The sequence below is a fragment of the Dermacentor andersoni genome, chromosome 4 (assembly GCF_023375885.2).
Source record: "Dermacentor andersoni chromosome 4, qqDerAnde1_hic_scaffold, whole genome shotgun sequence".
NCBI classification, from domain to species: Eukaryota; Metazoa; Arthropoda; class Arachnida; order Ixodida; family Ixodidae; genus Dermacentor; species Dermacentor andersoni.
This window is the reverse complement of record NC_092817.1, coordinates 23,757,723-24,041,994: the sequence shown is the minus strand read 5'-3', so window position 1 is coordinate 24,041,994 and position 284,272 is coordinate 23,757,723. Positions and strand designations below refer to the sequence as shown.

At 46.2% G+C, this 284,272-nt stretch overlaps 7 protein-coding genes and 1 non-coding gene across 13 annotated transcripts; 4 read left to right on the top strand and 4 right to left on the bottom strand.

The window, feature by feature from the left end:
• Positions 1-10,927: 10,927 nt before the first annotated feature.
• LOC126535866 (uncharacterized) lies at positions 10,928-13,001 on the bottom strand. Its single transcript, XM_050182713.2, has 2 exons — positions 12,796-13,001; positions 10,928-11,335 (listed from the first exon to the last, which is right to left on the bottom strand). The coding sequence occupies exons 1-2, from the start codon at positions 12,976-12,978 to the stop codon at positions 11,099-11,101; spliced, it is 420 nt and encodes a 139-aa protein (XP_050038670.2). The 5' UTR covers positions 12,979-13,001; the 3' UTR covers positions 10,928-11,098.
• Positions 13,002-30,486: 17,485 nt separating this feature from the next.
• Positions 30,487-49,587, bottom strand: LOC126535864 (dehydrodolichyl diphosphate synthase complex subunit nus1-like). Its single transcript, XM_050182710.3, has 6 exons — positions 49,395-49,587; positions 42,149-42,502; positions 35,760-35,867; positions 34,687-34,878; positions 32,457-32,559; positions 30,487-30,874 (listed from the first exon to the last, which is right to left on the bottom strand). The coding sequence occupies exons 2-6, from the start codon at positions 42,495-42,497 to the stop codon at positions 30,784-30,786; spliced, it is 843 nt and encodes a 280-aa protein (XP_050038667.1). The 5' UTR covers positions 42,498-42,502; positions 49,395-49,587; the 3' UTR covers positions 30,487-30,783.
• Positions 49,588-63,410: 13,823 nt separating this feature from the next.
• Positions 63,411-104,961, bottom strand: LOC126535870 (uncharacterized). Of its 3 annotated transcripts, none has more exons than XM_050182716.2 (7): positions 103,897-104,961; positions 87,180-87,326; positions 72,288-72,390; positions 71,244-71,329; positions 70,709-70,816; positions 65,580-65,633; positions 63,411-63,643 (listed from the first exon to the last, which is right to left on the bottom strand). In XM_050182716.2, exons 2-7 carry the CDS (start codon positions 87,324-87,326, stop codon positions 63,566-63,568), a joined length of 576 nt encoding a protein of 191 aa, XP_050038673.2. In that variant the 5' UTR covers positions 103,897-104,961; the 3' UTR covers positions 63,411-63,565. The 3 variants fall into 3 exon arrangements, with proteins under 3 accessions (XP_050038673.2, XP_054929486.1, XP_054929485.1); XM_055073511.2 differs by lacking the exon at positions 103,897-104,961 and adding an exon at positions 73,263-73,362 and having other exon boundaries at positions 87,180-87,311; XM_055073510.1 differs by lacking the exons at positions 87,180-87,326; positions 103,897-104,961 and adding exons at positions 73,263-73,362; positions 75,270-75,369.
• Positions 76,032-90,579, top strand: LOC126535871 (uncharacterized). 2 transcript variants are annotated; one of them, XM_055073512.2, is made up of 4 exons: positions 76,032-76,154; positions 78,960-79,062; positions 80,708-80,793; positions 90,173-90,579. In XM_055073512.2, the coding sequence occupies exons 1-4, from the start codon at positions 76,083-76,085 to the stop codon at positions 90,299-90,301; spliced, it is 390 nt and encodes a 129-aa protein (XP_054929487.1). In that variant the 5' UTR covers positions 76,032-76,082; the 3' UTR covers positions 90,302-90,579. The 2 variants fall into 2 exon arrangements, with proteins under 2 accessions (XP_054929487.1, XP_054929488.1); XM_055073513.1 differs by lacking the exon at positions 90,173-90,579 and having other exon boundaries at positions 80,708-80,911.
• TRNAW-CCA (transfer RNA tryptophan (anticodon CCA)) lies at positions 104,289-104,360 on the top strand. The gene has a single exon. It is a non-coding gene; the product is annotated as a tRNA-Trp (tRNA).
• An 83-nt stretch (positions 104,962-105,044) lies between the features above and the next one.
• On the top strand, positions 105,045-106,669 carry LOC126535867 (kxDL motif-containing protein CG10681). Its single transcript, XM_050182714.3, has 4 exons — positions 105,045-105,202; positions 105,468-105,620; positions 105,742-105,788; positions 106,238-106,669. Exons 1-4 carry the CDS (start codon positions 105,084-105,086, stop codon positions 106,429-106,431), a joined length of 513 nt encoding a protein of 170 aa, XP_050038671.1. The 5' UTR covers positions 105,045-105,083; the 3' UTR covers positions 106,432-106,669.
• Positions 106,670-120,597: 13,928 nt separating this feature from the next.
• Positions 120,598-282,820, top strand: LOC126535861 (alpha-1,3-mannosyl-glycoprotein 4-beta-N-acetylglucosaminyltransferase B-like). Of its 2 annotated transcripts, none has more exons than XM_050182705.2 (12): positions 120,598-121,013; positions 245,841-246,098; positions 253,098-253,231; positions 255,467-255,513; positions 258,248-258,361; positions 260,594-260,669; positions 262,280-262,400; positions 263,206-263,336; positions 264,785-264,892; positions 268,547-268,740; positions 272,738-272,987; positions 279,997-282,820. In XM_050182705.2, exons 1-12 carry the CDS (start codon positions 120,923-120,925, stop codon positions 280,060-280,062), a joined length of 1,590 nt encoding a protein of 529 aa, XP_050038662.1. In that variant the 5' UTR covers positions 120,598-120,922; the 3' UTR covers positions 280,063-282,820. The 2 variants fall into 2 exon arrangements, with proteins under 2 accessions (XP_050038662.1, XP_054929482.1); XM_055073507.2 differs by lacking the exon at positions 120,598-121,013 and adding an exon at positions 168,216-168,870.
• Positions 221,118-232,139, bottom strand: LOC126535863 (uncharacterized). 2 transcript variants are annotated; one of them, XM_050182709.3, is made up of 5 exons: positions 231,752-232,130; positions 225,311-225,749; positions 224,125-224,580; positions 223,639-223,715; positions 221,118-222,993 (listed from the first exon to the last, which is right to left on the bottom strand). In XM_050182709.3, exons 2-5 carry the CDS (start codon positions 225,722-225,724, stop codon positions 222,834-222,836), a joined length of 1,107 nt encoding a protein of 368 aa, XP_050038666.1. In that variant the 5' UTR covers positions 225,725-225,749; positions 231,752-232,130; the 3' UTR covers positions 221,118-222,833. The 2 variants fall into 2 exon arrangements, with proteins under 2 accessions (XP_050038666.1, XP_054929483.1); XM_055073508.2 differs by lacking the exon at positions 223,639-223,715 and having other exon boundaries at positions 222,843-222,993; positions 231,752-232,139.
• Positions 282,821-284,272: the final 1,452 nt, after the last annotated feature.

Below are 284,272 nucleotides of genomic sequence, written 5' to 3'. Positions count from 1 at the left end.
TACGTAATGACACTATGATTACATACTTGCCAAAACTTGTCTGGGAAGTTTTTTTGTTTCCTGTCCAACTCTAATCGAAGTGTTCAGCAGCTAAGAATAAGCAGCGTAAATTCTAATCTGAATGATATTGTCAATGAATTAAATGACATTTTATAAAGCATTCACTCGACCTTCAGTTCTCGGCGCCCATGATAAATCGTATACGCCATCTGCATCTCGATCAATTCCTGACGTTTCAATTAGTCGCAAAAGAAGTCTTTCTATGTTCCTTAATATTGACATAAAAATATCGCCTGGAGCCGATAGCTTGCCTAACAACTTTCTTCGATGCTACTCTGAACTAAGTTCTGAATTCCTATACATTATTTTTAATGCATCCCTTAAACAGAGGTCAGCACCAAAAGACTGGCTCACGGCCAAGGTAACACTCGTGTTTAAATCGGGTGATAAACTTATTCCTAACAATTACAGACCTATTTCCCTCATAAGCACTTGTAAGCTCTTGGAGCATATTATTGCTAATCGCATATCTAACCACTTGGAAGCGAATAATTTTTTTTCTGCATGGCTTTCGTAGGAAGTTGTCAACCTCAACTCAGTTATCTATTGTACATGACTTTGACAGTGCCATAGATGACCACCTGCAGATTGACTCAATATTTCTAGACTTGTCAAAGGCATTTGACCGTGTGCCACATGCAAATCTAATTGAAATTCTCAATTCACTTGGACTACCAGAAAATATAGTGCATTGGATTCAAGCTTATTTAGCGAATCGTGTTCAGTTTGTGGAAATCGATGGTGTGAAATCTAATAGCCTGCCTGTCTTATCCGGGGTACCAAAGGGTCAGTGTTGGGTCCCTGCTGTTTCTTATCTATGTAAATGATATTGCTAAAAATTTGGATCCTAAATGTCAAGGTGAAATTGTTTGCTGATGATGGTCATTTATTCTGCTGTCGGGAGTTCTTCATGCCAGGATACACTTAACAATAGTTTTTGTAAACTCGCGGACTGGTGCGACAACAGAGGAATGCAAATGAACTTTTCCAAAACAGTGTCAATGACAATAACACGGAAACAAAAACCACTACTTTATACTTGCCACATTGGCAATCAGAACCTTGAATCTATTACCTCTGTGAAATACTTAGGTGTGACAATTAACAGTAACCTCAAATGGGACACCCATATTAACAACATATGCAACAAAGCCTTGAAAAAACTTTGCTTTCTACGCAGAAAGCTAAAGAAGTCTCCTTCATCTGTCAAGCTGCAAGCTTGTTGTTCGCTCGTACGCTCAGTCCTAGAGTATGCTTCCATAGTGTGGGACCTATTCATTAATAAGGTAATTGACAAGCTTGAATGAATTCAGTGCCTGGCTGCATGGTTTATTTGCTCCGATTACAAAATATAATCAGTTTCTGGCATGTTAGGCCAACTTAAACTGGATCCGCTCCACATGCACCGTAAAATCGCCAGGCTGAAACTTTTTTACTCGTTTCATAATCAAACGGGTTTAGCAAATGCCACATATATTACCCGTGCTCCACAAAGGTGGTCGCATATTTTTTATCCTAAGTAGTCGTCATACTTTGCTCGCATTAAAATCTTTCAAAAATAATTTCTTTCACTTAGGAGCGAAGAATGTAATCATTTACCGGAATGTGTTTTTGAATGCACATGTTATGTTTCATTTGAAAATATGTTGAAAAGCATCTTTTGTAAACCCACTCCGGCTTGGACAGCATTGCTGCCTACAGTATTGTGTAAATAAAGTGAAATTGAGTAGCCCACTTAAAGAACATTGACCCGATATAAAAAAGATACCTTACTAATACCAGTGCTGCACACTCGAAAAGATAAATAGCTTGCACCTTATTTAGATGCTGCCTTCCCAGCAAATGACTCGGCCCTGCACAGTATTGCATGGGTAACATATTTCATCAGCCACATTTCATTTGGGTTTTGCAGCTTGTTCTTTTGCATATTGCATTGTACTGCTATGTAAACGTGTGCTACGGAAACATTTGCAAGTATACTGCAAGGTGGCACTTTCATTATTGTCTAGCAATTGTACTGGACACTCGAGGCACATTAATGCCATCGGTCCCACTGCTGTTGTGCAGTGGGACCGATGTGAACCTCCATTCTCATGCTTGACAGCACGTACTTGACAGCACGAGAATGGAGGTTTAGAGCTAGGGTTTCCAGAGAAACGGAGCGAGTCTGGCTGCGGAAACGACGACGTGAAGTGAAAGCAACGTCGACGCTACACTTGATTGCCTCAACAGTGCTGAAGTAGCATTCTGCTTTCTCCTGCTGGTGTGAGCCTTGTGCAGATGCACACTAGTGTTCCTGCAGAGCTGCTCTGGGTATGAGCAGATCTGTGAGAAATGGGCAGTAAACATCAATCTAATATTCAACTAAGTGCTGAATAACACTGACAGCTTCCTGTCTCGTCTCGTGCACAGTCGAAGTATGACACCTACAACGGCACTGGTGGTGCTCCTCATAACGTCGGTGTTATGAAGTGCCTGGTATACCTGCCAGAGCGTTGTTCCTTCTGCCAAATATGTTGCACTCAAGTACGGTTAGAACACCGTCCGAGAAGTTTGAGTGCAACCCCAAGTGCTGCTAATGCGCTGCCCTTAAAGAGCAGAATTGCCAACCTTTTTTTTACACTCGCCCACGCATACACGCCCACGCAAGATCTGTCCAGCTGATGTCAGCCTGCGTTGTGGCAGTTCTTAACCCTTTGATGTTTCAGTTGCTGTACAGCTACGGCGATGACCAAGTCCCACGTTGTCACAGCTGTACATGTACAGCGCCGACGGAACGTTTAGAAAAGTGCGCTTTTTAGAACGAAACGCTGCTTAGCGTAGCTCTGGAGGTGCTGCGACCTTCCGGCTTATTGTGCCGCTGCCCCTCGGCTCCCGCAAAAATCAATTTTTTTATCGCTCTTCTTTAGAGTGCAGGCTTTGTAGCTCCTAGGCGCCCGATCCTGGGGCGATCGTCGGCGTTGTCCCTCGTAAACGAGCGACGGAGCCCAGCGAAGGATGAATGCAAACATGGAGCACAGCGGGAGATGAAAGACTGTGATAGTGAAAAGAGCATGTGGAGAAGGGTGCAATGGAACCACGAGGCGGCAAGCGGGAGAGGAGGGTATGGCGACAGCATTAGAAGAAAAACTTAGTGCCGCACAAGACTGATTTTGCGGCGGCGGTGGCTATAGAAGATGGCGCCAGAGTAGCGCATGTCATCTGTATGGCAACAAACCAATACGTGAGCGGAGGTCTGTCTGCGGCAGCTGCTGTGTATCGCTCCCACGCGTTGCCCAGATGCTGCCTATCGATCTCCCGACCAGCGAGGCAGTCGCGCCAAACTTCGCTCCGTTTGCAACGTGCCACACGAGAGAGATTGTTCGCGCCAGCCAATTTCACATTATGGAGTATCGGAATCGTCGGTGCATTTCTGGGACCGCTATACCCATATTCGAAACCCATATGCCCATATGCAGGCGAGGGGGAAGTCAGGGTAAATTATTATAATCAGCCTCACTCAACGATTGTGGTTCCTTACGGCATGAAATCGTTGAATTGTCAAATGCTGAAACTACTGATCTCTTTCCAGAGATAGCCTACATGGCGTTCTAGCCTCAGTATTTTATCATCATCAAAAATCTAATCAAACATCTTACACAGGTAGAACTGATGAATTTCATGGTAATCGTGAGTTATCGTAGATATGCTTGTAAAAATGACCTTGGTCGAACATGCAGCGCCATTTCAATACCAATAGAACATAGACTTGAATTTTTGTGAAGGCAAGTGTCACTTCTCACATTGATGGTTCCATTTTCAGGCTGTTTCTAAATGGGAGCTACACTATTACTTGTTTTCTGACAGGAGCAAAAACAGATATTTCGTATTTAGAAAAAAATGAAGGCCACTTTTCGGTGACGCGTGCCGAAAACTTGCACTGTGTAGGTTGCTTACGTGCTCTGACATCAGTTACAAAATAGTCGCTTTCTCCCAACTTTTATGCATTATACAGTTGCTTTTCCCCGGTATCCTTGTGGGCATGGTGTTTATATCTATTCGAAGTACAAAGCAGTGTTCTGAGTGACGAGCGCTGTATGTTTATTCTGTAGGTTCATTACAGCAGTGGTAGAAAGTTACTCATTGAAGTGTTCCAGGGTGTCGCATTGCCGCTATACATGCTTCCCAGACTCCTAACAACAACAGCACGAGATACGGACGTGAAATTGTGTGAAAATAGGAACAGTTTAGTGTAGTGCGTTGCGAAACTTTCACTTTCCTGCTTTAAATGCAAGTGTTGCAGATAATTACTAAACGCTCGTTTTTTCATGTATCTTCATGCATATTACAATATTCGTAGTCCGTTTCTCCGCTGTCCTCGGTGAACTAAACAAAGCATCATGTTTGTATTTGGGAGAATTAGGGGCATGGTATGGCCAATGTGTGGTCCAAATGGGTGGGTTAATGTACGTTTTCCAGTAGAATACATTTGCATGGGCTCCATAGCATTACTAGTCTACTTTACAAGTGGCGTAAAACGGTTGCGCTAGCATAATTACGACTGAGGTCAAACTTTGCGAACATAAGTGGAACAACATGCCAACTTTATATGCGATCGTAAAGGTGCGTTGATCCAATACGGCGTAAAAAAATTTGTAAGCAAGTGTTCGAAAGTATTCTTACTGCTATATTAGCTAGGTCTCCCAATGTCCCAAGAGAACTCTGCGTTTCAGATATTTTATGTTTTAAAGGAGTAAACAGCGTTTTAAGTGCGATGCGTCTCATAGTTTTAACGTTTCTGACTTAGGAGGGTCGTTTGATAAGTGGGGTAAAAAGCAACTAAAGGATACCATATTTGCAGAAAACATTTTTTCAACATAGTTCCCTTCCAGCTCCACACACTTCTTCCAGTGGTGCTCCAATTTTTTTATCTCCCCAGAAAAAAAAAAAGGATGGCTCGAGGCCCTTGAATAGGTTATCTCAGTGGTAAACGACTGCTTCATATGAAGGAAATTTCTTTCCACTCAGCCAATTCTTCAGGTTTGGAAAGAGGAAAAAGTCGCTTGGAGCCAAATCCAGAGAATAGAGTGGATGAGGCACAACCTCGAAGCCTAACTCGTGCAATTTGGCCATTGCAACAAGCGATCTGTGAGACGGAGCATTGTCTCGGTGAAAAAGGACTTTTTTCCGTGCTAACCCAGGTCGTTTAGTGCGCGATTCCTTTTTCAGTTGAACTCTGAGTGTTGCATAATACAGTCCTGTTGTCATTTTGCTATTTTCTAAGTAGTCTACAAAGATTATTCCTCGTGGATCCCAAAAAGAGTCTACATCACCTTTCCGTAACTCCTCGCCGCCAATACCGAAAAATAGGTTATCTCTACGGGATCTATCTTCAAGGTCTCTTCAAGGTATTGAGTGTCGGTGGGGGGTTCAGACAAATGCTCCAGACCGTTGCATGCAGGCAAGTTTCCAAACAATACAGTCATACATACATACACATATATATATATATATATATATATATATATATATATATATATATATATATATATATACACACACACGGGTAACTTTTTAAAGTATGCAATATAATTGAAAAAAAAAAAGCTTTTATTGCAGCTGTTTGAAAGAAACAGCCTCTATGAAAATCGTGTTCGCACACGTCTGCTGTTTCTTTCTCTTGTGATTATTACAATAAACTCATGTTAATTGGACTTCGTTGCGTGTAACCTCGGCAATACTATTACTTAAACTAGCGATACATTTACGCTGTAGAGTTAAACACCAAGTACAATTCTTAAAAATTCAATTATGGGGTTTTACCTGCCAAAATTACGATCGGATTATGGAGCACGCCGTAGTGGTGGACTGGAAATTGGGACCACCAGAGGTTTTTGAACGTGTACCCAAATCTAAGTACACGGGTGTTATCTCATTTCGCTCCAATCGAAATGCGGCCGCCGTGGCCGGTATTCAATCACGCAACCTCGTGTTTAAGTACAATTATTTGCTCAATTATTAAAATTGGTCATAGAAAATTTAAGTTTTGTATGTAGGCTGTACTGCACCCTGCTACTGGGCAGCATCCGGGACATCTGCGAGGCACTCATTGCCTTTTGTCTCTGCATCATTTGGGAGTTCATATAATTCAAATAACGTTTCACGCCCCCATGGTTCACCATGTGTGATTGATAAATAGGTGTATTTATTTATTTATTTGTAAAATACCTTACAAGGCCCCTACATGGGGATTGAGTAAGGGGGGCGTACAATCAGTAACATACAATCTATTAACAGCAATAACATGAAATCAGCAGCCAAGTGCACAGCCTAAAAGTCAGAGAAACATATTAGCTACATAAAGCTGCATATGATTACAATAAAAAGGAACAATATGAGTTTGTAACAAATGTATTACAGTGCAAGAAAAAGGTAGAAAAAAAATAACACAGAACAGTGAGTGTGATATTAATGGTTAACATGGGTTAAGCGAGTTCAGTGAGTGCTTGAATTTTTCACGGTCAGTTCCCGCAACTATGTTGTCGGGGAGGTTGTTCCAGAGCCGAATGGCACGTGGAATTGCAGACGAGTTAAATGCTTCTGTTTTACCATAGATGCGCGTGAAGCTATGATGGTTGTATAATCTGTGCGACGTGTGCGATGACGTTTCTAGGTGTAAGGAACGTTTGTTAGTGTGGTGGGCGTATTTATGAAATAATGACAAAAGGGCTATGTCGCGACGATTACTTAGCAGCTGAAGTGAAAGGTGAATCTTTATTTGAGTTACGCTAGAACGGTAGTCATAATTTCGGAAAATGAAACGTGCGGCTCTATTTTGGATTGATTCCAGCATGGTAATTAGGTAATTTTGGTGGGGAGACCAGACTGAAGCGGCGAACTCAAGTCGAGGGCGAACAAATGTTTGAAAGGCCAGTTTGCGGACAAGTGGAGGTGAGTTCCGAAGGTTACGTCGCAGGTAACCCAGTGATCGTGAAGCACTGGCACAGATGGTAGTTATGTGAGAAGTCCAGGAGAGGTTTGTTGAAAGATTTATGCCTAGATATTTAAATGATGAGGTCCGAGATAATGGGACATATTTAATACAGTAAGAATAGTCAAAGTTAGTGCGTTTGCAGGTGAAGGACATCACTTTACATTTTGATGAATTTAGTCATTAGCCAGGTGTCACACCAATTAATTTTTTATTTATTTTATTTTCAATACCCTAAAGGCCCCGAGAGGCATTACATAGGGGGGGATACAATTCACACATGATATTGTAATAAAAATGACTGAAGGCAACAAGCACAGATTTCTGTAGAAGAAACACTTTGTAAAAGAAAGATGAAAAAAAAAGAGGGGAAAAAAAACGAAAAGTAATTTGGGCGAGAGTACATGGTACAATTCATATTTGCTGTACATGGCACTTTTCAACAAGGCACAAGTGGCAGGTGGGTGCGGGTAAATGGAAATTTAGAAATTATACATATATGTAACACAGGCCAGTCAAGAAGTGGCAGCTGAACATTTTATACATTTAAAAATGTGCGCAGGGCTGATTGGAAGGCAGACGGGTCAGTGATTGTTACAATATCTTCAGGTAGGGCGTTCCATTCGTTCACTGATAACACGAAAGGGGAATTTTGGAATTTTTTGGTCCTAGCAAATATGGGAGCCACTTTGCATACATGGTCATTGCGGGTGGACAGATAATGGGCGGGTAAGATGGGAGCAGATGAAAAAGATGAACCACTATAGTAAAGGGAGTGAAAAAAAGACAGACGGAAATATTTCCGTCGTGTGTCAAGATCCGGAAGATTAAGGGTCTGCTTTAATGCTGACACACTTTGATATGGAGAGTAGGAGCGCAAAATAAAGCGGGCGGCCTTATTTTGAATTGATTCGATGCAATCAGAAAGGTTAGCTGTGTGAGGGTTCCAAATAATCGAGGCGTAATCGAGGGTTGTTCTGACAAGGGAGATGTATGCACGAAGTCTTGTGTCACTGTTTGCAAGGTACAGACGGCGTTTTAAAAAGCCAAGTTTTTTTATTGCCTTGTTAGTAATATGCTCAACATGCATGGCCCAGCTTAAGTCAGATGTAAGAATAACGCCCAGATATTTAAAGGAAGAGGTTCGTTCGAGTATGCAATTGCGTAGAGTGTATACGTTAGATGGAAAGGTTAGCTTGGAAGAAAATGTCATGACCTTAGTTTTCTCTGCATTAATTTCCATCTTCCATACGCGACACCATTCAGCTAATGTGGTTAAATCTTTTTGTAATATGGCAACGTCATCAGGGGTGGTTATGTCTATAAATTACACAATCATCGGCAAACAGCCGTATTGTTGAAGTTATATTCGTAGCTATGTCATTAATATACATTAGGAATTTGGTTAAGATCATTTGGAGGATCAGGTGGTCATCGGAGGAGTTAATAGAACGATAGATAATGCAGTCGTCAGTGAAAATGCGCATGCATGATGATAAGTTATTGGGTATGTCATTAATGTATATCAGAAAGAGTAAGGGACCAAGAACGCTTCCTTGTGGTACACCGGATGAAACATCTGAAAGGGGCGAGGAGAAGCTGTTAGCGAAAGTAAACTGCTGCCTGTTAGAAAGAAACTTTCGAAGCCAGGATAGAGTTTTAATAACTTCAAAAACAGGCGACAATGAGCTACGCGGTCAAAAGCTTTAGAAAAATCCAGAAAGATGCTGTCAGTTTGAAGGTTTAAGTCCATGTTAAAATGTAAATCTGTCGTAAAAGAGCGCGGGCTAGAACCATCCTTCGACGAATCGATCCTTACGGGGCAGATGCATTCTTCGTCGACGCCGCGAAATATGGCAGCGAAGACAGGTTTGCAATCACGGTCGTTGACGCGCGCAGAACACTTATCAGCGCCGCATCAATTTACGCTAAACACTCGAACGAGGCGGAGGAAACCGCGATAGCCTTGGCTCTTCAAGCCGCAAAAGGCCCGGCGACCATTTTCTCCGACTCGCGCTCGGCGGTCAGGGCTTTCTCGTCCGCTCTAGTTTGTAAACACGCAACCGACATCGTCAACAGATCCTTTCGTATTACTACGCGAGAAGACACTGGAGGTCATACCATAGCGTGGTTCCCGGCGCACATGAACGATGTAACTAAGCAAGCGGGCTGCAACCCTAACGAGCGGGCCAACTGCCTGGCGCGTGAAATCACGAACCGCGCCCGAGCTAACGGTCCGGCTCTCTCGCAGGATTGTCCCTTCAAAGATAATCTTACGACCTTTCATGAAATTACGTCACATTACAGACATAGCAGGAGGAAATTCCCTCCCCCCAGCCCGAAACTGAACAGGGCTCAGGCTGTTACTTTCAGGCTTTTACAGACGAGATCCTACCTCACCCCGAGAGCGCTTAGTTGGATAGACCCGAACTTCCCGCAATCGTGCTCCAAATGCGGTCACGCTTGCTGCTCCTTCGACCACATGCTCTGGCTGTGCCCGTACTACGCGGGCTCTGACTTTCATAACAAGTCCAAGTGGGACGTCTTGCTGAAGAGCTCGGATTTCACAAACCAGGTACAGGCCGTCCAGAAGGCCCGCGACGTCACAGAGAGTCACCACCTCCCTGTGCCGTCGTGGGCGGAGCCACCAACTTGATCGGGGAGCCTTCGGTTCCCCCCAATCGGATTCCTCAGGACACTCTAATAAAGTTCTTGTCACTGTCACTGTCGTAAATTCAAGCAGTTGCGTTTCGCACGACAAACCTCTCCTGAAACCATGTTGATTATGAAATTATGTCTGTTAAATGTTAATATAACTGACAGAAGCATTTCCAGGCTCTTTCTTTTTTATTTGCAATAGTAATTTGCAGTGTATATAATGAGAGAGAGACAGAGAGAAGTCAGATTGTTTGCAATTTGCTCCACCCCCCTTGTCCCCCCCCCCCCTCACACACACCCCACCCCACCTAACACACTCAAGCAATAGTTGGCACGCCACTGCTTCTAGGAGATTATTTGGTGGATGCACTGGCTGTGCCCTGTATCGACAGCATGACAATGGTCAAGATAGGGGTTGCGACCTTGTCAATGTCTTCCGCTCGATCCTCTGTTACTCTTATCGATCGTTCAAGCCCGGCTGATCTCGTTGATAACACGGGCGGATATGCTCTAGCGATATTTCGCGTGGTTAGCACCAGATGTATCAACAGGCAACAGGGCTTCCGGCATCGTGATATGTGCCTGGTGGTGTAACGAGAATACCATGGCTTGTGGATGCCGATGCTTCTTGCGGTAGTCGCAAGAAATTGTAGATATCTCTGAAAGTGACGATCCGAGGATACGACAAAGCTTTCTTGGTCACTTGCAGAATAAAGTCACTTACTTTCTGGAAAATCGGTATCTTCGGATTCCCGGTTAGAAGGACTTGTTGGCGGTCACTGTCGTGTCCGAATTATCGTTTGGTAACTGTAAAACCTATTTGTAATATTAGTGAATTTATTTACATCTGTAAAAATAATGTTAGTTTTTCTATGTACTCCGCAATAAACCATGTATAAATCTTCACACATATTAGACAAAAATCTGTCGCCTTCATATTCTTGGATTGTAGCATGAAGTGACACACACAGACTGTCTTCTTGTCTATGTGTGTCACTTCGCGCTACAATCCAAGAATATGTTACCGTACCAACTCGCCCAACTTTTTATCCTTTTGCATCTGTCACCTTGTTGTCACCTAAAAAAATATTTGCTTCTTTTCTCTCGAGATAAGTCGCTCTGAAGAATATAAACCTGCAACAAAATGTGACCCTAGGGGACGCTTTCTACGAAAAAGAAAGCCCCTCAAAGTCAATCACTACACTATAGTCTAAAAATGTGCTAAACATCAGTGGTTTCCTTGGATTTATTGTTTCAAGACTCTTTTATTATGAAAAATGACATTAATGCAACATTATTATAGAAATACTGTCGATAAAGTAATTGCGCATGTATGATTATCTGAAATTCGACAGCAGCTGCATCTACGGCCCTAGTCAGCTGGACAAAATTGATTAATGAACGTCTCCTTCATGGAATCTCTGAATAAACGTTGGCACTGGGCTGTTCAGTGCCTTCCATAGCAATGACCCTGAGATGGGGTGAAAAGCCTTGCATGCATCTTCCTAAGTAGTCGTCGAGCTCAAGGTCGTAGACTGCCACACACTGGCCACCAATTCCACCGGCAAATCCCAGGTCAAACCGCTGCTGGAGATTCTGAACAGTTTCATATGTTGCAATCAGTGCTTTTCCTTCCACAGGCTCCCTCTGGAACACAAGGGGAATGCAAGGTTCATTCTCTCATTTAGTGTGAAGTGCCACATAGAACAGCAAATTGCAGTAAAACGTATGAGAGGCTGAATAAGGTAAACAACAAAGAAACATAACTGTTGATTGAAGCCGAGTAAAGCTCCAAGAATGTGTTTCTGCAAGGGCAACTGTAGCAATATCTTGTTGATATGATAGGAGTGGTTTTAGATTTGTGCCTTCTGCCATTCATAAGATTGTTTAGTTTGCATGGGAACGCAGGAATGTTAAGCATAAAACTCTGCATGGGCACAGAAAAAAAAGGCAACCCGAAGAGCTACTGCTCGTGACGTCAGTGGTGTCCTATAGTACGCATGCACCGGAACAAGAGCACTGGCGGAGACACCGTGAGACAATGTTTTAAGTTACAGCAATCCCTAAACATTACTGCACTGCATGGTTCTTGGCGGGAAAGATAAGTCTGATTACTTTCTGAAAGCCGCATTGCTTTCAAATGTTTACACCAGCAGGTAAATTCGACAAATTGCCCGTGGTAATAAGACTCCAGTCATGATTCCGGCAGGCTGTCCAAATTCGACAGTTGCGCAAATGACTTCCTGCATGCAGCGGCTAGGAGAAGTAGACCGTTTGAGGGCGCGGATCTGAATTCTGCACACCAGCGTTTGAAATTGCAGAAAAATTACAAATACCTCAGTCACCCATGATAGAGCGTGTAAGCGCGACTGAACGAGGACGTTGGAAGAAACGGAGAGCGCTACTTTCAACTATAGATTTTATTTTATTTTCCCACGCATCGATAAATATAAACCGTACGAGCGGAAACAAACGTGACAGCGCGGCAGAAAAAGAACATTCTGTGGTGCATGTCGATGAACCGTGCACGTGTTCAAGGCATGGTGAAAACATATACCGCAGTGGTTACAACTATAAACCGAGGAATCGTACCTCCTTTTCAGATAGCGACACTGATGGCTTGCTCACGCGCCTTTCCTCTAATTTTGCAATTCTATAGGCCTCCACAATCTCCATTGTCATCCTGCTATGAGCCCTATACAAGATAGAAGTACTTTCAAACATGGGTTTGCAGGAACAATCTAGGCAATGAATACCCAAATGACCCGAGATTACCCTAGTGACGTTATATCGATATTCCTTTAGTCTCATTGATGCATCTGCTGGTTTGACCAACGTACGTTCTTCCGCACGAAAGCGGAATGGCATATAGACAACGTCATGAGTGCAGGTTACAAATTGTTTGCGATGTTGAGTAGAACTCTGTGAAGCTGTTTCTTTCTACGTCCTCGTTCAGTCCCGCTTACACACTCTATCATGGATTCAAACCAACTAGCCCGGCAACATGTTTTAATCTCAGTCACGTTGTTTCTGTGCTGTGCCGACTGTATAGCGCCTGGGTGCCAAAGTAAAAGTGCTGAAATGTGCTCGGCGTACCGCCAGCTTACCCTGGCGACCAGCGTGCATTCGGGTGTGCTACCAGCCCTGTCCACTGTCCACGAGGCATCGCAGAGTTCGAACCGGGCTGCCTTGCCTGCAGCATTGCTTGCGCGCAGTTCAGGACCTCGGCCGCGGGCGCGGGCTCCCAGTTCCGGTGCATGCACAACGAAGGTGGTGGCGGAGAGCCTCATTGCGTAGCAGAACTGCAAGTCATGTCAGGCATAGGCGCAGAGTTGTCATTTTCCCGGGGGGGGGGGGGGGGGGGGGCGGACCAGCTTAATGTAATTAAGTAATACTTCGTGATGAAAAAATACTGGCCGTAAGTACATACAACTACGGCTACTATGCAGTCGGTGCGATTTCTCGAGAGCTTTTGGGTATTTTAAAATCTTGGTCCAAGTTAACTGGGACACCCTGTTCTTCTTCTGTGAGTCCTAGTATAAGCGCTGCTGCGGATGACTGCTGTTGATTCCGATTTCGAGTGAATCCGGCTTAACCTCATTTGGTTTACTGAGTGAATTATACAGTGTTCCCCAACTATCATGCACCAAGTCTTAAAAAAAGAGCAGTTGCGTGACTCGAAGAAAACCTAGTGTGTATTCTTTCCAGTACAATGGAGTAGCCGCCAATAATTATTTCGTTATTGAGATTTAATTCGGTAATTGCAATTAATTATCCAACTCGATAAATAATTGTCCTAACTTTCAAAGCGTTAATGAGACATTTGTAGGCGCCCCAAAGTGACATTTAACTGCGGTGCTTTCCGCGATTTACTAATTGCGTACAATGTTTTTTACTGCTGTGTTTTCAGCGATTTACTAATTGCGTACAATTTTTTCCGACTGGCAAAGAAACCTCACGAAACCTCACGCTCGGAGAAGTTCCATACCCCCAACAAAGGAACCCCCCAGGGATCGGTCATTTCACCAACGCTATTTAACATAGCAATGATCGGCCTTGCGAAACAACTCAAAGAGATCGAGGGCATACACCATGCCATGTACGCCGACGACATAACCATTTGGACCAACACGGGATCACTTAAAGAAAAAGAAGAAAGACTGCAAGAGGCTGCGACCTGCGTGGAGAACTACGTGAGGGCAAGAGGGCTAGCCTGCTCCACCGAGAAATCTGAGCTGCTCAGAGTCTGGAGAGGGAAACAGAATCGCACGGTCCCGACTAGCGACGAGCTCAAGCTTGGCGTCTACCTCGAGGGAAAACTAATACCGGAGAAAACGCTCATAAGAATTTTGGGCATGTGGATACAGTCGAATCAACGCTGCTCACACATTCTCGCTCTACTCAAGACATCAACTCTTCAAGTCACTCGCATGATAATGCGCGTCTCCCACAGACGCTCAGGCATGCGAGAGGAAGACACGCTAAAGCTGGTTAGGAGTCTGGTGATCAGCCGGGTTACCTACAGTCTCCCGTACTACAACCCAATCAAGAGCGAGGTTCAGCAGATAGACGCGATCATACGCAAATCATACAAAACCGCGCTCCACCTACCGCAATGCACATCCACGGAGAAGCTCTTGGCACTAGGAATTCATAACACATTCGAAGAACTCAGAGAGGCACAACATGTTGCTCAGCTGCGCAGACTTCAACAGACTCCGTCTGGCAGGGAACTTCTGCAGAAGTTGGGATGCAGCGAACAGATACAAGAAACCCAAAGAACCGCGACTATCCCGGACAATATACGAAAAACAATCAAGGTGGCTCCCATTCCCAAGAACATGGACCCCAACCTACACGAAGAACGCAGGAAGGCGAGAGCCGAATACATCCAAAAGTCCCTAGCTTCCCAGGCAACAACGGTATACGTGGACGCAGCCACATACACCAGAAGGGCGAGACAGACCAACCCCAACGCAGTAGCGGTGGTGATAAACTCGGATATGCGAGAAATCGTCAGCGCATCTCTACGGGACTGCACGGTAGTCGAGGCTGAAGAAGCGGCCGTCGCTCTAGCGGCAGCGGAGGGCTATCGGACTAGGCGGTCCTTAACAATACTAACCGACTCCCAAACAGCATGCCGAAACTACATGTTCGGCAGAATAGGTCACAGAGCGCTCCGCATACTCCGCTCAGAAGATCCCCACACAAAAAACCCAGAAAAAGAACAACCAATTAGACACACGATAATGTGGACGCCGGGTCACACGGACGTGGAAGGCAACCGTGAGGTCGACAGGGTAGCCCGAGGATACACTGCATACCGAGCACCCTCCGCCAATGACCTCGAGGAAACCGAGCCAGTCCCCAGAGAATACTCGGCTATCCTGAATCACTATAAGGGCAGCAGGAAGCGGTACCCCTCGCCGCATAGGTCTCTCACTAGAGAGGACTCCGTAGCTTGGAGGCTGCTACAGACGGGTGCATATCCGAACTTAAACACCCTCAGCAAAATACAACCCACACAATACAGTGACAAATGCCCATGGTGCCAGGACACACCCACGCTCTACCATATAACGTGGGCCTGCCAGAAAACAAATGCGGCACCAATAATACCAAACCCGAGTGCGGAGCAATGGGAAGGAATGCTCTCCAGCGACCGTCAGGACGTCCAACTAGGGCTGATCCGACGGGCCCAGCTGGCAGCGGCATCCAGCGGAGCCCTGGACTAGGGGCAGACGGCCATTGCCAAGAAGATGGAAGACACCATCTGACTCCGCGAAATTCGTAGAATTTTCTAGAGCTAAACAAACGTATTTCCTCCTCCTCCTCCTCACGAAGTATGAAAAATACCACGTGAGTGCGCTTCCACCCGCGTCATAAAACAGCGCCCTCAAATCAGCTGATTGAACGGAACTGCATTGCGTCTCGCAAACTCGAAGAAAGAGCGCATCACCTTGATAATGGTACGGAAGGAGCACCAACAGCAGGTTTCGCACCTACTCCTTCGTCTCATTTCTACGTCACACTTATCCGTCCCTCGGGGCCGACTGATCACATTCATAACAAAATCCCCTTGATAACGCGGCCTAAGCGCCGCTCTGACCACGCACGAAATTCGAAAAAGAATGTAATAGGCATAGAATGTTTTAATATCCCGGCTTTTCTCGCACCGAATCGACAGAGTGTGCGCGCAGCTATATATCGTGCCAGAAACTTGCTTCGGACCAAAGGCAAATTGAAGTGACGGTTTTAGTTTTCATGAGAGTGTATACGTGCTGCAAAAACATGTTTATGGCATAAAATAAAAGCAAAATAAATTTGGAAGCGACCCACGTGTTGAGAAAATGGAAAACCGATGCGTTAAGGAAGATAAATAACCACTTCTAAAGTAGCCGAATTCGCAATCAAAACGCCTGCACAAAAAAAAAAAGAAAGTCAGATTTTAGTGTACCCTGATTACCTATGAATTCGTAAGCTCCGTTGAACACCAGCTGCTGCCTAGAGGACGTGTTCGAATAGGTCTCCTTTTTTACAGCTACGCAGTACTGTGTCTGTTTTACCGCATCTTCAGTGGCTTTCTTGATGACCGATGCTGGAATTTTACGGCAGACACCCGTTATCCTTGCCTTGAACTAATCTGACGTCCGTCTCGATCATGTAAGCACAATTTTTCACATAACCCCAAAGAAAGAAATCGAATGGAGAGAGGTCAGGTGACCTAGCCGGCCAATTTACAGGCCCGTGTTTCCCAATCTATTGCGCATGAAAAGTCGCATCCAGCCAGTTTCGTGCTCGGCTGCTGCTGCCCATCTTGCTGATACCACAGAAGCGGAAAACGTGACAGCGGGACTTCGCTGAGAAGCTCATCCACCATGCATTCCTTAAAGGATTCAGTGTGTGATCGAAGAAGATGGGACCGATTATAGCACCGGCGTAAATTCCGAATCACACATTGGGCGACCACGGGTACTGCTGCCAATTGCGCTTTACCCAGTGTAGATTGGAGTCCCTCCAATAGCGTGCATTATGCAAATTTACCTAGGCGTTTCTGCGAAAATTGGCTTCATCTGTGCACATGATGTTGCTCTAGAAGTGCGGTGACTCATCGGCTTTTGTGAGGACTTAATTCGAGAAATCTAGACAATCCCACTGTATCTTCTAACCATTGGTGCCGACTAAGGTGGTACGGGTGAAAAGCCGTCATTTAGAATCCTCCAAACTGATGCCTTGGAAATTGGTACCTGGGCGGCCACGTTCTTCACGCTAGCATGAGGGGGTTTGAGGCCATAAATGCTGGAACATCCATGCGTAGGCTAAGACTCAAAGATGGAGTCGACCCGCCGCCGTTTCTTGAAGCTGCCGGTTTGTCTCTGGTTTCCATAATTTCTGATGATAATCGATGCGTTTGGTCTATCGCCACACTTCCATGACTGATATGTATATTTGCGGCCTTCCTCATGTTGCCATTTCCAGATCCCAAGGCAAGGATCATGTTTACCTTAGGCTCATTAGAGAAAGACCTGACGACTGGGACGAAACAAAACGCACCTTTAAACCTTTGCACTGGTGTTGTCAATTCGCTTTTGTCATGATAGGTTTTGTTGTAAAAAAAAAAAAAAAGAAAAAGCATCCGTGCACTTTTTCTAGACGCCAGATATCGCAGCTTGTTTCCAACTAACACCAAACGCGACTTGTTATTTCGGCCGGAGCGCGGCAGATAAAGCACTAGCTCGATCACGATGCTTTTCTTTATTTCCTTTATTTCGTTCTGGACAACTCAGAGGGAGCCTGTTCGAGGGCGCTGCTTTATGATCCGGGTGGGAGCGCAGTCACGTGGTATTCTCCATATTTCGCAGAGTTTACTTATCAGTCGGAAAAAAATTAGTACACAAGTAGTAAGTCGCTGAAAATACTGCAGTTAGATGTCCGTTGGCTGTGCGTAGTACATCTCGGGTTAGATAATTAATTACAATTACCTAATTAAATCTCAGTAACGAGAAAATTAATGGCAGCTACTCCACTGTACTGAAAACAATATGCGCTAGGTTTTTTTTCGAGTAACGCATTGCTCGTTCTTTTTTTTATAATCTTGGTGCATGATAGTGAATTGGGACATCCTGTATATATTTATGGCCTTTGCATGCAACTGACGATGCTTCCATCCGCAATGTTAAATGTTATAAATTATTAGAAATGTTTTTATTTATTAGTTACCATTGCTTATTGGAAAGAGAAGCAATACTAAGACACACAACATTCACGTGCATTTCACACGTCATTGATAAAAGACTGCCGAAGGGGTCACTGAAGTCTATAGGTTTTTTTTCGTGGTCAAGAAAGCGCCCAAAGTAATTTGAAGCGTGGTGAACATACAGCAACATATTCATTCTCTAGCCATAGGCTATCCATACCTTTAGATATAATATTTAATTGGCTATCTCCATCTCTTTCAAAAATATATAAACTTTGTCCTGTGTGTGTACTTAAATATATTGTATATGTGCGTGGCGTTTACAGCGGAATTTTAAAACAATGTTGAAATGAGAAAATACGGATGAGGCAGCCGCCGCTAGCGGGGGGGTTTCTAGTGCACGTGTTCTCCTATTGGCAGGCATCGCCCAGGGAGCTCGGGCACATTAGGTGTGTGTGTGGGGGGGAAGGGGGGGCTCGGGCCCCGGATACCCCCCCCCGTAGTCGGCGCCTATGATGTCAGTAGTATGATGTCAGTAGTTGTGTACAATTTGTTGTTCTCCCTTGTTTGGCTGGCTTACATTCAGCGTCGTCTGCACGACCTTCTCTTTTGCCGTGTGTTTTAAAGCGAAGCTTTCTTTCGCTATCTCACGCACTTTACATCACGAAGTGATCTCACCCAGAACACGGTAATAAGGGCGCGCGCCAGACCGCAGCTGCCTGTATACACTAGATACGCGTTGATACACGCCTCGAATTTACCTGCATAAAGCTCACTGGGAACACCACCTTAGCGAATTCCCAAACTCAAGGGCGCTAGGAAAGAAAACGACGTCGCACTGAAGCAGCGCGTTTTCAGTGTGCTGCCAAAAAGTGTGAAGCACGTTAATCGTGACAATAGTTGAGTCCCTCAATCAAGGAGCAACCGCCAAGACAGCAGAATGAAAGAAAAAGGGGCTACGCCGTGGACGTGAAGCTTGTCGTCAGTGCCTTCGACCGCTCTGCCGATATGTAAATCGCTAAGCATTTCACTGAGGACCTATTCGGAGTTGCATGCAGCGTGTGCGGTCGCTTGTGTTTCGCATCAGACATATCCAAAGTGCCTGAAAAAGCGAGGTCCTTCACGTGCTGCTGGTGTCATTGGTTGCGGTGGAGTCGGCGGTGTGGTTGAGTTGGACATTACACATGAATATACTTGGCGAATAACAGTTGCACTTGAAGAAACTTCGTGTGACCTCGAAGAATATTTGTTCACTGAAATGACGGCCTTATATGAGTGCTTACAAGACCTTGTAGTAGGAGACAGGTCAATTTCACAGTCGGAGAGCTCTCGTACCACCAGAACTTGGCGTCTCTCGGAGGTGTAATCTTCCTTCGTGTAATTGTCTCATCCTACGCTGTCACTTATACTGCTTTGTCTTTTCGGCGAAACTGCAGCCCCCCCCCCCTCCTCTCTCTCTCTCTCTCTGTTTTTTAAAGCTGTGAATCCGAGTATAAGCGCTGACGCGCGTGACTGCTTTTGATTCTAATTTTGAGTGAATCTGGTTTGGCCTTATTGCGGTTACTGAGTGAATAATATATATATTTATGACCTCTGCATGCAAGTGGCGATGTTTCCACCCCCCAATAAATGTAAATTATTCCGAGTTTTCTTTTTTATGAATCGTTAGCATTGCTTACTGGAAAGAGAAGCAATACTGAGACACTTATCATTCACGTGCATTTCACACGCCGTTGAGAAAAGACTGCCGAATAAGTCACTGAAGTTTGCAGGTTTTTTTCAGGGTCAAAAAAGCTTGCAATGTAATTTGAAACGAGGTGAACATCCAGCAACATATTCATTCTCTAGACATAGACTATCCACACCATCAGGAATAATGGTTAGTTGACTGCCTTCTTCTCTTTAAAAATAATATGTTTTGTCATATATATATATATATATATATATATATATATATATATTGTGTAGTATACGAGTGAGGTAGCCGCCGCTGTTGCTTCTAGTGCGCTTGTCCTATTGTCAGGATTTGCAGAAATAAAGTGAAAGTATGAATTACAAGCCGTGCACGTCCGTGCCAACAATGACGCAGTAAGTTTTTATTTAGCCACAGTAAAGTTTTAAGTGAAAAGGTAGAGGCAACTCAAAAGAAACCTCGAATGATGTGAGTCACAGAACTCTGGTAATGACATCTTAGGGGGGGGGGGAGGGCTGGGAAGTCACGGCATTGCAGAGGGGGCTCTGCCCCCCTCCCCCCGGAAATCTTCGGAGGGGGCTCGGGCCCATAGTCGGCGCCTATGAATATAGCCTTAGATTTTCAGTTGATATGCCCATACGTTTCACATGGATCACAGGATTGCACGGATATTGGTAGGAATGTCACGCAAGAAAGCTATCGCCAACAATAATCTATCCCGTCTTCCTCTACAATCTTGTTTTCTTTTCTTTATCTGAAGGCAGCGATGACTACGTGTTGGAGCTTGTTACGTGATACTGTAACTGGCCTGAGCCGACGTCCGGCAAACGCCATAAACCTGAATTCCTGTTATCATTCGCTAACAACATAATATCTCGCTGTTCGCTGTCACAACTGTCATTTAGTGCTGTGTGGTCAAAGAGTTCAAGGCATCGTAAAACGTGGAAGCAATGAGAGTGTTAGCGGACGTCACCTTGCGAGTGAGGCCCGTTGTTCTAGCAAATCTGTACATCGCAGCGGTCACTGCTGTACGATTGAAATGGCACTCGATGGTGCTGTACGTGTCCGGAGCGTGCACCACGATGTAGTCGACGACGTCATGCATGCCCTGCAGGTCGTAGTTTTTAGACGCCGACTGGGTGCTAACTGCCACTGTGAGCGTGTAGGCCGGCAACGGGAGGAGGGACCGGAACTTCTGAAGGAGGTCCAGAAGGCCACTTTTGTCTGAAGCATCGCCGCACCGGCCGCCTGCAGTATGCCGGAACCAAGTCGATTTATACTCACGCTCGACTCGAACTGGCAGTGACCGTAGCACGATTCAGGTAGTACGACACTAGCTTAACAGACGGTCACTCGCGTACACCATGCGTATAATACGCTCGTGTGAGACGTTGCATACATGCGCATAAGTTGCCGTATATGTGAAGCTGCTTTTTTTTTACTTTTTAACTCAACGTGCTTAGCTTTGAACTTCCGTAACGAAGGCGGGGTAAACAGCAGCAAAACGGGAGCGTGATCGTGGTTGTCTGGTTTGTATCGCCAAACAGGCACTCCGCTGGCACTGCGTGATACCTTGGAGCATCCGGTTATAACGGTGATATGGCGCTGATGGGATGACCAGAACAGATGTGTTATCAATTTGGAAAATGGCGTTTGTTCTCCCGTGGTTCACGCCTCATCATAACCACCACTAATGTAACGCAATACAAGAGGGAGAGTAATGAATACGTGTAACGACTCGGAGGTGAACAAATTAAGAACGTGAACCATATGCCGAAGTTTTATCGTTGCCACCGAACCGGCACTGCGCGGGTGTGATCACGGAGAACACGTTTTTACGATGAGGACCGTGAATGCTTCTCCCCTTGTTGGCACCTTGTGTTGCAAATCAGCATTCGTGGCACGGCCTACCGCCCAGTCAATTAAGAGCCGATAATCACAGCCGAACAAGGCGAGCAAAGGAAAATTACCAAGATTTAATGTTTTCTCATTCTTCCCTACTGAAAAAAACTCCGTATTCCCCACAACTCATATATCCAATAACATCATATGATAGGGAAAACAGGTTCTTGTATAGGGTCCTATATGTTTCATATCGGATTATTGGATATGGGAATTATGGGGCATATGGAAATTTCAATAGGGTCAGAAGGATGTGAATATTTTAAACCTTGATATTTCGATATATATAAGCACGGTAGAAGGCTATCTTATGCGCATACGCATAGATACCCGAGGAGAAAGTGTACCATTAGCCGACGGCTGCAGCGGTTGGTTAATGGTATGCAGCGCGGCACGCAAGTAGTCTTTTCGTCCACCTTTATTTGCCCCTTTCTTATTAGAGCGAAGCTGTTTAGGGCTAGTTCCTCCAGGATCCCCGTGTCCGTGCGTAGACACAATATCCCGAAGATAGTGAATGCCGGGCCGACCCGCGGTGGAGGTGCAGTTCGCCATTAAGGGGCCCACATACACAGCTCCGTTGGTCATCCTTCGTCACAGAGTGGAAAGGCGCCGAGTTTTTATTTCTACATTTCAACTAAAAAGAAAAAAAAACAGCGTATCCTCGTGTGCTTCCTCTAGCTTCAGTTTTGGTTCGTATGGCTGTAGAAGACTGCGAGTCCCCTCGGAGAAATCGCGCGTAGGCGAATCACACTCGTCTTTGTTCGTAAGCCGTCGCGCGCCCGTGTCCACAAGGAACGGACCTGGATAGAGCCAGTTGACGTGCACGCCGCTGAGGCGGTCCATGTCGACGTGCACCATGGCGGCCCTGACGAACACCTCCACCGTGTCCGCGACCACCATGTGATGGAAGCGGCTGCTGTCCGACTCGTCGACGCCCAGGCCCAGAAGGATGGGCACGCCACCCGACTGACCACGCAGCGTCTTGGTGCTGCGGCGCAAAGCCACGCGTGATCATTCGTGGCCAAGCGGGGATGTACTTGACCTAAAACGGCGCAGTAGACGCAGAACAAAGGGGACAAACCGATACGCACTCCGAAGTTCCAAATTGAATTAAGTTCTGGGGTTTTACGCGCCAAAACCACGATATGATTATGAGGCACACCGTCTCTGTCTTTAAAGCAGTGAAACACAACACTGAGGCGACGTGCGTGGGATGAGAGTATGTCAGGACAGTTGAGGTTGACTTACGAGCTGTTCAGAGAGAATCTCAACTGTGAGAAAGTTCGGGCCTCATACCACTGAGCTTGCTATGAGTTGATAGAAAGAGCTCATATTCGAAAATATTTCCTTCTGTATGCATCTCCTTTTTATTCGTATTAGGGAATGTCCGACTCGATATGCTTACTAGAGAGTGACAGCATCTGGCGATATGCCTTCAGCCCATCTTGACATAAAACATAGTTCTGCATCACTCAGGGAATCTTGCAAAGACCCTCAGGGAAAACCTGGAAAACTCAGGGAATTTGGAAATGTCAGTTTGGTAGACACCCTGCATGTAGGTACACGGGCCTTTTTGCATTGCGCCCACATCGAACTTGCGGTCGCCGCGGCCGGGATTTTAACCCGCGCCCTCGGGTGTAGCAGTGCGACGCCAAAGCCACTACACCACCACGGCGGGTTCTCGAGTTCCAACTACATTTATTAATCCAGAATAGAAAGTTGGTGGGGAGGAAGGCCTAGATGGTACGGAACCGTGGATATACTTGTAAGACAGCTTTATTCGCAAAAAATTGCTTGGGCCCAGAGGGACCAAAGCGATTTCCAGTCCAAAATATAATTCCAATATTTCAGCGCGTCGCTCAGCAGAAGAGTGCTATATACGATAACCGAGCTATGCGGGCATTCGATTGAATCAGTAAAAGCGCCCGCTGTTCGCGCCTGCGAGCAGCTCCTTTTTCTTTTAAACTGTTGCTATATATGCCTATTCTTGGCCACTAAGATTCCACGCGATCCATTTTGAATTCCAGCAAATATCTTGCGACCAATCGCTCAAGCACAAAGTGGAGCGCTTTTGCTGCACCCGCCACTGCACAAAGATGGCGTCAGCTAGTAGTAAATTATCTACACAAGATGAACACCAGCCAAGACAACGTGGACGCAAGCAACAAGACGATGCTGGTGCTGTGTGATCCTGTGTTCACCTTGTTTCGTGCGTTTCTTTAGGTTGTTTTCATCCTGCAGTTGACTATGTACTGATTCGCCCAGCACCTAGCCTTGCGTCATCAGCAGGGGGTGGAAGGTAGGGGGGTCGGGTAGTCGGTGGCGCATCGCTACCGGTGGGTCGAATACGAGATCTTGTTTCAATTTGTAAGTTCCCGCTTCTTTTTCCTTTCTTTTTTTTTTTTCTTGAGCGAAGTCTAGCCGTAGCCATGCATCGTTGAGGCATCGCAAGTTTCGCGTGTCTCGGCAGTCCCATTGTTGAGGCAGTGCAATAAAATGTCCGTATACGATACCTCTATGGGGCAGGTGGCCGCGCCATCGTCGCGCACTTCCGACGGCTCGGCTGCGCACAGTTTAGAACGTTGTTTTGGGCGATGATATTGAATATAGGCCATATATAGTTTACTACAAAAATTTCTACCGTGAAATCTGGTACCGTGATCGTTCAGCCACCATTGTTAGGATTTGTCGATATTTGTACTCGTGGCTTCAACGTTCTCGCGGAAGTATTAATGCGAAAATATTACGTGCCCCACTACGCGAAAATCCGTCGGAGTGACCGAAAGATGGTACCAAAAATGACCGACGACGCAGAGTAAAAACACGTCAAAAATGCTCGGACTGACGTCTCATATATCTCAGGGAGGTTCCTGTAAGCAAAGTAAATTAATGGTTTTGAAAAGAAAACTGCGCGTTGAGACGCTTGGCGCGTTTTCATTTGGCCTTACCGAGGAGGCATTAAAACGCAGGCTAGCGATTGCGCGGGCTAAAAACGCGCGGAAATTTTCCATTTTCGCACTCCTATAGGTGGAGATGCAAGCCTTACGCGAGGGCAGACCTTACACGAGTAAATAGAGTACCTGCTGAAAGCTACGAATTTGTAAAGTTGTTTCAAGCCTTAAGGATGAAGTTCAGACAGATCCACTTACCGTCATTCCTATTCTGACGTAACTGCCATACTCGCGCAGTTACCAGCTCTAGTACCTATATCCATAGGCACTAATAATTTTCATAGAAAGCTTTATGGAATACATGAAATCCGCTGTAACCATGCGTGGGACATTATCTTCAAAGGTTTCATGTGTAGACGTTAGCTTAGTATATCTATTTGACTCATCCTTGCTCAATTGTAGCATTTGGCTCAGGCGATCACTAGGCTGCTCTTGCGCGCAACCTTTCACTCATTGGCAAAGTCTGTATGCCCTTAGAATGAACAAACAGAGGCGCCGACTCCCACCACCGTTTCCTCACAGCCCTCGGTAGAGTTACCCAGCTGTATATCACGTCGTACCGCCCAATGCGACGCTATAGCCTCACCTCAGCAAACTCGCGATCAAAATGTAGCTGTTTCCGTCTTTCCGTGCGATCCTGGCGCTCGAACACGCATGGCCGCCGCATGACAGTGCGTGCGTGTGGCATGCGCGCGTGATCAGTCGGACGGCACGCCCATTCCTCCGGGCCTGGGCGTCGACGAGTCGGACAGCAGCCGTTTTCATCACATGGTGGTCGCCGACACGGTGGGGTTGTTGACAGTGCAAGAGCGTGCCGTAACATTCCCAGCTGTCGTTATGGCCAGCAAGCGTCGTTGAGTGAGAGCTATAACAGCGCGTCCGCGAAACCCTGACGAAGGTCAAGGCTTCGCTCTGCGCCTCGTCAACGCAGCTACATGCGTACCGTTTGCGTGATTCGCTGACGATGCTGCGCAGAAAGTCGGCGTCGTGCGACGTGCGGTACGAGGGGTTGGTCTTCGTCACGTGGAAGAACTGGAGGACGACGTAGGTGCAGTACTCGAACGGGGTGAACGCGGCCTGGTAGAAGTATTGCTGCCTGAAGTGCTTGTTCTGCAGGACACAGATCACGGGCCTCTGCAGCAGCAACTTGTCGTCGTAAATCGGCGTTGTTGTGGCGTTGGTTCTGAAAAGCGCGTGAAAAAAACTTCGGCATAACGCGAACTTTACGCCTACACAGTAATGCTGCGACGAAGTGACAAGGTGACAAAAGGCTTGAGTGTAATATTCTAGTACCGTCCATACACAAGGCATAACGCGCGTCGCCTTGTTTGCGTCACCTTGTTGCGAACATGACCTTTCTTATGGCTACGAAGCAACGCGTCTAGCCATGAAATGCTTCTCTTTGGTGTGGTTAGCCGTCTTGTTAGTTGTGCAGTTCGCATCAAAAGGTGAAGCATTTTCGCTTGCGGGCAGGGTCATAAGAAGGGCATCTCATTTTATGTCGCCATTTTTCCATCCCCTCTTCCAGTTTTGTTTTTCTTCTGCTTAATGACCATGATAATAATAATATCTTGATATCGACTATCAACTGACTTTTTTTTTTCTGCTATTCGTGGCGCTTTCTCCTTGTTCCCGTGACCACAGGTCACATGGACCACATGCTCGCCAAAAATACAGAATTAGTTTGTTATTCAGACGCATAAACTGAAATTCACAAGTACACTAGAAAGTTCGCAATGCCAAGTTCGGACTGCAGTCCCCAACCTCAAGTTACTTGCACTGGCGGAGAAGAAGATCGGCCATATCGCGGAATGCCCGGTTCGTATAATTTTGATCAAGGGAGTACATTTCCCGGACCTTGAGCGCCATTTCTGTCACAATTATGCGAACTGTATGCATACAACTATAGGCGGCTTACGTCGGCGCTGAGAAGGGGAATCGCGGAACTGGCTGTTCGCAGAACTGCTCGCGGTCGACGTCGCGGCGAGCCTCGGCCTCCTCGTCTCGGTCGCCTCGCGCTGCTCGGGCATAGGGTGCCAGGAACAGCACAGCGGGTATGACGAGCAGCACCAGCGACAGCAGCAGACCTCCCAGGTTGCAGGCGGCAAGCAGCCGCCTTTTCACTGTGCGCAAGGCAATCGCCGCCGGCTCGTCCGAGCTGTCGGCGGCCACGTTCTCGTAACTCGGAAGCCATGCCGTCGCCGAGCTGTCTTCTTCCATCGAGGAACGACATCAAGGCGAAGCCGCTTACAGATTCAACTGTCGCGGCGCAGTATAACGCGTATCACAATTATTTACGGTCAAATATACAAAATCGTCTTAAAACACTGGATCACAGTTGCAGTTTTTGGCGTGGAGCAACGGTATCGTCCCTCCATGCTGAACGCTATTGTTGTGTCGTGCTGCGCTCTGGTGTCATTAGTAGCACTCGCTACCATTGTTATCTGCATGCATGTCCGCGTGATGGAGCCGGGACATGTCTGTGCGATTGTATGAATTCGTTAGGCCGATCAGGTGTGATCACGCCACCTGTGTAACAGCCAATGTCATGATGCAACCTGACCTTAAAATGCTATGTAGGTCGAATAAACGCGGCGTTGGCCAGACCCTCTCACCCGGAAAAAGCTTCTCTGCCAAACTAGCTGTGTCGTCTTCCCAGATGCCTCCGTCGGCCGGCTTCGGGTGCGACGCTACAGCTATAGCTGATTTATACTATATATGCTACGAGGCTATAAAGATTGTCGACCAGATGTTTCTGTAAATCATCTTGATGAGGACTAGCTGGTTCGTATTCAATGTAAGCTGATACAACGCAACTAAAACGATGACTGTCTTGTGGTGCGCGTCCTTTTGTGTTTTTGCCGTGGCATATGCACATATCTACCTCGTTTAATGCGATTAATGACACTCACTGTAAGAACAATACTATGTCATCAATGCCACTCACTGTGGGGATATCTCTTCTGTTACTGATAGTTCGTTCATGAAGCCATTTCAACAATGAGGCATCGAGGTCGACGCTTGTTCTGCTTTATCAAACCTTTATCAAACGGCGGCTCCTTATAACTCTCCTTATTGAGCGGACGATTGCTGAGTAAGGAAAGGCGAAAAAACGAAAATAAGACGAGGCTTCACCTTTCACGGAGGAGAAGTCTCATTTGCGCGTCTGCCTCACCTTTACATTTTGCATTTTAAGCATCTTATAGACAGCAGTACAAGTGAGCTTTGCAGCACTGAAAATAATTCATTTCGCACAGCACTTCGTCACTCACCTCGGGCAGTAATTTCAGTTTCTATGCCTGTCCTTGAGAAACAACAGATTTCTCAGCCAGTGTGGAATGTGCCCTAGTTCCACATCGGCAACAGCGCGCATATGTATGATGACGATGATAGTGAAGAAGAGAACGGCAGTAATGAGTGCGTGAAAGGAGGAGGAGATTTAAATTATGAGCCTTGCTACTTCTCACTGGGATAAAGGGAATTTGGAGGCGGGAAGAGAGATACGTAGACGACAGGTGACTATACTTATACAACGAGCGTCTATGTGAAGGAAGGAATTTCCGGGCAACAACACCGGACGCCCTATTCATTCTTTATGAGCGGTTTGGGCACAGATAACGTGGTTGTGACATACGCGGACACGATCTCAACAGCTTGGAGGAAGAGACCTGGCGCGACGCAAAGTGTTAGAACTGCGACTCCGTTTGCCCCTGAGGAAGAAAGACACAAAGGAAAGGGCAAGGACAGGTGACTACCGGTATGAAAAAGGCGCACCAAGTGTCTGGTATGAAATCGGTAATAGTGGCTCAGCCGGATTGGCCAAGGTGAAATGTCACGGACACACTTTATTGTCACTCAGAATTTTGAGTCCTTGATTCACAAGCTGAACCCTGAGGCCTACTTTGTTTTGGATTCGGCCAAAAATTTCAAACTTTGTGGTTTATTTCACTTTCGCCCCTATATAGAAAAACTACGCTGCAAATCTTCATTGCGCTGCTGTATTTCTCAGAATTTTCATGTCGCTAATTCACAACACTGGGCATTTGGTCCTTCAGCCAGTGCTGAAAACTTACGCAGCTCAATAATAATAATAATAATAATAATAATAATAATAATAATAATAATAATAATAATAATAATAATAATAATAATAATAATAATAATAATAATTACGCAGTACTCACTTAATAAACAGTGGCTCTTGTCTTCTTAAAACTGTTTATTTTATGAAAACTTTTGAATTCATTCTTGCTGGCTCAAGAGCTCATGCAACTTGAAGGAGTTTTTGTGTTTGTTGAGCAAGAGATAGACATTGCACTTGGAGCGCGTGGAAACTGTCGGTTATTTTACATTTAATTTCCTTGCACCTCTGCCGCGTGTATTTTACAAGCTTCCAGTGCCCCGTGCTGTCATTCTGACGGGCGCAATTGTACATGTAGATGTAGAGAGAGAGAGAAATAAACTTTATTGTGAGACCAGGCTTCTTGAGCCCAAAGGTGGGTGGCCTCCTCAGTCCAGGTAGCCATGGCTCGCTGCCGCCGCCCGAGCCCTGTTCACCATGTAGATGTAGATTCTAGATTTTATAGTGGCACATACCCACTCTGGGGGGCCGGTCAAGTGCCCGCAGTTAGAACTGCCTTCACAAGACCCCGCTTCTTCGCCGCTAGGATGCGTTTCATGGACGATTACTGCTCTACTATAGAGTGGCATCATTTTCCTGTTATCGAGTATGCGGCTTCATAAAATATAAAATCTATCAAATACTCATTCGGAGTCTTTACCCTCTCACTGTCAGGTCACAGCGGCCTCTCGCATTTCTCAATGCATAATATCTTCGTCCACTTCATCTTTTTTATCGCCGAGAGGCACGCGTTCGGAGCGACTGCAGTTTTTGTCTTCCTAGCGCTCGTCGTGTCTTGTATGCACACTCCTCACCATCTTCGTTGCTGAGACACCTGTCGTCACTATCACCTTATGGTGAAATATGTCTCTTCAGCTGACTTGGTCCATCGAAAGAACGTGCCTCCATCACATGGAACAAACTCGATACCACGAAATTAGATAAAGCCATTCTCCAAGCCATGAACCCGCTTTCAAAAGTAAACAAGCACACCAGCATGACACAGCCACACACTCAGTGTTGCGTTGCCTAACCCATAAAACTGGCATTCAAAGCAATGCCAGCGTCAAGAGTCACGACCACCTATGTAAGTCTGCGTGCTCACCTCATTGCACAAGTACTGCTAAATCACAGACTCATGTCTTCTCTCTCTCTTTTACTTCTCCCTCCCCCTCCCCACGTGTAGGGCGACAAACTGGACTCAGTCATATTAACCTCAGTGCCTTTCCTTCCTCCCTTCACTCTCCCTATCTCTGCTGCTAAATCACTTCCTTGTTACATTTGTTTAGTTCTCGCGCGGTTCATTCCATATAACCACGTGGAGTGCAAAACAAGGTGTAAATTTCCGGTCTTGCGAATTCGCGACATGGGGCAAATTCAGAAGCTCCGCTGCTCAAGCCGCATTCTGAAGGGTTTGTGGTGGTAAGAATAAAGGTTTAGGTGCGCGAGAACAAAAACAAATTTTAATTTAAGATAAGTTTCACCTCCTGATCAGCACACAACAAGGGAAAAACGTGAAATTGAGCGTGCTCGACTACAGCATAGTTGTCTCGATGCTCGCTTGCTTTTCGTTGAGAGTATTGCCCGGAAATGGCGACCCAAAATTTTCACCGAAGGCGCCACGTCTACGGAGAGCGCACATATTCTGAAACCAGCCCGTAATTTCTGCCCGTTATTGTGGGACCAACCATTATTCCGTACGTTGCGAATTCGTGATAATGGACGTTAAGGGGCGCAAGTCACATTCAACGTCGGATTACACTTATACGCTCACAACCAACGTGCTTTAGATAGTTGGCAGTTTATGTAGTTTATGAAGTGATAAAGGTGCGAAAGAATAATGAACGTGAAAAAAATAATGAAGGTCACCACGGAAGGCACCTTGCGTCGGTAACTTCTGCTAAGTTATAAAGGAACAAACGCAGGCGACAACACTTGTCCTTCACCTTGTTTATTTATTGTCTTTTTTCAAACACATTAGCTTCCAGCTGCAGTAATGATAGACGCTGTGGTCAGATGAGATGCAATGGCATGATGCAGTGTTGGCAGGTGGATCTATCGACTTCTCGGTGTTGACACTTCGAGTGTCGGTGCATCAAGGGCCGTTTCCTGGACACGTATCGTAACGTCACCGCCGGGTAATTTCGTCGCGCTGCCTCTTGGAGCCATTAGAAACAACATGACGGAATACGCTGGCTGTTGCCTAAGTGACCAGGAGACGACAACTCTTGTTCACTTGCCAAAACGCTTCTCTATTTTGTTGTACGTTTCCAAGGTTTCAATGAACTCGGACAGTAGTACGTTCCTGTGGCTACCCAGGTCCCTGTGTCGAGAATAGGAAAAGGCGAAAAAAAGAAAAGCGAGCAGCCATGAGATTTGTGTCAGGGTAGTCACGTCGAGACAAATGAAATCTTGTATAAAGCCTTTCTACCTATCCGGGAAATTTAAAATTCGTATAAATCCCCACAGCTCTGGAGGGGACAAGAGGGATAGCATGATTTTCAAGAAGTTTGCTTTGAGCACACATTTGTTGTGGCGTGGATACGCACTTTGTTAACAATAATTTTACTTTAGACACAGCACACATAATTGGAACAGCAGAAACTCGCATGCTGTACATTGTTTTCAGACTCGCACTGTGACCTTTTCAGCTACATTGTTTTCGCGGATTTTACCTGCTTCGGGAACTACGCCGAATAAAACTATCGAAACAAGTACACTTCTGGCATGTATGGCGTCTTGTGCTGCTATACAAGACGGCACACGTTTCATCACGATTAGTCTTTCGCATGCGCCTTTTTTAAAAATCTTTTAACCCATCTTTTAACACCTCAAACGTTTTCGCTAACAAAATTTATTTTTCATAAAATATGACCCATCATTCGTAAAATCACAGAACGACCTCAAATTCACAAACATTACGAAAAATTTAGGAGAGTTGGCATGTATGCTGAAAAAAGTAGACGAACAGCTATGCACAATAACTATTTCTTAACGCTTATTCGAAACTTCACCGCATTGGTATTCTGTGCCCGTACTACAAGTGGCGACCCCATGATATTCTGACGTTGTGGTAACAATGTGAAGAGCCAGAAGCACTAACCGTGTCTACATGAATGCGACAGTAGCGTATCGAATTTGTTAGCGCATTATGGTAACACTATACGACGGCTTTTGCTTGTGGCGCATCCACCTCGGTCCGAAGCAACTTGTTTCCGGCAAGTGCGTTTCGCCAGTCTGTGGAGGAGAGCTCGCGCTGGCAGCCGTCTCTCTTTTCCTCTCTCCCTCGATGCGAGACGCCAGCGTTTACACGCACCACGTCAATCGACTCTTGATCTATATATACCCTCTGGTGGCGCATTAATGCCATTCGCCTTCATAGCGCATTGCCGCCGTATTCACGGACGCGATGCATCACTTGTCGCATTGATTCATGTGAATGCGGCTACTACCAAAATAGTGAATTAAGAGTCGAACTCTCCAGTACTCTAACTTGTGCCCAGAAAGGAAAGCAACAGTCAAATCCTAACGATAGCGGCCAGCCCGGTCGTCGAATCTGATCTCATGGTTCAAATCAATCTGGTATTTATTCGCGCGAGCACTCGCTGCGTAGTGCCCGTCACGTCGATTCGAGAATGCGCAACACTGTTCTTGTCACATATGCGCTCTTATTAGGTACGCCTTCTCCTCATCGAAATCGACACAGCGTTGGCGAGGTTTCAGGCACAGAAAGCGTCTCATGCGCCTGAGCGATAACCCGACGACAGCGACAGTTTTAAAGTAAAACCGCGACACGCTGCAATGTTAAAGCTGAGTGCGCATAGCCGGTACAGGAACCTTCGTTCGTCGTGTCTTCGCTGTAGCACCGAGTGCCAGCATCGAACTTTGGTACCGGGTGCACTCACAGTATTTCGCTGTAGTTGATGTGCCACGCCGGGTAGCCCAGAACGGAACCCCACCCTCCGAAACGCATGGCGAGCTGCGGCTCCGGCATTCCCCTGTACTCGGCTGCAGGAGGAAAAGAGATCGAAAAAGAAAGACGGTGAAAGAATAAGTTGGAAAAAAAAATCAACAAATTGAAGAAAAATATTACCGTCGCAGCATTACACAAACTCCAAGCTGGGCTTTTTACATGGGGCCGGTAAAACTCCACGTGATGAAAAAAAATGTCGAATGACTAGCTTAACAGGAAAAGTGAAAAAAGAAAACAAGAAAAACGCGCAACCAAGTAGTCTATTTGCGTGAGGTATACGCAAGACAACCGTTATTTTATAATTATTGATATATGTTTCAAAGCAAAACTCTGTCTATTCTTTGATTAGCATTTGAAAGCATCGCACGGAAATGGCCACACAACGTCGCTGTAGATAGCCGCATGGAGAAAATTTGTCAAAGCGAAATTTCCACACGCTATAGCGCGCGCGCGCGTGTGTGTGTGTGTGTGTTTGTGTGTGTGTGTGCGTGTGTGCGTGTGTGCGTGTGTGTGTGTGTGTGTGTGTGTGTGTGTGTGTGTGTGTGTGTGTGTGCGTGCGTGCGTGCGTGTGTGCGTGTGTGCGTGTGTGTGTGTGTGTGTGTGTGTGTGTGTGTGTGTGTGTGTGTGTGTGTGTGTGTGGTATTTTTTAGCTGCACCAAAATTCTTTATTGCCTATGGCAGATAGCACAATTCTAACCCTTAATCTAAACTGCTGGACAAGGCGACCTTTACTTCTTCGAGAAATTAATATGTTCAGTTGAATAATTAACACAATTACACTAATTAACTTCTTAATTAATTACTTTAGGATACAGATTTCAGTCTACGAATTATAGCCGCTGAGATCACACGGCGTATCCACTTAGAACGAATTCTCTGGACTGCACTGGTTTCAAGATATTGATTTTCAAAGTTTTCGACGAAATGCACTGGCGTTCCAGTTACTTCTTTAAGAAACCGCTGTTTTATGCATTGAAGCGCAAAAGTAACTGGATCGAGCCCCTCGGTTTCCCTTCTTCTCTCTCGTTTTATATAATGTGCCTCGAGCGGCCAGTCGTGCGTCAATCTTGCGTGTATTTGCGGGCTTCTTTCAGACTCGGAAAAATTAATTAATTAATTAATTTAATTATTTGTTTATTTGCTTATTTCGTTATTTCTAAAATACCTTTATGTAGCACGTATCGAGGAACAGAAAGCTGTATCGGGATTTTTTCATGTTGCTCTACAATGTTCTCATTGGCACTTCTCATCTAATTAAAATATTTGAGGAATTGATTAATTTATTAAGACTAATTCTGTAAGAAGGTGGAATTAAAAAGTAATTTGAATAAGTACAATTGACGGCAAGCAACATTACTTTGGTTCTGTACAGCTACGTAGCATTTGCATATATTTAATGTTAGGCTCAAGTTACGTGGGACATCCTGTATATGACGCACTCCCAGTGCGGTATTGTCGTGATAGACGCCGTCGCTAGTCCGTCTGGCTCCGCAGCGCTCGCTCTGGAAACCGACGACGCATTTATTTCGGTCCCGTGATTGCCGACTACGCTGTTGACGAATGCGGTGCTTCTTGCCGTGCTGGCCGCGTTTATACGTACCAAGACGGTGGAGTGGTTCTCGTACTTCCTCGTGTCACCGTCCGATGTTGAAGCTCGGGTGTACGTTCCTGGGAATCGGTGAGACGTGCACGAATTTCTTGTATTCGTGCGGGGATTTTTCTCAGTGCGCTGGTCTTCCGTACGGAATATCCAAGACGTTTCGAGACGCAGCGTCCCGCTATCATGTGTTGCAGCCTTTCCCTATGGCTTACCAAGCGGTCTCTGATTTCCCGTGCCTTGTTGTACACCTCTGCCTCCTCGAGGCGAAGAGTGGCCGTTCCCGGTGGAAGTCCGAGCGCTTGCTTATACGCCTTGCGTATCAGCCGGTGGAGAGCCTCCGCTTCCGCATTACCGAAATTTAGATGCGGTGCCGATTTCGTAATGTGGCTCACAGTCAGAGCCTGCACTAGTTAGATCAGGTCCTGTTGGCAATTCGTTGCAACGTGCTCAAGATGTGCGCGCTCCTGTGTATGGGCGCTGTCGTGCGGTGGTGCTGCAGGTGACTGCTGTGCTGTAGGAAGACAGAAATTTTATGAAGAAGGAGGAAGAAGGGCAGCCTTACCCTTGATGTATTTGTCTAGCGTCTCCGGCGTGACGTCTTTGTCGTCGATGGTGCCGAGCTTATAGTGGTCGCAGATTTTCCTGAATGCCGCGACGAGGCCGCCCTTGCCGTCGACCGGCGTCACCACGTACACGGGCAGGCCCGTGAACTCTTCCTCGCCGCCTGCGCTGCGCTCGTGGTCGTCCGCCTCGCCTGCAGCAATCGTAGCGCCCTCCACTTTCAACGATTACTCGTACTTCAACGGCTTGAATAACACTCCAGTCAAGTACGTTGATGAAACAGGGGACTGTCAAGGACTTATGCGCTTATATGTTTCCCGTTCTCCTGATAGATGCGCGCTCGCAGATTAGACAACGTTACCGAATAAAATAATACAGCTATGACATCATGATTTGCTAAAATTAAACTACGAAGTGTCACTTAGACGTATAATGAGAGATAACTTATACTCCGTCTTATAAGCGCCGCTAATGTATGCGAGAATCGAAAAAATGCTATAGTTTCCAAAACGCATATAGACTGGCGGTAGACACATAGCCATGCCTAGCAACCGGTACAGTGAGTGCCAAGAACGCTCGGAACCGATCGGAAAATTCTTCTGCGAGGCTTCGTGCCGGTGTCAGCGGTACTCGCGAGAGACTATTTCGAGCTGCCCTCATTGCTGGCGTTCTTCCAGTGGACAGCCTGAACATCCCTAAACAATACGTACGAATATCATGTCTGTGCTTCGCACGCACCGTTGCCGCGATCGCTTCCAGTGTTCGTATTCCACCAATGAAAACGCATATTCACACTTCGCGGGAAAGCTCTTAGTCTGTACGCGTTCTCTCTTTGACTGGATTTCACGGCCCGTTACTTAATTAGCACTGGGTATAGCCCTGGTAAAATGAGACTTGCGTACAAGCCTTCCGTGAACCGGCACGAATTAACAGATGACTGTTCCAATCGCCTCGCGCCAGTCTGACGCAGGCATTGTCAAATTCAACCTCAAGACCACCCTTACTGCTTGGTAATAATGTAGACGCAATACTCAGAGGGGGGAAGGACCAAAGACGCAACGATGACGTTCAGACCTTCAGGTCTTGCCACGACGAACTCGACGGCGCTTTTCTTGTAGCGGGCATCTACGAGCGTGTTCTTCATGATTTCCTTGAGCCTGTCCAACTTGTGCAGCAAGGTTCCTGGAACATGAACGTGTGGCATATGTTTTTGGCGAGAACGATGACGGCATCATATTAGATGTCTGACATTTAAAGTTTCACAGATAAAAGTTGGAAGTATAATTACAACGTAGATTTTGCGAGCACTTCGGCTGTCTTACGAATACATAACAAAAAGCTATAGCCACTACTCACTCCCTCCGTCCTCTATATATCTGTTAGGTGCTTCCTGCGCGCGACTTTATGTTTACCAAAGCCACAAACTTTTTTTTTTACATGCATGCAGTTTGCTAAAAGAGCCTTCACTGAGTTCACGGAGCGGTTCACTCGCGCGAACCTCTGATTCGTGCACTCTATTTTTCTTTTCATTTCATTGCTTACTTTGCCATGCAAAGGATGTAAGCAAGCTGTGCAACACTACTGTTTATTTATTTCCTCATGCTTTTGTCCGTTTCGGCTGTTACAAGGTTGTCACAATGTACACTACAGAGAAAACACTCTCACAGTAAAGCTAGTAGTATGAAATGAAATAATAAGCAACGAAAGCTACTTAATTAACACACATGCATTCACATACATTGATCAACGAAGTTTGAGAGGAGCGGTGCAGAACATCTGTAACAGGTACTTTCGTGTATGCAATGCGTGCGGAGTAAAAGTGAACACAGGTGCTCATGGTAGCTGCGCTGTAGGATGCAATTAGTTTCTGTAAACCACTAAAGAATGCACTGGATTTGTGCGAAACTTGGAAGAAACCGCATACGCGATCTGTATTTTACATTCTTAATGTAACCTTCCGAACATTTACACAGTCCTGGGGCGATATAACGTAAAACTATTCCAATCTGCTTCTATTACATTTCTGCCGATAGGACTCCACGAATTATCGAAAAATTTTCGGGCCACACCCACTTCGCCTGTCACGCGACGTCGCGAAACTCGTGAAAAATCCTCATCTGATATGTCGCGTATAAACACTAATTATGCATGGTTAAGCCGAATAAAAGAAAAATAATTATTTTTCATTATACGCCTTTTTCGCCATCATATATGAACTGCTGCGTTCCGAAAGGAATAAAAGGTGGCTGCTCGCCGATCGCTCTGGCACTGGCTACTCGGAGCTGCCGGGGAGAACCAATTCATCTGCGTATAATAAAAAGTTTCGCGTGGCACTATAAATTTTTCGAGCCCCTTCGGCACGTATGCGACATCGCTCTGCCGACTCTTCTTCACCAAGAATTTCTCGTAGCGGCATATTTATCCTACCGTTGCACCCTGGCGCTGTTTTCGGCCTGCCACCGCAAGCTAAGCAAGGGGAGGCGTACCAATCGCAGACGCCGGCAGCGCTCTTCTCCTCCTCCGGTTACCCTACTTTCACTGCGCTATGTCAGACCCGCTGAAACCCTCTCCACTTCTGTGCGCTTCTCGCCCCTTGTCAGCCGATCTGATAAGAAAAAAACGTGGCAAGGTGGGCAATGCTATTTACATTCAGAGGAAAGTAACCACCGCGGAGAGCGTTTGATTGGGCTGTTCAAACAACGCTGCTCAGTCACCGGCCGATGTTTGCGTCGGCAGTTACGTAAGTCTGAGGAGATTGAAATAAAAACATATTGAAATAGGTTCACGTTTTACGGCTCCTGCTCTCAATTATAGCCAAAGGCAAAACGTCCACTCTCTTTATCTTCGCGGAAGAGAATTGGGACGTGCATTAGTTAGAGCGCCTGGAATTTCAAACGTATGATCATTACTTAGTCTGAGGCTTCTGCATTGCGAAATAACTAGATAAAATGTGATTTCAATATATACATGATGCCTTGATAGCAAGAAATGGTACAGAAAAGAACCTTGACTGCAAGAAAAATTTCAGTTAGTTTTATACACATTGTTGTCGCAACTAACTCTGTTAAAGTTCTCGGGAAAGAATCAAAATATGCGTTGGTAATGGAAGTAGTAATACGCAAATAGTTAAGTATATTGCTCAGAATAAATAAAGAATTAATAATTCTTTATTAACAAATGTATGAAACCATTGCATTGTTCCGACGTATCATTGCTGTGGGTGCTCAATTTTCTTTTAGTTCGCCGTACTTATCGCTATGAACATCGACCCGTTCCGACTAAAATCGAATTTGCAAAAACAAGTCGGACGATTTACCGTACCTTTAATTTCCAAACGAACACTCTGTGCCCTAGTAATGTGGCACATGGAAACGTATATCGGGTGTCCCAGCTATAGCGTTAGCCAAGCTGTTTAAGGAAAAGAAAAATGATTTAAAAAAAAAACATGGTGCAAGATACGATTTTAGGATCTACGGTGTTTAGTCGTCAGAAGTATGACGACCAAACACCGTATGTGTTATCATCTTATGTTTACTTTTTAATCTTCTTTTTTAATTGCACAGTTTCGCCAACGTTAGCTGGGACAAACAGTGTATAGCAGTGAACAAAAGGTTACGATACTCTGTATTTTGTTTCCTACGAGCTAAACTGCTCAAAAGGAGGCCGCTTCGTTACGCCAGAAAGCTGTAGCCTAGGTCAATAGCCTTTGGAAAACTCACTGCCACGTTGTGTTATTCGCACTGTAAAGTAAAAACCCATGGTGCACACAACTTGCGCACGCCAAAAATGTATCGCAATGACAGTGGCGTAGTAACGGGGGGGAGCAAATAAAATAGGAGCAAACAGGAGCAAATAAAAAAAAAAAAAGGCTTTATGGATCAAAATGAAGAGAACTCGAAATTGTCATAGCATTGGGGCCCGCGCAGCAGTCAAGCAGGTGGCGTTTTATAATAGGGTGGGGAAATCAGCGTCACTAACGCGTTATATAATTTTCGTTTGGATTCACGGCTGCCCACAGCCAAAATACCGCTCGCCGTAGTATACCTCCGACGATTTTTGTGAAGTTGTTGGTCAACATATGAGTGTCGCGCTTAAATTTCACAAATGCAATATTGCATCTAAATTTGCTAATTAAAACTTTATTAAAATATTTTTGTTAATTGTGAGCCTTATTTTCCACGGTGCTGCATCTGTATTCGCTACCAAGCCTTACAGTCTGACAGCAGATGCGCAAATGCGCTTATCCCAAGTTATCACTACAGCGCCCTGTGTTGTTTGGTGCAGAAAATGAAACAGCGTGTATACCTGCTACATTCGCGATCTCTGAGAACGAAAGTGAGAGGGGAGGCTCCGGAGGACATGCGCGGTATCCAAGGCGGCTGTGGTGGGGCTGAAATATCATTCATTCATTCATTCATTCATTCATTCATTCATTCATTCATTCATTCATTCATTCATTCATTCATTCATTCAGTTCTTTATCTCAGACAACAAGGTCTCGGATACAAGGGCAAAAGGCAAATCTCCCCGAAAATTTTCGATATCCTCGCCTTCCTGACTACATCCGGGTAGGGAGGGGGGAGCGGGCGGGCGACAGAAGACTTATGGGCCCCGTTAGCCAGACGACCTGTAGCTACGCCATTGCGCAAGGAAACCGTACGCATAAACTGGTACGAAAAAATACCTGCGCGCTGATAAGGTCAGTTTTAATGATGCTTGGAGAAGTTAGCCGACCGAAAGGCTTGACATGCTACTGCAGGTTAAATAGATCACAAGATGTAAACAAAGGAGAGAAAAGAACAGGAAAGAAGGAGAAGTGCGCGCACATTCACTCGCACACGAACTCGGAAGTGTGGGGGGGCTACAGTGAGCGTCATGAAATTAACAAAATGAACACACACATACACACACACACACATTATTTATATATATATATAGTTTTCTTGTTTGGTGAATAATCCCTCAAAATTTGGCCATGCGAGAAATTTGTGCAAAGATGATGCCACAGTTGCTGAATTCTAATCAAAAGGGACTTCGCATACACAAGTCTCTGGATATCATCGCACGCCTTCATACTGACCCAGATTTGCTTTGTTGAGTCATTGCCTGTGATGAGACGTGGGTTTTTGAGTACAAACCCAGAATACAAGCTTTAGAGCAGTCATTGGAAGTCTCCGTTGCCACCGAGGACGATGAAAGCAAGGCAGTCCAAGTCAAAGGTGTAAGTCATGCTGTTCGCGTTTTTCGAAATTAATGGCAACGTCCACAGTGAGTTCTTGCCATAGGGACAGATGATAACTCAGCAAGCTTACAAATATATTTTGCAGTGTTTGCTTCGCTCTGTATGCGAGAAGAGACTGGAGTTCTGGCGAGACAAATCGTGACTGCTGCTTCAATGCAAAGCACCAAGATGCAACGTCGTCAGCATCCGGTATTTTTTTGGGAAAGAGAAACATCGTCGTCCTAGAACGACCTCCCTATTCCCCTGGACTTGCACGCCCCCTGTGACTTTTTTTATTCCTCAAGCTCAAGGGAATTATCAAGGAAATCCATTTTGAAGGCATGAAAGTCATCAAGAGGGTCGTAACGACGGAGCTACGGAACATTCCAGAATAATCCTTCCAGTAGTGCAAACAGGCGTGGCAGAGAAGCATGAAAGAGGAGGAAGAGGAAATAAAGAGAGAAGGCCGGGATGTTATCCACAAATGCATCTAGTTGGCTACCCTACTTTGGGGGACGGGAAAGAGGGAACAGAAAGAGAAGGGTGGAAAAGTGTGTTACACTGAAGGGGACACAACTTAGTTTGCTGTTTCGCACAGAAATAAATTGTTGGTGACATCAGCCACGTTACTTTTCAAACATACCTCGCATATAACAAAAAAAAAAAAAGAATAACACAGTAGTAGCTCAGAAACGCAGCTAAATAATTTATCATAGGAAACCAGAGTATCGTATTTTTTTCGTTCGCTCCTGTCAAGACAAAGTATTAGCAGAGTGAAAAAAAGCGAAAACAGGACAATTCAATCAAGAATACACAAAATGGAGAAGTTTCGTTGATATATCTCATATGTAAGAGTGTCTGCAGCTTGCAGTTCGTTTTCGTTTCAAAGTACGGTGCATAGCACGTCGAATAACGTTCTAATCAGTATGGACGTGGGACGGTGTTGCCCCCGACCGTACACATGCAGTCTAGGAAAGACTGAATCATCTTACGTTTTTGCGCACTTGCACAGTGGTAGGAATTCAACAGCTGCAGCAATGACAAGTGGCACGAAGCATTTCTTTGCCCACATTTGTTCAGAATAGAGCGCCGAATAACGGGCGCAGTGCTGCTTTCTGGTGTATACTATGCGAATCCCACTACACATCATCTTTCTGGCAGGTATTCCGCAAATTCGCGAGAAGGCTTTGCACTCGAAAGGCCTTGTACAAAATCCCGGTCTTGGCTTATATATTGCTCAAGCCAGCAGCCTCAGTTTATTAATATGTGTGCGCACAGGCTCCGGAGCTGAGTATCGATAAGCTGCAGAATTTCGTCACAAGCGAGGCTACAGCTTCTTGTCTGACTGATAAAGTGAGCGCAGAGGTAGTGCTTGGAGAAGTAATCGAGGAATATGTGTGCAAGTGCAAAAAAAAAAAAAATGTCCCTAAGGATGCGATCTTTGGAGCACCTTTTGAAGAATCTGCTGCAAAGGAGCATGCAGGACAATGGGCTCCCACAATCTCCCCGTTAATGCTCCTTCGTTTCATCTGTAGCGCCTCGCACCGCTATTTTGAACAGCAGGGTGCACACCATACCTGATTCGTGGAGCTCAAACACTGGTCAATGTTACTCCAAAAGGTGCTTCCTTTTTTATTCTTGTAGAAATTTTACCATCAAAAGGCGAAGAGCAGTCGTGGTGCAATGTTTGGTCGTTCTTAGTTGGCGAAGCGATTTGTCTGATTAATGCTGACAGCGAACGAGACTCTAGCCTATAAAATAGGTTCAGGGTTCCGAGTATCTTAAAACCTTCTTATAGGGACAAATTGATGAAATGTATATAACGTAACAATTTAACGGATGTAGCGTCCATTCATCTAGTTTCACTACTCAATTACACAATACTGTTTTATTAGAACTTACACCTTTTTTATGTTCTTTGTTGGAAGTTATTGAGTGAGCGCGCAACTACCCGATTCTTGGTCTATCCACCATTATGGGTACGTGCCATGTTCTAAAGGCGCATCACTATCATCATCATTAGATAAGCACTAGCCCGTGAACGAGCTCTCCTGGAACTAGCTTAAGCTGTCATAATGGTAACTATCATCACACACTGTTTACACCTAGTAAACAGTGTAGCAATTGTAGCAATTGCTACGAACTATTGTTACGAACTATTGCTATTGTAACTTTGTAGCAATTGCTACGAACGGGTGGATGTCCGATTTTCCCTTTATTAGTTGGGAACAGTGTATCGCACCGTTCATATCGTAGGCGGACGCCGACTCGACTCCCAGCGCCAGGCACCAGAGGATGACCTTGGCCACAGCCTCAAGGTCGATCTGCTCTTCGAGAAAGAGCAGGGCCACGTGCCGGGGCTTGTCGGCGAGCTTGTGTGTCCGCTCCTTGATGACCACCACGGCAGCGTAGCCCGTGGCCGAATTGACTGCCGCGTGCTCAATCCGGTGGCGCCACTTGCGCAGCCAGCTCTTGGCCGTAATGTGCGCCAGCACGCAGTACTGGATCAGCAGCAGCAGCGCGTAGCCGAACACACCGGCCACGGCCATTGCTAAGTTACGAAGGGGCCGGCCGGGTACGTAGTCTCCCATGTTTCCTGCGTGCGTCCGACGAGAGAGAGAGAGAGAGAGAGGGAGAGAGGTGCATGCATTGCATACAATCAGGCACAGCGGTTACGAATGCTCGCTCATCGAAATCGCTATTCCTATTGAATAGTCCACCCCTATTGAAATACATGCGAAACGCGTAATGTTTTTTAAAGCAACCGCTGTACTGACGTAAATAAAGATAAATAGATGCTAACCTGCATTGCCGTAACTTCGAAGCTAAAGAAATAAAAACTTTGATAGGAAGCAAGGACTGAGCAAAGGAAACAGGCTTGCCAAACGATAACTCAGACAGAAAGACGGGACGCCAACGATCACAAAGCCAACGTTATTTTGCCTGTACGAGGAAGATGAAAGTACTTTGAGAAAAACGCTGGTTGATGATATTTTAGTTTGTGATACTGTACAATCGATATTACGGTCAGCGTCCTCTCCGTGTCACAATGTGGGTGCCAAGTGAAGGGAAAGGCAGTCGAGGGCAGCAACGACTTAGATGGAGTGGTGATATTAGGGTCGGGATAATGTAACGATTATATTCCGATGCTATCCCTTTTCACACTTATTCTGTGGTTAGAGTGACGCTCCGCCCACGTCATCACCGGGATCGGGTGGTCGTGAACGGCTGATGATAAGAGAGGAGTGGAGCGAGAGGAGTCCTTACATTGTACCAGACCAGGAAACTATTACGCATTGGGTGAGTTCGGTTAAAGCTCGATACGGGTAGTTGAAAGTCTCGAGAAGGGGCCCCTTGAAGCCTCGCGAAGTCTCGAGTCTCGGAAGCCTGGAGAAGCGGGCTGGTGATGACGATGGATTGTATGCAATGAGCCCAATATAGCGACACTGCGTTTATAGTCAGTATGTGAGAATGATCACAGCTGTAAGCATGCAGCAAGAAGGGAGGATATTGAACACTGAAACGGGACTATCACTCGCCTCAGCAAAATCGCGCGAAGGTAGGAAGCATTTCTGGCGTGCTCCTCGAAGAGGCAGCACGTGTGTCGAGTAAGCTCCTGGACAACACTTTGCAGTCTGGTGAACGCGGTTTAAATCATGGATCCGGAACCTCAAAGAGGGGCGACGTAATGCTAACGAATTTCTCTCTCATTTATCGCTAAACCGCCAATGATTTTTTTTCCCAGAAATTCCGGTGCATGGTGCTACACACTGAATGGCCTGCGCGCACCTTGGTCTACACTGGGCTGGCACATATGCGATGACATGCAGTGGTGTGGTCAGGGGCGAGCACCACGACTAACTTGCGCATTCCGGGTGAATGTAAATCTTTACTGGCGTCTTTAACCTGTCGGGATCGTTTCCTCGCTCCAAAACCAGCTTTAGTCAAAAGTATAAGTGGTACATGTAGCTAAACGAGAATCATGGTTAGAAAAGGACTACATGATCAGGAATCCTGCATGCAGACTTGATACGCCCGAAAAGTTATTTTCGTAAATTCATTAAAGGGTCTCTTTTTATTGCGTTAGCAACTAAATGGACACTCCAGGCGCATTTTTGCCGTCCACGTCGCCGTGATGTTCCGTATAAAGTAGATAACACCATCACATAGCTCCGTATGATGTATGTGCGAATGAAAGTACACGAGCGGAGCCTGCGATTGCGGCTCAATCTGGGAGAAAAGCCCAGATTGAGCATGGGAGAAAAGCCCAGAGGAAGCGCGTCGTCTTTCGTCGCGCGAAAGGCCGTGGGTGGATGGGAGGGAGGGAGGGGGGTGCGGCGTTGTTCTCTTGCAGCAACTGCGTATTTCGCGACTGCGCGCAAGGTAGGAAAGCTGGAAGGCATTTCAGAAGGGAGGGTGGGCGGCATTCTACTCCGGCAGCAACTGCGTACTTTGCGCGGTCGCGCACGGTCATACGCGGTCAGGAGCTCCTTATCTTGAAAGCGATCTGCATGCAGACGGCTAATACCTTTGGGCGTGCTGTATTCTTGCCGCTCAATTTGCGTTGAAGCGAAAGTAAGCACGATGGTCACTTTGCTCGCTGCCGCTGCCGCGCTTCCTCACGTGAGCCAGCGTTTTGTCACCGAGTGTCCGTGGTTATCGAGTATGATGTTCATGTTTGCCTGTGCGCGCTGACACCATGCTTGTTAATTTACTCAGTAAGCGGATGTTTCCAAGTTTATATGGCGGATAGAACTACTATCCTTACTTAGTGTATAGTTGTTTATTAATTTGCTATCGCAATTGATGCTTCACCTTTCGGGTGATACTGCGACTTTGTTCTTATTTATTTATTTTCAGTTACTGCGCCTGGCACTGCCTTCTCTGACGCCTTTAGATGAGTCGCACGAAAGATCTTGTTTCTTTCTGTGGCGTTGTATTATCACAAACGTTTCCAATGTTTGCTGTGGCGTGTCCAAGCACGGTTTTGCAGTGGGTGTCCCGTGTCGCGTAAAACAATAGGACTGACTAGCAGACACTACTGTGTTCCGCTAAGCAGCAGAATGCTCAAGCAGGAAATTAGGGGCACTGTACTGCTTTTATTTCCTCAAACCCTTCAACGAAGGCTAGAACAAGAAATGCACGCGGGGGTCTCACTATAGACAGCTGCGGCAACGCTGCTACGTGCACGAGAAGGTAAGATCAGATGCAGGTGTGTTCTGCACGCTGCTATAAGTTGCAATTAGAGTTGCCCCCTTGCCGATACGTTATAGGTTGCGTTACTGGTGGAGGCGATAACCGACAAACTCCGCCCTTGGGGATACTTGGGACAAGCCAATGTGCTACTGTTATATTCAGGAATTATAATGTGCACATTATAAGCGCATAGTTTCAGTACGCTGTCAATTTTCCGTAGGCGGCGATGACGCCTCGGAGATGCCGTGGCATCGACTGGTAACGCGACACCATGAGGAGACGCCGGAACGCGCTGCCATTCGTCGCTTAGTGCGCACCAAAGTCTGTCTGATGTGGCGCTGAAGAGGCTACATGCTAACGGGCGGCTCTCCATGATACCCACACATTTTCGATTCGCTTGAGTTCGGAGCCGATGGGCTCTTTGCTCCTATTAGTAGTTCACTATTCTTCTTCCAGCGCGTGGCCACAGAGTTGGCAGATGACAGAGACAATGCGTGCACTTTCACGTTTCCTAGGTGACACGGGCCTGGACTCACGCCTGTGATACCAGTTGTGTAATGTGTCATTCACCTCTTTCCTCCCATTATCATCCCCCATTGTGACCCTTTTTCTTCCCCTCTTCCCCTTCCCTTACGTAGAGTAGCAGGCCAGATGCTCCATTATCCGGCCGACCTCTCTACATTTCCAATCATTAAAATACTTCTTCTTCTTCCAGCATATCACGGACAAATGTCACAGTCACCCCTTCTCTACAGGATATAAAGAAGCAAAAAAAAGCCCCTTCGTAGAGCAAGCGTGCTGATTTTACTGATCACCGAGCTCACACACATTCAGAACACAAACTTTGCACCACGGAAAATTAAACACGTTGCATAGACAGATCGGATATGACATGAACATGGTCAAACGCGGTACGGAACTGAGGTATGGCTTGGATTGAACTTAAATACTCGGCATTTTGTGAAGGCTATATTGCAATGCTAAACAAGGCTCGTATGAATGAGCTGAATCAATACAAACATTGCTTGAGAGCTGTCGCATAAGAAAGGTTTATAAGCCGCGGTCTGGTGAATAATTCCAGACGCACTGCCCTTACTTATTGCGTACATAGGTTATGCGGACGCTATGGCTAACGTTGTCTACAGTGAACTCTCTTTAAACAAAATTCACCAGGCGCATTTCTGACGTCGCCGTGATGTTTCGTACAAAGCCCAAGGTCGATAACATCGTCGTCGCGCGCCGTATGCTGTATGTGCGAGTGAATGAGTGCTAGGGTGCGCGCGCAAGGGAGGAAAGCGGGGAGGAAGCGCACCATCTTCCGCCACGCGCAAGGTACCGGGGAAAGGGGAGGGAGGAGGGGGAGGCGTTCTAGCTGCGGCTGGTTTTGAAAGAGATTTGTGATGGGGGCACAGCGCGCCGATTCCTGATAGCTTCGTGTGCGCTATTTTCCCCGCTTTGCTCACGTTGAAGTGAGAGGAAACACGAAGATCAATTCGCTGGCTGCTGCTTCCGCGCGTCCTCACTCTAGAGTTTTTACAGCAAATTTCTGCGGTCATCGAGTGAGATGTGTTCATGTTTGCTTGTTCGCGCGGGACTGCATGCTCGTTAATTTAGTTGATAAGCGAATGTTTACGACTTTTTACGGCTGATAAAAGTGCTATTCTTACTTCGTATAACTGTCTACTAATTTGCTATCGCAATCGAGGCTTGACTTTTCGGTCGAAACTACGACTTTTTTTACCTGACTTAAGTTATTGTGTGAAGCATAAAGGGCACCTTGCGACAGAAATGACGGAATTGTCTTTGTAGTCTCTACGTGCAGCCAGTATAACGTAATCAACTGCAATTATCCGTATACCATGCATGCAAGTACACAACATCACACTGGCTTCTGCAGGACATGGCCATGCTCTATAGTAGTGTGACGTCCTGATCGTACTCCTGCGCGCTCTGAGAGCGCTGGGCAACAGGAACTCTGATATGCACGTTCACTGCGAATCATGTCAGCATTTGAGTTTGTGACATTGTCATCGTTCGTTAATAATGGTGCGTACAGTGGCATAAATGGGATAACAAGTACAAGGGGACACACCATACGTTGCTCGTATAGACGCCGTTTAGACCAGTGTATAGTGCTACCTCAATAGTCACTTGTAGCTTGTTTTTTTCAAACAGTACCAAAGTATGCGCGCAGTTGTGCGACGCGCATGCATTTGATTGCGTAGTTCCGTATGCGTGCATGTCACAAAATGAAATAGTAAATGAGGCTGCTGCTGCGTCAAACCATCCTGGTTAAACCCGAGACTTACACCTTTCCAAAATTGGGGTTTACTGGTGTGCACATGTTAAAAAAGGAATTCGCAAATAAGGCTGTTGCTGCTACGTCAAAGCATCCTGGTTTTGCCCGACACTTCCAAATTATGTTGAATTCCTATGGTAGATTCAGATCAAGTTTTTTCTGCTCTGTATGGAGCGATCCTATCCTATAGCAGAATGGACGAGTGAGTTGTCTGTTCCACTGGCAGATTGGGCACAGCCGCCGATTCCGAATCGCTCTGTGGAGCAATAATATTTGCGCCGCTGATATCTGCAGATTTGACCGGAAGTCCACGTGACTTATTTCCTTCATCCGCCTCTGCTTCCTGTCTACGTCGCCTGTTGGCTGCTGGCTGCTATGAACGACAGGGAAAACATGGACGCTGCGTCGCGCCTAGCGCTTTTGTTCCTGCTCCTAGATAGTGACATCTCACATTTGTTCCTGCTCCTAGTAACGCATGGAATGCTGGGATGATCCGGATAGCTGGATGAATGCTGTAAGCCTACCCTTTGAAACGGGGTGGTGGTTTGCGCCACCAAACTCTTGTTCTCCTCTCTATTCCACCTGTAGCCTAGCGCCCTCTCACCCGAATTCCCTGTACTAAGTGCCCCCGTGTGAGCGCACGCATTCCGTTCACAGATTTGGTGAAAGCGATCTCAGTCGGAGCGACGCGCTCCGTTCGTGATCTGGCCGAGCGCTCGCGATCTGCCATTGGAATTCAACATTTTATATCGTTCCCAAATGGGGTTATACTGCGCAAGCGCTCTAAGGCTCAAATTGCTTACAACTCCATGTTCTAACTGTCGGTACACAAAAATGGGTATTGGACACGCACGGGCTCCTCATCACAATGGCAGGCCGCAGAAGCCCCCTACCGCAGTATACGCGCAAACTAGTAATCAATTTCATGAAATGAATAAATTACGAGTTTGCTCCTTAATGTTTAAAAACTGACTCCAAAGAAGCATTATACGGAAAGATGCGCCATTAAGTTTACATCTAGCTGACCAGGCAGCCCCCCGCGCCAAGGGTGTGGCAGCGGCGTCAGCACTCCGCCACCAGCCCTGACCACTGCTACAACGGTGAACACGACAGTGCTCGCGAGCCTTGGAGCCCAGCAGAAGCTGTGAACTTAAAGCAAAGTAAATTTCACTCGTAAAGAATAAATGGCTTTCTGGTAATACCCGAGGTAACTTTACATATTGTTTTCCCTTCAACTCTTAGTGACCTTTCGGGTTCAAGGGTTTGGGAGATCTAATAAAAAGTATAGAAACAATAACAGCAACAACGACGAAGATGGCAAAACCAGCATTGATGACGGTGACTATATACGACAGAGCATGTTGGTATCTTCAGACGCGAAAACGGCTAGAGCTTTTTTGCGCTACACCAAGTTCTTGAGCTGCGCGAAGTATATTTCCATGCAATCGCTTCCTTCTGGTTATGCTTTTTGCAAATAAATAAAATCATGAGTACAATTAGCTTCTTGCTTGTTAGACAGTTGCGATTGCTGAACAACATATATAACTATAGCGTGAAATAATAACTTTCACCTACAATCAGCCATCACTATATATGTCATCTAAGCACAAGACGCGGATTTGCAAATCCTCTCTTGCGTAGTCTACTTTGCGGGCGTATACGGCGGTGGCCAGTGGCAATGACCAATACGACAATTGGACAATCAGTAAAGACCCTGGTGATTCGAGTTCAGTGCACTTATGCAAGTATGACGAATCTGGTTTCAATGACTTCCGCAAAACTAACTGCGCGGTTCATGGTCTTGGCAACCCTTCCGCTATGTTCTTGATATCCTTTATGCGACAGCCGTTGATAGGGGGCTCCCGGAAAACTGCAAGCCATGAAGCACGTTAAGTAATGCAAGCTTTATCAGTCCGACTCCAGGCATAATGAGTAGACACGAAGCGGCGCCGATTCAGTCATCGGCTCTCGGTTCAACCCTGCTCACACTCACCTGCTGTGGACCGCAGATCTCGCCGCTCTCTGCCTACAGGAAGCCGGTTACAGCGCCGTAAAGTCGCAGGTATAATAGCGGCGCACAAACCGGCGAACTACACCACTGATAATCCTCTGCGCGACGCCGTCGACCGCCAGCTCTTGCAGCTGCAGCTGGTTCGCTCCCGCTCAACCGCTCTCCCACGGGCTGCTTTCCCGCAGAGAGGCCGGCAGGCGGAAAACGAAAGGGCGACAGCAAGAGCGCCGTCGCTTTCGAAAGGGCAAATCCGTCGTCCTAAACCAGAAGTACCGACGCGCCTGCTGTTTTGCCGCTACGTCAAGCAGAGTTCGAGTACCCCGCGCTGAGGCCAGCGGCACGTGCCTGATAAAACTGGGCACTGCGCTCGAGGCGCTTGTGGGCGTGCAGATTTTATAAAGTTGCAGGGGTCGCAAAACGGCCGCGACTGGAAGCAAAAGCGTAAATTGTTGAGCTCCAAGTGTGCGTGGACACGCCAAAGGATGGGTAGCTAATTTTGAAACAGGTGGAAGAAAGGCAAGCGAACTAACGAGCCACCATTGATGGAATCGTGGTGACCAAACGCGCTGCGGCGTAGGCCACAGACGGGAATTTCTTTACCGCTAAGTTGCATTACATAAATTCGCGAACTTCACGTTCAGTGGCTGGTGTGTTCATCGCCACTCACATTGTTATACTGCTGCTGGTACTACCCAGATCAAGTTGCTTGAATGCATCGGGAAGTTGTGATGGTCACTTAATTCGTATACGTTCCTTTATCACATTTAGCCTATGAAACTGTGGCATTCCAACGACATTTTCACTGCTTTTTTCCACAAGTTGCAGAGGAATCGGCAGAGAATGAATCGCTGAAGCACTGACAGCTGCCGAACGAGAGCTACCTTTCTCTGTAACACTGTTATGCTGCGATAGCAAGTATGAGCTGGAAATGTACCGATCGCACTCGTTCTTCCGTCTGCTCGTCTGTCACGCAAGCGTGACCACGTAAATAAAACACATACCGTAATGAAGCAATCAATGACACGACAACGAAGATTGTGGAGCGCGGACTACGATGCAACCGCCGCGATACGACGACGAAGGTACGACGACGACACTTTACTGACTGACATCAAAGAGAGCGATCACGTAGAATCACAAAGATCACGTAGTCACAACCATTTGAAGCTAACATATCGTGCGGCCGAGAAAAGCATAGGGAAAATTATTTGCAGTTCTTTCAATTAAATTATGGGGTTTAACGTGCCAAAACCACTTTCTGATTATGAGGCGCGCCGTAGTGGAGGACTCCGGAAATTTCGACCACTTGGGGTTCTTAAACGTGCACCTAAATCTAAGTACACGGGTGTATTCGCATTTCGCCCCCATCGATATGCGGCCGCCGAGGCCGGGATTCGATCCCGCGACCTCGTGCTCAGCAGCCCAGCCCAGTTTTTTTTTTATTTGAGGTGTAAAAATGATAACCTAATAGGTAATGGTGTGCATTTACCAATTGCGCACTTACCAGTTGTACTACGGCGGCGGCTGTTCCCACTTCAACATTATTGGGTCAGCTGCCTGCTCCCGAAAGTTCACGCCACTCCATCGGTTAAAATAATGTTGCTCATCCGCTGCGCCACGGTCATGAGTGGCGTTGGCTAACACTCCCCACGATGGATCATGTACACATAAATACGTAAATACTCAAAAATCTGGACGTGGGAACAGCCGGCGCCGTATAGCACAACTGGTAGTGCAAATATGCATGCGTATTGCGAAGGTCATGGGTACGGCTCCCACCGGTGGTAAGTTGTTTCTTCGTCCACTTTCATCTCTTAGCTTCAAAAACAGCAAATAATTTCCCCTATGCTTTCCTTGGCCTCGTTATCTGTTGGATTCATGTGTTTGTGACTAACGAAAATAGGGCCGCTCGGGTCGCCTTCTGGTCGGTCAAGATCACGCGGGACTGTTTAAACGCGTCGAGAAGTCGAGGGCTCATACTGCTTTCGTAGTCATCCAGTCAAAAATATAAAAGTGCTGCTGGAACTTTGGCAGCTCTTTGTCTCTAACGGTATTTTCCTAGGCACCAAGCCTCGATCCTTATATACTCGCCGAGTGGCACAGTGCCTCAGGCACTTCCCACACGGCAGCATGACAGTCGAATGTGAAGACGCCACGAACGAGCCCTATACGGTGAGGCACAGCTGGGCTAAGAAGCGTATTTTTGCTCTTCCTTGGCACTTTCCGTGTATGTCTTGGAAATCTCCGCGCGCTCGGCTCTGAGGAACGTCGGCCCGGGACGCACCGCAAAGCTTGCTTGACAAACACGCTCGCTCGAGGAAGTCTGTATAGCAGCCGCGAACAGTGCGAGGGAGAAACAGAAAGATCGCTTCCGGCAAAGCTTTCTACACCGTGGAGCCAGCACGACACGCCTCGTGCCCCGTCTGGAGGCATCTCAGCGTCCTGAAGGAAAGATAGGAGAGCGACCACAAATCGGTTCAATCTCTCCGCGCGAATTTTAATGGCAGGAAATGTCGGTCATATGCGGGCGGCGTCGGAAGGGAAGGGCGTGATAAGCGCTGCTGATAGAGTATTGCAACGGGTGATAAAATTGAAACGGTGGGCCGCACGCGTGTTCACGGAATCGCTGTACATGCCACGCCGCGTGCTCCGGTGCTTGCGCAAACTCGCGAACTTCGCGGCAGCACATGCGAGACGAGGCAGCTGGTGGTGGTCGTGTTGTTGTCCTTCTCCATCGTTTAAAATTCCGCAAGAGAGAGAGAGAGAGAGAGAGAGAGACTCTTTAATAGAAAGACAGATAATTTTGCCGGCGCGTATATAACCGCTGGCATGCGTCTCTGTATAGGGATGGGGAATGAGATTAAAAGATTCCATAGGAGAGTGGCAGAAAAAGAGAATAAAAATAAATATGAAATGTGCAAGTGGACCTGATACTTTTACAGGTGACATGGCGGGTAAATTTAGGCTTTTGTATATGAAATGCTCAATCTTTAAAGCTTTCCTATTAGACCAATTTCTGACAGGTATCTGAACAATAAATCCAAAACCCGCCGCTGTTTTGAAGGGCCGGGCATTGAACCTATAGATAAGATGCTTGGTAATGTTAACGGTTCAAGGCAAATCATGTCCATTTGTTGCTCAAAAAATTGTCTCTCTTCGCGGTACGCGGGGCATTCTAGTAATATGTGCTCCATTGTCTCTAAGTTGCCACAGTTATCACAGTAGGGGTTAGTGGTAAGCCCTATGCGGTATACCGCAATTTCAAAAGAACATTTTTTACAAAAGTCGACGCTTCAAACATGGCAAAGAATATGACTATCAAAAAAAAAGACCGCATCTGGAATCTGCCGCAAGATAACTACCTGCGTTCCCTTACAAAATTTTTATAGAAAGTCCATAGACAGTCTATAGACATTTGTCTATGAAGTCTATAGACTGTCTATATACATTTCTTTAGACTAGTCTATAGACAGTCTATAGACTTATGGCCATACTTTTTATAGACTAGTCTATAAAAAGTCTGAGTCTATAGACTGTCTACAGACTGTCTATATATCAATGAAAATTCACGTTTGTAGACAAATGCCCACAGAATGTTTATAGACAAAAGTGCATAGGGTTATACAGTTCTATTTTGGTAGACTGAAGTCTATAGAATATCTATAGACAAACGTCTAAAGACTATCTATAGGCATTTGTCTATAGACATTTTAAACACTTCAGTCTACAATAGTAGAACTATATATACTGTTCTACTTTTATAGACTGAAGTCTATGGAATGTCTATAGACAAATATCTATAGATAGTCTATAGACATTCTATAGACTTCAGTCTACAAAAACAGAACTTTATTGTCTTATACACTTTTTTCTATGACATTCTGCACACATTTGTCAACAAACATGAATTTTCATTAATCTATAGGCAGTCTATCGACACAGACATTTTATAGACAAGTCTACAAAGAGTGTATAAAGGCCATAAGTCCATAGCTATCTACTATCTACAAGTTAGCTTACATTTTTGTTTACATGTGGTAGCAAAAAATTTTGAATGTATTTATGTATGTGCACCTGTTGCTTTTCATCTGCACTTATGCATTAACGCTAGTAGATTAATAATGCTCCTGAACCAGCTGTACTTTCATATATGTTGCTTAAACAGAAAGAATTGAGTGCTGAATCATGCAGTGAAAAAAAGAAAACGAATGCACCGGCAATGAATTAACTGTTCTTATTGTGCGATATAATAGAATTTCTTAAAATACATGTCTTATGCTATTATGGAAAGAGGCTAAATATTTACACTACTTCCCCTTGGCAAGCATGGTCGCCAGGCTGGCCTTGACCTTTGTGTCATTAGACCCAAAGGTGATGCAGGTGTATGCTGCAAATAAGTAGATGCAGCAATATGAGACAAAAATAACAAGTGTGTATTTTTTGTACGTTCATTAAGCAGCTTAATATATTTGCTCAAACCATATAAGTCAATACTTCATGCGGTTTAACTATGACTAATGGCTGCTTAATTGTCAATACAAATCAGTACCATTATACAATGTTTTATTTTGTGGTATGGTGAACAATTAAACAGTCACAACTGCTGCTCATGCCAGCAACAGTATGTTCCCTTTTATGACAAGTTCATATATGATGCATTAATGTACTTATCCCGAATGATCTCTATATTTATTGCTGAAACGTTACCCAGTTGGACTGTCTGTACATTTTTTTGGCTGGTAGTTAAATATGCCCGTGCAGAGGGATATGCTCAGAAGACGTGACTGGAGTATTCACAGTATCATGCCAAATATTGTAATTTATTTTGCTTAATACACATCTAAATGTCTTTCTCCTACTCCTAAATGAATGGGTCATTGGCTATAACTTCAACAGATGGCAGATGGGTTGATTGTATTGATATGGTCACTTAGTTTCTTACAGGTAATGAGGCCTCTTGGGCATGCTAACAGGTTTCTAAGTTAGGTATACCACATGAGCACCATAAATACCACGCGAGCACATTGTGCCATGGGACGACAGATATGCACCTCCCAGGAAACAAAACTGATACTATAGTTCGAACGAATGCTATCACAGTAAATTATTTAAGGTGCTCTCAAAGATGAAACATTTTTGCAGGGTTTCGAGGTTCAGCACTTTTAGTTAACGAAAAAAAAAAACAAATTGAGTAAGAAATGCCATGTCAGTATGCTTGACTTTCATTCTTTTTTTCAATAATTGGGACAAATTTCCCTCAAATGTTTATGAGGTGAAACGTTTTAAAAATACATTTAACAGAGAGATTCTCTGGAAACTTTGTATGACATATAACAAGACAGCATACCTATGTGGTCATCTTAAGATTCCTCGATCTTGCTGTGTTTATGAAAATTTTCTGGCAATCTATTACATCCGCATCTTAAGTGCAACAAAAGAATATTGTGGCTTAATGCTTGCCAAGTACTGCCAGTCTATAATATTTAGATAAAACGAAGAGCACGTCAGTCACTTGACATGCAGTATTAAATTCAACTAAATTGAATCCCTTAAAATACAAATCTTCAAATCCCTACAAATATGCTCTACAGCAATCTCAGCAGTATGCAGCTTCAGTGGCTTATATCAAACGCAGCTCCGTATTATCCACCGGTGCCTGCGCTTGGTTAAAGCGTACACGGGTTGGGCCCAGATTAACGATTTTTGTCTATTGTCAATCTGTAGACGCTTTGTAAACCTGAAGTAATAAGAATTTTACAGTATCGGCTCTTTTATACTTCATCTCACGCCTTACCACAATTGGTATACACTGGCTGTTCGCACAAGTTAACATGACCTTTGGTGACGTCCCACCCTATGGCCTTCATCAGCGGTGATATAGGAAACCGTGGAGAATAATTCGAATTGCAAAGAAGTATACGGGATGTTTCACTTAATTTGAGCCAGACTTTAACATATGCAAACGCTACATAGCTGGAGAGAACCAAGGTAATGTTGCTTGCCATCGCTTGGAGATACTCAGATTATCTTTTTGCATTCCCCTGATTAGATTATTAGTGTTCATTAATTTCTCGATTATGTTAATTAAATGAATATTCTCAATGATAAAATTGTAGAGCAACATTAGAAACTCCCGATACAGCTTTCTGTTGCTCAATACGAGCTCCATAGAAGTGTTTGTCCGAGCGTGAAGCCCGCGATTACATGCAATGTGACTCGGGCGGCCGGTCGCGCAGCAGTATATATATATATATATATATATATATGGTATACGGTGTACGTATGCGGTGTACGTGAATGTGTGCAGGTGCTTGTTCGTGATGAACTAGGTAGAGTGGGAATAGACAAGAGAGAGAGAGAGCAAATGATAAATGAAAGGTAGGGAGGTTAACCAGCACTGAGCCCGGTTGGCTACCCTACACTGGGGAAAGGGAAAAGGGGACGGAAAGATTAAAAGAAGAAGAGAAAGTCCATTGGGGATATCGTTCAGTCACTCAGTCCGGAATAGACAAGAAATAAACAATCTTATCGACTTTCGTCTATAGACAGTCTAAAGACGAAGAATAAACAACAATAAATAGACTGTATCGACTTTTTTCTATAGACCGTCTATAGACTGCGTATAGACAAAAAGAAATAGAAATCTTATCGACTTTCGTCTATAGAAAGTCTATAGACAAATAATAGAGAAAAATAAATAGAGCCTGTATCGACTTTTGTCTGTAGGTAGTCTACAGAGGGGAAGCAGACAAAAAAGAAACAAACACCATATCGACTTTTTTCTATAGACCGTCTATAGACTGTGAATAGACAAAAAGAAATAGAAACTTTATCGACTTTCGTCTATAGACAGTCTATAGACTTTGTATCAACAAAAGTCCAAATCTACAGAAAGGCAAGATCGTCTATAAAAAGTCTATAGACTTTCTATAGACAGTCTAAAGTCACTTTTGTAAGGGTTACATTGACCCAGAAATGAGACCGAAAATTCCACGACCACTTCCTCGACACTTAGAGACATTGTACCATCGTCTTCGACTGAACGTGGCATACACGAAATTTCAGCAAGTATTTGTATGTGTACTGCTTCATTGTACGAACTGAATTATTGTACTTGTTTGAAGAGTGTCAGGTGCTGACGTAAAAAGTGTGTATTGCACTAACGAACTAACGGTTATTTTCCTTGTACAACTGTTTTTCGATTCGTCTTCTACGAAAATCCTTTCCCGCTAAACCTCTTACCTACAGACACTGCCACACGAGAACGCTTCATTTGATATTTTCATGTGTCATTTCTCTAATCGTGGCTGTATAAAGAGAATGCGGCACTTTTGGACAGTGCGCTGATGTGTCCCATGCTTTTGCTGCAGCTCGTTGCTTGCGTGTCTGGAAAGCTCGTCTTTTGCGATGGGCTACATTCCGCAGTTTGGCTCACCCCGTGAACTCGTATTCCGTAGTTCTTACACGCCGAGAGTGAGACATTCCCTGCACACAACTAATTACCTTCCTCTCCTTTTCAGATGCAGGGTACAAACGCATAACTGCTCTTCATATGGGCACTTGTGTTCTACCCTCGACAAATGATGCCATTCGCATGTCCTGTGTGTTTCCCTTCTCCCTTCATCTGCGCTGTTCGCCAGGCTTAGACCACGAGGAAGGACGCTGCGAGAACTGCAGCTCATGCCATCATGATCCTTTGCGAGAAAAAAATGGTAGTTAACTCGGCCTAACTTCTGCTTGATTATAATGTAGGTCTCCGTGCCTGTGACACTTTTCCACCGGTCGATGATCGTAAAAGTAAGTTTTCTGACTCTTGTAACAGAATATATATTTTTCGGAGTTCTCGTATAGCTTTCTTTCTTTTGTCTTGAGTTGCGATCTGTTCTCTACATGCGTTCCGCACTTATCGCTTGCTCCGTCCCTAAATGAAACCATGCGATGCTGTGAAATGTATGGCGCCGGTCAATAAAAGGCCGTATCCACAAAGATACGGTTATTGCTTCGAAATTTTCACGCATCAGCAGGTTTGCTCAAAGTCCTTGCTTTCCCGCTTGGAATGCACAGTAATAGTGAGTGTCATAGTATTTTGTTAAGTCAGTTTCCGTTAGCAAGTAAGCGTAAGCTATGCACCAGGTTGGAGGTGAACACGTCGCACGCTGGTCAGCATCACTTATGTAGCAGTTCGCCTGGCAAAACTGCCGCACTGCGTCGCAAGCACTGTTCGAAAAACTGTCAGGTGTTCATTTTCTGAAAATGAACAATCTGCTAGCCGGTGCGTTGAAGTGTCCTGATTGCAGAGAGATCGCACTATGTTAGGCATTGTTCATACGTATACGATCCTATATGTATGTTCAGTGTCTGCATCACAGCTTCACTGTGCTTAATTAACAGTCAGTGAGGGGTGACACCGAAAGAACTGGCTTTTTCAGATGTTCCCTACTGTCGATTTCTAAACTAACATGTCTGCAGTATGCTACGAGACAAATAGTGCAGTATACGCTCTATAATATTACCGGACAAAATATTGCTGACTTGAGAATGTTATTCAAACACACCAGCAAGCCACAAGCTATACAACAAACAACAAATCCGCCAAAATGCGACGTGCAGCTTAGCCGTACAAGAACTGGTGGGCGGTTCTGGTTTATACTTTCACAGGTGGATATTGACCCTTTTCGCGAAGCAGTTTGCTCTAGAGAAACGAGATGGCGCTTTCGACGGCGCGCCGCACTTTGCCTCAGCGAAGCGAAAGCGACGAAATCCGAAACCATTAGCTCTTCTGCCCTTTTTCTGGCGATCACCTGTCAGAAATGCAACTGGGTTTTGGCTAACGCAGTGTGCTCTATTCATGCTACAAGATATGGACCGGTGGAGTGAAGATGTATGCAGTAGTTGGCTGCATAAATTGCGACCGGCATATTAAGGAAGGGAATGAAGCTGTGAGTCCAAGTTCACGGACCGCTACTAAATAAGGGCTGCATGTGTTGCCGGCTCTTCGCGATGAACAGCTTCCCCCGAGGATAAAAAGTATGACCGCTATTTTACTACCGTGAAGAGAGGTGCAAGCGAAGCTCGGGATCCGCGGCTCTTCGTTGTCGTAACGCCTCGCCTTCGCGCTCCCTCACGGCGAGGTTGGCACGCCGACGAAAAGCACTTTCTCGAGCCAGCGTTGCTCGAGCGAGTTCCCGGCAGCGCTCATCAAACGCCGCCTTTTCTTCGGCCGAACGCACGACGCACGGCCGACCCATAACAGCTCCGATAGTGTTCTGACGCGAGAAACACTTGTTCCTCTCACGTTACCGAGACACGCGACTCCTATTGGCGGAGAGAACAGCGTCAGGAGCGCGGCGACGCAGCAGGATTCTCCGTCCAACGGGTCTATTTTTTAAAAGCAATCCCTGCACGTGTGCAGCTCTGAGAGCGACAGGCGACATTCATCAAACGGCGCCTGTTCTACGGCCGAACGCAAAACACGCGGCCGACCTATCGCAGCTTCTATTGTGTTCTTACGCGAGAAACCCTCGTTCCTCTTACGTTATCTATGCACACGACTCCTATTGGCGGAGAGATGACAGCAGTAGCGAGGCGGTGCAGCAGGATTCTCCGTTCAACAGGTCTCTTGGTTGGTCGTCTCCTTTTTTTTTTTTTTTTTACAGCAATCCGTGCACGTGTGCAGCTCTGAAAGCAGCTGATTTTTTAACGCTACACCACCGGCGCAGGCTAGCGTATACAAGCTTCACTTGAAAAATTCACTCATCGGTCAGCGCTGTAGCGCTAATCTCCAAAGAAAGGACTTCAACCCCGGAATGTCTGCACGAGCGAGTACCGCTCCATCTACGGTTACAAATGGAGTAGCGCCGCTTCTTGGTGGGAAGTTTCTCGCATGTTATCTACACACATCCACCCCAACTCACACAACAGCACGCGAACACCAACGTATCAAGCATAAGTGAACGGGCGCACACTTTAATCAGTGCACCGAACCGTGGGTTGACCGTACACCAACAGACCGACAGCACACTAATGTTCGAAGCTGAACGTTTCATAATGGCCCACACAGTAAGCGAGTGACTAGTGATAATACGTGTTTGCTACAAGCTATTGCAACGTACAGAACATCTACGTTACTAGCCTTGTACACAGCAAGAACAAATCTATCGCAACTGAGCGCACCTGTGAGCGATCAGGTAGAAAAATAATGCGATAGTGACCGCCTGGGGAATTTGACTGAGTCAGAAACGTGACAAGCCACTGCTTAAAATTATTTGCTAAATGAAGAACAAAGAGCTAAACAAACTAAAACTGATTAAATCCAGAAGCGGAAAATAAGGATAGCTTGGAATATATCTTTAGCCCTGCTTTAATTACAAGCGCCATATACGCTGCTCGTGCCGTTTGAACAAAGCGTAATGAACTCCGAAAGCGCTTAATATTCTGCAGCTTTAGCCAAAGTTTCGTGTGTCATCCACCCAGTCACCGTCTACCATATCCGCCGGAACAGAGGTTTGCAAAGCCGCAGCGGCGTCATGTACATCCATTGCAAACACAGAGGCAACGGAGACAGCTGAGGCAAGCAATTGACGCGTCACCACGTGATCAAACATGGCAGCTCCCACGGGATCGCCGTGGAAAGGTTCAATATCAAATTAAATAGCGCCGGCTTAGACCGCGGAATAAGTTAAACATCTCTCCACCTGTTCTGTTCTTTCCAATCAGTTTGTAAACAAAGAAAAGCCAGCAGATCTCACTCCCCGTGGGAATCGATGTTATGCGAAGCAGTGTGCGGGGAGCCTGCCAAGTTAACGAAACGACCATGAGAGCACCAAGACGTAGGCGGCTGTTCCATGATCTACATAACAAGCATACCATGATATTCATGTCACAACCTATCATTTATGTTCGTCATACACTCTTGTCATACTATGCCAATTTTGGCACCTACCAAGTTAACGGAACGACCATGAGAGCACCAAAATGTTGGCGGCTGTTTCATCACTTACATGACATGCACGTCATGATATTCATGTCATGACCGATCATTTACGTTCGTCGTACACTCTTGTCATATCATGCCAATTTTGGTGCATACCAAGTTAATGAAACGACGATGAGAGCACTAAGACGTAGGCGGCCAGACAGACAGACAGACAGACAGACAGACAGACAGACAGACAGACAGACAGACAGACAGACAGACAGACAGACAGACAGACAGACAGACAGACAGACAGACAGACAGACTGACAGACAGACAGACAGACAGACAGACAGACAGACAGACAGACAGACAGACGGACAGACAGACAGACAGACAGACGGACGGACGGACGGACGGACGGACGGACGGACGGACGGACGGACGGACGGACGGACGGACATTGTCAAAGTGGCAAATGTTCGCCAAGAAATGCTTCGCCTTCAATACATTTAACTCAAGTAATTGCTGTATGTTCCTCTTCGGTACACATGCACCCCTGGGCATGATGTGAGAGTGCAGTTTTAAAAGAAGCGCATAGAGTTCTGAGCTTGCGGTGAACACTTGGCTTTGGCTGACAATGAACATGGCACATGAACAAAAAAAAAAAACGTTTGACAGCAGCAAGCCGAATGGTTCTTGCTTCAAGAACGGCTTAAATGCTAGGGCTTAGCAGTAGCCTTGCGTTTCGTCGTTACTAAATTTCGTCACTGTTACTAAATTTCGGCTATCAGGTGTTGACATCGGTCCGTTCAGGCAGCTGAACAGACCATGTTCAAGCGGACCGTGTTTGCCGCTCCGCTAGAACGCTTGCGGCTAAGCGGAGGGCGCATGCGCATTCGCTCCGCTCAGCTGCTGAGCGGAGCATAAGAACGCCAAACTAAAACACTGATGCTTCGGTGCCGCAAACCCATGATTTCAGGAGGCGAGGGCCACTGCCAAGACACACTCTCTCCACTTGCCCCGTCTAGCCTCCGCAAGAGAAATTCCATGTCTGCGTACGCGTACGCATACGTCGCAGACCCCCCCCCCCCCCCCCCCTTCATTTTTTTTTAAAGCGAAGCTTCCTTTGCCTCTTCCTTCGACTTTCCTGCTGCCGCCGCCGCCGCTGCTGCTGCTGCTGTGCCAAGCGCAGGGCGTGCAGAAGCAGAGCCGCATTAATTAAAGCGCATTAATTGATTCTGAGGGTCCAGGCGACACTACGGAAGCAGTCGACCGTCAAATCAACACTTCTGTACATGCCGCGTTAGCTTTGCAGCTATGGCATTGCTAGAGGCCGTGGCCCGTGGTCCCAACCGCGACAGCCGTATTTCTACGGAGCTAAATAGAAAACGCACGCGCACTTAGATTTTGGGCCACATTAAAGAACATCAGGGCGTCAAAATTAATCCGGATCCCGCCACTACGGCGTGCCTCATAATCCGATTGTGGTTTTGACACGTACAGCCCCATAATCCAAGTTTAATACTTCTGGCACAATGCGATGTGCCATGTGAGGCAATGACTGTGCTCAACCCTGTCAGAGGTTATGAAATATGGCGCCCAACAACGCCTCACGCAAACACCTCTCCCTGTGTGTTCAGTGTACTACGCAGACAAACAGCCGTGGTGCTCGCAAGGTAACGTTTACATCAACTCACCACTCTCGTGTTAGACTAAACGCTGAAGAAATTCAGCTTTAGCCGTCAACATCACCGCTAATTATCCTCAATCAAAGCGTCCAGCACGGAATGCTTCGCTTACATCGAGGAAAAGAAAAGGCAGATCCCACGCACTGTGGGAATCACAGTGCGTGGGATCTGCATTTTTTTCCCTCGCTTTCTTGCTGCGCGGCACACTTCCGCTGACGGCGTCGTGTGCGAGCCGGTGTGTTTCCCTTGCTTGGGGCGCCAGGTGATTTTGCGCGCTGTGCACGAGAACACTTGACTAGCGGTATAAGTCAGTGCTACGCGAATACTGAGGCCGAGTGAGTGAGTGAGTGTCAACTTTATTATTAGAAGCGGTAAGGGATAAGGGATGCTAAGACACAAGCAGTTCGTACAGCATGATCGCGAGCTGCAATGCGGTAAAAAATGACATCCTTTCGTTGTCTCCGCGCACAGCTGCACGACGTGGGAACAAGCAGACGCAACGGAAGTACATCTCTCTTGCCGTGGTGCGAAGTAAAACAAGGACACGCAGACATTCGTGTGTGTGTGTGTTTTATTATTTCTCTAAACTTTATTTCGTCTCTTGAAGCAACAGGTTACACAAATAACAGATGTTGCCTCGAATAATTCTTGAAGTCGCGTGTCACAACGAGCGACGTCACAGCAGTGCGATATACGTAGGCACACTCGTGCGATATACGACTCTCAGGCTGGGAGCGCGGCGCGCGCGAAGAGAAGGGCATACGGCGTTCGAATTGAACTTTCAGCTTTTTCCCACAGCGCGTAGCGATGTAATACTTAGCAGACGCGATCGTTAGCGCGCATTGTGTGCATGACGCTTGTCATCTCAAAATGGCCAGCCAGACCTGGTGAGGGACAAAATGCAAGGCATACGTGCAATATGCGGTACTCATTTTCATTTGGGACGGTCCGCGTTATCGCAAAACTTTTGTTTGAATTTGATGAGCATTTCTGTTTTACGGACCCCTGCTTCGCGCAGCTGGTCTGTTGCAGCAGCGACCACGACGTCAGGGTCGGGTAAGGATGGAGCCGACTCAACTATATATATACGAACCGTAATCACTCGCCAAAACTGTGGCTGGCAAAAACAGTTTACCGAGAAACGTGTGTGCTATCTTTCATTATTTATTCACCCGCCGCGGTGGCTTTGTGGTTACGATGTTGCGCTGCTAAGCACGACGTCGCGGGATCAAATCGCGACCACAGCGGCCGCCTTTCGATGGGGGCGAAATGCAAGAACGCCCGTGTCCCGTGCGTTGGGGGCACGTTAAAGGTGGCCTGGTGGTGAAAATTAATCCGGAATACCGCATTATGGCGTGCCTCGTAATCAAATCGTGGTTTGGCACGTAAAACCACAGAATCCAATTCTTTATTTTTGCTTCAGATTAGTTTATTCATATTTATTTTTGCTGTGCTGGAGAACTTGCTGTTGTGATTCAACAAAATAAAGCAGGTAGTGACAGGCATGTGGTTGAGGGCACGGGTATTGGACTTTTCTTCTTTTGCGGCTAGCTGGGAGCCCGTGTGATGGGCTGGGCGTCCTTCAGAACTCTCAGGTAGTCTCTAAGGTGCCGCACCGTGTACACCTGCGTTGCGAACGGTGTACAGTTAGTGAAAAGAATCAAAACAACGTATCACATCCGCTTTCCCTCACTCGAATGCGCGTCCTTTCTTTCTTTTTCTCTTTTCCTTTTCTTTTTTTTTTTTTGGTGTGTGTGAGCGCAGACGCGTTGAGTTGGGAGGATCCTTTCCTTCATAGAAATTCTAGGACATCAAATGAAAACGGGATGAATGGCAAGAAAGTGCACGGGTACGTCATGATATCACCATGACTTAAGCCTTCAACTCCCCCATTTTCTCGCCACACAGCACGACCGACGCTGCCTGGTGGACTATGTTCACAATTTGCCTAGAAAAGTTCATCAGCACAGCCCCGGACTCACGGCTCCCTAACCTATAGTGGCACTTTTGAACAATAATAATGCTTTCGTTCATTCGTTGCGGATAAAGTGAGAAGCAGTGCAGTGAACATCTTCTCGTTTTACGCTATTTACGAATGTCCACCGTATTTTTGCGACAGCAAATATGCGGAAGCTTGATGCGGCGCCACCGCGCTGTCCTGGTATATTGACGGCGCATTCGTGGCCTGCGTGGGAACAGTTAGCGGGCCTCCACAGACGCGCATTGCGTTTGGCTGAACAAACGACGAAGCGAAGTATAGAAGTACTACCACGCTGAGCCCAGTCGTCTCTGCCGGATCCAGCAGGGCAGCGTTCTGCCTCCCGATGATGGCACGAGCGCTGTGCATTCCTGCCGAGGAGCTGTGTGCATACCGCACACCGTAGTGCATACACTGTTACGAAGGGAAATATACAGTAAACGTCAAGCTAACAATATGTAATCATTTCATTGCAAATGTCGACGGTTCTTCCGTGGTTCATATCTCGTGCACCATCGAGGTGCCACGCGTATGCGGTGTTCAAGCTCACCGCGCTAGGCGTTGTGACACGCTTTGTATCTTTCAGGGCGCTGTTCCTGCTGCACTTATCTCGCGTCCTGCATCGTGCCATGTCGACTCCGCATATGGTTGGAACACTGCGTGCGAGGAGCTCGAGCGCAGCGCTAGACGTTGATGTCACCTTCAGTGGCCCCCGCCTGCCAATTTCTTTCGCACTGCAGCGAGACGCGTTGGAGTTTCACTTATCTTGCCAGAAGGCCTTCCTTAAGTACTCCACGATAACATTGTAGGGACAATGCGAATGCATTGTCTGTACAATTTGTCCAGGCAAGTTGTGGTACGTTTTGCGGGTAACTCTGTAAAAAACTGATGCTATAGTCTCAGTTCCGTGACTTGAGCGGTGGGCTGGGATAAATTTTGCAATTTCAGTATGAGTCCTAATGCAGACAACTCAAAGCAGAATAATTGCTTTCTTTAAATCAAATAGTGATTCAGTTATCACAACTCCACTGTGACATCCACCGGCGGGAATGGCACTTCGCTGAAAAAGTAAACTGGCTATTCCTACGACATGCGCTTTTAGCTATTAGGTTCCGCTAAAACGTCCCTACAAAAATTTTGCAAACTTGATGCGACTGTTCTGCATTGGACAAACGGTACACTTCCGCGTACGATGCGACTACTCGTACCAATAGTCGCATCGTTTCATACTGGTTGCGACAGTCGGAGCAGCCATCTCTCTGATGTGCGTCGCATGTATACTACCGGACGCTGCATGGTGCCGTGTGTTTCCTGATTTACCTTCATTAAATTTACTGTCAGATAAGATTCAACTCCATTTATTTTTGTACCGGTATACTCGTACACTTCGTTGACGAACACCTGGACATATCTTGAAAACCTGTGAGGGAAATGATGTCAGTGGCGGAGCATCAATCTTATTCGATGTCTAACACTTTACAACAGTCGAGGAAGGCCTATATGTGAGAATTATAGCACGTGAATAAACTTCAAGATATACAGCGTCATTTGAACGTTCAACCACCCACCTCAACGAAGCTTACCTTGAAGAGTACTACACCGATGAGAATGATCGACGGCGTTTTGAAGAAACCGAGCTGCGAATTGGACAAAACATTGAATTGTGAGGAGTAATGCACAGGGAAAGTACTAAACATCAATATTCATATTCAGCAGTACGACATCTGACGCTGCTGGTGTCTCTTACGTATAATTTGCGAACGAACATTGGATGACGGACATCGACCGCGGGATGCTCTGTCACGTTTGTACCGCTGTCAAATCGAAACTACCTAGTAAGGAGACAAATACTGAAATAAACTTGTAGGTGGTGCTAACCTCTGCACCAATGGCTGACGTTAAGTATGCAACGTATCTGAATAAGTAGCTCAAGGTAGGATGGTTGTTACCTGCTTTTTAGTTGCTGTGCGTGAGTGTACTGCTTGCACGAGTGGTAGTTAAACATGTTGGACTGCACAAGGCCATGTGTATGTTCACCACTGTGTTTTTTGTAGTCGTGTTTTTAATCAGTATCTCACTATATATATATATATATATAAATCGTGAATTTTGTGTAGTTTCATTTATATTAAACTTCATTTATTTACCCTACAGGCCTTCAAAGGCATTACATTCGGAGGGAGAGGGATGCAGATGATGAAAAACAAGAGAGAACTCAAATACTACATTATATAGAAGTAAGGCAGTTGGCACAACAAACAAGTTATATACACGTAATATAAAGGCATGGAATATACAAACAAGAAATTTGAATACACACAAGAAGTGTAATGCGGACATCATGTACAGCAATGTACACTATCATGTGCACCAAAAACCTAAGTTCACCATAGAACTTGAGTGCATATTTGTGCATTTATTTACTTCGACATTGTTCAGTTCTTGAGTAAATTGCTTAATGTTAGTAACGCATGCAATTCTTCGTGGAAGGCGTTTCCGCTCATTAATAGCCAAATGCAAAAAAGGAAGCTCTTATGAGGTCATTGCAAGGGAATGGAGGCTGAACTTTAGAATCGTGGTCAATACGGCGAAAGAAGCGCAGGTTTAAATATTGTTTCTGTGCAGTTGCTAGGATGATTATTGAATTTATGGAAGAAAGTTAGCCGCTTTGTCTTGCGTCTGCTTTCTGACGGGTCCAGGCTAAGGAAACCTTTAATAATTTATATGCTTGTATATATATGGAGCAATGCCCTGAAATGTCTGTACCTACTTGTGCTATGTCTCGTTTCTGAGACATCAGTGTAGAAGAATGAATGAATGAATACATTTCATCGGCCGTGTACAGCATCTGCTATATGGCGCTAATCCCCACATTATAATTTTAGTTATTACTTGTGATTGGCGCTTTTTTTACGTGTTTTCCCCAGAGCTGCCTAATTGGATGATAAAATTTGACGAAAGCACGTCTGTTAACACTATCAATAGCTCATGGAATCTACAGCATCAGCTTAGCGACCACCTCACCGCGCTCCCTTTCCGAACTAGCTTGCAAGACTGTGTTTTTGTTTTTGACTCTTTCCATTAAAAAGAAAGGAAGGAAGACAAGAAACATTTATAGAACCTTCTTGAAACGAGCACTATTTGTAGCCTTTATAGCGAGTCAGTGTTATTCGTCCGACAACCAAGCGGCGACGCACGGAGCTCACCCATCGATCCGCAGCAAGCCACGACCTCCTGTTTTCTGCAGCAGGTTGCCGTAACCATCGGTCAACGCATAGAGTCTATTTCAAGGTTTTTTGTCCTAAGTCGATGCGAGTCGACAAACCTGCCCCCACCCCTAAAATCACATCAAAGAGATGCGATTCACTTCTACGTCGCGATTTCCTGCCAAGAAAGGTACAGACGGCTTGATACTTAACAGACGCAAAACCATGCGAGGTAAATTTTACTGTCGCGACTATAACACTGCGTCAAAACGAGGCCGCAAGAACAAACAGCACACGACACAGAGCTAACTAGCACAATAACAACGTTTTGTAAATTTTCTGCACGCTACATGGGACATGGAGTTTTCTAACGGGTGCGTTGTCAGGGGCAATGTCCGGATCGGGCAACCAGCTGTGGCTGCCCGAAGCCGCTGCCCGTAGCAGGTGAGCGCTAGGACATGCGTGCTTGCAAGAAAAAAAAAAAAAAAGCTGCATGAAGATGAAAAATCTCGACGGCGGCTGGAGTAGCACTGACAGCGGTGCACCCACCCGTGCTTAAATGTAATTATCCCCCGTGCAGGAATGCCACCGTACTCTACGCGAGCTCTGAACCACTAGCGGTTAATGTTACATTTGTGAAGGAAGAATAAAACATAGAGAAGCTGGTGTTGCAGGCTGCTTATATTTACAAATTCATCTTCTTTTTTTTTTTTTGACCGGAGAGAGGCATGGCAACTCTGGGGGAGAATAACCGTGCGGGCTGCCTCTTCATCGACTGTAAGCTGTCTACGATCGCTTCGAGCTCGTTCGATGCACTTCAATGATCGATGCGCGCCGTTGTCCTGGTTAAAATAACGTAAATATTCCTAGCTATAAGCTATACCTAAGTCATGAACAGAGAACTGTTGCCTTATGTTCGCGTTCGTATTGCAAGGGTCATTAATTTAGCCATTTATTTTTGTTTTTATTATTTTTCCTTGGAACGACCACGGCGGCGTTCATGGAAGGTTACACCCATGGCGACAAGGGCGCTCGTAGCTCGCAAGGTTCACAGCCCTTTTCTCAAGAAAGGCCTTTGTAAGACAGAAACACGTGGCATACCTACCTTTACAACACACAGAGAGTGAGAAACCGAACGCCAGATAAATCTATGCAATAGTACATCACAGATGTATCTCTATCAGAACTTTTGTAGGAATATTAAACTAGCGACATATTACACAGTTGAAGACTCAACTGCCGTTTCACAACTTCTATTAGAGCTTCACAGTCATGACCACGCTGTAATCCGTATATTCACTCTTTAGGTGGGCACACACCTCGGCTTGTTCGCGAGGCGCGATCGACCAGACAAAGTAGCTACGACGCGCGTGCATCAGTATGGTTACGGCAGCGGATGCTGTTACGACCGGCCTGCGGGGGCTGGCGAACTTCGGGGAAGCGACCGTCGAACTCTGCCAGGCTCGCTGCAATGACTCGCTTTGTGGAAACAAGAATGCGCCGCGTCAACAGCCCGTTGGCGCCGGCATGTCTGCTGCGGCGACTCGCTTTGTAAGGACGACAATGTGCCGCGTCCCCAAGCGAGCGGCGCCGGGATGTCTAGACGCAGTCGGCGGACCAAGTATTGTTAGCGGATTCGCCGTTACCGTCACAGTTTGTTTGGAGCGGGGGAACTCCTGGAAGGAGGCGTTTTGCGGCGCCGTCTCACGGGTCTTAGAAGTCGTCAGTCAATGGACAGACGCGGCGGCCACTGTCTGCGGGGCCAACTCCGGGACCAAGAGGCGCCTGCTCAGGGCAAGGCCCGTGTCTGCAAAAACCCTCTCACCTCGGTGTCGTCAGTGAAACCTGTGCAAAAGTGAGTGTGTAAACCCTCCCCCTCAAAGGCGGGTCGGCTACGACGACTTTGGACGCGCCGCATTGGTCGAAGGTTGAACGGCCGTTTTCCCTCACCTACGGATCCAGGGAAGACAGAGTGTATTTAAGCAGCCGTTGTCGGCTGTTCAGTGTGCATTCTCTTTCAGCCATGCTAGACTGATGAACTGTAACGTTCTCGTGTAGGTACTGTAAATAAATCCCATATTCCTCGTTCTCGATGAGAACAAGTCTCTCCCTTCAACAACGTGCTCAGCGTGGATGAGTTGGACGACGGCATGGTCCAGCTACCATCTATTTCATGACCGACCCCAACTCTTACAATGCCTATCGGCGGTATGACGCAACTTCAAGAAAAAAAAAATTTTATCTCTCGCAACCGGCGCTTTACCGGAAATCCGAAATGATTGAGTGACGTGCGAAAGTAGGCAACCGTGGTGAGGGGCTTGAGGGAAGAGGTAAAACACCTGAATAGGGAGAGGGCACCATCGCATCGACGGAGCAGATATGGCGACGCGACGACGCGTGCAGCCGCTGTCCTCTGGCGGTTTTGCGTTATATCCGCGCGTTCCTTGTGCGCGCAATCTCTCGCCTGCGTTCTAACTGAAGCTGTATCGTCCCGCCGATAGGCATACACTGCCTTCAATTCACCTTACCGATGGACGCGCGCCGTTGCTACTTTATCTGGTCGGTTGTGCCTCGCGAGTGTCCTCACCTAAAGAGTATACAGGATGTCTCAGCTAACTTTAGCCAGAGCTTGAAAATATGCCAATGCCACGTAGCTAGACAGAACCAAGGTAATGTTGTTTGCCGTCGCTTGGAGATACTCAGATTATTTTTTTTCGTTCTACCTAATTACACAATTAGTCCTAAATAATTAATCAACTTCTCAAATATTATGATTAGATGAACATCTTGAAATTGTAAAAGCATTGTCAATGAGTGAACATTGTCAATGAGAAAATTGTAGAGAAACATGATAAACTGCCGCTACAGCTTTCTGTTCTTCAATGCGTGCTACATAAAAGTGTTTTTCCGAACGTGAAAGAAGCTCGCGAATACACGCAAAGTGCCTCGAGCGGCCGGTCGCGCGGCAATTTTGCGTGCATTCGCGGGCTTCTTTCACGCTAAGAAAAAAAAGCACTTTTATGTAGCACGTATTGAGCAACAGAAAGCTGTATCGGGAGTTTTTCATGTTGCTCTACAATTTTCTCATTGCCATTTTTCATCTAATTATAATATTTGTGAAGTTGATTAATTAAGACTATTTCTCTGATTAGGCGGAATGAAAAAAAAAAAATACTAATTTGAGTATCTGGCTAAAGTTAGCTGGGACACCCTGTGTATCTTACACCGTGGCCCTGACCACAATGCCGTCATCAGGTTGAACTCGAATTTTGAGATTGAAGAAGAACAAAGCGGTGGCGTAGTATTATTTTGTCACGTGCGACAGAATATTGCAAAACATGCTGCACCATTTTAAACGTATTCTGTCAAGCGTGATTGATAAAGCGGATGAGGGGAACGACCTCTCTTAGGTGCTGCCTCAGCGGTTGACGATTCCTGACAGAAGCCAGCACGAGGCACTGTTTAGTATAAGGTGCATGCCGCATAAGGACTGGTACGCAACTCACGTTTTCGCTGTTTGCCTTCCAAGCCACGAGGCCAATCCATGAGACGGACTCAAACGCCGTGCACGCCGAACTCCAGCCGATGTAGACTTGCAGCACCTCTCGACAGTTCTGCGTGGCACACGGCGACTCTAGGTTTGCGGCGCAATGACGCACGAGGGGGCATTGAACGCGAGCTCATGCTTTGCGCGTCGCCGGCAGTATGCGGAGAACAACTTAGCACTTATGGTCTACGACAGCAACTTTTCAGCTTCGCTGGTAACTGCGCTAGGCAGTTAATACCGTAAAACTGAAAGCAAGCGCCCACATTGGCTGCGATGCATTTATGGGAAAGCTGCATAAGTGGCTAATTATTGACCTACTTAGCGCTCGTCCGCCAATTTATCGTGCTGATTGCTCGTGTAATTAATGCTTCAAATCAGTACTTCAAAAATCAGGTTCTTAAAGTCAAAACGAGTACAGATCGCTCATTAAGCTTCACACAGGCATTACTATTACATTTCTAAGTTAACTGCAAGTAGAAGCTAATCACACTCACATCTTCGATTCCGATGAGAAGAAGCAGGTCTACCATGATGCTCAGCGTTGTCGTGATTACGTACGGTATGGGCAGCAGTGATACCTCTGTTTATACGAGGGCAAAAGAAAGTCTGTATTAACACAACATAAGACAGGCATTGTAATGGCTGAACGTGCTTAAAAGGGGTAAAACTAGCTAAGCAGAAATTCAACGTTCGGTACATCCCAAAGTAAGCACATGCGCCCCCCCCCCCCCCTCTCTACGCACTTTCCAGGGCGATGCCGAAACGCCGATAACTATACCGGTGCCTTAGAGAAAGAATTCAGCTGTAGTTGCCCGAGTCGTGTGGCCACGTTGTGTGTCAGTCAACTGCGTCAGTCTCATCTAAGTTGACTTGGAGTCAGACCGAGATATATCGCTTAGTTCGGCACACATTGCTCCCCGCCTCGGTGGTGTCGGATTCATTAATGGGGCATCCGGCATCAAAGTGCCGTTTCATCCAATCATCGTCACCCCAGGGCGGCCCGGTTCCTGCCGGTGTGACTTGCTGAATTCGGCATAAGACGCAAGCTGATCATTAACTCCATCCTGACTTCGAAAAGATCAACTGTTGTATTTACACTTCTTGAATACTACATCCCTCCCTCCGCACCCCAATGCCAATCGCTTCCGACATACCTGAGTGTTTCCGAGCTAAACCGGCCTACATTGACTCTGCGAAGCTGATTAGGCTATCTTAAACAGGGCCCGTATGCGCAGAACTTGCGTTAGTACGAGTGACCAGCACACGAACGCCGTCCAATGCGACAACGGTCAAGACGATAGGGCGGCGACATCCAAGGTGTCAGCGAATCACTAACCGCACTTACGCACTGAGGGAAGTTTTGTGAAGCCGGGCCGAGGATTTAGCACAATGGAGCAAGGAAATACGTAAGTATAAGTAGTCGGAACGTGCGCATTGGTGTTATGCAACTCGTCCTTAGCATGGCATCTGCATATAGAACGTAAAAACTGCCAAACTCGCGCTTCCATCACTTTGATGAATACAGCCGGGGAGGTTACCTTTCAAGGTGGTGTGGACGATGCTGAGCTTAATGTAGACGGTCGCTTCTTCGGGGTTGACGACGATGAAGAAGAGGATGAGCAGCAACAAGGCGTTGGAAATCTGTACCATTCAGAAACCAAACTTGAATGACAAAGCATATTTGAAAGTTTATTCATAGGCGGGGCCGCTACATTTCGCACTGCGCAAGATTCACTTGAGGAAAAACTAATCTCCGAGTGGTTCATAACGGCGGTATTGCGTAGCGCGCGAATGTAGTGAAGAAAGGACAGATCACTTTTCTCTGTCCTTTTTCCCCTGCATTCGTGCGCTCTGCAATACCGCCGTTATTAACTGCGACCAACTCGCCCAAGCTGCGTGTCAAGCTGGTTTTCCACCATAATTTATGCGTAGTGGCGGTGCAGAACAATATGGCAGCAGACTTTAGTGCGGTCTGGGGCATGTGTTTCATTAGAAGAAAGAGTGAAGGAAAGAAGGTCCGGTAAAGAAGAGCGCTTGCTACGTTAAGGCCAGTTGTTGACCCGCCGAGCCCGAGTGAAGCCAAGCACTCCGAGAAGGAGGGGGTGGGTAGGGGAAATAATGAGAGGTAATGGCAGTGTGACGTGAGTACGGAATGTGTTCTGTATATGCCCTTATCTCAGGACAGTTGGGACAGTGAGCTGAGAGAGTGAACGTCGCCTTCACCTCAACCCCGCACCTAAAATTCGACATATCAGGCAGACGTCGCAGAAAACACCCGGAAATGACAAAAATAGCGACATGACGAAACGATGACAAAAGGGCGCATCTTATGTATAGCGCGCATTGTTCACTAGCTCCCTCCTTTGCTCCGATTTCGCTAAATTTACAGGGAATTTCAATTCACAGAGAACTACAACAACAACGATGATGACAACGACACGCTATCATATCGTAAATATGTGCAAAGGCGTGCGTCAGAGAGAAAAACTCCGACCTGCGCGCGTCTCACTTACGAAGCAGAGCGCGGCGAAACTCTGGATGCTGGAACGGCTACGGAGGTGGAAGCAACAGTAGCAGCCCGCGGGACACAAAGATTGGGCCGCCGGTAGAGCTCTGTAACATCGAGAGAATTGTAACCGTGGTGGTTAGACCTTGGAACTTTCTCTCGTTCACTCCATCGACATGGTGAAGCATAAAGAGCGCATTGAAAATACGTGGACTAAGAACAGAAAAGAGAGTGCTTGTTACGTCCTTCCTTTTTTTATGCGAAAGTCTCAAATGGTCCAATGAGCGATAGAAGCCGGCGTCTGTAGTCTGTAACAGAGACACGGCACTTAAAGTCCCATTAGCTGCGACGCCACGTCACGAGCGCGCCTCAACGGAGCAGTGCGGGCGAGAGAGAACACCTGCTGCTGCCTAAGCGCGCCAGATGTTGCGTGAGGGGAGAGGGCATCGGAAATTGCGGCGGCGCTGCCGTCAGTGTGGGCAAAAGAAATGATCATCCTTATAGTATGACGTGCGCTAAATAACTTTCGATGTATCTAGCACGGCGAAGATAAAGCCCACATGACTTGAGTGTACCACAAAAACAAAATTAATTATTTAGGGCATGTATTGTTGCTTTTCTGCCGATAAATATAATTCAAAGCGGGGTATAACGAAGTACAGCCGGAGAGGGAGAACGTATTCGATGGTTTCTTTTTGCCTACAGCACAGCTGCGCCTTCACTAGGCGTTTTTCTACGCTATGCAAAGTGACGACCCATTTATTTCTAGTTTGTTTATAGGGGCCTTTAAAGACCCCAAGAGTCTTTTCTTTTTTCTCGTGGGCAGAGCGTCCGATATATTTGACTGATATGACTGCCACGACTCTTCTGCATGTACTGCTTCAGCACGTGCAACACATCACAAATACAAATTTTAGCACTTGTAGCTCAAAAGCGTTTGACGGGAACCGAAAACATTTGCTAGGGACAGCCCGGTTTCCTCTTGTCTGTCATTGCCTTGTGTTGTACACCAAAGTAGCACGCTTTAGATGACACATTCATTCATTCATTCATTCATTCATTCATTCATTCATTCATTCATTCATTCATTCATTCATTCATTCATTCATTCATTCATTCATTCATATTATTTTATTTTATTTCATTTTTCGAAGTGCCAGCGAAGTGGTAATGGTGCACTTGTAAATTCAAGAAGGAAAATAGAAAAAGAAAGCATGAAATGTGAACAAATAGCGGTACAGAGTAGCGTAAAAAAAGGATGTTATAACCAAATGGGTTTGTTGTGCTACGACTACTGTTTCAAAGATGTTAGCATGCAATCTCTATAATCAGGACGAAGAAGTGGCTTTATCTGCACAATCCGTGATCTCACGTCTTCCTAGCCTTCGGCGAGAACGCAATGCGGGAATGCACGGAAGGCACTTTTAGAATAATTGTTACTTGCAGATTGAGGGTATTGTGACATTACGTTCAACATCGTCGCGACCCTGCCCTTGCTTGTTCCCATGTACAGAAAGGATATTCTGCAGGCGCATGGTGAACGTACACGGTGCCAAGGAAAGCGTCCTATTTAGAAGAACTTTACAACACTTATAGGCGCCTGCAACACCACTGGTTGTTACCAAATACTCATTGGCTGCCGTATGTGCGCCGCCCTGGCTTTGTGTTACACATTGCAGGAAAACACACGAGTCCGCATGATGTTCCTGCGACATATATGTACTGTGAAGTTGGCGCATAGGGTAAAGTGTAACTCCTTGAGTCAGTAGATGTATACAATTTTGAATCTACCTTTATTTCGCCACGTCTAAAATAATTACTTTGTGTGCTGCAGCATATACGTTGGCTCGTATGTTAAATGATCTTTGTGTGCTACTGAGATTAAACGCCGTCATACTTACTAGCATTACTTTCATGTAATGCTAGTAAGTATAAACGAGAAATGCGGTAGCCAGCGCTAACTACAGTGTCGACTTCTCCCTTACGTTCGTGTAAATGAGGTAATTATCTTTACCTGGTTGCAGGCGGTTGTTCCGGTGCTATTGACTCCATTGCTGCCGTTCGTGAAGGATGATGATGATAATTTTGCTAATAGTGGGGATAATGTGATGATAATGGCGCGCAGGCTAGCTAGCACCTATTGTTTAAACACTCAACGTCACCGTCCATTCTTTGTTCACTTTCATTCCCTTTGTGCAAACGGCGTGTTCGTGTCAATAATCATCGCGATAACTGTAGTAGTTACTAGTGGACAATAGTCGCAATACTTGCACACTTAAGTACATGTGCATTAAATACGTTCCGCATAGCTTTATCGGCGGTCAAGAGGCAGCGAATGTTGTGTGACGTTGTTGTTGCTGCCGAAATCGAAGAAGACGAAGAAGAAGCTGAAAGCGCCGCACAAGCAAGTATATTTTGGCTTCCCATGCTGAATTACCTCATAGTCAATTCTAAGCTCATCGGACACACGCCGACGGGTAAAGTGTTGCCATCATGACAATCTAGGCCAGTTTATCATTCTGCTAAACTTAATATTAGAGTAAGAATATGTTGCACCAGCTTTTCAGCTCTGCCTAACTACGCGCGTAGTAACTGCTGGCTCAAAGAGGACATGGCTTTTTTCACGTCCACTTGAGCTCTGTTCAGCTGCAGTTGCTTGAAACTGTTTACTGAAGGCACCGATATACGGCGTACAATTTGCACAACTGGCAACTTAGGTGGTATTGCTCGCTGAAGTTTATGAGTGAAACCGCACGCAATATTGTGTAGCCATACAATTATCCTTATTGTCAATTTTTGCAGCGGATACCGCCCTCATCATCGCACGATGGATGACTGCTTCGACCGCTTAATGTTCAAGAACAGGCCCGGCATACAGACGGCGAGCAGCATTTTTTTCGTAAGCCGCCATTGCATGTCGCACATTTTGCTGACTTATCTGCCATTGTACTACCTTCGTGCACTTATGAGTACCTCATTTATTGTGTGCCAACGTAAGCGGAAAGCTGAGCGAGCACTGCCACGCATTCGAATATATTCGAAGGCACATGATATCTTTGTAATTTCAGATATCTTAAGCACAACCACAAGAAACAGTCCTGGGAAGTGACGTGCTGTTAACTGCAGAAAACTATACAAAGTCGTTCTGTTGCATAAACTACGTTGCAAACCACTATCAGATACATTTGACCGCAAGCAACTCGTGGCAGGGCGGCCAAGGCTCAGCCTTTACACCAGCTTGTTTGGAGCTGCATGCAGACGCAGCTTTCGGGTGCTTTCTTACGCGACTTTGTCAACACCGGGAGCCGACCTCTGTTACTGGTGTCTCCTATGCATTTCGAATCAATCAATCAATCAATCAATCAATCAATCAATCAATCAATCAATCAATCAATCAATCAATCAATCAATCAATCAATCAATCAATCAATCAATCAATCAATCAATCAATCAATCAATCAATCAATCAATCAATACGTCCTATGACACCAGATGAAGTGCAAGTAGGCGTATAATGTAGGACTTCAGAAACATATGGTTGCAGGAGGAGTTCCTATGTATGTAAACATGTATGTTTTGTGGACACAAATGAAAAAAAAAATTCATGAGCCATTCCACTCTGTGAAGGTGGTTGACCAGCGAAGCTGTTTAGCACACGACACGGAGGAGACACATAATTTTGAACAAAGGTACGAACTCATTTACTGTCTTGATGAGTGGCCATCGTGATGAAAGGTACGCACAATCATTTATTGTCTTGATCGGTGGTCATTATTTCACTCGCAACTGCAATCACATTCTTTGATAATGTCAAATCGATGCACGTACGTCACTAGGTAGTCGGTCAGCTCGTATGGGAGTGGCTTCGCAAGGAATACGCCTGCAACACCGAACGCGTAAACCGCTCCCTTTTCGGCACCGACACATCCACATTGAAATCACCGACAACGACAACAGGGGTAGTGTCATCGCAGCAAATTCATGCAAAGTGAGTAGCCATGAACCTTACAGGGGGGTATTCTGTAAGAGTCCACCTAGTGGACTGTCCATTTCGACCGATGCTGATTGGCTAGGGCCGCTCGTCTCCTGCTCTGTCGTACAGCTGCATCCAATCAGCATCGGCCGAAATGGACAGTCCACTAGGTGGACTATTACAGAATAACCCCCCCCCCCCCCCCAGGTCTATGAGTCATTGCATATTTTGCTTGCTTACGGGGGTATGAGCCATTGCTCACGGGGGTATGAGGCATTGATGATGACTTGTTTGTATGTGTGATTAGGAAAAATTTAAGAACTGTTCGCTTCGCTTTGCTGAGTGCTTGTAGTCTCTGCCTTACGGGGTTATGAGTCATTCCACTTATTTCTTGTTTACATGAATGCTTACGGGGGTATGAGCCATTTATGATGATAGTTTTTGTTCACGGAGAACAAAAATGCACGGAATCCTAGCCATGTACAGCGTTGCTGTAAAAAAGTGCATTAATACAATAAGAACGCGAGGTAGCACATATAACGCTTTAGTAGGAACAAATAGAACTTTAATAAAAGTGCACAATGCGAACATGTGAACTCTAGGCTTATTCTTGGGTGTTGGGAACAAGCAGATCACCTTTACCCTCCTGAGACCTATCGTACGCTGCCTTCAATCATTTTCAATATTAAATAGAAAGGGACTAGGTAATATAATCGTCCTGGATGTGAAGTCAGATGCATGCCTAGCAACATGGAAGTGGCTTAGTCACATTCTTGACGTCAGCGTTGAAGAAAATTGACACTAATTTCTTCCATACCAGTTGTGTTGACAAATTCGACCATCTGTTGTTGACAAAATCGACTTCGCTCAGCCATCTGCTATAGCCACCTGGTTAGCTCAGATGGTAGAGCGGCTGTCCCGGAAAGGCAGTGGTCCCGCGCTCGAGTTCCGGACCAGGGCGAATTTTTCTTCAACTACGAGGCCTTTCTTTCGAGGAACCCGTATGGGTTTCCTTTCTAGCAATTGCTACGATTGTGTGGATGTCTCATTTTCCCTTAATTAACCATAATCTTGTGAGCAAGATGTTCGTACATTACAATACAGCCATTCTCTTCGGCGTGCACACATCGAGCGAGCTTTAAGTGTGGCCGCAGATGTCATCTCAAGAAAACGACGGAAGATTACTGAAGAAATTTTTGAACAGCATAGTGAAGATAACGTGTGAAGGGCTGCAGAAGACGCATTGAATGAGCCAGGCTAACTCGTTCTGTTCATACACTTGCGCAACGTTAATAAAAGTAGAAAGGAAAGTAAGGTTAGAGTAATCGGTTACGTTTATGTTGTAACGTGTACAAGTCCGCCCTATAGGGTCACTGGTTGCCGTGAGGCGCCATATACCTGTATATTTCAATAAATAAACATTAATACAATTGTCCGACTGCCGGATTCGAACAGAGGCCCGATACTGTGTGTGTTATGAGTCGTGTGTTGTGGTCGTTTATGTGTGTGTGTATGTTGTGTGTTCTCTCTGTGTGTGTTTGTAGAGTGTTTGTGTTCTCTGTGTGTTGTGCGTGTGTGACTTATGCTTTAGTCACTTAGTCATATGCCATACCAACCGTGAATAAACTAAAAAATTCCACTAAGTTTATCTCGACTAAAGTGCGCTCCCGCCCGTTAAAGTACGTGCGTTACGTGCTCTTACCCTTCTCCTCCATGTTTACACGCGCACAGACGCTGAACAGCGTGCTGATGATGGTGTTCCTCTTCAGCGTCCTGACGGCCGAGGACGCCGCCGTTCAGCTCAAGCTCAACTCCATCGACAGCACCCCTGCAGGTGCGACAGTCTCGCGGCTACGTAGTGGCGCGTATTCGCGATTCACTTCGCTTAGAAGCGAGAATAAAAAGCCTGTTCGAAGGACGTTATGGGGCTAGGTCTATTTAGAAAATACTAGTTTTCATCCACTAGTACATGCAGCAGTGCGGCCATGAAAACGCTGGCCTGGCGACGCGAGCATTTCCCCTGCGTGATGTGGCATTAAAAGAATACCGGTATTGAAGGCCTCTGACAATACCACGCCTGAAGTACCTGTGCCGTAGTTATGCTGTTAGAAAACTGACACTATATGGAAGAAGTGAATCTTCAGATATGTGTTTGGAAATGGCCTGCTAATTATTTTTGTAAGAGAGTACATAAATATATATTGAGCTGCCGCAATATAATTGTCCAGCCATATAGGCGAGTCTATGAAAAACTACATTTTCGTTATCCGTCCTTTCTTTGCGTTTGCTTTCGTAGGACTCCGTGGAGAAGAGTACCGTGCTCGACAGTAGTACAGATAGCTATTGATTCATGACAACAAATGTTTGATAAAATATATAACTGCGTCCATACAGGCACCCTACTCCGTTATATCGGCACACCTGTATGTGAGAAAATGGGGCCGTTTCAGACTAAACGCAAAATTGTGATGAGGTGGGTAGGAATTGGCGAGTGAGGGGGGGGGGTTCGTTCGCTCTTCCCTTTCCCATATGAACCAAGAAGTCAGAGTTGGCCCTGAGCTAAAGCACGCTTAAGATGAAGGGGATTAACTTATTTAATGAGTAGAACAGACACCCAATGGTCTATCAGAGTAACAGAATAAATATTTAGGGGGCGGGGGGATGCAATCGCTGGTTGACAAAGGAGTGTGTAGCTTAGGTGAAGAAATTTGCAGGCGTCGAGAGAAGTAGACCGACTCAAGACAGGGGCAGCTATATAGAGAGGTCACCTGTAGAAGCGTTCCTCCTTTAGTGAAATGGGTTGATGATAATCATGCGGATAATGGCGATGATTCAGTTCTGGAAACAAACATCTTTTCAGGGTGACTGTCCTTTTCGGTACGCTCGTCGGCGCTAAAGCTGCTCGTAACCACCTCGTTTCCGTATACTGCACTTCAGAGCGTAGAAATGCGCTTCAAAAATTAGTTGCGTTCTTACGCAAGTGATGACGACAGCAACCGGCGCCAGAGGAGACGTGGGACAAACAAGGAGCCTATAGACGATCACAAGGCGCCCCTTGCGTGTCCCACGTGTTCTCTGGCTCCCGTTTGGTGCCTTAATGAGCCAACCATCCCAACAATACGTTGTGACTAAGTTATGCTGGCACTTTATATGGTCATGATACTGATCTGAACTTGCTAATTATTGTATAGATGCCATGAATGGCAGCGTGTCCAGTTTCACGAGTCTTACAAGGAATACACGTCCAGAATGCTAGCCAGTCCAGCATTTTTGCTGGACTAGCTAGCTGCAGCAATAAGTATGACATGCCCCATTGCATCGCACTTTAAAAGATAAACACATATTTACGAAACCGTTATACACTATGTATACTGATCACGAGCGTTCCTCTTTGTTTGGACTACATAACGTATTAGATTTCAAATACCGCCGTCTGCATTCTGTCCCACTCATGCTGCGCGACGCCGTCCTCCTCGCAGAGATACAGTTCGCCGGTTCGCTGGTGGTGGCTTCATTCTACATCAGCAGCCTCATGGATTTATACCTTGTCATCGGCATTGAAGATGTAAGCTGATTATTTTGTCGTTTGCTTCGCTGGGAAGTTTTTTCACTGTACATGCGCCCGAGCCATTGCGACGTATTCGGTCATAGAGAAAGCTATGGTTAAAAACAAACAAACAAAAGGAACCTTATAGTAAGCTAGCCGAAGCCGTGCTGAAATGTTTGCGACGACTTTTCCACACAGTGACCCCATTGAGTGACGTTCTTGCAGCCATCTTGCATACTCTCTTGTCGGCCGAAAATCAAGGTTAGGTGAAACTTTGTGTGTGTTATTGGGGAGGGGGGGGGGCGCAGCCGCAATATAGATAAGATTTTGATACCGCCGTATATAAAAACGTATGGTTCGAACGCTTGTCATGCTGGGTAATCATTTTAACCGGTTTTTGAAGCCAACAAAAGAAAAGGCTAGAATATAAAAGCTATGATATGAAGGTTTAGGAATTGCACAATAATCCAGTTTGCGATTTATTCTCGTGTGTTTCATTTCTGGTAACTGTTCAGGCTGCTATGGCCACTGTTAACATGCACATGTCTCGTGTAAGCCTAAATTATCTGCACGTGCTTATCGAGCTATATACCGAACGCGCTGTGATAATTTCCGACTGGCTGCACGTCGTCGTGGCTGCACTGCAGGATACACTCGCTGCAATTCTTCTTTCCTCTTCATTTTCTTCGCATATCATTAAGGCAGAGAGTTGGGCTATAATTGGTTTAGACAAAGTCGTGTACAAGCGCGTAAGAAAAAATGAAAAGAAGTGCAGACACCACAGCGGTGAGAGCCCAGCGCTCTATATATAGCTTTTCTGCCGTCCTTTTGTCTCTGCGCCTCTTTTAATTTTTCTTTCGCGCCGGAGCATGTCTTTGTCTTACCATGTATCCGTAGCTTAAATCGCTTGAAGGTGGCTGTGGATACTTGTCTGTTGGATCACAGCGCACAATAAATCGACAGGGACTGAGAGAGAGGGAATGCACCACAAAGCGCTGTTAATTTAGGCTTATACACGAGACATTTAGGCTTACGCGAGACAGCGCTTTGTGGCGTCTTTACTTTGGCAGTCCCTGTCGACTTATTGTGCACTGTGATCAAATAGACATGTATAATCAACTAGCCCACCATTTCGTCCTGAAGATACTTGTGACGGTGAATGAAAAATGCATGGCTGCTTCTGCTCCGCTTATGTCATATATTAAAAGATTTGTATAACGTCGTTGAAGACTAGTGCAAGGCATAATTTTTTCTTAGTGCGAAGAATTCGTCTCCTTTGCGGGCGCATTTCTTTAGTAATTTTCTTTTCTTCCGTATCAGCCAGTTTAGGAATGCCCATCATGTGCATCGCGGTAATAAGTTGTCTGATTTAACTCGCGTCGAGCAACACTGTGTTTTCGCTGACCATATATTGTCTCAGTGCGATTGTCTAAGCTAAATTGAGCTGTTTATTGGAAGGAAACTGTTTATTTGCGCCTAGTACTCAATTTGTGCTTTTATTAAACAACGCTTCATAACGTGCATGCAGTGTAATGACAGAAACTTGCTAACGTTTTGAATGTGCGAGAATGAGGAGAGCGAAGGTATGTACGACACTTCAGCATCAGAAAATTATTCGAAGTATTTGGTATTCAAGTCAATTCGCTCCTGGTATACTATTCACTTCGTATTCGCCTTTCTAAGCATCCTTCTCTCTCTCTCTCTCTCGATTCAATCTCGAAATTACTATTCGCGCACAACCTTGGATATTTTTTTTATTTTTTGTTATGCCTGAAGGTTGTGCCCATGTTACTAAAGTTTACAGGTGCAATATACACATCACTTCAGTGCTGTACGTCGTCTTGTACGTACTGCTAGACGACGCCTGGCGCCCCAGTTATTTATATATGGTCTATCCCTGGGAATTTCACTCCTATTATAGCGTCAGCATTATGATTGATGGAAAGCATTAAAAACTTCCAAACTCGTGTGGATATTAGCGTTGTTTAATGTAAATAACACAGCGATTGCCTTTAAAATGGGAAAATTTTCACCTTTATTAACGTTACTGGGCTTGGAGTGTAGCCATGCAGCGCAGCGATCCCTGGGAAGAGAGTTGAACCGAGGGGGTGACGCCTTCATCGTCGAGGTGCGTTTATCAACAGGGAGCTTTCACAAAAGTTGTAACAGAGTTCTGGTTGGAGGACTAAAAGGCATCACGCATGTGCAGCGAGGGTACCCTCCATTGCCTGCACCTGTGTCAGTTACACTTCTGTTCCATATCTCGCGCCGTGTTCAAGAAACAGTGTCCGTTTATCTCCCACGTCGTCGTCGTCGTTATTCTGCGAAAATCTCACAAACCTGTGGCGGGGTTTAGGCCATAAATAGGGCGGTAAGAACAAGGAGGAATGGAAAAAAAATGAAAGAGAGAAAAACAAAAAGAAGAATGTCGATCCCACGCATTGTGGAATCAATGAAATGAGTGCTGATATTGAAGCAGCCCACTTATATATGACACGTTCAGGCATACATAAAAAGAACAACCCCCCCCCCCCAAAAAAAAAACATTCTTGAACAAATAGAAATTCACGAATGGAAAGACAGGTGTATCAGTTGCCCCTCGGTATCATTCTCTGGCAAAGGGCGCCGCTATATCTTGGACTTCGATTATTAAAGCGGGAATAAAAAAAATGTCATCTTTGTTTTTCTTTTTACTCTGGGTCCTACTCACGCCTCACTGCCGTCAGAGCACGTGCACTACTCAAAGAACACTACTAAAGACGGATCTTTGAACAATAAACAAGTAGTTGCAGTCCAGCTCCTGTGTATGTCCTTTTTATGTGTGCGCGCGAACGTGTCAGATTTAAAGGGACACTAAAGCGGAACAATAAATCAGTTTAGACTAATGAAGCATTGTTTGAGAACCCTGCAGGCAGTCATCTAAAAAAAAATAGTTTGATTATTAGATGAAAAAATGAAGGTCCAAGTATCAGTACTTGAATTTCGCGCCGAAACCCCAGCGCCGGTACGTCAGCGTGACGTCAGGGATTCCAAAGTGTGTTTTCGCATTTGGGCCGGGTTGGCTGAATAAAGGTTCCCGAAACTTGCCATGTTTAATATTTGATTCCTTTAGAACACAATGTAGTCAATCTGTACCGCTATATATAATTAGTAGGCCCTATAGAAGATGCCATAAAAAGCAATGATGTCACAGCCCCCAGGTGCGGGAACTTAAGTAGGCGTCGCCACCCGTATTTCGTTCTTGCGCTTTTTCTGGCTCACCAAGCGTGTTATCGTTGTAAGAGTGGTGTTTTTGGTGTTGTAGAACGGTAATTTACAGATGGCAGAAGAAATTATTTTTCATTTTAGTGTCCCTTTAAGTTCTCTGCTTGTAATATCGTGGCTCAACAACTAGACCATCATTATCTATTAAGCAAATGAGTGCTGACAAAAACTTTATCTCTTGATATTTTTTTTCCTTTTTTGTGGTTTCTTTCACTGGTGGTCCGGCCAGTTTAGAATTTGCAGCAGGAAAAATGTCGTTCTGGAGTAGTCTAGGCGCAGGCACACCAGCATTTCGGAGCAGTTTCGGAGCAGAAAAGTTGCTCTTTTTGGAACACTGAGTAGTACAGCAATAATCTGTGGCCATTTGACGAAGCTTGTTGTTACTGTGCAATCAATAAGTGTTGCTCAACAGTGAAGCAAGACACAAAGCCAACAGAGACCAATTAAGCTTGCCTTCCCACGGAAGGTGTACCATGCACGGTATGTTGCAAACATTTTTATTTAAGTAGGCAAGGAACTTAATTTTGTAAACAATCAAATAACATTTTGTAGGCTAACGAGAACAAAGATATGCGCCTGGGCTTAAGACATACATAAAGTTGCAAATGAGGAGAACAAACTGCGTCGTCAGGCACACGACAAAAAGTGATGGAAAATGTCTTATGTGCATTCCAAATGACAAATGTGCTTTGATATGCTTTACCGCACTAGACAAAATGCGTATTATGCCCAATAACAATGCTAGAAGCTCGAGAAGAAACTGTACGTCTCAAGATGAGATGCCTCCGTATGGTGCGCCGCAAAGATGGCGATGGCGGTGCAAAACAACGTTCGGCACCATCCCGTACGCTCGCTTTCTTTGTGAGACGGTTTGCCGGCTTCCCGTGTGTCGTGTGGCCTCTGCGAATAGATACGAGTCGATACGGCGTAAAACAGTATTTTTTGTCGCCGATACCCGATCGACCTTTCGAAGCACTACCGATTAGGCATAACGGCCAAGGCAATGTGCCATTGCGAAAATTTGCCGTTGGCCGATGTGACCAGCAAGCTTTCCGCAAGCCGTCGCGGAAATCTTGCCGCTAATATGCTCGTATGAGTGGCTAACCGGCGATCGGCTCTGATATCATGCATACGTGTTTTTGACAACCGTCGAAGCCTGCAACTGCTGCTGCGCATAGAAATTCGCAGATTTACAGAAAGTTCCGAAGTGCATCTGCAAACGCGCGAATCTGAGTGCATGAACACGCGCATGCGATACGATCTGTGTGCCTCCCAGTGGCCAATCAGTCCTACAACTTCTCACGTAGCTAGGCATTGCTTTCGTCGCCGTTCCCTTTCTTGTCGGCGTCGGGTATAGAAATTGTTTCGATTGGAGATGATGACCCGGACGACCCTTGTACCAAGACAGGCGTACCTCATGATCATATAGTGTTCTTGCCACGTAAAAATTCCACAATTAAATTTTCTTTTGTCCCAAAACCAACCGAGCCCCGTGGTAAGGTTGCGTGCAATGCATTGACCTCAGCCGAGTATTTCATCAAATATACGAAAAATAGAGCAGTACATAATCGAGTCGCGAACTGAATTATTTGATCGTTCACAAATTGATTCGTACACCTGAGTACAGTCAACGTCCAATTTTTCGGACTCCCTAGGGGTCAAGAAAACGTCAGAAAAGATGAATGAACGCCTTTTACTGCACCCAAAGGCTCAAATCACCACAGGCACGTCCGAAATAGCTCTGAAGGCCTGCCAGTACACTTATTTGGCGTATCGGTGCTCGTGCTGTGACAGGAGACGGTGGGTGCACACGTTTATAATTAATAAATACATATTGTGTCCCGTGACAATTGCCTCTTGCCACTCTTGGTATGCTTCACCGCAATACTTTGAATATGCTTCACCGCGTAGCACTTCTATATAAAGGCAAAGCTGACTTTCGGAAACCGGCATTATGCAACGCGTCGTGCTTTCCGAGCTTTGAAGCCAGTGGCAAGGATTAAACAGGCAGAGTCCGCGCCATTGCTAACAGCGGTGAATTGTTTTAATGAAAAACACGGCATCGAACAGCAACAAGCTTGGTAGCGAACGTCGAAGTAGCTAGGCCTAGCGTTGCCGCAGTGGTGAGTATATGGCTGCCGGCGGTTCTGTGTGCGACAGCGCCTGTTCGAGGCGGCGAGATAATAAAAATGGCGACGGTGGCGACTTCGATCAATGCCGCTTCGGACTTGTGGCCATGGCGAAAATTCTAGAAAATCAAAGGGCGAAGGGTTTTTGCGTCCGAAATTTCAGACGTTCTTATACATTGACTCTACAGGGCACCGTGGCGGTGCCGCGAAGGCGTCCGAATTATCGGGCATGTCCGAAAAATCAGGCATCCAGAAAATATGTCGTTGGCTGTAGTTGTATAATCCTGCTGAAAACATTGCATTGCCGTGAAAACGTGAAAATATCGCACTTTTGAGCAGTTGACGCAAATGGCACTTCAGTGGGCGCAGCCAGGAGCAAGCAAGTCGAATTGTAGCAAAATGGCGTAAATGGCGTGGTTGGACCACCACTGTTTTTTAGGTAATTGTCCATTGCATAATTACGGTTCGCCGTCCGAATTCTTCGAAAGCGCCACAAATAATTAATTACAGTGCCTTTTATATACCTCCCCCATCGCTCCTCAGCCTAGGATCGAAGTGTTACCGTTTAGGAGGCTAGCCAAGCGCAGAGCGCCAAAATCTGCCAAATTGGTCCTTCTACTTGTTCACTTCTCCTGGAAACACTGCGGGCCGGCCATGCTCTCTGTTCTTGTCCCGTCGAGTGCTGAATGGACTCGGCTTTTGGCAGCACGGCCGTACAGTATGCGTTGTACGCGTCCATGGTATCTGGTACCACGAGACCGCCACAACAGGGTTCGACGAAATGACGAATCTTTTTTTATCTGCAGTTATTTTTCACATCCGGAGCCGCCGCTGCGCTTGGCGCGCGTTTTGAACTGGTCGCAATAAAAGGTAACGTGATTGATTATTTACTGCGCTTTCGGGGATGGAAGCTCCACAACATTATTACTGGGTCGAATGATGCACAATAAAACAGTAAAAACGAGGCGACGTTTTTCTATCAGTATTATATTGCAAATCAATTGATCTCACTCGGTGCCTCGATTGTTCTTTTCCTCCCGCATCACTCCCGGGCGCACCCTGGTGGCGGCAGAATTCGCGCGTCCCGATGCTGGCGTACATGTGGTGGTCTTCGTTCACAACCGTGGCGCACGCTCTGACCCTGATCGCCATCGCCATCTGGAAGAGCAACAAGGAGAACGTCAGTGCTGATGCTGCCACCTTTCATGCAAAACGCCTGCGCATAGCGTGTATAGCGGTGTATACGAGCGACGTCTGTGAGCGGGGTGTGCGAGTAGCGAGTCGTATATAGTGCTCTCCCGGATGTTGGTCTGCGCAACTTCGCGGACAGAAATCAGCAATGAACGCTTTCGCGATTCGTGACTGCAACGAGCGTTTACGCGAAGCGCCTTGCGCGATCGACGTGCGTTCTGGGCGCCCGTGGAGAGCGAACTCGGAAAAAGAGATACACGCCGTGTATGCGTATAGCCTAACTAGTGCGAAGCAAAACGGCCGTGATCGAATTGGTGTGGTGCATTTAGTTACAGCTACACAGCATTTTGCTATATATGTATATATGAATGAGAACAAAGGAAACGGAGGGGCGTGATTTTTGTTAGTCCTCTTATAAGAAGCCAACAAACAATGACACCAAGAGAAGCGTTTCTTTAATTCAATTAAGAACTACAGATAATTTCCCCTATGCTGTCCTTGGGGTCATTGTTTGTTGACTTCTTATAACATGACTATGCAGTGTGCCAATACTATCATGCACCAAGATTTAAAAATATGCATATGTCACGTAGCTGGACACAACCAAGGTAATGTTGTCTGCCGTTGCTCGACGACACGCCGATTATTTCTTTTATTCCGCCTAATTACATGAGTAGTCTTAATTAATAAACTTCTCAGATATTATAATTAGATGAAAAATGTCAATGACAAAAATTGTAGAGCCACATGAAAAACTTCCGATACAACTTTCTGTTGCTCAATACGTGCAACATAAAAGTGCTCTTCCGAGCGTGAAAGAAACCCGCGAATACACGCAAAATTGCCGCGCGGGGCAATTTTGCGTGAAGCTATCTTCTCGAAATCCCAGGCGGATATTGGATGCATCTCTACTGAACAACGTAGGATCGCACTTAACAATGTTCTTCCAATTCATCGAGCACCATACAGATTTTCGCAAGCAGGCAAGGCAGAAATGGACAAACAAGTTGGCATTTCTTGTTAAGGAAGTTGTTGTGAAGCCTTCATTGTCCGCCTCCGCCGCACCGGACATTCCAGCGGAAAAGAAAGGCGAGGGACGCACGCGTTTATGTGTTGACTACCGCAAGCTGAATTCCGTAAGGGTGTCCGACTGTCAGCCAATTCCACGGATTGACGATTTTCTTGACCACTTGGGAAATGCATCGTTTTTTTTTTTTACCACATTGGACGTAACTTCCGGAAACTGGCATGTCGGAATGCATCCTGATGACATTCAGAAAACTATATTTGTCAAGACAAATTGTCATTATGAATGGCTGGGGACGCCATTCGGGTTAAAGAGCGGCTCCTGCTACATTTGTAAGAGCCATAAAGTCAATAATAGAGAGACATCAGCTCACTAATGTAATCAACTACTTTGACGACGTTGTCATATACTCAGATAAACTTGACGACTATCTGCAACACCTCGAGGTATTATTGATAGCTATTAAGGCCGTGAGTGTAAAACCGAAGCGCGAAAAGGGTCAGTTTGCCAAGTCCAGCATCGAGTATTAGTGCCACAAAATTTCGCAAGGAACTGTGACACAAGCAAAACAACGTTGTTTCGATAGTAAATTGTCCAACACCCAAACGAGAGCAAGACCTCCAGCGTCTTTTCGGCACCGTAAGCACTTTCCCTCAATACATCCGTCATGCCGCTCGCTTTGTATGGGCCTTCGCTCACAAAAATGAAGCCAGTGACGCCTACATTTCATGCTTAAAAAGCACTTTTGCTGCCGGCAAACCACGGAAGTTCCTTTCAGGTCGTGGAACAGGGTCCACAGCAGAAACACTTAAGCAGTTCCTAAAGCATAAACCGAATACATCAATTCTTCACAATGTCTCATCATCCATAGTGCAGCGGTATCAACGAGCCGACAAATCAAACCATAGTCACCAGACTTAAATGCAAGATTAACGATGAACCACAGAACACTTGGACTAAGGTGCTCTCGTATGTCATCGACGAATACAATAGAACACCTCACGAAGTTACTGGTTCGCACCTTCGTACCTCATGTATGGAACTGCATCTCATCCAGCCATATTGAAGCAACGAGATGAAACTGTTGAGGAAGTAGGGAGAACTGCGGTTACTAATATTAACCGCAACAACAAAATTACTTTGTTCTTCTTCTTCTTCTTCTTCTTCTTCTTCTTCTTATTATTATTATTATTATTATTATTATTATTATTATTATTATTATTATTATTATTATTATTATTATTATTATTATTATTAACCACAATAAGAAGAAAGTAATCTTTGATAGGACGCTTCTCCCGCTTGACACTTAAGTCGGTGACTGAGTACTTTACGAGACACCATGGCATCCGAACAACGGCAAGTTAACTTCCGTCATGGATGGTTACGAAATTCTACGCGAGGTATTGCCACTGAACTATGAGATCAACCGCTCGGTGGCACCTTTAGGCAGAGATGGCGACATTGTTCATGTCAGAAAATTGCGTCGTTATTTTGCACCTTCTGAACTGAGGCTTTCTCGAGGTGAGTGGGAGACGTGTGACGATTGAAGAACGCGATGGCTGGAGAAGCGGATGACGGAGAGATGCGTGTGTTTCAGAGTAAAAGTATGGCGTCTCAGCCACGGCACGCCTCTTGCTTCTGAGGTTATACATATATATCCCCGATAACTGTAATCGCATGTCAAGTAATATAGAAGGACCCTGACATTTTTCTTTTGTTTTGTTTGTTTCCTGATCAGTACATGCAGGGAACACCTAACCTCGGATCTTTCTCCTATACGCAGATGCCGCTAGTTGGACCATTCGTCGCCACTGCCGGATTATTCGTTTTAGTGAAGGTAAATGCACGCCAAAGTTTATTCGCTTACCAGAATAATTTGTGGTTTTATGATGGCGCTATATGCTGCCGATAGTCGCAAGTTGTTATACCCTCCACCCGCCGTGGTTGCTCAGTGTCTATGGTGTTGGGCTGCTGAGCACGAGGTCGCGGGATCGAATCCCGGCCACGGTGGCCGCATTTAGATGGGGGCGAAATGCGAGAACACCCGTGTGCTTAGATTTAGGTGCACGTTAAAGAACCCCAGGTGGTCCAAATTTCCGGAGTCCTTCACTACGGCGTGCCTCATAATCAGAAAGTGGTTTTGACACGTAAAATCCCATAATTTAATTTTTTTTACACCCTCCGCGGCTCTTTCCGCACACCCTCGCTCGCTCCCGCGGTCCGTCGTTCAATCCCCACTGCAGATAGCGCCAGTGTTACGTGACTAAACAAAAGCGATCAATGCGGACACTGAACATGTGGACTGAAGTGACTGAACGGCGAGTAGTCGCGTCAGCAGCAGGGCTGAGGCGGGCCCGTATACGCGGGTATCGAAGGGCCGCATTTATCGATGGCACGCATTTCAGGCGACTCGGCTGATCGCAGAAGACAACGCAGCAGAAATAAGTAGGCGGCTACATCATTGTCGTACGTCGCCTGCCTTGTAGAATAGCACGTTCCTTTTCTGAACAAAATAACACCCGTATTTCATATAAATCAAGCCCCGTTTTCAATAATATTTATTTATTTATTTATTTATTTATTTATTTATTTATTTATTTATTTATTTATTTAATACATATTGTGGACACGAAGTCCACGCAGGGTGGATAAAATACAATATTAGGTCACAATAAGTACAACAATGCTAATACAACAAAATGGTGCAACAATACAGTAATAAGGATGACACAAAAAGTAAATAATGATGATACAAATTTTATAAAGGCAAGTCATTCCAATCATTAATGGTGCGCTGAAAGAGAGTGTTTAAATAGGTTGCTTCAGGCAAAATAGGGGGTTAGAGCATTTTGGTGATGTTGGCGAGTAGGTCTCGTTATTAGTGGATTCACAATATTGCCCGGTCGATTGCCAGTTTGTTATTAGGTAACTGAGAAAGAAAGCCCATCCGTAATTTTTTTCGACGCGATTGAAGTGTAGTAATACTATTAGACCTCATTAGTTCCGTTGGAGAGCCGAATGTCGAAAATTTGTAGTAAACGAACCGGATAACCTGTCTTTGGATTCGTTCAAGTTTCTTTATGTTAAATTGTGTGTAGGGATTCCAGATAATACAGGCGTGCTCGAGCTTCGGTCGAATAAAGTAATAACAGGCGAGTAGTTTAACAGAGGATGGGGCGTGTTTAAGCTTGAATTTGAGAAAGCGCAGTTTACGGGAAGCAGTGAGATATATTTTGCTCATGGAGGTTCCAGGACAGGTTGCTAAATATTTATAGCTGGAAATTTGTCTAAGCGCAGAAGAGCCTAACATGCAACTATAAGAGAGAGAAAGAGAGAGATGTTTTCTTGCGGGAAATGAAAAAAAAAAAACACTTTTTTCAACATTTAAGGCCATCCCCGATTGATTGCGCCAATAGAACATTTTACTGAGGCTCTCATTCAGATCATCTTGGTCACAAGTGTGGCTAATTTCTTTAAACAAGACACAATCATCTTCATATAGGATTATTTGAAATTTCGGTTTTACAACATCAACAATGGCATTCACGTACAGGAGGAACAACAAAGGACCCAGTACACTTCTCTGTGGTACCCCAGATGAAACTGGAAGACAGGCCAAGTGATGCCCACTAAATCCACGAACTGTTCGCGATTGTTTCAGTATTCAGCGATCCAAGAAACAAGTAGTTCTGGTATGCCATAGTTTTTTAGCTTAAATATTAGTTTGGATTTAGGTACCTTATCGAAAGCTTTGCTAAAATTCAGAAAAATTAAATCAAGTTGGTTGTTGTTTTCAATAGAAGAAGCCAAAGTGTGAATGACTGTGACTAGTGTTACTGTAAAATATCCCCCTTTCTGAAACCAGGTTGAGAGTTGGTTAGCATTTTATTCTCTTCAGAAAACTCGTTCATGGCTTTTGCAATAATATTCTCTATTAGTTTACAGCAAGTTTACGTTAGTGAGACGGGGCGGTAGTTTTCTCAATTTAGTCAGTCGCCTTTCTTAAAAAGGGGCACCACACGGGCTGTCCTCCAGTCCTTGGGCCATCTCGAACACGAGAAGGAAGCATGAAATATGGTATGTTATCGGGTCCAGAAGAAGTTTTAGTTTTCAAGTTAAGTAGCATTGAGGGCACTCCAGGGAAACTGATACTATTTGAAAATTTTCTAATTGCAGTGTTTGTGGTAGAGGGAACGTCATCAGTTGCAGCAGAAAATACGCTGTTGAAGTATATATTGAATTGTTCGGCAATGCCTCCTTGTTTGTTAATAATAACCGCATTAGCAAAAATCTGTGAAACTATTTTTTTTTCATTCAAGTAGTTCCAAAATTTAGTCTGATGGGTTTTAATAAAGCTTGGTAGCGCTGTACTGAAATAACGTTACCTTGAACGATGCGATGCACTTGCAAGTATTCCGTTGGTTTGCGCGTTGCGACCTTAAGTGGTGCGCCGTTCTCTTTTAATCTTTTCACTTCGCGTTGTAAATGGATGATGTCTCGCACCATCCACGGCGTTTTCTTGTGTAATTTCTTTCGTTTTGTCATATATCCTCTTAAAGCGTTATCATAAAACGCCAACATCACCGTTATCAAAATCGGTAGGACATGCCTCTAAGTGATCAGTGAATGACACATCATCTGCACGTGAGTAACCTTTGTAGTAATGTACAGGAGTTTCGTTTTGCACTTCATTTCAAGAAATCGACATAGAAACATTGACTGGTTTGTGATCTGATAGCCCGTGTTCGATATCTGCAGTGTAATCAACAATACAGTGAGGAAGAAGCACTAAATCTAAAACAGAACTGCAACAGCCATGCACACGAGTCGGATGGTTTACGACTTGGATAATATCGTGCTTTAACATTATATAGAGGATAACATTCGCGTCATTTCCGGCATCAAGCCGATCCCAGTTAATAACAGGGAGATTAAAATCGCCACCCAATATTGTTTTATTGTTTTTATACTGGTGCATGAGTACCTGTATTTGGCTAGGAATTCCGAAGCCGCGTCGGGAGGTCGATATAAAGCATAGACAATAAACGTTTGCCTACAAATAGAGAGCTTGATGCACACTCAAGTGCAGTCTCATTCAGTATAGCATCCATTTGATTTTTAACAAGCACCGCTACTCCGCCACCTTTAGTTAAGTGATTCACGCGGAAAACAGTTTAAGAATCAGATATTTCAGTATGAAGCCACGTTTCTGTTATAATAGTAATGTGTGCATCCTGCTGCACTAGGAGTAATTCCAATACCTCAGATATATTTTTAATGCTGCAGGCGTTCATACTTAACAGGCGGAGCATTTTCTATGCAAAGGCAGTCTCCCGCCATGCTTCTACCTGATGATTTCGGTTATATGTCATTTTTACTTTTATATTTTGCTTCCCATCTGAGATATGTAAGCCTCTGTCCATTTTAAGTTTATCTTGAATGAATACTTTTCTTCCTTGTTGATTGTCTTGCTTTGCGCTGCTCCAAAGTAGTTTGCGTTTCTTTAATGTTGACTGCGAATCATCATTTGTGAATGAAAATACTTGACCTCTTAAGTTTTTTCGCATTTTCTAATATTATCTTATTTTGGTTATAGTCTTATATATGTAATATGATAGGCCTTTTGCCTTTTTGTTTACAAAGCCGGTGGATACGCCCTATCCAATCGCATTTCACCTCCAATTTATCTCGGAACACTTCCTTAACTATACTGTTTCCTTTAGTAATGCTTCCCTTTCATTCGGGCCCTGTGGAATGCCATGAATAACAAGGTTAGACCGCCTGTTTCGATCCTCAAGGTCTGTCAATTTTTTAGTCTGAGAACTTAAGGAATATACTATTCGACTGAAGTGATGAATGTATTTAGCTTGCCTGGTCTGGCTTAGCTAAGGTTTCAGAGAGCTTTCTTTCAAACTGAGCAAACATACTATGCAATTCACTAATGACATTCTCAGTTTTTACAAGTTGAAGTTTTAACTCCAGCATCTCATTACGGAGGATAGCTTGCCCATCTAGCAGGGGCCTGGATTTTGCTGCTCGTCGCCACACAGTAAAAGTCTGCAGACGTTCACACAGCTGTGCGCAAATTCAAGGTACTGTGTGGGGCACTGCAGGACCACAATACAACAGCAGTCAGTACGAAATGAATATCAATACAACTGACCTGCACAAGGCAAGGTAATCGCTTGGTTAGCGCCATGGCAGTGCTGCGTCCGCCGTGCCCTTAGAAGTCAAATTGATGTGTAGGTTGTTTTATACCCGGAGCCTCAGATGACGTTACACCACGAGGGCCATAAGGTGTCGCCAGCAGCGTCGTGCTTAGGAGCGGTGACGACCTCGTGTGGTTGAACACAAGGTTGTCGAGAACAGGCTGCGATATATCGTCGGGGAAATAATGATAAAGCTGCGTGCTTCAGGCTGTTATCATCGCAAAACCGAAGATACCCTGCACAAGGCAAAGTAATCGCTTGGTTATCGTCCTGGGTGTGGTGTGTCCGCCGCACAGAAAAGTATATTCTCTTGCAGTGTATTGCAATTCAGCTTCTTCTGCTCGAGTACTTGTACAGGCGGGCATTACTCGATGCACGACCAATTTAAGCATGTAATTACGTATAATTGTCGGAAATTCACTACTTAACCTAACTGCCCATCTCATAATTTACTGCACATGTTGCAATTACTGAATAGAAATCAGTTAGGACTATACCATTTGTATTCGTCAGAAATACTGTGAAATGTAACGTATACATTCAAAATGTGAGGCACAATGAATTTGTGGGCCAGTTATTATACTTCGCAAACAATTAGCTTTCTTAACTCACTGCGGGACAAACATATGTGGAACGTCAACAAGTATTCGCTATATGCACTTTAGTGGATCGTTGCTTTGTTCAGATTATTTGGTAAATGGATTACGACTAGCACTGACCGACCTATGCTGCCTAATTGCAAAATGTGCGCGCTGTAAGTGCTTTAATTGAACAGGTTAAATAAAAAGTAGGGGTGTGCGAATACACGAAATTTCGAATACGAATCGAATAATCTTTCTTGTTCAATTCGTGTTCGATTGGAGAATTCTCTATTCGAAATTGTCCAGTATTCTTTTCTATTCGAATATAAGCAATAACAACGAAGTCTACAGGAATGCTGCAGGAGAACTGCAGTCGTTGCGCAGAGACAACAATTTCTTAGCGCACGGACCAGGTGACTTCTGTTCAATAATTTTCAGTCATTCAATAAGAATATGCTTCGCATTTAAGTAGCCTATGCACGATTTTCCATGTTTAGCGTGGAACGTCTCTAAATCGGCCAGAGGCGGACACTTTTTTTTTATTCGAAAGCATGCCCTTAGGTATAATACAAAGGATGTTAAAAATACACGAACAGATTCGACTCGTGTAAAAAATCTAGGAGTGAACGATGATGTGGTCCATGAATCCAACGTTCAAGGTCGGGTGGGCGGCTAGGGCGAAGGCCTGTTGCCCGAAGGTGGCAGAGACGGCTTAGATGAAGTCCTGGGCACGTCCATAATAGGTGTGTCACTGTCACATTTTGGATTTATGTGTTGCAATATGGGCACGATGAGCCGTAAGGACCATGTTACTGTTGTGGCCAGAGAGCGGTCACAGACGGGGTGAGCGCGACCCCGACACCTAGCCTCCTTAACGTAACCTCCTCTCGGCGGGTTAACCCACCAGGGAGGTCTGACCCACACGGAGGTATGAGAGCTCGTGTGGTACGTCGGAGGTTTTCCTTTTCCCGGATCAGTCGTCCACAGGCGTCTTCAGGAAAATGTGGAAGCAGGTATGTTATAATCTGTGAGTGAGTTGCCATATCTGCTTCAAGGAGACCCGGCAGGACTGCTCGAGGCACCCACTGGACGCGTATGAGGATATTCGTAGTGGCAGCAAGATGGTGAATGCTATCTGAGAATAGAGTGGACCGAGATACCCTCCGTATGTCGTGGATGGCTTGAGTAGAGTCTGTGCGAATGATGAGTTGAGAGTATTGAACAGCTTGAACAGTAGGTAGCAACGCGGCCAAGCCGTCTCGTATGGCAGCAAGCTCGGCAAGGGAGGCCGGTGGTGCAGGATCGGCAACATACGAGCACGTCTGGCCTGCCTCTGGTATCAATGGACACACGAGAGCTGTGTGAATCATGGTGCCATTAACACTGCCATCAATGTATGCTACAAGTGTCGCATCGTCTTGATTATCATCGGCGCGACGAAGGCGGGAAACTTGGGCATTCGCCTGCAAGGAACCGGGCTATACAGACGACCAAGAGGCTTATTGTCACTTAATTGTACCCTTTTCCACGGAGCTACATCGGGTCTCGTAGATGCTGGATTGACTATTTCGTGTCCCATGTACCGGGCCAGTGAAGCAGCCGAACAGAAATATGATGGCTTTTGGGCGCGCACGCATCGACGTTGGTGTACGAGTTCGTCGATAGTGTTGAGTTGGGACTCGGCCTGTAGGGTTGGCAACGGAGTGAGACGTGGTAGTCCCGTTATGGCCCGCGTGGCCTTCGTGAGATGATGAAACTGGGCTCTGTAGACGAATCGTGGTTGCAATACAGAACGGACAAGAAGGCGAGCAATGTTGGTGCTCGCTCCGCCAGATTTCTTCGCAATCCGACGTATCAACTGTATCGTTTCTGTGGCTTGTTGCTTTGCATTCTTGACTCAAGGTCCCGCAGATCCGGAGGAATCCATTTCAAGGCCGAGTACACGGACAGTTGAAGCCTCGTGTAATGGTTGTTGATCCAGAGTTAACTGAAGAGGCCGGAGTGCCAGTAGACGGCGCCCATACTTGTTCGCTACTGACATGTACGTCGTCTTGTCCTTGGAAATGTCAAGACCTATCTGAGCACACCAGTTGTGCGTCACATTTAGGGCCTCTTGGATTGGTGCAGATTCCAGGATCAACTGACCAGACAGTGATGTCATCTGCGTACATTATGTACTGTGCGTTATGTATCGTGGCTAGCTTCCAAGCTAGTGGAAGGAGAGCAATATTGAAGAGGACTGGTGCGAGCACAGATCCTTGTGGGACACTCCGATGTGCGACGAAATGACTTGCTGCTTGGCCAGCCAGGCGAATGGAGAAGGTGCGAGCGGACAGGAAGGCTTCGACGAATGTGCAGACACGGCTAGGGAACTGAAGCCAATGGAGAATTCCGACAATTGCTTCGTGACTCACATGGTCGTACGCTTTACGAATATCCATTGCCATAATCGTGCGAATTCTTCGGGAGCGGCCTCCGATGAGAACCATAGAAGATAGGTATGCAAGGCCATCCTCTGCGCCTAGATGAGCACGGAAACCGATATGGCCAGGATGATACCATCAGTACCGCTCGAGCCACCATGTAATACGTGTCGCGAGCATACGCTCCATCAGCTTGCCTAACGTTGAGGTTAGTGCTAATGGGCGCATATGAGCGATATTATCTTGGGGTTTTCCGGGTTTGGGAATAGGGCCCATTTCTGCATGCCGCCAATAATCGGGAATGACTCATGTAGCCCAAGCTTCGTTTATGGCCCCAACAGCACTTCGAGAACCTTGCCTTCCGTGTTTTTATAAAGTTCATACGGTATGCCATCCGGTCCTGGTGCCTTGCATGGCTTCGACAGGTCTATTGCCGCTAAAAATTCCGCCATAGTGAAGACAGCTTGTATACCCTCGATGTCGGAGAGCGTAGGTGGCGTGCCTGCGTCCGCGAGAAGGCAGTTTTGAACAACGAAGGGAGGCGGTGCTGTGTCCAAAGCCGAAAAAGAGGTGTGGGCGACAGTTTCTACGAATACTGCTGGTGTCTGGCCCGATGCTAACAGGGCACAGGTTGCGGGTTCTGGAGAGCGCTGACCACGTTCCATTTTTCGGAAGGTGCGCCAAATAGAGGCATTGGACGACGAAGGTCCGAGAGAAGAGCACCAGTCCATCCAGCGGCCACGTTCTAAGCGGTGTTCATGGCGCCGAGCTACTGCAGTAAGGCGTTGGGCTTCTAACTGAAGGGTATTTGATGCAGGTTCACGTTCTGATGCAAGTTCTGCCTGGCGGCGCGACGCCCAGAGACGCAGAAGTTGCAAATCAGGAGCGGTTCGCGATTCATCAACCCACGACGTACGTGTCACCTCAACTAATGCCGCCTTAATACAATGGGACGGGTCCAGCATGGGGTTGGATACATTGCTTTCTGATACCGCCCTGTATCGATCCCAGTCCACCACTCGACATAGTCGGCGGAGGCGGCCTGTTCCGCCCGAAGATAAGCCAAGGTGAATCGGATGATCGTCGCTACCCCAGCAGTCAGGTTCACATGACCACGAGACGGTCGTCCTTCCTAGCCACCAAGATAAGTCCGGTGAGTGTGGCGGTGCGCGAGGGTGGTCACGCCTACGAGTAGGCACTGACACATTATTAAGCAGAGTGAACTGGACGTCCATATATGTGTCCAGCACACACGTACCACGCGCACTGGAAATAGCGCATCCCCATGTGATGTGGGGGGCGTTAAAATCTCCTGCTACCATAATGGGGCAACCAGGATGCTTCTGTCGTAGGTGCGCCAACCAGCCGAGACACAACCGAGCCGCACGACCGCTGTATAGGGGCGGGCATAGTACGAAACGATGATAACGTCCGTGCGTTGGAGACGAACCAATACGGCCACGACTTCTTGCCATAAAGTACACCACCGTGAAAGATAACGCGTGTCTGATGAAGAGTGCATCTTACATACGCTGCAGCCTTTCCTGGAGGAACATCGGGCGTAGCACTCCTACGATCCAACATTGAAGGCGATGAGTAGGCCACAAATCCTGAAATGGGTGGCAGGCCGTTGGATTCTTGAAGCAGTAGAGCCCAAACACGCAGCTTCCCATATCTGAGACGCTGACGCAGCTCTCCGACCTTCCCCGCGATGCCGCGACACTTCCACTGTAAGATGCCTTCTGGCACACTTGATGACGTAGCAGTCATCATAGGTTAAGATTGGCCAGTAGAACCGAGGTGAGATGCTGGAGCTGTTGCGCAACGAAGCGCAAGAGTTCTTGGGGTGAAAGAGGTTTCGACACAGATGCCGGGTTAGCCATATGAGCAGCACTAGACGTCGACGACGAATGCGACGGCCGCGCTCCGTCATGACGACGCCGGAGCACTGTACGGCGTTCCTTGAGACGTTGGATTTCCTTTTCAAGAGTGGCCAGGCGAGCGTCGATCTCGAACTCTTCGTCTGTCAAAGGAAGCGGCGTGTCTTCTATCGATTGTGATGTCCGTTGCGGTCGTGAAGTGGACGACCTAACAGCTGCACTATAGGTACGAGTGCGCAGCATCACTTGTCGCTGTACTTGCTTTTGTCACCTGGCTAGCGTCCTCTTCCAGCGAGGCCAAAACAGCGTAACGGTTCTACACAGGGACTTGTTTCATTGGTGGATCTCGAGGGGTCCTTGCTGGCTGTCGAGAATGGCGTTGTCGAACCTTCTTAGTGGCCTTCAACTTCGTAGGACACGTCGTGGAAGTGATGTCATGATCGTTTGTTTGGCATAGGCCGCATCTAAACGATGCTGATGGTTCAGGCTCCATGGTGTCGTCCTTGGGTGGGTAGGGGCAGGATGATTTCATGTGTCCCTGTCTAAAGCAAGAGTAGCAGTACACAACAGAAGGCTTGAACGGACGCGGGCGCAGTACGCACCCGTAATACAGGATACGTTCAGGTGGGGAATTAGGACCTTGAAGCGTGATTAGGCACGTACGACCGCTGCCTAGGTAGCGAGCAACCACGACCTTGTGTGTGGGACACGATAGTTCCTGCAGGAGCCTCTCGGGTTCCACGTCAAGGTCAACGCCATTAACCACGTAGCGTCTTAAATCGGTACCACTGGCGAGGTACGCCTGGAGTGGAAGGACACATTCTTCCGAGACTTGTATTTGTTGCAGTTCTTCGAGTTTATAAACTAGTGCCATAGCAGACAACCATACTGAGACCGTATTAGTGGGTTTGTGTAGAGCAATTAAAACCTTGAAATCGGGAAGTTTCGAGGCAGGCGTCCAGGGCCGCTTGAATGATACGGTTGTGCAGAGTGGACATGTCATATCTAGCACGAGGCTTGATAACCACTTTGTACCACGATATCGTTGGCGACTCCGGAGACGTGTGTGTCGGTCGTGCGGGCAGGCCTTGTGATGAGCGAGGTCTTTTCGGGGCTGCTGGAGCTACATTTTCATCCGATGGAAGGCCAGCTGTAGCTTCCTTCGTTCTCTTGGCCGAGGTGTGCGCCACGACAGCAGGGCTGTTCTGCTCCATGTTGGTGGTATCCATCCTCAGGGTACCGCCTTCGCACGTTGCACTTGTCCCCACGAAGGAGACGCTCCTGTCTTGGATGGCAGTTGCATCGGTAATGTTTCGCTCTTTCGACGCAGCGGACAACAGCTTGGATGCTCCGCGCCGACGCAGCGAGTGCCGCGGGGGCACTCGCACTCGCGAAGCCGCGCAAGAACTCGAGTTGGACGACGCAGCAGGAGGGTGTAGATGACGACGGACCTTGTAGATAGGCGCCAGTAGTAATTACGAACCGCCAAAGCGGTCCATAAACAACAGAGTTCCAGTAGCGGGGAATAAAACCAGCAAACGGGGCGAAAATCCGGAGCTACGGAAAAACACGTCCGAGCGGAACGAGCGCTGGAAACACCCTCCCACGCGGAAACTTTCTAAAACAGAATGTAACGAAAATATGTTGTAGCATTATCGCTTATATATTTGCAACCGTACTATCCACGCGCCGTCCTTTGGTATCATTGTGTAGAGGCACGTGGATCTGTGGATCCATGTGCCTCTACACACAGCTCGGCAGTACGTTTGTCGATCCGAGTGGACGCGGTTGAGAGAGCTCACTCAGTCATTTTAGCTATAATCCACCAAACTCAAAACAGTATTTTTCAGGCGTTATAAAGCTTACAAGGGTGCAATCAGTCGCAGAGTAGAAGTTCCACGCTTGATTGTTTATGGTGGCCCCGCGATCGCAGCGCTGCAGGGCACAGAAATGGCGTGAACAGACTCGGACAACAAGACAGAGGGATGCCATTCCGCGCCCACTCCATCTGACCAGAGCGTGCCCGCTACGGATACGTAGCAAACGCGATTGCAAGATTACACCGTAGGACCCCTATTAGCTGTATCATAAGTTAAGCATGTAAGCTAGCTCTCTAATGCCAGAGTAGATGTTATGCGCTTTACTTTGGTATCATTGCGTAGCGGAAAGAAGCCATTGATGGATCATGCATATGTGGGGAGGCATGTGTGTCGCAGGTGCAGATGGCCCCGTTGTCGCGTCACGTATGATGCAATCGGACTGAACTTTACCCTTGCGCGCGGCTTTCAGAAAGGCGTAGTTCGGCAGTACGTTTGTCCGGAACTCATCACATCAGGAGTCATAAGGCCTATAATTTGTTGCAGAAATTTCACGCTTACTCGTCCATGGCACCCTAGCGTTTGACACGTAAGGTCTACAAGTGGCATGGCGAGACTCGGGCAGCAAGAAAGAGAGTTACCCAACCCATTTGACCTAGGTGGAACGTGTCTGCCTTCATAGGGAGCGCAAGCGCAGGAGATTGAGGCAAGCGCAGAAGCCCCAACCCTCTATGTATGTAGCGGGATCGAGCGGCGCTGGGCAGTCTCAGGTAGTATCAAGCGCTAGAGTCACTAGTGACTCTGTCGGGCGCCGCCAGTGAAGCGGTCGTTTCTCAACACCCTGTTGAGCAAAACAAAACAGCCCCGAATAGCGAGCGAGTACCGGAGGCGGGAAGGGTGACAGGGAGCGAGGGGTTGCTGGCCGCATGCACAGGAATCTCTGGGGTTGGGGGTTGGTGTTCTGTGGGGGTGTGGTGAACTACTTGCCCGGTGTGCTACTCCCTGGCTACGCCTCGGCCCATACACCGTCTGCCCTGGTAACTGCAGCCTGTATTCGATATTTTTGCTCGATTTAGGTGAATCAATTTATTATGGACGCAAATTTTACCGACATCCCTTTAAAACAACATGCGGTACTGTAGCAAACTGTTCTTCAATGAACAAAACACGTCTATGTGTAGCTGCTGACATGCTGTTCTCTTGTTCCATTGTCATTTGCATGGTGTACCGGACAACTACAAGCAGTTCCTTCTCACTAACAAACTTTGTCGCAGCACGTCTACTTGCGAACGGATATATATATATATATATATATATATATATGTGTGTGTGTGTGTGTGTGAAATGAAATTATGCAGAAAGAAGCCTCTTCTTTTTTCCATTAAGCGGACTCCACGCAAGTTATTATTTCACTGTGGTTACAATAATAATAATAATAATAACTGATGTTCAACTTGACATTCTCTTGCAGTTTTTCTCGAATACATCGGGTTTAAGTCTATCGGAAATTTCACTATTCCAACACCTCTGTTAATTAAAAAGGTTAAATACAATGCTAGTCAGGTGTTCTTGTGCATTTCCATGTACCATATACGTGAATCTTTCGCATCGGAACTAGTTTCCTTCGTGGTTAAAGCTAAGCTCCATATGTGCGCTGGCATTTCGCTCTAGCGTGCATACTTCACGTGAACCGGGAAAGTTCGTTTCTCTGAACATAGGGGAAAGAAAAAAAAAAGATAGAATAAAGCCGTCGTACTACACGATAAAACGCCTTGTCTCTGCTGCTGATTGCCAATCGGAAACGCGAAGGCAGGAAAGAGGGACAGATGCAGTGTATATTTACGGTAGTTATTTCCATCTTTAGATACAGGCCAATTGGAAATCTAGAAAAAACGGAACAAGATCGGCTCTCCTTCAACTTTTCTATACGAACATATGCCATAAAGTTGAATTTAAGAAATTAAATTGATGTGACCAACGGATTGCTTAGGTTCTCCTTGAAAATAATGTCTAACTGCGCTTATGCTTTGCTAATGTCATGGAGGAAAGAAACTGAGGAGAGGCCCTGACGTCACTCTTTAAAGTGAAGCCGGAAGTTGGCGTTGTTCATGGCGTTGCTCCGCCTATCGGGCCAGCTCTCCTCTCTTGTTTACATCTCTCACGAAACCACGCCGCGCTGCGCGCAACCGTACTGCTCGGCCGCGCGCGCTCCGCAGCAATTCTAAACAATCGTTAGCACGTTAGCATGATTCCGCCAAAGAGGGCAAAATTTCCCGTGGATATTCCTTCGTCCGTTGCCGTTGCCATGGCGCGGTACATTGCGTACAGCGTTGCATGCGCGTTCATTTCACGAACTTTAGTTCCTCCTGTCCCACCTGGCCACAGCAACATCCGGTAGAGCACGGTCCAGATAACGCAGCGCAACAAAACACGGAGACCAACGCAAACCTGCCCGCACGGTGCCTTTGCCACGGTACGAAACCTACCGAGCAACACGTGTGAACGCACAGAACAATAACAAAGCCGCCATTGTGGTCCGAAAGGCGTGGCCGCTGCAGCAAAGAAATAAAAAGTCAGCAAAAAAAAGAAGAACCTACCACGTCATTTTCTCCACACTTTTCTCCTAGCTCGTGTAGGAGGTAGGGCCTCTCCTCAGTTTCCTTCCTCCATGGCTAATGTGGAGACTATAGTGTAGTGGAGACCCTGAAACACACTGACTGCTTACTATCTAATTGCAGGCTTACTTCGCAAGAAAAGTGTACCGTTACAGTATGCTGGTACTGAATCCTGACTTCGTGGCCGCCGAAGTCGCGGAAATGTCTGCCGCAGCAGTTGCTGCTGAGCGATTTGCACAGCCGCCACCGACATTTTCGCTTCGTAGGGATTCTCCAGAATTCCTGCAAATAAATAAATTTCGATAAATCTGTCAAAACAAAAGCTGGTATTGCGTTTTTTATAAATATGTGCTTAACAAACGCATGCACCATAGGACTCGGTGGCGCAACGGTAGCGCGTCTGACTCCAGATCAGAAGGTTGCGTGTTCGAATCACGTCCGGGTCACAAAGCTTTTTTTTTCTTTTTTTCTTTCTAGTTAGTGTGTATGTATATATATATATTACATTTAGCAATCGTGCTCTGTATACTCCGCCAGCCTTGCGACTGGGACCGATAATAATAAACGCACGTCGCATAGATTTGCCAGTCAGTCCATTACTCAGCCGATTTACCGCCTTCTCGAATAATTCTTATATGTCCTAACAAATATTTATCCACGATAATACTATAATAGACAGCAGTTACTAGTACCATAATAGGCATACATAGCTTGTCGCAATGTATAGCTTATTGCTGATCAGGTATGCATATCCGAGTACGCCGTGCATTTATTGCTCATTCGAGAGCCACGTTTTGATGCTGTGTGAATGTAATCATGATTACAACATTGCGTTTTCTTGCCAGCAAACAATTAGCCCACGTTTTCTATTTGCTGCGGACATGACGCGTTCAATAACTCGTAGAAACAACGACAGAACCACTCATGCGATGGTGTTCTGGAAACGAAACCAAAAAGTTGTAACCAGCTGGCCCTGCTGCCATCCAGGATAAGTATAACTCGTTAACAACTAACAACGTAGTAATAAAAAGTTCAGTTATAGAAATCACACCTATTATTGGTGTCTGCATTTTTAAAATCTTTTTTTTATCAGTGGCAATTGTTTACCTGACTTGACTTAGCCATCACATCGGCTTTGCTAGCTTGGCTGGCTTGGCGACTGCTTCAACATGGCGCACATTGATTTCAGCTGCTGCTCATCGCCTGCGGCAGATGTAATTGCTCATGCGCTGGCCAATCAAGTTAATCACAAAGATATCCAGTCTATAATACAGTGCCAGAAGCAAGTGTAAGTATTATGTGCATTCATGATTTCAACGGAGATGCGATCCTAAGCTAGGCGTGGAAACTCTACGACGCTCGTACTGAATTGATGTGTAGCCTCTGTAGATGTATGTACCTTTTATTACTTATATGCAGCCGCACAGCTGCATGAATAGCGGTTATGATTCACTACTTCACTCTATGCCAAATTCTTACCTCACCCAGTGGCAAGCGCACGCGATAGTTTACTCTAATGCACCTACTTGGTGTTTTTCGACCGTAACTTTCAGGCTAGGGAGACTTGAGAAGACAAATGAGATGTTGATCAACTGCAACGCACTCTCGGCAACCCGCTTCGCCGTCGCTAGCCAAGACTTGAAAAAGCACACGCAGCTCCTGTTTGATCTCAAGAAAGACTTGGATTCTGTCTTCAAGCGAATTAGGTGCGTAAGAAAGCTTTTTCTGTACGCCTGCAGGGATGCTATACATGTATATAAACAGTCTGGAGGAACAATGCAGTCGGGTGCACCGTGTATCGCACGTTTCTGTTTTCTTTTATGTCAGGTTCTTGAAGATGAAACTATCACAGCAGTACACAGCAGCATTCACAGGTGAGTACAAGTTCTGTGGACATTTTGATGTTGCGCAGCTTGTTTTCTTATTGCTGATTATCGGGAGCCATGCCAAACACGTGTTTCGATCTGCCTTGGAAAAGAATGGCAATATTCGCCGTAGTGATACCGGAATAAAGGAATGTGTTCGTTTAAATCAGGCACATGAAGCTAATATATGGACTGCAGTTCTCGTTGACAGCGGCAAGTTCAATTCGAGAAAGTTCGTAGTTCTCTTACTCTTTCTTCATCGCACCAGTTTTCTTTAGCGTTTAATCAGTGAGTGAATAAAAAAAAATGATTTACATTGCACTTAATCTAGTTTTTGTGTTTACATATTTGTTGCATTGAAAATAAGAGCATCTTAATATCACCAGCTGAAGTTGCACCATTATACTTGCGAAACAATGCTGCTGTATTATGACGCTCTCAACTGCTGTCACCTGCAGCGTGCAACACTGTGTTCTATGCTGTCGATGAAGAAGATGAGCCTGAAGAGAGGCATCCGCCCAGCAGAGGCCAGCCAGAGAAACCAGCAGACACCACAGGGAAACAGAAGCATGTCTGTGCTCAACTGGAGGACACTCAGAGTGGTTCTTCACCACAAAGCTCAGCCACTTCGTACAACAGTGAAAACTCTTAGGCACAGAGTGGCAGTGATCTTGCACTTCCTACACTGTTTCTTGTGTAAGTGCTGAAGTGTGTGATAAATCCAAGGGCAGCCCCTCCACTAGCCAAAGCAAGAAGACAAGAAGTTTATAGAGAATCCAGGTTTCTACAGGTGTGTATGTGCGTGCGTATGATGTGAGTTGTTGCTTTGTGAATAGTGTAAATACATGTGTTGTACTAATACAAATGGAAAAACTTATCCTACCACTGGCCAGAGGACTTGTGTGGTTTATGCGTTCAGTTGTGAGGCAGCCTGTCTGCCGAAACATGATGAGGCTGATTGAGTGGCATGTTGTGTCAGTCTGAAATGCAAAAGGAACAACATAAGTGTCCTCACTGTCTAGTGACTAGCAATTTAGTGCCATAGTATATGTCAGGACAACCCAGAAGCAATGTGATGGGGCCTGTAGGACAATAGTATCAATTTTATTATGAAAACTTGACATTGAAAGGATGTTCAAGGGAAATATCAAGTTAGGCTGGATTAATGGCTGACATGTCTAGAATGTCCAGTTGGTCAGATTCAGTGTGGGTGGTGGATTGCCAAGCCAGAAAAGAGATGGAAGCAAGAAAAGTGGTCGCAGTGTCACATTAATATTTGCACACCAGGTCTCCATGGCAATATTGGGGTGTGCTAGTTTCTATTTAGAGCTAATTAATTGTTGAGTATAAATTATTACATAGCATTCAAACGTGCACAATGGCTAAGCCTTAGAGCTTTATGGAGCTTCTGGGAACATTTGCTGTATACAAGAGGAGCCAACTACATAAAAACACTTCTTTATTACATTGTAATTAAGATACTGCCTACCAAGTGATAAAGATTTTGTCTTGTTGCTTTAACTCTATTACTTTCTTTTAGATATTCAGCTCCCCGCAAGTTTCTTAAAGAGTGTTCATGTTAATGTTTGCAGTTAATTTCAGTTTCATACAGTAATGCTTCTGCCAGATAATTAGCTTTGATTCTTGTAGAAGGCAGTTGGCAATAAAATTATATTGTGTGACTAAAGCACAAAACATGTGTGAGTACAGCAGAACCAAAGCAAAATATTGTTACATGTATAAAACTATTTACACAGTGTATATACAAGGTGTATATAGACAGCAGCCGAGGATCCCGAGAGGCTGTTGCCACTTCGTCGTCTTCACCATCGACGACCTTGTTCTCTTTTGCCGCTGTAACACGACCCCCGACAGAAAAAGCACCGTCCCGGTACTTCAGACGGAGCCGTCGGTGAGGGCATAGTAAGGCTTAAGCCGAGAGACATGTACGACATCAGGTGATGTGGAACCGGGTGGCATGACGGAGGTCTCGGGGATTATCTTGCAAGTGACATTGGTCACTTGACATAGAACACGGTAAGGGCCTTTGTAGCGCGGAAGGAGTTCCTGAAGACCAGAAGGTTGAATGCGTCATCTGCAATGCCTTTGATAATGTGTCCAACCTTGTCCGCCTCTGGCATGGACGTGTCGATTTTATGACAGGGCTAGGACGTCCTGAATGTAGGAGACATACGACTCGGTAGCAGTTTGGGCAAGCACGGTGAATTGTTGCTTGGCAGCTAGTTGTCGATCAGTCGGATTACCAAAAACGTCAGACAGCTTTTCCTTGAACAAGTTCAAAGAAAGCTCTTCCTCGTGTGTGTATAACCACATTTGCGGTGTTCCGTCGAGGTAGAACACGACATTGGCCAGCATTATGGTCGGATTCCACCTGCTCACCTTGTTGACGTGCTCATACATCTTCAACCATTCTTTCATGTCAACACCATCGAGGCCAGTGAACTTGCCGGGCTCTTGCGGCTGAGGTAGAGCAGTGTACTGGGTATGTGTAGTTAGGATTGCTCCCGCAGATGCGGTGCCTTCCACTGGAAGCATGGTCGCAGGCTGGGTGCGACGTCTGCTGCGGAGCTCTGTGGCGAAGACGCGTACCCTGCACGTCTACCAAAATCTCACATGTATAAAACTATTTACACGGTGTACTTACAAGGTGTATATAGACAGCAGCCAAGGATCCCAAGAGGCTGTTGCCACTTCGTCGTCTTCACCGTCGACGACCTTGTTCTCTTTTGCCACTGTAACAATATGCTTGAAAACGACATATAGGTCTCAATTTCAGTTGACTCAAGTACACTCAAAGATGTCCGTGTGGCAGTGGTATAACATGAGTACATTTAAAGCTTCAAGGTCACACTGTTTAATTTAGTGATACAGTAGGCAGCTTGACCATTTTGAACATCTCAACACATAACTAGCACAAGCTGGATTCTCTTAGAAGCTTTAATTTCTGTTGCTTACAGTCCTTTTGTCGATGAAGAATGGCTATTGACTATTTCTGCATTAATTACTTGCATTTGTTGGCATTGAGAAAAATCCAAAATATTTCATCATCATCATCATCAGCCTGGCTACGCTTACTGCAGGGCAAAGGCCTCTCCCATACTTCTTCAACTACCCCGGTCATGTGCTAATTGTGGGCATGTTGCCCCTGCAAACTTCTTTATCTCATCTGCCCACCTAACTTTCTGCCGTCCCCTGCTACGCTTCCCTTCTCTTGGAATCCAGTCCGTGACCCTTAATGACCATCGGTTAACTTCCCTCCTCATTACATGTCCTGCCCATGCCCATATCTTTTTCGTGATTTCAACTAAGATGTCATTAATTCGCGTTTGTTCCCTTACCCAATCTGCTCTTTTCTTATCCCTTAACATTACACCCATCATTCTTCTTTCCATAGCTTGTTGTGTCGTCCTCAATTTAAGTAGAACCCTTTTCGTAAGCATCCAGGTTTCTGCCCCGTAGGCGAGTACTGGTAAGACACCGCTGTCATACACTTTTCTCTTGAGGGTTAATGGCAACCTGCTGTTCATAATCTGAGAATGCCTGCCAAACGCACCCCTGCCCATTCTTATTCTTCTGATTATTTCAGTCTCATGATCCGGATCCACAGTCACTACCTGCCCTACGTAGATCTATTTCCCCACCACTTCCAGTGCCTCGCTACCTATCGTAAACTGCTGTTCTCTTCCGAGACTTAAACATTACTTTAGTTTTCTGCAGATTAATTTTTAGACCCACCCTTCTGCTTTGCCTCTCCAGGTCAGTGAGCATGCATTGCAATTGGTCCACTGAGTTACTAAGCAAGGCAATATCATCAGCGAATCGCAAGTTACTAAGGTATTCTCCATTAACTCTTATCCCCAATTATTCCCAATCCAAGTCTCTGAATACCTCCTGTAAACACGCTGTAAATAGCATTGGAGAGATTGTATCTTCCTGCCTGACGCCTTTCTTTATTGGGATTTTGTTGCTTTCTTTATGGAGGACTACGGTGGCTGTGGAGCCGCTATAGATATCATTCAGTATTTTTACATATGACTTGTCTACACCCTGATTCCGTAATGCCTGCATGACTGCTGAGGTTTCGACTGAATCAAACGCTTTCTCGTAATCAATGAAAGCTATATATAAGTGTTGGTTATATTCCGCACATTTCTCTATCACCTGATTGATAGTGTAAATATGGTCTATTGTTGAGTAGTCTTTACGTAATCCTGCCTGGTCCTTTGGTTCTGCCTGGTTTTGGAGTCCCAAAATATTTCACAGCCCTAAAATCCTTTTCTTGAAGTGAAGCAAGCCGCATTAAGCATATTTTTGATGATGGAATGTGTGTAGGAAGTTGTTTTAGATCTGTCCAATGATGTTGGCATATTGTCTGTAGATATGCCCTGTGGCTGCACTTGGTAAAGTGCATATAAGCTTCAATTTTTTTTTCTGTGTACAATGTATGTGTTAGTACAGTTCTCGGTGATTGAAATGCGATACTCAGACCTCATGACAACTGGAACTTTTTGCGCCACCAGTGAAAGCTGGGTTATTGCCAGGAACCAAATTCAATCCCAATGCTTCAAAACATCTCTTTATTTTCATCATATACCACAATACATCAGCTCGGTGTGCCCAGCGGCCACCCAATGGCGCAAAAAGTGCCAACAGCCATGCGGTCTGAGTATCGTGTTTCAATCGCTCGGCACTGTACATTGCAGTGCCACAGTGTGTATTTGTGCTTAGCTGATGCAAGAGCAAATGAACGAAGGGGCTTTACATGCATCCCCACATGATATCATTAATATGTTCATTCATAAGCACATTGTGTGCTGCGCATTTTTTACTAGGGCAGTAGTAGTTAGGACGGCAAGGTGTATTCTATTTAAGTTCAGTGACATATGACCATTGTAGGAAGGGAGGAATAGGGGCTTCACCGTGAGTGGCCACAATGGACTCTTGCCCTTGCTGTGGGGTCTCTGTTCCACCTGAGTGCTTCAATTCTTTGAGAGGAGAGCGCACTTGCACCCCTGAGACCTTCGAATCATAAGCAGTGCTGCCAGAGCTTGACTTTTTGGCATACACTCTCTTTTTTTAAAAACAGTTTACGCACTATAGAACATTGTCCCACAACTGTAATCGGCATCTCTCTTTCTTTTGCTTCCTTTTGTGAAAACTCTGCCCTCTCTACTTTCCTGCCAAGAATGCAAATTATGCTGATAACAGCCCTAAGAATTTCTGGAAAACCCTCTTCTCTTCAGATTGCACTGATATTCCCTCACCGGTCCATAATTTCGGTATGCCTGTAGCACGGGAGCATTGCACCCTGGTTTTTAACAACTCCTTTACAGCCACATTCACAAATGAAAACCATGCCAATATGCTGTTACTGGCAGAATTAGATTATCAGTAAATGGCTCTTATTACTATAACAACCTCTGGCATCGCTTCATTAATTAGTAGCCTCAAGATATCGACTAGCTGTGGCTTTGATGGTATTAACCCTAAAATCTTAAAACATTCAGTCCTCCCTTTCAGTTTTATCCTTAGCCATAGATTTCAGCAGTCACTCTCCACAGGGGAGCTTCCACATGGCTGGAAAGTTAACAAAATCATACCCATCTTCAAGTGTGGTGACGAGCACTGTAACTACCACCAGTATCACTAACAAGTGTTCCCTGTAAATTGCTTGAACATATTTTCTAATGCCGTTCACCGCTTAGAAAGTAATAACTTCTTTTAAAAATTTCAGCATGGCTTTAGGAAATGACTCAAAGCATGGGCACAAACACACATTGAGACAGATTTCCTATATACAAATTTTGCTAAAGCGTTTGACTGCATTGCTCACTGTTACCTTATAGCTAAACTCTCATGCTTAAATCAATTCATTAACAATATCTTGGATAAGGAATCTTTTGTCACTTAAGAAGCTGATCACTGTCATTCATAACCACTACTCCCTTCTCAGTAGCATAACATCTGGTGTACCACAGGGAAATGTCCTTGGACCCTTACTCTTTTTAATATTCAGTCATGACATATTTGAAATTGCATCAACCGTTTGACTATTCTCTGACGATTGCATTATTTGTGATCAAATCCACTCACCTGCTGATCACATATCCCTTCAAAAAGATCTTGATCGTGTAACTAATGAGTGCTTAGCTGTGCATATGACCCTGAATACTGATAAATGTAAACTAATGACATTTACTGGTAAACATTCGTATTCCACCTTCAGCTAGGCACTTGACAGCAGCCTCGTTGCCTGCACATCTTTATATAAATACCTTGGCATTCTAACACCAAGCTTATCATGGTCTGCCCACAATGAAAAAATAACAGGTAACTCTTTGTGCACCTTGGTTAATTAAAACGCAACCTTCGTGATGCTCCTTCCTTCATGAGAAAGCTTGCGTATCAGACATTTGTCTAACCCCTGCTAGAATTCTTGGCAATAATTTGCTCACCTCACCAGGCATACTAATCCACATTCTCAACTCCATCCAAAACCATGCTGCACACTTTATTGCCAGAGATTACAAGCCAAATTCGAGCGTAACTAGCATTCAGTTGTCATTGTCACTACCCTCTTTTGAATCATGCCAGAATGTAGCTTTGCTTTGTCTGCCACATAAAATAACTCAAAACAGTGGATGGGTGCTTACGCACCCATCCACCGTGCCACACATTCATCCATCCCTTACATCTTCGGTCTGATTAATCCATTTAACGTGTCTCCTTGCCACATGCCGTTAAACATTGGAATGGTCTGCCTGATAACAATGCTGACGTTAACAATCCTGTAACCTTCAGAGCAAAAATCATTGCAATATTTGGCTAGTGTTCAATTCTTTCTTATTTCTTGTGTACATAACTCGTTAATTTATGTAATTATCAAAGAGTGGTATTAACTGTATAAACTTGCATTCTAATAAAGGTTTTTACCTTACAAGGATTATTTAATTTCTGCTCTTCACTCAAAATATTGTATCTTAAGTATTTCATGTTGTTTATATCTATATAAGGGCTGGGCATTAAATAAAAATTTTAACCAGATTAATCAGTAGCTTTTATGTTATTAATTAATTAGTAGGATTTGTAGATATACATACGTAAGCGGAAAAAGAAAGCAAAGCCGGTGATTTGTCACGCTACATAGACCTAAAAGAGCCTTTGTTATTACTTGAACGAAGGTCTGTGCAAATGGACATTCAATTTTACTAGTGCTGCGTTGAGTCAAGCTCGCATTTTGCTGGTGCCTTTAATGCGTAGATCATCTCTCTTTCTCAGGAAGTGAAAAGGGGTAGCGTCTGTTTTAGTGCTGCTCCACGCCTACTCTCTCGTTCAAGCATTGAAGGAAAATATATGATGCTTTGGTAATGTCCCCTTTTACTGGCTAAGAAAGAATGCCGCAAACATGTGTGCTAGAATACACAAGGCGGAATAGGACAATTATGCATTTTACCTGATTTTGCCACAAGTGCAGCATTCCCATGTGTGGACACAGCCGGTACTCATTCCTTTCCTTGTTGATTTGGTCATGTGAGCATAACCGATTAATTGTGATAGAAAAAACTTGTCATGGTTAAAGCTTTTATCTATTCATCATAAGGTTAATCTGTCAATTGCCAAGCCCAAATTTATAACATTGTGCAACTTGTTTCTAGGTCCTTTGTTATTAGCACACCCCCCTTGCTGTGTCTGGAGCCTGTGAGGTACATGAATAAATAAATGAATTAATAAATAAATGTGCATGCCATTTGTGACCTGACCCTGCCTTGCACATAGCGTTAAAGGATATGCGCGCAAGATAGATGACTATAAATTTTTTATTGCTCCGTGACAAAGACACTTAAAAAATTTTAAGTGTTCTTGAAATGTAGGGACAGCCTTCGTGCACAAACTGGTCCATGTGCTTTCAGAAAGTAGCTAGCAGGATAAAATAGGCGTTAGCTAGACAAGGATGAAGAGAACATGTGTTTCACTAGCTATTTGCATGTTCTGACATGGAATATAAGTAGTGATGGGAAAAGGCATTCTACTTTGACTTAAATTTAAGCTGCAGCTACTTGCAATTGACTTCCTATGCAACACTTTAAAGAAATTGTTGGAATGTGACATGTACTCAAGAAATGTTGTGTGCACGTAACATGCACACAAGTATCATGTTGAAGCAGATGTCAGCCTCAGTTCTTTGGGAGGAGGGGGTATCACTGCATTGCAATAAAACTATTTCTTGTTTTCACAGTGTTCTGTTGCATAGTTTTAGATGCAGCTCATGGCAGCTTGTTATAAATGGTGTAATCATCCTATAACTATATAGCATATAGGCAAATAGTCAGCTAGAGCTTATCTTTCCACCATCTTACAACTAATATAATTATTTGCTGTAACTCCAGCAGTAGTGATATGATAATGCATGCAAGGTTTGTAATGAAGCGCAGAAGTAATCAGCTTTTCAAGGAGCTGCTAAAAGAGCAGTCTGGTATGTCCAAATGCATAGACATATGCTTTGTCAATAATTTTAATTTTTCTTTATGTTCTTTAAGGTACCAGCTGTGTTCACTTCATCAACAATGCCAACATGTCATTGCACTGATGAGCCAAACTTTAATGAATGTGCATACTGTATTTTGTTATTGTACAACTAAATTTTAATACGAGATCACATAGATTGCACCTGAACTTTCATACCTATGTAAAAACTTGCGCCCGCGGTTTTCATGGTGAAGTTCATTTTGATATTCATTGTCCATTGACTGTGGATTTAGAAGTTTAGCACAGATGCAATGCATCTCACCGTGTCCGTATTAGTGTAGCTAACTGAGTAATACTTCTTGGGGGGCTAGTTGGTGCATGTTTCCAGAAGAGGGTTGTAGCGCCGAAAAAAGGCAACACAACACAAAGACAGCGCCTGTCCCATCTTGCTTGCTATGTGTTGTCTTTTTTCGGCGCTACAACCATCTTCTGGATAGTGTAGGTAACTGAGCCATTCAGTGAAAAAAAAATTGCCTGATTAGTGATACCTTGACACACTTAGAAAGATTGTGAAGAAGGCTCTCCTGGGGGACCCAAATGTTAAAATGCTTTTAAATCTTTTTTTGTCCATATCCTGGCCTTTTCTGCGTACTAAGAAAGCGGCACAGTTGAATTATGCATTGAAAGGCAATTTGGAAGTCCGTATAAACAACAATTAGTGCTAAAGAAGTGTGAAGGAGATTCGTCTAGTTGAAGTCCAGGAAATAAAATGACAAGTTGTGTGTGAGAATGGGTCGTAGGGACTGTATAATTTACTGTGAGAGCCATGCTGTAGAAACAACATTTGATCAACATCAGCTAGATGTTGAATCACTGACCAATTTTCTTATGCAACTACCATTCTTGGGGTGCTTGACGTACTTTCTCGAGGTGACTGGCTGTCAATTTGTGTGTCTAATCGTTTTCCCGCCATCCTGGGTGACTCCATGGGTAGTCAACGTTTGAATGGATAGCAAACCAGGCTGCTGTGCTGAGGGAACAGGATTTGAAAGCAACTATCAGACCAACTTGGGTCACTGGGTATGTGGCATAGTGTACCTAGTGCCACTTTTCAATGGACCTCTTTGACACCGTCATGGGCCACCTGGGATGAGACACTCCATGGGTATGTACCACTCTTCAATGAACCTCTCTCTCTCTTCTTTTTAACACAGTATATGTGCCACTTGTCCTGTGCTGCTCTTCAGTGAACCTATTTGGTACCAACTTGGGTCATTGGCTATGTGCCAGTAGGTGAGCGTTGCTCTTCAATGAACGTCTTTAAGCTTGAGTAACTTGGTATGTGCCATTGGGAATGTGCTCCTTTACAATGAAGAAAAATACCCTTAGATTTTTCAGATGCTAGGCGGAATAGCACGCGCGTAACGCGTGGTCTTTACAGTGGCGCCCCTAGATGGTGCAGATCGCGCCACACATCGCTCCGTTTTCAGCGTGCCGCACGAGACAGATCCTCCGCGCCAACCAGTACATAGCGAAATGAAAACACATGCATCTGCGCTCAAATTTCGCGTTAGGGAGAGTCGTCAGCGAACGTTGTTTCTCATTGCGCTGTCGGCCATTTTTAGCACCATCATTCGGTCACGCCGCCGACTAGGACGGATTTTCGCGTAATGGGTCATGTAATGCTTCCGCATTACGGTGGCTGTTGATGGGTAGGTGTGCCGTTTGCTGGGTGTGAAGCATAGTTCAGCGTTTCTCCGCTTCATGACGACAAACGTGGCGTTGCATATATGCGGTCAGAGCCCTGCCACAAGCGGCGCGCGTTGCTGCGGCCGTATTACAGTATAACTGCGGCACATTTAACATCCCATTTAAACAGGAAACCGTCTTCACGGTGATATCATAGAGATTTACAAATTTCTGAATGCAGCGGGGCTCTGTCACTTCCGAAGGTAATGCACTTGCCTTGTCCGTCAGCTGTTTGTTTCCCCGTTTGAGGTGCAAAAACATCAGAGCTCTTAAGGCTGTTTAGTTCGGCACCACGTTAAAATTGAGTCTACGAAGAGCAGCACAAATTAAGCACGGACTAAATATCCCTTCATCAGTTCTTCTAAAAGAATAGCTAGAGTCGAATATTGTTTTACGAATAGGTATGTAGGGGCTGTATGCGAACGTAATTCGCGCAGAGAGTATCTTTATAACACCAAATGCGTATTGACAATTATACTTGGTCTGAAGAAATGTAAAGTAGAACCGAATAAGTATTGATATTCGCGCAATTAAACTCCATTGGCTTTATTTTTTCGACCGTATGGGGACTATATTAAAAGCGAGATTTATGGGGATTATTGTCGAGCTGTACATGCATGTTTGCAATATAAATCAACCTTTCTTGTAAGCTTATTTTTCTCTGAAACAAAAAAAGAAAGCTATTTCTTACCTTGTTCGACGATCTATGATTAGCTGTATGATCTTATGATCTATGATGAGAGTAGCAGCTTAATTGTAGCATGCAAAAAAAATTAATAGGTTGGACATTTGATGGCCGCATATGTAGATTTGAATGTAACAGAGTAATTCTTAGGCCCACGTCTAAAACAGTAACGCCAAATATTCAGAGCAAACTACAGCCTTAAATGAAACACGGCACTGCATCACAGCGCTCACTTTATATGTAACGTACATAGCATAAATTAAAGTGCATTTTCTTTTCTGGGGTACACTCAGGAGCAACGTACGTTTTCGCTCGTCACTAGGAAGTGCAGGCGAACAATGGATTAGCTTGATGATGCTGTTCGTAGGTTCAAGTTTGTGCTGCTCACAAGCGACCAGATCAGAAGGCTTCAGATGGAAAAAAGTAAGAAAATCTGCCAGGGGCAGTGCACACAACATTCGCTTTCTTGTGAATTGCAGCCGCTGCACTGGAAGCTGAATTTTATTCTGCTATATAGTAGCTCATTGTACCATATCCTAGTCACCTGCCACCTGCCTTTCCCTGTATCTCCCACTTCCCATTACCCCCAACAGGCTAGAGGCACGCTTTCCAGGCCAACCTCTCCTCCTTTCTCTTCATTGAAGTCCACTCTTCATCCTTTATTCTGCTATGTGGCTGTTGATATTCGTTGTCGTATTTGCCAAAACGTCCTCAAGCTTCTCACACAGAATCATTTTCTCGACCGTCTTTCAACAGGTTCATTTCCTCACTTGCGTACAAATACTCATTCTTTACTTATTCAACACGCGTCATATTCATTTGCATCGTATTTGCTTGAAGCGCGTGTGCATGTTTGGCTTACTGTCTCATCAGGATTATTTTAGCGACCGACATCCCATCGAAGTCTTGCTTATTCTTTTTGCGGGAGCTTTCTTCTGCTGGAGCGTCAGGTAGCATCGAAATAACAGCGTCACTCATTAGCCGCAGGTGCACCCTCGGAGTCTGCACAACACGCTCAATGAAGTGCTCCTCGTAGTGGCGCTCGCACACGACTAATGCCCTTGAAACATTTTTTTAGCACGGCTATGTGCAAGCTCACGTTTCTCGGAAAGTTCTAGGTTTCGCGGCGTCAAAATCAGTCGTATTTTAGCCCGTGGCTTGCACGTTTGTAGCCAAACTTATGATTCGGCGCAAAGTAGGTGGTGCTCCTCCGGTTAGTTTTCTTCAGTGCAGGAACTTTTTCCCTCTGTCGCGAAGCCTAAAAACTATTCGTATGCATGACCATCACCCATAGTATTCACTCTGCTCCTTGAACTTCTAAGTAAATTACAGGGACTCGGAGAACTATATAGTGACTGCTAGCGCTGTGGCACCGTGCCGTTAGCGTGTTAAGAGCCGATTAAATGATCGCCTTTGAAAACTACTCATTGCATCAGGAAAAATTACATTTTTATGCACTGTTTCAACATAACTGAACCAGTTTCTTCCATCTTTTACGGTGAAAACCAATTATTTCAAATATAACAGGCGCCCAATGACAGCAGACCCAGTAGCAGACGACGCGCGCTCCGCGACCAGTCTCTGAAAGCAGCGCGATTCCTGCCATTCTCGTGCTGTGCTGTCATGACGCGGAGAAGAAGTGAACTACTCCCGTTGGCACACCTACCCTACCTACCCATTTAGCCATTGTACTTGAAGTACTCGAATAAAAACGGCGCCTGTTTCAAATGATGCGACGCGCAGACCAATGCGCAGACCAACGTCGGCGCAAACCATGGCGCAAACGGCGCAAACTAATGGATGGATGGATGGATGTTATGAGCGTCCCCTTTGGAACGGGGCGGTGGCTTGCGCCACCAAGCTCTTACTACTATGCTGCCTATTATCCTACCTATGTTCACCAATGAAAAAAAAAAAAAAAAAAGAAAAAAAACCACTATGAACTACCACGTCCAAATTTTCTGATACCCTATTGCGAACTGTGCTTTTGTACGTCTCCGTCTTTTGTCGTTTCCCTACTTTTCTTCCACCAATCCTCCAATCGCCTCTTACTGATGTCTATTGCGGACCTGTTTGCTTTACCACTGCTCCCGCTGAACCCAAGGGCTTCAAGGAGGCCAGTGGTGCCTAAATCGACCGCTGGGTAGACGTCCTCACATTCTAATAAAATATGTTCCGTCGTTTCCCTAGCTTTACCGCAGCAAGCACATGTTTCTTCTTCATTCTTATATCTCGCTTTATAGGTGCGTGTTCTAAGGCATCCCGATCTCGCTTCGAAAAGTAATGAGCTTCCCTTTGAGTTATCATAAATGGTTTCTTTCCTAATTTCGTTTTTTCCCCTTAAGTAGTTACTCATGGCAGGTTTCTTTTCCATTGCCGCCACCCATGAGATTAATTCAGCCTCTCTGACTTTCCGCTTGACCTTCTTTGTTGCTGTGTTGCCCACCCCACAGGCCGCATACTTGCTGGTAAGCTTCCTAGTTCTTTTCCTCCACTGTGAATCAATGTTTTGCCTGTACAGATACCTGAACACTCTCCCAGCCCATTTACTTTCCTCCATATTCCTCAGCCGTTCTTCGTACTCAATTTTACTGCGGGCTTCCCTAACTTCAAAACTAGTCCAGCCCATATCCCCTTGCACAGCTTCATTTGTAGTCTTCCCGTGAGCGCCCAATGCGAGGCGACCCACTGACCTTTGGTTCCCGTCGAGTCCTGATTGTACCCCTGATTTAAAGCAAACAACCGCATTTCCAAAAGTAAGTCCTGGAACCATTACCCCTTTCCACATACCTCGGAGGACCTCGTACCTATTGTATCCCCATAGCGCTCTGTGCTTCATTATGGCTGCATTTCTCTTCCCCTTGACTGTTATGGTTTTTTTCCTGTGTTTCCATATATCCGTTGCCTTCGTTTATCCATATACCAAGGTATTTATATTCTGTTACCCGAGGTATTTCTTGGCCCTGTATCTCCACTGTCTGTTCACTGTTTTCATTGAATACAATAACACCTGATTTTCTAACACTAAATTTCAAACCTAACTTGTTGCCTTCCTGTCCACAGATATTAGCCAGACGTTGCAAATCACTTTGCTTGTTTGCGAGCAACACAATGTCGTCCGCATAAAATAAACCTGGGAGTTGCTGCTCTATTACTGTACCTGCCTGTTTGTATGAGAGATTAAACCCGATATTACTTCCTTCTAGCGCCCTCTCCATCCTCACCATGTACATCATAAACAGCAGCGGGGATAAAGGGCACCCCTGCCTCAGTCCCTTGTTGATATGAACTTTCTCCGCGCTCCTCATCCCTTCCCATTCAACGCAAACAGTATTTTCTAGGTAAATCTCTCTCAAGAGCTGTATACAATCGTTACCTAAGCCTTCCCCTTCCAGAATATCCCACAAAATGCTGCGGTCTACGTTGTCGTATGCTCCTGTAATGTCCAAAAAGGCTACATACAACGGTCTGCTTTCTGCTTTTGATATTTCAATACACTGAGTAAGAACAAACAAGTTATCATCCAAACGCCTACCTATTCTAAAGCCATTCTGAAGCTCTCCCAAAATGCCATTATTTTCTGCCCATGCTTGAAGCTTTAATTTCACTGCCTGCATTGCTAGCCTGTATATTACCGATGTAATGGTCAACGGTCTATACGAGTGAATTCTGTCTTTCTCCCCCTTACCTTTATAAATTAAATTCATTCTACTTTGTCGCCAACTGTCTGGTATTCGTCTATCTTTTAAAGTTTTTTCAACTGCTTTCACGAGAGCTTCCTTACTTTTTGGTCCCAGTTCGGCGGCAGAAGTTGCGCCATCTGTTAAGTGTGAAGAGAAGCTAGCAGAAGATTTGTTCTCCTGGCGGTGTTCGAGGGAACTGCGATCGCAGCAAGCGGTAGCAAGCAGCGACCACGGTCTGTGATCAAGCCGCCGAGCAGGGGAGACGGTGGAATATGTTGTGCTCTGCAACGCAGCTGTTTCGGCATGTGAGCTCCGGAGGCTCTTGACGCACTGCTGTGTATAAATGCCTGTGCTTGACTGTCAGAGCGCCAGTTCGAACACGTGCCTGTGCGACTATAAGACCCGGCGGCTTCGTGGGGACGCTCCGTGTGTGAGTGGTGCTTTAAGTGGACCCACGCTGCTGCGAGCGCTGCCGCCCCTCGACGTCTCTCTCGTTCGTGGAAAACTGTGACAACAAACAGACATCGGCAGGCCACACGATGCTCCCGAGGAGGCCAGTACCCTTCTACGTCGCGTTATTTCTCATTGCAGCACCTTTCTTCACGATTTTCGTCATGTTTCAGAAGCCCGGTAAGTCTCGCTTACTATCGTCTTTCTGGGTCAGTCGGTGTAGCGTGTCGCTGTGCCGGCCGCGTTCGTGCTCTTTCGCTTCTTCCCCTTGTATGAAATCTTGGCAGACCTTTTGCTAAACTTGAGTGCGGATGGACACCCGGCGTGACAAGTAACCGGTGTCAATTCTGAGCAGGAGCTCGCTCAGCGTGCACGGTTATTGTTGGAGTTACCTACAACCTCTCGACCTATGAGGTGACTTTCGTTCCCAAATCACTGCAACTCTCTAGCGCCAAGCAGTGAAAAATGAATTAACGTGTAGTAAATCTGTATGTAGGTTGTGACTGCGCGAACCGCGGTTGAAGATTTCAGCGTGTGACCTGCGTTTTTCATCAGCGGCTACTACGTCTTCGCTGCAGCGTAAAAGTGTGAACGCTTTTTCGATCCATGTTCGATGTTCGGTAACCACTGACAACTTCAGTCACGCGTACAACCGAAGTGCTGCTGTATTCCAAATGCTATGTATAATGTACAGACTTGCCCACTTTATCCGACAGTGACCCTTCCACCTTGGTTGCGTTTAGCGCTCTTGCAAACACGACAGCAGCCAACCTTGCCCGCAGGTTTGGTTAGTTTCGTTTTGTCGATTACGTGTGGAAGGCGGTGTGAAATAAGTTTACGCGCCGTTACTAAATAATTCGACAGCGTGATGACACATCGTTTGAGTTCGTGCATCTAGTTGACTTAGTGCTACTTTAGAGATGGCACAATGAGCATGTTTTCGCTGACGCTCATTGATGCTGCAACACAAAATAATTTGTAAGCGCGGCGCGCGTAACATATGCCAGAATCAATCGTTCAAATTTATGTTCTCTTCTCGTTATGGAAGTGTTACTTATAAACGGGCTATTTACCTTTTGTTTGCAGTAACTCGGTCACTTCCCTGTCATTACACAAAACCTTCTAGTGTGCAGTTCGTATCGCTAGATAGAGTGGTATGCGCAGACCAGCCGTTTAATTCGCAGCTCTTTCGACATCCCCATCAATAAAACATGTGACCATGAATGAAGAGGTCATTTCAACATCACTTGATGTCGCACGTAAGTCTTCTCATGAGTAGGGGCATAGTAACTCTAGCCCTCTTAACATACTTTGGTTCAATGAAATGTTCAACAATCGTGCCGCCACCATATTCTCTCATGCAATACGACGGCGGCACGATCGTCTGTTAGCGTGTAGAATTTAGTTGTGGCGTCCGTAAAAATTCACAACAGTGAAAGAACGCGACACAATCCCTATAACGCTCGATCGCTTCAAGATTCGTTTCTCGCATCGCACACCGCTGGCATATAAATGATGCTTTCCGCGTGTTCCTGTTAGCCAGCATTTGTTGCGTGGTTACCTATAGTTAAAAGTGCGTACTGTCGGCTTTGCTTCCTTAAAAGGAGGATTTCATGAGCGTTGTTTCGATGTGCTGGGGCCGGCGTAAGTGCCTAGGCGATCACTGCGTCATTAATTTGCGACACCGTATGGTCTTTATAGAGCAGCCGTGGTACGGCGAACGAATGCGCCTAAATTTTTTTAAATAGTTTATTCACTCGGCACCGGTAAATGTGTCAGTGCGGCCGACGGTCTGCGGGACCACTGACAGTACGGTGACATAGTTCTGGCGGCAGCCTTTCTGTCGCGCGTATCTGTATCCACAATAACTTTTGTATAACGTGCACTCACCTGATAGCGAAAATTACTGGGGGACAAGGGATGGGGGGGGGGAAGGGTTGTTCAATATGCGGCTGACGAAGTTGGGAAGCCTCACAATCCTTGTTCATGACGAAAGCGTTCAGGAAGCTGAACGCTTTCTTATAATATTAACGGACAGCTTATATTACCGTGGTTAAAAGCTTATGTTACCGTGGTTAAAATGTTTCTTAGTAGCACGCGCTCAATGTGCCGCCGTTGGTGGTCCGGTGTCCACGGAAACAGAAGTGCTTTCCGGGGTTCCCCAGGGATCGGTCCTTGGTCCGCTTCTGTTTCTCGTCGAAGCATGGTGCACACGCTGGCCCATGGAGCCCGTGTCTCGAAGTGCAAAATACATGGTTGTCTCATGCAAAAGAACTGTCTTCTTTCAATATTCACTTACCTCTAAATACATATCCCAAGCAGATTCCTACCGCTATCTAGGCATTCTAATAAACTGTATATTGTCATCGTCCGACCACATTTCGAAATTTGTAGCGGACGCCTCAAGATCACTTCGTTACCGAAAGAAAACACTACCCCTTTCCCCTCCTACAATTAGAAAAATAGCATATGAAAGTTTCGTTAGGAGCAAACTTGAGTTCGCCTCCCCTATATGGAGTTCTTACCAGGATTACCTATAGGCGGCCGCAAAAATAGCAGAGGCGTTATGAGGAACGAAAAGCATAAACGCTGTCTATCAACTGAAAGGTGACGCAGGGACGGTAAAGAAGGGAGAGAAAAACCATCTGTGCATGCTGTAATGGTTGGGGCCGGGCATGAATTATATGGTAGCTGGCCCATGCCGTCGTCCAACTCATCCATGCTGAGGACATTGTTGAAGGGAAGGACTTGTTTTCATCGAGAACGAGGAATATGGGATTTATTTACAGTATCTACATGAGAACGTTACAGTTCATCAGTCTAGCATGACTGAAAGAGAATGCACACCCAGCAGCCGCGCCACGGCTGCTTATAAACACTCTGTCCTTCCTAGATTCTAGGTGAGGGAAAACGGCCTTTCGACCGTCGACCAATTTGGAGCGTCCGAAGTCATCGTAGCCGACCCGCCTTTGAGAGGGAGGGTTTACACACTCACTTCCGCACAGGTTTCACTAACCACACCGAGGTGAGAGGGTTTTTGCAGACATGGGTCTCGCCCTAAGCAGGCGCCGCTTGGTCCCAGAGTTGACCCCGCAGACAGTGGCTGCCGCGTCTGTCCATTGACTGACGAATTCTAAGGTCCGTGAGACGGTGCCGCAAAACAACTTCTTCCAGGAGTTGCACCGCTTCAAACAAACCGTGACGGTGAATCCACTAACAGTACCTGGTCTGCCGACTGCGTGTATACATCCCGGCGCCGTTCGGCTGCGGGTGGTCGTATTGTCGTCCTTACTAAGCGAGTCGCCGCAGTAGACATGGTGGCGCCGATGGCCTGTTGACTCGGCGCATTGTTTTCCCAAAGAGAGTCCTCTCAGCGGGGTGGGAAGGCTTCGGAGGTCGCTTATCTGCAGATCGCCAGCCCCGCAGCTGCAGCGGGCTTGGGAAAATTTTGCAGGTCGGCACCCCTGCACGCTGATCGTAACGATGCGGGCACGCTCTTGTGTCCGTACATTATACGCCTTGCCTTTTGCGTACCTTTTAACATACCATCGGCTTTAACACCTTTTTGTCCTTTACAGACATAGACCATTCAATTTTTCTTAGTTTTCATTTTTTTTCTTCTCTTTTTTGCTTTGTGAAACGCAACACCAACTCAGTCAGGCCAAGGCAGTCCTGCGGCCACACAGTACGCAGGACGGTTGCTGTCGTTTGTGACTGTGTTGGGATAGTTTGGCTCGCGCAAAATTTTATGTCCGAAAAAAAAAAAGTGGCTTTTCTCTGCCTTTTTAGAACACTTGCTGATGCGCTTGGCAGATTCGTGCGCTGAAGAGCCGGCATGCTCTCCGAGATCCGAGGAGATCGGAGATCCGCGCGCGCTGCCCGATCTCGGTGATTATGGGGCCAAGGTGCACCGACTCGCGAGTATGTGCACCCCAAGTGAAATTAGCGACAGTGCCACTTCGTGATTGTCTTGTTTGTGTACTGTCGTGCCTGATGCAAAGGAGCGCAGCTTGCTCTAAAACAAAAGCTTATTGGCCCTGCGGCTGACTGCTTTCAAGCATCGTATACCGAATGATGACCAAACTTACGGACTGGTGAAAGTGCAGGTTCTGCTTGAGTTTGGCGTGCAATCTTATACGAAGCGCTTTATTTTAGCATTGACAGAATTTTTAACTTTCACACGCGGCAGGTAGCACCAACTCTTACTCTTGAGCTAGATTATTCTCAGAGGCGGACATTGTTAGCACGAGAAATCAAAGTGAATATTTGACTAATTAACAAACTTTGGCCAATTAACAGCCTAATTACTTTATTAGCACATATTTCAATTTACGAATTGTTACCTTAGACATCTAAACTAATATCCACTTGGAACGAATTCTAGGAATGAGACCCGTTTCGACAATTAGCGCTCCCAGTAAGGTTTGCGCCGAAATGAATTGACCAGTAGTTTTTGAGCTTCAGTGCATAAAAAGGTGAATTAAAAAAATTAATTGGAACAACATTGCATTTTTAGCGCGTTTGACTGCGCTTATCACATAAAGCACCACAAAGCACTTTGTCAGCCCCTGTCGATTTATTGTGTGTTGTGTTCAAGTAGACACGTATAACCAGCTAGCCCACCAGTTCGTTTCGTCCTATACGTCGCAGGCGATTAAAAAAAAAATGTTAACGTTACAATAACACACCCGGTATATAAGCGGGTATATGACTACGGAATATAAAAGTGAGTTTCTGGCCGATAAGAATTCTCTGAATGCATATCATAATCGAATAGATATGAAAGAAACAAAGGTCACCCAGTTAAACGGGTGGCTTGAAGTTTCATTGTTCTGGTGTTTTTGAATATATATATATATATATATATATATATATATATATATATATATATATATATATATATATATATATATTCTTTTTCTGGGGTTTTACGTGCCAAAACCACCATCTGATTATAAGGCAGGCCGTAGTGGGGGACTACGGATTAATTTGGACCGCCTGGGGTTCTTTAACGCGCACCTAAATCAAATAAACACACGGGTGTTTTCTGCACTTCGCCCTCGATCCCGCGACCTCTTGCTTAGCAGCCCAACACCATAACCACTAAGCATCCACGGCTAGTACTTATTTCACAGGATTTAGCGTGACGTTTGAGGTTATGAGAAGAGTTCCTTCTGTGTACGCTGCTCGTTTTCGATAAAATCAGAATCAGAATCAGTTTTATTTTCCTCAAGGAAAGGAAAAATGGACCCCAGACAAAAAGCTGCTCATTGAGCAGCTTGACGAGGCCTGAGGCCCTACAGGCAGTGGCAACAGCGGCAAAAGAGCAGTGTATGTCGTACACCCATACTAGGGGGAAAAAAAAGAAGAAAGAAACTGTTCGCACCAAGCTGTGAAGAACGAGAAAAATATATTTACATATACATACACCAATAACAAACCAGTATTGTACACTGACATGTTATATTCACACGTACACACGCAAACACCCGTAGAAGTGGCGCGCATACGCCCCTTGTATACATATATGTACACCTACATATACATTTACATATACACGCGTACATGGCATACATACACACACCATTCAAGTGCACACATGTATAACTTCAAGTTAAATATTTTATGAAGAATGAACTGTTACAAAAACGGAGAGCGAGAAAAAGAAGTCAAATTAGACAATGCCTGCAATATCATTCCACACTAATCCACACAAAAGAACGCACAACGCCAAATGTAAACTGCATGATATAAATCTGGTGCCGATTAAGCTGTACTGTTTAAAAAGTATTCAATTAAGGCACATTTATTTATTGCGGGGCCATCAATTAAAGTTGTGTTATTGTTAAGGGTGTAAGGTATTATATACTTTAACCTTTGTTGACCGTAATTCGTTCGAGTTTTGGGAAGACACCACTTTTCTAATTGTCGAGTGTTGGCTGCCGGTACACGTTCCTTGAGCGCTGATATTCTGATAAGGAAGTTAGTACGAAACATGGTTTTAGTGGTGAATAAAGAAACAATAATGTGCCGTAGCATAACACTGATGGGCAGAATTTTTAACCGAATAACAAGCGGTTTGGAGTGTGCGCAGTACTCTTCGTCTGCAATGACACGAATCGCTTTCATTTGCAGGCTCACAATTCTATTCACGTTAGTCGGTGATGCCGTGCCCCAAACAAGATGACAATATGCAATGTGTGATTGAAATAATGAAACATATATCTGTTTTTTAATGTGCACTGGAAGAATGCCACGACACCGGGAAAGGGCTCCAACAGCTTTAGATAAACTTAGGGATACGTAATTAGTGTGCTCAGTCTATCGAAGGTGCTCATCAAGTACAACACCCACTGTTTTATGGTGGCTAACGACCTCAATGATATTATTGCCTAGGTTAATAGTTAAGTTAGTCCCTATGTGACGATTTATAGCGCGGAAAATAACAGCTTTTGACTTAGTTGTATTTATATTGAGATTGTTTAATTTATACCAATTTAAAAAGCTGTTTAAGGCATTGTTTGCTTTTGAAAGTATTTCTGTAGCCGAAAGACCAAAGATAAATAGGGAAGCGTCGTCGGCATAAATTACAAAATCAGCTCCTGTCGAGATTGTTATCACATCGTTTATATAGACATTGAAAAGAAAAGACCCTAATATGCTGCCCTGAGGGACGCCACATTTCAGATAACGTTTGGATGAACAAAAACCGCCTATGTTCACTATTTGTTCACGGTCTTTAAGATATGAACTAAAAATTTGAAGTGTCCTTCCCCTAACGCCGTACTTGTTTAACTTCGCAAGAATACGTTAATTCCGCATCTTTTATGAGAGAATAGAACGCCGAACATGCGGACTCGTATAGTTATGATTATGCACTCCTGTCAGTGTGCCTCAGTCACCAACCAAAAGCTACTAAGGGATTGTCAGAAAGTTCACGAAGATCTTAGTAAGCGTAGGTATAGTAATGGCATCGGTAGTATCATTTACCGCCCATAAAAGTTGGTACATAGTATTAGCACGTGTAGTGGCAGTTTGCTAACACTTTGCTAACCATAGTAATGGCACCGGAGCCGGTAAATGATAGTAGTGGGGCATGTTCGGTTTACTATAGCGGCACTTTCACCGGCAAAAAATATTTGGGTTGCTTAAGCGTAACCGTAGGCTAAAAAAAAAAAGAAAGTTATTTCACGCTGTTTAGTTATGTTTAGAACACCGTCAAATAATACGTGTCGGAAACGTATAGAAGTTTAGCCTCCGTATAAACGCCGCGGGGGAATCGAACCCACGACCTCGCCCGCGCCAGTGTATAGGGCCGTAACCGCTGCACCACAGCGACGACTTATACCGAAATAATCTACGTACGACAGGTCTCCCCGAAAAATGTGTTCACCCGAAACGGCATGACTTGTTCTCGGCGACTGCCTTCCTTGCCGGAATCCAATTAGTGACGCCTCTCGAAGAAGCGGTGCCACTTCTGTAACGTTGGGCCGCTTATTAACGTGCGGTCTCCATGTTGCGAGCGCCAAGAGCGCGTAGCCGAAGGAAGGCAAACACACGGTGAGCTATATGTGTCTGATGATTTCTTTCTACGTGTGCGCGCATGCGCACTCGGTAGTATACGGTGTATAATCTCCCGTTCGCTGTTTAATGTTCTGAGCCGCTTCGACTGGCTCATATGAAGGTGGCCCTTATTAAGTCGCGTTGCCGCTTGCCTGCTTCGGCAGTATTGAGCTCATTCTGGTGTAAAAAGGACTAACTAGGCAGGATTTGCTTGCAGCACCAATCCATGACACATTTGCAGCGCTTGTAGAATTGTCGCGATTCCCGCATCATGGTCTGCAGCGGGCAGGTGCCGTCGTACAAACCAGGGTAACAGTTTATAGCATCTCCTCATTGCGATGCGTCACGTGACGTAATCTCCGGAGTTTAGGTACAAAAAGAAATAGGCTGCGATGAGTACAGGAAAGAGAACGTGGAGCGCCTAATCAGTGAAGTAATGCGTGTTACCTTTTGCGCCGCACTATACGTCGGCGTGACGGAAGCAACCACCGCGGCTGCTCAGCGCGAAGTCGCGGGGTCAAAACCCGGCAACGGCGGCAACACCTGTGTACTTACGTGGTCCAAGTTCACCCGAAGTCCCGCGCTGCGGCGTGCCTCATAAACAGATTGAGGTTTTGGCACATAAAACGAAATATATTTTTTTTTTATTCTCGTGGGGAGGCAGAAGATCACAAACGCTCGTTAGCGGACCGTTGAATGTTCGTCAAAGAATACAAAGTGTGAGGTAATCCTGAGCCCTCCGCTGCGGCGTCGGTTATATATAGCCCACGTTCGGCCCCGGGATGTCTTGAAGCAAACCGAACAGTCATGAGTATAATAGACGCACGTACGAAAGGTGAGACTGTTTATCGTAGCGCCCCCCCCCCCTTTCTCTCAGAAATAAATAAAGAAATTAAATAAACGAAGGAAAAAGAAACGCGATCTTTTGACACTTTATCTTAGTGTACTCCTGCCCACGAAATGCGTGACAATCGTCCCCTTGATCCTAACTTGTAGCAGCGTTCTATAGAAGGTAAGGATGTATTCGCTGGCAAGCTCGCTAGTGTCCTCCGTGTTGCATCTGGGTTTGTTCAAAGTGGCGGTTCCAAAAGTGGGAAGGGGGTAGTGGGAGAGTGTTGGAGAAAACGATAAACTTTCCATTGGCGCGCGTTTTGCATCCGCCTGACGCTGCTGAAACCGGACACTAACGCGGAAGACAAGTTCTGCCGTTGTTCAACTGTTTCCTATCCTATATATGGTAAGATATTGTTCGTATGTTAATAAAAATTCAGCTCACCCGGCTTCTTGTGTTTCCCTTTGCCTATGTCTCGCGTATATCGCATGCTCCTGCGAGCATTAGAAGTTTGCGTCCGAAGCGCTGCGGTTAAGGAGTTCGCTCTGCATGGAGTCGAGGCTTAGGTCTCCCTCAGACGACCGCTTCCTACAGCATCCCGTATGTCCGTGAAATTAGCCGTTTTCTGATGTTTTTGCGGGCATCGAACGGATAAACACCATGTTTTGAAAGAAAGGCGAAACGCCGGAAAATATTCGCCAATTTTCGCTAAAGAGGGAAGCCGCAAAGTCGAAAGCCCTCTAAGGAGTAGCCTGCGCTGGCCTTATTGAAGTTTGCTGAAACCTATTGACTGTACTTAGCATTAATACCGAGTTCTGTGATCAAAAGCGCGTGCGTGTTATCCTGATACGACACTCGGCAACGCCGTGGCTGCTTCCGCGCGTGCGACACGTAGTAGCTCCTGTGAGTGTTGAGAATCGCAAAGAATAAAAGTGATTGAACACTCGCATCTGTCGGACAGCCATTTGACCTTCTGTCCACTGAGGTTTTCTTGGCTTTACCTATCGGATCATGAAAGCTAAAAAAAAAAAAGCGATTGAACCGAAACCGGAGAGAAAGCCGGCATCGGCTGTTCAGCTGTCGGTTATACCGTGTTACCCAACTGGACCATGCGATCCGGACCGAAATTGTGATATGGTCCAATGACGGAAGCGCGTGGCCGCGCTTTGTATACGTGGCCGGTTCGTCATATTTGTGCGCTGTGTGCTGCTTTCCCTGCGTTGAATGCCTTTGCGATTCAGAGCCGGTGCATTCTAGTATACGAGTTAGACGCGACGTGGCAAGTAAGGTCTGCTGCTAGTCGCCTGTGCTTTCACCACAGGGGCGTCGAAAAGCTGCTGCGCGTAGTGCGTGCTGCGTAGATGTGCGCTCTGTATCGCGTATAGCCACGGCCAAGAAAGCAGCAGGAACAATAATAAAAATAATAAAAAATGCGTTTTGATTTACTCTACATATACATGCATATTTACGCATGCTGGAATCGGTCATTGCGGCGCGCGCTCTTAGATTTTCGGTATTAAGTACCGAGAACAGGGGGCTACTTCAACGGTCGCGCGGGAAAAGCCAGGTGATCTAGAGCAGTGTACCTAGAGCAGTCTTGGGCATGCACCCTCCAAAGAGTTACCGACACTTGGTGCGCGAATATTGGGCTGCTGCTGAAAGAAAGGAAAGAAAGACGGAAGAGAGACCTTTAGCTTTACTCTGCTGTCTGTATAGAAATTACTGGATGGAAATTCCGCACAGCAAGCTCTAAGGACACGTTTCCTGTTAACGACTTGGCGATGGCGTGTAGCAGATAAATTCGCCACGCACACACAGCATGCGAGAAGAAAAGAAAGACAAACAATTACAGGAAATGTTAAGGCGCAAGCGGATTCCGTTTTATGTTTTTCGGTAGATACGTGGTGTCGCCGCTGCTAAGAAAAGCTAGCAAGCGCGAGGGATTGCCGATCCGCTAAGAAAAATTTCAGTGCACAGTGTTGCAGTTTCCTTCACGATAGTGTGCTGTCTTTCCCACGCACTCTTCGTACGAGACGGTGCGTTAAGGGACGGCCTGGAGAAACACTTGGCCTGCTCTGCAGCGACGGCGACTATATAGATAAATTTGAGACGGCAGTTCATTTATGCAAGGGATGACCGTTTATCGAGCAATATTGAGACTAAACAGCGGTAACATTCCAACACTCTTGCTGTCTGCTTGTTGCTGTGCTTCTCGGCGTTGCTATTTCGAAGCTGCGGTTGTCGGCAACTCACGCTAACTGTTTTTTTTTTTCGGGAGTCTGCATGTGCATGTCTTCGTCTCGCGTGTTTATCTTGACAGATGATTGCGATTGCCCTGAGAAATCAGTATTTCTCGGCAACCCAAACGTGCAGTCTTATACCCCTGTCACACTGGAAGTTTTGATGTCATTCGAATCGAATGGCATTCAGTGCAACGAATGTCATTCGCCCGCGGAGGTGCTACACTCGAAAAATTAACGTCATTCGGTGGCGATATCAATGGCGATGATTCCGAAAAAAACGTGGCAACTAAAGTAGAACGAGGTAGGTATAAAGCGCTTGCATAAGCAATCCATATATTTAAATATATTTTTGGGACGTCACTTCACTGAAAAAAAAAATTTACTAATGCGTATAAAAAAAGTTCTATTTTAGACTGTGGCCACTATGAGCCAAAACAAGGCTTAGCCACCTGAGAAGCCGATAAATTGAAAAACAAACAAAATGGCTGACATGGCGACGCTGGACGACGACGCTAAGTTGCAGGAGGTGAAGCGATTAGTTGCTGCGTACTTTGCATTGCGAGCAAGGCGTAATAATAAGAGGATGAACACAGTGGTGGCTGCATGGGCGGCGGCCAGACGCTGCTGAGCTGGAGAGTAACAACATTTTGCGACAGTCTGCCGCACAGATTTTGTCTCCTTAAAGGAACAAGCCCATTAAAACACGCAAACGTTATTACTTCTATAAGAGTACGGTTTTCAATTTGCAAATGCTGTGTCCTCTTTTGCTTTGTTTCTGGGCTTGAGAGTACACATTCGCTCCGAGTGCGAAGCCGAAGGAGTTTTTCGAACTCATTCGATTGCCGAAGTCATTTGGTGCTAACGACATTAAATATCGCTTTGTAACGACCGAATAATGTCATTCGATGCTAATGCCATTCGGTTCGAATGACATTAAAATGCCCACTGTGACAGGTGTATTAAAGAGATGAGTATTCACTATGGTACTTGTATAGCCAAAGGCAGGCTGTAGTTCGTAATTTAATGCTGCATGCCTGTAGTCGTCTAAGTAATTCCACTAAACATGCGGTCTGTACACGTTTACTCTGTACGGTATGGTGCACTTTTAACGGCAACACCCAGCTGGCAATAAAGTCAATATTGATGTAACACTTATTAACAGCGGAGCTGTTTAAGCTTTTAGTTCCGCCGTGGAGGGTTACCAGAAAACTCAGCCCAGCTGCGCGCCCCCTCGCCTTGCCTAGCTTCCACCTGTGAGGGCACCGAGCCACGTTACCTCCTCGCACCGCACGCGCGTAGGGCGCAGTCGTTACGTCACAGGTGAGTGAAGCTCGGAACAGCCGGCGCGGCGACACACCTCTCGCCTCCTCTACTCCGTGCGTACGTACTGCTGCCATGGGACGCCCGAAGAACATCCCGGTCGCCCAAAGAAGCGGCTTACCAGAAAGAGCGCCGTACTGCCAAGCGAGAAGCGATGCGTCGCCGCCGGGCTGATCCGGAACACCGCGCCGAAGCTGCGGCTGAGCAGAGGCGACACCGAGTCGAGGATCCCGAGTTTCAGTCCATGTAATACGAGAGTCGGCGCCTGAGCGCTCGACGTCGTCGAGAAAGCTATCCGGGCCTGCGACTGCTCGAAAACTTCCAGCGTCAAGCCTGCCAAGGCAACTGAGCTAAACCTAGCATAACCTCGCAAAACCTTGAAACAACTTAGCCAAGCCTACCATAACCTCGCAAAACCTAAAAACGATTTAGCCAAGCCTACCAACAACTTAACAAAACCTAACATAACCTCGCAAAACCTTCAAACAACTTGGGCAAGCCACGTAAAAGCTAGGTGATCACAAGCTCCGCTGTTGACTCCTACAGCATCCCATTTCTCCGTGAAATTAGCTGTTTTCTGACGTTTTTGTGGGCATCGAACGGATAAACACCAAATTTTGAAAGAACGTCAAAACGCCGGAAAATATGCGCCAATTTTCGCTAAGAGGGAAGCCGCATAGTCGAAAGCCCCATAAGGAGTGACATGCGCTGGCATTATTGAAGTTTGCTTAAAACTATTGACTGTACTTAGCATTAATACCGAGTTTGATGATCAAAAGCACGTGCGTGTTATCCTGATACGACGCTTAGCAACGCCGTGGCTGCTTCCGCGCGTGCGACACGTAGTAGCTCCTGTGAGTGTTGAGAATCGCAAAGAATAAAAGTGATTGAACACTCGCATCTGTCGGACAGCCATTTGACCTTCTGTCCACCGATGTTTTCGCTTTACCTGTCGGAACATGAAAGCAAAAAAAAAAAAAAGAGCGAATGAACCGAAACCGGAGAGACAGCCGGCATCGGCTGTTCAACTGTCGGTTATACCGTGTTACCCAACTGGACCATGCGATTCCGACCGAAGTTGTGATATGGTCCAATGGCGGAAGCGCGTGACCGCGCTTTGTATACGTGGCCGGTTCGTCATATTTGCGCGCTCTGTGCTGCTTTCCCTGCGTTGAATGCTTTTGCGATTCAGAGCCGGTGCATTCTAGTATACGAGTTAGACGCGACGTGGCAAGTAAGGTCTGCTGCTAGTCGCCTGTGCTTTCATCACAGGGGCGTCGAAAAGCTGCTGCGCGTTGTGCGTGGTGAGCAGATATGTGCGCTCTGTATCGCGTATAGCCACGGCCAAGAAAGTAGCAGGCACAGTAATAGTAATAATTAAAAACATTGCAATAGCAAAAGCGTTCGTCGCATTTCGATTTACTCTACGTATACATTCATATTTACGCGTGTTGGAATCGGTCATTGCGGCGCATGCTCTTAGGTTTTCGGTATTGAGTACCGAGAACGCATACTTCAACGTTCGCGCGGGTAAAGCCAGGTCATCTATAGAGCAGTCTACATAGAGCAGTCTTGCGCATGCGCCCTCCAAAGAGTTACTGACAACCTGGTGCGCGAATATTGAGCGAGAAAGAGAGAAAAAAAGGAAGAGAAACCCTTAACTTTACCCTGCTGTCTGTATAGAAATTACTTGATAAAAATTTCCGCACAGCAAACTCTGTTTAAGGACATTTCCTGTTAGCGACTTGACGATGGCAGATAAATTCGCCACACACGCACAGCACGCGAGAAGAAAACAAAGACAAACAATTACAGGAAATGTTATAAGGCGCAAGCGGATTCCGTTTTATTCGGTAGATATGTGGTGTCGCCGCTGCTAAGAAAAGCTAGCCAGCGCGAGGGATTGCCGACCCGCTAAGAAAAATTTCAGTGCACAGTGTTGCAGTTTCCTTCACGATAGTGTGCTGTCTTTCCCACGCACTCTTCGTACGAGACGGTGCGTTAAGGGACGGCCTGGAGAAACACTTGGCCTGATCTGCAGCGACGGCGACTATATAGATAAATTTGAGACGGCAGTTCATTTATGCAAGGGATGACCGTTTATCGAACAATTCTGAGACTAAACAGCGGTAACATTCCAACACTCTTGCTGTCTGCTTGTTGCTGTGCTTCTCGGCGTTGCTATTTCGAAGCTGCTGTTGCCGACAACTCACGCTAATTATTTTTTTTTCGGGAGACTGCAGATGATTGACATGATTGACAGATGATTGCGATTGCCGCGAGAAATCAGTATTTCTCGGCAACCCAGACGTGCAGTCTTAAAGAGATGATTATTCGCTATTGTAATTTTATAGCCAAAGGCAGGCTGTAGTTCCTAATTTAATGCTGCTTGCCTGTAGTCGTCTAATTCAACTAAACATGCGGTCTGTACACGTTTACTCTGTACGGTATGGTGCACTTTTAACGGCAACAACTAGCTGGCAATGAAGTCAATATTGATGTAACACCTATTAACGGCGGAGCTTTTTAAGCTTTTAGTTCCGCCGTGGAGCGTTACTAGAAAACTCAGCCCAGCTCTGCGCCTCCTCGCGTTGCCTAGCAACCACCTGTGAGAGCACCGAGCCACGTAACCTCCTCGCACCGCACGCGCGTAGGGCGCAGTCGTTACGTCACAGGTGAGTGAAGCTCGGAACAGCAGGCGCGGCGACACACCTCTCGCCTCCTCTACTCCGTGCGTACGTACTGCTGCCATGGGACGCCCGAAGAACATCCCGGTCGCCCAAAGAAGCGGCTTACCAGAAAGAGCGCCGTACTGCCAAGCGAGAAGCGATGCGTCGCCGCCGAGCTGATCCGGAACACCGCGCCGAAGCTGCGGCTGAGCAGAGGTGACACCGAGTCGAGGATCCCGAGTTTCAGTCCATGTAAGGAGAGAGTCGGCGACTGCAGCGCTCGACGTCGCCGAGAAAGCGAGCCGGCCCTGCGACTGCTTGAAAACTTGCAGCGTCAAGCCCGCCGAGGCAACTTAGCAAAACCTAGCATAACCTCGCGAAACCTACAAACGACTTAGGCAAGTCACGTAAAAGCTAGGTGATCACAAGCTCCGCTGTTGACTCCAGCCTTGCACCACTATTACAAGTGGCGCACGTTTTTTTCAATGGTATTAAAAAAAATTGTGCAGAAATCATTGATGATAATTGTCAATGTAAGCGAATAGCCCGAACGAATAATCGAGAAGACGAGAAGACGACCGTTTTCCTCGCCGAGTCCGACCATCGACCACTGACCGACCACGAGAACGACCCAAAGAGCCAGGTAAAGCTGTTTGCTTTAAACGGATGCTGTAACGTATTAGACAGATCTTTAAGCCTAGAAACGTTGCGTATAGGCCTTCATACCGCATCTCAGCTGTAGATGATGGAACACTATACCCCGTCTCATTAACTCTGTTGTGAAGCGAAAACTCCGTGCCGTTTGAACCAATCAGAACAGGCTAGATTTTCACGTGAACATTGAAACTTGAAGTGTTCAGTACTGGCCAAACAAGCCATGCCTCTGGAGGCAATCAAGAGTGATAGTTACAGCCGTCCACTGTGCAACTTCCTGATCATAACGTCAGTTGATTGTAGAGCCGGATTAGCGGTCAGGCAGCGGGCAATCATTTTGTCTCTCGTAGCCATGCAGACGTTTCTCGGTTTTGCGGGTCCCGGTGCTCTATCTGGAGGCGGTGCACGGCATAGGTGAGAATAAATCACATCAGATCAAACTTTATTCCTTCCACATATCATTGGGGAAAATGATGGCTCGAAAAATAGTGGGGATATTCACTTGAAGAGGTTCAAACCCCCGTTTACTTTACAGTCGGCGTGGGAAACGCGAACACGAGAAAGTGGATTAGAAGTCGAACTTGTCTTTCTGATTTTCCGCACCATGTATCGTATGACACCGGCCGGGCGCTCAATTAGTGCCCGGTGTCATTCACATCTGAAAGGAAACAGGCGTAAGAGGTGTTCTTTATTTCCTCCCGTTTGCGTTTCATTCTGGTATGACAACTCTTAGCACGAGGGGTGGATGTTGAAGAACTACCAACTGACCCACACACCACCAGCGCCGGGGGTGCGTGTCGTTCTACATCTATCCGTCCTGTTTTTTTTTTTTGTGCGCGCTATTTTATATCAAGATGAAGCATTACCAGCTGGCCCAAGTGTGCAGATTTATTGACCCCCTTCGTCAATTTGTTTGACGCTTAAGAGGGGGGCCAATGCTGTCCCGCGGTATCCGCGCGCTGCGTCCAGGCCGTAACATACCGTCAGTTTTTCCTCTTGTATGTTAATCTCACGGATGCTCTTTGTTAGTCGCTGGCGTTTTGACGCCAAATAGGAGGAGCTTGAGGGACATAGAAGAGAGGACGACCTTTGTTGCCTGCATGGTGTCAGCTTTGTGCGCTGCTCGCCACTTTGCGCTCGCCGAATGGGCGCGGGGCGCTGCTGCGCACTTCCCGGCCCGTGCACGAGCGGCACACCCTGTATCGCTGGAAGAGGACCACCGCCGTAGGTTCTGTAGGCGTATCCAGGCACGTCCGGCTTCCGCACCTTGGCTCGATCCCGTTCGCTTTCTTTCCCACGCGGCGCGCGATGATTTCTCACAAAAGGAGAGAGCTATTGTACTCTACCTCGCTTTTTTGGAGAGCGCTCGCAGCCACGCCTCTTCATTAGCCGCCGTGACTGGTATGTGCGTAGCGTAACCGAATACTTTTTTCCTTGTTTGGCACTCTGTTGTGAATCGCTGCTGGTATGTGCATGGGTACCGTGACATCTCTTGTGCCGAGTTGGGCATTGTAGCAAGCTTCTCCACGTTGCTTGCTGGAAGTATAAATTGCTAAGGTCAAGCTCACCATCGTGAATAACTTGATCTTTTTGTTAACGAGTGCTCAATGGCACTGCATAGTGCGTAATAAACATAGAAGTCGCGAATGAAGATTTCATTAGAGTGATTGAACATTTTTTACAGAACGCGGGAATGTAACCAAATCCCTGACGGCGTTGTCGGAGCAGTTAGCCGAAACGAGTCTGCATCCACTTCTCTCATGAATTTTGTTAGGAATAGTACAGAAGTGTTAGTTTGGTAGTATTTTAATCGTTGTGTTTATTGTTTGTGCTTGATCCGTCGCGCAACACCACTGAGTGTGTAAAAATTATCCTGTCATATACAGGACATATATATAACGTCATAACGTATTATTATGTATCCCAGTTCAACTGTGAACCTACAAACCATCGAAAATACTTTAAATCTATAGGAAGTCTTAAGTTGAATTCAGCTTTTAAGCTATCCAGACACTACATGGCAGTGCTGAATATTTATGGTTAAATGTTGGGATCCTTCATTGTTTTGCCGTTATTAAAGGTTGTTTGATGGCACGTTCTGGTTTAGCAGTTCCTGTTTAGTTCCTTAATTTTATATGAGCGGAGATGCAACTTGTCAAAGTTTGCAAATGGCGACATGTTGAAGTAACCCTAAGGTGTAACTTGCCTTCACGTTTAGGAAAACTGTCGCATTTCCCCCTCAATATTGTATGCACCTTATTTTACTTAATTGTACATTTCACAGGTTTTCTGTGCATATCGTTTCGCGTTGATTAGTAATTACGCATATACCTCGAAGCAATCCAGAGAACTAAAGGCAAGAGTAAATAAGTAAAACGACAGCGTCGAAGTCATCCATACGGTATGTAACCCTTATTGCAATAGCCAGTACAGCATGCCCCCAATTACTATGCGTCCAGATTTTTAAGAAAGAGATCGATCATACTACTCGAACAAAGCCAAATACGTATTCGCACTCGAGTTGAGGAACCTCCAGATGTATTTTTCTTGGTCATAATCAGTTATGATTATCTTGCTCGTGAATTCGTAAAAAGGGATAAGAGCAAATTGGGTGAGGGAACAAACGCGAGTTAATGACATCTTAGTTGAAATCAAGGAAAAGAAATGGGCATGGGCAGGACATGTAATGAGGAGGGAAGATAACCGATGGTCATTAATGGTTACGGACTGGATTCCAAGGGAAGGGAAGCGTAGCAGGGGACGGCAGAAAGTTAGGTGGGCGGATGAGATTAAGAAGTTTGCTGGGACAACATGGCCACAAGTAGTACATGACCGGGGTAGTTGGAGAAGTATGGGATAGGCCTTTGCCCTGCAGTGGGTGTAACCAGGCTGATGATGATGATGATGATGATGATGATGATGCTGATGATGCTCGTAAATCCTAATTCAAATAGTCAAGGTGTCAAGAAGTAGTAGGCAATTATAACATGGATCGAAATGGAATCTTTTGAGCGAGATGCTAATGGCCTGCCCATTTTCCCGGCTGGGGGAAAAAAAAAAGAAAAGAAATGAAGCCGGCAAATTGAAAAAATGCCGTCCAACTACGCGCCCGCCCGACACTTAAAGTTACTCTATAAGGCTGCTGGTGTCTTACAAAAATATAGCATATACAAGCATATGCGGTAACTTACAAAAATATGTTGTATTAAAGCGTGCTAATCCCCTTGCCAGAGGGTATAGGTGCTGTTCACTCAAGCATTAAAAACAATGAGCATATCCTACAATAGAACGATTAACCAATTCGAAGATTACATGCAAATCTGAAACAAACTGATTCAGAACATAAAAAAGAAATCTTAATGCGTTACAGTGCATTAACTTACAGAAGCACCTTATTCGTATAAAAAACGCTGTCCGGCTTGGATACACTTGTCAGCGCAGCACCGTCTCGTTCATCTGTTCGCACCTTTGTCACAATGCTAGGTGCTGGACTCTACGCTTTCTGTCGCGACCACAGCACTGCGTGCATACTGTAGAGGCTCCGACCTGTTCTACAGTACCAACAAGTCTGTAGTGAGGTTTCATCACCTCTCAGCAGTCGGGGCCGCATCCAAGGGGTGTATCCGAATGTCTTGAACCCCTCCAATCTTTCGTCGAGACAACCGCAAGCCTTTTTCGTGCCCTCCTGTGCACAAGTAGGGGAACTTTGTTGCAGACGATAATGAGTATATTCTCTCCTACCACGAGAGTTTGCCCAAACGGCGTCTACAGGAAGCGCCGCCGCTCAACGCGCGCGGGGCGGCGTTGGTCCCGACTTCGAGCCCCTGGACCAGGACGAATTTTTCTCCAACTGCGAAGCTTTCATTCGTAGAATTCCGCGTGGATTTCCTTGGTTGCTTCGTGCTAAGGTCGGATGGATTACAATTTCCCGCTTTCGTGTATTACGTATCTATTCCAGAACTGTTACTAATACATCGTGTGGCTGTATTGTCGGAGACGGACAACTCTGGACATTTTCGTCTCGTACTTGCGAGCTGTTTATAAACCAAGAATAAAAAAAAAACAGCTGTCCTCCACTTGGAACGTTCTAAGATGGCTACAGATATCATCATCAACCCCTCTTACACCCTAACTCACTCGCTCAGTCACTCACTGACGCCCTGTCTAAGAAAAATATGGATAAGCCCCTGCTGTTGGAATCTCAGCGCTGACACCCGTTGTTGCAAATGCACCGCTGGCACGAGTTGTTGCAGATGGGTCGCAAGCCCCAAGGGTAGCGTTGGCCTGGCGGCCTGGGGCACAACTGGAAGCATCCGAAGGTCCCGGCAAAGCATGAGTCGACTGGTAACAGAACAACTTGTTTATTCTAGCATCGCAAAAGAGCGGGCGGTCAGGTCGACCGAAGTGGAGAGACGGGAGAGCACGTTACTCGACAGAAGGAATCGGAGCCTCTCTCTTGGCGACCGGGGGCAGCTGCTTTTATACTCTCGCAGTTGAGGGCAAGAGGGAACGCCCCTCGATAGAGGCGCACGTGACGCGGGGCACGGACAGGCTGAGAGACACTTTGGGACGAGTGTAGTGACGCATCCGCCGGGCCGGCGCCGGTCAGACCTCCTCGCTTCACACTTGGGGAGCTCCTCTCCCCGGCTGCCGCGCTTTGACAAGCGTGGGCACCACCATGCACACACACACACACGCACACTTGAAGACACGTGGCACTGAAACATGCCTGGCCGCGCTTGGCGGGGAGGCGTATCGGCGGCGCTGAACGGGCCAAAATGTCCGCCGCTTTGAACGAAGCCCCGGCGTCCGTTGCATCCGCGCCGGCTATACCGCGCGTCGTAGGCGAAACGTAACACTGCCAACAGTCCAAGCAGCCATCTTTCAGACGCGTCATCCCACGGATCTGACGATTGTGAACATAGTTCCCCACGAAAGTGACTAGAGGGAACTCTAGCACAATTGTCTACGGTAGTGGCGAGTGATACGGCACTTCAGCCAGCATGAAAGTGATTGGTAGTGCATGGATTTGCCTGAACCTTCTCTTTCTGGCTTCAAACGGCTTTGTGACTTTGCAACCCGCCGTGGTTGCTTAGTGGATATGGTGTTGGGCTGCTGAGCACCAGGTCGCGGGATCGAATCCCGGCCACGGCGGCCGCATTTCCATGGGGGTGAAATGCAAAAACACCTACGTACTTAGATTCATAGGTGCACGTTAAAGAACCCCAGGTGGTCCAAATTTCCGGAGTCCCCCACTACGGTGTGCCTCATAACCAAAAAGCGCTTTTGGCAGGTAAAACCCCATATTCTCTCTCTTTGTGACTTTGCAAATTGACCACTTTCAACAAGGTAATGCGCTATAGATGCAAGAATTCCCTGTGATTATTCACGTGCGCGGGAACTTATTGCCTACGAGAGTTTAGATAAATGGCAATTGCTTGGTAATTTAGAAATATGAGGCGTAATAACTAACGCCGCGGGAAAGTCTGACAGAACAAGCGCGAAGTTAAAATAAATGTAGGCTATGTACGCATCGGTAACCGAGCGATCGCAGCGCCAGAATACCCTCTATGATTTTTCGGCGAAGCTCTCGGACTTCGACGCACATGTGTATATTTATTGGCACGACGCGTCTGCTTGGGGTGCCTTCATGTCGGCGCTTATTGAGGCACCCTGTACGTCTGCTGGTCTCACCCCGCATCAGCTCTGACAAAGGCACCAGCGCTTGTGCATTAATATACAGGGTGTTTCAGCGAACACTTTAAAAAAATCCTAAAGGTTGCCTGTGGCAGATATCACAATTCTAGTTCATGAGGTGGTATACTCGAAGCGGCGGACATTACTTGAACAAAAAATTCAAATGCATAATCGACTGAATAACAAATATTCACTAATTAACTTTTTAAATAATTACCTTATGACCCATATTGCAATTTACAGATTCTAGCCGTGGAGTTCGCAAGGCTGATCCACTTGGAAAGAATTTTCAGGATGACACCAGTTTCGATATAATAATTCCAGAATATTGCGGAGAAATGCATGCACGTTTTCGTTCCTTATGCTTGAATACATAAAGCCACGCTTTGTTAAGAAAGTGACTGGAGCGCCAATGCATTTCTCCGCAAAGTTCGGGAATGAATATCTCGAAACTGGTATCATCCCGAGAATTCGTTCCAAGTGGATCCGCCTTGCGAACTCCTCGGCTAGAATTTGTAAATTGCACTATGGGCCATAAGTTAATTATTTAAAAACGGGATTAGTGAATTTTCTTGAATTAGTCGAGTATGCATTTCAATTTTTTTTTGCAAGCAATGTCCGCCTCTTCGTTGACCAGTTCATTAACTAGAATGGTGCTGTCTGCCACAGGCGACCTTTAAAACAATATGAAAGTGTTCGCTGAAGCACCCGTACACCCGACGGCAACGGACTTCGAGTGCCCAGCTTTATACTGAACTTTATTCCGAACTCGTGTTGTCCGTCTTGCCTCATTTTTTTCCCTCTCCCTTTCCTCTCCACGCGTTTAAGGTTAGGAATATTCGCTTCTTCCTTCCCCAGCTCGTTTCCGGGCGAACCCTGGCGTGGCTGTTAGCGACACGAAATCGGGTACTCCAGCGTTGGCCCGAAACGTCACCAGACGTCCGAGCGTCGCCTTGCTGCTTTCAATTTCCGAGACGCTGCTTCGATTTCGCCCACGTGCCGCGACGTTGGGGCCGAAGGATGACGTTGAGATTAGTCAGCTGCTGACTTTCCCACATATATGCCAGCGCATGCGTCAAGCACGGGCCACGTGCTGTTCGCCCACGCGAGCACGGCCTGCGATTTAGTTTTGAAGGTAGTGTTAAAGCGAATTTGTCGGCCGAGTCCCTTTGCAGACAGGTGTGCAGCCACGAGTACCGTGCTGCGAGATATTAGACCGCTTTAGTTGGCCGTCCGCAGCAGCTCTGCGTACGCGGCAAATTCGAGGAGGCGTCAGTACGCATGCGCAGTACGCAGGAGCACGCACGGTATCTTGCGTGCTCCCGCAGCTTTTCAGAAGTTGCGTAGCGTCCGCTGCGGGCGCAGCGCAGGCTTTGCGGGACGTTCTCGCGTGTCCACGGGAGCGCATCTTTCGATATCGCTCTTGCCGAATGTATGAGTCCGGCTTGTGGCTTGACTTTGTGGCGGCTGATATTGACTACACAGTTTCAGGTGGCGGCATATGGCGGCGCTGAGTAAATATTAAAAAAAAATTCCTTAAAGAAAAGCAAGTATTCTGGCACCTGCCTTGCCAGAAAATTTCTGTAAAGCTCTGTTCTAAATTTTTCCTTTTCCTTTTATTTAACAAGTTCTTTCTGTTTTACATTAAGATAAATTTTTTGTTTAAAGGCAGTCATCTGTTTCGTATTAAAGGAAAAGTTCTGTTTTGTGTTAAAATTTTTTCTGTTACTTTAAGAATATTTTCAGTTTTATTTTACAGAAAATGTATGTGGTAAACAATTATCCATCTTGAGGCACAGAAAATATTCTGGGCGGGTATTCTGTAAGAGTCCACCTAGTGGACTGTGCATTTCGGCCGCTGCTGATTGGATGCAGCTGTACGAGCGAGGAGGAGACGAGCGGCCCTAGCCAATCAGCAGCAACTGAAATGGACAGTCCACTAGGTGGACTCTTACAGAATACCTCCCCTGTTCTCTGCTTATATATTTCTGTTCACTTTTTTTTTCTGTTCCACTGTACAGAAGTGTGACGTGTAAAGACAATTTTCTATCGTGATGTATAACGGACGACCAGGAATGTCGCTGACGCCAGTGCTTTGAAAGGGCATTTCTCTTCGTGAGGGCAGCTGCAGTCCTCACGAAGAGATATTTTTTTTTTTTTTGTAGAAACGTTGACAGCAGCCGATTTGCCTTGTTCGACCACTGTTTATCACTTCTAGCCTCCATTTTCATGTGAAATTCTCTCATATTTGAGTATCACTATCGCGCGTCACATAATAATCACAAAATAACAAATATCACGTAAATATGCAGCTGGTCTCAAAACGAAAATTAAGCTCTGTGCTCAAAGCTGAAAATGTTCAACAGCAGCGCAAAAAGACAAAGGTCACACGTAGCGCTCGTGTGTGTCATCGTTCTTACTTTACTCTGTTTTATTGAGCTGCTGTTAAACATGGTCAACACTTTTTCTCTCAGTGGCTGTAAGAAATAATTTGTAATTTAGGACATTGTAGAAGAAAATTAATTCTTGTTTAATTTTACATCAGAACATCACTGGACAGATAAATATGAAAACAGGTATATTAATATAACTGTTTATCCGCACTAGGTTCATAAAACAAGCAGCATCGCTTTTCCTCCAGGTGTTATAACAGCTTAAAAGTCGATTTCCCAGGATATATAGACGAGCTTCCGCTTGCCATGGATCGCCCGCGTACGTAGAGAAGGAAGAACAGGAACAAGTACATGCCTTTTCAAAGCAAGGCAAGCGAAGTAATAAATACGCACAGCCTTGTGCATTATAGACACTGATGGTCGGGTTACGGAACTCCCCCGACCCTGTCAGTAAATTTGTTTTGAATTAGCCCCGGCATGTATTCAAGCACAAATTTGCGACACAAAATACGATCAAGATGGATGTGCAGTGTGTATGAGGCATCATGGTAGGTGTGCATTATGTCAGTGTCCAGATATTGTGAAGTGCACATTGAAGATATGTGAGTGTTTTCAAAATGCAGATACAATCGAATGCTTTTTTATGTAAAAATGAAATGTTGTGCAAAGTCAGATGATGTTTTAACCATCATAGCTGAGTCGCAAAACAGCAAATCTGTTCTCACCTCAAAATTGTTTCACTCTAACGCTTGTTTTTTTCTATGAATGAATGCTGGGGTGTTACGTGCCAAAAATCACGATTTTATTGTGAAGCGCGCCGTAGTGGGGGACTCCGGATTAATTTTGATCACCAGGGGATCTTTAACGTGCCCCTAATTCAAAAGCACAGTTTGAAATAGGGGATCCGAAAATTTGGGCAGATCAGAAATTTGGTGGTAGTTCATAGTGTACTTTTTCGCTTTTTTATTGTTTAACCTAGGCAGGACATTAGGCAGTATAATAGCAAGAGCTTGGTGGCGCAACCCACCGCCCCGTGCCAAAGGGGACGCGCATAACATCCATCCATCCATCCATCCATCCATCCATCCATCCAATGCACGAAACAGAGACGTTTTTGCATTTCGCCTCAATCAAAATGCGGCTGCCGCGGCCGGAATTCGATCCCGCGACTTCGTGCTTAGCAGCGCAACACTATACCCGCTTAGCCACAGCGACGCGTGTTTTTCTTTTTTTTTTCTCTCGACAAACCAAGGAATGAGATATTTCATGGAGTCATGCGTGACAAAGAGCACGTGGCAGCACTAACACTGTGGTAAATGATGCTACAAAGAAGAACCAGGCTACACTTTGTGTCGTACCAAAATAGAAAAGTGTTTTAATTTAAAGCTCGAAAAACTGACAGCTAAATAAGCCGGATGATAACAAAACAAACACGCGAACTTCTTACTACAGTGCATGTGAATCAGCTTATATATCAAATCATATTGGTGCTGAAAAAAAAAGAAAGTGAAAGTGGCCTCGGCATCACGTTGATGAAGACTTTTGCTTTAAAACTCAATCATGAACACACCTCATTATGGAGAAAAACTTTTGGTGCAAGGCCGTGCTGCTTGCTTGGATGCTGGACCTTGGTTCCTATCTCATGGTGTCATGCTGCGACTGACCGGAAAACAACAGTGGTGCTTTAATATACATATGACAGGGGGCCGGGCTTAGTCAAGCTGCAGTAATGCGGCTTTCTCCCGCCACCCCCTTTCTCTCTTTGTTGAGAGATTAAATAAAACTTTGATTTGATTTGACGGTGGCATGATTGTACAGAACTCAGTGAAGCACAATACTTTTTTTTTTTGAAGAGGGGTCAACAAAGCCCTGCAGTGTGTCCTTATGTGAGTACCGTGTAGGAGGCCACTTCCAAATTATGTTTATTCCAGCCAGACGACTATTTCGTTTCAGATAACTGCAGAATATTGGTACGGGGCCAGTCAGTGGCACTGTATACATTTTGAAACAAACAGCACTCGCCATGGTACAAAATGTACACGCCCCCCCCCCCGCCCCCCCAAACACACACAACACACACGCACACAACACGTACAAAACAGACACACACACACACACAACACGTACAAAACACACACGCACACACACAACACGTACGCAACGCACACATACACACGCACACAACACATACACACAGACACACATCGCACACACTCCATGTTGGTGGTCACTGTTTGTTTGAAAAATGTAGAAGCCTATACAGAACATCACACTGCCAAGCTTTATTTTATTATTGCCAATATCCACTAAGCTAGCGGATGTGTGAACCTCGGGTTAGTTGAGGCGTCTGTGGTTTCATTTTCTAAGTACAGTTAAGCATACAAAGGCGATATATTCAGAATAACTGTTGCTTCATTTTAAAGGAACAACACTCAGTGAAGACAAAGAAAGAAAAAAGATCTGAGGTTGGTATCCACCGGTTGAGCTACAGTTACCACCCTACTGCTATCTTGGTCGTTTTGTTGGTAGTTTTTATGCGTGACACCTATTCATGACAATATTAACATACCCTTTGTGCAGCTATGGCTGACATTTTTTAAACCATGCAGCCAGTTAGAACGTGATATCAAAAACAAATGTGCACATTCTCTCATCATTTTATCATTTACAACTTTTCTAAACTAATCTTACAACTCACTTGAGGGCACGTGTTGAAATCATGGAATTGAAGCCGATCAGTGGAGAAGTGATGCTACGACTTGATTACTTCTTGGCTTCAATTTCGGAATCTCTACACATGCTTCAAATAGAATACTCATGAAGTTATTCAGTGAGTCGTTTTAACTAGCAACCTGAACATTGCAATCTGTCGCTCAATTAAAGTCCACATCTTCATGTAATCCATATCAATAGGCCGGATTGTGCTATATGCTCCACGCGCTTTTACTTTCTGAACTAAAAAAAAAAAAAGTGGCACTTTCGCCGGAAAGGCGAAGCATCGATCGCGATAGCAAATTAGCAGACAGCTATACGAAGTAAGGATAATAGTTTTATCGGCAGTATAAACTTGGAAACATTCGCTTACCTACTGAAATAACAAGCACGGTGTCAGCGCGCACAAGCAAACGTGAACACATCACACTCGATGAGCGCGGACACTCGTTGTCAAAACGCTGGCGTGAGCAAGCGCAGCAGCAGCAGCGAGCGAAGTGATCTTCGTGCAATCTGTCGGTTCAACGCGAGAGCGGCGAGAACACAGCGTGCACAAAGGCAGAAAAAAGGCAAACAAAAGAACGCTTCATGTATTTTCGTAAGTGTCTAGCAGAATGGCACAAAGTAGAAGATAGTCCTGACACTTTAAAGCGATGGACAAAGTACGTTAACTGTATGGTATTAGTTAGGTCAAACAATGACACATGCTGTTTCGTTACATTTTTCGCTAAATGTGTTGCTGCAGTTCAATTTATGCAAATTTTGACCATTTGTTTCTAATTTCTTGCAGTCTACCATTCATACATTTAGTTATTCTTTGTCAGAGACAAGAAGTGAGGCTAGCAGACAGCATGCGAGCAATTCTTTGTGGCCATAAGCGCGATGACAGCATATCTTCACGGCTCGGGTACTAGCACCTTCCTCTCTGTGCTTTTAATATGCGCAGATAGTACACAAAGCCGCGCAGTTCCCGCTAAGTATTTTTAAAATGAAGCGACTTAGTCAGTGGCCAGGCAAAATAATTTCCCGACGGTAACGCACTAAAGCACTCGAACCGCAGCCAACGAAGAAACAAAATCAATACTGGATACCATGCGCCCTCATATACGGCGCGTTCATATGCCAGCATCAAAACAAATAGAATATTACACATCAGAAAAAAAAAGTCGCACTTTGCGTTCACTCCAATAAACTATGAACACCCGATCGTAGCTAAGAGCTACGATCAGGTGTTTACTAAGGTCGCTTAGTGAGCTTTGTTGAGAGCTCACGCATGCTTTTCTTCTTTCTCGCAGCCACAGCAAAAACAAGTACATACCGAAAAGGCAGGAATAGACAATAATACATTTGTCAAGCCCACTGGCTAGCCCTTACGTGTGTTATAACAAAAAAAACTAAGGCTAAATTTAATACGCACATCCGGCGTTACCTCACAAAGCGCATGCGTACGCTGAAATACGTAGTTGCTAAGTTTTGTCACTGCCCGCCTGAATTTTCATTGCGGGCTACATTGTAGTCCTGTTCCATGTCATGAACACGCGGAAAATATTGCGTGAAAGAATACGTCGTGCACTGTTTGTAATGTACTTGAAAAGAAAACCATTAACTTCTTAGGATTTTGGAAAACAGAAACGCAGCAGCGCCGACATGCGTTGACTCGAAGAGCAGCCATCTTGATTATGGCACGGAGCATCAAAGCGTTACCGCAAACAGCGCGTCGTGCGTGGTATAAGCAAAAAACGGCATGTACAAAAAGAAAAAAAAGCTCTTAAATCTTATTTGATATTTTTTTTATGCAGTTACAATAATTCAAAACGGTTACATCTTAGTTTTGACTCGATTTATAGGCTATAGAGATCAAGAAGAACCGAAAATGCCTGTTTTCTTTTCTTTTATCAGGTTTCTGTCATATAGAGCATTGACAGAATTTCCTTTGCGGTACAGAATATTTCTGTAATAATCCTTTGAATTAACAGCTTTCTTTTTTTACAGTGTAGCACACTACTGGTTCCTGCATGCGTAAGTCAGCAATCCCCTTCTCCACTTTTGCGTCCGGCCAACTATACGCGCGCACAACCTCGCGCGCTGCGTACGTTGGCGGTTGCGGACGCCCAACTAAAACTGCCTATTCTTTCTTTCCCGTGCGACCGTGACATGTTGAGATTATGTATCGGTTACTGTGTACGACGGTGTATCTTAGACTGTGCATTATACAGGCTGGCGGAGTCGCGGCTTCGCATTTCGGCGAGATTCGTTATCTGAGGTAAATTCACAAATTACAGTGTGCACTCATCGGACCATGGCCGGTAGCATCCAACGGAAGTAACATTATAGCTGCGGTTCATGTGCGGTCATGTAGGCACGCCCACTTTCAAATCACACCATTTTCAATGTTAAAGAAAACTTGCGATAGTCGTTCGCGGTGGAGTCCCGTGTAACGGATTTCAGGAGAGGCTCGCTTGCATTTCTTTTAATGCGCCGTAGCATTTCGTTTGTCGCTGCAGATAAAATATCACTCTTAAAAAAGTTTACACCAATTGGGGCTTATCTTGTCCTACAACGATAATCGTCATTTTTCTTGCCCGCATTTCCTTTCTTTAACGCTGCGAGCCCGGTACTTCCTATAGTCACGAACGGCTTGCGCGTTATCAGCGTGCCACACTTTCGACAGGAAAGTAACGAGCGCAGAGTTTTCAAGAAAGGAAACGCAAGCAAGGCAGGTCACGATTACTGTTGTGGCACAAGATGAGCCCCGCAGAGTACAAACTTTAATTTTTAAGAGGAAGCTTTAGCTCAGGCCCAATTCCGACGCGTCCTATTCAAATACATGTAAAACGCTTTTCTTAGATAACCCCTGGACCGATTTTAATGAAATTAGCTGCATTTAAGAGAGAAAGTCAAATTATAGTAACTGTCAGAAGCGGGATTTTGATTTAGGGCCTGAATATTATTTAAAGAATTTTCGAAAATTCCGAAGTTCGGAAAAGATAGAAACACGAAGTTTACAAATCAATACCTCTCCGTCCAGAACAGATATCGCGGTTCTGTAAACGGCATCCATTAGATTATTCAAACCGAACAAATTCGATATGTGAATTTATACATCACGGGAATTTCTTACGTTGTGTACAAGGGTTTTTGCACAAGCTGTATTTACACATTACTAATTTTTCTTAAAGATTCGTGTGTAAAATATTAATTTTGTCCGCTTTAGATGTACTATGAGATGCAATTCACAGTATTGTGATATCATTTTTCATTGCTGAGTTACGGAGTTGTAAACTTGATAGTTTCGTTTTCTAAAGATTTGCAATTGTTGCCTATGTTAAAAAATTGACGATCTAAATAAAAAATTTGAAAACAACAGTCACTAGATTTTAATTCTCTTTTAAATGCTACGAACCTCGTCAAGTTTGGTGCAGTAGTTGCAGAGAAAAACGAATTCTCCTTTTACATGTATTCAGATAGGAACACCCGAGCTAAAGCTTTCTCTTAAAAGTGTATTGGCAAGGGCTCATTCTGTAGCAGACGCCTTTGTTATTTTTTTCAAGCTTTGCTTTGCTTTGCCTCTTTCTTCGACTTTCCCACTGCTACTGCTGTTCTTGCTGTGGTCTTGCACGCCGCTAACCCCGACCACGTCGGGACGTGGTTGAAACGTGGCCATTTCACAAAAACATAAGACATGCGCTGTCGGTGTTTCGTTTCATGTCGTGTCAACATTTGCGCCGCGTCGCAAGTGCACAATGCCCTCTGGACGCCGTAACTAGGCGTGAGCTCCCACAAATGCAGTGCAGGAGCTGCCGCGCTTGTTTTGGTGCTCACCCGCAACAGCAACGACAGTACAGGGAGGAGGTGGGGAGAATGTTTGCGAGGGAATGGAGAGAGAGAGAGAGAGAGAGAGAAGGCAGTCTTATGAGCTACAAAGCTACGACCGAGAGTGGTGCCGAAGCGCGCACTTCGAGAAGACGAAGGCGCGCATAAAGTGTAGAGTGGAGCAAGAACAACAAACGCAAGCTTAGCAGGCAAGGCAACATCTCGCATCACGTCACGACTGTCGTATGCCGTGAATAGATCACTGCCAAATAACCGCAATGAACGCAAACAGCAGACAATGCTTCGCTTGCATCGATTCCCACAGTGCGTGGGATCTGCATATATTTTCGAAGGTTAAGTTTTCTTATCTTTATTCTGAACTTATGCAAGATATATTGCAGGGGCACGTACAACGGTTGCGTTCAGGATTGCAATGTTTTTCGACCGCACGACATGATGGGCATCATGCCCTAAAAGTGAGGGAAGTGAAGCGCCATGAAACGGGGAAGAAGTGTGTGTATGCAGTCTTAGACGGCGGTGCCAGAAAAACGCGCGGCAGCTGCACGCTCGTCGAGTTTAGCGCACCGCTTTCGGGTGGTGGCGCGGCTTAGAAGCGCAGGAGCACGCGGAGAAACAAACGCTTACGCCAAGAAAGACGGCAGGGAAGCATCGGTCCGCGTCGCCTACAGGAGCGGTTGTCCATCTTGGTGAGCATGCACCTTGTCATCTTTGGCATGCACCTTGTCAGCGGCGCCTGCACCGCTGCAGGCGCCGCTGTGGCGGCAGAAGGTCGAGCGTGCCTCGACGAGGCTGCCGACGCTGCTTTTGGTAACTGAGTTTGCGATACGGGTGTAGCGAGCTGGGTTCGGCTTGAAGCGGGAGTGATTTAGACTTTCACGGAGGGAGCAAACTTACCATCTATAGTATCCTTTCTAAGGTTCTCCCGCGTAGTTGTGTCAGAACACTTCGCGATGTTAAGATGACTCACCTGTGTCGTTGATGAAACAAACACTTTGTTAAAACACATAATAAACATATATTCTTCATTTCTTAGAGCGTATGCGAGGTGTGACAAAAAAAAAAAAAGCTAGACTGGTCCAGTAACTTATTGTACTTACTGAATCAGTTCTCTGTGACATTATCACCTTCAAAGTAGTCCCCTTCAGCTTTCACACACTTCTGCATTCGGTGCTGCCATTGTTGGTAACAGTTCTGGAACGAGGTTTTTGGAAGGCCCTTCAGGAGCTTCTCCGTTTTTGCCTGAACCTCTTCAAATGAGGTAAAATGGGTTCCCTTTAAGCAAGATTTAACTTCAGGAAATAAAAAAAAGTCGCATGGAGCCAAATCAGGTGAATAAGGAGGATGCCCCATCACAGTAATGTTTTTGCTGGTCAGAAACTGCTTGACAGATAGGGCCGTGTGAGCGGGTGCATTGTCCTGGTGCAACAGCCATCAATCACTCCACAACTGTGACCTCTTTTTCCTAATTGTTTCACGAAGTCTTTTTAGTACTTCAATGTAGTAGTGTTGATTAACAGTCTGACCTCTGGGAACCCACTCAATCATTAGAATTCCATTAATATCAAAGAAGACAATTAACATTGCCTTGAATTTTGATTTTGACATGCCTGCTTTTCTGGGTCTTCGGGATCCTGGAGACTTCCACTGCATTGACTGGCGCTTACTTTCTGGGTCATAGGTAAAAATCCATGTCTCGTCACATGTTACAACAGATTCCAACAAATTTGGCTCGTTTGCAATGCGTTCCAACATGTCCGCACACATGTCTTTACGGCACTGTTTTTGGTCATCGGACAGAACCTTTGGAACAGCCTTCGCACAAATCTTCCTCATGTCTAATTCGTGCGCTAAAATGCGCCGAACAGCTTCCCTATCCAAGTTAACCAACTGTGCCACTGCACGAACACTTAATCTTCGGTCACCACGGATCACATCACGAACTTTGGCAATGTTTTGGTCTGTAATCACTGACCTTGGGCGCCCAGCACGTTCATCATCTTCCACACTGTCCCTTCCCCCTGAAAACCGCTTATGCCATTCAAACACACGGGCACGAGACAAAGTTTCATCTCCATAAGCCTCGGTTAACATTTGAAATGTTTCCGTGGCTGATTTCTTAAGTTTCACAAGAAACTTGATGTTGATTCGCTGTTCGGTTTTTCCATCAGACATTTTTCCGGCAGAAGGCAGTTGCACGTGTTCACTCAATGACGCAGCGCTTCTAACTGGCGTGACTGGTTCCGTCGAAACTGGCCGCATGAAAAGAGGAGGTGTGTGGGATAACGTCAGCAAAACAGTTGGTGCCAACTCCAATCTTTTTTCAAGCTACACACTTAGTCTCGTTTCTTTTGTGTCACACGTCGTATATACGAAGAACCGATAACAACAATACACGGAGAAGCCTATAGCCATTTAATTCTTTACCCCCCTTTTCTCGCGGTACCGCTTGGTTCGCATAAATCATTGAAAAGTCTGATCGTATTTAATAAGAAAGCCAGAGGAAGAGGCTATTTTTTTTTATTCAGCATTGATTTAGACACAGTGAAGGTCTTGGATGGCAAGGCTAAAGGCAGTACATTGTCTTCCTGACTAACTGACTTGTTAAAGCATACATAGTCAACTGCTCTAAGTAAAGCGCAGCAGGTGATGGAGCGCAGTGTGAGACGTTTGTTTGGACGCCTTTGTCGACGCCTGACATTTAACGCCTCAGCGCGTAAATGGCCCCGTGTCGCAGAAAATCTGGCATCGGCGTTCCCCGTCGGCGGCGTTGTCCGTCAAAAAAAAAACCGCACCACAATCACGCAGGCCCTCCGCGTGGTGCATACACTCTTATAAAAAAAAAAAAAAAACGAAAAAGGAGGAATCGGTCGCTTTCCTCTTTCAGGCCGGTGAGTTGCTCCTTCACACGCACTTCACATGTGAAGTGTGTGGGCACCTGACCTGACGTATGAACCTTTCATGACGAGCGGCCATCAACGTCAAACCTCTAGTTTGAACGGGAGCTGCGACACGAGAATAGTTCAACTCGAAAGCAGCGTGCGGCTGCTGACGCACAGCGAGACGAGCCCGTACTCGGGCATCTCGGCCTAGCCGCTGCATATATCAGCCAGCCTTTCTTATTTTGTTACGTGAAATTAGGATGAGGAGAAGGTTAAGCTATATCAAATGCCAGCATTTGTGGTCGTTTTGATGCGCCATCCTCGACGGCTTCTTAGCGAAAGCAAAATACGTTTGCTGGCGCCGTCGGCACGTAGCTGAGCGGTGTGAGCGCATCACCACCGCAAGCTACGCCTCCAAATACACAGATGGAACACCAACCCTGCCACCAGAGCAAGGAGGCGCTTGGGCGCACCATGCAACCAGATATGTATCCGTATATGGAGTGTCACTTGCGTGCCGGTTCGTCTGCGTCTCCGCCCGCCAGCGGCGGCTTCTTCGTAATGCATCGCGTAGCGTGTACGACACTACAGAGACGGGAAGCAGCGACCAACAATAGAAGATGTATTTCATAAAAGGCGCCGTAAAAACAAACGTACAAAGACAAAGTATCCTGAAAATAAATTAAAAAAAAAGCTTTTACAAATTGTTGATTTCCGCGTTGCAGCTTTGCACATACGGCTGTCGGCGTCTGTGAAAAAAAGGAGACACTCTTGAATATAACATGTAAACGGACAATTGAAACTACAAAGTAATAAAAACTTAATGAAATGCACAAGGGTACGGGGCAAACGGATATGCCCAGATGGGAACGGAAGACCAAGCTAATGGGACACACATGGTGACGGCACCATTGTGCACTCTGTCGAGTGCCGGGATTCTCGAAAGCTGTGGGGCACTGTCGAACTCGAACATTGGTGCGAAGCGAAACCATCCTCTCTCTAGCAGAAAGCACGGCTAGGACGGCGCAGACGTGGCTTTGCAGTAGAGGCACTCGGAGAGAGACGGCATACTCCATAGTCGGAGCTATCCTTCCCGGTCACTTGTCGCGACGGTTACGCTTCCGCCACTGTATTTACCCTAAGGTTATAGTAGTTGTAGCCTAGTAGACTCTATCGCAACAGTCTTCGTTACCACGACTCTACTGGCGGGGAATATAACACAACAGACACCAGCAGTTGGCCTTTTGATATCGTTATTGGTGAGCGGGGCCAGTCACGCCAACCGCGGTGAGTAATGTTTGGTTCTCGTATTTAGTAGTAACCTGGCGAGTAACTTGTATCGTAGTCTCCTTGGATGCTATGCTAGTGTTTACATTCCGCTCTCCTCCAACCGCTATATCCTTACCAATCGCACGCAGCTGCTCAGCGTATAGCAGCGAACGACGCCCTCGACGTAGCCGAATACATTTTGTCTGTGGACAGGCAGGCAAAACATGATTTCGAAGGCATGCTCGAAAGCGGCGCCTTCAGCGCCCGGTCAGATTCATCCCTACACTGCACGCCCGGCCTCTAGTCTGGCCACCGGCACACCGCGCACGCCGGCTCGCACGTACCCGCTTGGCAGCGGCGCACGGACGCCGCGGATAGCAGATTGTTTGCCATTTCTGTATGAAATTAGGTGAGAAAACGTTGAAGCGATCTCAACAAAGCGCATTTTGTAAACGTCAGCGGATGTTGAAGCGCCATCCGCTACGGCTTCGAAGTGAAAGCTGGAAATCACCGTCGCCACCGTGTTGATAATTGAAAGTCGCTAGTCAAAAGCAGTCAATATAACGCAGTTTTATATGAACACATCTGGGGGGGGGGGGGAGGGGGAGGGAGTGGATTTGACGTGCCTACCAAGTGACTATACCCAAACAAGTATTCTGTCGCAATTTATTGCTGAATTACGTATAACAGAGTCACGTCACTGCCACTACAATGTAGGTAGAAACATCATGGCTATGTAAGAAGGTTCCAAAGCATGTGGACGTAGGCAGCCCGAGAAGTGTTAATGTGCCGTGCGTTTACGTGCCGTGGTTGCTCTGTTGTGTATAGTATGTGCGAAAGTGCCCCGTGTTGCTCTGTTGTGCATAGTATGTGCGTGAAAGTGTTGTTCTGTCGTGACCTTGCCGTAATGAAAGTGCAAAATGGAACGTCAGTTTTTTTACAGCTTTTAGCGCCATGTATCGGGCCACGCAGTTATTTATTATACGGGTGAAGTCTCTCCAGGTGGCGCTGAGCGCGTTGTTTACATAAGTGTGTATGAGAGAGAGAGAGAGAGACGGATTGGTGTATGGATACCCCTATGTTTACGTAAGTTCAACACGGCGATCATCTAGCGATGCCTTTTCCGATGCCATTCCTTTTCGCGCTTCTACAGTGGTTAGGGCGACGCTCCGCCCGCGTTATCAACATGATGAGCCAGCCGTGAATGGTGTGTGATAAGAGTAGCAGACGAGTGGAAGGCATCGCTACAATATAGTGTCGTACTTGCACCTGGTTCTTTGTATGCGCCAAAAAAAAGCTTATCGAGAATTTTTTTCAAATATCAGTTGCATATACTATGCTTATGACGCGTACGTTGATTTCCAGCTGCGAACTGGCACTGTTCGTAGGCCTAGTCGCATCCATCGCTTCGTTTCGCTTGCCTGGAGTCTGTCATGCTAGTTTTGGAGAGGGAGAAACCGTGCCTCCCACGCATGAGGGAGGAAAGTTGCTCAATTTTAAAAGGAACGCAGGAGACATCGTCGTTTCTCCATGAACGGAGCAAGAGTCACTCCTTGTTTTATTTGAGTGTAGGCGTTACTGAACAAATTGAACTGCTCAAAGTAAAATGCGTCAGAAAATTCGTAAAGTGCGATGTTAGATCTGAGGACGATCCCACCGCTGTCAACCAGTTCTTGCATCTGTAGGACGATCCTAATTGCTGTCCCCCAGATTTTGGACCTTGCCGCTGGGTGCGGGAGTTGGCCGAGGTTGAGAAGGACTTTGAGATGAAAACTGGATGTTTATTTACATTATTTACAGTGAGAGTACAAAGAAATTAAGTCATAAAGTCATTACGGGCCGGCAGCAACTCGGACGCTGCGGCCCGTGGCAAGAAGCTCGAAAGAGATGAATGAAGGAATGCTCCCTTGCTGCTCCCGGTCTCTGGCTTTTAACCCTTCGGTGTCTCGAAGTCACGTCACGTTCGGCCAATCGGCGAGCCCGCTCAGGTGGCGTCATTTTCGGCCAATTGGCGAGCCCGCTCAGGTGTCGTCATTTTCGGCCAGAGGGTCACTCCTTGGGCTCTAATTGTACGAGGGATTATTTGTCTGCAGTATTGCCTTCCCGGTCTGCAACTGCCTTCACAAAGGCGGATGGGGGGATTGCTGCCAGGGCTTCACGGTGCTGCACGGTGCTGCCAGGGCTTCAAGGGAAATCGGGAACGATGCAGGCGCCATTCTAACACGCGTGATCGACTCCGTGCGTGCATCTTCGGACGCACGCGAGAACACAGGGAACATCTGGTTACACACACGCCATGTTAACTGGCTACCGCGCCGATGGCCCCGGTATCCTGGCGGTGCTGAGACAATGGGCAAGCACGTACAGAAGGCAGGTTAAGTGTGTGCGTGGCGATCATAACCAAAAGCAGCAAGAAAAGAAAACATTTTTTTTATTGACGCAGATAGATTCCACACCAAGTGAGAATGTTGTGCGAAACAAATGGCGACACGACGCATTCTTACTGTGTCATCGTAAACACTTGTTGACGCCTACAATTTCATGCCTTCGTCCCAGCTCTGCCTTGCACTATAGCAATATATATATATATATATATATATATATATATATGTATATATGTATGTATGTATATGTATATATATATGTATGTATGTATATGTATATATGTATGTATGTATATGTATATATATATGTATGTATGTATATGTATATATATATGTATGTATGTATATGTATATATATATGTATGTATGTATATGTATATATATATGTATGTATGTGTATGTATATATATATGTATGTATGTGTATGTATATGTATATATATATATATATGTATATATGCGCCCGCTGGTGCGTCCGTCGCATATGTCAATAATCGTCATAAGAGAGAGCGCTCCAATTTCGCACCCACTTCTCTTGTGGCAGCTATACTCCCGGACAACTTTCAGTGAAGTGAATGCTACAGGGGCGTAGCTTATGCAGAAGTTACTGCGCCACGTATTCCGGCAGCGATCGATCAAAAGCACTTTTCACATCTTGGGACAGATAATGAATAGATTCGACTTACGTCCTCGCATTTGGCCAAACGCGACAAAAGAAGCAGTAAATCAAGTGAAACTTAACAGGACGAGGGTTCTGAGTCGGGCTATGTAGTTGGTTTACGGTCAACTGGCGAAGCAGCACAGACGTTCGACGGGGCTAACGAAACCTGTCCCGTCGTGTGGGTTGTGTTGTCGTCACATTTCACGTTCACTGAGCGGTGTATGTTGTCATGCTTTGCTGTCAAGATGTGTTTTCTGTTTTTTTCCTGCTAAGAATAACGTGCGTCAGGCTATGTGGTTCTTTGCACGCTTTGCCTCCGTCCTTCATTGCTGCAGAAAGTCGTCCGCGAGTACTGTGATCTTGCACCGCCTTCGGGGTCGGCTCAGGTCGGCGTCATAGTGGACACGCCCGGCGTAGCGAGTTTTGTGCGCACGACAAAAGCGAGACGTTCGCCTTTGCAACAAAGTTCACGCTCACCCGCGTGTCTCACTGTGATGGCTGCATGCGACGGCTGCACAAGATGATGACGTAGCGAAGTCCGCCGTCAGCAGACATTGCTATAGAGCAAGGCAGAGTTGGGACGAAGGCATGAAATTGTAGGCGTCAACAAATGTTTACGATGACGCAGTAAGAATGCGTCGTGTCGCCATTTGTATCGCACAACATTCTCACTTGGTGTGGAATCTATCTGCGTCAATAAAAAAAAATTTTTTTCTTGCTGCTTTTGATTATGATCGTCACACACACACTTAACCTGCCTTCTGTACGTGCTTGCCCATTGTCTCAGCACCGCCAGGATACCGGGGCCATCGGCGCGGTGGCCAGTTAACATGGCGTGTGTGTAACCAGACGTTCCCTGTGTTCTCGCGCGCGTCCGAAGATGCACGCACGGAGTCGATCACGGATGTTTGAATGGCGCCTGCATCGTTCCCGATTTCCCTTTGTGCGCCTTCTGCACGCACACACGCGCACACGCACACACGCACACGCACGCACACACGCACGCACGCACACACGCACACACGCACACGCACGCACGCACGCACGCACACACGCACACGCACGCGCACACGCACACGCACGCACACATGCACGCGCGCGCGCGCACACACGCACACACACGCGCGCGCGCACACACAAACACACGCACACACACGCGCGCGCGCGCACACAAACACACGCACACACACGCGCGCGCGCACACAAACACACGCACACACACGCGCGCGCGCACACAAACACACGCACACAAACACACACAGGCTCCACAAGCTTGCTTACTCTTTGCAGCTGACGTTAATTACATCGGGTCACGTATCGGGAACCAATCAAAGACGCAGGAATAGGCTGAGTTCCGTTATTCCACACTGCACACGAAGGAGAAAAAAAAAGCGAGGCGAAGTTGCAACAGCTACCGCACGCTTCTCATACGTCAAATACACTCCGCAAGTACGAATGAAAGTTCGCAAACATTTATGATTATTTCATGTGACATTAAAGTCTGTGTCCAGATGCCGTACCTGGCAGTATCGGCGTTAAGACGCGGAGCAAGATTTACTGACGTTATTAGCAGTAAGGCTGCATATAACGAGCTGCCGGTATTATAAGATACTTAATTAAAATATGTCGCTGTTTCACCATAAGGGCGAAGTAATGAATGCGATGCAACATATTGGAATATTACACGATGTGTAAGACTCGTAGCTCCCGTGGCAGTGTGCATTGAAGTAAACGTAGGCGAAGTAAAAGCGAGCTGTTGTTCTAGGGGTCCTCTGTTTGAATCCTGCCATCGTACGATTTCATATATGTTTATTAATTAAAGCTAATGTCTTTCTTAGCGACTTTATCACCACTTCTCTGTATCGACTATGTTTCAAACTTCTTTCCTGCGCCGATGCTGGAGGCATCCCCGGAGGTAAGGCATATCCGCGCCAATAATTCCACATAATTTTCAGATTTGAGCTCTCTTATTGTTTCGCCCTTTTAATATTTAAGTCTGAGAAGATTTAAGATAAAAGGCATGCGCTGCCGTAGTTTTGTGTCAGGACTTTTTTTTTTTTTGCGGGCGGCGATTTTTTATTCTGAAGAATAATTTTGTCAAGAATGTAAGACCTGGTATGAACAACTTCAATGACTGAATGGTGCCGTAATATAACCCGCATATACCGCATGTCGTATAGTATGGCGTGGCATATGGCATCCATGTACCTAACTATATACGAAACCTCACGGCGACGACGATCTCTTGCGCCAGTTGTATCGCAATAACCGAATGTGCACCTGAAACGACTATTTGTCTCGGATGTCTTGCTTTCTCGCGCTGGGTCTTGTACACAGCTGGAAGTGCAAATGAGGCAGTGCGGAGAGAGTGAACAAGAAAGGAGTTGGGGAGAGAGAGAGATGGGGGGGGGGGAACTTTATGGTCCTTGTGCAGTTGATGAGCAGCTGGCTGAGTCAGGGCCTATAAAAAGTCATCGCCACCGATCACACCATAGTTAGCATTCTTAAAAGGACTTACTGAAAGCCTATAGTTGGTGCATACTTCACATAATTAATGAGCTCAAAAAACAAAGGTAGCACGAAAAAAGAATAAGGGAAGGTTACAGTAAGGATTTCACGTAAAAAAAAAGAGGGCCTAGAGCTGCGTCAGTGAGCCTTCTGTTTCTTTGTACACGAAAGAAATACGACTCGTCGAGGCGTTCGTTGTGGAATAAACTGTTGAGAGTAGCGCTTGTCCCGTGTCCATCCCTATTTCTGTGGTGTTTCTATTTCTTTTTTTTTTCTTGATATTTATGTCAACACTTTTTATATCGTGGCGCCGCCGACATCTCCGTGTCACAAAATTCCGCGCCAACGATTTGAGATCCCAGCTCGGTCGCAGCAATATGCCCACGACGCCGCCTTCGACACGTCGACGCAGGTGACGTGCCGATTCGTAGGCAGACACGTCGTTGAAACACCTGTCTATCAAATCAGGCCGACGATAATGAAGGCGCGACTTATGCCAGCGAATCAAACGCGCCGGTTTGTGGCGGTCTTCCGGCCTAGACGATGCCGGCCAGAGCAGTCCTTCGACCGGCATATCCGGGACGTTGGGCAGCGTGAGCATTATCGCTGCTGACAGTGTCGATGCCCAACAGAGATTGCCGGCTTTATTCCAACCCACAGAAATGCACGCGACCAAGGCGTTTGTATTTTGGCTTAACTACACAGCGCCGTTATGGCGAATGCGTTTCGTTAGAAAGTTCTTCGCGGAACTTTCACGCAAAACTAGGAATCGTATTTCATGCATTGGCATACTTTTAAAACACAGACCCTGCGGCAGAAGCGGTGCTCCCAATCCGCCCACCTCATTGAATGCAAGTTAAAAGGCACTTCAGAGGCGCTTTGTTTATTTCAACATTGGTCAATAACGCAGATATCTTGTAAACAACTGCTCTACGCGTGTTGTGTAGCTATACGTGTGCAAATTATCCATGTTAACGCAGCCGATTTGGGGAAATATCTGGCGAGCAGCACAATATGGCAATGGAACTCCTGGAAGCAACGGGGCACAGTATGCGACATAGCGGCATCAAAACGTTAAATAAAACACGAATAGTCGCGTCAAACGTCTTGTATTTTATTATTCGCAGAGCAAAGCATTATGCTCGCACACGGTGTGCCTGACGCGTTCTAAGAAAAAAGCCATTATTAAACCTCGTTTGTTCATTTCCTCGAAACAGGCGTTCAGCTAGTACTTTGCCGATTCCTAGATATGTATAGGGATGATTATTCCTCAAGGCAGAGCAGTATACTGCAGGAATAATCATCCCTATACATATCTAGGAATCGGCAAAGTACTACACTGTAAACAAAAATAAACCCACCTGGGAGTTTTTAACAGGTGATGCGCCCTAAAACCTCCCCTCCTGAAATATTTACTCCGATGTATCGGAGCAAAACAGCGCCATTCCCTCGTTTCACTCCGCTGGCTAGTTGCGGGAGTATTAGGGTGACATGACGCGATTTTACTCCGCTTCAAAATCTTGTTCTCCCGTGAAACTCCGACAGGGAGTTTTAAAAAACTCCCTCCGCCGAAACTGGTTGGTCACGTGGCGCTTCCGATGAGGCTGTGCGCCTTGCCAGCGACCGGGCGCGTTCGGCGTAGCCGGCAGTGCTCATGGCTGACGGTTTGTTTACATTTGTGAAGTGTCGTTCCGTGACAGCGTTTCGTCAATTTTTTTCCAGTATTTCCTTCTAGAAAGTGTTATAGGCATGCCTGAAGCTCACTGTAGCTCAGCTTCAAGTACGTTAGCTCTGATCACTTTGCTGACAACGATGAATGCAAGAGCAACGTTTTCAAGGGCGGAAAAAGGCTTAGGTATACCTCGAAGCTGCTCACTGGCTCGTGATGTCGGCTCAGGTTCTGACTGTGTTTTCGTGCTGCGTGACCCTGGCTTGTGTTCTTCAGTACGTGAAATGCGACTTGGATGTCCTTCTGAATACATGGTGACAACGTCCGGTGTAATGCTTGAAAGGACCGCGTAGCAGTGGCAACAGCAGCCACTGTTCGAGCGACGACATCCATGCTAGTCGCGCACGAATGGCGTACCCTAAGTTCGTTGCGGTGCTGTGTTGTCAGTGAGAAAGACCGGAGTGCAAGCAACTGTTTTTATTTATCTGTGAACGGATATCCTCGCCCGAAAAAAAACGGTAGGACATAAGTATGCGTACTGTGAATAAAGCTTCTTATTGAGCGATGTGAATCGAATTGTTAACGCGCATATAGGTTTTGGTCTCGTCGTTGCTTCCGATATTGCATTAACAATACGCTCTATGCGAGACACTGATTTAGACGCGTGCCTGCTGGCTCCGAGTTTAAGGATTCACTCGACAAATCAGCAATGTTGCTCCTTTTCACAACCGAGAGAGATTGCTTGGACGCAGAGCAAGTAGTGCGGTGTATAAAATGTATGACTGCGCATTTTTTGGTGTTACGTCGGCTGCTGCGGGTCATGCTCACACGTAATAATTTCTTGCTACGCTACCACTATATCGCAAAAATTTAATTTTGCTATAAAGCACACGCACTTACATTTTACTTGCTTACTGTAACTAACGCACTACTTTTTGGCCGCGAACGCCGGCAGTGTGCGAAGTCGCTTCAGCACTCACAGAATGGCATGATAATTTTGAAAAATTACGCCATTAATTTTTTTTCTCTCACCATTCTGAATTAACAGTGTGGTGTTGATTAAGGTATTCTGTTAATTTCAGCGAGGCAGATCTCGTATGAACGAGCATGTGAGTCGTAATTCTGAAAACAGCACAGCTGCTCCCTAGGCGGTTTCGAGGCACACAGTATCGTGGCTCTATATACTGGCACCGTTGCTTCTTGAGTATCGCATGTACGTAGGATGTCTTTCAAATTTCTGCATTGGGTATTTCTGAGATGTTTATGTATGTCATGATGTATGTGCTTTCATTGACTTGTTTCGTCGAATTTGACGCGGTCTCGTGTGCGTATTTCGAAATTTGACCAGCAGCCTCTGCATGTAAAGATGTTCACGCAAACTCACGCGATGCCTCTTTTTATACTCCCGTTGCACCTCGAAAAACACTCCGTTCATTGCAAAGCAAAAAATAAAGAAAAGGCAGAAAAATAAACTCCCATAATTCCACGCGAAAATTCCGCTCGCACGGAGTAAAAATTCTACTCCGATCATACGGAACATAATAAACTCCGAACCGGGGGGTCGCTAGAGGACAAGCGTTCTACTCCCACTTCGGAGTTATTTCCGTTTACAGTGTAGCTGAACGCCTGTTTTGAGGAAATGAACAAACGAGGTTTAATAATGGCTTTTTTCTTAGAACGCGTCAGGCACAGCGTGTGCGAGCATAATGCTTTGCTCTGCGAATAATAAAATACAAGACGTTTGACGCGACTATTCGTGTTTTATTTAACGTTTTGATGCCGCTATGTCGCATACTGTGGCTATAGCCACGTAGAGAATAATCATGCCGTGAAAGACTGCCAAGTGAAAGGCCATTTGACGTCTAGCATGCCGTACTTAACGGTGAAAGAAAACACCATAATATCAGAAAAAAGAGCAATGTAAACATCCAAAGAGCAGTGAGTGCGCACATACCTTTCTTTAAGGCATAGTGTGTGCAAATGTACAAAGAAAACGAAATAAATTTGTGATACGTCGAGCACAAACTTTGCGTAATTGAAAGAACTTATATGACATTTGGTACACTTGAAATCTTCCCACCGTTATTGTTGCAAATAATTTGTTCGTAAGATATTAAAGTAACGTTGCGATGCGTGAGAGTCTAGATAACATCAAAAGACACGCTTTTTTAGGTAATTAAGGAACGTTTAAAGGGCCCCTCACCAGGTCTGGCCATTTTGAGCTGACAAGCGCAGAACATACATTGCGTGATATAGCGATCGTGTCTGCAAAGTATTACATCGCTACGCACCGCGGAAAGACCTCAAATTTCAAACCGAATGCTGTTTTTCCTTCTCCTCGCTGCCGACGCGCTCCAGGCCGGAGGATCACGTACTCGCATCCCGGCGCCTACGTACCGCAGTGTGACGTCGCTCGTGGCTGGCACGTGACTTTGAGAATTATTCAAGGCACCATCTGTTATTTGTGTGATCTGTTGCTAGAATCGACGAATTGAAGTTTAGAGAAATAACAAAACACACAAACGGAATGTCTGCGTGTTTTTGCTTTACTTCGCACTGAAGTAAGAGAGATGTACTTCCGCTTCGTCTGCTTGTTGCCACGGTCGTGCGCTCACGTGCGCAGGTACCGAAACTACGCCATTTTGTACGGTGTTCCAGCGCGTGATCATGCTCTGCGATCCGCTTGTTCTGCCTCGGTATTCGTGTAGCACTGAATTATACCGCTAGTCATGTGTCATTGTGCACAGCGCGAAACAACAGATCGCGCGCAACGCCGCCGGCGGAAGTGCGCATCGCCGAGAAAAAGAAAGCGAGGAGAAAAAAAGAAGTGAAGGCGAGACCCGTGACGTATGTGTCACGCGATCCTCGAGGTCCGGCATGGGAGAACGCAGGGAAGGAATTTCGGTTGCGAAGGCTAGACGGGGCGAGTGGAGAGGGAGTCTGGCTATGCAGTGGAGCCCGCCTGCTGAAATCATGGGTTCGTGGCACTGAAATATTTCTATCTCGGCTATTATTGAGCCGACATGAAAAAAACTTTTGCGGCAGATGGTCCCTAGAGGACACGTAACAACTTCCAGCGTATAACCAAAATTTGCTATGGGGCCTAGTGAGGGGCCCTTTAAGGAATTTTCAGGGGTCTACTAAACGCCGGGCAGAAGGTTTGGCAGGTAACTTATATTGTGCCGATTTACGAAGAACCTAACATTCCGCAAATTTGCGTGCCGGTGTGAGGGTCAAGCAGTCAGCCTGCACCACCGGTTGTGTCGGTTGACGACTGGCCAGACTGTGTCGCGTATGTCACGAAGAGCAAACCGTTGACCACTGCTTGCGCTCCCGTAAGGTTGCGGTGGCAACAACAAAAATTGAACTGCGAGGAAGTCTCTCTAGCTGGTGTTCGCTTTTAAGACATTTCCTCTTTTCTCCTCACCTCCTCTCTTTGAGGCAGAAGGTGAACAAAACGACAAAGAGCGACACATACTGTCTGCCCTTCGTGTTCGTTCTTGTATGGTTGCCTTCGCGTGGTCGACAGGCATAGCCGCGGTATATCGTTGTCGAGTGCGTCCGCCACGGCAGACGCCAAGAATCTGCGGGGCAGATACATTTTGTGGCAGCTTGTTAACAGCTACAACTAGCAGCCGATGCCGAGTACTATTGGCGTAGCCACTCCCCATAGCTGCCCTACTCTTAGCCAAATGGCTATGTACAGTAGAATCCGCTTAAACGGAACTCGAAGAGACAGCAGAAAGTGTTTCGTTTATCCGAAGTTTTGTTTAAGCGAATGACATTAAAATTAAAAACAGTCGTTGGAAGAAAAACATCGAGTGTTCCGTTTTACTTCGGTGACCAAACGGACGTTATTGGGCTTTGCGTCGGAAGTAATCATCGCTCGCGTGTAATCCAATAATGTCTGCTTTAAATGCAACCTCTGCGCCTCGGTATGGCCCAAGGAAAACGCGCCAAGCGTCTCGGCGCTCGCTTGCTCACGACGTGTTCATAACTCGGAAGGACGCTCAGCATCGTTCAATCGGACATTGGGCCACCCCAAAATCTCACGTTGGCCCACATTTCAGTTGTGCCGACCCCAAATTTCAACTTGCCTTCCCGCCCCTAAATTTTAAGTTCTCTTCCCACCCCTAAATTTTAATTTCGTCCACACCACAATTTTCTAGTTGGCGCACCCACAATTTTCAAGTTGGCCTACCCACAATTATCAAATTGGCCCACCCACAAATTTCAGTTGGCCGAACTCTACTAAAGCTCCCCGTGTATTTTCTAAGGAGCCCTATGTATCTCTGTGGGCATCGTTTTCTTTCTCTTTTTTTTTCTTTAAATTGTCTCTTATCGCTTAAACGCTGCCATTCATCTACATTTACGCTATCATAACGGTTAAGTGTCTTAGCAAATCACGCATTTTTGTGCTGATACAAGGCATTACACTTTTCGCGTAACAGGGCTGGTGAGATCGCTAAGGAATTCTTTCGCATTAAAAGCTACCGTTCCGGGCAACCGCATCTTCTCTTTGTGTTTCATTTTCCATGATAGCGAGAATTTGTGAATGCATGCGAAACTTCGCCGCGCTTTGCTTATTTCGTGACGTCCATTTTTTGTGACCGCCAATGGCGTCTTGTGCTTTTGCTTTCGACTGGCGCCATCAAGAGGCACGGAACGTGACAGCTAAGCAATCCGAAAGCCGCATAGCAACCTCTGACTCCACACCATCGCAGCTTGATATACTGGATTTTGATTGTTTAGAATCTCCATTTTGCGTGGTGGTCGGACTGTTCATGCGTTGTATGCGGTTTAATTCGGTATAACGGCACATAAAGTACGTGGTTATTTCGGTTACAGTTCTGTTTAACCGGAGTTCAGAGAAAAATTGTTCTATTTGAGCCGAGCTTGTTAACATTCTGTACCTAGGCGGCCAAACAAAGTGCATTCCGTTTATCCGGTATTTCCGTTTAAGTGAGTTTCGTTTATCCGGAGTCCGGTGTACTAGTCCACGGCGTCTGGAAAGAAAATACCAACGTGTGAGGGCAGGCTCTGTCCGGGCTTTGTCGTAGCTGCTTTCGTCGATGCTTCCAGCACGGTCGCTTTTCGACAAACGAAATCGTTTGCGATGTGCACAAGCGGCGATTCTGGTTCGCCAAAAAGTCATTGGGCTCATTTGACGCCGGCTATGAGATTTGCTGGTCGGTGACATAGCAGCACATAAGTGACTGCAGCGGACGAAATTCTGCAACTGGCAGCTGGATATATACCATGGACCGTATCTGCACGACAATGGAACCATTGCATTCCTTCGCTTCAGTGGATTGTAAGCCAACGCAATCGCCTTCGAAGTCACGTGACTAGCTATATCGGCGTCGTTTGCAGCATGCTTGACTGGTCGCAATCAACGACGCTATCTTTAATAATACACGTCGATTTGGTGCACTTGCGCTTCAATTCCGCAGTTACTGAGCGCACGTGTACTCGTCAAAACATAAATTTCGATAAACAAAATGCCAGTACTCGTTCCAACTACGCCGGTTGCTCAGTCCACATGTGTCCTTTTCGAGTGAACGTCCAATTAATTCAATTATTGTATTGTGTCTGTACTAGCGTTCGCTGTAAACGTTCGCAAACCGCACCGGCCGCTGTGAATATACGTCTATGCGAGCCGCCTTCCCCAGGTTTGCCCAGCGGAAGATGGTCGCCGACGCTGCTCTCTTTCTTTTCCTTTCGTGCCCACCGCCGCTTAACGCGGGCCCCTTTCTAGTCGCCCGATGAGCCGTGGCACGCAAGGACTATTCGCTGCCGTGCACTGGCGCGTCCACTCCCCCGCAAGAAACGCGGTCGTGCGCAGCGAAAGCTCGCCGACAGAGGTAGAAGGGTAGTACTACATTCGCAAACGCATTGTAACGGGGAGACCCGCCGTGCGATGCGGAAATAGCAACCCGGAACCGGGAGCAGCGTGTGCCCGAAACCTGCCGGCCGGCGTCGCGCTAACGCTTTCGCAGAATGCGCGGAGGACGCATCGCATCGCCTTTCTCCGTGATCTCCTTTCCTCCTCGTTTCATTTTGCGTTTCACCTCACTCGTTTCATTTTGCCCCCTCCCCTTTCTCCCTGCATCCTATTGCGAAATGGTCTTGCGTACAGGGAGCCAAGACGGCGAGAGCGGACAGGCAGCGAACACGGCGAGGGGGCACGTTTTCACCGCATTCCGCATTTCTCTGTCCCGTTTATTTTTCTTTTCTCCTTTTCTGCTCTCATCTCTGGCTCTTTCTCGTCTTTGGACGCTGTCGCGCCGTTCCTCGCTGATCTCTCCTGCGGGTGTACAACATAGGCGGTCCCATTGTTCGCTTCCACTTAGCGCTGCGCCTAATGGCTCGCTCGACGCTTCCTGCAATGGCTCTGGCGCGTTATGGGTCGCGAGGGGGTACGCCCCGGATGGCCGTGCTCTTCCCGTGTTGTCCTCCCGTAATACCGATGCCTGAACACTCTCGTGCTGATGAAAATGGCTCCCTCCCGGTGTTGGAAATGTGACTGTAAATGCGGCGGTCTGTGCGCGGCCCACTTGCTCGTAGTCTCGAGACCTGTTATCTCTCTCCTGGCCGTTCGCGCCTTCCAGGAGAGAGCGAAAGACGAAGGGGAAAGTGCAGGCAACCAAGAGGAGGAAGGCGCAGACAGCTATCGGGGCCTTTTATCGGGCAACCTTCGTACGGCCGCAGCGCCGACCTTTGCCTTCGCAAGTTCGCCGCCAGTGTCGAGGTGAGTGAGAAACGGTTGTCCCCTTGTACTGGCTCGGCAGCGCGCACGGACTAAGGTGTATACGAACTCGCATGCCTTGGCTGCCACTGTGGGAACCGGTCCGCTCTTCGTATGTGACCGACAACGGGTTGGCACGTTGTCTCCCGCGTTTCTCCAAATACCTGCGCTGTTATTTTTTCGCCCGCGCCTCCCCAGGCCTCCAGTTTCTCGCTTCATTCTCTCCCTGGTGAACGCGTACGTTATAGAATGACATTTCTGGGGAAACGAGTGCGCTTCCTTGTTGACCCTGCCGCGAAGTCCTCGCGTGCCGCTGACGGCGAGAGTAGGCACGTGAGAAGTCTTTCTTGCGGCATGGCGCATTTCGCATTTTCTTTTTTCATTCACATTTCTTTACCTTCTCTTTCCTTTGTTATAAACATTGGGCGACCGCTTTGGAAGAAGGCGTATCCGTGAGGGGCTCCTGAAAATTAAGATCAAGCGTGCTTCGGAGTATTCAGTCGCTCAGGTAATGGGATTGCGCAGGCGATGTGGGCATCCGGTTAATGGATTAATGCGGGTAATGTGTATGCGTGCGTGTGCGGCGTGTGTGAGGGAGGGGAGTTCGGGGGATGGAGTTAAATTGCTTAACACTCCGAAGGACCACGCCGCAAGTACGCTAGCACGCTGCATGGGTATTGCGCATGTTTTAAGCTTCTGCGCGCTGTCTGGCACGTTTTCCGCACGCGGAATTGTTCAGGTGAAGGTTCTCCGTTCATATTACGATCACTGCTGTATGCGTGAGACACGCTGGGGAGTACAATACTTCAACTGCTGGAGGCGTTCGGTTGTTTTTCTGTCATCGGGATGCGTGTTTCAATGCTGTAATGCTGCGTTTGCGCGTGTGTCGTGGGAGAGTGATGCCACATGCGAACATTCGTCTTCCCACTTGAGGATCCCAAAGTTTCACCAATCGCAGGCCCTTCTCTGCGCCATGTTTCATACTCCGAGAGCGATCTAGTCATGGAACCCGAGAGAAATGCAATGACGAGAAAGTTAATAAATAGGTGGAAGAGAAAATGTATGTATGAAAGATGGAAAGAGAAGTAAATGTGTGAATGAAACAAGTAACGTCAGTGCATGATAAAAGTAGAAGCTGCAGCAGTAACAGTTGTATTAGCAGATTAAATATATAGTTTTCACTGGGATAGGAAACGGCCGCTGGCGTTCTTTGACTATCTTAATTTGCGAACGGTGTTTACAAAGCTTCTGGAGGGAAGCTGTAATAATTGCACGTTATTATACTAAATTGCTATGTCCGAGGGGAAGGGGGGGAGGGGAGAGCGAAAATGAGTGCTCTGCCGAATTGGGGGCGCGCGTGGGCGGTGCACCGCGTGCACAAGGCCGGGCCTAACTGTGTAGAGTGCCCCCTGGAGCGGCTCGGACCGTCAGCATGCGCTGTTGTTTGAGCACCGGTGGACCGTGCTCGGATCGCTCGCTCGCGCGGTGTCGCGCGTATAGCAGCCGACCGGGCGAAAGGAAAAGACGCGAGCCACCGCGGTGACCCTCCGCGTGGCTCCGCAGCGCGGCTTTCCCCGTGGCTGCAAATAGCGGCCGTTTAGGAGCGTAATACGGAAGCTTCCTGGTACGTAAAGTCATAAACGTGCACCTAAATCCAATTGTACGCGACAGTTTTCGCATTTCGCTCTCGTCGGAATGCGTCTGCGCCACGGTCGAAAATCGAACCTGCGACCTCGTGCCCAGGGACACTCGACAGCCACCGTGGAGAAAGGATGCCACAAGAAAAAAAAAAAAAAAAAAGGAGTCGCAGTTTCCTCCTAGGGTTGAGACATTGACAGGATATTATTTATTTATTTATTTATTTATTTAAAATATCTTACAGGCTCCTAGAAACATTGTATAAGGGGGGAAGTACAATCAAAGATTGTAACGCATACAATAATTAGAACACATATATGAATACATACACAACAAAATTACGCAATTATGTCTCAAAGTTTTATGAGCACTGTAACTTGCAGCAAACATTCGCTTACCATCCGAACTCGTGTAGGGCCACACGCACAAAGGCGCGCAAGAACATAGCCTACTTGACGACCGCGAGCAGTCGCAGTCACAACGTTGCCGTGAGAAGCGTGCGTGCTTGCGTCAGAGCGAGCGTTCCGTGCTGCCGCTCCCTTATCATTTCAGATCTGTCCCTCCTCCAAAACTAAGCATCACGTCATCTGCAACTGTGGGCGAGGACGTATGGCACATCGACAGGGCGAGCCTTCTCGGCTCGCGCCCTGGCACCCGCGGCGGATCACGTGACCTCCAAGACACACTGGCTGCGACGTGAACGCGCCCCGAGTATAAGCTTTAACATGCGCCCTAATCTCAATAATGAATTAATTGGTTTGGGTTAATAAGTCCGCTATGCATTGTGCTTTGTCAGGCACGTAGTATCGGCCTCTTCCAAGTGATCCAAGTGAATGGCCACAGGCAATCATTAAATACGTGCCATGCTTGAAGAAAAGAGGGCAAGCGAAAAATAGAAAGCAACCCGTATGAACTGTTATACCGAACTCGCTTTGGTACCTTCACTTCGGCTCGCATTCCGTCGTCTGTAGCGAGGCAGCGGAAGCGTCGGGTTTCGTAAGCTTCTCTGCCTCGTGGTCTTCGCCCGTGTGATATATTTCATGAGGCGGCTTTGCCTAATTTCGTGCATCTTTTTATGTCTCGCGTTCGTATTTCGTTCCACTCACGTATGTCGCTTCTTCTTTTCATTTAATTTCGCCTTTTGTCTCGTTACCTTAGGGCACGGAGTAAGACATATAGGAGGTGAAACTCCCGTCAGCGCGAGCGAGCGCGGGCGACCAGATAAAGTCACAATTGTTGCATGCGCCGACGCTACCCTATGCAGTGGCGGCACCATGCGGCGCGTCGTAGAAGCCACAGCGGAAAAAAAAAAAGCAGCGCCCGACAGGCGGCTCGGCGGCTCCGGCAGCTCCGGCGCTCACTCCGGCAGCGCCCGCTCAATGCAGACGACAAGCAGACGACACGGGTGTTTGCTTCAGGTGCTTGCTTATTTCGAAAAAAAAATTGCCGTAATGTTTCTAGTGTGACTGTAAAGTAAGAGAAAGATATTTTGCGTTGGTATATATGCACTCTTCATTCATGAATAACGAAAATAAAAAAGGAAATATACCTATCAGAATTAAAAATTTGATGCATTTTTATGCACATAGTTCAAGGCTCTGAAAATCCCCACGCGAGAATATTTCGCAAGCCTCAAATGTTCTTGCTCTCACACTAATACGTACGTCCATAGCGTAATAGAACTGCGTAGGTGCGCGCACTCAAGAAAACTGTTTTGTTGTGTGCCCATCAAAAAAAGCAACACGTGTGGCAAACTTCCGCTAATCTTCCTCTTATCGCAAAGCAGCTAGGGCAACTAGTTTTCGCGAGTCTTAAGAAAAATAAAAGGAACGGAAACAGATGCACGGCGGCATCCTTCCTACGCGCACCCCTGTGAGCACTAGAGCGAGAAACAAGCGGTCGCCCTTTGAGCGATTAGGAACGAGATAGCCATCAGTTTCGCAAGCGCAAAAAGCCGAAAACCGCCCGCCACGGAGCAAGTTAGCCCTGGCTACAACCAGAAGCTACGTATCATCTTATAGCTGTCATGGAAAACGCGTTTTATTTTTTACTGTGCTCAAATGGCTGAAGCGTAGCAGCAGTTGCTCTTCGGGCTACAAGCGGTAAAGAAGCGCGCGAGAGCGCCCTCAGTAGAAGTCAGGCGCGCGCGGCCGAACGGGAGTAACACGCTCGACCGGTTGCCTTGGCAACCGAAACGGCGGTAATTTCTTCCCATGCCGCCAGGTGCCGCCAGCATGAAAATATATCCGCGGGCTTGTGACCTTTTCTGGTCGCCTCAAACAGCGGAGTTTCCACTCCTAAATATTTCTTGCTCCGTGCCTTAGGGCGTATCTTTAATTCCCATCGTTTCTTAATGAAGTGTACAACCCTGTACGAAGAGTAAGAAAACGAACGAGCAAAAAGAAAGGAAAGAAAAAGAAGAAAAACGAAAACACTCACACGTGGTATGGCGGATTCTTGGAAGGGGTCGATTTAATGTGCGACAACGCGCGGTAGAGAAGTGCTATAGGAAGCCGGTCCATTCAAAATGGCTCATTAATGCACTTCACTGGGGGCGTAATTTCTTAAATCGTTAATTGGTTGGTAACAGGGGTCTCTGAGGGGCCGTGCCATTGTCTTTTGGGTCTTACTTAAATTCTGCGCTGCACACACTGAAGAATGAAGTGCGAGCCTGGTTCTTCATGTTTCAAGAATTTTACTGCAGGCGTCGGCTGTGCTTAATATAAATTGATGAAATTAAGTGACAAAAGTAACATAATAAAGATTATTCACTGTACGGGCATAAAGGGAGGGCGGGTTTAAGTTCTTCTCTTTCATTTTTTTTGTATGTAAATATTTTACAGGACTCGTGGCGACTGTTTCTTTTCCTTTCGGGTGTATTTGTATTTGCACGCTCAACTCTGTCATGCATGTAGGGCCGTATATAGTATAAGCCGTAGCTAGTAGAAGCGGGTAGCAAGTAGATGGGGGCACATATACTGTTAAAGGCCGGGAATCCGAATACTGACTAGCGTGCGCATGATGCGGATATGTTAAACTCTTTTTCATATTGCCCGGCCAGTAAACTGTCGCCACCGACCGTACGAAACGGGGCCCCAACCGACACGGTAGACGGTAACATTCTTTTTCCTCGAGTGGTACACTCGGAAACGGTCGATGCTTTATTTCAATCGACCGACGATGTCGATTTCTTTAATAACACTACGTGTGCCGTGGTGGCCCGTGTGCGTCTTGTCGTCGTCGTCGTCGTCCTACCCGTTCACGCGTGTCCAGTGGACGTCCGGAGGTGTAGTAATGGTTGAAATTGATTGTTTCCTCATGCTCTTCTCTTGATTCATTTCTTGCTCAACGTCGCTCGCACTTGGTCGCCTTACAGCGGAAAGTGCTATATTGTCGATCGTGTATGTAATATATATATATATATATATATATATATATATATATATATATACACACGCACACACACACGCACGCACGCACACACGGGTCGATTTCTCGCGTGTGCATCCCGCGCCTGCAGGTGCCCCTCGCTGATCGACGTCGGTGGCATTCACTTACAGCGCGCGCGTGACTTCGCAGTGAAAATGTGCACCGACGGATGAAGCGCCTATTGTGTCGCACACAGCAGCGCCAGGTAGTAAGGGAAGTTCGGGAACTACACAGCGTGTGGACGTTTTTTGTTCGAAGCCGAATGCTAATTGCCGCGTAGTGTGCCACACTGCAAGCGCGGCAGCATGCGATGCACCGCGTCCGTGCGAGCGTCCCGTTCCTCATTTCGTTCGCGAGGTAGTTGTACTTCGTAATGGAAGCACGGTCTCGTAACTGTATACCGCTACGCGCCTCACGGTTATGGCTCGGCAGCGGTGTGCTTTGAGCCGCTAACGACCGAGTTGTGCGCGAGGTCTGCTGTTTCCGATTGGTTGCTTCTTTTGTATCACCCGCGCGCGAAACGTGACTCGCGGCTTTCATGCTGCCATGTGACAGAGGTCGCGGGTTGGATTCACCGCCAGCATCGGCCTCATTCTGCCGTGGGGCGGAACCGGGGGACGCCCGTGAACTGCGGTTTGAGTGCACGTTGGTAAAGAACTCCTCTCGTAGTCGAAAATAATCCATCTCCATGGTGTTCTCGGCACGTCCGAGGTTGTCGATTTTCGCAGCGTGTTTCCAGCTGAACGTCATTTTTACGGCACGTCCATGAGCTTTTGTTACCAACCTATACGAGAGAAACGTGCCCACCGAAAAACATAATTCGAAAAAGATGACGCGCGCGCCGGGCGCCTCGATCTCGTATTCCAGCAGCGTTCCTCAGGATCGGATATCCGCTGCCTTTAGCAGCCTTCCTCGGCCGAATTTCGTTTGCGAGATGGAATTTATATATTTGCGCGAACGACGAAAGAAAGGTAAAAAAGAAAAAGAAAAAAATTCTGGAGCAGCTGTTCGACATGCGAGAGCCGTCTGCCTCAAGTTTAGTATGCTGCGGGGATGTCTTGGGACTTCAGACTTCTGAATGTCAATAGAAAGCGTGTGAACAATGGACACTCATTAGTCGAATATTGTTTTCAGCCCGTGCCTATGGCATTTTACACGCATTAGGTGACAGGTTCCGATGATCCGACTCATGGACCCAAATATCAGCATGCGGGAATTTAGGAACGTTTTCTAAACTTTGAAAGGAACAGGTGGTCTGCAGCACTAAGTGTGCATAAACTATGTATTCGGGGTAGCTGGCACTCTGATATTTCAGATTAGTTTCTGCTTTTGTTCCTCTCCGTTTCGAAAATTTCTCGTAAAGCATTTTCATTCCTACAGTAATAACTTGAATTGGAAACTGTTAAACATCCGACACAATCTCGCGCTACAAAAGCAGGCCATTGGACGTAGCATCTGGCAATTGGGCGCCAATGCAGCGGGCAATCCTGTATGCTGCTGTAAATTCTAGTTTAGCCAATCTGAACATATTTGCAAAAAGAATTCATTAAACTATTGTATTCTTACTACAAAGATGGGTGCAGTGGGAAGATGACATTGAGTAAGTGCCAGACAAAGAGATGAAAGATGATTACCTGAAATTGGTTTCAGTGTTACTTAATAGATAAAGAAATCCTAGATAATTAGCAGAAGTGAATCCTTGAGATTTGAGAGCTCCTTGAGAGCTTGGGCGCGAAATTTTGGCCGCCTCTCGTATGCGCGGCGGGACCTCGAAACGTTCTTCCACCCGCGCGCTCAGAAAAGGAAATAATAACAATAATAAAAAAAATAATAAAGAGCGATACCTTAGAGTAACCGAAACCGTAACCTCTCGCAGCTGTGCGCTGGTTACGATTTGCGTGTGCATGTGATTAACGGCAGTGATATTTCATTTGCAGATGAAGACGGCGCAGCAGTGTGGTCTATAAATGAAAGGCACACTTGTCCTATCTGCGGCGTTGAGGGTGTTGCTGACGTAAGCCTTCTGTGGGAGCGTGCGGAGTTCTGGGAGCGCCGGCGACTCGACGCTGACGCGTGGCTCTCAGATATCCGTGCATGCGTCCACGGGAACGGGCCAGTCAACATAGCGAAGGGGGCCGCCTCGCTTAGCGAACTTGATCGTTCGTGGGAATATCGAGGCGTGCACTAGGGAAGAGTCGTCTTGCTATATAGGGATTGGTGCTTTGTAGTCATTACACGTTGTGACTCACACCGTCATGGGCGACCGTCACCGCCGCATGCAGACGGGGCCTCATACCAGGAAGTCATCGCCAGCCGCAGTGTCTTATGGCTCAGCTTGGCGCAAAACGGGTGCTTTCGTGCGAGAGCAGCTGATGAAGACATCAAAAGAACGCGCGGCTAGCACAAAGGGCCACGCGACAATGCGTTGCGTGGGAACCACTGCGAGTGATGAAAAAACACGACGCTCGCTCTTCTTCGTGAGAAACATGCTCTATTATACGCTGCGCATGATGTGCGAGATGGAAAGGCGTTGATGTGCTACTTCTGTAATTTGCCGATGTACGTGTTGCTTGGTGAATGGTACAGTCCGACAACTTATGTTTCAAAGCTAACTCGATATCGTCAATTGCTGATTTTTTTTTTATTTATAATAAACGGTACGACCTTCCCTCTTGGTACTCATAGTGTGTAATCGCGACTGAACGAGGACGTGGAAAGAAACAGATACACAGAGACAGCGCCTTCACTTTCAACTATAGGTTTTTATTTTTCGCACGCATCGATAAATATATACTGTACGAACGGAAACAAACGTGACAGCAAAAAAGAGCATTCAGTGGTGCATGTCGACGAACCGTACGCGTGTGCAACTCATGGTGAAAACATATACTGCAGTGGTTACAACGATAAACCGAGGAATCGTATCTCCTTTTCAGATAGCGACACTGATGGCTTTCTCGCGCACCTTTCCTCTAATTTTGCAATTTCATAGGCCTCCCTATACAAAATAGAAGTACTTTCAAACATCGGTTTGCAGGAAAAATCTCGACCTTATATCGATGCTCTTTTAGTCTCTCATCTGCCGGTTTGACCAACATACGTTTTTTCCGCACGGAATTGGAATGGCTTAGACAACGCTATGAGTGAAGGTTACAAATTGTTTGCGATGTTGAGTAGAACATGCGTGCCTTTTGTTGTTCTCTGAATTAACCTGTTTGAATAGCTTCTGTAGACGCTCAGGGGCAGAGAAAACCACGTTCACCCCTGACTCTGAGATTATGTGAAATGCAATGAATGTATGGTACCACAGCAAATTTCTTTGCTCTAGCAGTAGTACTGCTTCCCTTCGATGCGTTTTTACGCTTCCTTCTCAAGCCCTCCGCGGCACTGGGGAGCATACGCATCGGGTAACCAGAATCTGCCACGCGCTTGGCCTGATCTCTGAAACTGTATATGTTTTATTAGCAATACATGTATATGTTTTTTAGCAGTATATGTTTTCGCCATGCCTTGCACACGTGTACGGTTCATCGACATGCACCACTGAATGTTTTTTTACTGTCACGTTTGTTTCCTATGGTACGGTATACATTTATCGATGCGTGCGAAAATAAAATCTATAGTTGAAAGTAGCGCTGTCTCTGTGTATCTGTTCCTTTCAACGTCCTCGTTCAGTCGCGCTTACGCACTCTAAATGGATTCAAACCAACTAGCACGCCAACGTGTTTTAACCAAGCTCTCGGAAGTGACCACCTGTTGGGAGGAAAGGTCTCTTAAGGGGAACTTAGACAGTGCATTAAAATTCCACGCACAAAGACTTCTACCAGGTGTACTCGGGGAGAGAGTCCAGGATTCCTTTTCTATGTTGACGCTCCCCTCCTGACGTCGTCCATTCCTGGAAACTTGCAAGACGTAGGGCTGTGTCGCTGCTGTGCGAAGGCGGTGCACTGTTATGCGAGGCACAAGACTTTGGCTTGCTTTTTGGTGCTGCCTGACTGCCGGGAACATTATTACGTATGCAGTTAGGAAGCTTCAACATTTATAGCCCTGCTCTGATTTAAATCCCATGTATTATTAGTTTCAAATAGGGGTGGGTGAATATTCAACGTTTCGAATACGAATCGAATATTACACATTAATTAATTGTATTCGAAAATGAACTGTTCGGTATTTTTGAATACTTAAAGCTAGCCAAATATTTAGCAAGAACCGACCGTTAGTCTTCTTATTGTTGTCCGTTTGCTAAAAAAGTATCGCAAATGATCAGAAATGTTAACGACGACAAAAATTTTCGAAGCTGTTCAGAAACAAAAAGGTGTTGTAAGCTTTATTTTCGGTTTCGTGGTGTAAGCCTATATAACAACAGCCTGTGATTTTTGTTTGTAGTCTCACATTAAACGTTTTTCTAGTCAAGTAGCAGCTTTACAACCAGTCAATTTTTCTTTGTAGCGGGCTCTTTTATGCTTGTTTACGGACACAAGTCCTTCAGTAGCTCTTTCTTTTGTTTTTCCACAACTGGTTTTTTTTTTCTTCGACCATAAATTTAGCGTTGTTGGAAAGCTACTCATACGCCATTCGATCTTAGAAAGCTTGTTTGCCACCAGGGTGCAAACGTGTGGAGAGCCTTTTCGTGCACTTCTTAAAATGACAATTGGTGATCATGTGTTTAAAACTGGTGCCAATGGTCCCGATAGTTAGTTGCCTTCTTTTTTTTTCACTTGTCAGTACAAGCGTGGCGCCTGGTTATACCGAAATAACTATTCCAGATGTTCATATAAGCGTCTGCGTTCGACTATACGATAGTCGATCCGTACTATTCGCATTCTATTCTTATTTGAAAGAAAAAAAAATATATTCGGCCACATCTAGTTTGAAAGTAAGGCTGAAACCAGAATGGAAACTTCGAGGCATACTTCGAGGCATACGACGCTCTCGGGCACGCGGCGTAGGAAGCTTAGTCGAGGCTTATGCCAGCTATAGCTTCCAGTATAGTGCCAACTTATTGAGAAATTGGTTATAGCTATGGCATGATCACGGTTACAGTGGTGCTCTCTATTGAACATTGCTCGCTGAAAAAAAGATTCAGTGGTTAGGGTGGTGGAACGGTGATACTGTATTCGAGTAAATGTAGTATTGAAGAAAACTATCGGAAAAGTTCACGGGGTGTTGTCATGCAAAGTACTGTCTGGCATGTTTCTTTCATTGTACTTTCCGATGAAAAAAAAATGAAAAACGTGCCGCGTGCGTGATAAACGCAACTTCTATTTTCGCTGTAATTCTCCTGCGACGGTTCTTTATTTGTGCGACACATTACCTTACTTTCTCGTGTCAAGTCCGTTTTTATTTCTAATGTTCTTGCACGACTCCTTTCCTGTTTGCTTGTTTTTCGGAGCGTCGGTAATAACAAAATAATGAACGCGTCGCAACATGCCGACGTGAAAACCGGGACTATGCTAAAAAACGGAAGAACCGTCGGCATTTTAGTAATAGCACAGGTGTCTCGTCGTTCGTGATGCGGCGTATATATCAAAACGATAAAACACCACAGCAGGCAACGCTGGTCTAATAGATTTTATTGTGCATTCACACAGCACACCATAATAGTCACTTTCTCATGTCATTCACCCCCCTTTCTGCTGCAGCTTTTCAATCACTCTTCGCATTATTCGACGACCTTGAGTAAAAGTTCACCATGCTACCATCTGGAGCTTGGTTGACGTCCTCACTCGACCAGCTTGAACCGCGTTTTTATAGACGACGACGCGCAGCCTGCGGTCTCTCTGCTTTATTGCCGTATTAGCTAATTGTGCAAGTGCGGTGGACCGCTCTTTTGATGACCGCCTCGTATGGTATTTGGCTGATGGCCGCACAGATCCATTGTTTCCATTTGGCGAAAGCGTTTGTTGATGATTAATGCCTGCGTGGCATGCAACGTTCTATGCGCGGTTGACTTTTCCTACCAATATTTTCCTCCTTTATTTTTTAGCTCGCACACGTCGCTCCCTCTGCAGCTGCTGCGTACCTGTCGTATGCGTCGGGGCTTATACCTCTCGCCAAGCTGCCGATGTCGGCTGCTTTCTGCGGTTTCATTCCTTTTACAAAAAAAAAGAGAAAAAATAAAGACTACTTTATTTGATTTGAAAAGGGAGCGCTGGCAGGCCAGCTTGCTTGCTGCCAACGTAGGCATAATGTCATGTGGGCGGCGCTCACATTGAGGCACTGGTTAGGTTTTATCACGTGAAGTTCACCGGGCTTCGAACAGAATCGAACATTCTGTTCACACAACATACACACCGGTGCCGGCAAAAGTGTACCGCCGCGGCCTAGCTTCTAATGCGAAGCGGTCTTATTCCAAGTGCGGTCAGAAAGAGGCTGTGTATCGCCGTTTTGGTGGGCCCATCCCGGTGATAGTGCTGTCTAGAGTTGTGTGCCACTGGTTATGTGCTACGGAATTTTAGTTTGCTTGCGATGTTAGGTCTTGCCGTTACAAACATTCTATGTTAATTATGAATAACATTATTTGTATAACTGTATGCTGTTTAGAATGGATACGTTTTCGTAGCCCTTTTCTTTTATATAGCACTTTGTTACCTTGCGTGTTTGATCTTCCGTGCACTTGTTGTTCATTATTAACATTGTTGTCTTTATATTATTATTTATATAACTGTTACAATGTTCTCTTTATATTATTATTTATATAACTGTTACAATGTTCTGTTCATATAATTATTTATATAACTGTAGGCTGTCTTAACCTCGTTACATTTTGTAAAGCCCTCCTTACCCAATGCCCTTTTCGGGACTGTAAGGTACCTCGAATAAACACTACATCATATAATTTATACTTAACCGTTCGCTACACAGCAGTTACCTCATACAACCGTTTTCTGCAAATCATGAATGCTTCGCTTTACGTAGACATCAACTACAGTTGAGTCTGCCTTTTTTTTTCTTTGCCCTGCCTGTGTTTGTGAGCGCTTTGATCTTTCAGCTTTTCTGACATGTAGCGTACAGTTGGAGATAAACATTTGTGGACCGCGTCCTCAAAGAAAACGCTGAATTTTGTCATGGGCTATATGCATGCAACTTCCACGTGAGAAGTGCCAAATAAGTTTCCTCGCTCGAGAACTGTAGTTCGTCCCTCAATTCCTAGCTGTAACGTAATTCTAGTGTCTTCGGTTCACGTAAGGCCCAAGCCAGAAGTGATAAACAAGATAACATAGTGGTACATTAAGCATTAGCGGATATTCAAAAGACCCTAATAGAGATACAAAAGTCAAATGAAAAACGGGACCGAATGATGAACCAAATGGCTGAGGCAATATTAGCAATTATGAGTAGATTACACATCCTAGAGGCAAACCAGTCACCACGTAATGGACTCCCCTCCGTTCCGTTGCATCAGAAGCACCACAATCCTTACCCACTCAACCACATAATTATATAAGATCAGCTTCTCTCCAAACTCCCGTATCCCTCCCATGGTCGCACCCGAAATGAGGCGCGCTAAAAATGGGTTCAGGATATGGCAATGAAATTGTAGATGTTACGAATAGAAAGTCAGTTTTGCAGCAGCATTTAAGAGACAAGGATACACCGGACGTCATAATTCTGGTAACACACGGGATCGCAAAGTTAGCAGGATACAGATCTTTTGGCTATGGCGAAGGGGAGACCAGGGCATTAACCACGCTGGTAAAAAGAAACATAACTTGCGTGCAACACAACACAGGCATAACGCACATTGACAGTATTCTATTGGAACTCATCCAGAAGACAGGACGTAGCTTATTTATTCTCAACATTTATAGCAAACCCACGCTACATAAACACAAATTCAAGAACCTATTCCAGAAAACACTCAGACTTGCTGGTGAAAATCCGGTAGTTATAGGAGGAGACTTTAATGCCCCACACACCACGTGGGGATATTTATATACCAGAGCAAAAGGAAGGGACTTGTGGAACGACTCGCAAGAATTAGGCCTCACGCTCGTCACAGACCCCGCCATTCAACCAAAGTAGGCACAGCGCTAAACAGGGACACAACCCCAGACCTAACCTTTACCAAGAATATTGAAAAGGCGACGTGGCACAACACACTGGAAGATTTGGGTATCGACCACCGCGTATCAGAGTTACACGTCAGAGTAGGGCCGAATGAACTCAAGGAACGACAGATGAAATTAGCAGACTGGGAACTATTTCGCAGAACGCGATAGGCGACACAGCAACGATCAATCGCAGACATAGAACAATGGACTAAGGAGCTCAGCGATGACGTCAAAGCTGCCACAAAAATAGCACCACCTGAATCTAACTTGGGAAAATGCGACAGCAGACTTCTCCACATGTGGGAAGCTGAGCAGTCTCTCCATGATAGACTTAGCGGTAAGAAGCGTAACAGAAAGTTAAGAAAGCGCATAGCGCTCCTCAACGAAAAAATTGAAGAACATGCTAAGCAATTGACCAAACAACAATGGGACGAGATATGTAATTCCATGGACGGACAATTAAGCACCGGCAAAATTTGGCACATGCTCAGGTTGCTGCTTGACCATGAGAATAACAAGAAAAACTACATGTAAGCCATTAATAAGTTAATACACGCATATGAGGGCACAGAAGAGGAATAATTACAGCAGAAATACTTTGCACAGGCACACCCTTGCAGTTATCCTAGCTACAACGGGAATACAAACGCAAAATTAGACGAGGAACTCACGGAGGCAAAACGCCGCAAGGCGCTGTCATCTCCCCGATGCTGTTTAATCTCGTCTTGATGGGACTCCCCGAAAAATTTTATCACATAGAGTCCCTGAATCACGCAATCTATGTGGACGATATTACTATCTGGACCTGTGATGGAAGCGACGGATCAATAGAACAACTCCAGACTGCATGCAATTAATACAGTAGAGGAACACCTCATAGGAACAGGCCTCACATGCTCTGCAGAGAAATCTGAATTTCTCTTGTACCGCCTCACACTTAGGGGCAGGCCTCCCAGAGGATACGACAGAAACAAGGCTCATGAGGAAATCAAGCTACATACCAAGAACGGGCGGAATAACCCAATAGCCAAACAGCTCAAGGTGCTGGGTCTAGTAATCGAGAACAAAGGCACAAATGGGGAAACCATAAGGAAGTTAGACACAAAGGTAACGAACACCATGAGATTAATCAAGCGAATTACTAACAAGCACCAGGGTATGAAGGAAGAAAGTATCATACGGCTTTTACGATCATTCGTAATCAGTCAGATCACATACGTAGCAGCCGTCCAAAATTGGTTTGCAGCTGAAAAGACTAAAATTAACAACCTGATAACACAGGCATATAATCTAGCACTAGGGATTCCCATCAGTATGAGCACGGATCTCTTGCTAAAGTTAGGACTCCACAACACACAAACCTATACCTATCCTAACGCACAAACCGATGCTCCCAAAAGGTAGGATCTCTCCTGAGGCATAGCACATCATCAGAGTCAATGAAGCAAAATTATCCAGCGCAAAGAAGAACGGCACTCAATTGCTCTGGTTCGCAGCGCATACGACTCCGGGCATTCCCGCAATCAACCTCAACGAGGTAGCACACCGCGAAGCTCGAGGTCTTACTCGCCGAGCTGAGCAAAGAGTGACTCCCATCGGTCAGGAGAACGTGAAGGAGGAGATGTTGAGAGAAAAAGATAGATTAACAAGATGTAGCGATATTACCAAATTCTATCAGAATCGGAGGCGAGTATTACCACCGCTTCACACTGAACTGAACAGAGCTGCGTCCATTACTTGGAGGGGATTACAAACAGAAACTTATACGAGTCCCGTGCAATTAAATACTTTCTACCCCGATATCTACGAGAGAGATATGTGCAAGCTATGCAAGTCTGTTAGAGCCACCCTTCAACACATGTTGTGGGGCTGTGAAATATATCGAGATAAAATGGCAGTCTCCCCGAAAAATCTACGGGCGCGGTGGTTGGCCGTGCTGCTCAGCTCAGAACTCCAAGACCAACTTTGGGCCGTCCAGCGAGCTATGCATGGAGGCTGCACGGGATCAGCAGTTCCCAGTGGCCATCTAGGTGGCCCCAGTCTCGGGCCTCCCATTCGCCGGATTCCAAATACAGTTATCACATCATAGCGGTTCACTCGCGCTCCGTAAACTTATGTCAGTGTAAACTTACACTGGGTTGAACATGGTTGCCTGACATAATGGACACCCCAAAAGCTGAACAGCGTGGTGTCGCGAAGTTTTTGACAGCTAAAGGTGTTTCCCAAGAAGACATTAATCGCCGTATTGCTGCCGTGTGCGTTGAACATTGCATTTCATTGACCAGTGTAAAGCGTGGGAGCAAACGGTTCAAAGAAGAATGGGAAAGTTGCAAAGACATTCCAAGACCGGGCCAATGCCATCGTGCAATCACATCCCGCACCATTTAGAAAGGTTGATAGAAAGGTTGATGAGCTGACGAGACAAGAATGGAGGACAAGCATCGATGAACTGGCAGAGCGTGTGAAAATCAGTCACGGCTCGGTTCACGCATAATTCATGAGCACCTCGGTTATCGGCTCTTGTGTGCGCAATTGATGCCCAAGATTTTGATCCACCGCCAGAAGACGGAGAAGTTTGGCGCTGCTTTGACTAATCTGATCCGGTATCACAATGAGGATGACGATTTCTTGTTTGCTATTGTGATCTGGGACGAACCATGGTGCCATACGAGTCTGAAACACGACGGCAAAGCTTACAGTGGAAACATTCGAATTTACCACGGCCAAAGAACGCAAAGGCCGTCATTTTCGCCGGAACGGTGTTGTTGACTTCTTTTTCGATCGTCAGGGGCCATTTACTGATATAATTTGCTCAATCTTGAGAAACTATCAATTGTTTCCGATATTGTGAAACGCCGGAACCACTGCGTGTCGCAATCAAGAACAAACTACGTGGAAAATTGACGAATTGGGTCTTGTTCCACGACAATGCCCGTCCCCATGTCGCTGATGTGGTTAATACAAAACTGGCAAAGTTCAAGTGGGAAACCCTGCAACATCCGTCATGCAGCTCAGACCTGTCCCCTTGCGACTTCCACATTTTGGGGCAACCGAAAAACAGCTCAACAGAACTAGATTCGTGCCGGACGATGACGCGAAAGAGTCAGTTACAGGCTTTTTGAAGCAGCAAGCTAAGGAGTTTCATGAGACGGGAATCACGCGACTCGTTAGTCAATGGGGCAAATGTCTAAATTCTTATGAAGACTACTTTTTAATAAAGTACCCCGTTTGTCATATATTCGCATTGGCTCACATTCATTTGACTCGCCCTCGTATAGCTTGCAGAACTCCTGCTTTTTATACGTGCTCTCTTGTTGCGACTATAATTTCGGTGCAATTAGTCACGATTCACGACCGGTGACAGCTGCTCCTGCGTAATACAGTGGAACAAATGACAGCGTCATGGAGATTTTTCACTGGCCATTGCATATATACAAGAATGTAAACACGGTTCTTGAATCACTAAGTTTTATTAACATATTTGTCCTCGATCAACTTGTTCATTTCATGGCCTTTTCATTTTTCATATCAGCGGAATGCACTGCTTTCCTGGTTTCGAACTGATATAGTTCTAAAGTTCGTGTGATATTTTCTTTACTTATTAAATAGACAAAAACATGGAAGCATTGATATCAATTACTTTGGGCACAATTTTTGGCACATACGAGAATATTCTTTCATGAAAAAAATACACATTTTACTTGTTTGGACAGTGCGTAGCTTTCAAGAATTCGTTTACACCATTTTTGACAATGGTAATGCAGTTATTATTCATGTATTTGATCCCTCGACAAATTGTTTAAGCGGAAGCTTTAGCTGGGGCCCAATCCGAAGCGGCCTATTCAAATACATGTAAAACGCAGAAACGCTTTTCTGAGATAATCCTTCTAATCGCTTTTAATGAAATTTGTTGCATTTGAGAGAGAAAGTAAATTATAGTGTCTGTTGGAAACGGAATTTCGATTTACGGCCTGAATTTTGTATACGATATTTTGAAAATTTTGAAATTTTGAAAAAATAAAGCACGACGTTTACAAAGTAATAGCTATGTACCAAGAACAGATATCTCGGTTCTGTAAACGGCAACTATTAAGAAAGCCAATGGGGACAAATTTGGTGTGTCAATTGGCGTGAATTGGTTACGTTGTGTACAAGGGTTCTGCAAAAGTCGTATTTCCATAATACTATGTTTTTTTTTAGATTCATGTTTAACATATCTATTTTGTCCGCTGTAGATGTACTATTAGGTGCAATGCACAGAATTGTGCTATCATTTTTCATTGTTAAGTTACTGAGTTTTAAACTTGATAGTTCCGTTTTCTGAAAATTTGCGATTTTGGCCAATTTTTAATAAAGAATTGACTGCCTAAATGAAAAATTCGAAACCAGCACTCACTAGAATTTAAGTTTTTCTTTCAAATTCAACAAACATCGTCAAATTTGATGCAGTTGCTGCGAGGAAAAACGAATTACTCTTCTACATGCATTTAAATAGCAGCACCCGAGCTAAAGCTTCCTCTTAAGGAAGAGGCCGAGCTGCAACATGAGCCCCCCCCCCCGAACGAAATTTCTGGTACGCCACTGCCAAGGGGTGCTGTAACAGAAATACTGTATTAGTAAATTAATTTTCTACAATGCCTAAAACGCCACTCTTACCGTGAGAGAAAGGGTTGTCATGCCAGAATCAAGATGCAAGAACGAAACGTGGTGAAGACTCCGCGTTGAAGTTCCCGTATCAGGTCGCCGTGACGTCTTGGATTTCGACCACGTACGCTCGGGTTTAGTTAAATATTAGATGTAATGGTGAACTATGTTTTATTTTAAGATAACTAAAAGACTGAACGTAGCGAGTTTCCAAACCGTTCACTGAACCTCAACGAGCGCAATTACACGACGAAAAAAAGTTACATTGAAATCCGTGACGTCACGCTGACGGGCTGGCGCTTGGTTTTCGACGCATTTGGCGTTTATGTTTTATTCTAGTAATCAACCTCTTACCGCGAAGATAACGAAAATAATGTTTTGAAAGCGCACTTCATCACTTAAACTGATTTAGTGTTTCTCTTCAGGGTCCCGTTAACATTTTTGTAGGCTGTTGTCACGATTTCGCGACATAATTATAGCTCCCAGCACCGAACGGGACGCTTAAGCGACATAAATCCTGCTTTTGACGTCATGGAAAACGTAGCCAACCTGCAAGCGCACATCGGTCTGTCACCAGCTCTCACTCTGAAAACAATGCTCAGTACGCGGCGTTTTCTGCAAGGATGAACACTCGCGGATAAAAGCTCACGCGGTTGCATCTATTCAGCTGCACAAGTGGCAGCCGTCATCTCTGAAACACTGACTGTTTCAGGATTCCATAAGACGCGTGATGGTTCACGTGCCAAGTCAGTTTGTACAGTGCTAAGACGCGGGAATACAAAGGTTAATATTTCTCGCCATATAGACGCGCGTTTCGGATTTCGTTAACGAGCTCACAGATACCACCCAGGGGTAGTAAACGGTGCGATATAATTTTAGATTCTCCATATTTGCGTAGAGGTATTTCTAACGTCTTGCCGATTCGGCAACAATTTCTGTCCCGCTTTAGTGGCAGGGAAATCCGGTGCCATTCGGGGATGGTCGCTCGAATCGACCGAGAGGGCCCGCGCGGCGGCGCCCGGCGACGCGTCTCCGCTTGTGTCACCCGGCGTGCAGATCGACGCTGCCGTGCATAGCGCGAAGGTCGAGCGTGCCGCCGTGGTCCTCAAGTCGTCCCGTACGGCTTCGCGATGGGCGAGGTTTCATTATCTCCGAAGCGTGGGGGAGGTATACTTACAGCGCTTTCACCGCGTCGTCGAAGCGCCGCCGCGCCCTGGTACGGCGCTCACGCGACAGCTCGGCGTGCGCCGTGACTGTTTACCGTCTTTATCGAGCCGGGGCACGCATCGAAGGCTTTCTTTGTCCGTGCGCGCGCGCGTGTGCGTGTGTGTGCGTGTGTGCGCGCGCCACGTTCTCGCGTGCGCGACCAGCCCGTTGCGCGAAAATGGCGGCGTTTTGTCTAAAAATATCTCCGTTGGTTTTCGGCAAACTTGGTGGAATATGGCCCGCGCTCACGGCACCCTCAGTCCCAGCTTAAGCAGCTGCGCGACGACATGTTTTCGTGCCCTCTTTCGACCGCCTCCTCCTCTCCCTTCCGGCTGTTGTGCCAGGCCGTGATGAAGCCAGCATAGGTTGCTTACGAGGGAGAGAACTTCCGCACTCGTGGCCGCTCAAGTGGTGCTGCGCGACTGGGTCGGCACCCGTCGTCAACTCACCTTGCCGTGAAATCGCCCGCGTGCGCCACTCCGCGCAAGAATAGAAAGATGGCACGGAAAGCCTGCACAAACAAATTATGAAGAAGCTTACTTGAGCGTGCACGCTCAAGTAAACATTTTCACAATTGTCAAAAAAGACGGGTCCGATGATGTTGCCATCAAAAATACCGCGCCACAATAAACGACCACTGGTGTTGGTGTCGTGTTTGTGCCAGCCATTGCGGATTCCTATCACTTCAGTAGTGCGCGCTGTTAAGATTGTGCGTTTCTGGAGAAATTAGCCTCATCAGTCTAATGCACGCGAGTGAGAAACAGCGGTTCTTCACATTTCGTGCAAATCCAATTGGCAAAGTCTGTTTTCAAAATCTCGGTCTTCAAGTTTTTGATGAAGCTGTACATGGTACCGGTGCATATGATCTTTCTTTAACATCCTCCACACTGATGACCTTGGGCTTCCGGCCTCCGCACTGACGTCGCGCACACTACCGTGAGGGTTAGCAGCAAAGAATGTCAAAACATCTGTTTCCTCTTCTTGGAACTACCGTCACAGTCCTGCGTCGCTTTCTTGTGGAGCTACCCGTCTCGCAAAGATTTCGTACGTTCTAAGTGTTGTTGACAGACTATGGCGTTCTCTGCAATGCCACATCCGGAATAGCTTGGTTGCCTTCCTCTTGTCGCCGTGCGCCGCCCCCAAAACCAGGAACATTTTAGCCTTCTGATCAAGCGTGAAGGGCCGGTCACTGGCTTGATACCGTTGAGTTTCTGCCATACTGACACGTCAAGCAAAAATGATTTACGTAATCGACAACAGCATATGCTGGCCATACAGATCCGCCAAAACGCATTAGATGGACATAGCCTGCGCAAGGTTTGTTTCTATTGCTAAAGGGAATAAAAGGAACATAGCTTTTGGGTGCGCCCATCTACAGAACAAGATAAGTGCGCAAAGTTACAGTCGCAAGCGCGCTGTCACGGTTTCCCGGCTTCGAAATCCACCCCCCCCCCCTCCCCACCTGCGGCTCCACGTTTATCAATGCGTCGGCGGCGTGTTCTCACGATGCCGCGACCATCACATAGTGTGAATCCCTGTATCGAGATGCCGCCGCTACTAAAGCCGTATATCCGTGGCTATTCGCTTGGGAGCGTTTGAGCAGCGGTGCGCTAGCGCGTATATATTTCGTATTTTGGTTGTTTCGCTCGCTTTTGTTTTTTTGTCGGAAAAACAACGAGGCCACGCTGAGCGCGAAACAAATGCTTGATTCGGAGGTTATTTGAGGTGCCCTACAACTTTGTAATTGATGTTTGCGATTCTAGCAATACTTACGAAGTTCACTAATTAAAAGTAATTCATTAATAATACTTAGTGAGAAAATATATTTGCTTTAAGTACACACGACTACGGCTACTATGCAGTCGGTACGATTTCTCTAGAGCTCTTGTTTTTTTTTTATATTTTGGTCCAAGTTAACTGGGACGCCCGATATAGTGTGGTCCGCATTGAGAGGGCCATGACGTGCCCGTTCGCGGCGCCGTGGTTACGGGCGGTTCTTGTGCCCCTCGAATGAACCTTTCTTCGCGCGCGTTCTCGGTTGGTCGCTCCTCGTCGTTTCACTGCTTTAGCGTTTTAAGGGCGTGCCACCCTGAGAGTTGGTCCCTTCCCGTCGCTTCGGTCGTGCACTGTTTGCGCTGTTGCGTATGTTTACGTTGTACACCCTTGCAAATCGTGTCAGTGCGCACGCTTGCAGTGTATATGCTCCTCGCTATTGTGCGAAGGTGCCTTACACGCCATTGTGAAAAGCGCCAAAGAGAAGCGAACTAAAAATGAAATATATTCAAGGCGAAGGTGGAATTGTTCCTCGCAGACATCGCAGATTCTGTGCTGGCTCCTCAACTTGACATTCTAAGTTCTAAATTTCGACTGTGCATTTATTTATTTTTATTTATTTATGGAAGCTAACCGTGTGCCAACCAGAATACTATAGAAGTCGGTGTTTATAATCGTCCAGGAAATCATTGTATGACCATCAGAACAGGTAAATGTTTGAGTAAGCAACCTTCTGTTGTGTAAATTAGATTGGCTACTGCTACGTGTGATATTGTGTTGATTAAAGAGGTCGCAAGCAACCTCTGTAATTGAACAAGGCGTAGAAAAAAAACGGAAAATGGCTTTATTTGAATCGACTTTGCGCTACAAGTTTAAACCGTAACGAGCAGCGATGTGATAAAATTCGAACGACATCTAGCCACACCAAATTGTGAAGATCGCACAACTGGTTCACATGTTTCTAATGTGCCTGGATGTTCCAGTAGAACACGGAAGGTTCCCGTGATGCTTTAATGTAAAGCATATCTAGAGTGTTGAAGTTGGGCAAGGTAGTTATGGAGAAATAAGTGAGAGATGGTTGATGTTTGACACTTATTCAGAAGTTACTGAATAATTCGCAGAAACAAATTTTGTTTTCCCATTTCCTTTGGGCAATTAGGGCTGTTGGGCAGTTTCTGCCATGGCGTTGCAAAATTTGTGACGTTAAACGAGGTATTCCAAGATTCTGCGCTGCGAACACAGCATGACGCATTTGGCTTGCGACAGGGGCAGAGCCAACCAAATTTCGTCTCGTTTTGCCTTCTTAATTTACCCTGGTAATAATATTCGGGACACGCTCAAGTTTATGTACACCGGAATTCTAGCATGCAAGTTCGGCTTAATGGGTGCGTCCTAGTCTACTTTTACATGCGAACTCCAACGATATTTCACACTAAGTTATAAATGAGTAGTGCATACATCACTGAAGCAATCTTCGCAAAGCTCCAGGGCTGGTAATTATCTAATTTTCTTATAAGTAGCATGTCCAAGATTTAATTTTTATCGCATCGCGGGCAATGGGGGGCGCCGCCGAATCTTGGAAATCTTGTCAATGAGCCGTGGTGATTCTCGGTGTTTTGGGTCATGTGTCAGTTCCTGCGAGCGGCGTAATGGCGGCGTTTACTATGTTTAAATCTTTCTATTTTTTTAGTATCAGAAATGTCAGTTTTAGCGAGTTTTTTTATGACTCATCCACTCGTTCTTCGAACGTTTAAAATTGTGCACGGGGGTTGCTTATATGTACATTATGAGAAACTAGTCTTTTTACGTGCTCCAAAAATTTGTTCCACTTGGCCTCTAACCGAATATTGGCATGTTTAGGGCGAGTTTAGCTGCTATGTGGAGTTTATGCGAAGGAAATAAGTCTCGAGAAGGTTTATTCTATTGCATCAGGTTGTCCGCTATTCCTTTTTCTCTTTGTCACATGGAATGTGTCGTGGTAGCGTGGACGCGTGATGGATTGATTTAAAGTGAAAGGGCAGAGCGACAAAATAGTGAGGGCTTCCGTTGCTACTGGTGCAGCTTCACGCTTACAATCTACAAAGTGGAGCAACGGCGAGAGAAGAATGCCTGATCGGCTCATTTAAGTTATCGCGCAGCCAGGACATCCTGCGGGTGGGTTCCTTCTCGACCAGCGCGGTGTAGGGTCAAGTTTCAGAACGCGCAGGAAGCGAGCTCATGGAGCCTCAAAGCTGAAACGCAGAGAGATGGAGGACGCAGCTTCTTGCATTCAGATATGGCAGAGTAGCAACAGCCAGTTCTCTTGTTGCATTACTTTTCTTCGTTTGCCTACGAGGAAACGGAAAAGTAATCACGAGCGCATCCGTATATAGGAGGCGTCTTTAAAGCCTGTAGACAAATTTTTATCCGCTTGTTAGTTTGAGTGCCTGCACAGACGTATGAGCAGCGGATGTTACATAGGTACCCGATGGCGGGCGAAGTAGTCTATAGAGCGTCTGTAGACAGCTTATACAATGAATCTATATTTTTGCGATAACAATTTATACGGACGCTCTAGGCGCATTCGCGCCGTTGTCGCTGTTGTCCTGCTATCAACGGCGCATTAGCGGCCTGCGCATCGAGGGCTAGGACTCCCAAAACGTGCAGTGCGCTTGGCTGCAAAGCGACGAAGCCAAGTGGACGCACCGTCACGCTCAGCTCAATCGGCTCTGCCGTATCCAGGACAGCGTTCCGGCTGCTGGCTTGAGCTTTGTGCGCACACACATTAGCGTTCCTGCTGAGCAGTTTTGTGCATATATACCACACAGTGGTGCATACGTTGGTTTAAGTGGAACGAACACTATAAGCGTCAAGGCAAATCCATCTGATCCTTTCACTGGGCACTGCCAAACGCCGGTGGTATTTATTCCGTTCGCCCGTGCACCATCGATGTGCGATGCCTGTGACGTCGCGGCCGGCGTTCATCAATGCGCCGGCGTTCTGCGGCGCCTTTAGCGCAACGCTGTAGACCTCGCTATCGCTTTCAATGCTTCACCTTCGACGAAACGGCCAATTTTTACGGAAGCCACCAAACGAGAACGTGAAAGATTTAGATAGTGTCGGTTACGGTGAGTGCATGCTGTGGTTCTGCTGTTCCCTCTCTTGCTTTCTTTTTCCCCGCTCCGTAGTCGAAATTCTTTACAGCGGTTCTTTAACCTATTGGCGAATTCTGGCAGATTTCAAAAGCTAGTTTAACGAAACCCTCGCGCGAGAGAGATCGAATCGCTGCTCCCTGTGTCTGTGTCGTCACTTTCGTTTCCTCATCGCTCACTGGCGACGACGTCCGGACTGCTTCCGTCTCGACGGGCGCGTACTTCCGCTCTTTCTTCGGAACGCAACCTTCGGATCGTTCCGATTGTCTGCGGCGCTTCCTCTTGCGCCGCTTTTGACTGCTCTCGCTGAGGCAACAGCAACCCTCCTCCTTCTCCTCCCAATTGAGCTCCATCTGGTATAGGGCGTTCTTTGTTCGAACACGCTGATGCACCTCGCTTCCAGGGTGCGCGGCGCGGATAGAAATGGAGAGGACGACGAGCCCTTTCACGCCTAATTAAGCCGTTCTCCCCGAGCCCAGAACCAGCTGTCTGGGTCGCGGTGCGTCGATAATTTTTTTTTTTTAATGCGAGGGTAAATGCCTCAGGGCATACATGGGTATGGAATCGGGGTGAACAAGGATGGTTCAAGCGACGGGTTTCGATTGGGCGGCTCCTTCGAGGGGAAAAAAAAACTGTTTCGAAGGCGCGTGTTTCTTTGGTGTCAAGCGCGCAAGCTTTTTACGTAATGGATCGTGTGTAGCTTGATATACCCGCTTGTTGTGCGTTGTTTACCCTACCTGCAGCTGCGGCTGCCTCGATTGGTAGTTATGTATATAGACATTATTTTATTTTATAAGGTGGTGGTGGACTAACAAGACCAAGTCGTAGATGATTTGCAGTAAAGGGAAATGTTTACTGCACATTGCACAAATTGCGTCAAGGGAAATCTGAAATAGGGCTTCATAAATGCAAGAAAAGGCAAACGTCACCATATAATAGGCACAAATGGCGGGAAGCAATGATCACTGAAGCTTTATAACCTATCCCGCCCCGCCCCCCCTTCTTTTTTATTTGATCGAGTAGATTATTTTACGTTGGCGGTTGTTCCATTTTCTCAAATTTCACCGCAAAATAAATTTTTAGGTCCGCATCTTTCAATAATGTACTTCGTCTGCCTATATTGTCCGAAAGAAAAAATACAGCCGTACTTTAACATTGGAGACATAGTGAACGCAATTCGAGGGTCTAGATTGTTACTTTTAATCCGCACAGATTCGCTCAACCTTCTTGATAAACCTTTTTAATATTGTCACCGCTGTTAGTATACGTGCTATATTCCAACTTCATTCCAATATACGCGCTCTTTCCGATGAGAAATCTAAGCTGCGTTGTGTCCTTATTACTCGCATCGTGTTCATGCTAGAAAGACGCGAATACGAAGTGAGCGTGCGAGTAAAAAAAGAAGAAAAAGAAAGCTGACAGCCATTTTAGCGCACGCTAAAGAGGGAGAAGGCGAAATCTTGTGCGATCGTGCACATTCATTACATTACTTGACATTCTCATTTGAATGCGTTGTTACTTCCTATTACTTGTTTTCTCCCACCAAAGGTCGTCGGTTCGAGCGCCTTAATTAACTTTGCCTTAACACCAACAGTTGTGGGTTTGACCATCAATGGTGGCACCATCAATTTTGGTGCCATTGAATTTTGATGTCATAACGCCGGGCGGTCAATTTTTTGATAACGCTGGACAACAGATTGCTGCTGATACCCTGATGTGCCTGCGCTGGCATGAACTGATATATACGTGTTTCCCTCGAATAAACCTCAGTTGTTAGTTTGCGCCTGTCCCGTCTTCTTCCTTGTGATTGTGTACAAAGCGCATCCAATCTTTCCAAAAACGGATTTTCCGACCCATGAGGCACTTAAGGCTTTCGCCTTAGAACATTTCTGTTGAGGATTAACTCCGTCTTCATTCGTTTCGGTCTGGTGCACTTATACGTCAGAAGATTGTGTCTTGCGACATTGTGCCAGCCAGAAAGACTGTGTGCGTGCGTACTGTACAGTCGGCGACAAAATATTGCGGGACGCGGATTCCAGGAGGAACGTAAGCTTCTGCGCTGTTAAAGTAATAGCACTTCTAATTTAATGGATCACTTTGTAGAGCAAAAGCTGCTACAAATCGAAACTTCAATTACGAGGCTATGTGTCCGGGCTTTACCTAAACTCGTATTGTGTGTGTGTTCTTTTTTTTTTAAGGTCCTGTCTCCCGTAAACATTTATGGTCGACTGCACATGTAATACAATGTGCTGTTTCAAAGGTATAGCAAGTCACTACCTATATAAAGCAGCGCTTCCCTTTTTTCAGAGTACGCGTCTATAATTTTCATCACACGTGATGGGAAACGGCGGAAAGCGCGCGCATCTATAACATTGACTCAGTGTTGTTCGTTCGTAAACAAAACATGTTCACTCGGCAGGTTTCTCTTTAGAGCAGAAATAGAACCCGCGTGTTTTGCGCGCTCGCTGTAAGCGCAGCCTTTGCCAGTGGAAAGGTGGAACCTAGCCTTTGGAAAAACGCACACAAGAAGAGAAAGGGAATTTACGGAATAATGGAACACTTCTTTGAGGTGCGGCTGCCACGCCCATCAGTTGGCGATTTGCCGCTCTATACAGCGAAGAAACGCACCATCATTCTAGCGCGCTTCCACGGACTGCTGCGAAGTTGTAAAGTGCGCAGGATCGATCTGCTCGATGCGCGAAGCTCGCTGGCGCGCTTCGACACTCGTGAATGATTCGGGACAGACGGATAGACGCGGGGCTGCCGGGTCCGCAGCCGTTGTGCTGTGTGTTCGCGCGTGTGGAGCTACGTGTTAGGCAATCGGCCGGACCGGAAATTTAACGAGCCCGTCTAGAAGTACTTCCACCCTCGTATACTGCTCGGAGAGACTGTCGTCAGCCTTGTTGGATCGGTGTGGGTCATCGACTAGCGCGCGCTCCCAATCTATCGTCAAGCGCCGCAGTTCGAACCAGTCAGCCCCTTACACTCCGTGTCACGAAAAGCGTGCAGCGTCCTGTAAGGCAGGAATTGACGTCCAGCGGCCGTTTGGCGTGCCAATTCGACGTCCTTTGCCTGCCTCACTGCATGGATGGATGGATATCATAAACCCCCGTTAAATCTGGGTGGTGTTGGGCGCGACCAGACTTGTTAATTTTACCTTTTGTTTAGCCCCTTACTACTGGCCCTTATTATCGGCGGTTCGTGTTAACAAATCGTTGAACCGGATAGATATTTAGTGCTCTAGAATATATTCTTTGTTTAGTGTTTTTGCTCCACCAGTAATCCAGCTGTATTTTTACCAGTCTCCACCAAAGATTCATTTGCCGTTCCTTTATTATCCACAAGGCATTTGCCAGGGTTACACCGTGCTCATTGACATCTGAATGAATAGTATGACACGCTAACAAAATACGCCTTACAATTCCTGCGCCATTTCCGCACTCTACGCATGTATAGCCGTCGTTGGCGAATTTTCTTCAATTATCAGACATCGATTTGCAGTGCTTACCTTTTCTTATATGATGCCTCTGTTTTTAAACAGAGTATTCGATTACTCTTATGTATTGTATTCTTGATCTCTTTCTTTCTCTTCTTTACTGTGCAGCGAATTAGGAGGTATGTACGCTGTTTTATGGTCACATTAATAAACAATACAATCCAGATCTGGCTACGAACAGTAGTTAATGCATTGTCCTCTGAATTAAGGACTATGAGACATGCTCACGCAACACATCCTATAGTGTAGGTAACAGAAAGCGTGAAAACTCGGGAGCCGTGACGTCACACTTTTGGGGGCGATCTTTCCATTGGAGAAAACGTGTGGCGATGAAAGCGATGACGCTGCATAGTCTATATAGTGTCTCGCTCCCTCTTTCTTTGTTCTAAAACCACTCATCATTTTAGCTTGCCTGCCAGTGTCCGCCCCCTAAACGTGTGGCATGTCAGCCCAGTAGCATGACGTTTCCTGGTGCACAACGCCACAGAACGCGCAGCATGATGTCATCCCCGGAGGAACTCATTCCGTGCATACCGCGCGCACTACTTGCTTGGTTGACGCGGACGCACGGTAATAATTCTTGCACGTAGGTAACTGCAGCAAGTCTCCTGCAGCTTCGGCAACGCTACGCGATATCTCTGGGAAAGGCCGCATCGGTTGTGAAAAGAACCTTCACCGCCGGCTGGCTTGCGGATGACGGCAAACGTATGCACCGTAGCTCTCCAGCAGTTTCCGCACGAGCTCTGTTGAAATTGCTCGACACGAGAAGACTCAATGTGGGTCACTGGACGTCGGTATAGTGAGGCGGTCCACAGGAAACAATATGCGGGGCGCAGTAGAAAAAGAGGTGGGGGCAGACAGTTTTGTACGATCTGTCACATTTGGTCCGCTCCGAGTGTGCAGCGAGGTGACGCGAAGCCGACCGGGGTGACAGGATGGAGGGCGCGTTGCATAAAAGCGTGTCGAAAATAACTCTACATTGAATGCATTCTAAGCATTCGGCGCGCGCGTGTTTGCTTATCCAAATACACATTGGGAGCATTTGTCGCGCTGTAATGTTACTGCGATTACCCGTCGACCGCCATCTTTCTCACGCGCATTCTTTTTTTTTTTTCAATGCGCTAGAATGAGGAGCGTCAAATTGGATAAAAGTACGTGGATGAAGTGTGGGAAGCCCGTCACGTGGTAGAGTGGGAAGGGGAGAAGCCCGCGAATACACGCAAAATTACCGCTCGACTGGCCGCCGTATTTGTTACGGCGTGCATGACACAAGGGAGTAACATCTGAAAAGACATTGCTGATGCTTTTGCAGGATTTTTCTTTAGCAGCGATTCGCATATACCAACGCAATATAATTATTTATTGCGACGCCTACCTCACTCATTCTATCTTTTTCCAAATTACATCACAGGAAATAGAAAACATTATAAGAAATGTAAAAACAAGTGCACGTCTTGATAATATGCATTCGAATCACATCAAGCTAATTGCGCACCTAATCTCGGATGTTCTCGCAGGTATTAATAACCTAATGTTTAAGGCTGGATCCTTTCCACAAGAACTAAAACTCCTGTATTTGAAAAGGGTGTCCGTGCCTTGATTACTAATTAGAGGCCAATATGCATTCTACCCTTTTTTAGCAATGTTATTGAACGGCTGGTAGAAAAGATCCTAACTAAGTATCTATCTAAATTTAGTATTCTTTCACCATTCCAATTCGGCTTCCGCAAGGGCTGTTCAACCGAACTTACTCTTATCGCTCTAACTGAACAATTAAAGATGGCAATCGATAAGGGCATGTATGCTGGATCAGTGTTCGTGTATCTAACTAAAGCCTTTAATAAAATTAACCACCGCATTTTATCCTTTAAACTTGAATCTATCGGAATAGCAAGTCCTGCTTCAACTTTCATACAAAACTACTTAAAAAGATAGAACACAAAGAGTTATAATTAATGGTGTTCTTTCTAAATCAATGATAACAAACATTGGTGTACCTCTGGGATCCATACTTGGCCCACTCTTGTATTTTAATATATTGTCGCGTATACCCTGCTGGAGTATACAAGCTGAATCGAGATACAGGCGGTTGCACTTTACGAAAACGCAAGCGGCGACGCGCGATGCCGAGACGAACCTCGTTCTCCTCTTCCTCAGTTTCTCGCTGCGCCACACCATGTGGCATTACCCCCTCTTTAAAAAAAAAATAGAGAAGGAGAGCATGCATAGGCTTGACCTGAAAGCGCCGAGATGGTCTAGGACGAACACATAGGCTATAGTCACAATCACTGTGGTGTGCGATATAGTCACAAAGCACTGATGGACGAGCAACCACAACACTAACCGAAGCAGCTGAAAACGTCGAATATTAGGGGCTATAGTACGGTTTCAACCGCACAACGTGCACAATCCCAGGTTGCGGTTGTCGACGTCGGGGAGGCTGACTTCCGTTAGGAAGGACTTCGTTGTTCACGTCACTAATTCGCTGCAACACTCTGTAAGGTCCGAAGTAGCGACTCAAAAGCTTCTCAGATAGTCCTTTTCGGCGCACGGGAGTCCAGACCAAAACTTGATCACCAGGTTGGAACTCGACATGTCGATGGCGGAGATTGTAACGGTGCGCATCGATGCTCTGTTGTTGCTTTATGTGCACTCGGGCAAGCTGACGGGCTTCTTCCGCGCGTTGCGCGAAAAGTTCGGCTTCTTGGGCCAGGTCGAGATGATCGATGTTGTCGCGCGGCAGCATTGCTTCTAACATAGTCTGCACTTCACGGCCGTAAACGAGGTAAAACGGCGTGAAACGTGTTGTTTCTTGCGTAGCAGTATTATAGGCAAACGTTACGTAAGGGAGTAAGTATCTCGTCTCACGTCTTGTGCTGTACGTCTACGTACATAGACAGCATGTCAGTCATCGTTTTGTTCGTTCGTTCGGTCAAGCCGTTTGTCTGCGGATGATAGGCAGTTGTCCTTCGATGGGTCGTGCAGCTGAGTTTAAAAACGTCTTCAATGAGCTGTGCTGTAAAGGCTTTGCCTCGGTCTGTGATGACGTGCGATGGGGCGCCATGCCGTAGGACGATGCTCTGTATGAAAAACTGGGCAACCTCGGAAGCTGTGCCTCGAGGTAGCGCCTTTGTCTCAGCATATGGCGTTAAATAGTCTGTGGCGACGATTATCCACCTGTTGCCAGAAGATGACAGTGGAAGCGGGCCCAGACGATCCATGCCGACCTGGTCGAAAGGTTTGCCAGGTGGGTCAATCGGATTCAGCAATCCCGCAGGCTTCACAGCTGGCGACTTTCGGCGCTGGCATTCACGGCAGGCTTGGACGTACCGCTTAACACACTCGGCAAGTCTCAGCCAGTAGTAGGATTTGCGCACTCTATCAAGCGTTCGCGTAAAACCCAAATGGCCAGACGGAGGCTCGTCATGACAGGCGAACAAAACTTCGGCACGGAGGTTTGCTCGAACGACCAAAAGGTAGGTCTTGTTGGCAGTGGAGTTCTTCTTGTATAAGACTCCATGTCGTAAACAAAAAGACGACAATCCTCGAGCGATATGCCGGGGCATTGATGGGTTTCGTCCTTCCAGATGTTCGAATATAGGCCGTAGTGCGTCGTCTGCGCGCTGCCGTGTGGACAAATCAGTAACGCTTACGGCCCCAAGGAAAGCGCCGTCGTCCTCAATGTCGTGGTCGGTAGTGTCGATAGGAGCGCGCGAGAGTGCGTCAGCGTCTTCATGTATGCGGCCCGACTTGTGCACGATGGTCACGTCGTAATCCTGCAAATGTAGACAACCAGTCCAGAAGGGTCCCGGAGATTTGCAAGCCAGCATAACGAGTGGTGATCAGTTACAACTTTGAATGGGCGGCCGTAAAAGTAAGGTCGAAGTTTGGCCAGCGCCCATACGACGGCAAGACACTCTTTCTCCGTGGTGGTGTAGTTGGTCTCTGCACGCGATAGTGTGCGACTTGCGTAGTCGATCACTCTTTCAATACCTTCCTGCCGTTGTACAAGGACCGCACCAAGACCAACGTTACTGGCGTCTGTATGAACTTCCGTGTCCGCCTCCTCGTCAAAGTGGGCCAAAACTGGTGCTGACACCAGACGCTGTCGAAGCTCGGTGAAAGCAGTCTCTTGCTCTGAGGACCAGACGAACGATACATCGTCCCTCGTGAGGCGAGTCAGCGGCTCCGCCATCTTCGAAAAATTTTCGTTGAAACGCCGGTAGTATGCGCGAAGGCCCAGGAAGCGTCGAACACCTTTCTTGTCGGTCGGTGTTGGAAACGAGGCTACCGCCTCGTTTAACGTTAACGTTAAACGTTAACGACCTGCCTAATTGCCTGCTTTCTTCTAACTGCATTCTTTATGCAGATGACACAACTATCTTCAACTCTGACATTTGTGTAGGGAACCTAGTTTCTAAACTTAATGCCGACTTAAACAACGTGTTGAATTGGTGTAATATATTAACCAGCTCAATATAAACTCGTCTAAAACTAAATTTGTTTTATTCACGTCCCACCAACGCTCATCCGCATTCATTCCTTCGCCCTACCTTGGTAATAATCTTATCGCGCGTAGTACTTCCTGTAACTACTTGGGTGTAGAACTTGATTCTAACCTTAAATTTCATCAACACATAGCCAAGGTTAGGCAGAGGGCAACATATGGAATAAGGACACTTTTAAAAGCTCGGTATGTATTTAACCAGGAAGCACTACTCGATACTACTCATTTACCCATTCACATATAACATATTGCATTACATGCTGGGGCAATACGTATCGTACCCACTTACAATCATTACAAGTATTACAAAACCAGGGTGTTAGAATAATTATATTTAGTCCTAACCATTCCAATTCCAAGCAGGTATTACATAACTATAGTATTCTTGCTGTGGATGAACTTCTTAACTTTAGTCTTGGTACGTTTTTATACCAAAAACTAGATAACGCTCACCGCAACAGTTTGATACGTCAATCTTGTCTAATGAATAATAATCTTACGCGATTTGCACTAAACAATAACTTTATTCTTCTCAAGGTACGCACTAATTATGGTAAGCAGAGTATCCACTCTTCGTCCGTTTCCTTCTGGAACACACTACCCCCTACTATTAAGTCATGTAAATCGTTTCAGTTTAAACGACAACAAAAAAACCACATTTTATCATCTGCAACCACTTAGTTAAGTTTTTTTTCTTCCTTTTCTCCCTTCCAAATGTACATTTGTTTACGCGACACAAATAAAAGTTCATTTGGTTATGTCTCATTATCCATTTACTTTCATAATGGCGTTATAGTTCTGTAACTAGTCCAATGTAATAGTAATTATTATAATTCTTTACTAACATGTCTGCAGCAGATTTGTAGTAGTACTGCTAAACCAATACTAAGTTTGCTGTTTCTTTTTTAAATATTTTACACTATTTGTTGCAACTGTTGTTTATATTTTTCTTTATACGCTGTACAGGAGGTCCCATTACAGTCTTTGACCTCGGGACCTCCTCCTGAATATTATTCCCTTGTACAGTATCTTGTCTGTTAGTAATAAAACCTCATTCGTTCATACCTACCGCCATCTGGACGGCGCTCGACTCTGCAACAGTCTCAACGAGGAGCTCAAAACTCGAAGGACCGTTCAGCTGCCGTGGTGTCGGGGAAGCGTAGTCGTCTCGCTCGCCCAACGCCCCGGTTCGATTCCTGCCCAGACCGAAAATTGCCAAATTTTATTTTCAAAGGCATTAAGTTACATTGTTTACAGGAACCTCCGTGCGATCCGAGCATTTTTTCTCGTGTTTTCACTCTTTGTGCCGTCGGACATATTGGTACCACCATTCGGCCACGTCGCCGACTACAACGGATTTTCGCGCTATGGGGCGTACAGTGCTTTCTCATGAATAAGCAGCCGCGCAAACAAACGTGCTTACAGTGTCGAAGTCTCAGTACAGGTTCCTCCGCGGCGCGCCTGCTTAGCGCACCGACGCAACAATGAAAGGGGAGCACTCGCTGCTATAAAGGGCACCGCGGCGGCGTACGTGCGCGCAGTCGCAAGCTGCGGCTTGCGCCCGTGTACGCGCAGCGCACACGACAACGGGAGCGGCGGCGAGAGCGGGCGATCCGCCGGCAGAGCCTGTAGTCTGCGCACCCGCTGCCGTGTGTAGAGATCAGGGTCGTCACGGCAGAGCGGGCCCGCGCGATCGAATCCGTTGATAGAGCGGTCCCCGGCGGACGAGGACAAAGCGGAGCACATTCCTGCGCCGGTGCGAGGCTTGAGGGGTAGCAGTGCGCTACGCGACAGGCTGAACGAGCAACAAGCTCGGCGGGCAGGGTCCTCGCGAAGCGGTATGTGAGGGCGTCCGACCGGAGCCTCGAATCAACTATGCAGTCTTCTACTCCGGCTGCGTATGGCGGGGGCCGTGCGTGGCCGCCCGGGCCCTATCTTGAAAGCGATCTGCGATTAGTACTCTTAAATGTACATCCTTTGGGGTGTATATTTGCCACACAATAATCGCCATCTGTCTTGCTTGCGTTTCCTTTCGCGAAAACGCTGCGCTCGCTGCACTTTCCTATCGAGAATGCTGTGTCACACTGATAACGCGCAAGCCGTTCGTGACTGGGAAGTACCGAGCTCGCGGCGTTAAAGGAAACGTGGGCAAGACAGATGCTTAATCTTATGCTAAGTATAACTTTAAGAGGCAAAGAGAGAGAGCGGTTTGGATCAGAGAGCAAACGGGTATAGCCGCTAATATAATCGACATTAAGAGAAAAAAATGGAACAATTGGCAGGTCGTATAATGCGCAGGTTGGATAACCGTTGGACCATTAGGGTTACAGAATGGGTACCAAGAGAAGGGAAGCGCAGTCGAGTACGGCAGAAGACTAGGTGGGGGAATGTATGGATGAAATTAGAAAAATTCGCGGGCGCTAGTTGGAATCGGTTGGCGCAGGACAGGGGTAAATGAACGTCGGAGGGAGAGGCCTTCGTCCTGCAGTGGACGTAAAATAGGCTGATGATGGAGGTGGTGACGATGACGCATGGCTTTACAGGGCTTGTCCGTATATAGTAATGAGACTGCCTGCCGCGCGGCGCTGCAGTCGCCAGTAGCGTGCTCCCGAGAGGCGGGATTTGTGGTGGGGGTTCTAAGCTAAGTAACTCGCCGGGCGGCTCTCGCGTCCGAGCTATGACGCACTGAGCATCTGAAGTGGCGCAAAAGCTGCTTTCGAGTTTTTTGTCACGGCAGAAACGTTCGCTGGAGCAGCGGTGCGCAATTAAATTCTGGGCAAGATCGCTTCTGAGACGCGTGCCTTGATTAAGGAGGCTTACGAAGATGCCGCCTTATCAAAGACCCAGGTTTTCCTTTGGTTTAGTGGGTTCAATAACAGACGGGAGACCGTTGAAGACATGGAGCGATCTGGACGCCCTTCAGCGAGTGGTTTGGACGAAAATGTGACCAAATTAAGAAATCTCCTGCACTCCAACCGTCGTTTGAATATAAGATAAGTCGCCGAAGACCTCAACATCTGCAGAACAATGGTTCACAAAATAATTTCTGAGAATTTGAGCATGCGGAACGTTTGTTCGAAATCGGTGCCAAAAGTGTCGAGCGATGAACAAGAACGACCAGTTGACGTTTCCGTGAGATATTGGTGCAGTTAGAAAGTGAACGGGACTTTTTAGACTGCGTAGTAACAGGTGACGAATCATGGCGGTTCCAGTACGACCCCGAAACCAAGCGCCAAAGTTCGGAGTGGCACACCGCGAACTCCCCGCGCCCCAGGAAAGCCAGAATGTCGAACTCCAAGGCAAAGACAATGTTCATTGTCTTTTTTTGACAAGCGTGGGGTGGTCTACAAGGAACTTGTACCTTCGGGACAAACCGTCAACGCCGTGTTCTACAAAGAAGCCCTTGAGCTCCTTCACAGAGCCGTCAAACGGAAACGATCGGAGATTGCCGATCGCTGGAAGCTCCACCACGACAACGCTCCAGCCCACACTGCTTTCGTTGTGACCGCCTACCTGGCCCGGATAGGGTTTGCAGCCTTGCCGCAGTCACCTTACAGCGCCGATGTGAGCCCGGCAGGCGTCTTCCTGTTCCCAAAGCTCAAGAGAAGCCTGAAAGGTCACCGTTTCGGCGATGTTCCCGCCATCCAACGGGCTGTCACAGAGTCTCTGAAAGAGGTTCCGGTAGCTGACTTCCAAGGAGCCTTTACAGCGTGGGAATCGCGGTGGCAGCGGTGTATCAACGCCCAAGGAGACTATTTTGTAGAATTTTATTAATATGTATCAATCGGATCAATAAATTCTTTTTACCAGACCCAGTTCCATTACTTCACGAACCCCGTATGCGACAAACCGTGCATTCCTAACATTTTCTAGCGGTATGAAATTTTCCGGGTATGGTTCCTTTTTTTCTTCCATAAAACAGTTTTCTCATTGTATAGCAGAAAGACGACTACGGGGGTTTTCAGCCAACAATTTTTCTTGTATTCATGGTTATGAAAAATTTTTGGGCTCATTTAATCTTTTATTACGCAGCGTTTCACTTGAGCAGCGCAATGCCTTACAAAAATTTACGCGTTTGGGCTGGTTGGTTCATGACTTCAGCGGAAACGGTGCAATATAACAGGATGTGATGAAACTGTTAAATGATTTCCGTCCAAAGATTTCCGTCCCACGATTTTTAACTTTTATATGAAATGTGTTGTTTCCTTTGTTCATTGATTTCTTGCGATATTCGCACCCTATTGCATTTTGCACGAAGCCCCTCCTGTTTGGGCTCGCAGTATTTCTAAATCAAAATACAAATCACGAAAAAAATAGGCAGACAACAGCGATTATGTCTATGCCTTTCTCACTTCCTGTTATTTTGAGCTGTTTCCGCTCAGGTAATGTTTTACGCATGCTTTCAGAAGCATATACACTGCTTGCTCTGGCGCATGACCCGTGTAAACATTGTCGTGTGCTTAAAATTGAGCAGCCGGGCTGCTGCGGTGTGCTCTGTTCAGTTTACTGAGTATGTCGTGCGTCAGTTTGCCTATAGTCAGCGATCCTGTTGCACTTTCCTGCTCAGCCGCCTCACGTGTAGCACCGCTGCGACTTCTATAGCGAACACGGTGCGCCTCGCACCTAAGCAGACACGGGCGTCCGAGATCCCATGCATGGAGCAACGTACGCGATATCTTGTGGCGCTGTATAAACTGAGAAATAAGTTTCCCGGCTGAACGCTCGTCTGCCACGCGATTCACCCAGGTTGATCAAGTTTGAGTTTTCTACATAATTCAACTTCTCCATATGCTGATACCATCACATCCCGCATAAGAAGCAAGAAAAACAATGTAAAAAGCAAACAAAAAATATGCGGATCCCACCTACTGTGGAAATCGTTGTAAGCGAAGCTTTCTGTGCTCTTTTCTAGTACAATACAAGTTCATTTCTCTTTGTGGTACAGTTTGAACATGACAAAGAGCGGACGTCGAGCAAAAAAGCTGCTTTCTGCAGCTTGATAAACGCCCTGCGCCCGTAGGTCAAACGTCATGCAGGCAGATACATTGTGCACACAAGAATGGAGTACAGCAACTGCAACGATTGCTTTAGAAAACGATTTAGGATTCACAGAAACCGACTTGCTTTCATCGAAAAAAAAAATCAGCAAAGTAGATGCGATGTAAAGCGCTTATGCCACATAGACACTTCTACTGAAACATACTAGTGCCTGCAGGCCATTAATACAAGCCTTTCTATAGATAAATAAGGAGGTGACATTTGCAACACTGATTAGCTAGAAACAGGTCGGAGAAATAATTACTAAACATTCAAACATATATAAGGTGGTTAATCAGCTTGCCCTTTGGGATTTCTTCAACAGACATGTTATTTGCGTTAAGAATGTTAAGGTAGTACCTAGGTAAAATATAGGATGGAGATTGTTGGCGATATGTAGTGCGACAGAAAAGTTGGCACCATTGGACAGAATGTCGGGTATCGTAAGCTGGTAAGGACTAGTTTAGTTTGGACAAGGACAGTCCGTTATTATTTACCAGAACTGCGGTTTTGTACATGCACAACAACTTGTAGGGATACGGCTCGGTGACTTTGCATTTAGTGACGATAATTAGCGGTGATGTTGAAAGCGAGAGCTCGCGCGGCCAAGGAACGCGCGAAAAAAAAGAAAAAAAAAACTTCGAAGGGGCTTATAATACGTTCGCATCCCCACACGTAAGCCGTTTTAACTGTCGCTGCTGAATGTTTTATAGCGAAGCTGTATATGGCTAGCCGATTCGTCCATCCGTCTGTCACCTGTACTCCGAAAACTCCAGCGCAACTCTATGCGCATGCGCGAGAAAAATAAAAAGTGAGAGAAAGGGGCGCGCGATTGGTTGCGCCAGTAGTGACGTCGTTGCTCTCTGTCGCAGCCGAGCGCGCGCGCAGCAGTTTCGCAGTCGACACAGTTTCCGAGTACGCGAGAAAATGCGGCTTGAGATGTGCTCTGGAAAAGTCGGAGCTCACAATCATTCGCCCTCGTAGCCGTTCCTCTACTCCCCCTATCACTGTGCACGTGGATGGCATACCCATACCATAGGTTAATCGTGCTCACATCCTCGGCCTACACGTCCAAGCGGATGGCAGGTCTAACTATACTGTTGCCCTTCTATCCAGACAGATTGAGCAAATCCTGGCCATGATCCGGAGGGTCTCCAACAGGCGCTCGGGCCTTCGAGAAGAGGACCTGCTGCGCTTGGTGGAGGCATGCATGATCAGCCGGCTTGCATACCATCTCCCATTTCAGCGGTTGAGCCAAGTGCAACAACTTCGCATAGACGCAATGATTCCGAAAGCGACGAAGCTGGCCCATGGCCTCCCGAACTATATTTCCACACGCCGTCTCCTTAACTTAGGGACACATAACACACTAGGCGAGCTGCTAGAGGCACATTGGGTCAGCCAGCGCCAGCGCCTCCTACTCACTCCTACTGGCCGCCATCTTCTCACACGGCTAGGATACTCTGTCCCACCCCTTGAGTCCGAAACCCGTCCAACGATCTTGTCGTCAGCGATACGCCAAGAACTAAGTATTCATCCATTGCCACGTAATATGCACCCCGAGCATGACAAAGGACGGCGCAAAGCCCGTGTACGATACCTTGGCCGCATGCTGGCAAACATCCCGGAAACACATACTTTATACACGGACACATCGCGCACTCAAGAGGGCTATACCTCGATAGTTTTGGATGGCACCGAATCCCTGAGAGACTCTGCTGCAATGCGCGGAACAAATGCCGCTTGCGGAGAAATTCTCGGTGTTGCTCTTGCAATTCGATACGCCATCCGTGTTCCTGAGGAAGTGTATATATTGACGTACTCGCAACAGGCATGCTGGGCGTTCCTATTAGGACATGGCATCCCGAGAGCGGCGCACCAAATTTTCAAACAAATCCCGCAAAATGCACCAACCACACCTCGCCGCATCCACTTACTTAGGACCCCTGGTCATACCTCGCTGCCGGTTAACGAACGCGCACATGTGGTTGCCCGAGAAATTTCCCTCCGGGCGACTCGGCATGGTGAGGCCACTGGTTCAGGGTGGGGGGATCCCTTGCTCCGTTATAAAGACATCCTACGTCATTATACACACATTCATCGCACCCGCGCCGCACCACCGCCGTCCTTCTCGTGAGAGGAAGCAGTCGCATTACGCCAGTTACAAACCGCAACTTTTCCAAATCTTGTCTCTCTCAATAAATTCTACCCACACTGTTATGCAGATCGTTGCCCTGGCTGCGGCAGCTCGCGCACAATTTTCCACGTCACGATTGAGTGCGCTGCAAACCTCTTTCCTCCCTTGCCAACTCTCCTTTACCCCCTACGCAACAAAGAGCTGTGGGACGATGCCCTCCGCGACGGACCTCCCGAGGTCCTCCGAGCTGTGATACAACGGGCTCGAAACATCGCCGGAATCATCTTAGGGACCCTGGACTGAGGGTTCCTCCCACACTGCTCTCGCCGTTCAAATATTAATAATAAAGATGTTTTACTCTCTCTCTCTCTCTCCGGTTGCTAAATGGGTAGGCCACGCGTCATACGTACTCCTGAGGAGCAGACAGCTTTCAATCAGCAACTCTGCGAGCAGAGCCGGGAGCGAACTCGTCTACGCCGAATACGGGACAGTGGCGCAGCCAAATTTTTTTCGGGGGGTTGGGGTGGCAGGGGAGCAGGCCGTATGCTAACGCAGGAATTTCGTGGGGGGGGGGGGGGGGCAGGGTACGTGCTCGGCGCGCAACCCCCTGGCTACGCCACTGATAAGGGGAACACCAAAACTCTTATCGGCCCGTCTTAGCGATACCAGCTGTCATGACAGCGCATCCGCGGTGTTTACTGGGTTCCGATAAGTTTATCGGACGTCTCTCGTTGGTTACCGTGTCTGCGTAACATGTCAGTTCCCAGACTGCCCCTTTCGGTATTAATTCGCCCGTGTTGTATTCCGTCGCGACAGCAAGAAACAAATGATAAAACCAGTCATCGCTTAATGTCATCTCGCGCTCAGGACAAAATATAAGCGCTATTTTATCCTTATTATTCAAATGGGTTGTTTGTTTTGACGCCGCTAGGCCTAGAGCGACGGCATCGAGACGGTAAAGTGTGCCAATTTCCACCCAACATATGGCGCCACATGACTGTACAAAATGCTGCAGGGGACATTTAAGACATTCTTTTGAGTAACCCTCTGCTTTTCTTTTTCTTTCGATACCGCTTTACTATGCATCTGGGATCTACGTTAAAGAAAGGCAATTTTTAATTTACTTAGACCTTTCTTAAGTCTCGGATACGTTTTTAGCGTTAACGGCTTGTGTATACCCTAATAATTCGATGAAGGCGCGATTTAAGAAGCAACACATATATCACTTATTTTTTTGTGAAAGCTTTATTAGCAGCATTTAGGCGGATTTCACGTATGTTTAATATTCTTAGCGGAATCTCAGCCCTGCGGTAGGCTTTCGTGCATTCAATATATTTGCGACGACCTCTGTGTTACCCCACCTCCGAGTTTGCGGGACCAGGCGTATTTCACTTTTTCGTCCGCGAGCACACCGCTCCTGTCGTTGTATTGTAAACATGGCTTCTTCAGTGGTGTGTTCTGCGTGCGTGTACAGTTTGATTGCGCGCTTTTAGGCGCCCGCAAGGACATCTCCGTGTCGCGACGCATGCAATGCTTGTTCAGCTTCTCAGAGCTGCCGGGCTCTCGGTTTGAAGACCTGACAAATCGAAAAAAAAAGTTGTAGGACGCTTAAGCTTCGCCTTTAAGAGTGGAACGCGATAGCATTCAAAGGTCCCTGACTGCTTCTCACGCTTCCCGGCAGCTGCAGCTTATGTAACCGTAATGTTTACGGGAAAACGCTGACGGCGAACTCTGTGCACGAAGGCGAGCTTTCTGGTAGAAACGCGGCCCTTGCATGAAAACGCTATGTGGGAGCGCCATCTGGAGGTGTTGCAAGGAACCACGCACGCCGCTCCGTGACCTCCGAGATTTGCGCCCGCAGGCGCGCGCAAATCTAGTACACCGGGGCCGGTCTACGCATGGTAGAAACATTAGGAAAGGGGTTTGAGTTTCCGCGTAACATAAATATATATTCTTGTACGTTCAAATTACAAACCGACGCTGTCATGTTTGTGCGTTGTATGTAAGTCGTACTTTACGATTTTTGTGACGTATTTTACTTTGAGAGATTCAATTAGTTCAGTAACTTCCTTGCGCTACACGGAGGGCCTGCGTGGTTAGGTATGCGTCGTTCGGAATGATTTTTGCCGAAACGACGGTCCACGCTGGACGCGGGTTCCCGACGCCGGATTTCATGCGACCCGGAGCCCTTAACGTAACAGTCTTTGCATTCACTTATTACGGGAAGAAGCGTATTCTGTTAGTTGCAAATCACTCGCGGTTCGCATGTCGTCCTGCTTACAAGCAAGTGTGCAGGACGACACTTGCTTTTTTTCAGCTGTGCTGCGAGCACGTGCATTGCAGCATCAATAAAATTTTGCTCACATCCAGCTTCTGTATTACGCTCACATGAGCGAATTTAGAGTTCCGTATTCCGTAACTGTTCTATAATATAACAGCTAGTGTCGCAACCAATGTTCAAGATTCCTGTGACAGCCGACTTTACTGAGAATTAGCATGCTATTGGTTTAAAAACAAGTTCCAAGACGCATTAATTTTCTTTTTCGCATGCGGCTGGCCGATGGCGATCTGCACGGACATTGCACCAGCTTCATTATAGTGTGCTAGCTTGGCCCAGTAACCCTGACTTTCTGTTGCTGAGCTGGAGATCGCGGAAATGATTTCCTGCCGTTGCGAACGCATTCCGATGGGAGTGGAATTCAAAACACTTGTGCACCGCTGTGTGTGTGTGTGTTTGTGTGTTTGTGTGCGCGTGTGCACATTGTAGATGCCCAAATGGCCCAGCTTATAATCCCCGCCTCCCCCTTTACGGCGTCAGTCATATCCGTTGCGTTGATTTGGTGCGCGAAACCCCGTCAGTCAATAACATTTCCAATCGTATTCGTTTGTTTTCAGCACCGGCTTCCTTTGTACCATACGCAGGTTATGTTTATATAACTCGCACATGGTAGTAACGACTTCAGTGTAAGCCGTTATATATATACTACTGTATCAGGCGCTTGTCGCCGTGCTCATTTAGCCGACCTTGAAAGAGCACTACCGTATAGACCACGCAGTAGTATTATTAGAGTTGGCAGTCGTAGCTGTAGGGATGAATTTGGGAGGACCTTGGGGCGACAGGAGTAGGCGAGCAGGATTTATTTACATATTAACATTTTGAACAAGATACATTGGCAGTCTAGCGTGACTCCCAAATGGAGCCCGCAAGACGACGCATACAGCAAACAGCTTACGAGCACACAGCTCACGAGTACATTTCTCGCACGACAACGAGCACACAGCTCACTAGTACATCTCGAGCATGACAACGAGCACACTCACGCAGCCGACAACCGCTGCTTATAAGCACTTGTCCCCCCCTTGATTCCAAGCGAACGGAAACGTTCGTCCAGTCATCGTTCGACGTCATCGTTCGACGTCATCGTTCGACGTCATCGTTCGACGTCATCGAAGATGACCCGCCCTTTTGGAGGAGGCGGGCTCACATACTCGTGTTGCGCACAAACACAGGTGTAAAGGTCCGGAGCCGAAGTCAGAGGGCTTCGTAGAACTCTGCTCCGTCAAGGGTGGCGCTGGCGGGTAGCACATGCATTCCTGAGCTGTCCCCGTGCCACGTGGCTGCCGGTTATTCGCAGTTCTCTGAAGTGCGCCCCGTCCGGTTGGTTGGGAACACGTGCAGCGGGCTGAAATAGCTGGCACGTTGCCACCCCGTCCGGCCATTCCTAACAGTATGCAGACTGTTTTCTTGAACGATTGCTTTCAAGTGCGCGGCGACTAGCGCCACAGCTGCGGAAACGGACGTAATGAATCTAACTGCCCAGCGGGACTACCGCCTGCGTTGCTTGCGCGTCGTGTGGCTGTCGGAGGCATTCCAGGGGACCGACCGGCAGCAGAAGCATCCGGACGTCGAACGAATACCCGCCACCACAATGACGCATCGCGCTGCTCACGTGAAAGCGAAGGTATTGTCAGAAAATGACGAGATCGATCAGGGCCGCTATCTTGTACATGTTCGAAAAGCCGACGTTCGATTTCACCTCATGCGATTGGACTAGATTGGCCTAAGCCGCGATATCGGCGCGGCCTGGACAATCGCGCGAGGCGAAATCGAACGTCGGCTTTTCGAACGTGTACAGGATAGCGGCCCAGCTAGAACACTGCACCGGCGCGTTCGTCCCACCTAAAGCCCCTCCATCCACGCGCCACCGCCGCCACCGACGTGTATGGAGGGGCTTTAGTCCCACCGTTCTCCGGAGCACCTCCAAGCAACACCGACGCGCGTCGCGGGATAACTCTGAATGACTGGCGATCCTCCATAGAATAGATCCTCTCCCGTGAAATGAGGCTCACTCGGAAGGAACTCCGGCAACTGACAGGCTAGCACAGCGCATGCTCTCGCTGATTACGCGTGCTGCAGCGAAGACGAATGGCTAGCGGGACAAGCGTGATAACCACGCATTAGCGCGGCCCCACGCTGCTGCTATCGCCTGGCCGTGCCGAAGCCGCGACGTGTGCTGTCTTCGACGCTGCATGCAAGCGCGTCGCGGATCACGTATACACACTCCCCGAGGGCGTCATCGACAGACGTCCGAGACGCAATTTCCGAGATAGAGAAACGGGCCACTGGAGACGATTGCGACGGCGGCCAGCCTGACGTCTGGCGGTTCGTGCAGGTCTCCCGCCGCGCGGCTGCAGCGCGAAGGAAAAGGAAGTATAAAGATGGAGTGTTATTGCAAAAGAGAGAGTAAATCGGCAAAGGCTGGAGAGGAGAGCGATCGTCTCGGGAACGCCGCGAAGAAATCTTATATATAGCAGCCTCGCGCCTGCTTTAAATTTCATTTTTTTTTGTTATTGATTCAGAGGAAACCGTGGAGGGAAGGAAGTTCGAGAAAGGAAACTAATATTTACCCACCAACTGGCGTGCGGCGCAAGCAAAAAAAAAAAAAAAAGAGAGAGAGAGAAATCAACGCTGACGCGGCTCGCGTTCGCGCCTTCCGAGCGCATGCTTTTAATGCTGGCATTCGCGGTGCTTACCGCTGAAGGTTGCGATCTCGGAAGCCTGCAGCGTCTGCAGTATTTGTTTCTCTTTTGGGCGTCACGGTGCAGTGGGTGTGCGTGGTCTCGGGTTGGTTGCGTTTGGGCAGACATGCACGAAGTTGTCGTCTGGGGAAGGTGCGGCATTCGTGCTATCGCTTGCGTGTGCACTATAGAAGGTTGCGTATACGGTGCACTTTCTCTGGAGACCGTCGAGAGTTAGTTTGCGCTGTTACACAGGCTTGTTGGGAAATGTAGAGAGAACCAACTCGAACAGAACTTCAATGCAGGAGAGGTGCTTACTCGTAGCGCATTTACCCGACAGATGCGGTCTTTTAACGGTGGATAATTATTACACTGAACACTAACGTCTTCGGCTTTTCCATCGATAATGGCACTACAAGAGTGCTTCGTTTTATAAATTATTCTTTATTTTTTTTCTTCTTTCTTTTTCTTTTTTTGCAGCGTAGCTCTTGAGGGCTAGTTTCGCCAGGATCGTGTCCATGTGTAGACGCAAAACTATCGTCATCAAGATTGGCTCCAGCGTCGTCGTCTTTCACAGCTGTCTCGTTGGCGCCCCTCGGCGCTACCGCGCGAACGCGCTCGTGCCACTGCTCCCGCGTTCGTCGTTGTCATTAACTAATTTATTAATTAAGAAACATGAAGACGTAACCAATTTTGCAGCGAATTACAGCGAAGCTGTTAAGGGCTAGTTCCCCCAGGATCGTGTCTGTGTGTAGACACAAAACTCCTCATGCATGGGCCGATACCGAAGATAGTACAATACCGGGCCGACCTGCGGCAGAGGTGAAGCAGGCGTGAAGCACTCCCCATACGTGGGCCGATCCCGAAGATTGTGCAATGCCCCGAAGATTGTGCAATGCCGGGCTAACCCGCGGCGGAGGTGAAGCAGGCGTGAAGCACTCCCCATACGTGGAGCTGTCCCGAAGATAGTGCAATGCCGGGCTAACCCGCGGCAGAGGTGAAGCAGGCGTGAAGCACTCCCCATACGTGGGGCTGTCCCGAAGATAGTGCAATGCCGGGCTAACCCGCGGCAGAGGTGAAGCAGGCGTGAAGCACTCCCCATACGTGGGCCGATCCCGAAGATTGTGCAATGCCGGGCTAACCCGCGGCGGAGGTGAAGCAGGCGTGAAGCACTCCCCATACGTGGAGCTGTCCCGAAGATAGTGCAATGCCGGGCTAACCCGCGGCAGAGGTGAAGCAGGCGTGAAGCACTCCCCATACGTGGAGCTGTCCCGAAGATAGTGCAATGCCGGGCTGACCCGCGGCAGAGGTGAAGCAGGCGTGAAGCACTCCCCATACGTGGGCCGATCCCGAAGATTGTGCAATGCCGGGCTAACCCGCGGCGGAGGTGAAGCAGGCGTGAAGCACTCCCCATACGTGGAGCTGTCCCGAAGATAGTGCAATGCCGGGCTAACCCGCGGCGGAGGTGAAGCAGGCGTGAAGCACTCCCCATACGTGGAGCTGTCCCGAAGATAGTGCAATGCCGGGCTAACCCGCGGCAGAGGTGAAGCAGGCGTGAAGCACTCCCCGTACGTGGGCCGATCCCGAAGATTGCGCAATGCCGGGCTAACCCGCAGCGGAGGTGAAGCAGGCGTGAAGCACTCCCCATACGTGGAGCTGTCCCGAAGATAGTGCAATGCCGGGCTAACCCGCGGCAGAGGTGAAGCAGGCGTGAAGCACTCCCCGTACGTGAGCCGAACCCCAAGATTGTGCAATGCCGGGCTAACCCGCGGCGGAGGTGAAGCACTCCCCATACGTGGAGCTGTCCCGAAGATAGTGCAATGCCGGGCTAACCCGCGGCAGAGGTGAAGCAGGCGTGAAGCACTCCCCGTACGTGGGCCGATCCCGAAGATTGCGCAATGCCGGGCTAACCCGCAGCGGAGGTGAAGCAGGCGTGAAGCACTCCCCATACGTGGGGCTGTCCCGAAGATAGTGCAATGCCGGGCTAACCCGCGGCAGAGGTGAAGCAGGCGTGAAGCACTCCCCGTACGTGAGCCGAACCCGAAGATTGTGCAAAGCCGGGCTAACCCGCGGCGGAGGTGAAGCAGGCGTGAAGCATTCCCCATACGTGGGCCGTTCCCGAAGATAGTACAATGCCGGGCCAACCCGCGGCGGAGGTGTAGTTCGCCATTAAGGGATCCACATACACAGCTTCGCTGGTCATCCTTCTTCACAGATTGGAAGGGCACTCAGTTTTTTCATCCGGGGTTGTTAATTAATGTTCGGTTGCAAGCAGGTTGTTTTAGCGGCTGCGGACGAGAGACTTATTTAATTCATTGCCTACACGCAACGGTAGACTCGATGAAGTGGCGCAATTTACTCGCGAAAATCTTTCCGGTGCAACAAAGGAAATGGCCACAGGGGCGGATCTTCGGCGCATGTTTTGCTGCGCCAAATGGGTCGGCAGAGTTTCACAGCGCGTTCTCAGATGTACTGATTCAGCGTAGCTTGTTATTTGTAATGGTATTGCATTTGGCAAAACGAACAAGAGCGAAGCTAAAATTTTGGTTTAACCCCTACATGGTGCATTTTGTGTCGTCTTCTTTGACACTATATTTCACAAGTATTTGACAAGTTAACTGTAGTAAACACGATGTTTGTTTTCTTTTCCGCGTCTTCGCGAATCAGACCTTGGAACTCATTTATAGAGCGCAGCTCTTAGTCGCCCGTTCCTGCGGCGAACGTCGGCGTCGTCCCTCGGCGTCCTTGTAACCGAGCGAACGAGCCCAGCGAAGGATGAAACAACGAATGCGGAGCGCTGAGAACGACGGGAATAGCGAATGGAGCGCGAGGAAGAAAGCGGAGGAGGAGGGTATGGCAAAAGACGAGAAAAGCATAGTGCTGCGCAAGGCGGGCTTTGCGGATACGATGGCTACGATATGGCGCCGGAGTAGCGCGCGTCGTCTGTTAACCGATGACGCCACCGATACCATGTATGGAAACAAGGCGCTTTATCAGCGTATGTCTGTCTGAGGCGGCTGCTCTGAATCGCGCCCACGCGTCACCCACGCGCTGCCTCTCGCGATCTCCCGGTTAGCGAGGCAGTCGCGCCACGCTTCGCTCCGTTTGCAACGTGCCGCACGAGACAGATTGTCCGCGCCAGCCAATATATCGCGAAATGAAAACACGTGTAGAGCTGCGCTCAAATTTCGCATTAGGGAGTGTCGTAATCGCCGGGTGAATTTTCTTTCGATGCCGTTTATTCAACCGACTTCACGCACGTATTATATTTCACTTTGTTTAGGAACAGAGTAGTATTCGATATTCGATTCGGTATTCACATGTGGCTTTTCTCGAATATCCGTGTTCGATTCGATTCGTAAATTTCGGCAATCGAACACCCTTATTCCCGTATTACCTGTGTATTTATTTAACCTGACGTGCACGCATTGCTGCTGCCGGACACGTAGAGGGAAGGAGGAGCGCTGGTGGCGACCCATCTTGCGATACTGCATTCAATCGAAATTAGCATAACTCAGTGTTTCGATAAGCAGTTTTGCTCTCATATTCTTTATGAACCGACTTCATTACGCACAGCGCCACGACTCACGAGGTGTCGCTATTAGCGCTGCTAGCTCAACGAAAACACAACCGTTAGCGGATGTCCGGAGACGCGACTGCACTTGCGCATGCAAGCTATCCGGGTACCGTATACGTTGAGCAGTCGCTTATTCAGGGCGTTTACAAAAAGAAAAAGCGTGTTGAGTCGGCTTGTCGGGTTGAGATTTGTCTGTCATGCTCAGGTGAACGTTAGCCAGTCGGGGCTGCGCAGTTATCCAGTCGTGGTGAGCCGGCCCGACCCAGCGCGCTTGCAAGCGCGGGCGGGTCACGTCGACAGTTCATGGCCAGCAACGATGAACCGGATGCGCTGCGTTATCTCTCGCCTTGAGGCGAACGACCGCTTCGATCTCGACCCGCCAGGTGCGCGTTCATGTAAATTCTGTCGGGTTGACCTATGTGAAGCCGACTTCTCACTCGACCCAATGTTTTCGGGCGCATATAAACGTATGCGTATACTAGTTTTAGCAAACTGCCTTCTTGTACCGTGCCAAGACTGTTTATGGCTATATAAATGGACTCCGTAGTAACGAATGCTACCAGACGCGATATTCTTGCATCTCCGCTGCTTGTTTTCTATATATAAACATTTCCTTTTTTGTACTACGCTAAGGTAATCAGAACTTGCAGTGCTCTCTTAAGTGTTTCTTCCCTGCGCCTGCGCCACCAGTCCAAGAGCCAGATCGTCCTATATATGTGTACCGCATATCCGTTCTTTCCCTCTACTATCTATTCAATACTGCCACATTGGAATAAAACAATTCATTGGTCTTGACATTTCCACACGCTGCGCACTGATTGTCTTCGGCAAGATTGTGCTGCTTTGCCCGCCGCACCATATAACGAATCATCTTTCACTGATCTCCTCCTAACTTTAGTCTATATAGTTTTGACATGTTTCAGTTTGCGAAATGAAGGTATCTAAATGCATTATCTGCTCTCACATAAATGGTTAGTCATGAAATGAATTTGTTCGCGGTGCTTCCCTCAAGAAAGAGCTCGTCATAGTAGTTTTTGTGATCGCCTATGACTGGAAATTGTTTCATTTCCTACGCACTTGTATTAAACAGGTAAATGCTAGAATGTTTATCATTTAGTTTCGTTGACCTATCAGCTTACACAACGCAAGTCCAACGGCATTAGGAATGTCGCTTCGTAGTGAACCTACAGCAGACAATGCACTACGTAAGCTAAGCGGCGAAGGCATGCATGCCGCCGTTCTGCTTTGTCAGCATCAACTTGTTTACTTCGCGTTACGCGGCTATGAGCTCGTGTTACGGGAACGCAATCTCATGCGGATGTTGCAAGATGCGGGAAAAGTTCCTGCGACGCCGTAGCTCCTCTCAGGGCATTTGTGGGTGAACCGCTTTCGGCCCACGGTCATTGACCTCGCGAGAACGCTGGGTCTGTTTTTACTTCCGTACGCAGCCAGCGCGAACGGCCGACGCTAGGTTAATCGTGGCCGTGCGCGAAAGGCATGTCTATACGCCTCATTTAATGGGACACTAAAGGAAACTATTAAGCAGCGTTAGATCAATAGATTAGTCGTCTAGAAGTCTATCGTCGTTTTCTGTCTGGTGATATACGACTTTGTTGCGTAGAAAATGCCACCGAAGCTCCCGCTGCTGCTTCGAAATTTGAATGGCCCGCGTCAAAACAGACTAATTGACGTAATTCTCACGTGACTTCCCTTTCTATCACGCTTTGTGAATCAGCCAGTGCCACGGAGAAAGAAGTATAATTCTTGCTCCGTGGCCAGTGCATGCTGACTTCACATGAGGTACTATATAGTACGGAATATAGGTGGCGCCACTCCGATTTTCTACAAAAGCTCCTCGCTACAAATGACGAGTTCGTTATTACAGAAGCCTAATCTTTAAATCTAGCTAGAGTTAATATTTTACTTCAGTGTTCATTTAAGTGCAGCAGTGTCTCGCGGTCCCTTGTAGCTCGGGTATGGCGTCCGTCTCTTCCCGAGCAATCTGGGCCGATCCCGGATACAGTGTAATCATAAGTAGGGACTCGGTGGGCCGATGATGGCACAAGTCAGCATCGGATATGATGGGTTATGAACCTTCTGAAGGTTTTTAATGTGATTTGTAACGCGGCTCGATCCTTGAGGCTGTGCAGTCGAAGGCGTGGGTGGGCCGATCCTGAATAATATCATCGCACTGCCATGGCTCAGCTAGATGCGGCATTTTAACCTAGCTTCTTCTGCCTCTTCCTCCGAGTTTGGCGTCTGTTGCTTGACAAGTAGACGTGGTGGTTGGGTCGCAGAGAGGTGTAGCGCGTACAGCTGTGACGTTAGCGGAGGGAGTTTGGAGAGGAAGCACCCGCGTAGCGGCACCAATTTACTCTTCACAAATGGTGTTCAGTGCGACACTAAAGGACATTTACCAAAGGTCTCGTATGGAAGGTGCAATTGACCCTGTCTTTGCAAAGGGTTTTCGAGCGTCAACGTAGCATCTACATAATGTAGTAATCTGCCGATGGACCTCTCAAAGAAATGCAAGCAACGTACGAACTTTTTAAGCCCTTTGTTCACGCCGTCATTTTCACAACCCTCTTCCTCCCCCTTTCCCTTTATCTCGGCGCTGAGCAGTATATGCTAGCGAGTCGTCAGGCCGACCGCTCTGCAATTTCTTCATATAATCTAGTTTCCTTCTCGCTACGTAGAGTAAGCTTGGTACCTTCATAACGTGACAAATTATTTTAATTAATTTAGCTTTGCATAACGTCAACATGGCATTAACACAAGCATCTGCGTATCAGAGAGAGAGAGAGAGAGCATTTATTTCTTATGAGGTGGGGAAACTTCCTCGTAGGGTGGATCCTTTAGTTCAGAGCCCCATTGGCTCGCGCCACTCCGCGTGCCCGCCGGATCAGCCGTCGCTGCTCTTGCGGGTCTAAGCCGGTCAGCGCAGTCTCACAGGAAGGTTAAGGAATGGGGCAGTAACCCGGAGGGTGTGGGCACTCCCAGGTGCAATGGTATACTGTGGGCTTTGCTCCACAGTAGGGACAGTATGAGGGACATATTGTGTGGGGTCCACCGATTCGTGTCAACCGATTGAGAGTTGGCCTAATCTTTTTTTTTTATCAAGAGGTTTAACAGTTGGGACTTAGCGAGGTATGGCGCTAATGCGTTACTGTAATGTGCATGTATTCCGTGACAGCGGCGATGGTGGCAACACATTTCATCGTTCTGCTTCACCAGAGGTATTTCGACTCTTCCTGGCAAAAAGTATAACCTAGGAATATTAACATTCAAAAGTTTCCCAGTGCAACAGACACGAACAAACTGGAATGCACACTCGCAGCGCTGGGTGTGTCCATCCTCCTTTGTCAGTGCCTGTTGTGTTGCACTTTTCTAGTGCAGCTCTAACTAACCCCACCCTCAACTTTGGTCACTATGAAGATGAGCCGCCATTGGATAACCAGCGCACAGGGGTTATCTCATAGCAGCGCCTCAAAGGCGTTGCGCTCTTTTTTAGATTTTTGTCCCTAAATGCCTTAAGTTAACTTCTTTATTTTTCCTGGTTCATCTCATCGTCGGCCTTGCCCCCTGAGGCACTGTGCGTGTTGCTTCCCCTCTGGAAAATGTCAGTGCGAAAAACAATGGACTCGAAGCTGGCAGATGCTATCGGACTTGAATTAAGAAAGGCGCAAGCCTACCTGGAGTTCCGATTAACGTGCAAAGGCTGATTGCAACCGTTATTACGCGATCTCTATCAGCTTCGGTATTTTTGCAGCCGTTCGGTGCCATAGGGCTCAAGGCTATGATAATGTACGCGAGATAATCTCTATGATAAACACTGATGATCCGCTGGGACAACAGAAGTGACCGCGATTGGTAGCAGTGCTGCGCTATTTACCGTTTCGTCTGTGTTAAAGTGATAGCCGCTTGCATCGCTGTAGTCAACGCGGACGTCGCTCAAGAAGCACACTCCTAGTATTTACAATAATTTTACCCCCATTTGGCCTAACTGCATTTTAAGGCTAGCACGCCGGCAGCCGCAGGTATAGTTTTCTGTAAAAAATGTTCCTGAAGGGAATTTAGGCCGTAGTACGTGCCACGGTGTAGGCACACGTCGTAATATTCGTACACCTTGGTACGGGCATACAGGAGCTACAAGTATGGTGGCTCAGCTAGCATCGAAATAATGGTCATGTACATGGATTTGCCTAAACGTTGTCTTTACGGCTTCAAACCGCTTTGCTATTTTGCAGATTGATCATTTTCAACAAAATATTGCGTTATGGAACAATCCGCAATGATGAAGCGTGCGCGCAGAGACATATTGCGTTGTACGATTGCTTTGAAGTTTAGAAAGATGAAGCGCAATGAATAACGCCACGAGAACATCCGAAGCCGCAAGCACGAATGCGAGACAAATCCACGTACTACGCATCATTCTCACGGTTGCTGAACGATTTTCAGCGCCACATTTTCCTGTAGTAAATTTTGTAGGAAACGTTGCAGACGCCGCGGCGCTCGAAATTAATGCGCGACAGCACGGTCAATGCGCCGCGGTTAACGCAGCACAGACCAGCGGAAGCATTGAACCAAGAAAAGAAGAAAAAGTCAATAAAATAAACCTGCACGGCAGGATCAGGGAAGGAATTTCATCACATCCGTGCGTACGTTTATTCATAAACCAGCATTTTTCACGTCTTTTGCGAAAACTGACGCTTACAGGCACGCACGCACACGCACACACATTCACGCATACATTCGTTGGAGCGTGGGGGCCGGAAGAGCCGTCTTCGTTTGGCTGCTCGCTTACGTGACTGGAGCCTCGTTGCGAGCGATTCGACAGTAATGCACGGAAATATATGGCGTTCATCTTGTGACCTTGCATGCACATAACGTGTCTATATATGTACCCTCTACGTGACCCCTCACACCCCCAAAGACTGGGGCGTACACACAGAAATTGCACAAGAATTCTCGGCAATACGCCGGTAGCTCTCTCACGTTATATCAGTACAGGCTTTAAAGGTGCTGCTTTTCTAAATAACAAGTGCGCTGCTTTAAATAGGTCATGTATGACTAACTAGCTAACCAGTATCTGTAGACTTTGTGGTTTCCAGATGCGCAGCGTTAAGTTTAAAGTGAACACGGGCGTACGTTTTGCGCACATTTGTTTGCGCACTTCCACAGTAAAGTCAACGTTGCTGCAGCTTACGGTGTCGTAGCGGTTCGTTCGTCTCTCTCCGCAAACTCGAACGTAGTACAGCAGGCGCTTGACAGAACTTCGTGCAAGCCATCCAATGTATAAACCTTGAACCTGGTCCGACTAAACTAAACCCAGCCGCCGCTACGCCATTGCATTATATAAGGCTATACAGAAAAATAAAAATAGCACGTGCGTATGTGCACTACTGTTGTCATTCCCAGCTTTCGTTTGGGCTCAAAGCCTGGCAGAGCACGTGTCCAAAAGCCAACAGTTAATATAAAATTGAAGTCAGCAGTGACGCAGCATCCTACCGATCGGCGTCGTGCGATTACCTCGCTTGTGCATAGATGCAGTGACACGACCGCAACGCGAACGTAAGTGCCAAACTGCGTTTTTCGTTGAACGGAAAGCGACTACTTTGATGCTATTTTGCAATGAGCCTGTAGATACTATCGTACTTTAAAGGAGACAGGTGCCTAACAAGACGTGAGCGCCAAAAGCGCGCAGCGTCGACGCGTGGCACCGTTTATAACATATCGTACCAACGAGGTTGCATGCTCTCCGCACGTGTGCACTTGTAAAAGAAAGCTCTCGTAGAGATCGTTGCTGCTTGTCATCGGTTAGGTGCACTGCGCGCTATAAGTAGGCCGGTTTTCGCAGCGGAATAATTGGGTAAACGTTTGCGAGCGCCAACTAACTGCTCACAAATATCGCATAATGAACGTCACGCCGTCACCGGGCAGAGTTCTTACGAGACGCGGAAGCGCGCGGAAGGCGCTTAGGTCTTTTTCATCAATCACTATAGTCTTGTTCCCTTCTATCACTAGGTATGCATAAAACGGCAGAATATTGTATATATACGGTCCTGCCCAGTGTGACAGGGAACACCTAATTTCACAATGAAGGGCCGGATTTCCTCCTTCGTTTAGCGTCGCAAATCCGAAGGCCGTATACTAAAGTCCGGATACACTCGACTGGATACTCAAGCCTTGGGTGCGGTTGGGGGCCTTACCCTATGCTGCATGTTACTAAGGCGTTCCCTGCGACACTGGACCGCACTGTAGTACACGCGTAGTCCGCTGTCGTTGGCAGTGTTTCATCGTTGACGGGAGCGCACGCCATCACTGCTGTGGGTGCGCGTTGCCATAGGCGACGGTGGTCGCCTGGGCGTCGAAGATGAGCTTGAGGATCTGCAGCTTCAGCTGGCCCACAGTCTCCTCATCCGGAATGCGCCGCAGCTCGGTGCCGATGTAGCACGTGAATGCGTCCACGTGGTCGCCCCTGTGCCAGAGAAACGTGCGCGTTGTATATACACCGGGCGCTAGTGAATTGACCAACGCTTCACGCGGCATTACTTTATTTGACGGACTCACGCGGTACTCTGGCTCACGAAAGAGCGGGCAGAGTAACAACTATACGTTCATTTGCCAGCGCCCGAGCCAAGTCTCGGTGACGCCACCAATGCTGCAGCGGCACGAACCATCGTGATCGAGAGTGCCTTCAGAGAAGTTGTGTGTCCTCCTGACTGCTCCACGATTCCCGGTTCGCGAATTAAATTGGCGTCTGACCGATCCATACAAGGCTGTCGTGACGGGATAAATTATTAGTTCTGCTGTTTAAATTCAAAGACGCGGATTCGTCGCTGTAGCCGGCATTCGAGTCAAGGTGAAGTAAATCACCTAATAGACTGTGGACTGCGACTGTTCTTATAGCCCGGGACTCCGAAGACCGCAAGAGATCATCTGTGGCATTATTTAGAGACCGGGTATCGCTTGTGTGCAGGTAACTTTACGTTTATAACTTCATCGCGAGCAGCCGTGAACCGTCTACGATGCCGCGCTACGCCTCCAATCGGCTTTTTTTCCAAGGCCGAATCTAGAGCATCTTATAATAAGATCATGCACACCATTCCCTATACTTCCGTACCTCTGGATGTCGCCGTAACGCTCCCCTGGAAATGTGTACGTTGGTCGTATATCTTGGTGGAACCCGTCATCTTCCGCCTGAAAAGAAGTTAGGGCCGATTCAAACGATGCTGCCGGGTGCGGTTGTTCTCGTAGTCCTATAACTCGGTGTTATTCGCGCCTATGACATGCATGTGTACACAGTGAAGACATGCAAGAGCAAGCAAACGAAAGAAGTATCTCGTTGCACGGTTTCGTTCCTCCTTTATGTCTTACTATGTCGCACACCGAGCGTCAGAACTCCGCAGCCAGAACCTTTCACACACAGCGCAGAAAAATTGAAGCTGCTCCTCGAAGCATAAATGCGCCGCTAGAAGCCTGACATCGTAATTTTGTTTCGCTGACCAAAAACAAAGCTGCGTCGGTGACATCCTTGTATACTACGTGACGCACATCACGTATCTGACAAGAGCTGTGAGCTTTATATGACATCTTGCGCGCTGCTCACCGGGAGGATCCGCCTCTCGCTGGACGACGGCTCCTCGAGCGTCACCTCGGGCGAGAGCACCAACGAGTTGCTGGACTGCGACAGCTCCAGGTCGTCCACGTCGGCGCCCGCCCCGATCACGGTCACGTCCTGGTCCTGAGGCGGCTGGTGTTGCGGCGGCGTCTGATGCGAAGAGCTGTCTCGGTGGCCGTCCTGGTGCTGCGACCCTACGCCGTCCAGCAGCGCGGGCCCGCCGGAGGCCCCGTCGAGGTGCGAGGAATCTTCGTTGTTGTGCGATGCCCTGTGGTTCTGATGGTTCTGCGCAGAATTCTCAAGTCGCAGGCCGTCGTGATGGAACTGCGGGACATCTTGGAGCCGCCGCTCCCTGGCAAAACCAAAGCTCGGGCTCATGTCCATCGAGCGGGAGTCGAAACCCTGGACGCCCATCGGAGGCATCCTCATGTGTACGCCCTCGTGCTGCGGGTAAAAGAGCACGACGAAAGTTTTTCAGAAGTAGTTGGTGGCTGTAGCGTCCGTATATACTGCAGTCGAGATGCGCTTAGGCCGATCACTGCTATACTAATAATACGCGTCGCACCGACACACATTCACTGAAACTACTTGGACGATGTTGTCTGCGTGCACTTCGGTCAGCGGTGCTCGCACTCACCCTGTCTATATATACGCGTGGGAAGGCAACACGCACGCGTCCATGTGTGTTGGGGGCGTCGTCCACATTTCGCAACAATCTGTCGCTGGTAGTTTGTGGCTAACATGAAAGCAAGAGCCATGTATAACTGTAGCTGTGTCGGCGCGATACCATACGACCGCTAGCGCATAGAAGACAACGGTATAGGAGTATTCGGAGGCGTACGCCTGCGAGAAAACTGATGCAAGGCAGGTAAATAACGGAGTAAATAACGCGTGGTAAATAACCAAGTAGTGAGCTTCGCCACATGGGTAAATATTGGCAAACTTTCCATTATTATAAAATGCTATTTAATTGTCACCTGTATTGGAACAGCGACCCTATTTCCGGAAATTTTGCTTATTGCAAAGGAATGCGCCGTTCGAGGCGAAACATATTTCACGAACGAAGGAAAGAAATAACTGAAATTCAAATGGTCCCTACACGATGAGGGGAGTGCAGGCTCGCTATATGCTCGCCCGATCAATTTCTGCTGAGGCGAGTCTCTGCTCTACTCACATGCAAGGCGTTCCTGGGCTTTCGTGGCAGTACGACATCCTTGAGGAAAGTGAGGGACTTGTAGAAGGCCCACTTGGTTCGGTACGGCTTGGCCGAGTTGCTGCTGCGGTCCATCTTCTGCCACTCGTTGGTGAACTGGTTGCGCAGGTTGATGAGCTTCTTGCGCACGGCCTCGACGGGGTAGCCGGTCTCGTTGGAGAACTGCTGCAGGGCGCGCTCCTTGGCCGCCTTGTCGCTGTAGTCGCGGTGCGAGTGGTCCCACAGGCAGGGCGTCTGCCGGTAGAACTTGACCAGGTAGCAGGTGACGTTGTGCGGCCAGTGGATCTTCTGGCTCACACACAGGCCGGGGCTGTCTCCCGCCGCAACGCCGGCCCCGCCGGACATTGGGTCGTTGTTGGCACAGTGCTCGGCCATGCTCTCGATTCGGTTATTCCTGGACCTGCACCAAGACATGGCGAGCACTGTTGGAAGGGAGCGGAAATATTTAGCTGCAGGGGACAGGGTATACCGTGCGTAGCACGAGTAAACGGAACGCGATTCTGAGGTGAGAGTGAAAGCGCGCTATACCGAGAAAAAAAAAATATTCGACACAGTCCATAGCACGGGAGCGGCAGTCGCCCTGTCTAACAGCTTAGCCGGCACTTGTTGGACATGCCGCACGAACGCCTATATGAGCCCTTCCGGTGGCTCGTATGGCAGAGTGAGCCAGTTCTGAAAAGATTGGGGATTGATGAACGTGTGTAGCATTCAGAGATATTGTGGTAAGGCTTGTGCGTGTGGCCAGAGCCGGGGCGTACAAGTGAAGGAGGTGTTATCTGGGTAGTGAGAACAACTGGGAAAGCCGGGTGATTTACTTAGTCGGTGTGTTATTAATGAAGTTAATACGGAGCGAGTCTGCGCGATGGAGGATGCTGGCAAATCGGGCCAAATGTGTTGGCGCATAACTGTGTTACAAGTATGCTCACGCTTGATCCGAACATGTCAGTATTCCTTTTATTGCATGGAAGGACTTTGTCCGGGACTGGACCGTCCGAACCTGGAGACACATTTGCTTAGGTCGGGCTGATCACAGTGGCTTGACGGGAAATACACGTTCCAGAGTAGAAGATAAAAACCCTGGCCGCTGGAGATTATCGCTGTAACTGCTTTTTGTCTGACGCAGCTACTGACACGGGATTTTCTCAATCAATCCACGTGGGCACGAGAGAGGTTCTTTGCCTTTATTTTTTAAACGCTGAACATCGTTCGCCTAGTTCCGCGCATCGTTTCAGTATTTCATTCGCCGTTACTATCATTTCGCTGTGAGCCGAGCAGTGCTCACACGTGCTTCCCTTCGTGGGCAGCCTCAAAGCAGCGAGTTGCTTGGCCCGCTTTGCGACTCACGCCACGCCGTTCCACCGACTCTTATCGGACCCGAACCATTCGTCGTAGACTGACGCTGTCGGGCTCATTCATACATTTCACAAGATAAGCTACATCATATTCTGCACATTTCTATTGCTGCACTCTGCTCTGATTGCACTGTCGCGACACGAATGAACTGCAGCGCCCGCGCACAACTGTTTGAAACCATAATGTGCTTACGTAACGCATATTGCTACTAGCACATAGACAATGTGCAAGTTTAGGCACCCAGATTTAAAACAAAACCAAGGCCGGTATTTCGTAACGCCCATTTCACTTTGCATTCTCATCACCCGGCGCGGCGAGCTGCCGATAAGGGCAGCGAGCGAACCATGTCCGAGGCAATTACGCAAAAAAAAAAGAGGGGGGGGGGGGGGATAAAAAAAAAAAGAGGAAAGAAAAGTTTGGAGGACGCTTAAGCTGCACCTTTAACAGTGGAACGCGATAGCGTTCTAAGATCACTGAGTGCTTCCCACATTTCACGGCACATACAGCCTATGTAATGTAATGTTTACCGGGGAACTCTGACATTGAACGCTATGCATGACGGCGAGCTTTCTGGTAGAAACGCGGCCTCTTGCGTGGGCCGATCCCGGAGCTTGTGCTCAGGCGCGCCAGAAAAGTTACATCATTTTCAGGTTTCTGTTATTCTTTCGTACTTTTAATATTGAAGTCTGAGAAGATTTAACAGAAAAGACCTGCGCTGTTGGTCTTTTGTTTCATGCAATTTGTTAGCTGTCATTCTCAAAATTCCGAGAAGTAACTTTGTCAAGAATGTAAGGAAAGGTATGAGCAACTTCAGTTTTAGAATGGTGTGGCACTATAACCCGCATATATATACCGCATGTCATATAGCAAGGATGGCATATACATATACCTAAATATATGCAAAATTTTTCGCTCACGGACAACTCCGCCGACGCCGACACGAGAGCTTCTGCGACACGGACTCCTTAGCGCTATCGCGTTAGCAAAAGAAAATGAAATGGCTTTTTTTTCTGGGCAAGGGCATTTGATACTTGGCGGTATTCAGCCGACAGTGCGGCACGCACGCGTCACTCGAGGGAGCTACCCGCACCTATCGAATCTCGGTATATCGGCGGTTGCCTGCGCCTAGCAAGTCACCTTGAACACCCGACACGAACCCTCCACGGCCTCGCACATTACCGTCAAGATTTTGTGTTTTTTCTCCCTTCCGCCAAATACACCGCTAGCCCCTTCATCATGCGCCTCAAGTGCTCAATGGACGCATATCATTTCTGAAACCACTGTTGCACACACACACACACACACACACACACACATACACACATATATATATATATATATATATATATATATATATGTATTCGAAGAGAAAGGGTTCTTTTTCCTTCCAGACAAGTTTCCCAAGTCGGGGAGCGGCCTGGAAAGCAAAGGCGCGGCGAGTCATTACAGTCCTCGCGCACAAAGGCGTCCCCTGTTCATATTGTACGCGCGAAGGTGATGCCAATCTCGATTCCTTCTCTTCTGTCCCGCTAAGAAAGAAAAGAAACCACGAAAACTGTCGGTACGGCCCGTCTATTATCTGTCTACCGTACACACACAGACACACACCTCATCGCGAAACAGGCTTTTGCTTGGGGCCCCCAAGGCAACGAACTCCCCTACCCGCCTCTTTTTCTTCCTCTTGTGTTCACTCTCCCGCGAAGACAGGTTTCTCTTTTTCCTACTGCCGCGACTTTATTATTTTTTATGTATCTCCGCGGGGCCCGTTCTGGAGCCGCTTTGTTCTGTTTCATTCGACGTGTCGAGAGTGCGAACTTTGAGCGACTTGAACGAGAGAGAAGTAAAAAAGTGCGGAAAAGGCAGCGATAGAAGCGTCGAATGCGGGACGAAGGGAGGAAATAATGAAGCAGTGACTTATTTATAATCTACATTGAGTGAACCAGCTGCAGTACTTTGATCACTGCAGATCGGAGATCGTCGGCTCGCTTTTTTTTTCTCTATGTACGTGCCAGCACCGAGTTCCTTCCATGCGTCGCCGCACATGAGTGGGCAGCTTCGGCGGAGGTTAACCATAAGCAGCGCCATGCGGCGCATATTTCGGCCGAGTGCACGTTACCCGTACACGAGGGACTTGAGCATCCCTGCTCATTGTGTGATATAACGCCCGTGGCTGCTGGCCACCGTCTTCTGGCACTGGCAAGCGCTGGCGAAAGCACACAGTAGTTTGTATACGGACCGAAAAGCTTCGCGATTTTTGCCCTGCGACTTAATTCGCGCATAGGAAGGTTGTGGAACAAAGAAAATTGACGAATGCAGGGGTGGTGCGGCATTGATGCGAAAGCATCGAATGGCCCATTGAGCTACAAAGCCGGCAGCGTCTGTATCAGCGAAAGGGCACCCTAAACTCCCATTGGCTGCGACGTCACGTCACGAGCGAGCCTCGACGGAGGAAAGCAGGCGAATGGGAGACGCTAGCCCGCCAGGTGTTGCGCGTTTTGTAATGATCTACTGTATTTGTGTTTCTCCGTTACAGATGACAACAAAGTAATGGGAAATGAAATGGATCATCGACAATACGACGCGAGGATGGTGATCTTAAGCTCCAAAGGCATGAAGCCTTCCATTTTTTTTTATTCGTTTGCGGAATAAGTCGCGTCGCCGCAAGTCATGTTGCCAAACGTGGTATTATAGCTTTTTTGTTTCTTTTTACTCCCAAAGCGCTGAAGGTTACATGAAATGGTTCGTTTGTCTGACCTGCGTCGCTTCGGCTGTATACAGCGGAACAGAAAACTGTAACCTGAACGTGTCAGCGTTACTGTTTTACCGACACACCAGGACGGCGACGCGAGCAGCAGCGCCTGTGGCCACGTGTTGTGACGCACTGTTCAACCAGAATGTGTTAGAGCACTTACTGACGGGTGAAAGTGGAGAGCGAGGAAGTTTCCCTTACAAAAATGTTTACAGAAATTCTATAGACGTCTATAGACTGTCTATAAACTTTCTATAACATTTTTTAAGGGTTGCGTCTCGCTGGAAAAAAAATGCTTTATAGCTAGAACATGAGACAATGCAGCAAGAAGTCCGTATCCTCAACTTTACGCGTCTGAACACGATGGTCGCAACCAGCACTGTCCAGCACTGTCATACGCAGATCCGTCCGAAGTATTCTGCAGCGAAACGACCGTGGGTACAGGCATACATTTCAAATCGTAAAAAGAAGCACGGCGAGATCACATCGACTTGGCGTCCTAGAGGAACCATCCACGCATTTGGCGCATGTGTGATGTGGGATTTTAAGCTGCGCACTTCTGTCCATTTCCACGTCGCCCCTTGCTTACGACATTTTTTGCGTCACGCTAGCCGTGACTCACCGGTAAACAAGTTCGGCTTTCTCCTCGTGCATGAGTTTCTGCTCACGTGCGTATCGAAAAGCGAAGTCGTTCGTTCTTTCCTCTTCGACCCCCGCCCCTCAAAACATTACACAAGAATTGCGTGCGAATCTAACTGGGGACCGGCAGTGCAGTTCGGTCGATTTCGTTTAATGTTTCTGGAGAGGAGTCCCAGCTTCGCGGAAGGTGGTGCACTTTCTGCAGCAATAAACAAACTGCAAAGCCGTCAACTGTACCTGTTTCATTGGCTATTTCCTCGGTATACGGTGACGTTTTTTAATGGTGCGCATTTTCACATTTAAACGCGCCGTGTGTTCTTGCAAATTTGTGCCGTAAATTATTTCGGTTAATTACTGCTGCCTTCGGGCCAAATAAGAAACGACCAATACGGATGCCACAGTTTTTAAAGCAAGGGGGCATGTTTCGAGGAAATTCGGAAATGCACACTTCTTAAATGGCTCACACTGTCATTGAAAAGAGTGAAGGCGCAGACCTATGCGCCATACGCTTTTAGCCCTTGCACAGTTTCGCACTTAGGGTGAGTTATATTTGTTTTACCAATTCATAATGCACTCCATTTCTCCGATAAGTTTAGTGGTCTTCTGGACTCAGTTTATCTTGCGTTTTCCTATAGTCTTCAGCTGAGGTGGCGTTGGAAAGATGTCATGTAATGGAAACAATAATGGATTTAGTTTTCCCAGTGCCGTTGCGCCACGCATTGCAGGTCCAGAAAAAAAAAAAGTGTTGCATCGGCCATAGCACGTCTTGGGCGAGAAGCAGTGGCTTCATAGCAATGGCACGCGTGAGCGAGTTGCATGAAACGAAAGCGTTGAGTGAGCTCGTTGATATAGGGTTCCCGCGAACCACAAAGGCTCACGAACTTTGGCGATCCGTAGGTTGAGGCAAACAGTCACGAAGCTATACCGGCACGCTTCAACGAAGAGCGTCATGTGCGTGCCTTTGTGAAGCAGTTGTTTCAGGAATGGAACCCGAATGATCTGTGCCCGTCTTCATGAAGTGGCCGAAAACATTGCACGCCGCATCCGAAGGTGCCATATATGCGTCTTGAAAGCGGAATATTCGTGGTTAAACGAGGGCCGTATTATTTATCGATAGCTTTCAAGTGCATATACTTTCGCCTTTGGCGTGACCACGCCTAACCACGGGCATCTTAGTCGACGCGAACTGGAAATGAAATCCCCGAAAGTGATAGAGAACACGAGCCCAGATGACTCGTGCACGAACAACGACTAGCGCACAAAACGTCAGTCTTCGAGATCGCAAGAGGGATATAAGGATGCATGGTCTGCAAACCCCGCTCCTAATCGAATATGCTGGGTCCGTATGATACGGTTGTCGGTTCAATGTTGCACAGAGGCAGCGGTCCGAGTGGCGACTTTAGCGACGGCCTCTGAACACGAGCCTCTGGGCCGGCGTTGCTGAGGGAACAAGAAAAACAACACACCGGCGACATCGCAAGACGCCGGCCGAGACGTCGAGCTGCTACCGAGGCGCTTGCACGGGAGTGTGACGTCACTTCCGGGAAGCGGAGACTGCGTGTACGAGGGTAGGAGGGGGCGAGTGGACGCACGCACATACAGACAACCAGGGTCGCTTGCGGCGCCCGGCAGCTGACGCCTCGCGTGGCAAGAGCACTCACGTTTTTCTCCCCGCGGGTCAGCAGGCGCGTGCTGGAGCGGCCCGGCGTCGCCGTCGTCCTAAAACAAAGCTCCCGCGTCGTGTACCGCAGCAGCAGCAGATGCGGCGTCGGCGACGACGACCTCGCCAACGGGCGCCGCTCCAAGATGGCGGCAGCGGCGGCACGGAAAAATGTTTTCCTAGCCCGGCCCGCGGGAGAGCCGGCGTCTCGTCTGCGAGCCTTCCTTCCCCGAGAAATTTTTAGCCGACGGAAAAAAAGTGTGTTAGGCGCGGCGTTCCTCCAACCGGAGCGCTCGATCGGGGTCACCTGACTGGGCTGGCCTCCCTCCCTCTCTAACTCGCCCATTCTTTTTGGGAGAGAGCGGCTCGCATACGGGAGAGGGCAAAAGAAAACAAGAGCGCGGCGCGCATAAAAAAGTGGCGCCGGACCCCCTCCTCCTCCTCGCAGCCCCCGTAGCGCCTTGCGAGCGAGCGAGCGTAGCGGGCGATGGCTGTCCCCCTCACTCCCCCACTGCCTATCGCAACACACGGGGAAAATATTTTTACAGCCGGACTGCGGGCGAGCGCGCGGCTCGCGATCGATGTGGCAATAAACTTGCCTTATTGGTAAACGGCAGACCCCCTTTGTGGGCTGCGGCCCGGGGCGCCAGACCAGGAGGGGAGGGAACGGGTGGGGGAGACGCGGGCTAAATTGCACCCCTGGCGCTCTCATCCTCTCCCCGCCATCCGCATCTGCCTGCGTGGCGCATTGAGAGACGAACAGGTCGGACGAGCCATTCCTCCCATGCCCGTCTTTCCAGATCCCAAACCCCCCCTTGTCATGACAGTTGGTTGTGAAGCAGCGTCGTCCCGGGAGCTGTTAGTGCTCTTTCGGTGGGAGGAGAGCTAGGACGCCCGGTCTCTGCGATGCTGCTTTCAAGAGGGAGAAGGAGAAAAAAAAACAGTGCCTGTCCTGGGAGCCAACTTTGCATAACTGACACGGCCCTAAAATTGAGCCTCTCTCGGTGTTCGCCGTGCGCTTCTATGCGGGGAAGCGGGCGAGGTCAGCGCTGAGCTAAAGTTATCCGTGCCGGGCGCCCGGCCGGCCCCCTTCTCTCCTCCTGGCCGGCTTTCGTGAAATTAAATTCTGCTGTCGGCCCGTGTGTATCGTACTGGCGTGGTGGAAAGGCCTCGCGCAGACCCCGGCGTCGCGCCGGCTTTTGTCTCTCCGATTCCCCTCGCGATGCACGCAGCGTTAATCCGCCGCGTTTCGCTTTGCCCCGCGAGATATCCTCGGCGGAAGGCATCGATCCCGCTGTGATGGAGCATTGTCGCGCCTGTAATGGCTGGCCATTTACCAGTACCTAGCGCAGTGCACGGCGAGCCTTTTTGTCTGTTCTGTAGCTTGACTTCTCGTGCCCAAGGCTCTTGGAAAGCTTAAAGCTACATTGTGCAGGCCTCTTTCTCTGTCATCCGTATATCATTTATCAGCCTATCTGTAAGTCACGTCTAGGACAGTCACAAACCGTCATTCCGTTGCTGCTGGCTCTACATTAGGTGTGGCGACAAGGAAAAAAAGAAAAGGAAAAAAGAAACAATTTCAGTAACAGCGTTTCGTGCAAGTGAAATGGTAGAAGGAGAATAAAAAGCCATTGGTCTGAACTAGAGCTGTTAGGAGCCGTGCCGTAAGCGTGTTTTGCCTTTTCTCGGCCACGTTGGTTTCCTGGTGACTGAAGCCTTTCAAACGCGACGCCGTCAACTTCTACGAGAGGCAGCGATTGAACAGCAGATGAAGAAACCCGTCGCTTGTGCCCCGCCAACTAGGCCGGCTGTGTGCGGTAATTTCCTGCCGACGTAAAACGTCACGGAAGGCTTCTGGCTTCTTCTTCACGGTGCCTATATATATATATATATATTGATTTTTTTTAATTATCTTCATACATAACAGCAGTATGTTGTGCACATAATAGTGTGAAACACAGGGAAGCACTGGGCGCTGTCGTTTTGGTATCTGAAAGTCATCTCGGTTCACCTACGTGTAGATCATCGCTTTAATTCACTGTGCGCAAGAATAATGCTCTCTTATTACGAACTTCAAAAGAATAAATGGTATTAGAATTTCGGCAGTGTGGAAACTTGCGACATGGGTTTTGTAGTTGCAGTTTCTTTTCTCCACCCTCCTCCCTCCCTCGCGCATCATCTTCATTGTTATAAACATAATTTTCGTCATCACTTATTTTCCTTTAGTGCCCCTTGCGGAGCATTGGCCGTCGTTATGTGTTCCTAGTTAGCGTCCTGCGAATACACAGTAACTGTTTAATTGTTGTGAAAGCTGTGAAAATTTGTGCATATATACAACTCGCTGCATCAGCTTTTCCAAATGGCGGCCCTACATGCAAGATTGCTGCTAAACACAGAAGTGTGGCTGCGCGAAACGTTCGTTGTGCATAGGAAATCGCTGGTCGATTATGTGTCCGCAGTGTCCCGCTGCGCAGGCTCGTGACAACCGATGCACATGACATTTTATTCGTCATCACCGTTTGGTACAGGGTTTTGACATCTTGCACGGAGTTTCTTGGGATAAAGTAAAGCCTTGTACGTTTTAGTAAGCGGCCAGTGCAAGCATAATGACAATCGCGAGTGTACAACACATGCGGAAGAGCGGCTTCTGTATTCGATCCGTATTTCGGCCTCTCATTGTGATAGCAAATACAGTCCAACGCCTTTATAACGAAGTGCTCGGGACGTCCAAAATCCTTCATTATACAGGCTACTTCGTTGTAATAGTAGCGCACCGTGCCGCTCACATTGGAGCGGACTATAATCGCGTTCAGTAAAAGAAAACCTTTGTTTTACATTGAATTCAAGAGATAAGTGCAATAATTAGCTTTTTCCCCCACAGAACTTGCGAGTGCAGCCAACCTTATTGCACCGATGTTCGCAGCATGCCCCGCGGCGAAACGCTGGAGCTGCGCAAAGTAGAGCTGCCGCTGTCTCCTCCCTCGCCGTCAAAATTCTTCATTCGTTTACGGTATCTTCATCACTCTTGCTTTCGTTGACAATCGTGTCCTTTACGCCTTAGATGGCTTTGAAGATCTGATCGGTCGTCAGTTACGACTACATCATAACGTCGCCATCAACGGCGATGTATTCGGCAAGTGTCGTACCCGTTGATGCGTTACAACAAGCATGCACGCACACAAATTGAGCGATTCCTGGAGCAGCTAGTGCAGCATGGACTACTAATATCGACGCGCTCGTGAAGTGCGTCGCTAGCGCTGCCGTTAGCGCTTGCGTAGAGCGCACCTCGCTGTGACGCCTGCGGAAGGCAGTGGCGGCATATACGCGCAGCTCATTGTATAGCGACAAATCGGCCGTCAGGGGACGCCTAAATTCCTGCTTGGTACAGGCGAATTCGTTGAAGCGGCCTTAATTCGTTGTAGAGGCGTTCACGGTACGTATGAAGTACATGAATTCGACAGGGACATATTCAGTACTTCGTTATAAAGGGTCATTTCTCTTTATACAGGCCTGCGCTCGTATACGGACACGCCACTCGAGGCGCGTTTTCGCCGTCGTCTCCACCGTATACTGTCACGGTATCGACGGTGCGTGTGCGACCTGCGCGCGGCGGATGTTTAGGTCTCCTATATACGCGAGCGACCCGCAGTGCGTTTGGCTGCAAAAAACGACCCAGCCAAGTGCACGGACTGTCACTCGGTTCGCTCTACAGGGGAGACAGGGCAGCGTTCCGCCGCTGCCGTGTACAGAGTGTCCCAGCTAACTTTAGCCAAAGCTCAAATATGCAAATGCCACGTAGCTGGACAGAACAAAGCTAATGTTGTTTGCCGTCGCTTGGAGATACTCATATTGGAGTTTTAGAATAGGGGCCCAAAGGTTTGGGACCCCAATGAGCTTTGCGCGTGTTAGCGTTGGGGCACGCAGGAGTGAATAGCTTTAGAATGGGGCTTTACGTTTGCGAATAGCGTCTCAATTGCGCTGACAGCGCCACTACGGCGTTGAAGAAAAGCTATCCGAAATAATTAAATGAAATATGCCATTTTATGATAAGAAGAGTAATTTGACTTTTGTGTTTCCGCGTTTAATTACAATTTAGAGGTTATTCTGTTAGCAGCAAGCAATTAGCTGCGCTAATTCCTGTCTGCTCCTTTCTGTGTCCGTGTTCACTTCGCGCTAGAAGCCAAGATCTTATTAGCTGCGCTTAGTTTTGAGTAACCAACTTTACCTGCCTTCACCACCCAGCTAAGCCGTGTTAGGCCTACGAGCCATGAAATCGACAATCGAATTCGGAATCAGCGGCGCCTAATGAACAAATCTTCATAACACACGCTATATGTAGTCGAGAGAAAGCGATATAACCGCAGTCACTTCTCATAGCTTGCGAACTTCACGTGCTGCCACGAATCGAGCCCAGTTTTGGTGCTAGGTTAGAGCCGTCGCTTCGATGGGTCCCGCCATGTTTGTTGACGCAAATCTTTTAGGTCAGCTTTTGGGGCTCCCGCTAAATCAGTGAAGTAGCGTACATGCCCTATGCAAAACCCAAACGCAGTTTGCTTCTGGCGCATGCGCAATAGCTTCGGCGCTATTTCTTTGTGGCCCCGAACGTTAGGGGCCCCTATTCTAAAGCTATATTATTTTTTCATTCCGCCTAATAAGGTAATTAGTCTTAATCAATTAATCAACTTCTCAAATATTATATTTAGATGGCAAGTGTCAATGAGGGAGTTGTAGAGCGACATGAATAACTCCCGATACAGCTTGCTGTTGCTCGATACTTGCTACATAAAAGTGTTTTTCCGAGCATGAAAGAAGCCCGCCAATGCGCGCGAATTTGCCGCGTGACTGGCCGCGCGGGGCACCACAAGGGTCTTCTTGTGCTGGTCTCCCTTCTGAATGTTTTGGGTTTCCTGCTGACGGCCAAGCGTATATATCTATGACCACAAACTTGCAAAGCTTATCCTTTATCGAGTTGTCTCCGATAATCTTGATAGGGTATGGAAAACTAATTAAGTATGAAGGGAATAAACTAACTTTGTGTGACTTGCGCTTGAAGTTTACGCCCTCAAGTCCTTAATGAAACACGCCTAGTATTGGGACAGCGGCGCCGCCTCCATCGCACGGTGTTAAGAACGGCCAGCTGCAGTGCAAGTTTTGCCAACCAGTTGCGACTGTGGAGGCAACATTCCGGGAGCGTCGCCGCACACCTCTAGCCACGGCGGGACTACGTCGACAGTGTGTGAACAACAATACGTGCGTCCTCGACTCTCCGTCGCTGGAGCCGAGTTTGACGAAGTCGCCATTGTAACTAAACGGCCTCGACGGACCAACTATTGTTACTGAGCCGCGGGAACGTCTACTGACCCCTTCCCACGCGCCGACCAAGACGCCAGACAATGGGCAGCCGGCGGGCGCGCTGCAGTTCGGGGAATAAATGCCCCTACGGTGCTTCGTCTCCCCTACGGTGCCTGGTCAACTCGCCTACGGTGCTTGGACGGCCGTTTCCGTCACCTGGGTATCGGGGGAGGACCGAGTGTTTAAAAACCGCTGTTGTGCGGCTGCTCAGGACACTCTCTCTCAAGCAGTCATGTTAGACTGATGTACTTTCTCAAACAGTCATGTTAGACTGATATAAATACTGTAAATAAACCCATATTCCTCGTTCTCGATGAGAAGCAGTCCTTCCTTTCATCAACGTCCTCAGCGTGGATAAGTTGGACGACGGCATGGGCCAGCTACCTTCTAATTCATGCCCGACTCCAATCTTGACAACGGATCACGAGCGATGGGATTGAACCCCCAATCATAACAACGGCTGGTAGTGGGCATTACTTGATGCGCCTGCAAAAGAGCATTCAATAAATGTGAGTTGTCGAGGCCTGCGATCTCTACACAAGAGACAAAAAGAAAATGAATGATCTGAAGAAGAAAGAAAAGCGGATGTAGAAGCTTCCATGATATATAATTATGGTTGGCGTCTTTCCGGGAAGGACCGGCTGGAACGATTTGTATCTTTTCATTGTATCCAACATCCGGCCTCCGATACGTCGATATTCTCTGTGATACCTTATTTCTAAATTTAAGCTTTCGTTTAAAATACGTTTAACTAAAACTATAATGTCTCGGACGAATGGAAAGCTTCCCAAACCTTTCGAATGCGAACGCTATAGAGAGAACGATTCTAGAAGGTTGAAATACGGATTGCGCCTTTCTTAATGCGCGTTTTCAACTTATTAAGCATGAAGTATTTTTAGCTCCCATTGTCGGCGACCTTCAAGTGACCTTGAGCCAAAAGCCAGAGCCGTTATCCGGGCACCCAAACAAGAACATCCGGGCAAGTTGCGAGAATAAAACGAGATCATCCGGGCAACCAGTCAGAACCGCATTACATACGCTAGTTACTTTCCAAACAAGCTACAAAAAGTATTGCACTTCCGAGTACTTCGTAATGTTTGTTCGCAATATCACTCAAACTGTAACTTCTATTTTCGATGTTTCGTCGCTCAGCGTGGATGTGACCGCTTAGGTTGCACGATGACCGTGCTGTTATACCGGCCTACGTATGTTGGGCACAAAGGTTCTAGGATTGTGCGTGCCAGAACCACGATCTGACCATAAGGCACGCCCTAATAGGGGACTCCTAATGATTTATTTTATCCACCTGCGTTTTTTAACATCCACCTAAATCTAAATACACGAGCGTTTTTCGCCCCCCCCCCCCCCCTCGAAATGCAGCCGCAGCAGCCAATGTGTGTAAATGCCATCATATTAGCGTGGCTGTCCGCATGGCGTCTACAGCGGACGCGTCGACGTCGTGTCGCACATGCGCCGGAAATGGGTTCCGTGTGTCTTTTGCTTCCTTTTCCCGTGACAGCGCATCGCCGCGAGAATTTCCGATTAATCGTGATGTCATCCGATTTGTTTGATCTGCAGCTTCTTCGAATGTCCCGTGCGGGCTGCAGTTGATCCGTTGGCCTCCCGTTCCCGTCTATCATATCCCAAAAGACAGAACAGAGAATCGGTGCGACGCAAGGCACGCGCGGAGCCATAAGTCAATTGAGTTCTCTTTATTTACCGGAACACATCCTGGCTGGACTTCTGGACTAAAAAAGCTGCAAAGAAACAGCTTCAATGAGTAGACAAGGAAACTTGCATGATAGGTAAATTAACTAGAGATGAAAAGGACTTCATACACAAAATGGACATTATAGCTAGCCCTGCTGTCTCATATTGTCCTAAAGTCCAGTTGGTTGTCTTCTATTCGGTGGTCATTCAGTTCGGAAAGTCAAAGAGACTGACAGGCACGCGTAACGAAAATTGCCGTTTTCCTTATGTTTCCATTGATTTCCTCGGTTGGGGCGTACACGGGTGTAGGATGCATCCTGCGGAACCTGTGTGCACGCAGTGGTTTCCTTTTGCTTACTGCGCCGACAAAAGAAAGCGAGTCCGTTTCTCTTCCCGTCTGCCTACACGGCGCCGCCGGGCATTCCTGTCGACGACGACCGCCGCGCGGCTGCTAATGATGGCCGCGAGACCATTTCATCGCGGGCAGGATGTTACACGCTGTCCGCACCCGGACTCTCGCGAACAGTCTCTCGCTCGCGCAAGCGGAATCGCTCGAATGACCCGCTACTGTGCAACCTACGCGTAGGTGACCACGACAGCCTGCGCTCCTGGACCTGCGGCCGTATACAGTGCAGCGTGCTTCGAGCTATAGCCGCTGGCTGGGTCAATCTTTTGACGATGCTGCCGCTGCTCCCCGAAAATAGGCCGCGTGGAGTCGCCGACCCGACAATGCGAGCTCTGTGCAGTGCCTCTCTCCTTCATCTTCTCCTGTCCGTGGTTCCCGCCTTTGCACTCTCCTCCCCTGCGGAATCGGCATCGACGACAGTGCCCGGAGAGCTGATCGCTTCTTCAGGCGGCAAACGACTTCGCGGCTATACTTAGTCCGCGGCTGTACCGCGCTCTGTCTGTATGCTCTCTCTCACTCTCTCTCTCTCTCTCTTTGTCTCCCTAGAACCGTGCAGTGTTCTGAAAGCTGTCGGTGGCGTCGGGCAGTGCACTCAAAGCTATGCTTTCGCGACGATGATTCATAATCAACTGCTGCCTTCAAAGCCGTGTCGAACGCCCGCCGTTGTACGTGACTTGTCGGCGCGCATAAACCGATCTCTCGAATGACTTTTGCTATTCTACTCCTGATTGGCTAAAGCCAGTGACAGCTTACGCTGTGTGCGTACGCTCCTTCTAGTGATCTGATGTACTGTATGGCGACAGTGGCAGCGATGGGCTTTAGATATCGACACACTGAAAACACGTGCATATTCGTGCGCGCAAATTGAGTCAGCGTTGTGCTGTTATTGCACCTAACTCAGCCCACCGAGTTGAATGCGTTCGACGCTGCTGTCTACTTCGGTTCAGTCTCGCTCTAACATAGTCTGATAATGGGAGAACCTGCTGCACTGAACACGCGTCGTCAGCGATTCCAGCGCTAAGCCATGTGCTGCTAGCCCAGTCTTACTTTCCTTAGCCTAATGGTTCTCATCGTAACGACGACGCGGAAAGTAACCTGCCGTAAACGGCGGCTGGGAATGGAACGAAAAGCGGGAGATGCGCACTGTTTTATATGTTTCAGGTTTTTAAAGGAAGTAAATGTTGCTGGCTCTCAATGTTGTCGTTTTGCTGCGGCGATTTCAAAACGATTGCTATAGAAAAAGGAATTGGGATAGCTAGCTGAATCTTTGCAGATATAGGGCTTGTCATTATTTTCTTGTTTTATTAACAGAATTTTCCAAAAATTACCGGTGTCATAAAGCACAATTCAACTACTTGAGCGAGGTTACTCTCAGAGGCGAACATTTTCTGCACGAAAAATTAGAAATTTTCCGTCGGCTTAAGTAATTACGGCACACACTGCAAGTTACGAATTGTAGCTGGTAACTTCGAAACTCATATCCACTTGGAACGAATTCTAAGGACGACACTAGACTTCGAAACACATATCTGCTTGGAACGGATTCTAAGGACGACACCAGTTTCTAGATATGCGTTCCAGAAGTTTGCGGAGAAACGTATTGGTGTTCCAGTAACTTTCGGGTGCGTTCGTGACGTCAGCGGCGCACGTTTAGCGTATATGAAGTGCAGTGCGCGCAGTGCTCCCAAGTTCCTGCGTCAGCGCTGTGTTTCTGCGAGGACCTCGGCCTGCGTACTTATGGTGCTAACGGTACAGCGCTGGTCTGCCGCAGTCGACAGGCGCCGGTCTATGATGGACCTTTCAGTTTTTACCCATTTGCTGAAACCGACGGTTGCCCTTGCTGTCGTGACGTTCTCGATTACTTGGGCACATAAACGCAGTAACAATGAAAAAAAAAAAAAAAAAAAAATTACCGTAGTGGGCTTCTCCACACGGAGCCTTAGACCGCGGAAAAGCCAACTTTAAAGGCGTCTTTTTTATACGCGCAGACATGTTCGAAATGACGTTGACGATCGCATGTGCAAGCTGTTCCCTGTTAGAATTGTGTGAAGTATTATTTATGTAGGAAAGTGGCACGTGCTTGCCACTGACATATGATGTGCTCCTGTTACTTGCTTTGCGGACAGTCTGTGCGCGCGGTGCGCTAGTCTGAAAGCAAACACGAAATTATTGCGTTAAAAGCCGGCAATATTTATTTTTTCTACGCCAGAACAAGAGCTCCAGGAGGGGGATTTTTGCACTCTATAACTTCACAGGAAATGGCATTGAGTTAAGTTTTGGCTGACACGATTGCAGAAATCGCTGTTCGAGCACAAATTCAGCGTTTCCGTTTTATTGGTGCGGAGTGTAAGCGCATGAGCTCACTGTGTAACATTACGGATTTAGAACGCAAATAGGGAATTCGATTTCGAATATTAATTTACAATCATGTTCCGCGGTGACAACATAATTGGCAATATAATACTGCCTGCTGGCATCCTTAGGTCACAGGTTGATTCGGTCAAATGCTTGACCATTCCTGTCGCGTTGGTTCCCAAAGGTAGTGGTTCACGCGCACGCGCACGCACACGCACACGCGCACGCACACACGCACGCACACACACACGCACGCACACACACACACACACACACACACACACACACACACACACACACACACACACACACACACACACACACACACACACACACGCACGCACGCACGCACACACACACACACACACACAGGCTGTACACTGCGGGGCTTCCGGTAGACAGACACACTCGAAATGGTCATGGCGAATTAGAAAGTCACGCTTCATTTTGACGAGGCCTGGTAAAAGGTCCGGTGAGATAAAGTACTTTGTGCACGAAGTGGCGGGACGTTAACCATCGCAGGAGAAGTCACGCCTCATTTCGACGAAGATGGTCGGATGAAATTCCTTTTGCCACGTGGTGTCAGACGCCAACCTTAACAGCATTTCATGTTGGCAGTCAAGCTGCTTTCGTGGCCGCGGTTACGATGAAACAGTCACTTCGATATCGACTATCACCGTTTCAAACAGCTTCGCAGTGCGGTGTCGTAAGCAGAATCAGCATCCAGCTGATTTAATTATAAAGCAACAGAGGATGCAGGCTCCTCAGAAAGAAAATTTGCGCAAAAGAAGAAACATCCGCCGTGGTTGCTTAGTGGTTGTGGTGTTGGTTGCCAAGCTCGAGGTGGCGAGATCGAACCCCGATCACGGCGGTCGCATTTCGATGGGGGCGAAATTCGGAAACACACGTGTACTTAGATTTAGGTGCACGTTAAAGGACGCCAGGTGGTCCAAATTTCCGGAGTCCCCCCACTACGGCGTGCCTCATATAATCAGATCGTGAGTTTGGCACGTAAAACCCCATAATTTTTTTTTTAATGAAGAAACATATCTATGTTCTCAGGATCGCAGCCGGCACTATACGTTTTTAGGGCAGTCGCTGCTGCCACTTGTGGCTACAGGAGAGCCAGTGACAGGTCTATGGCTTATTGATTGGTAACTCGCGCGTTGGAACTCTGCGTAGCCATTGAGTGTATTGCTAAACGTTCAGAAATTGTCGTTTATTAACTGCGTAGCTTTGTTTCTGAGCGACGCGAATGCGACGTTGGTTTTTCGTGCAGAATGTGTAGCACGTGACGTGGACACGCCTGTTGGCAAATAGCGAGGCACGAATCGGCGTCGTTTCTTGCGACAAGTGTGCACTGCGGCTGCAGGGTGTGCCGCTGTAGTATAATACTATTTCCGGCTTCGATAGCCGACACTCGCCGCCTCCGTGCACGTATCGTACTACACACCGTGTCGCTGCGCGGCCGGCGTGGGCGCTCGCCCCTCGATCGTCTTGCAGAGCGCGTCGCGCGCGATACCGAGGACGTGCCCCGCACGCCGCATCTTGCCGATCTTTCTGCCAGCAAGGTGGGAGAGCGGCGCGGAAAACCAGCGGCGCGCGCTTCAATCGCATTTATTGGCCGAGCGCGCTCAGCGGTGCTGCTACTGTGTGTACGCCCGCGCACCGCAGCGAGCCAGGCGTGAAGGGCAGCTCGCGGGTCGTTGCGCGCCGCCGCCTTTTGTTTCTCTCGGCGCTTCCGTTTATTTTTAATGTTTATTTATCCTTTTATGTTCCGACATTTCACTCGCATTGATCGTCGCTCTGCCAGCCTCGCCGCAAATCTTCCGCTGTTGCGCTCGCACGTGCGCGCGTTCATGTGGCACGTCTCACCGCGCGCACTGTAGCGCACAGTATTTTGAGGCGCTCACTCGTTCGCTTTCCGATGCCTCCCGCGTTTACTTTGGCCCCCTCCTTTTCTGCCTCTCCGGATAACTGCGTCGTCGATAGTGTATGGTACCGCCGGCCGCTTAAAGCCGCAGCCCGGTCTTAATGGTTCTCCCCCCTTAACCCGCGCGCGCGGGAGGCGAAGGCGCGATCATTGCGGCGCCTGTGCGACGGCGATGCATGTCGCAATGCGAGGCCGGTCGATGAGATTGTCGCGCGCGTCTGACCCAGTGCACGATCTCGCATCCTTTGTCGATCGTTGTCCTGTGAGGAATCGACCATTGGAGAACCGCCGCTATTCTCGTTTTGAACCACTGCGCTCTTGTTGGGACGTGTACGTGCTGTGTGACAAGCTCGTTGTTGATGCCGCTTCCTTTCGCCCTCGCGTCGAGAGTGGTATTCGCTGGCTGTCAACATTAATCTTATCCAGCGCTTATACAGGCTGTATTACGCGTCAGGCTTCAGGCTCGCGCCTGAGGAATTATATAGCTTGTATACTTGACCCGGGTCGCGGTTACGCAACGGTTATGCGTTTTGTTGCTTAGCACGAAATCGCGGGTTCGATTATCAGCGGCGACGGCTGCCTTTTTTAAGGGGGTGATTTGCAGAAAGTCTCGTGTGCTTATTAAATTTATAAGAAACACAGCTGGCCAAACTTATTCCGGAGCCTGTATGAATAGTTATGGCGCTTCTCATAGCCCGAGTGTTACTTTGGGATGTTAAAATCAATCAATCAATCAATCAATCAATCAATCAATCAATCAATCAATCAATCAATCAATCAATCAATCAATCAATCAATCAATCAATCAATCAATCAATCAATCAATCGCATGTGAAAAATAATTTTAGGAATCCGAGAGCGCCGAATGTCGTGTGTACGGATGACCAGCTGCTGTGTGCGTAAAAAGTAGGTTATGGGTTGTGGCCGTACTTGTCTTCGTGAAAAGGTACCAACTATCGCGTAGAAGTGTTCTAGAGGGGGGGGGGGGGGGGGTCATCTTTAAGTGTCGACCTACTGAACATGTCCATTTCTTCTGCTTCTGAAGTGCTGATTGGCGGGGGGGTGCCGGTTTCCCTCTTCATAGGTGGACACTTACAGAATATAACCCCCCCCCCCCCCCCCACCGCCCCTGGTCCCCTCGCAAAAATTTCATTGCGGAAGAGAGGTGAGTAGCACTGCTGCTCGCTTACTCCCCTGAGCCTCGCAAACCCTGGCGTCTCGCAGAAGCCATGTAACAAGGTCCTGTGGTACACATCGTCAGCCACCCGATGGCTTCGAAACTTTTGAGAAGGGCGCCACAGGTATAAAAACAAAATTAAGTTGAAAGAAAAGTAGTCTTCGCAAGAAAGTTAAATCTCACCATACTTGTACTACCTTTCTATCCATTGCTGTTTAGCGCTGGAAGTTTCACTGTGACCTGCGTTTGTCGGATGACAAGCTGGTGACTATAATTGAACCTGATTGGAATTTTAAGTACTTCAGGCGCCACCAGACGTTCAATATTCCAGGCAGGCGAGTCCCTACTGTGCCCAACTCATTGCCGGAAAGGAAGACGTGGAGAAGCAGAGTAGACACTTGGTGCTTACTATGCATGTCTTCCTGCCAGACACTGAGCTGAACACAGTCGGGACTCGCCTGCCTCACATGAAGTTCTGGTGGCACCTGAAGCACTTATAGGCGAATTATGGTCAACTATATGGTCCCCCGCTTTTGACACTATACGACCTTCACTTAGAAAACGCTGCTGACTATACCGTGTCCGTCGCTGATGTGTGTTTGTGGTTTACTTTCTACGTGCTCCCTTTTCCCTCTTTTCGTATCCCCTTCCTACCGTGCCGGGTAGCCATCCAGAGCTATGTCATTTTTTCCCCCATGGGCTTTTTTGTCCTAAGACCATGCTGTCATTATAAGGCACGCTGTAGTGGGACTTCGGATTAATTTCAACCACCTGGGTTTCTTTTTCAACTTGCTCCTGAATCCAAGTACACGAGCATTTTTGCATTTTGCCCCAATCTAAATGCGGCAGCGGCAGTCGGCATCGAGCCCGGGACATCGAGCTCAACGCCATACATCCAATGGGCTACCGCGCGGCGGGTGCCTATACGTCTGGTTAACCTCTCTGCCTGTCTCTATTTGTTTCTTCTCTTTTGTGTTCACTTTGGAGCATGTCCACCATCTACTGTATAAAGTGTACACAGAGTGAGTGCCGACCGTTCAACACAATGTACCGATAGAAACAGTACAAATCACAAGCTAGCGCCTGTTCTTTGCACTTCAAGCGACCAGCGGCATCGGAGAGCTATAACGAGACGCAAAACTCTCCTGTTTGCGCAGATATGTCCGATGAGTCTGCGCTGGTGCAGCGCATCGCCGAGCTGCAGGAGCGACTGCGGCACGCCGAGATGCTGAACCACCAGCGCTGGGAGGACGTGCTGGCGCTGCAGCAGCACCTGGTGCCCCGCAACGGGAGCCTGGGCGACGGCACGCCCCTCGACTTGCAGCTGCCGGCCATCTACAACTTCTTGCCGCACCTGACGGCGGGCCCGGACGCCGTCAGACCGGCTGTCAAGATCTCCAGGGGACGAACTGGAGGTATATATGCCTTCGGTTCAGTCGAGTACCCGCGTCACCCATGGCGCCATATCGCATGGCGCGGCAGGCAAGTAGGCCGTTGACACGTTCGTGCGTGCGGTTTTCAATGTGTGGACGTGCGGTACTTCCCTGTGAAATCACTCGTCCGGCGTGAACGGGGAACGTGCGGCGTGAACGCTGCTGCTCACACACCACGGGGGTCCTCCTGCCGGATGTTTTTCTTTTTTCAAGCAAAGCTTGTATACGCTAGCCTGCGCCGGCGATGGAACGCAAAAAAAAAAAAAAAAAAAAAAGAAAGAGGCCAGCTGCTCTCAGAGCTGCACACGTGCAGAGCAAACTAGAATATTATGGGTGCGCGAGAACTATAGAGATGTGAAATTCCCAAAAATATTGAAGGTGTGAAAAAATAAACAAATAAAAAAAGCTTTTCCCCCGAAATTTTTGAAAACGCGAAGTATACCCTTACCTTTCTAGCACACGGAAGTAAAAATAATTGCAGAGGGAACATGCAAAGACAACTTTCCAGGGCCTATAACAAGATGTTGACACTATAACAAATAACCAACTTTATTTGATCAGAGATTATTGGTAGTTTGCGGAGTTCTCATCTGCCATCCACGAAAGCTATTCTTAGGCTTTCTTAGGTAATGGAGGATCGCGTATATGGTCTTGAATACTTCGGGAACATTGGCGTTTCGGATTATGAATGCAATGCATTTGTTACGTGATCAATTAAATGCTGCGGGTTCGCCATATCACAAACAAGGTCAAACATTTGGGCGCCTTTAGACTTATAGAACGGGGACAAAGGAGCAGCCATAATTAGGGAGATTCTCGTATGCAACTCCTTTAAGGCAGTTTACATTGACAACGTATTCTTTGACTATATTATTCATTCTGTGATGACAGTTCCTGTAAATAATTGAAAAATCAATCACCAACATTATTTACTAAAGTCTTCGTCGAAATCTCAGTGCCTATAAGTGTGAGCTCACGAATTCAACATTTTTATTTTCGTACTTGGGCCATTTTTACCTTCAAGTAAGGTCTAAAAGATTGCTATTAGGTTGAGCCTCTGGTTCCTTCAGAACGGGTTTGTAGTCATTTGTTAATGAAAGATAGTTCACTGTAGATCCATGCAAGGTGCAATCGAAATCTGTGACCTCTTTGACGAGCCACAATGGACAGCTTCAAGTCAACGTCACCACCAAGATTTCGTCATTGTCATTTCTGCCTTGCTAAGCGTCCGCATTAATGTAACAGGGGACGTTTTGCCATTCATGAAGCATAATCTGCTAAGGCGACATAAGTTAACATTTTTCTTTATTATTGCGATAGCAATTATATGGGCACTCCAGGCGCATTGTTGCCGTCGCCGTGAAGTTCCGTATAAAGCCCAAGGGCGATAATATCCTCGATGCGCGCCGTATGCTGTATGTACGAGTGAAAACGTGCCAAGGTGAACCGACGATCGCGGTTCAGTCTAGCGTGCGCAAGGGCGGAAAGCGGGGAAGCGCGCCATCTTCAGTCGCGCGCAAGGAACCGGGGTGAGGCGATGTAGGAGGGCGTTGCACTTCGGCAGCAACTGCGTATGGCATGCGATCGCAGTGGCTTTATCTTGAAAGCGATCTGCTTTGGGGGCACAGTCTAGCTGGGCCGACGACTCGTAGCATTGCGTGTGTTGTGTTCTCGCCGCTTAGTTTGCGTTGAAGCGATAGGCAGCCCAAAGATCACTTCGCTCGCGGCTGCTGCCGCGCTTCCTCACGTCAGCGTTTTGACAGTGAGCGTCCGCGGTCATCGACTGTGACGTGTTCATATTTGACTGTGCGCGCTGATACTATGCTTGTTAATTTAGTTAGTAAGGGAATGTTTGCAAGCTTATACGGCCAATAAAACTAGTATCCTTACTTCGTATGGCTGTCTACTAATTTTCTGCCGCAATCGATACAGCACCTTTCGCGCGAAACTGCAACTTTTGTACATGTAAGAATAAAATTGTCCGCAAATTATCCACTTGATATAAGATCTAGCGAGTGAAATTATTTTGTGTATCCAACATCGTCAAAATGTTGCACTGTAAGTGCATCAGTCCGAATGGTACAGCCAGACAGCCCACTCTTGGAAGATGACCGCATAAAGGCTTGCGTCGAAATTAAGAGACAGTGCAAAGGACCTTTTGTAAATGTGTTTATTGTTAGAATGAGAACAAAACCAAGCCAAGCAATTCGTTTGCGGAGAACAGCTGCCGGCAAAATACTTTCTAAATAAATAGGACAGCTTTGCTTTGATGCAAGAAACACAAACGCACACTATCTATTCAAAATCCTGCACAGAATTGCAAATATATCGGTTCATATGCACTTTAGTACTAATTTGAGACAACAGCAAATTCTGTTCTGCATACTGACCAAGGTGTCCACGGGCAGGTATGCGGAACATCTGAGATTTTTTTCACAAAGTTTCCTACTGAGGAGAACCTCGAATACTAGGACGTCCTGAGGATACGTTCAGACCGGACAAACAGACCTTACTGGTATGTTTGGAGGCCCCCACATGGATGTCTTGAGGAAGTCCTAAAGTACTCCACTGTAAGTCCCGAGGATGTCCTCAAGAATTCATGGTGTTGTTTGGGAAGGATCGGTGTGAATTGTAGCGCTATAAAGGGCTGTCCTCCCTGTCGTTTTTCAATGGTAAAATGCTGGATCCTGTGTCCAGCGATGAATGATTTCCTTAGCAACAAAAGATGGCGATGCAGCAAACCACCACAGTCAAATAATTTACACAAACTGGATGTATATGTCGCCTGAATGTTTGTACTCGCAAGCATACTCTCAAACAAGTGACACACTAACCCAAATTTAGCAGAACTTATGTCAATAAAGTACATTTTATTAGGTAAATTTGGACACCTTGTTTTTTCCGCTTTCTATGCAACAGGAAAGAAAATGACAAAACAAGTTCTTTCTCAAAATTAAGTTTTTTTCCCGAGCCCTCGCATCTCTAGCGAGGGCTCGGAGCTGTCAATGATCTCGTGCCACCTAACCTTTGCACCCACTGCAGATTACCTCCAACAGAAGGCGCGCGCGGCCATGCTCAGCTATGCTCAGCGTGCCAGAAGACACTGCACATCAAGTCGCCATCCTTCTCAGCCCACGCTCGCACGCTTTCTCTCGCACCTACAACTTGCAGCGCGTGGTATCGCACTTGGACTATATTTATTTATTTATTTATTTAACAATACTGTTGGCAGAAGGCCGTTACAGGGTGGTTGCAAGACAACGAAACAAGATAGCAGCGCTGCCGCAGTTTAGAACAGACCAAATAAGGCATATACACAGGGAAAGGCACAATGCAAAACAAGAAGCAGCAAAAACAAATTACAATAGGGTGGTATTAGATGTACCACAGCCGCTGGATTAATCATGTGTGTTACAACCAGGAACGTAAGTAAGACAAAGTACCATTATTAAAGTAGCAGCTATGTACTTCTAGCCAAAGTAAAGAATTTTGTTAGTGTGGTTTTAAATTTATTTAGATTGTCTACTGTTAGTAATTCAGGTGGTAGCACGTTCCATTCCTCTATTGTTCTGGGGAAAAACGAGTACTTATGTGCATCTATTCGTGCTGAAATGGGTTGAATTTGCTCTAGGTTGCTGCTTCATACTGTTTGAGACAGATGCCGTTTTATGTACTGCTGTGCATTAAGGTTAAACCAATTATGGCGAATCAGATAAAGAAAATAAATTTTAGTCTAGCTATCCTTCTGTGTTCTAAAAGTGGAGGTAGGTTGAGCTTCCTGAGCATTTCAGTGACGGAGTCAGTTGAACGATATTTTGACAAGATGAATTTTGCCGCTCTTCTTTGAAGTTTTTCAATTCCATCTACCAGGTGTTTTTGAAACGGATCCCACACAATGCTCGCGTACTCTAATGCAGGACGAACAAGCACTAAATATGCAGCTAATTTAGTTTGTTGAGGAGCAAGTTTTAACTTTCGCCTCAAGTACCAGAGCTTTTTTTCAGCTGATGAGCATATGTTGTTTATGTGTGCTTTCCAGTTGAGGTCACTCGATATGGTAATTCCGATGTACTTAATGTGATTTTCGCGGCTTATGACCTTGCCATCTATCTCATAATCGAAGGAGTGTATATTATTTATCTTCTTGGTTACCCTTATATACTTAGTCTTGCTGAAGTTTATTTTCATTTTCCACTTATTACACCAGTCACTAATTCTTTTTAATGCGGAATTTAGGATGATCTGGTCATTGTGGCTGGATACTGTGGTATACATTAAGCAGTCATCCGCAAAAAGTCGAACTTTGATAATGGGGTTAATCTGGTATGCAATGTCATTTATATAACTGGGAAAAAGGACAGGGCCCAGCACCGATCCCCGAGGGACTCCTGACGTTACAGGCAACACTCCGGATGTCGCACCATTCACTTCCACAAACTGTGTTCTTACTAAATATGATTGAATCCATTTGACAATGTTAATGTTAACGCCGAGACTAAGCAGTTTATCAAGAAGTTCTGGGTGTGGAACGCGGTCGAACACTGATGAGAAATCGAGGCAAACAGCATCTAACTGACCTTTCTCGTTGAGTACGCTTGAAAAATTGTGTATGGTTTCGGTGAGTTGGGTAACCGTTGACAATTTTCGCCTAAAACCATGTTGGTTAGGAAGAAGGATATTAGCATTTTCCAAGTAATTGAACAAGCTTTTTGATATTACATGCTCCATGATCTGCAGCATGTAGAGGTAATTGAAATGGGCCTATAATTTTCTATGCTGTGTCTTTTGCTGGATTTATAGATGGGGACAGCTCTAGCTGTCAGCCAGTCAGATGGCGATTTGTGCTGCTCTAGGGCCGCCTTAAAAATGATACAGAGATACTTAGATATCCATTCCGCATATCATTTTAAATATTCACTTGGGATGCCATCAGGACCGGCTGATTTTTTTGTGTCTATGTTAAGAAGTAGTGCATGTATGCCCTCTTCAGAGAAAACGATGTCTGGCATAGGCAACATACCCTCGGTGCGATTCTCAAGGTCAGTAGAAGATGACTCCAGTGGAGCGAACACAGAATGAAAATATAGGGAACCTCATGCCGGCGACAACAGCAGAAATTCTCCTGGAGTGCCAATATGATTGCTATCGTAATAAAATACGAAGGAAATAATGAAATTTGCCTGATGTAGGTAAACCATTACTCTATAAAAACATTGAAAGATGTGAATCTACCGTCGAACACTAAAATTATTCACACTGCAGGCATGCGCAAAGGTGGCCATTTCCCACCCAGTTTATTTGATTAATGGGAAGGGGGGCGAGCAGATCGAGTGCACAGTGGCTAGTTCCACTTCCTTTGATGGCTGCCTTTGCCCAGGCATAAAACGACGAGCGATAAGACGCGCCTGCCCCGTCCTTCTTCCACCAGTGACGTCCGTGCCCCCCTTCAGGCAAGAACATTTCTGGCTGAGCCACTGCTTTTGCCTTTTGTTGAACAAGGCATTGCACTATCAGTTGGGATTTGATCATTCAGCATGCATCAAAAGAATGTAGGCTTTTGCTTTAAATAGCTGAGGACAGAATGGGTAAGCGTTAGAACATTTACTGAGATTATCCGTGTTTGACTGCATGCGGAGTATATAACGTTCACTGGCTTGAAACCCACATTGCAAGATTTTTGGGGAGGTTGTCTTCATATTAATGCGATAGCATTAAGGGCCCCGTGTCCCAGAAAATGCGGTGTCAGCTCTCGGCGTTGCGTGTCCTGTGAGCAAAAATAGCCTTATATATTCTATACGGCACTAAAGTTCCTTTATCACTAAGGTTTCTCATACCTTGTCTTACATTCTTTACAAAGAATGACAGCCCACAAACAAATGCCATGAAACAAAACACCGACAGCACATGCCTTTTATGTTAAATCTTCTCAGACTGAAACATTAAAAGTGTGAAACAATAACAGAAAGTTGGTCCATGCAAAAGGCCTTGTTTCTACTAGAAAGCTCTCCTTCATGCATAGCTATCCCTGCCAGCGTTTCCCAGTAAATATTGCAGTTACATAAGGTGCAGTTGCCAGAAAGCGTGAAAAGCAATCACGGATCTTTTAGTGATGCTGCGTTTGCACTTAAAGGCGAAGCCTAAGTGTCCTCTAAATTTTTTTCCGAGAAGACGTAACATTTTAAGTATCTTTGTGCTATAAGGAGAGTTATGCAAAGAAATGTACACATTAACAACTGCGTGACAGTCAACATATTGTGGCTTTTCTTGTGCAAAAAGAGAAACCCATGAATATCAGTTCCTTGCACCAGCCACTATATTGGTGCATGGTCAAAATATGCTGTGGACGAAATGTGCATTCCATGGCAGCATAGCACATTACAATGTGGGATTGTGATAAGATTTTATTGGATAAATGATAAATGTTATATTTTATGGTGGCTTTTCATCTCTTGTTGAATATCTGCGAAACGTCCCAGGGGGGATAGCACGTGATAAAGAAAGTGGTTGCGAGATAAGGCACACGCCTATTCTTTACATATATTCATTAATCTGATAGCACAGCTTGAATCAAGCGTACCTCAGCATGGGTGCGACATGTTTCATGACATCTAATACTGCTCTCACACTAAATAATCTGGTAGAGTACCTTTAACCGCAAGTGCCTGAGTGAGTATGCTATAGGCTTCGTGACATCATTGTTTGCTGCTTTTGAGGTGTTTAGTGGCGCGTACATCTGTATGCAGTACCTGAAACGTACATGTATGCATATATGCTCTTGTACGCAAAAGAACCATGATTGAACCTTTTTTGCAGTTCAGCTTCTGAATGTTGTCAGACTGGAAAAGGACATCGGGCACGGGCACGTGACGACATTCATTTTCGTTTTACCTTTCTTCTGACGCCACTGCACTTCGTGTTCTTTTCTTTGCCGAAACACGTGTCACATTGTGCTCACTGTTGTCGCTCTATGCTCTCTCGCAGTGACCATGGTGCTGGGTGTGCCCACTGTAAAGCGAGAGGTGCAAAGCTACCTGATGTCCACGCTACATAACCTGATCAACAACATGAGCCCCGAGGAGAGAAGGATATCACTCATCGTCGTGTTTATCGCGGAGGTGCGTTTGTTGGCCATTGGCTAATTATTGAATCATCGGATATAACGAAGTAAATATCAAATTTGGTTGGACAAGTTTAATTGTGGAGTAATCTATAACGAAATCGAAAATGAGGGACACGACACGATTATAGCAAAGTAACTTTTCTTGAAGACAATGATTTCCTTTGCAAGTTACCGCTGCTTTTCCGTGTGTGATATCTCCTTCTAACTCTAGCCTTTTTCTTCGGCTGATCCTGAATATAGCGTAGTTTAAAAATATTAGCCTATCTCATAGGTAGTGAAGTTTTAAAGTCTGATGCTATTCCTACTCCCCCTTATGCCAGGGGTGACGCGATAAAGTGTCATGCGCAGTGACTTCGCCTTCAGCACGTGGAGAAACGCTACGCCGCACTCGTGCTGGGGAAATTTAAGTACGTTGGGCGGCATAGAAAGAGAGCGGTGTTCGCTCGCTCACTACTCGCCTTCACATTGACAAAGCCTGGACGTCTTGCTGACTGAAGTGCACGTTGAACAGTGGAAGAAATAACGTGCAGAAGGTGCCAGACGTTACTACGCATGCACTAAAAAAAAGAAAGTTTGAACCTAACCTCAATCAAAGTTTAAACATTGTCGCTCCAGCGCTGCTCTCGCAATAAATTATGCATTTTATACAACCCATTCCCACTCCCAATTCAGCCATGAATTCAGACTCTTTCAATGATTTCAGCTGCAGGTTGAATCGCTGTTGAAAATTTTTTGCACACGGCCCAAATATGCATTATGGCAATAAATATGTCACATACAGTCACCAATGGATTTTTCACTCATCGTTTTCGAAACCAGCGCCACATGTATAGAAAATATGGCGCTAAAATTCTTGGACATAACCTGCGCGTGCGGTGCCACAAACATGGCAGCAGTGAACGACGTTGCCGCCACGTAAATTCAGCGCTAAACCGCGACTTTGGTTGCCGGGGTGGTTGGGCCTAGCGGCCTAGGCCCACGACCACCGTCATGTCGAACTGTTGCGAAAATGCGCCTATGGCCGGCAAAGTGGCTGGCGACATGCCGTCGCGTGGAGCTTGTTGTCAATGTTTTGGTATCCGTAACATCATTGGCGACCGAGCATGATATCCCATGCACGGGCTAACTGATGCCCGTATCAGCGGAGTTTGGGTATGCATGTGGCCTGCTCTGTGCCCGAAAAATCGGACAGTGACTGCACTGAGTGATAGCAGCTTCAAATGGCACATTCGAGATGGATGTGCAGGTATTGGCCTGTGGCTTGGTTTAGCTTGGTTGAGCAGCAGCCGGCAAGTTAACGCTCTGATCCCATGCGATCACATCGACCACACAATCATGTATTAACGACGGTGCAAAACGCATATAATTTATTTTTTCCATGCCTGTTTGCACGGCAAGCCATCCACAGGCCATCAAAATTTGCCGAATACCTTTATTTGATCCATCAGAGGCAGCACACTTCTGCTTCTTTGGCAAAGACATGATCACTATTTCTTTTTTTGCCAATGCCAGTGTATATGCTTATAACGAATATCACTTATCCTGGAGGTATTTTGGTATTGGATGCGATTTCATTTTAACAAGGTTCATCTGTGCCTTCATTGGTCAAGCGTCTCTGAGGCAGGTTCTGTACTGCAGGATTGCATGTGTGCTTCATTTATATTTTTTGGTTATCCTGAACATGACCACATCGTTTTTAGATGTTTATGAAATGAGAGGAGGAGGAGCCACAGTATTTGCTTATTGACAAGCGTTGAAGTGGGGGATGTACCAAGATGATTTCTTTTTCTGAGTGCATCTAGGCACTTTGTTAAAACAATGCAAAAGGTCGTGGTGTAGTTGGCATTTCATGAGCAAACTTTTTTAGTGTGCAGAAAACATGGACAAAGAACGGATAAGACAAGCACAAGTGCTAAAAATTAAGGTTAAAACAACGTTCGAAATCTGCTAGGTTACAATACTTCTGTGAATATGCTAAATTTCTGTTTGGAAAAGCAGTGACAATAAATAAGATCAAATTTAGTTGACAGCCATTTTTTTAGCTGACAGCCAGGTACTTATTGAATAACTTAAAAAAAAATGCTGCACATTATACGGTATAAAGTACGCGGGAAGAGTTGTGTTAGGTTTGTTGACGTCTCCAGACATGTTTTTTGCATGACAAGGTTGTGACAGAAACCCTGTTGTCACTTTCTTGTTGCTCTCACTTGTATACTTTTCTTTCTTTCAGACTGACCTGAGTTACGTCATGAAGCAATCCAAAGAAATCAAAGAGGAGTAAGTATTTTTTTAAGTACTTCAAAATTTTTTTGCCACCTGTGGTTTTGCCTATTAGTGTGCAAGCTCTCACAGGCCAGAAGAATGCAACAAAATCTGTCCGAGTGGAGATTTATAGTGTGAACGTTAAATACAGGAATAAATGTTTCATTACAATGTGAGGTTAGCTTTAACTCTTTTAAATTGGGTATCAACCTCCTGCTGCCTTGGCAGCTTATTTCAAGTCTGTGGTTTTGTATCTTCTGTAGACATTTGGTTGTTGTTGCTGCGGTTTTACTCACTTGGCTGCGTTGTAGAAAATTTATAACCTGTAGCTATCTAAAACGGATTTGTATTCACCTTATCCTTTTAGAAAATCCTTAAATAGAATGATTCCTCGTAGCTGATGAACATTGCATGGCAGAAGACTTCAAGGGAAACCAAACAGCAATATTAGGTTAAGCTGTGTTAGTAAATTATGTTTGTGCTGTAGCAAAACAGCCACTCTTATCGTGAGGAATCTTGTAAAGTGAAAAAAGATGCAGAAACAAAAGACTGTGGTGACAACACTCTGAAATTCTTGCACAAACTCATCCTGACTTCAAGAATTTTGATGGCGTCTGCTCAGGCTTAGCTAAATGGTTACCAGTAATGAAAGTATTCATTGCTATTGAAAGGAACCAGTGACTCTACATAGCAAGTTTCAGCACTTTTCATTCCTAAAATGACCTAACTACAAGAAAATAGTTTGACGTTTGTGAAGTTGCACTAACTACCGGCTCTGAGGTTTTGGCATGAAATTAAAAAAAATTCAGTATTCATGTTTTTTTCTTGTAATAAAGAACCTTTTCTGCCAAGTGTCTGAAAATAGTTTTTTATGAATACATTGTCAGCCTAGAGGGATTTAATTTTGCTAGTATTACTGTTAATCTTGCTATTATTGTGCCCCCTATAATAGGCAAGAAGCTAGTAGTGTTGCCTAAGTCAGTCCCCTTCATATGCTAGAGGAAACAAAATAGAATGCTGCAGTTGCTGTTTGTGGTCCAGGGCTGGGCAGTATCAAAGATACATGTATCTTAGGTACTATCTTAGATGCTCTTTGGGTAGCTTGTATCTGTATCATGATACGTCTGGCAAGACATGTGTCAGTATCTGCATTTCCGATATTTGAAATAATGCATCGGATATCTTAAGGTACGAGATACTGCTATCATAACATCACTGTGCAAAACTTTTGAACATAGGCTGAGCTCTGCTTCTCAAGCTGATACTGCTGCGACTAAGCCACCTGAAGAAAACTAAAGGCGGCGACATTCTTTTATCTTTCTGCCAGAGCCCTTCTGCGAGGGCAGGTGGTGATGTCTGCACATACCTATTAGTGGAGCAGAGTGGCGTGGTGGCGCTCACACTGTCTCGACAAAAACAAGCGTGTGCATATCTGTGTGCAGCCAACCTATTGCTTTCTTGATTTTTCGTTTTAGTTGCGTCGTGCCATGACACTTGCTCATAGCCACCAAACCGTGCTGCCTACGCCAATATGTGCGGCATCTTTCGCATACATTTGGTGAAGCTATAGTGTCATTATGCAAGTTTCTCTTGCATAGTGGTAGTGCTTTGTTACAAAGTCTGAAGAATGCAAGGATGGCATTGCCTTGTGTCTAGTGGCTTTCACACATCAAGGACTTGAAGGATCTCATGGATGTAAGTTTGACTTATGAACCAATGTGTGGATTGCACTGCTTCTGGGAGACTTGTGCATAAGGCAGCTATTTTGTGTATGTGATTGTTGCTCGCAAGCACTAAAAGCAATTTTTAGGACTAGGTTACATGCATGAACAGTAATATGTTTACAGACAAGGTAAAACTGCACAGCGGTATTTGCGCCGTCATGCAGATGCTTCTTGTTGACGTTCTTGTAATTAAATGGTGACCCACTAGCTGGTCAGCAAGCAGAGCAGTGACTCCCATCAATTACAAAAGTGACAAGCAAAAACTGTTGACAGCGCAGCGTATAAAAAGCTCTCATGTTAAGAAGCTAAAGCAATGCCAATAAATTGTTTCAGAATGAAAATATTATACATTAAACAAGAACAACAAAAAATTTGATGCTAACAGACATTTCATTCAAATGAAACAAGGTTGGTCGGAGTCAAGAAATTTCCAAACAAATATTTCTGTTCATGCGTGTTTGCTGCTATATTATATGGATCAATAATAAGAAATGTGCCAATGTATCAATGTCTCTTAAGATACAAATGGAAAGTATCGTATCGGATATAACAATTGCGGTAGTATCTCGTATCTGTATCTCAAGTACTTGTTGCCCGAGTATCTTGCATCATATCATTATACAATTGCAAAATATCTTTTTTGCCCAGCCCTGTTGTGGCCCATGGTCATGAAGTTTGGGAAAAGGAAAAAAAACATTTTGAAAGAACTCGGGGCAGTGGCTGCTTGAAACTAGCACAGCACTAACAAATTAATGCTTCAGCTAACAAACAAATCTATATATTCATCGGGAACAAAAAAAATTTTTTTAGAAGTGTGCTATGGACACAAGATGAGCAAAGGAACAAGTACAACTGAATTTTATTGTAACATTTACACAATACTATATATATATATATGTATGCACACAGACAGAAAAGATCAAGATAACAATCTGCTATGATAAGTAGTCTTATCCTCAGGTAGTCTTCACTTCAGTTGTCTTATCTTCATGTTGTTCCACATCCCTCGTGTGTCATGTAAACAGGTTAAGCGAGCATGTTGAGAGTGGGCTTCTGGAGATCATTTCTCCACCGTCGTCCTACTACCCAGACATGGACCGCCTCCCGGAGACGCTGGGGGACCCACTCACCCGCGTGAAGTGAGTGAACAGAACTCGCATATATTATACTCGTGGTGACTTGTCTTTCCTATAAGGGCATGCAAATATTTTAAATTTGAATACTCTGAATAATTGGGCTGCAGGAGAGCTGTTGTTGCTGTGCAGAGGCACCATAGGCTGCGAAAGCACGAGGCAGAGAAATGCAGCTGAATAACTTGTGTTTCAATTGAACAGCTAAACTTCCCATTCGAATCAAATAAGAATATTCTAGAAAAATCGCTTCTGGATATCAAATATTTTCGTATGAATAATAAATTCTATAATACATATTTTCTGATGAATAACAGTCATTCAATGAGAATGTCTGACTTTTAGGCAGTCTATGAATTTGTTGTTTCGATCTGTATAAACTTCTTTATTATTTGGCGAGTCTAATACTGTTCGCATATATCCTTTAAAAGATATGCATTGTACTAGTATCACACTTTTCATCTTCAACTAAGACAACACTCATGGGCACTTGTTGACATGCTGTTCCCTTCATTCATTACTGTCAATGCCATTGTGCACTGGCTAACTGAGAGGAGTTGCTTATTATTCATAAATGCCTGAGTTAAGCAGACATTTAGCTGTAAACAGCGTTACATGCATGTATATCAAATATTCTTGATAACATTATCTTTCTTTAACATGAAAGTATTTTCTACCGGGCTCCTGTGAAAATCGCTCCCACGTACATACATCACGCAAGCATCATTATGCAAATCTGTGAGATGGCAATACATTGCTGTTTTGTGGTTAAGAAAAAAGTATGCATAGAAAGTTTGCTTTATTAAAGGAATTGCGCTTTTGATGATGCATAGCTGTTGCAGGGAGGATATTTAGGCATTACTTATTTTTATGACTGAGCAATTGGGTAGAAAACAAGGCCGGCAGCCTGGACACCTTTCAGGGCAGTAAAGGTGGTAGTGCTTGGAAGTGTCTTGTGGTCTAACTCAGTTGACATCTATGGGCGAGGAGGTTCCTAGCACTTTTTCTAAGATGACTCCCAGCAACTGTCATCACTCGGTGGAGCCGTGGTAGCTCATGCCATTTTTGTGCGTCTGGTCACCTTGAAGTGTGCATGGCCACGCATGTACAATGCTGCCAGAGCTCTAACGATGCAGTTTCACCACATACACGCTTACTATGGCATCGGATATACCTATGATGCCTGGTAGCTTCCGACGAAGCTGTTTATGCTGCACAGTAGTACAGGCCTCGCATGCTTACTATCGCTGTCATTGCTTCACCCTTTGAGTGAAAGTAATTAATAAAGGACTTCGCACATTTATGGACTTGTATTTATGAATGTGCAAGAAAGCTGCCACTGCTTCTAGTATGCACATTTCACTTTCAGAAGGGTCAGCCAAGTATTTTTTATCGAATAGACTCTACACAACCTTTTCTAACTTTTTCTAGAAAGGAAGAAATATTTGATATCCAGAAGTGATCTTTTTGCAATGTTTTCATTCGATGTGACTGGGAAGCTTTATTGTTCGAAGACTCCTACTGTTCAGAAATCCGTGCATTGTATTCACAAAGGAGCGACAAGTGCAGCTCCTAACTCGTGATATCAGCGGCTGCATTTCGAATGCCAAATCACATTTAACATATTGATTATACTAGTAAAATGTAACTCAAAGAAATTGAGTACAAGGTAGAACATGGGCAGTACTGCGAGTATTTTTGCGATCTTTTGTCTTAAAGGCTAGAGGTGAAACTACCTTAGAAATCAAGTGGGAACGACGAGACTGAAAATATTGCCAACTTACCTTTGTAAAAAAAGAAGCTTGTCTAGAGGCTTAAGTCTGTTCTAGCTGTAACGGACGGTGCTGTACGATTACACCTCAATCTTACAGAAAGGAGAAAGGTTGCTGAGCTTTGGTGGATTTAATAGTGTGCCCAGTTAAGAGTACCTTTGTCTTATGTTCTCATTTGCTATGGAATTGGAATGAATTTATTGATTGAATTATGTGTCTAAAAAAATGTGCATTAATGTTTCATCTCAATGCCCATTCATGGCAGAACACCTTGGTATTTTAATAGTTGGTTGAGAATAGTGTTGAAATTGAGAACGTATATTTTGCTCCTCAGACTGCTGTCTCTTTAATCGGAGTGAGTTCTTTCTATAGGAAATTTCACACCATTGAGGTTTCTGAATTCAAGGTAGTGTGTGACTTAGGAACACAATTCTTCTTGAGAATGATCTGTCCTTGCATGAATATGCAGATGGAGAACGAAACAGACGTTGGACTTTGCATACCTTATGATGTACGCACAAAACAGGGGGACATTCTATTTGCAGGTGAGTACACGTGAGTTTATTAGTAAACGACCTCTGCTTGTGTTTTTGTTGCTATTTGTTACAAAACTAAATTGCATATTTGCAGATGATAGATGCAACTGTAAGAAATAATGGCGTAGAATCGTAGAAAGATACTGTGTACTTTTTGGCTGCCATAAACCCATTAGTAAATATCGCGTGCCATTCAAAGTGGATTAAGTTTTTTCTGCCACGAACTTCTAGCTAAAGGAGTACTGGTTGCTTTTAGAAACATCATGTCAATTTATTTGAAACGCATCATCAATCGTGTCTTGCACAAAATGACCTCCGGTTGTTCTTTAACTAAGTGTCCCTGTTTAGGGGACGAGGTGCTGATTTTAGTGCTCATCAGTTACATTCCTGTCAGTGACTGCTTTTTCTTGGTGGTCTTATTAGAAATCTTTCGTGGTGTTATTAGAAAGTGATGCAAAGAGGCAGAGCTGCTGCTGCTGCCTGTTACATCTATTGCAGTCCTATTGGCGTTATCTTCAACTAGGAGCCGAAAATAGCTAGCAACCACATGCTGTGGTACTTCTGCCAAGTTAGCTAGTCTAGTGAAGAAAAATCACAGCAGGAGAATGCATAAACTGTGTCAACTCACACTTCCTAACTTCATTTTACTTCTTGGGGTGCCTCTGAGGCCTGAAATCTTGCCTTCACACTTCTTTTGCTACATGCAGCTTCTGCTGGATGTGAGTAGCACTAGTGTGCAGTTGCGAGCGGCTGACACATGAACATTGTTATGCTTCTGCTACGGCCCTTGTAAGAATGGCTGAACTGCCTTCCAACGTGATACACTGAAATCCACTGTAATGGAGCTGCCACTTTTAAAATGGCAGCAACTTGCGTGCATCTACAAGTTTGTAGCGTGGCTGAGCCACAAATGCATGTATGAAAAGCTCCGGAAGAGGTGGCTAACCTGAATTCAAAGCACTTTATTGTTTTGGTTTCATTTCAGAGAGGTTTTTCGGTTTCATTTCATAACATTTCAGTTCCCTTATGATTCACAATTTTTTAAAGTTTCCATTTCAGTTTCAGTGAAAGCATTTATGCTTTCACTGTAGCCTCCTCCTCCGCTTTCCTTCTTGCGCTCTCTTCACTACTGCCACGTTTTATCCCCCGCTGCACTCCGCATTCGCTCCTTCATCTTTTGCTGTACTTGTTTACTCGTGTGCGAGGGCTGCCGAGGCATGCTAACGCTCAACACAGGAATGGATGCCTAAGAGCTGCACTCTAAAATCGTACTGATTGCAGCAATGGTGGGATAAGTGCGATCGGGATTTCCATCACGTGCAATGAAAATTGTGCTTCCAATGCAATGGAAATTGTGTCATGTAAAAGAAGCTTTAAATTTACGTGCTGCTCACTTCTCACTGCATGCTCAGCCTTAATGCATAAAACAAAATTTTGCTTCACATGATTTCCTGGTTTATGCAAAACTGTTTCACCACACCATAATTGCCGAGTCATAAGCATATTGATTTTCGTTGGCAATATTTTCTATCAGTGTCAAAATTTTCCAGGATTTATTTTCATGTCAATTTACACTGTAGCATAGTTATAGATTTGCACTTTCTTCTCCTCCCCTATAGCTAGAGGATGACATCCTCACCAAGCCCGGATATATCACAAAAATGAGGGATGCCGCATACAATCACGTGGCCAACAAAAGGCATTGGATTATCCTCGACTTCTGCCAGCTAGGCTTTATCGGTGAGTTGAGCAACACTTGATTGGACAGCAACAACCTAAAAAGATTCTGCTTCACTCAGTCTGTCTACTTTCACAGTAATATACAAGGCAGGCATAGTTTTGTCTTGTGATATTGGCATAAATATTTTCTGTTTCTTAACAGTTCAGTTGGGACACAGTACTAACACACTTGTGTATCATGACGTTAATGTCAGATTGGCTATCTTTAGTGAACTTCGAATTTGGTTTTACATTGAAACATTTAAACATAAGCAGGGACTTGTCAAATGGTAGACACTAAAGAATTATTAGCTTTACCAAAAAGTGCTATAATGTTGTTTTTTGTTATCAATCTGCTGTACTCCATCCTTGTGCTGCTTGTGTTATGAGCCAGTTTTACTGTACTCAAACTGTGCCAATTTCATCAGATTGTCATGTAAGCCATGAAGCTGTTGCATGCGCCTATGCCTGCTTTGTGCTGTAATTTTATGTCAGAGAAGCAACAGAAGGGTAGTTAAATTTATTACTGAATGCTGAGAACTTCCACTTCATCAGAAGCTGTTACTAATTTTGTTTGCCAGAAATATGTGACCGTTAAAAATGAATCCAGACTGATATCTGCTTTTTCACAAAACATTGTGCCTGACACAGTGTCCAAACTGATGTGCCTAGGCAATGATTGCATGTAATGTGTGGTTAAACCTCAGAGTAGTCTCTTTAGTTCACATTAGACATTTGCGTAGGCTATGGCAACTGATGTGTGGTTCTTTACAGTGACATAGTTCAGAATATAGATTCTCTGATACAAAACTATATTGTTCTGCAGGGAAACTGTTCAAGTGTGTGGACCTGTCCAAGTTTGTGGCCTTCTTTCTCATATTTTACAATGACAAGCCTGTTGACTGGCTTCTAGACAACATGGTTTCCACTATGATTTGCCGGAACGATCAAGACCATGTGAGTCCATACTCTTCAGTTCTAAAGATAATCAACTGTTTGCAGTTGGGTTGAAACTGCCATACCGCATTCATTCATCATTTGATTGCTGTGCAGATATGTTATGTTGTCAAATGTGGACTAACAGCTGCTATTCACTGGGGTCTAAGTTGTCAAAACTGTAAAGCTTCACCAGTTTATGGCTACTTCAATGATTACTATAGTTTTATTCACTGGGAACCCCAATTTCATGAGCTGTGACCAGCTGCAGCCTTGCTGCACATGCTATTTCTTGTGCTGTTGCTTCTTTGAATGCAATGTGGATTCTGACCTGCATCTCATGTTTTACACCGTACTCAAACTGCCACATTTGCAGCCTAGCTGTTATGTTGAATTAGTGGTTATGATGGCATTCTGCTGCCGAGCAAAAGGTTGCAGGTTCAATTCTCAGCTGCAGCGGCTGCATATCGATAGGGGCAGTATGCAGAGAAAGCTTTTGTATCAGCCATTGGTTGCACATTAAGGAACCCCATCTGTTTGAAATTAATCCGTACACATCCACTATGATGCCTCTCATATACCTTGGGTCGCTTTGGGATATTAATCCCATTGAATGAATGAATGAATGAATGAATCGATTGATAATTGATCAATCAATCAATCAAATTTCAACTTGAGCAGTCCTGCCCTTACTACCACAAGGTATAAGCAAGCTTAGCAGTTGCTGTCCTAGCTTCTCAAATGCATGGACTGGCCACCAGTGGTGCCTATTTGTTTTATCCATCAATCCAGGTAGGTTTGTGTGCTCCCCTGGTTCTCTCTGGGTCACATTTCTTCATAGCAAAGCACTCTTTCTTGTTCTGGCATCAGTACACGAATTCAACTGGAACTTCAAGAGTGTGTTGTCACTTTCATATGTTGTGAACTTTTTCTGGCTTTAGCAGCTTACGGATGTGTCAGCAAGAAACTTTATGCTTTTTTTTATGTTGGATGCATCTTTAACCAATGGTGCTAATTGTAATTTTAAACTACCGTAAGTATGACATTAGTGGTGCTAATGCTGAAATTACCCTCAGTCCTTGATGAGCTTAAGAACATTCTCAGCGGAAATTAAACATTAGCCCATCATATTTGCCGACTCTTACACTGATCAAGCGTGGGGTATATTTGTTTTTCATAGGCAAGTCTAAAACTTGCAGACTTTTAGTTTTCACTTGATGGTTGTGGTAGCTGTTGCAGATTCCCAACATAAGTTCACCATTAGTCAAAATATTGTATTGGAAAGCCTATTATCAGAGATTGCTACCACAGTTGTAGATGCAAGACGATTCTTCATGTGTGGACTTTTGTGCTGCAGTCACTTGATTTGGAAGTGCAACGTATATGAGACAGCAAATTTTATTCAAGCTTTCAGTGTTTCTGTTGAGTTTTTTGGACAATGATGTTTATTATACTTATTTTGTCAACAGAAACAGTGCCGGAAGAGGGTAGATACCATATGGATCCATTATAAGCCATCGCTATTCCAGCATGTGGGCATGCATTCATCCTTGAAAGGCAAAGTGCAGAAATTGAAGGTAATGCTCTTTGGCCATAAGAGTAGCGCTGCTTTGTTTATGACTTCATCATTGCTCGTAAGCGGCTGTTTTACAGCTACAGGCAGAAACAGATTATACAGATCGCAAGACAAGGAGCTGCAATGAGCAGGAAGCACAGCTTTTGTCAGAAATGTGCTCTACACTTGGTATATGATTAAAGCCGCAGTTCAATTTGCATGGTGTGCCTTACCACCTTCCTAATGTGCCAATTATCAAGAAAAGCTTGATATAAGAGAGAGTGCTCATAGAACTGAGCAAGGTCTGTGAAGTACGCTATCTTACTTTGTGTGGGCAGATATGCGAGTAGAAGTGCTAGTGCCCCTTTACTGGATTTAATTATGCAATGTGCATGAAAAACTGACCCTGGTAGACTGCTTAGAAGCGTACAAAAATATATAGGTAAATATGAGTCAACAAAAACTAAATGGGGGGGGGGCAATCTTCTTCTTTTAGTAATAGAAATAAAAGTAGACAAGCTTTATTTACAAGATTAATTTCTATCCATTTGACTTAGACAGTGCTACTCAGTTGTCAGAAATGGACTCAAGATACTGTAGGACCATACTGCACTTGTTTTAGCAAGCTTTCTAATTGAACAGTACACATCTTGTGCTTGACACAGAAACATTCTATGTTGGATTTCGGTGAAGCATGCAGTGTTCACCTCACTAGACTCTGTCATGACCTAACTTAGTCGACAGGGAAGCCTGTGGGGCCAATTTACACTAGGAAAAGAAGAGCCCTCTGCACTGTAATGTAGGTCACACGAAGTTCACTTTTACATAGTAATCACACATTAACCCCTTAACTGTCGATCACGACATAACTTGTCATCACAACAAACATTCTCTGGTGCTGATGAGTTAACTCGTGAACTTTCTACAACTTTTGCTCTTGTGTATAGTGCAGTTTTTTGTAATTCTGACAATTTAGTGATATACAATTACTTTTGCAAATTTTTTCAACAAGAAAAGTAAAAAAGCATATCTTTTAGAAATAATTGACACAAATATGCACGTCTAAAAAAAATTCCACACTTAAAGATTATTTTGAAATTTGTCATGGTAGTTAAGAAGTTAATCAGTGCAGAAGTACCGATTTGCATTACTAATATATATTGTAGAGAAACCTGTGTAGGAATGTTAAAATGCAATTTTGTGCTTACTGCTTTACTTTTTGGCCCACATCATTCAACAAAACACTTGGCTTCATTGTTTGCCTGGTTTGTGTAAACATTTAGCCGACAGGTGGCAAAGCCAGTCCCTATTTCTGCAGCAGCGCATCGTTGATGGTGAGGCACGTATAAGCAGTAGCTTGTATATTTTTCTGCATAAGCCAGGCAAGCAATTATGCTGAGTGTTTTAATGAATAATGCAGACTAATAAATTGGGTCTTGCTGTAAAATTTTAGCAATAATGAAGAAGAAATAAGTAAGAGCTAAATCTTTTAATGGTGTTAGAATAATAATGCAGGTCGTACGTGCATGGAAGTAATAGGATGCATAATATAATTGAGGGACTGACTTTCCAAGTTCTCAAAGCATTACTGCAATTACAGTGTGACCTGACAACAGTTATCAGAAAGACAGAAACAACACCAATAAGGCAGGTGACCAAAGGTGTTGATCAACTTCCTCCATTGTATCTGCTTAGTTGATCCTTACTGATAATAAGCAGCGTCGCCTGTTAAAAAGCTGGCAGTTTGCCAGTCATGAATTGCACCACATTTTGCATCATAGATTAATGAGTATTATTTATAAAATATATTGTGAATATGCACTGCAGTCAAGCCAGGTAACAACAAGTGGAGTTGTCCTTTTCAAGGCCTTAAAAAAAGAAAGTCTTCGTTTTCAAAACCTTGTTGAAATGTTGGCTACTGCTTTCACCTTGTTCTCATTTTGCTCATAGTCTTGAATTTCCACTCCTGCATTCCCCGTGTTTTCTCTGAATAAGCTTATGTTTCAAGCTCTTTGTTGTAGCATTTTCTCAGTATTGGGAATTTGGTGATGAGGTTTCTTGGACATATGGTTGTGATAGTTTCTCTCCTTCTAACTTTTCGGAGCATCTGGTGTTATTGTGCATGTGTTTGTGCTTCGAGCTGTCACATTTGTCCCCACACCCACCGATTTTATTTTGTCAATGGCATTATCATTACTATAGCTGAGCCACCACCTCAAGGCACCTCTTCTTTTCCCTGTGTGATCAGGCCTGGATGCTATTTTCTTGGAGCTCAGAGGAGCAGAAAGGAGGTGCAACAGTTTTTACGGGCGGGAGTCTCCTACATTTTATACTTGTTACTCACTGCGGATGCCACTGCAGAAACTCCTTAGACATAATGATCTGTTGTGTGCATATGCTTGACATCATGTAAATACAGTCGAGCCTTGTTATAACAAAGTTGCGAATACTAATACAAAAGTGTCTTTGTTATTGCCAATATTCTTTGTAAGCATGTATTCATTATGTGCTGATATTGGCTAGACACATGTTAAATTTACTTAGTTATGTTTGATGATTTGTTATATCCCTGTTTGAAATGTTGTGACCCTCGTCCTTGCTTACTAACCCACAGGTTTACTCATGTTTGAAATTTTGCACACAGGTGGCATTTCACGGGAAGTGCAGTTTAATACCATGTTCATGCACACTGCTACTTTGTGCTGTCCAGAATAAATCGGAATTGCAGTAATGTAGAAAATTGGGCTTATTGGAATGAGTGCATACTTCAAACCAGCGTGAGAAATGACAGCAACTCAGAGAAGGATAGAGCTCATCCTGTGTCCTTATCATTTTGCTGCCATAGTTTTCTGCACTGAATTCAAAGATGAATAACTCGTAAGTACACATTATCTGCAGCAACAATAAGAAAAAATGTAGATTCTTGCAGGAATAGGGCAGCAGTGCCATCTCTCAATGCAACAATGAAACAGCACATGCCATAAGTTGCCTTTACAATGACGGACTGCAGTACCACTCTGTTGCAATGAAATCGTTGTTTTTGTCTGTTGTCACAGCAGACAACACATATTTTCGATTTATTCCGTATGAAACAAGTGAGTTATGCTTTTCAATTTGGTAATAAATTGCAAGCACTGTGAAATGCTACAACTTTGCCAAGCATGAGCACGAAGGTGTTTGCAACTTTCCTGAAATTTCATGCAGATCTGCCGCTACAAACAAAACACACGTTCACAAGAATACGAAGACTTCATATGTGATCAACAGTGATCAAACAAGAGATGTTTCAGGCGCTAGCAAGTCTCCTTGTCAAAACACTGGCCCTAGCATGAGGCATGCTTTGCTTGACGACTGTATATCTTTTGCTGTTATTTATACAACATTCGGTATAGTATTGTCAAATACTCGGAAAAAGTTTAAACGATGCATTGTTTGAGCTTTGAGTGCTAGATGCAGCTGCTTGGTCCTAAACTTGCATGAGCAGACAGCACCAGTGTGCACACAGGACACAGTGGTACTTTTGAAGCAGTGTTGGAGCTCGCTGAAAATTTTTATTGACTTGGCTTGCCTGTGGCTTTCACAATTACCTGAGTTGTGGTGACGTGAAGTATGTAGACTGATTTTAGAACATTCAGGAAGTGAATGCATTCTTGTCCGGTTGTCTTGCCACACTCAGGACCGCCACTTTGGCAAGCTGGCACTTCATATTGGCCACGCCAACCCAACAGCTGTGGTGGCCACCTCACTCAAGGCCTACAAGAGCTATAACATTGCCAGAGCCTACCAGGGTGCCACTTTCTTCTGGGCTCTGTTGCCCCAGAAAGGCGACAACATCACATTCCGGTTTACACCGCCTATCCGGATAGAACGGTGAGCGTGCGCGGCTTGTGAGCAGCATTGGGATCATTGGGAGGGCTGTGAGGATAATTGCTGAATCATATTGAAATATTAATTTCCTCATATTGCAGGTGCAAAGCAATGAATGTTTCTCTTTGCAAGGCATCCAACTATTCATGTCTGAGAATGGGGATTCATTCTTTCCATTTTGTTTATTCATTTTATTCATGTTTTGTCAATCCATGTGCACTATCACGCTAGGGAGGGTGTGGTGACATCTAACTGCACATGGAAGTCGTGCAGATTAGGCAAAATATATTGGCAGTGATGACAAAAAATTACATGATAGTGTTTCCATTTGCTTTCGAATGAAAAAAGAGCTACTCCAATCTGCATACTCAAAATTGAGTGTCTTAAATAAGGTTAGGCAACATCCATCTTTCCCGCACGGCAAGGAGTTTGTGGTTGTTCAGAGTTTATGGTTGTTCACAGGCTATGCATTACACTTGCAGCAAATGAATTGCTCCACAAACATTTCTTAATATTTCCGTTGCATTGTGGTATGCCGCATCCCTAAAGCCTACCAGGATTTTAAGCTGAAGAGTAGCGAGATCATGTCTGCCTAGAAAGAATTGTAAAGCTAGCACCTTAAAACTATGCTACCTTAATATGGGCTATGAAACACATTGGTGTTCCAATTAATGTTTTCCCAAAAGCATGCCTCTAACAGTTGAGAACGATCATAACTCAAATGCCGAGGCACTCTTTTAGCCGATTTTGGCGATGGATGTCATGAAAGTGGTTCTAGTCTTAGGATTTCTGCTAAGTGTACATTACTTCAATACTCCTTTACTTCAATTTCACAAATAGAAAATGTGCCTTTAAGTTGGTAATTAAAGAGGTTAATTAGAATATCTCAAATAATTGACAAAATTATGGTTAAAATTTCCTTGCTGTTAATGTCCACCTAGCCACGTAGCATATCTTCAAGAACAACAAGTGCCTAGTTGACAGTTTTCTTTTAAAGTGTTCTGCATAAAAAGAAACACCTGGCATATTGTGACTTGTCTATTGCTTTATTTTGCATGTCACTGCGTAAGAATGCCATAACTGCTAATGAAAGTTGGCTACCCTTGCCTGTATAGCCACTGAAAGTTGTCTACGAGTACAGCTTAACCGATGCAACAAAATTTAGACATGCTGAACGCATTGCCCCACTCCATTAACAAATCACAAATCAGGTTCACAATGTGCCTTGACCGCAGCTGCAATGTGCCTTGATTTCATTCCACTTCGACAGACTGTAAAGCTGTAACAGTTTGCAAGCTAGTTCACAATGTCAAACTAATTAGCACAGTGCACATTATCCTCTGACCACCCCCTGTGACATAGTGAACACAGGCTGCCAAAAACAAGTTTGTTTGCAAAAGTTTTTTCAAGAAGAATCGGGGATAACAACACCAGCACGTGGGTGACAGAGCTGTACGTTTCAGATGGTTTCAAGTGATGAAATTTACTGTTGCACAGCAAACACATATGCTTGCTCTAGCTCTAGCTTGAAGTGGCTAGCTTTATGTTTCTCAATTTTAACACATACACACACAAACAAGTGCAACTGTGATGAGGTGCTTTGTACCACGACGAAAACAGTGACAATGGCACAACTGGTGCTTTATGCTCGTGCTGGTATTAAGCCTGATTGTGGTGCTATGTCATATGACTTGTTTTTAAATATGTCTTTGTAAATATAGTCTCCTTGCCACATTTGATGAAGCTGTAGGGTATTGATCCCAGTACTTACTTGCATCCTTAACAGTATCATTCAGCAATAATGCGCACAGCATATGGTGTTTTGTGGTAAGCCAAGCATTTATTAAGTTATTGAGGTAAGCAGGTCATGGCTTATTAATATGTTGCACATATTTTCAATGAAATGATATGCAATGTTTGTGTAAATATGGGTATAAACAACAACAGTACTACTGATGATAGGTAGTGTGGCAAGTGTAGATAGAAACTGTGACCGGCACTGCTCTGACCTCCACAGTTCCTCCCACGTGCACCAAATTATTCCGTACAAGTGCTACCGGAGCAAACATAGACAACACATCATTCAGTCTGTGCTGTTTGTGTTGTTCACAAAAGAGCTGTGTGAGGAAAGATCGGCTGAGCACCAGGGAGAAACCTTCATACGACACTTTCCCTTTCAACCACTTTCTGCCATGACAGTGGATACCGCATGCATAGGCACAAAGCTGGAAATAAGGCATTTGGGGAGGGTGGCAGAGTGGAGAAACATGGTTTTATTTTAATGTAGTAGTCAGTGCACGTCAAATATTGAAGACTTCAGCACCAAAAACATGATCACAGAAAAGGAAGGACAGAAAGATAGGACAAGCTCATTCCTCTCTTTGTGTCCTTTCTTTTCTGTCGCCGTATTTTCACCATTAGAATCTTTACTGTTTGGTGTTATTAGGTCTAGACATGGGCTGACAGCTACTTTCTTTGCTGACATCGCAATGGCACTGCGACTTCTGTATGCCACTCAGTGCTGGCACTACAACTGTAGACAGGAAGTGGTCGCTGGAGCCCAGAACACAAGTAGCTGCTGCTGAGTACTAGTTGATTGTAGGTTTTGTCTGGCTTGTTGCAGACTAGATCTGCTCAGGATGAGAGTGCGATGCTGACATAAAACGTACATATTGCCTGTCTACATTTCATTAATTGAATGGATCCTGTTTTGTGTGAATGTGTATGCGAAGTAAGACAAAGAAGGTGAAAGAAAAGGCCTGTTGCCACTTGCAGTGGGCGCAGATTACTTGCTTCATTAGCTTGTTGTTGGCAAAGCATATAATTCTCTTCATGTTGAACATGCTGCTAGTGAAGCATCCTGAAAGAGCACTCATTATTATTTTAGCACTCATTCAGCACTCACTCACTCACTCACTCATTTTTAGCACTCGTTATTATTATTTTTTAATTCATATTCCACTCAGGTACTCAGCATTTTTAGATCTAGTATACACAGTGTAGAAGCAGAACGCTAATTATATTTATTAGGCACTAGTTGTGTCATGCCACATTATGGTCAATTTCAAAATTTTTTTTTTCTGCAGCCAGATTTACTTGTTCATAATGTCAGATATCCCATCTTCAAAACACATTTGGATGGCAATGCTCTCTTGTATGTTTTTCTCAGTAATTAGGCATTATAGAAATTGCGCACTAACCTCCTTATACAACACCAGCATTGGAACATTATACAACAGCATTATGGAATTCTGAGACTCCTTGAAACAGAGTTAACTGGAAGGCAGGCCTGTACTCAACTATGATGACCATCAGAAGTCACTCAGGAGGGACACTTACTTTTCTTCATGATGAAATGAAACAATGACAGTTGTGCTCTTAACTTGTGAAATCATGGAGCTCAAAAAAGTAGGCCATCTATGCCTAGACAACGGCAAAGTAGACATTACCAGTGCAAATCCTCACTGGGCTGTTTTCAATGCTACTGCACATCCACTAACCACTGAGAGTGGTGTGTAACGCAGACACATTTCTCCATATTCTTTCCCCTTCTCGTTTTCTCTGCTAACTGATCAAAGTGTGCACAGATCTGTCTTCTTTCTCCTCAACCAACGTCAAAAAAAAATAATATGAGGAGTGGTACAATGTTTAAAAATGCGTAAAATGCGTATTTGATTAGAGAGTTTTACAATAGGGGTCCCAAATGTTTTGGTGCCCCATAGAAATAGTGTCAAAGCCACTGCGCATTCATAAGACACAAACTGCATTTGGGTTATGCATCAGGCATGCTATTTCACTGATTTATCAGGAGCCCCAGAAGCTGCCCAGAAGGCTTTGAATAAATCTGATGTCCTTCAGTATGGGGTCTCTCTTAGACCCTCTGTTGATTTGGGATGTTCAACCTACAAATCACTTGCACATGTGTGTTGCACTTGCAGTATCTCAATTTATTCTGCCATTAAAAACTAATTGATTACCCTGCTTGCCTTTCATCTTTCAGGTTTCTGTTCCGTAGTGGAAACCAAGAGCACCCGGATGACAAGTTCTACAACACCACTGTCGAGGTGCGGCTTGACTACGAGCCAGTGCTTCTGCCTCTTTCGAGGACAATCGATGGGTTCTATGTAGTTGGCAAGTTTAAGGACAGCACAGGGATTGCTGAGGGAAAGCTGCCCCCTGAAATGGGCCATGTGCAAACCCTGCGACTGAATATTCAGTACGACTCAAGTCACTGGGCCATACTGAGCGAGGTATGTGAGCATTCACAAACATTTTAAAAATTTCTCATTCATATAGGGGTCTGCTTACTGTAAGCACAGTAAAACCTCGGTAATTCGAAGTCTGCTGGTCCACGAAAAGTCTTCAAATTAAGTGGATTTCCGAATTACCCGATAAGAAGAAAAAGTCCTGAAAAAAGGACAGAAGTGCGCGACACAGGCATGTCACATTTATTGCATGTGTTGCAGGACTACTTCAAGCAGTCATTGATGTGGGATTGTTTGTTGCAGTAATTCACCGTACCAAGGGTAGTGATCTCTAGCCAGCTAATAGGGACGAAGGGGAGTGCAGCACCGCCAACTTGCGACACCAAGCTCGGTGCTATCTGAGTGGCTCGGGCGTCCCTGCCTTTGCCTACTGCATCGATGACATTGTCTTTCATGCGTGCACATCTGCTTCTCTGTTCAAGCAGTTGGCAAAGCTTAGTTGGTCTATTTCATAACTCTCCACGACGCCTTTGTACGCGAGCAGAAATGCGTGAGTGACTAAGATTTTTCACGTGGTCAAGAATTTTAGCTATCATACCATGGGTCTTGCGCACACAGCACACCAGCAGTGGAGAAAACATGACAACACATACATCACACAGGAAAAACAAGAAACGGAAAAGCAAACATGCCATATTTATTGATGCAGATGTTCTGATTCTTTTCTTTGTAGCAAGTGGGAATATGTAAATTTAATGCACACTGCCATGCAACGTAGGCACTTTGCACTGCTGTACGGTTTATCAGTGCCCACAATTGGGCTCGTAAATGAAGGTGGTGTCAGAATCGCAGCCTCAGAGACTGTTTCCCAGAGCCCCAGTCCGCTCTCTAAGGCCATGCATTTATGTACTGCAGGTGCCAGAAGCAATGAACTTTACTAGTTAAAGCAATTACAGAAGTTGGAAACATGTCATGGCTGCCATATTTTTAACCCCGCCTCCGAGATATGCCAAGCTGTAAGGGCGCCACAGCATGCCTGTTAATTCACATTGCAAGTCACCGGACTGCATATTTGATGAACTAACTGAATTTTCAAATGAACTGAGTTCGGATTATCGAGGTTTTCCAATGGTAGCACAAGCCAAGCAAGAAAAGAGGACACAAGCTCGGAACATTTACATCAATTTCTCATTTGCAAAAAGTAAAGTTGGCATCCACTTAAATCTGGCATGAAGCTATGAAGGAAGCCGAAATAGGTTCCTAGAAATTCAATGGCCCATTTACTTTTTCCTTTTTCTTGTTTGACACACTTGTTTCTTGTGTGATAGTCAAGACTAACCTGAGCCTCTACATTGATAAGAAGTCACCTGCTCTAAATGTGAACAATTCTTGCACAGCAGTGCTACTAGTATCATTCTGTCCTTGAAATCTTGACTGCCAGGTTGTTATGGACTTCTGAGCGCCTGACGCTAATATTTCTTTCAGACTTTGTCTAAACGAATACTTTTAGAACTGGGAAATATGCTCCGATCTTCATTACGTGTGTTACAGTAAACCCTCGTTAACTTGAACTCTGATATATCAAAATTTCAATTAAGTACGAAATTTTCTCCAGGCTCGTTGTGAACTCCATGTATGTTCACCCCTTATCTCGATATGCTTTTGCGCTGTACTCTGGATATCTCAAAATCTCGACTGCAAATTGGAAAAAACTCACTACTCAACAGTTTCCATACCTTATGCACAGCTGTGATATTGCCAAAACATCACAGGACTGCAGGTTTGTAACGAATTCTTCTTCCTTTTACACCACTCTTGTCATCCACTGTTCACGGCCGTCTGCGATCTCATTGATAATCCATGTGGAGTGTCGCTCTGACCCCTGACGAAGTGCGATAAGTGCGAGAAGGTAGACGTGATCTCTGCAACATGTATGCTCACGTGTGCATGAAGCATCGTCAGCTTGCTTATTCACTGTGCTTCGCATTTCACCAACAAGTCGGGTGCCGAGTCTTACGGTATCTCACAAAAGTGATCTCCTAAAAATGCCGCTCCTGGTATATTGAGCTTTTGCAAGAAATTTAGTGGCTACTGCCGCATATATTGAAAGGCTCTATGTGATCTATGCACAGCCGGGAGCTTATATTTGCATGAATTTGCTTATCCTGAAACTCCGCTTATTTAGAAAATTTTGCCTGTCTTTACAACTTCGAGTTAACGGGGTTTTACTTTATATTATTTGGAATAAAATTCTACCGTTACAACTCTATATGCTCCCTTTTCTGGGATTTGTGGTGTCATAGTCCGTCTCATATTGCCTGCCGTTCCAGCTTAGTGCTGCCACCTGTGAGCAAAGCCATGAAGGCAAAGAAATTTCTAGACAGTCCATCAGTAATGACTGGTGTAAGCATGCATGAAAGATAAGACTTAGGAGGGAGCATGATATCAGGCAGTCATTCTTTACTAGGCAACCTGCTCTGATGCTAGCCTCTACCTGCTTGTACTCACCCAGTTCACTCATGGTGCATGTTGAATCCTTGAAACAGCATGCCACACATTGTTTCCATAAAGCCACAACATTGTTCAGTTCATGGTAGGTTTTCGCACAGATAGCAAGTAGCGTTACCACCACATTTTCTGGCCCATGCTGCTGGCTATCTGCTTGTTGTTTTGGAGACTCTCGTTGCGACCTTTGTACCTCAAAGCATTGTCACTGCTTCAATGGCAACACTTACTTTGTAATGTCTGCAGTGATCAGCTATGTGTTATAGCCTCCATGGGGCAAAGCACACAAGCAGACATGAACATTGTGTGGCCAGGTGAGGTGACTTGAAACAGCTACTTGCCATCATGGGCATGGCCATGCACTTGGGGGCTTTTCCCACGAGTCCTCAGTTTAAAAATTTTTATGACTAGGCTTCAAGATTGTCACGTAAGACTCCCTCCTGAGCCTGTTCTTTCTCCCGTCAGTGCAAAGGAGTCGAAGTTCTAAAGAAAGTGTGCAGCATATGTGAAAGGAGCATGTAACCAGCAGCTTGTGTGCAGTGATGTTGGTGGGCTGATGAGCCTGAAATAAGCCCAACTGTTGACTCTGTCACCTGGAGCTGCTTAGAGATGGGCATCGTTGACTTTCCAGTGTTGCCACTGGTGATTGTTTGGACCTGCTGGGCAAACTCAAGCCAACTGGACAATGTGTGACTGCTGGCAGTGTTTCTTTTCCTTTACATTATATTATGCACCATTGTTAAAAACCTTGGGTTCTTTTCTGACCTTGAAATGACAGTACCTTGCCACATTCAGAAAGGAGGCAATCTCTGAGTCGTTGGAGCCATTTACTAAAGGCAGAATAATGCATTGTTGATTTCTCTGGAGGAGGAGGAGGAATGAACTTTATTTGGGGACAGTAGATTTGAGACCTAGGCCTCTCTACCTAGATGTCAGCTTCGAGCCTTTGGGCCCTGGCGGCATCTTCGGCCTTCTGGATTGCCTTGTGTTGGTCTTCTGGTGCACAGCTGAGCAACGCGGTCTCCCACTGCTCTCTGGTCTTATTTATTTTATTCTGTCTGGGTGTCTGAGGACAAGCCCAAAGCATATGTTGTAGGTCCGCCCTTTCTTGACAGAATCTACGTCTATCCGTGTAAAGGTCTGGGTAGTAGCAGTGGTAGGCTACCAGGTTCAGATATGTATCTGTTTGTAAGAGGCGCCATGCCATCGCTTGCCGTCTACTCAGCGAGGAGTGTGCCGGGGGGAAATGGGCCCTTCTTAATTTATAGCGTTTGGTGATCTCGTGAAAGCCTGTCATCCGGTCTCTTTCTGTTCGCAGTATTTGTTGCATGTCACCTGCTCAGCCCATCAGTTTTCGAGCCAGGTTGTGCGCTATTTCATTCCCGGGAAGGGAGGAGTGTGTAGGTGCCCATATAATGTGAACGTCTCAATCTTCACGAAAGTTGTTTAGAGTTTTCAGCGCTTCCAGCAAGATTCTTTTTTTTTGCATAGTTCTTGACGGCTGTCTTGGAGTCGCTTACTATGATGTTAGCCTCTGCGGTGGCTATTGCCAGTTCTAAGGCAGCCTCCTCCTCCACCTCCGCCTTCCCTGTTTTGACCATGCCACTAACTCTGCAGTCACCCTCTAGACTCGTACCAACTATCGACATACTCTGTCTATTTGTGTACTCCGCCGCGTCCATATAGACCGAGTCTTTGGCGCTACCGAACCTTTTGGGGAGAGCTCTTGCTCTTGCGATTCTTCGATCTTGGTGAAACTTCGGGTGCATGTTTCTGGGGATTGGGGGTATTGATAGATGGTCCCTTATTTTCATTGGGATGTCTCTTCGCACTCTGTGCTGTGCTTCGTAGGTTATTCCGATGACATCTAAGATGTGTCTCCCCGTCAAACTCTGTGTAATTCTTTCATACTGCGCTACTCTCTGGGGCTCAGTAAGTTTGTCTAGTGTGTTGTCCATGCCGAGCGCCAAGAGTTTCTTGTTTGACGTATTTGCCGGAAGTCCCAAGGCTTGATTACACACCCTTCTAAGAATGCATTCTATCTTGGCTTTCTCCGCAGTGTAGAGCTTGAAGTAAGGGACCACATATACAATACGACTGATTATGAATTTTTCTATTAGTCAGATGAGATTGTGCTCTTTCAAGCCATAGTGCCTGTATGATATCCGCTTTATTAGTCTGATTGTTTGTTGAACACTGTTGTCTAGTAGTCTAATGGTTTCTCCATTATGGCCGTTTTCAGATATGCGGAGTCCCAGTATTCTCAGGCTCTCCACTATCGGTATCGTGGTGCCTTCTGCTGTGACCATAATGCCTGGCCTTTGCCTAATGCTTTTTCGTCCCCTGCATGTGGGTCTATAGAGCATAAGTTCTGATTTTTGCAAGGAACATCTTAGTCCCTTGTCTCTGATGTAGGCCTCGACTGTGTTTACTGCTGTTTGAAGGATCTCTTCCACATGCCCATCGCTTCCAACCACCACCTAAAGGGTGATGTTGTCCATGTATAGGCTGTGTCAGAGTCCTTCTATCTTTTTGAGTCTCGCAGGAAGGACGATCATTGCCACGTTGAATAGAAAGGGAGATAGGACTGAACCCTGTGGGGTACCCCTATTACCTAGCTTGAGCGCCTCCGATTTGGATTCTCCAATTAAAATCTTTGTGGTACGATTCATCAAGAAGTCCTTGATGTTCGTGTATGTTTTACGTCCTACATCCAGCTATTGGAGATTTTGTAGTATTGCCTTGTGCGTCAAGGTGTCAAAGGCCTTAGTTAGATTGAGACCTAGTATTGCCTTGGTGTCTAGAGTTTTCTCACCCGCATCTATGATCTGATGTTTTAGTTTGAGCATAATATCCTGCATTGATAACTTGGGTTGAAATCCAACCATGGTATGTGGGTAAAGTCCTCCATCATCCATGTATCTCGTGAGGCATGTGAGAACCACATGTTCCACGAGTTTACCGACGCAGGATGTTAGTGATATGGGCCTTAAGTTCGTCAGTTGTAGTTTCTTTCCAGGCTTCAGTATAAAAATGATTTGGGCTGATTTCCATTGGCTTGGAATGCCACCTTGCTCCCAGCAGTTATTCATGTAGTCTGTGAGAGATCGGATGGATACATAGTCGAGGTTCCTAAGTGTCTTCTCTGGCAATCCAAATTTTGTTTCTCAAATACCAAGCAAACTTGGTATATGTGTCTATTTAGGCATGCCTGCGTATGTGTGTATGTTTGCTTTCTGTGTGTTTGTAGAGGCACAAGGAAGAGGTGGTTGTGAACTTTTCAGACTTGAGCCTCACATTAGATTCATTTGTCTGACGGTTTTAGTGAAAATGTTAGTCTCATATTAAAAATTTATGGTTTAATTACTACCTTGAGGCATGTTAACTTGTATGCTGCTATGGTAAAAAAAGTTAAGAAGAAATCATTTATTTTACCTTTTCTATATTTAAGAAGTTCTAAATGCATTTTGTAAGACACTTGTGTGTTTCTATGTGTGGGTTGGTGCGTGCATGCATGTACACTCGTGGACAACACTTTTGTTTAGTCTGTGTGCACATTTAGACTGTGGTAGCGCATGATAGGTGGTGACTATGCAGTAAAACCAAAATAGAGAGGACTAGAAGACTGATCACAAAAGCTGGGATGAATTTAGGATATGATGGAGGTGTTGGTTGAGAACTCCTCTTCGTATAGTATGGTAAAAAAAAAATGCACCACCCTTTGTGGGCATGGCACATCACCAAAGCTATGGCCAGCAGGGCCTCTAGCCATGATGTTGCTGCAACTGTCGTCTACAGTGGCTCATCAGCAATCCCTACAGCTTTAAGGATTAACAAAAAAGAAAGGAAAAGGAAACAAAAAGAATGAAACATTGAAGACCTATGCTTTAGCAGGCCAGTTGATAATATGAGCAGACCAAAAATATCACCCATGTGTAAGGTCATGTGGTGTCATACAACTGACTTATCATTCAGACAATTTTGGTACTGACAAGGTTACTGAAAACCACAATGGAGTGCATTTTGGCCAAACAGCTTGAAATATCAGGTATCTACAAGGTGACTCCCAAGACCGCTCTTTCTCAAGCAAAAACCGTGGGATGCTCAATGTCCAAAGATAACCTGCAGTTGTTCACAGCAGATGCTACAAACTTTTGTGTGTGGTGTGCCATCATAGACACGACGTGGGTGCACCACTTCCAGCTTGAGAGTAAATTGCAGTCAGAGCAACAGAAGCAAACCTCCTTTGCATTAGCAAAGAAGGTCTGGTCTTTCTCACAGTCACCAGACAGAGAGATGACTGTGGTTTCTCATGGTTCGAGTGCATGCTGACCATTGATTTCCAAGGCTATTCCCACCGTACCGTACTTGTAGGCATCGCTGGCTCCTTTTTGCGGCACTAGAAATGATTGTGAGCCAGCTGTTATGAGGAATAAATGTCTGAAATAAAATAATATAGCATAAGAATTTACTTCAAATCAGTGTTGTGGTGTTGTGTATCACGCGACTGTTATGACCACGACTTTCTTTTCTTTTTGTCTCATTCCAGATCTGGATCAAACCATTAAATTCCAGTTCCCAAGCAAACCCAACTTCTTCGAAAGCTGTTCGGTGATGGTGCCTAGGAGATAAGTTTAGTGAAAAAAATGTTCCACACAAGAAACGTTCCATGATCAGCTCCTGCCTTCAAGAACCGTTACCTCAGGACAGTGCAATAATTTTCTACCACATTCACACGCCGTGCTGCACCGCATCTGTGTGGTCCCTGAGCGCCTCCATGACACAGTTGTGCTTGTGAATGCCGCTTACATTTCGAAATGCCTTGCAACTTCAGGTGAACTGTGCATCATTCAAGTTGTTTTGTCTGAAAGTGCCAGAACTACATACAGTGCCTGTGCAACGTCGGCAAAACTTCACCATGGACAGCTTCTTTAGTTTGAAAAGTGTGTTTCAGGTAGTACTTCGGCTTGAAACAGTAATTCACTACAAAGTGTGATAGATGGTTGTTGCAGCATGTGTGTTCACATTGTTAAGTCTTTTAGTTTATTTGCAATTTTATTCATTGTTTCACTCAACTAGGAATACATTGTTTATCTAATTTTAAATGAAGCCTGTTTAGAAATAAGCCTTGTGATAGCCACAAGAGCAATGAACGTATAGAAGTACAATAGGTTTTGATAAAGATTTGTGCACAGGCCTATTGTAACTTCGCTGTTTAATCATAGTATCTTTTTTCGACCTTCAAGTTGCCTTAATAGGGTAGCACTGTACTCATTAAGCTGACTAAATAATGAATGGCTTTGAAACAAAATTTTTGTAATGTTTCTGTTAAGTTATTAATTGAATAGTCGGTGTCTCACGAGTTATGCCAATGACTAATTGCACCTCTTTATGTTTTCTTTGAATTACTATATCTATGCGAATAAGTTAGCACGATTTGCCTGTGATAAGTTATTTAAAGAAAAAGAGGTGTAACAGTTTAACATCGAGCACAAACTGTGGAGTCATATGCAGTGAAAACTCGGCATTTGCCTTGATTCTCAATTATATGTATTGCAGTATGTACTACTTCATCGTTTTTCATTCTTGGCACATAGAGCTTATGAAGTTTCTCCTGTGAGAGACATGGGCTACTTATATTTGAATGTCACAGCTCACAGCCTAACACTGGACATGCACATTTGCAGTGATATTCATTGCATATGTCAGTGAAAAATTTATAAAGCTTATATTGTGCATTTGATTTAGATGTCTTTGCATAGTTTGCTCCGAGTGATTTCCAATATAAACAAGCCTTCATGGACTACACTTGCCTGTTGTGTCCCGTTGAGGTGCGTCCTCCTTATGTAGCACATAAGGAGGGTTAGCGCATCTGCACTACACTGGCAGGAATTGATGTTGAGAGAGGGCTGTTACCCATTTTTTATGAAAAGTGTTTACAATTGTAGACTAGGCAGCTTTGTGCTTACGTTTATAAACAGAGCACTGAATGCTTTGCTGAAGCTTGCTAGCTTATATATTAGCATGGGTGTCACCTAACCTACACTCTTTCAAGCCATGAGCACTAACTTGCCACTTACAGTTGAACCTCGTTATGACAAACAAGTTAGAGTTCAAACTTTATTTTTCCAGCAAAATCTCAATGGTCCGCGGAGCTAAAAGGTGCTTGAGGGCCACTTGACTGGGTGCCTGAAAACCTTCCCATTCAGCATACAACAGTCATTTTAAACTATACACTCGAGAATGCCATAGATAAGCAAAAAAATAACAGGCCATACTTACAATGAACACGGGACTAAGAAACTAACGCTAAATATTCACCATAGCGACCTTAGCAAAATTTATCATTGTAACCTGTATGCTGTGAATTCACAGAATATATTGTCTAAATGAAAACATACATTGCTGGTTGTTAATATATTATTTACCGTCAACTAAATTTCAAGTTTGATTCATCATTCTATATTTGATTCTGCATCCAGACTGCATTAAAAGAAGCACAGGATCCAATGTGACATTTATTACTGATTAGCAAGTGTGTGTCTTCTGGCAGCAGAACATTGAACTAATTGCAAAGGCATTATGCTATGTTGCAATGCCAGCTCATATATACAGCCTCACACACTGTGTCGATATTGCAAATTGACCGCACTGAAGTCTGCATATTATACCTAAAATACAACTTGGAATTGAAGGGAAGGACATGGCACAATTATGACCAGGCTTGAGTTTCATAGAGGCATGTTGTTTTCAATCCTTGAGCACCAATTTCATAACCCTGATTGATGATATATTTTCATGAATGCCTGTGCGGCAACCAAGGGTTGTCAATTTGTTTGTCTGCTTTTCGGATATGGGGAACATACACTTGCTTCCTGTGTTATTTTGTTAAAACGAGGTTCCTCTGTAGATCATATCATGGAAACAATGCCTTAGTAATTGTAGCTGTATAAATGTGATCACTTTCTTTCTAAATGTACATTGCAGTTTCAACATCTCCCATGTTGTTGAAGGTTTTTAGAGGCCGGGAACAGTTCCCACATGCCTCTTGAAAAAAGAGCATCAGTTCACTGGTTTTCTTAATTTACATATTTCATTACCTTCACTTTAGCCTTGTGTGTTGGAGATTAATGTAAATTAAGTTAGTTCATCACATGAATGAACATAACTGTTCTTACTAAGTGATGTATTCTTTAAATGATTGAGTTCTCGGAACTTTATTTTCCTGTCGTTTGCAACTTCTTTCAGTACCGTGAGGTACTATTTGAAAAACTATTGTTTCCTTTTCAGAGCGCTAAGTTTGGCTGACGTAGTTGTACACTGTGTTCAAGATTTGTGCTTGTTTTGAAACAATAAAGTATTTTTTTACTGTTGCATTAAGTTTACTTTAGAAAAATGGCTGCTAACTTGCCATGTGCCCCACCCTCAATGCTTACAGAAATTCTATCGATTATGTCTTCTCTCTTCTTGGCAATGCCTTTTTATCAATACATTTAAATAGACTTACCAATACTGTTAAATAGAGGCTTTGTTCCAGCCTTTGTGCCAGTCTTTTAAGGGTATCAGATGACATGTGGCACATGTAGTTGGAAGTGTTCGGTGTGTTTCAGACTATGCTTGAGCCTAAAAAGATGAAACAAAAGGGGCACATATCATTTGTTGCTCATGTGCAGTAAAGTTTATGCTTTAGCAGTTATCTTTTGAAAAAGTAGTAGACTTCTTTTGTCTTTTTCTGGAACATGGCAGAAACCTGTAGATTCTGGTGCTTTATCGTTGATCATTGAGTGACAAGTCTGAAGAAAATAAGACCTATAAATTAGTAGCTGTGGTAAAATTGGTTTCACGACATGCTGGATATGCTGCTGATGCAAATGGTACATTTTGCACCAAACAATAATTGTCATCTATCTTGTGTGCCTTTTCCGTCCTTAACTCTGTGCTCTCAGCATTGTGGGTCATGAACGGCAGGCGTGTAATCGGCATGGCATATCATTCTTGACAGGAGAGCGTGACCACAGAGTTTTCAAGAAAGGAAATGCTAGCAAGACAGATGACAATTATTGTTTGGGGACAAGATACACTACAAAGGATGTAAACTTTCTTTCTTTTTCTTATGTGAGACGTCTTTCATTTCGGTCTCAACATAGGGGGTTGCTTGTTAAATTCCCAGTAACATTACATGTATGTAGAACAATGTAACGAAAATATGTAATATTTATATCGTTTGTATCTTTGCAACTGTGCTAGCCAGGTGCGTTAGTTTGGCATTGTTGTATAGATGAAAGAAGTCTCTGCTCGACGATGCATGTGTCAGGTCCACAGATGGTGCCATTGTCGCACCACGCATGATGCAATCACTGCTACATTTGCCGTCTCGTTTGTCATTCAGAGAGGCATAGTGTGGCAGTTGTCGATGCTAGTGAGAGTGGACGCATTTGATAGAGCTCACTCAGCCATGGTAGGTACATTCCATCAAACATAGACCTGTGATCATCAGGCGTTGTAAAGCTTACAAGTCTGCAATTTGTTGCAGAAATATGACGATTGTTCGCTATGGCAATCGTTGATACGTAGTGTACATAAAAGGTGGGAGGAGACTCGGGGCAGCAACACAAAGGGATACCAATTCATGCCTACACCTTTGACCACGGTGGGCCCACTACGAATAGGGAGCAAGTACGACTGCAAAATCATAGGACCTCCACTAACTGTATCATAAGCATGTAAGCTTCCCGATGCTTAAATAAATGTCACTTGTGTGTTTGGTTACGTTGCTTCTGTGCCCTATAGTGCACATACATCCTCAACAGCACACACAAGACGTC

Coding starts and splice junctions, on each gene's coding strand:
- LOC126535870 (XM_050182716.2), bottom strand. CDS start 87,326: ATGGCGATGGCGATCAGGGTCAGAGCGTGCGCCACGGTTGTGAACGAA. Junction 72,391..87,179: donor AAGAACAATCGAGGCACCGA/GTGAGATCAATT, acceptor TGAATGGTACAG/ATTTCCAACGCCTTGTTGCT. Junction 70,817..71,243: donor TTCTCATCGGAATCGAAGAT/GTGAGTGTGATT, acceptor TGTGCCACGCAG/AACTGTCGAGAGGTGCTGCA.
- LOC126535866 (XM_050182713.2), bottom strand. CDS start 12,978: ATGAGGCTCTCCGCCACCACCTTCGTTGTGCATGCACCGGAACTGGGA. Junction 11,336..12,795: donor AATGCACGCTGGTCGCCAGG/GTAAGCTGGCGG, acceptor CTTGTGTTCCAG/AGGGAGCCTGTGGAAGGAAA.
- LOC126535861 (XM_050182705.2), top strand. CDS start 120,923: ATGCTCCCGAGGAGGCCAGTACCCTTCTACGTCGCGTTATTTCTCATT. Junction 253,232..255,466: donor TCGTCGTGTTTATCGCGGAG/GTGCGTTTGTTG, acceptor TCTTTCTTTCAG/ACTGACCTGAGTTACGTCAT. Junction 268,741..272,737: donor CCGCCTATCCGGATAGAACG/GTGAGCGTGCGC, acceptor TTCATCTTTCAG/GTTTCTGTTCCGTAGTGGAA.
- LOC126535871 (XM_055073512.2), top strand. CDS start 76,083: ATGGATGACTGCTTCGACCGCTTAATGTTCAAGAACAGGCCCGGCATA. Junction 79,063..80,707: donor CATCGACAGCACCCCTGCAG/GTGCGACAGTCT, acceptor TCCTCCTCGCAG/AGATACAGTTCGCCGGTTCG. Junction 80,794..90,172: donor TTGTCATCGGCATTGAAGAT/GTAAGCTGATTA, acceptor TCCTATACGCAG/ATGCCGCTAGTTGGACCATT.
- LOC126535863 (XM_050182709.3), bottom strand. CDS start 225,724: ATGGCCGAGCACTGTGCCAACAACGACCCAATGTCCGGCGGGGCCGGC. Junction 224,581..225,310: donor AGCCCAGGAACGCCTTGCAT/GTGAGTAGAGCA, acceptor TTTTACCCGCAG/CACGAGGGCGTACACATGAG. Junction 223,716..224,124: donor GCGAGAGGCGGATCCTCCCG/GTGAGCAGCGCG, acceptor ACTTCTTTTCAG/GCGGAAGATGACGGGTTCCA.
- LOC126535867 (XM_050182714.3), top strand. CDS start 105,084: ATGGCGCACATTGATTTCAGCTGCTGCTCATCGCCTGCGGCAGATGTA. Junction 105,621..105,741: donor TCTGTCTTCAAGCGAATTAG/GTGCGTAAGAAA, acceptor CTTTTATGTCAG/GTTCTTGAAGATGAAACTAT. Junction 105,789..106,237: donor GTACACAGCAGCATTCACAG/GTGAGTACAAGT, acceptor TGTCACCTGCAG/CGTGCAACACTGTGTTCTAT.
- LOC126535864 (XM_050182710.3), bottom strand. CDS start 42,497: ATGGGAGACTACGTACCCGGCCGGCCCCTTCGTAACTTAGCAATGGCC. Junction 34,879..35,759: donor CGTCGTGGCAAGACCTGAAG/GTCTGAACGTCA, acceptor CGATTGCTGCAG/GCGAGGCGGACGACCACGAG. Junction 30,875..32,456: donor ATCAACTACAGCGAAATACT/GTGAGTGCACCC, acceptor TTCTCGACACAG/GGACCTGGGTAGCCACAGGA.